Genomic DNA, 227,040 nt, shown 5'->3' on the forward strand with positions numbered 1-227,040 from the left:
TACTATGGTGGTCTTTTATTTAATTCAAAATTTAATGTCCTTTTGTTTTGTTTGTCGATTGATTTGGTTGAAAACACTTAGCCTAATGGTATGGTGATAAACACTACAGCCGAGTAACCGCAATTTGAAAGAGCGATTTGTATATTTTAATACTATGTCATGTCATTACACTTCTGAATAGCAATTCGAAATTTCTTAGGCGATAGCAACATCACGAAAAAATATAGAAACCAAAACCTAAACATGAAGAGTGCAACATGAAAATTGAGCTGTAACACAACTAAATTCGAAATTATAAATTCATGAACATAATATTAATCCACCGTCGGGCTGGTGTCACATTAAGGAATAAAATTAACAGTTGCACTAAGAAAAGTAAAAAATAGTAAATTTAATAAAAAATGTAAACAGTTATAGATCTCAAAATAGTTAGAAATACCTCGACTACCAGACAAAAATTCAGATAAACAAAACGACAGAGAGTTGGCACAGAAGACCAGTGAGGAGTTAAGTGTTGTGTGCTTTAAGCCACAACATTTCAACAAGTACCGCCACTTCATGTCTGCAGCCCGTTGTGAATAAATTATTAAGAGTTGGCACAGAAGACCAGTGAGGAGTTAAGTGTTGTGTGCTTTAAGCCACAACATTTCAACAAGTACCGCCACTTCATGTCTGCAGCCCGTTGTGAATAAATTATTAAGAGTTGGCACAGAAGACCAGTGAGGAGTTAAGTGTTGTGTGCTTTAAGCCACAACATTTCAACAAGTACCGCCACTTCATGTCTGCAGCCCGTTGTGAATAAATTATTAAGAGTTGGCACAGAAGACCAGTGAGGAGTTAAGTGTTGTGTGCTTTAAGCCACAACATTTCAACAAGTACCGCCACTTCATGTCTGCAGCCTGTTGTGAATAAATTATTAAGAGTTGGCACAGAAGACCAGTGAGGAGTTAAGTGTTGTGTGCTTTAAGCCACAACATTTCAACAAGTACCGCCACTTCATGTCTGCAGCCCGTTGTGAATAAATTATTAAGAGTTGGCACAGAAGACCAGTGAGGAGTTAAGTGTTGTGTGCTTTAAGCCACAACATTTCAACAAGTACCGCCACTTCATGTCTGCAGCCCATTGTGAATAAATTATTAAGAGTTGGCACAGAAGACCAGTGAGGAGTTAAGTGTTGTGTGTTTTAAGCCACAACATTTCAACAAGTACCGCCACTTCATGTCTGCAGCCCGTTGTGAATAAATTATTAAGAGTTGGCACAGAAGACCAGTGAGGAGTTAAGTGTTGTGTGCTTTAAGCCACAACATTTCAACAAGTACCGCCACTTCATGTCTGCAGCCCGTTGTGAATAAATTATTCCCCTAAACGTTAAGGTAACATCCTACTTAAAGTCATTCTGTTGTTAAAAATTACACATAATTTCTGCACGTTTCGAACTACGAATCTTCACGCACGTTTAAACAAATGGCAACAGTCTTTAAATTGCTTAAAGAAAGTACAAATAATGACAGGGAGACAGGCTTCGAAACCATACACGAAAGTTACGGTTATAAAAGAGAATCATTTGACTTCTCTTTACTGCCCATATATATTCTGCTATCGTTAATAAGTTTTCAAAACGGATTTGAACTTAAAGAAGATTTATAACCAAAACTTAAACAAATTTCTAGTCACATCTCCAAATTAACAGCGTTTTCATGAAACATATAACCACAGTATTCCTATTCAAAACCATTTCTTGCAGACACTTGCACTTCCTTAACGTTAAAAAAGACTTTCTCTTATTCTGGAAGATTAGTTTAAAACGTGTCTCTATGTATACTTTAAAATAGAACTCATAATCATTTGCATAAGTTTGTTACAATAGAAACTGCTCTGTTTGGCAGCGAATTAGCAGGCCTTTAGACGGTTTGATAACAGATACGGTAGTTTCAACGACAAAGAAAAGTTAGAACATCGTTGTTATAAGGTGTCCTTAGTCCACCATTTAGGAATATAAGATGATGAAATTTGGATTGATGAATAGGACAAGAACAGTTTGGAGTGATTTATCGACCAGTGGCTAATAAGTAATTAGTTTTGAGTGTAAATTCGTGCTGTATTTAAATTACATTATAAAATATGCGGCAGTGGACGATTTTGGTCTTTCTCAGTTATTGATTTCCTACAAAGCTATTAATGTCGTAAAAAGGTTTGAAACTCCACCTATAAACATCATCAGACATGAAAGAGATGAAAATAGAGGTCTCTGTAGGAAAGAACTGTGAAAATTATGAAATGGGGAGTATAATAAATTCCAAGATTATAATACTCTGAGGTAAGGTACAAAACATGGAATTGTCCAAAGCACTAATCTGGTGCGGAGATAAGACATCATAATGTTAGGAAGTGAAATCTGTAATCTGAGGAAACCATCTCCATTTCTTTTGAAATATAATACTTCAAAATGCTTCAATGCAACTAAGATTTGATCATTTTGTAAACCAGGATTCATGACTAAAGATTTTTTTTTTTACAACAACTCTTACAATGTGTAGACTGACGTTTCGAAGTAAACCAGAAACAACACTGTAAAAGTTCTTTATTATAGAATAAGTTATATTTTAGTGAACTGCTAGTAGCTCTTGTAGTAAACTTTTAGTAGTTCTCGTGGTGAATTTCTAGTAGTTTTATAATGAATTGTAAGTAGCTCTTGAAGTGAACTTCTGGTAGTTCTTGTAACGAACTACTAGTAGTTCTTGAAGTGAATTTCTAGTAGTTTTATAATGAATTGTAAGTAGCTCTTGAAGTGAACTTCTGGTAGTTCTTGTAACGAACTACTAGTAGTTCTTGAAGTGAATTTCTAGTAGTTTTATAACGAATTGTCAGTAGTTTTATAATGAATTGTAAGTAGCTCTTGAAGTGAACTTCTGGTAGTTCTTGTAACGAACTACTAGTAGTTCTTGAAGTGAATTTCTAGTAGTTTTATAACGAATTGTCAGTAGTTTTATAATGAATTGTAAGTAGCTCTTGAAGTGAACTTCTAGTAGTTCTTGTAACGAATTGTCAGTAGTTTTATAATGAATTGTAAGTAGCTCTTGAAGTGAATTTCTAGTAGTTTTATAACGAATTGTCAGTAGTTTTATAATGAATTGTAAGTAGCTCTTGAAGTGAATTTCTAGTAGTTTTATAACGAATTGTCAGTAGTTTTATAATGAATTGTAAGTAGCTCTTGAAGTGAATTTCTAGTAGTTTTATAACGAATTGTCAGTAGTTTTATAATGAATTGTAAGTAGCTCTTGAAGTGAACTTCTAGTAGTTCTTGTAACGAATTGTCAGTAGTTTTATAATGAATTGTAAGTAGCTCTTGAAGTGAATTTCTAGTAGTTTTATAACGAATTGTCAGTAGTTTTATAATGAATTGTAAGTAGCTCTTGAAGTGAATTTCTAGTAGTTTTATAACGAATTGTCAGTAGTTTTATAATGAATTGTAAGTAGCTCTTGAAGTGAACTTCTAGTAGTTCTTGTAACGAATTGTCAGTAGTTTTATAATGAATTGTAAGTAGCTCTTGAAGTGAATTTCTAGTAGTTTTATAACGAATTGTCAGTAGTTTTATAATGAATTGTAAGTAGCTCTTGAAGTGAATTTCTAGTAGTTTTATAACGAATTGTCAGTAGTTTTATAATGAATTGTAAGTAGCTCTTGAAGTGAACTTCTAGTAGTTCTTGTAACGAATTGTCAGTAGTTTTATAATGAATTGTAAGTAGCTCTTGAAGTGAACTTCTAGTAGTTCTTGTAACGAATTGTCAGTAGTTTTATAATGAATTGTAAGTAGCTCTTGAAGTGAACTTCTAGTAGTTCTTGTAACGAATTGTCAGTAGTTTTATAATGAATTGTAAGTAGCTCTTGAAGTGAACTTCTAGCAGTTCTTGTAATGAATTTCGAGTAGTTTTATAACGAATTACCAAAAGTTCTTAAAGTGAACTTGCTTGTAGTTCAAACTGGTTGTAGTTTTTGAATTAAATTACTAGTAGTTTTGAAATGAACTTTTAGTGATTCCTTTAATGAAGTATTTGTAGTTCTTGTAGTGAACATTTTGTAGTTCATGTGGTGAACCTTTTGTAGTTCAAGTGAACTGCTGTTGATACATATTTTAATACAACGATTGTATTTTCTGGTCAGTAAAAGTGGTAAAAAAATAAATTAATTTATTGAGATAACTTTATCAAAATTTCCTTAACCGAATAAAGCAGTAGCAATAATATTATAAGAATGATAAAATCCTGTTAAAATATAGGATTCAATAAAAAATTGTGTTAATTCTAAAATGCATGACGTCTCAAATTTCGGTCAACAACATAACATAAAAAAGACAATTGTAGAAATTATACCGTTTTACTTTTTTATCATAAGCTATTTGTTTGGATAAAACAATACTTAAAAACATAAATAATGTTATTAAATCTTGTATCTGTTAACTATTACATTTGAATACAGTCATGGCTCATGTGTTCTCTACATGTGCTACCGTTTCGTTCACACATTCGTGATTCTCTTCATTTAACAACTTTGGTTTTCGCCAGATCATTAAGTGGTCATTTAACATTGTAACAGATGTAGTGGACATTATTTGTCAGGGTTCAGCTGTATGTTGAATTGGCCTAACTTAAAACGTTGCTCAGAAAAGCCATACATGTTCATATGTCAAAGACACCGACGCACATTTCCGAACAGAACATTTTCGTAAAATGTGCTCAAAGAGTTAAAATGAACTTTACATTTGTAATTAGAAAATTATTAGATACCGAGTACAACTATATATCTTAACACATAGGATATTTGGAGAGTTTGTTTTTTTAATTTTTTAAGAGTTCGTGGCAACATGAATTTGAGTTTTCAGTTGCGTGCTATGTGAATTATGAGCTTTGATATATAAAATATTGAATAAAGAACATATTAGAATATAGAATACGTCCACATGAAACACCTTTACACAGAAATTACAGTTAAAAAATTTAGTTTTCATAGACGCAACATATGATCTGTTTTAGCCAGTTTTAAATCACTTTGTTACTTATAAGTACGAAGATAAAATACTGATGAGTCATCTATGTTTAGCAACAAAAAACATGATTGTAGTAACATATGGTTAATCAGAACAGATGTTGTGATATGTCATGACACTAACAGTACTGGGCAAAAGTGTTATGACAAGAGAGTATTTTGTCATTTTATGTGGATAATTTTTCCACGCCATTACATAATGTCAGGTTTAGCACTGTGGTTATACTTCATTGATCTGTGTCGACAACTGAATGAACAATGGTGAGAATACTTATCATTCTTTAGAATTCCTATGTCATAAGGGTTTAGAATTCATATGTACTTGCACCAAGGCTATGTCATAAGGGTTTAGAATTCCTATGTACTTGTACCAAGGCTATGTCATAAGGGTTTAGAATTCCTATGTACTTGCACCAAGGCTATGTCATAAGGGTTTAGAATTCCTATGTACTTGTACCAATGCTATGTCATAAGGGTTTAGAATTCATATGTACTTGTACCAAGACTATGTCATAAGGGTTTAGAATTCCTATGTACTTGTACCAAGGCTATGTCATAAGGGTTTAGAATTCCTATGTACTTGTACCAAGGTTATGTCATAAAGGTTTAGAATTCCTATGTACTTGTACCAAGGCTATGTCAAAGATGGTTTAGATTCCTATGTACTTGTACCAAAGCTATGTCATAAAGGTTTAGAATTCCTATGTACTTGTACCAAGGCTATGTCAAAGATGGTTTAGATTCCTATGTACTTGTACCAAGGTTATGTCATAAAGGTTTAGAATTCCTATGTACTTGTACCAAGGCTATGTCAAAGATGGTTTAGATTCCTATGTACTTGTACCAAAGCTATGTCATAAAGGTTTAGAATTCCTATGTACTTGTACCAAGGCTATGTCAAAGATGGTTTAGATTCCTATGTACTTGTACCAAAGCTATGTCATAAAGGTTTAGAATTCCTATGTACTTGTACCAAGGCTATGTCATAAGGGTTTAGAATTCCTATGTACTTGTACCAAGGCTATGTCATAAGGGTTCAGAATTCCTATGTACTTGTACCAAGGCTATGTCATAAGGGTTTAGAATTCTATGTACTTGTACCAAGGCTATGTCATAAGGGTTCAGAATTCCTATGTACTTGTACCAAGGCTATGTCATAAGGGTTTAGAATTCCTATGTACTTGTACCAAGGCTATGTCATAAAGGTTTAGGATTCCTATGTACTTGTACCAAGGCTATGTCATAAAGGTTTAGGATTCCTATGTACTTGTACCAAGGTTATGTCATAAAGGTTTAGATTCCTATGTACTTGTACCAAAGCTATGTCACAAAGGTTTAGAATTCCTATGTACTTGTACCAAGGCTATGTCAAAGATGGTTTAGATTCCTATGTACTTGTAACAAAGCTATGTCATAAAGGTTTAGAATTCCTATGTACTTGTACCAAGGCTATGTCAAAGATGGTTTAGATTCCTATGTACTTGTACCAAGGTTATGTCATAAAGGTTTAGAATTCCTATGTACTTGTACCAAGGCTATGTCAAAGATGGTTTAGATTCCTATGTACTTGTACCAAAGCTATGTCATAAAGGTTTAGAATTCCTATGTACTTGTACCAAGGCTATGTCAAAGATGGTTTAGATTCCTATGTACTTGTACCAAAGCTATGTCATAAAGGTTTAGAATTCCTATGTACTTGTACCAAGGCTATGTCATAAGGGTTTAGAATTCCTATGTACTTGTACCAAGACTATGTCATAAGGGTTCAGAATTCCTATGTACTTGTACCAAGGCTATGTCATAAGGGTTTAGAATTCCTATGTACTTGTACCAAGGCTATGTCATAAGGGTTCAGAATTCTATGTACTTGTACCAAGGCTATGTCATAAGGGTTTAGAATTCCTATGTACTTGTACCAAGGCTATGTCATAAAGGTTTAGGATTCCTATGTACTTGTACCAAGGCTATGTCATAAAGGTTTAGGATTCCTATGTACTTGTACCAAGGTTATGTCATAAAGGTTTAGATTCCTATGTACTTGTACCAAAGCTATGTCACAAAGGTTTAGAATTCCTATGTACTTGTACCAAGGCTATGTCAAAGATGGTTTAGATTCCTATGTACTTGTAACAAAGCTATGTCATAAAGGTTTAGAATTCTATGTACTTGTACCAAGGCTATGTCAAAGATGGTTTAGATTCCTATGTACTTGTACCAAGGTTATGTCATATAGGTTTAGAATTCCTATGTACTTGTACCAAGGCTATGTCAAAGATGGTTTAGATTCCTATGTACTTGTACCAAAGCTATGTCATAAAGGTTTAGAATTCCTATGTACTTGTACCAAGGCTATGTCAAAGATGGTTTAGATTCCTATGTACTTGTACCAAAGCTATGTCATAAAGGTTTAGAATTCCTATGTACTTGTACCAAGGCTATGTCATAAGGGTTTAGAATTCCTATGTACTTGTACCAAGACTATGTCATAAGGGTTCAGAATTCCTATGTACTTGTACCAAGGCTATGTCATAAGGGTTTAGAATTCCTATGTACTTGTACCAAGGCTATGTCATAAGGGTTCAGAATTCCTATGTACTTGTACCAAGGCTATGTCATAAGGGTTTAGAATTCCTATGTACTTGTACCAATGTTATGTCATAAAGGTTTAGGATTCCTATGTACTTGTACCAAGGCTATGTCATAAAGGTTTAGAATTCCTATGTACTTGTACCAAGGCTATGTCAAAGATGGTTTAGATTCCTATGTACTTGTACCAAAGCTATGTCATAAAGGTTTAGAATTCCTATGTACTTGTACCAAGGCTATGTCAAAGATGGTTTAGATTCCTATGTACTTGTACCAAGGTTATGTCATAAAGGTTTAGAATTCCTATGTACTTGTACCAAGGCTATGTCAAAGATGGTTTAGATTCCTATGTACTTGTACCAAAGCTATGTCATAAAGGTTTAGAATTCCTATGTACTTGTACCAAGGCTATGTCAAAGATGGTTTAGATTCCTATGTACTTGTACCAAAGCTATGTCATAAAGGTTTAGAATTCCTATGTACTTGTACCAAGGCTATGTCATAAGGGTTTAGAATTCCTATGTACTTGTACCAAGACTATGTCATAAGGGTTCAGAATTCCTATGTACTTGTACCAAGGCTATGTCATAAGGGTTTAGAATTCCTATGTACTTGTACCAAGGCTATGTCATAAGGGTTCAGAATTCCTATGTACTTGTACCAAGGCTATGTCATAAGGGTTTAGAATTCCTATGTACTTGTACCAAGGCTATGTCATAAAGGTTTAGGATTCCTATGTACTTGTACCAAGGCTATGTCATAAAGGTTTAGGATTCCTATGTACTTGTACCAAGGTTATGTCATAAAGGTTTAGATTCCTATGTACTTGTACCAAAGCTATGTCATAAAGGTTTAGAATTCCTATGTACTTGTACCAAGGCTATGTCAAAGATGGTTTAGATTCCTATGTACTTGTACCAAAGCTATGTCATAAAGGTTTAGAATTCCTATGTACTTGTACCAAGGCTATGTCAAAGATGGTTTAGATTCCTATGTACTTGTACCAAGGTTATGTCATAAAGGTTTAGAATTCCTATGTACTTGTACCAAGGCTATGTCAAAGATGGTTTAGATTCCTATGTACTTGTACCAAAGCTATGTCATAAAGGTTTAGAATTCCTATGTACTTGTACCAAGGCTATGTCAAAGATGGTTTAGATTCCTATGTACTTGTACCAAAGCTATGTCATAAAGGTTTAGAATTCCTATGTACTTGTACCAAGGCTATGTCAAAGATGGTTTAGATTCCTATGTACTTGTACCAAAGCTATGTCATAAAGGTTTAGAATTCCTATGTACTTGTACCAAGGCTATGTCAAAGATGGTTTAGATTCCTATGTACTTGCACCAAGGCTATGTCATAAAGGTTTAGAATTCCTATGTACTTGTACCAAGGCTATGTCATAAGGGTTTTGATTGAATGAATATACTGGTCAAACTTAGGGCCTGAAATAACTGTTTTAGCACCTCATTCAGTGTCTTAACTATACAGAAAGGAGCTAGAATAAGGTTGTGGTATGATGCTAGAAGAAATCAATGTAATACCATTCAAGAAATAAAATCAGTTTTTAACTCTATTATTAAGTTTTGTTGTCATTCCTTGGGCCAGAAATCGTAGAGAATTGTCAGTAGAGAAGAGAGTTAACACAAAAGCTATTTGTGATGCTGGGTGGACTCTCCTACAATTTACTGTAAATTTGAAATGTTTCTTAAACACTGTCATGTACATCATGGATCGTGAGACAGAGACAGGTGATTTCGAAAATAGTAAAGTAAGAGGTAGAACACCTAAATATAATGGTACTGTTATTAAGTATCTTTGTTTATGCAGCTTTTAGGATAGAAGGAAGCTTGCTATCCATCTCAAGCATGAGATAAACAACCATGAACCAAATGACAGAGAAGTGTCCAGATCTACAGTATGAAGAAGACTCAATGAGATTAGAATATTTGGTCGTATAGCAGTTAGAAACCTTTACTTTTATCTCCAGATATTCTGAAGATACTGAAATTTGCTAAATAAAAAAAAAAACTGGACTGTTGATGATTGAAAAAGGATGTTATGGACAGATGAGTCTAAGTTAGAAATATCTGTTTCAAAGTGTAAGTTGTACGTCCGGCGGAAAAAAATACCTCAATGCATAGCACCTACCATGAGGTATGGGAGAGGTAGTGTGATGGTATGGGGGATATTCTTCTGCTGGGGTGACAGGAGATATTTGCAAAATAGATGAAATAATGAACCAGTGCAAGTACCATCAGATACTGATCCCTCATGGTATTATTGTTAAAGAATTCAACTACCAAGAACTCCAAACACTCACATAAATTCTTAGCTAAAAAAGAAACTATTGGAGTCATTCAAACGATACAGTGGCACCCAATACAACCATGATTTTAACTTAATTGAGTTGATATGGAAGTTGGTAAATCAAAAACGTAATAAATTGAATGTTACTTCCAAAAACACTTTATGGGGGTATATTAGAGACATCTGGTGTGAAATAACAAATAAAACTTTAATTAAATACGTTGCAACGATAGCTAAAAGACTGACTGCAGTTATTAAAGCAAAAGGAGACACAAATATATTAACTATTCTATTTGCTGAACTCAAGCACTTCCACTGAGTTTCTGTTGTACCAAATATGAAAATTAACAAACTTTTCATGTTTCACCTGTGATTTACCTTCCATTGTTCTTTGAAAGTAGCCTGAAATCTAATTGTTGACTTTGTCTTAACAACTTTGCACAGTGCTGTACGTTTAAGTATAACAGGTGTTATGATAAATGAATGCACTAACACATATTAATCAAGCACAAATATTATTGTAAATAATGAAACTAACATACATTTAATCAACACTGATATCGTGATAAATAGTGGTACTAACATACATTTAATCAGCACAGATATCGTAATAAATGATGGTACTAACAAACATTTAATCAGCACAGATATCGTGATAAATGGTGGTACTAACATACATTTATTCAACATATATGTTGTGATAAATGATCGTACTGACATATATTTAAATAGCACAGATGTTGTGATAAATAATGGTACTAACAAATGCGTAATTAGCACAAATATCATTATAACTTATGTTTAATTAGCTCAGATGTTGTAACAATATGTATAGTAATAACACATGTTTATGCAAACACACTTCTTATAATAAATGACGTCATAGAATTATTACCGAATACCAGAAAACTTAAATCAAAAATGTTTATATTTTCCACCAATCATCCATCTCGAAATACAGCATCTAGTGACGTAGAAATGTGATTTTTATTCAGTTATCATTGATTTCTTATATTTCTGTTAACTCGTGCATCACAGCCGTTACCAAAGACGTAGAATAAAAGGTCCGTTAGCTGAAAGATAGACAGTCACACTTTGGTCCATTATCATCAGGACAATAGTTATCTTACCAGGAATGATAGTGATTTGGGATAGTTTCCATCTGTGAGTAATAATATGTGGTGTCGATTAATGGTTTCAATGACAGGTTGTTTCTTAATGGACTAAAGAATTCTTGGCTGAATGAAAATCCGCATTTCTAGAGAAGATGTGGAAGTTTTAGGAAGATATAATGTCAGATATTACATGTATATTTACAATACTATTGTTTTAAAACAATTATCTGAAAATATTACAAAACAACTTGCACGCATAACTTCTACCCAGTTAAAATCAACGTGGGTGAAGGATTGCCAACAGCAAAAGGGGTGAAAAAATAAAATACAAAGAGTGCGTGTGTGGATGTGAGGGTGGCTAGGTGGGTGTGTTTTTTAACAGCAAAGCCACATCTTGCTATCTGCTGAGTCCATCGAGGGGAATAGAACGTCTGATTTTAGCGTTATAAATTTGTTTACCTACTGCTGTATCAAAGGTGGACTAATGTGTAAAGTAGAAACACACAATCCTAAAGTAAATAAAACTAAATCATTACATAGATGAATATCTTTCTCTGGTAAGCATGTGTTTTCATATAAGTGTATATTTATGCTTCTAAAGATATACTAACAGAACTACGGCCCGGCATGGACAGGACTCGCAATCCGAGGATCATGGGTTCGAATCCCCGTCACACAAAACATGCTTGCCTTTTTCAGCCGTGAGGGCGTTATAATGTACAGTCAATCCCAGTATTCGTTGGTAAAAGAGTAATCCAAGAGTTGACGGTGGGTGGTGATGACTAGCTGCCTTCTCTCTAGTCTTACACTGCTAAATTAGGGACGGTTAGCGCAGATAGCCATCGTGTAGCTTTGCGCGAAATTCAAACTAAACTAACAGAACTTCATACTGTGACGGAAAGCTACTGAGTTCTAGATCCCGCTGTTGTCTTGAAGTTCAAATAACAATTTGTTCCTTTAAAACTTTGAAAACTTATCATATCAACCTAAGCTTTAATACGCAACATTTTGTTCGCTCACAATCATTTGAACTTCCCAAAAATTGAACATGTTTAAGATTTATCTGCAATTTAAAATAAAATAATCTTTATATATATATATATTTGTAAAACCATACAACGGACCATTTGCGCATAGCTAAACTTAAATTTAAATTGGTAGGTGCTAGGGAATACAGTCTAGTCCATAACACGAACCGCTAACTTTCGAGTTACTAAAATAATGTCTAAATGAACAGTAAGAGTCAATTGTCGCTGTAATAATTCAGTGTATAACTATATAACTATAGCTATTGTTCATTAATAGGACGCGAGGCTAAGAAAATTCGGATTCACTGTACGGGCATTCTAACTCTAGCCACAACCAACTCAACATCCTTATGACCTGATTAAAAAAAAGATTCAGAGTTTCGAAAATAATCATTGTTGATACACGAGCTCTTCTGAAAACGTATTATTTCATCACTGCTAAGTTTCAGTACAGCCTATAATCTAATTTTCGATAAAACAGTCATAGTACCTTCAAATGAATATAACTTCTAGTGTAAGCACCCTTTCATAACCTTTGTCATTATCGCTGTAGCGTTGGAGCAGTAACGTACATTAAATAATATTTTAACTCGTTACGGTGAACGTTTCTCTACGCTATACGTAGATGAAAGCTGTAGTTTTAATAAGGTATGTCTCTCACCTTTAATCGATATCTTATGTAACCTGTAGCGGATGTAATCTTGGAGGAAATGGATCCATTTGCTTGCCGATCACTTATGAATTAGTTTGCATTAGATTAGCTGCCACCGGAAGTTGACTTATCAATACCTTGCTCGTGACTAAATACATTGAGTTATTAGCTTTAGTCTCAAAGTCGTGTGTACTGTTTCACGGGTTTGTGTTTGCAGCTCTCTATACGCAGCTCTTTGTAGGCCTTATCTAATGACCATTGAAGTAGAATGAAATATATACTGTTTCTAATGTCCAAGTAACATATATATATATATATATATATATAGTGCAAATACAGATGCTAATGTAACTCATAACAGGCACTCTGCGATACAGAGGAATATCTATGACTTACAACTCTGGAAACCGGGTTTCGATACTCATGATTGGCAGAGTACACGTAGTCCGTCGTGTAGTTTTGTGCTTACATTCAAACAAATTCATTAATGCACGTATAGTGTTAATAAATAAACAATATAGAAATATGAAACATTAACGTTATCACTTCAAGATATAATTTATTTAGATACAAATACACGTCTTGTGCCTCTTAGTTTACAAATAACCTATAAATTACCGATAGCAACACCGTAAACAAAATAATTAGAAATACTTCATGTTACAAAACAATGAACCAGAAACCAAAACCTCTAAGGCATTTCAGGTACATCACGATCCTTCTACTGTGTCATTGACTGGCTGTTAACGATAACATTGGTTCTACTTTCTATAATATTTCATGACGTTTGAGTAGCTTAGTAGCATTAGAATTAACAATAATATAAAAATATCACACGTATAATGCTATAGAAATTTTAAATATAAATTTAGAAAAAACAAGAAAGATCTGTCTACCAAGGCTTAGACGAACAACTCTACCACGACGGTCTGTAACGTCACTGAAAAACTGTTTGGATTGGCTACAGATCTCAAATATCTTTCTGTAGTTTTTATTAACCTAGAGACATTTTTCAAGTTATTTAATTTTTAAATCTATATTTACTACATATGAAATAACCGTTTTCTAAACAAATAGTAAATATAACTACATCAAAACTGAATTGTAATTTTCTGTGTATCTGATCACCTGTAGTCAGAACTTATTTCTTAACATAGCTTGACTGCGTAATCAGTGGATTTTGTCAGTTCTGTAATTAGTTACATTTCAACACAACGTTACATTTAACTCTACAGTTTTGCTCTTTCGACAAACGTCACGACGTAATTATAATGATTCTTCTAAAATTCGTTTATTTGGACAAAGCACAAAAATTACAAAGATAATAATTTACAAATACACTAAAACATAGTTCTAAAATAAAACTAAATATATTAATATCATTCTCCAAATCTTCTCCCACGTGTGTCTTCAAAATCAGTATATTTCCTTTATTTAGAGAGAATGGATTATACAATTAGTTATCACAATAGATGTACAAATATTTACATAAGAAAACAAAAACTGAAACCTAAAATAATTTATGTTTACAGTTTATAAAAGGTAGAAATTCCTTCTTGTGGCTAAAAACAAAAACATCAGCTGTATGCACAGCTATGGTCGGTTACACTGTTATCGCGTCCATGACTGTCTTTATTGTAACAAAGCTGTGGCAGATGTGCTGTCATCACCATTACATATCATATGCCATAACTGTAATATAGTTAAGACAGGTTATGCTATTATATGTATGATACATTATTATCCTAGCTAAGGCTGGTTCTGGTGTTGTGTCATACATATGATGCATAATTATCATAATTAAGAATGATTATGCTGTCGTATATACAATACTCGTTTTAATACAGTTGGGGCAGAATGTAATGTTCTATTTATGATACATCATTAACATAATTAAGGCCGGCTATGGAGTTGTATATATATTACGTCATTATTCTTTAGCATACAGTATTTTTATAGATTAAAATCAGCATATAACTTGATATATATGAATATTTTTCTAAGAGTTTTTGTTTGAATTGTTTGCTTACGAGCTTTATTTCCGCAGGATAATAATTCGTGATCACGAGAAACCCACTTAAAGTAAAAATTATCAGTTATCTGAACAAATACCTTAAGTGTTTTTAAAAGAAACCCAAATAATGCACAACCGACTACAGTGTGGTCTACAATAAATACGGTCTTTACATGCAGTGTACTCTAAAACTAAATACGGTCTTTACATGCAGTGTACTCTAAAACTAAATACGGTCTTTACATGCAGTGTATTCTAAAACTAAATACGGTCTTTACATGCAGTGTACTCTAAAACTAAATACGGTCTTTACATGCAGTGTACTCTAAAACTAAATAAGGTCTTTAGACACATTGTTATCTAAAACTGAAGATAATCGTTACATACAATGTACAATAAAACTAAAGACTATCGTTACATACAATGTACTATAAAACTAAAGACTATCATTACATACAATGTACTATAAAACTAAAGACGTTCGTCCACAACATTCATGTCATTGTTAACTTTATTTATATGTAAACTATGAAGTTCTTCAACCAGCTGTGTAACTTGCAAGGTTATATTTCACAGTCTGACACAAAACATTTAAATACAGCTTTTCAATAATATATAAATAACTTAAATAAAATATACCAGGTTTTCACACATACAAGCATGTAATCTACTGTTTGCATACATTAAATATATTAAAACGATTAAAATATATAAAACATTAGGTTTATCCAATTAGCTCTGATTTTATTAATTAAATTCTTATTCTAATTATTATTTCTGTTGTCATCATAGAAATACAATGTTTTTAATAATATTTCATATCTTGATACACCTTACTTACTTACAAAAACGTGTTTGTTCTTTCAGGCGTTATAATGTGATAGCCAATTCCACTGTCGGTTGGTAAACGAGTAGCCCAAACGTTAGCCGTGGGTGATGATGACTTGCTGCTTTCCCTCTAGTCTTATACTGCTAAATTAGGGACAAGGGCGGATAGCCCTCGTGTAACTTTGTACCAAATTCCAAACAATCTACACTGTCTTACTTTGTTGTCCTTTCTGTAATGGTTTCACGGTTTCACAATTCCTAATAAGTAACCAGCTATTTCTGCCTTTTCACTTCTATTTATTTGAAGTGGCACCAAAAATTATGTTTTATATCACAGACTTAAAAGTGAAAAACCTGAAAATATGTTTTGTTTAGACTTATTAATTTTCTTAAAACACATTCTTTAATATATTTGATGACGTTCACGTCTTTGGGACGTGAACGTTATGTATGTTTGTCCTTAACCTTAAATTTAGAATATATATTATGGTATTAGAATACCATTAGATGAGGTATTAATAAAAATAAAATGTTTTTATTGTTCTTCTGTATTGTTTTGGTAACATCGAGAAGCCTAAGTTGTAAAAAACATTTTCTCACAATTGAATATTTATTTTTAGGAATATTAACTGATCTGTAGAAATCTCTGGTTGTCTTCTTGCATTAACAAATAAAATATAAATATGTCTATTTACATAATAAATCATATTAGTAAATGAAATTTAAATACGTATATTTATACAACGAATCATATTAACAAATGAACTATCAATACGTTATTCACACACAACAAATCATAACAATATGCGCAAATTTATCTTTAGGCTTAGTAATCTCTCTAATTAAACATTTGTTTTTTTAAAACCGTTATTCTTATAAGATTCAAAGTCACAAAATATGTCTTCTTCCAAATAGTAATATTGAACTGAAATGTTTAGTTACAATCTATTAACTCTGATTTCTTCATTGGAAAACAGACGATTTAATCTACTTACAAGATTCACCGGAACATTTAATTTTATATGTTTGAAATGATTTTTAAAGTAAAAAATCTGAATACCGATTAGAGTCTGTGGTTTTATAAAAACAAATGTCATTTACAAGCTTATCTGCTATCAACATGTCTAAAAGGGAAAAGCTTTATTGTTTCTTTCAAAAGTAAACTTAATATCTTTCTTCAATGGCCCTAAAATCCAAAGAACTAATTAACCTCTGGAGTATCTTTGATTGTTTGTTTGTTTGTTTTTTTAATTTCGCACAAAGCTACACGAGGGCTATTTATGCTAGCCATCCCTAATTTAGCAGCGTAAGACTAGAGGGAAGGCAGCTAGTCATCACCACCTACCGCCAACTCTTGGGCTACTCTTTTACCAACGAATAGTGGGATTGACCGTCACCTTATAACACCCTACACGTCTGAAAGGGTGAGTATGTTTGGTGCGACGGGGATTAGAACCAGCGACCCTCAGATTACGAGTCGAACGTCTTAACCCACCTGGCCAGGCCGGGCCGATTGTTTTCGAATGATAAATATTTACTACACTGCTAATTAAGGGACGGCCAGCGCAGACATTTTAAAACGATTTTCAATATGCAGATCAGCAGGTCATGTGACAAATAAAAACGTCATAAATTCGTGACGGAAAGAAATTTAAAGAAATATATTTCGAGATATTTAACGTGTTGTACACAGTGCGATGCCACAGAAAATTGGTCGCTTTGGGGAAGAGTATATGTAACGGTTATTTCCTACACGGTGTATTCTTACACTCAAATCACAAATATGTGTTCAGGGTCGGATTTAGAATTTCCAAGATGGGAATATCGCGTGTACTTAGTGGTACTGGAAAATAAAAGAATATGGATCGATGCGATTTATGAAGACGATTCAGAAAGAGACCTGTTAAAGGTATCTACAGAAAGTGTGGGATCTTTTAACGGATACACGAATACAAAGATGTGAAAAAGCTGTTTATGAAGCAGTAGAACACAACGTAATCAGAAATGATATCTGAGTGACAAAATGGCGCAGGTCAAATAAACACAGGTGCTTCTTCAATCTATCCGTTGAAATAAGTATTCATAATCTTCCATATAAAGACATAGCGATCAAATTGCCTGACGTAATAATTCACGTACAACTGGACTGTTGAAACGGGCACGAGGAAGCAATTATTCTCGTACACTAAATTGACTGTGTAGAATTTACAGGGATATGTGGTGTGCTTTGAATGTGACAGAAATACCACAAAGCCTCGTATGTTAGAATTATGGTGCACATCTATTGTTAAGATGTCAGATAGAACGAGACCGCACGTTGCGACACGAGACGTAACGACGTAGTAAGGCTACAAAATATTTTAATGTAACACATCAGATTCCTGTATATATATATTTTTTAAACAAAAGACAAGAGTCTAATGGTTAGCATATATATTCAATAGTAAAGAAATAAATAATATAAAGATTCACTTTTTACGTTTGTCAAACGTTCTCTTTGCACATTAACCAGTGCCTTCAGTGGTACAGCGATATGTCTGCGTACCTACAATGCTGGAAACCGAATTTCGATACCCGTGGTGGACAGAGTCCAGATAGCCCTTTGCTTAGTTTTGTGCTTACTTACAAACAAACAAACAAACAAACAAACAAACAAACAAACAAACAAACTTTGAACTACTGACGATGATTCACAATAAAACAAATAAAACAAAAAATTCTAGAAACAGACATTTTCGATATACATGAATATAAAAAAAAATCGTTCGGACGTGGCATGGCCAGGTGGGTTAGGCCGCTCGACTCACAATCTGCTGGTCCTGGTTTCGAATCACCGTCTCATCAAATATGCTCGGCTCTTCAGCCTTAGAGGTGTTATAAAATTACTGTCAAGCCTACTTTTCGTTGGCAGAAGAGTAGCTCAAGTTTTGACAGTGCGTGGTAAAGACTAGCTGCCAAAAACTAGCTGCCCTCCCTCTAGTCTTTCACTGCAAAATTAGTGACAGCTAGAACAGAAAGCCCCCTTGTAGCTTTGCGTGAAATAAATTCCAAAAAAAGCCAAACTAAAAATGCGTTTAATACACGGTTCAGTTTATTACGTATTGTTTACTTGTTCTGATTGCGTACAAATATGAAACTATGAAATTATTTTCCAGATAAATCTCCATTCGCTGCAGTATGATGAAACATTTGTTTCTATTTTCTTTTCTAGCATCTAGGAATCGTTCACTTAAACGCTGTAATAAAAGCCGATTTCTCGAGGTTAAACTGGTGATATTGGCGTGTTGTTTTCTTCCGCAACATGTAATAGATGTTTGGTTCAACTGAGACTCCGGTTACCAGGATCCATCTGTTCCTGATCTCACCTCCTAGTGAAAATAACCAGCTACACGGACTTCGGGAAATAACGAATGTTGTAGCGGAACCAGTGCATTATTAATCACGAAAGAATTTCCTTACTTTCCTGAATGGCGTTCTTTCACGTTTGGTCATTTAGGATTTCGAAGTCGTTATTTAGGGTGTTCAGTACATAAGTGGCTCTGAAATCAGTTTGAAATCGACCAGAAATGCACTGGTTCAATCTGCTAACTAAATGAGACGGAAACATTTAAAAGGGAAGCTTGTAAAACATGTGTACGCTGGTTCATTGAAATAGCTTTCACTGCTATATACATTATCTAAACATTGCTACAATTAACACTTTCATTCCTTTGTGTTTGTGTTGTGTACTTTTTTATCTGTATGAGGAAAAACGTGTAATCCATCACATTAAAGATATGCTTAAGTTTCTTTTTTGATTATTTCTAAGCCACAGACAGACAGGTAAACTAAGATCATTATTATATGAATATCAACATGTTTTTGTCCTGATTTCCCAGTTGTTCAACGGTAAATATTAGAGGCTTATAACGTGGTTATAGAAGAACAGATGACTCACTGTTTGGCTTAGTGTTTGACAGAAAAAAGAAATTCAATCTTTTTTTCTCTCTCTCTGATTCTTACTTAACACAGAGATCCATTCCTGTGTGCTTAGCGTAAAGGACCCTGAATCTGAGGGTCCCTGGTTTTAGTCCCGTTGATGCTACACCTCGTTCTGAATTTTTAAGCCGTTGTTGCGTTATAGGGGTCACAGTCAAATCTACTTGTCTAATTACAGTAGCACGAGAGTTAGGACGGTGGATAATTTTGACTAACTGCCTTCCTTCTAGTCCAACAGTTCAAAATTATGGACGACCCAAAGAGTTCTTGTGTAGTTATGCGCGAATATACGAAATATATTAACTGTTACTCGTAATTTCCTCTGATTTGTGGTTGTTTGTAGCCAAACACAGAGCTACGCCAAGGACAATCTGTGCTCTACCTGCCACGGGTATCGAAAACCGGTTTTTCTTTCTGTAGTATAACTATTTGTCATCGTTCTCTATGTAAATATTTATATCAAACATTTTCTTGTGGTTCGAGCTATTTACAACCAACAAACCTTTAGAGAATTAAAATTTAAGACTTACAATACGTAACTTGGTCTGCAAACCAATAAAAGTTCACAAGAATTTTTTTCTTTGACTTTGCTTCAAAATACAGCAGTAATAAAAATATGGATTTCTACTTTACATATTCTCAACTTAACAGTTTAGTGTTTGTAATTCTATTAAACTCTAACCATTTAATTACACATTCAAGTTCGGTTTGTTGTTTCAGTTAACAAAACGTACGATAATGTTAGTTTGTTTGTTGTTCCTGCTGTTTTGCAAATTTCAAGTGCATAACTTTCCAGAAATTAATGTTTTTATTTGAAATGTTTAAAGTCGATATAGAATAAGACGAAGACTATATGCATATTGTTCCATATATTTACTAAATTGTATATACATTTTCATAAAGGAAATGAAACTCCTGAACGTTTTAAGAGTTTAAAATGATTAATATTTATTTTGAAGCTGCCAGTGAGTCAAATAAAGTCTTGAATGTTAATGAATAAATAAGCAAAAAAGAAATTAATTATGGCTAACAGCGAAAAAGATAAAACTAATTTTTACAACCTTAATTACCTTATGTCGTAGTTTTGCGCCTTATCTCTTGGCGTACTAAATGTGGAGTTTGTCTCTATAGATATTATATGTTGGTTCTCACAAGTTTTAATGTAATTAAACTGTTCTTTGCTGTATTAAATCCCAACTTTAATGACCACATGTGACCAACAGTATAACAACTTTCTAGAATCCAGAATTTCAGACGGTGGGAATGTTACTCGTCGGGCATTTACTGAACAACCGAATTAAGAAAACCTGTTTCTATGTGCGTCATATGGACACTTTGTGTTATGTATGTACAATAATATACACATATATGTTAGATTTAACACATGAAAGGTGATTCTTCTGGTTCGTAATACTTCCTGCAACACTTGAAGAATATTACAATTAGAAATGTTCATATATGAACCTACTTATTTTAAAGCTGTTTTATTTATACTTGACAAAAATCATTTGGAGTGAAAACCATAAATAATATTTAAATTCTGATTAAAACATTAGCACTTACAAAAGTTGTAACGGTTTTCTAACGAAACACATAACTCGTTTGTTTGTTTTTAATTTCGCGCAAAGCTACTCGAGAGCTATCTGCGGCAGCCGTCCCTAATTTAGCAGCGTAAGACTAGAGGGAAGGCAGCTAGTCATCACCACCCACCGCCAACTCTTGGGCTACTCTTTTACCAACGAATAGTGTGGTTGACCGTCAAATTATAACGCCCCCACGGCTGAAAGGACGAGCATGTTTGGTGCGACCGGGATTCGAACCCGCGACGCTCGGATTACGAGTCGAACGCCTTAACACGCTTGGCCACGCCGGGCCGACACATAACTTATAATTCCATGTTTCGCTTACACACCTAAAAAATGCGCTGCTGAAATGACACGTGGTTAAATTGTTGAAGTTTTCTGATATTTTAGCATAATTGTTTTCAATAGAACACGCAGTTTTACATCAAATAAAAGGAATTTTTAACACGTTCGATATATCTTACGCCTGACAAAACCTAATGCGAGACACAAACATTTGTCGTTGTTTCGTTTTTATTTCTCTTGTCTTTCCATTATCTAAAAGCAGTCTTCTCCCCTTGTTAGGCTCTGTTTTAGTTCCTAGTATTTTATTCGTATCTGCAATCAACAGAATTGTAGCTTTGTGCCCTAGGCTTAAGAATCCCTCAGGAGTTCATGGGTTGAAGATTACGTTATAGAATAATGTACTAATCAGCGACACTTGCTAAGCGTAAACTGCAGCATTACATTTTCAATGGCTTCTAAGCAAGTGGTGAAATTTGCTCTACTTAAGAAACACAAATAGAGAATTTTTTATGACTCTGGACTTACAAGCCAAGACTTTAAGTTTAATGTTTTTCTGCACTGATTAAATTTTAGATTTTGTTTTTGTTTCTAGATGCACTTGATTTCATCAAGAAGAGAAAAAAAATCGAAACTACATTCTAAAAAATAAAAAATTCACATTTTTTAACAGTTGCGAAATGATAAATAAAAATAAAGAAAAATGTTACGTTAAAGAAAGACTCTTCATTGTAAGACTACACATATATATTAATATACCAGTAACATGTTGGTATCCTTATATCGAAGCTAAAACAACATGTTAAAGCAACGACTTTGCACCATGTTTCATTAAGTCTCTTTTGGCGCAAAATAAATTATTTATTGGCCCAAGAAGCTCTATAAATGGATAAAAATGATTTATAGTTGAAACTTTTATCGTGTTGATAAATCTTACTCCAACCTCAGAGATTATGTTGTTCCACGGAAGAATATTTATATTTCTACTGATGTTTATCTAAAAATAATAAGTTACTGTCTAGTAGAATACCTGGAGGACAAGGAAATATAGGAATAGTTATTTGTTTGATTGAAAAACTTTCAACGCTCTGATTTTCAGCGCGCTGTTTTTTATTGTTGTTGATTTGTTTAAATTGAGGACTCATTGTTTGATGACAAAATCAGCGAAACTTCCAAATCTATATCTTCCAAAGTAGTGTTATACAAAATACCCTAAGGTGTACTACACGTGTCAGATGTGATGAAATAGTCACGTATGAATATTTTGCGTCATTTCACTACATAAAATGCTCTTGTGGACAGATCTTCTGTAGATTGCATATAATCTGAGTTCAGTATGAAAAACATAAAACAGTCTCTGTATTTTCTGAGCCACGAAAACTATTAAAAGAAGTCGAGTTTTGTTCTTTACGAATAAAAATATAAAGATGCTTCGAAGATTTCCATAGATACATTTCGACAATAAAAAGTATAAAATGCTTTATGTAGAAGACTTCTCAAATATCCCTATTTTCAAAACCTCCATTAGTAAGAAACAAATCCATTCTTCCAAAACCTGGAATATATCCAAACATGGCCTGTAGATAAGTGTCTGAATTGTGCATTCATGTAGGTTATTTCTTCTCCTTAAAAGTCTTCCCATCGTCAAGGAGTTCTTCTGTGCGTATCCATTGATTTTAGGTTTTTTACCATTTCGCTAGCAACTACAACCAACAGTAATTTGACTTGCTAAATAATAAAGAAGTTAACTTCCTATATGACTGTAAAAGATGTCTTACGCCATCCATATTTCGAAATGTTCACATGTTTCCTCGATGCCAAGAAATGTTAAAAGTTAGAGTCACTCATTACATGTTGGATAAAATCGTCGTTTTGTAATAAAATCTTCAGACATATTTCTTTGTCAGTTCTCAGGTAAAGGTTGATGAAAATATTTAACTTTTATGGTAACAATTGTGTGAGTTTCTTAAAAAACAGCATATAACAGGAACTAGTGACAATAAAATCAGTTATCTCATATTTGAAAAGCTAAAGATATTTCCAATCTTACAAATTACGTGAAAATATAAAAATAATTTTGTCTTGAGTTAGATATCACGCAAGGAAAATTATCTTCAGCTGAATCACGGAAAAGTTTCAACTTATCATTATCAGGGTTTGTTTGTTTGTTTTGAATTTCGCGCAAAGCTACATGAGGGCTATTTGTGCTAGCCGTCCCTAATTTAGCAGTGTAAGACTAGAGGGAAGGCAGCTAGTCATCACCACCCACCGCCAACTCTTGGGCTACTCTTTTACCAACGAATCGTGGGATTGACCGTCACATTATAACGTCACCACGGCTGAAGGGGCTAGCATGTTTGGTGCGACCGGAATTCGAACCTGCGACCCTCGGATTACGAGTCGAACGCCTTCATTCTCAGGGTGTAGTATAAGAAATTAATGTATACAGCTTTTGTTTCTCTCCTTTCAAAGTAAACTGTTGAGTACAGTTTATGTTTGGAATGCTATACAAAGAGTTTTCATGTTTCAAAGAATGATTTCAAAATGCTAATGGAGCAAAATTTCATTGCAGATGAAAACAAAACAAAGTGTGTTGGGCCTTCGGTTTTGGTCCACGATTACAATCCCATATTGCAGCGCCGCAAAGCTAGACTTATGGTTTAATGAGTATCTATTTATATGTATGTACCATACTGTTCAACCCCTTCCCCCGAACAGCGGCAGGTATTTACGACACTAAAATCAAGAGTTCGATTCTGCTCAGTGGACACAGCAGATATCCCGTTGTGGTCTTGCTATAATAAAAACACACCTACACATATATGATACTTTTATTGTTCATTATATTCGTATAACAAGGTTGGTAAACGATGTAAGGCATGACATTTTGAAGAACGGAACTTTTATTGTTCTCCTAGGAAAACTTTGAAGCAAAATTTCAACTCCTTTCGAAACAACAAACACGTCTCAACATAAAAGGTACGTTTATGAAGACTATACAGAAATTCACTGCCATAAATCCAGACAAGTTTCCAAATAAACGAGCGATGTCTCACACTTCTAAATCAACAACAATTTTCGATGACCGAATCAAGTTGATTTAAAGCATTTCCATTCGATCGAAGGCTTCCATATCTCCCAGTGCTGCTTGAAGAGACGTCTGAACCTTTGACCTTATAAATGTGGTTCAGAATGGGTCGTATACTTACGGCGAAGTGCGTCTGCCTGAATATTTTGTCCAAATGATCTACAAGTGACCTTGTATTATTCAAAAGTTTTTTTACAAATGTCAATGTTTATGGACGACTGATGATAGAAAAAGTGACTGACAAACTGACGATAGCAGGGAAAGCGAAACGTCGTTCTTATGAACGTGCCGTAAATTATGAAAACACACCCGAGACGAAACAGTTTAGGAACACTATGGATTAATTCATGATTTTGAAGACAGTGGATGAATTAGTGGAAGGTCGATTTACTCAAAAATATACGAACTTTCGTCTCTACTACAGGTACAAATTTTCGCAAAACTCGTAGGAAACCCAGAAGTTGTTAAAATGAAACAGATTTATTTATAGTGAGACATAACCCACATAGCTGCTTATTTTCTTCTAACCTTCCATTTAACGTGTTCTTCAGCGAGGTAACGGTAAGTTTATAATCTTGCAACAATTAAATATAAAATTCGGTTCTCCGAAGTAGATAGACAGCAAACAAACCACTGTGTAGCTTTGTCCTTGACAGAAAACAACAACAGTAGTTTTCACGTGATTTGTATGTTTGTTTTTTGAATTTTGCACAAAGCTACTCGAGGGCTATCTGCGCTAGCCGTCCCCAATTTAGCAGTGTAAGACTAGAGAGAAGGCAGCTAGTCATCACCACCCAACAGATTGTAGGATTGCCCATCACATTATAACATGGTTGAAAGGGCGAGCATGTTTGGTGCGATGGGGATTCGAACCCGCGACCCTCAGATTACGAGTCGAACGCCTTAACTTACCTGGCCATGCCGTGCCATTTTCAAACGCCTTAACCCACCTGGCCATGCAGTGCCCTTTTCACGTGGTATACCTACCGGTCTTACAAACACAGGTGGTTTAGGAACTTAAAGACACGTATTAATTATCTCGTATAATTTGTTTGTTGTTTGCAGTTAAGCACAAAGTTGGTTCTATGTGGTCTGCTTATTGCAAATATCGAAACCAGAATTTTAGAGTTATAAGCCCTTAGACATGTCGGTAACCCATCAGAGCTTATGCTGTATAGAAACTTAAACCTTTGTCCGAAGTATAATGACCAATTTCATGACGCTGATAAAAGAATGACCACCATTTATGTTTTGTAACAACTGTTCTTGTCTAAAATATCGAATTATGTTTCTACATTTTTAAAGAAGTAATCTAATGCTCCAGCACTTATTTTTTAAAATGCATGTAATGATTGTTCATTTTCTCTGCTGTCTTATGTTACAACATTTTGTGGTTTGATATGATAACAATTAGCGACTCTGGAAAACGTATGTTTAAAAATACGTAAAAAACACTTGAAAGTAACCATAATGAAGTAACACATGATATAAGAATAACAGCTGAACACGCGAGTTAATTACTTTAAAATGACGTTAAAATAACCCGTTAACACATGGCTCCATTGGACTACCTTGTTTTCCCCTTATGTATTATGCAGAACAAAGTAAATGGAACAGTAGTACTGCCTAATCACTCACTTTTGTATATTTTATTTTATTTCAAAAGAAAAAATTACTTAATACTCAGAAGTGTAAGCAAACGTGTGGTCCATTGACTCTGTTTACGTTTATCTAGTCATTCTTAAAAGGCTCGGCATGGCCAAGCGTGTTAAGGCATGCGACTCGTAATCTGAGGGTCGCGGGTTCGCATCCCAGTCGCGCCAAACATGCTCGCCTTTTCAGCCGTGAGGGCGTTACAATGTTACGGTCAATCCCACTGTTCGTTGGTAAAAGAGTAGCCCAAGAGTTGGCGGTGGGTGGTGATGACTAGCTGCCTTCCCTCTAGTCTTACACTGCTAAATTAGGGACGGCTAGCCCTCGAGTAGCTTTGTGCGAAATTCAAAAACAAACAAACAAACAAAACATTCTTAAAAAGGAATCAATCGTTTCTATCAAAACCTAGCTGCTATAATTGTAACTGTTTTACCTACATTGTATTTCTATAGGTTATTTTGTCAATCTAGAAGTTTCTGGAAACTTGTGTTGTTGTATAGCTGGCAGGAAGTTTAGCATCACTTAATAACCGTGTGGAATTTTTCTCCAAAAGCTTTAGAACAGTTTGAATAATGTAAAACGCAAGTTAGGCTAGAGCATATGGATTATTTATTATTGCGTTAGTTAATTATTTAGTCAGTGAAGTCTGTGAATTAATAAAGTTATTTGTTTTTTATCAAAGTTTTAGGTCTGAAATTTTGAGTTTTCGACACAAAAAAGTGATTTAAGTTTGAGCACAAATTTCAAAACCTTGAAGTCATCATCCTATAGATATAACGGAACAAAAGAAAATACAAAATAGTCAAGTTTTTATCAATTTTCTTTTGTACAAATAAATAGAAATTTGCTAAGTTAGGTGAACAAGTAACAGCCATTGGTAGACCGGTAACCAACTTAACATCATCTCCAAAAATCAACAAACGTAACAAATATTGTAAAAAAAAAAGAGTGTTTTCAACTTAACTGAGGCTACAATGTAGTTGCTATAATTTAATCTCATATTTTAGAAAATATTCTTTTAGAAATGAAATAGCTTCAACTAGTTCAAGTCGTTTTCATATAGAAATTTGCAAAACTAAATTAGTATCTACGAATCAAATTGCTATATCTAAACTGAGATAGATATTTAGGCACAGAAAGAACTAATTGGTTATTGTCTGTAATCCGACACAAATAAATGTCTTCAGAAAAAAATGAGTTTTTTTTTTTATAGTTTTACTGGCATGTCTATACATTTATTTTAAACAAATAGCAATATGATTTGTAAACATCTTCAAATAACGCGTTCTTGTCTGTTCTTGAGCAAAAATTACACAAAGCTAAACAAATCTGTGTTCTTCAAAGAACAAATTATCAACTTGGATTTAATAGATGATTTATGCAAAAAGGTTGAGTGTGTTATAATAACACGACTCAACAACAGACGGTATTTTAATATTGCTTAGCGTTTCGTGGATAATGTGACGTCATTGATATGTTTTGAGAATGGTATGAGAGGGTTCTTTCCGTCGTCATATCATAAAAATGGGTTGAGATAAGAATTAATAATATCCAAGACGAGGATATTCCTTGAGCTAAATGACAGCGAAAAGTAAAGGAACATGAATCATTTTCGATCACCAGAACTGTGAAGAAAGAAGCCTACAAAAGTCGTACCTCAACCCTGGTAAGCAAAATGTGGCGTCTTATTATCCACTAAATCAGTGATTAAAGCTATCTACATTCCGCAAACGATTTGACACAATCCAATCATAAACGAAATAAGGCAACTGGTATATGAGTTCTCTAACTTAGGACATCCAGTCATACCTCATGTTCAACCTTCGCATACCTTAGCCAGCTGGAGAATAAAGAAGAGTGTTGATGCTATTCTCTGCTTCAACGTGTTGCCGGATTTCTGTGCGATCGAGCTGTTAATATGGTCGCTGAAAAAGCGTCATCTACTTACATTATGCGGGTTATGTAGAGCGCGCAAAGACCTGTGGTGGGCTTTGGATGTGACTACCTAATTATGGAACCTCTTTTAACTGAAACTATGCTACAGAGCTAGTATCAAAATTCACATGATTCAAAGAGAATGTAACTGAACTTGATGATGTATTTCAGGACGTCTGGTATGGGTATTAATACTTTTATTAATAAAGCAGAGAACAATGTTTCAACCTTCTTAAGTCAACTTCAGGTTAACGAAGAGAACTTGATGACATGGAATATGCCAGACTTACTTTAATTTCTTTGACATCTTTATAGATATCTTTATGACTTCAAGGAACTACAATTCGAAATTCACTTAACTGAGTATTAATGATTTTATACATTTCAAAGAAACAGATGAAACAGTTATTAATAAAGCATTCTTGGTTTCATAACTTATTCACTACTCTAAGAATAACTTAGATTATTATATTCATAATTTTGTACATTAATGTATTTTATATTCCTTCTTATTATTACATAAAAATATAAATTTCCATTCATATAAAAATCTCAGAGAATGCCTCACGTTATAACAGTTCAATAATTCTTAGCTCGGCATGGTCAAGTGGTTAGGGGGCTCTACTCGTAACCTTAGCGTTACCAGTTTGGATCCCTGTGACACCAAACAGGCTCGCCCTTTCAACTATGGTGCATTATAATGTGACCACCAATTCAACTATTCGTTGGTAAAAGGGTAGCCCAAGAGTTGGCGGTGGGTGATGTTGACTAGCTGCCTTCCCTCTAGTCTTACACTGCTAAATTAGGGACACCTAGCACAAATAGTCCTCTTGTAGCTTTGCGCGAAATTTCAAATCAATAATTCTTCAAAGTTACTTTTTCTGCTTCGTTTTACCTTAATCACATCCAGTTTTGGGTTCCGGCGCTCGAGTATTTTATATTAAGCAAGAATTTTTACACTCAGGTTACTAACCCTAAAGGGCAAGTATGTTCGTGACGTGGATCGAAACCCGTGCCCCTCAGAGTGGGAGTCCTTTGTTATGACACCAGGCTATGCAAAATTTCAAGTTATATTCTATAAAACTTAAAATATCTCATTTATATTTTTGTATCTTAGTTCAAAGCTTTTCTAACTGAAGTATCTTTGTAAGCTCTAACTGTCTTTTGATAATATGACTATAAATTAAATTTCTAAAAGCGCTTATATGACAGAATCAAAGAACTGAAGAAACGCCAACACCAAGGTTATAAAACATGCCGCTAGATGTCATGAAATGCACAAAGTTGCAGCTCATTCCAGTTAATTATTAATTGTCAGGAAACAAAATAAAGTGTCCTGTAACAGTGAGCCAGCATCGAATATATATATTAACTAAGAAAAACGAAACAAAAGCCCGAGCGTTTCCAATGTTCATAGAAAGAAGAAAGATCCACCTTTCGAAAACGCTCGGATTTTATTAATTTCTATCAAGATTTCTTGAATTAACGTGTTTTTTTAAAACGTCGTGAATGAACTAAGAAGACTGTACATCACTTTGGTATTCTACAAGTACTAAAACTTCTGTAGAAAAAATTAATGCAGCTGTTGGAAGCTTTAAATATTTAACAAACTGATGGCAAGTTTATTGTTTAGTTTACACAATTTCTGTTGGCACAGTGACTTTGTTTTATATTTAAACTGCTATGTTATTGGTGTTGGCACAGTGCAGCTGTTGGAAGCTTTATATTTAAACTGATTTAACAAACTGATGGCAAGTTTATTGTTTAGTTTACACAATTTCTGTTGGCACAGTGACTTTGTTTTATATTTAAACTGATATGTTATTGGTGTTGGCACAGTGACTTTGTTTTATATTTAAACTGATATGTTATTGGTGTTGGCACAGTGACTTTGTTTTATATTTAAACTGACACAGTGACGTTTGTTTTATATTTAAACTGATACATTATTGGTGTTGGCACAGTGACGTTTGTTTTATATTTAAACTGATACATTATTGTTGTTGGCACAGTGACGTTTGTTTTATATTTAAACTGATACATTATTGTTGTTGGCACAGCGACGTTTGTTTTATATTTAAATTGATATATTATTGTTGTTGGCACAGTGACGTTTGTTTTATATTTAAACTGATACATTATTGGTGTTGGCACAATGACGTTTGTTTTATATTTAAACTGATACATTATTGGTGTTGGCACAGCGACGTTTGTTTTATAGTTAAACTGATACATTATTGCTGGTGGCACAATGACGTTTGTTTTATATTTAAACTGATACATTATTGGTGTTGGCACAGTAACATTGTTGTATATTTAAATTGATACGTTGCTGGCGTTCTTGTAGACAAGTTCTACTTGGTATAAAAGTTAACATACAATTTAACACTTCTTTCTGTAGTTTTACATAGAGAAAAAAACACACGATATTTTTAGTTTAATAATACATATACAATAGAAGATATTCAAAATATTTCACATACCAAGTAAATTATGAATTTGTATAAGCTTACGAGATGTCATCATAAAACCAAGAATAAATTAGGTTTTCGCTAAACACTGTAAGATAAATAGGAGAAACAGACAAGAGAACAAATAAAACATGGATATTGCTTTTCTTCATGGATATTGCTCAGAAAATATAATAAATGCAAATTATAGAAACACTGTCTATGTTTGAAAACACTGGAATTAATAATAACCTGCTACTTTCAAAACGATAAATGTCTAACTTTCTTGAGACCTGAAAAATATAGTGTTACACTGGACAGTTTTTTATAATACTTAGAAGATTCGAACATAGCAGAACTTACACATCTGAAACCTTCCAGATCTCCAACGAGTTGCAGTGTATCCGTAACTGAATCAAGTTATCCGTCTCTTCTATAACTGTCAACTAAAACATCTAAAAAAGTAACTGCTCAGAAGTCGCATATTTGAAAGCACGTGCAACCATGAAAACTAATAATAATAATTTCACTGTTAGAGCAAAAACACTTTGATTATATTCTGTCATACATGGAAAGCAGCCCGAGTGGATTGCCTTAACGTGTGTGTTGGGTCTCTTCCCATGTGCTATGAAAGATAAGAACCGTCCTCTTGAACTTAGAACTGAACTTTTAATGTTCAATGTACATCATTTTAATTTAACTGTGTGTATATAGAATTCTAAATCAAACGCCCAATGCTGCATAAGTAGTTAATTCATTTGGGAAAAGTTGTTATAACAAGTAACGTTACTTTCTTCATGTGAAGCTGGAAGTCTGTTAGAAAAGATACGAAATGAAAATATCCAGTTTATTTCTATTTATCTCTTTAGCTGCAGAACATCGATCTTAAAACACTTTACTTTTTACGAGACCTCTTTCGTTCAGTTTGCACTTTGTTTCTTAGATCTTTACCCACAAGTTGACTGATTCGCTTGTGTCGCCATCTGTTAACGTCTATTGTCTAATGGAAATTTCAAATTTTGTTGTCTTTAATACTACAAAACTTTGTAATATTGATTATGTGATATGTTTATAGACTCTTAAACACTTTCTTTCGTTATAAAATAATAATATAAATACAAAGCATTTCATCGTAGTTTTAGGACAGTTTTTGTTGAAAATAGTAAACAATGGATTTGTGTATAAAAAAAATACAACCGTTTCGCTTTGGTTCGAATAATAAGTTTCTAAAATATCAGTGTATTTTTATCTAGTGCAAAGCTGTGAAAAAAATATATTGTGTGCGAGAGACGACCAATTATTATTACTGTTACGTGGTGGATGACACTTGTCGACGTTATTAATATGTTTCTTTTCTCACCCGACAGTAACTGTTCTCTATTAATATTTTATTAATGTTACGTGGTGGATGACACTTGTTGACGTTATTAATATATTTGTTTTCTCACCGGACAGTAACTGTTCTCTATTAATATTTTATTAATGTTACGTGGTGGATGACACTTGTCGACGTTATTAATATGTTTGTTTTCTCACCCGACAGTAACTGTTCTCTATTAATATTTCATTAATGTTACGTGGTGGATGACACTTGTCGACGTTATTAATATGTTTGTTTTCTCACCCGACAGTAACTGTTCTCTACTAATATTTTATTAATGTTACGTGGTGGATGACACTTGTCGACGTTATTAATATGTTTGTTTTCTCACCCGACAGTAACTGTTCTCTATTAATATTTTATTAATGTTACGTGGTGGATGACACTTGTCGACGTTATTAATATGTTTGTTTTCTCACCCGACAGTAACTGTTCTCTATTAATATTTTATTAATGTTACGTGGTGGATGACACTTGTCGACGTTATTAATATGTTTGTTTTCTCACCCGACAGTAACTGTTCTCTATTAATATTTTATTAATGTTACGTGGTGGATGACACTTGTCGACGTTATTAATATGTTTGTTTTCTCACCCGACAGTAACTGTTCTCTACTAATATTTTATTAATGTTACGTAGTGGATGACACTTGTCGACGTTATTAATATGTTTGTTTTCTCACCCGACAGTAACTGTTCTCTATTAATATTTTATTAATGTTACGTGGTAGATGACACTTGTCGACGTTATTAATATGTTTGTTTTCTCACCCGACAGTAACTGTTCTCTATTAATATTTTATTAATGTTACGTGGTGGATGACACTTGTCGACGTTATTAATATGTTTGTTTTCTCACCCGACAGTAACTGTTCTCTATTAATATTTTATTAATGTTACGTAGTGGATGACACTTGTCGACGTTATTAATATGTTTGTTTTCTCACCGGACAGTAACTGTTCTCTACTAATATTTTATTAATGTTACGTGGTGGATGACACTTGTCGACGTGATTAATATGTTTGTTTTCTCACCCGACAGTAACTGTTCTCTACTAATATTTTATTAATGTTACGTGGTGGATGACACTTGTCGACGTTATTAATATGTTTGTTTTCTCACCCGACAGTAACTGTTCTCTATTAATATTTTATTAATGTTACGTGGTGGATGACACTTGTCGACGTTATTAATATGTTTGTTTTCTCACCCGACAGTAACTGTTCTCTATTAATATTTTATTAATGTTACGTGGTGGATGACACTTGTCGACGTTATTAATATGTTTGTTTTCTCACCCGACAGTAACTGTTCTCTATTAATATTTTATTAATGTTACGTGGTGGATGACACTTGTCGACGTTATTAATATGTTTGTTTTCTCACCCGACAGTAACTGTTCTCTACTAATATTTTATTAACGTTACGTGGTGGATGACACTTGTCGACGTTATTAATATGTTTGTTTTCTCACCCGACAGTAACTGTTCTCTATTAATATTCAAGAAGGTATTGCAAAACACCTAGCATAAGATACACTCGTTTTCTCTACATGACAAATGATCTACGTTTGGTTCTCCACAGTAATATGGATAAATATTGCGAAGAGATATTTGCTTCGATAGCAAACCGATAAAAATCCGAAAAGGTAAAAACACTTGTTTCAGACCAACATTTAAAGGATAGAGCATTAGACGGTATTGTATCATGAATAGAGCTCTTCTGACACTGTAAGTCATCCGTAGGAGAGAGAACCAAGAATAAAGTTCAGATAGTTGAGGGGAGAAAAAACAACAAAAAGAGGTAACAAATATACATCTAATACGGACTGAAATGAAGGAGTCCTTTGAATACAAATAACAAAACTCTGCTATCCATTGAAACTGTCCAAGTATCTTATACACAGAAATGAAACAAGAAACTATTGGTCTATTCTCGGTCTCGTGCAAGATGTTTCCTAAAGATGGAAGATTTGGAGTTATTTTATATTTTGAAAGTAACGCAGAAAGAAGAAAGACGTTTCTAAGTATTTCTAGGTATTTTTTTATATTTAGATCTGTGTTACAGACGGAAAGATCCAATTATCCGCTGTTATTGAAATATTTTGCTGTTAAAAGCTGTTCGACTTATGCGACTTAAAACACTTGAAACACAGGTCAATGAACAAGTAATTTTTGTTGAGTTCCACACAAAGTTGCTCTATAGATAGACATGTTGTGAACGTTTCCTGTCACCAACTTCTATGCTATTTTCTCTTTACCACTGAAAAGCGGGATTTACCGTCAAAAATAACTCACCGCTACGGTCAGAACTGGACTAAAAAAAATCGAATCCATTATACTTTGACAACCACAGAAATTAAAATGTGGCTTTAAAACAACTGAAATACAAAGTTGATAACTTACTGATACGCAATAAAGAAACACGTGCCTCGCGAGGACTTGAAACAGCTGTAAATGAAGAGCACTGTGTATCAATTCAGGTTAATAAATATTCGGATTAATAAATAAAAATATTATGGTCAGATTCTGAAACTTGAATTAACTTCCTATAGTCCATATCGAACCTGAAATCATTAGACTTCCTGACAATAACTACTGGAGAGTCCAAGAAGCAGTTGAAAATCACATTAAACATTTCATCACGTGATCATGTAGTGGCGGTAAGATTTACCAAACACGACTTTTATGTCGTGGTTACAATGCTATGCTTGGACACGTGTATGAATCCAGGTTTATTGTTAAAAATATCGGCATATTTTGACACGATATGTTTTTATTGTTCGCAGTATTTACTCTTTAAATGTCAACATTTTGCTGCTGTAGTCTTACCTAACAGATGATTCAAGAATAACCGTGAAGTAGTTCAGAGTGAGTTACTTCGTTTGGTTGAATGAAGATCCATTGAGACAAGACAAAGCCAAACTGTTGACGACAACATTCACAGTGCTCTTTGTAGTAAACAGTTTTATTCAAAATATCCTAACTGTCAGCAATTCGTCATTCCATCAACAAGACACGTGTTATCAAGTTTTTAGTTGAAGTGTTAGGTCATCTCTCTCGACTTGTTGACTAATCAGACCCAGTATATATACAACCAAGTATTTTCACACCATTAATCGGTAGCAGTTGTTGTTAGATAGTTAATGGTGGGTGGGGTTCTTTCACCGGACTCAGAACATCCTTCTTCGATCCCTGCTGTCGTTTCCTGACTACTGTTCCTTGTTTGTTTATTTGTTTTTGTTTACTTTTACATATTTCATTTTACTGGGACAATACATACATAAATGCTCCATTAGGTCACAAGTATAACATCACATAGATCTGTTACCTTGTTCAGTTTTAATCACTTCACTATTAAAAGATTGTTTATTACTGTTTCAGTGATGGTTGTATTGTTTACTAAATTTTAGCACATGAGAAATAGATATAACAAAGTGGCAACCAGGTATTCTTGTAAAGAAACATCAAATTGTGATATTATACACTTTACAAATTCTCTTTCACTAAATTCAACGTTCCATAATTTATAAGTTTATCGAATGAAAGTCTCACTGATGGCAGTCAATCAGGAATTGTTCTTACAGACTGAATTGTGTCTTTTGTCTGTTTGCTTTTTGGCTCAACCCGGACTGCACAGGCGTATTGCTTTACATCGTTACAGCGCTATAGTATTCCCACGAACATGTTTCGTGACGGGACTCGAACCCTGAATCCGCAGAATGAAAGTCATTCCCTTACTCACCTGTAATACCACTTTCTTTCAAAACGAATGTTTATTAACATCAGCATTTGTTCTCAGTTTATATATCGCTAATTCACACGCAACTTTAATTGGTAATGTACTGAAACCGAAAGCAGATGAACGAGCTAAAAGCTCAGACGCCCAAAATTAATCACTTCGTGTGTAATTAAAAATGTTTTTGAAATATGACCATAGATTTGGCATAACATTCATCATGGGGCAGACTTAAGGAAAATAAACCAGTTACTGTGTACACACAGTTCTTTAAGTTTGTATATGATGAGCGGGCTACAACTTATAAGCCCCTAAACAAAACCATAATCGATATTTCGAATGTATTGAGCGTCGGAAGTGGAATGGTTTCTTTGTTTGTTTTTGAATTTCGCGCAAAGCTACACGAGGGCTATCTTCATTAGCCGTCCCTAATTTAGTAGTGTAGGACTAGAGGGAAGGCAATTAGTCATCATCGCCCACCGCCAATTCTTGGGCTACTCTTTTACTAACAAATAGTGAGATTGATCGTCACTTTATAATGCCCCAACGGCTGAAAGGGCGATCATGTTTGGTATGACGGGGATTCGAACCCGCGACCCTAGGATTACGAGTCGAACGCCTTAACCCACCTGCCCACGTCGGGTCCGAAGTGGAATGAAAAACTCAGTAACACAAGCACTCTTTATATTTTACTTTATGTGTGTAAATCTGAACTGGAACGCTATCTATAATATTCTTCAAACATGACTGTGTCGTCCAAACTGTGAAGAGTATTAGGTAGTGAGACTAAAATCATGGTTTGAGTCTCTTCTGTTAAATTTATTCTATAATAATACTAAATATCCTGTTAGGACTTTGTTGTACTATGAAATTCTGGTCAGTGCTTTACGATATGCATTGACGAAACTCTATGAGAAAGTCCGTAGGTTTTTCACTATAACAATGTATGATTCATGCAATGTCAATGTACAGAGATAACATTCACAACTTTCCTTAACAAACGGCCATGATGAAAATCCACTTGACTGACCTGGGATGTTCTGTAATGCCATCTGGCAGCCAGAACGTAGTGACAGTCTAATCCACTAAATATGTACCAACGATTAGCGATAAGTATTAGGTCCAACGTTGGAGTTGTTGTTAATATGAAATTCTATATGCTCAAGCCTAATGCTGTTAATATGAAATTCTATATGCTCAAGCCTAATGCTTTTGCTAACATAATGGATATAAAATGAATTACCAATATTCACTCCTAAATATTCACTTCTAAATATTCACTCTTAAATAAAACCATGTTCTCTTTCTGAATATATTTTATTTCATTTCAATATTCTTGGAGATCAAAATAAAGTTTTGATTATTAATATATATTTAGTTGTGGATATATTTAAAACTGTGTTCACAACATGAAAAACTAGGCCTAGTTGTAACATTTTACTTCAAGTAAAAGAAATATCTCTGAACAAATGGTTCTCATTTCTAAAGCTCAAACAGTTTAATTACATATTTTTAGTACAGTAAATAAATAAATAACTTAATACTGATTATTTAAGTTTTATTTTGAACTGCATAAGTTCGTTGTTGTGGTGAATGAATCGCTCTTTGAATTTAATAAAAGTAAAATAAAATCTTATTTTCTGCACAGAGTTCTTAACTTTCACTCATATCATTCGAAACAGTGTTTCTTGATTACGTGGTCGCTTGGTGGGGTTTCACAAAAACAAACACAAATTGACAGAATTTTCTTAAGTAACTTGTGACGAATTATCTTGTACTTTAATGGTCCACGATAGTTTAAAGTGGCACTAATCTCATATAAATAGCTATCACTGTGAAAACAAAACGTTTTCAGTGGCACACAAGTGATGTGAAGTTGAAACACTTTCAGTAACACACAACTGGTGAAGACTAAACATTGAAGAAGATAGTTTAAATAAATACATATCCATCAACTCACTTCGCATCCCCATCGCGCCAAACATTCTCGCCCTTTCAGCCGTGGGGGCGTTATAACGTAACGGTCAATCCCACTATTCGTTGGTAAAAAAGTAGCCCAAGAGTTGGCGGTGGGTGGTGATGACTAGCTGCCTTCCCTCTAGTCTTACACTGCTAAATTAGGGACGGCTAGCACAGATAGCCCTCGACTAGCTTTGTGCGAAATTCAAAAACAAACAAACCATCAACTCACGATAGCCAGTAAGATTAAATGTAAGGTTTTCTATGTTATTTAAGGTATTAACACATAAAATGTGTCTCAGATTTTTATCTGAATGCGATGTAATATTACAGAATCTGTTTCTTTCTTTTAGCGCGTTGCAGGAAATCAAGTCCAATAATTTGATGTTGTATAAGCCTGTTAATTTAGTGCTGACTCACTGGTGGACCACATTACAAAACTACTCGAGAATTAACTGCTCAAGTCTTTCTTATGACAAACTAAATGAAAGGCAGCTAGTCAGCGCCAAATATGTATTAACAAACAGTGAAATTTACTGTCACATTATAACGCCCCTTCAGCAGAAAATGTAAGCGTGTAGGGTGGTAGAATTCGAACTAAAAAAGAACATAAGAAAATTCAACTCAAGAGAAAACTTGCAAACTTATACCATAGCGGTGAGAACATGTGTTCACCACTGTTTCAAAACTTTAGAAAACATCTGATTAGAGCGAAAGATATCCTTTTAAACTATGAGTTAAATATCCACCCGTATAAAAATGACCAGAACTAAACATAACAAAATGTCTAACTTCGGCGTGGTACCTTGTTCATTAACTCATTTTTGTTTCGGTTTTAATCTTTGAGCTCTCACTACCTCCACTGGCCATGGTATTGTGGTTAACACAGTGGATTATGAGTTAAGAGATCCAAAGTTCGAGCACGTAATTCCCTGCCTAGGTTATGTATGTTTCCGACACACACCCCTTCCTATTGTCAATAGTTCTTGATCAGAAAAAATGCCTAAAATTTAAGATCTTTGACCTGGTTGGGTCCATACCATCACACAAGGTGTCTTTCTTTAAAATTAAATGTTTATGTATAAAACGGAACCAGGTAGTTTCATAATGTACATGTACTTAAAAACTGGTCCCCGGCATGGCCAGGTGGGTTAAGGCGTTCGACTCGTAATCTGACTGTCGCGGGTTCGAATCTCCCTCACACCAAACACGCTTGCCCTTTCAGCCATGGAGGCGTTATAATGTTACGGTCAATCCCACTATTTGTTGGTGAATGAGTAGCCCAAAAGTTGGCGGTGGATGGTGATGACTAGCTGCCTTCCCTCTAGTCTTACACTGTTAAATTATGGACGGCTAGCGCAGATAGCTCTCGAGTAGCTTTGGGCGAAATTCAAAAACAAACAAACAAACTTTAAAATTGTAAATACGCCAGCGAAAAAAAATATTAGAAACCTCAACACTAACATTCACTCTTATAATCAGTTTACCCGTCACAACACGTGATGTTTCTAAAAGAATCTTATCTGATGCAACAATTACTCTCGTGAAATATACCCTGCACTAGACTTGGTAACCTCGGTAACATGCTGCTCGCCTTCTGAAACGTTACAGGTTTGCAATCATAAACATTCATGAGCAAATGTCTCTGAGAAAAGCTGTTTTTATTTCCACGTAACAGAATATGAAATGAATTTTTTGTTTGTGTAGCACTACTCGTTACCTAAGCCTATGAAATATACATTTAAATAAACAAATCATTTTGTCCACAAATAATTTATAAATTATTGTAGCCAAGAAGACCTCACTGTCTATCTTACTCATTGCAAAACAATCTTTTTACTTCTATGGTGATTGAAAATGCATACTCGTGTTAAAGTAAAAAGTCTGTTCTACATTAAATTAGTGCCCGGCATGGCCGAGCGCGTTTGGCGTGAGACTCGTAATCCAAGGGTCGCGGGTTCGCATCTCAGTCGCGCTAAACATGCTCGCCCTTTCAGCCGTGGGGGCGTTATAATGTGACAGTCAACCACACTATTCGTTGGTACAAGAGTAGCCCAAGAGTTAGCGGTGGGTGGTGATGACTAGCTGCCTTCCCTCTAGTCTTACACTGATAAATTAGGGACGGCTCAGGTTTCTCCTCTTGATTGGGGGTTGTACAGTAGGCTAACAATCTACTCACTTAAAAAACCAGCCTGTTAATGAATCCGCAAGCGATTGCGGCCCTATGTTCCTTCATGGAATCGAGAGGCATAATAATAATAAAAATAACAGTAAATTAACTATAATATTAACCTCTCATCTTCCCAACTCGACCAGTGAGCAAATAACTTCGTTTTTATTCTAAAATATTACATATGTTTCAAATTGATAATAATGTTTTCACCTTTACATTTAAGACTTACTTGTGAGTATAGAGCATTTCTAATTGTGAATTAAAACATACATTACTGGGAAAATAACTCAATTCAGTTTCTTAAGGGTTTACGTAAAAAAACCAAAAACAGTTTTAAGCCGTTTAAGAATGTGTAGATACGTACGATTTTGTATATATTTATATATAACGAAACCGAAGAATTACAAATTCAATGCATTTATGTCACTGAAATATTTTGCAAGGAAACATAATACACCGATAAAAATTGCGAACTACATAAACATTAAATTAATTAATTTATAGTTTTACTTGTTTAACTCTTTTTGTGCAAAATAATGTGAACATGATGGGCATAGCATGAATAGCCCATTACCTAGTTGCATGTTAAATTGCCAATGATCTAGAAGGCTCGATTGTGAAACCTCTAAGTCTTATTCGTTTAATGTTTGTAGAACGAAGTAACGACCATTCAAATAAAAAAAAAAACATTTCGTAAACGTAATAAAATTTAAAATGGCAAAGTAATATTTTAAACGCACCCACTGTAAACTATCGAACAAGGACATTGAGTAACATGGATTTTGAGTAAATTGTGTCTTTTCGTAATTGTAGTTGGCTCTATTAAGTTCTTATAGGTTTCCAGACGGTAAATGGTTTTAAACACTTCTAGTTTAGATCTGTACAATTTGAATAGAATCGAGTATTTGTTTATTTAAATAATGATAAAACATTGTTTCGGCTGCCACCTAGTGGAAAGAACTAGTTTTATAGCAGGAACAGATGTTTTATGTTTCTGGTCAACATGAACACATTCATATAAGTCGGAGGGAAAGAACATTATCTTGTTTGTTTCGAAGTTAAACACAAAAATACATGAGGGGCTATCTGTGCTCTACCCACCACGGGTATCGAAACCTGGTTTCTAGCGTTGTACGTCCGCAGACTTACCGCTGTACCACCAGAAGGCTATTAATATATACAAAAGTACTATAACAATGCACTTCTTTTGTAAATAATTTGTCATCAAACCCTTAAAACGGTTTTTATATATGTTTTACTTGCACGGTCATCATAGAGAAGTTTGATGATTTTCTATGATTTTATTATATCTGAAGTCAGCGTTCGATTATAACAAGAAAAAGAAAAATACTGATCGACAGTTCTCAATAACCACGGCTGTTGGATAGGTTCCAGATGGTCTTCTGTTGAGATTAGTTCTTTTGTTTCTGCTGGTGCTGTGGTGAACCGTTGCTTATGTCCAAAAACTGACAGAGATAAATGCGCACTCAAACCATTATTCCAAATAGGCTTAATGCGTCCGTTTAGTGTTTAGGTTGAGAGTGACTGCTGTTTCGAACATGATTAATGTTCAAGGAAGGTTTACATTAGAGTAAGGTCCAGTTAACAGAATAAACAACCGTAGTGTCAGAATATTATTCTGAGACAGTCGAGTTCGGGTACATTACACTGTGAGTTCATGGTTCATGTAATGTACCACACATTACATTCACACTGAGAAATTGACTGCAACACTTCTAATGCACCCACAACTTCAAATAAAAACGTATTATGTGGTATCGCTCGAATTTGAACCCGATTCGGCAGCTCACAAATCCAGCACTGTATCAACACCCTCTAATTTACATTCCAGTTATAATATTTATACATATATCTTAGTGTGAAAATTATTCTTAGTAACGTGCGTTAAGAATATGGACTATAAAAACAATGAATTTTTAGCCATATATGGTATTTTAGTCCATAAATTAAGATACAGCAAAAGAAACGATAAGTGTTTTAAAAATTCGAATTTAAAGAGTTCTATACAAAATATATTATTTTCATTATTCAAGCTATTATCTCTCTTCACAGGTAAAGTTGTCAACTTCTAACAATAACATATTTTTATTCACTATCTGCAAAAAACATATTTTGCGACTTTGTGCTTAAAACGAATAAATTTTGTAAAAATAAAACACACAAATTAGAAATGATGCAAACAATTAGGACTGAAAGTAGAGAAATTTATAAGAGTTAACGGTTCAAAAGTTTTATTTGAAATTCACTATAAACTCCGCTATTGTTCTCATGATTCTAAGACAAGATTATAACACCAGTCTACGTTATTTCTTAATCATCAGACTTTGTTCAGCTTCCACAATGCACGGCATGGCTAAGTGGGTTAAGGCGTTCGACTCGTCATCTGATGGTGGCGGGTTCGAATCCCCGTCGCACCAAACATGCTCGCCCTTTCAGTTGTTGGGACGTTATAATGTGACGGTCAATCCCACTATTCGTCGGTAAAAGAGTAGCCCAAGAGTTGGCGGTGGGTGGTAATGACTAGCTGCCTTCCCTCTAGTCTTACACTGTTAAATTATGGACGGCTAGCGCAGATAGCCATTGTGTAGCTTTGCGCGAAATTCATAAACAAAGAAACAAACAATTTTTCGTTAGAATTTTACGAAAGAAAATTCACAACTTAATTGTGAAAGAACAATTTTGCATTTCACGGACGTGTAAATTTATTTACAAAAAAAATCAAACCTATAAAGTAAAAACGTTATGTGCTCATAGCACATTATACCAGTTTTAGTGTATTATTTCAAACTTTTATTGATAACTTGGTTTAAACGTAACAGCAAATAATAGTAAAGAAAAATATAACTTATTTATTTCCATCTCTTTTAAAAAAAACGATATATTCGTATAAATGTTTGATCTTGGACTATAGTTCATCATGATTCATTGAAAAAACATATTTAAACCAGCTGAAAGGGAAACAGACGCGCTTGCAATTCTCGTGCTCGTGTTGTTGTCGTGACGTATGACCAGTATACAAATTACTTTCCCAGTGTTTCCCAAACACCTAGAAATAGAAATTCATCGCTAATTAATACTAGGATCCTGTTGTAGCTGTGAAATACGGAGAAATTCCATCCAAAGTGTATTCTAGACGTACTTTGATTCTTTAAACATTGTATTGTACAATCATCTGCTGTCTTTGTACCAACGACGTGCCCTGGAAAGACAGTTCGTCTGCCAGGTGCCAACACCGCTCCTTGGCTTCAAACAAGCAAAACACGTCTTGTTGTCTACAAAGTAGCGCACGATTTAGTGGCGTTCTAACTAAACATAACAAAGCTAATGTCGTATTACAGATTAATCATCTGCCATATGTGACAGGATGACATTTTCAAACTAGATGAATTACTTATGAAAACCCGTGCTTCTATCTGAATGTCATTCATCTGAGACTGTTTGCTACATTACAAATTGTCATATCTTCCGAAGCATACTTATTAGATGAAGTGTTGAGCCTTCACTCCGAATTTATAAGTTTTTTGCATGTAATATTTGTTTCGCTAATTTAGATACAGGATTTCAGACATTTCAATATTTTATGTATACGTGCGCTCAAGAAAAATAGAACTCAATTTCCAATAGTCAGTGTTATTAAATGATAATACACGGAAAATAGTATCTCTTAGAAGAAAATCTAAAGTAACATCCTTCAAATATGTTGTGACTTTAAATTACCTCGACAGTTACAACTCTGATTTTATAAAGTTTCAAATGTTTATTTTATTCCAACATAAAAAAGTGATAACATGTACGAATCAGACCTTTTTTATAGTAATGTATACGTAATGATAATAATACAATCACTTTAGTAAGTGTAAAAAGAAGCGACACCTACCAGTACACATAGTGAATTTTTTATAATTTTTATCACTTCGTGTATTATATAAAGTATAACTGTGCAAAGTTCTTGAGAAATTCTTCAAATCAAGTAGCATCGTTTGTTTGTTTTTGAATTTGTTCAAATCAAGTTGTATTGTTTGTTTGCTTGTTTTTTTTTTTAATTTCGCGCATAGCTACACGAGGGCTATCTACGGTAGCCGTCCCTGATTTAGCAGTGTAAGACAAGAGGGAAGGCAGTTAATCATCACCACCCACCCACAACTCTTTTACCAACGAATAGTGAAATTGATTATCACTTTATAACGCCCCCACGGCTGAAATAACGAGCATATTTAATATGACTGGGATTCGAACTCGTGACGATTACCATTTGAGTGCCTTAACCACTTGGCCATTCCGGGCCTCAATATATGAGTGAACAAGGGGTTTTAGGCTTGGTTTATTTAGTTTGTTTTGAATTTTGTGCAAAGCTACACGAGGGCTATCTGTCCCTAATATAGCAGTGTAAGACTAGAGGGAAGGCAGCTAGTCATCACTACCCACCGCCAACTCTTGGACTACTCTTTTACCAACGAATAGTTGGATTGACCATCACATTATAACGCTCCCACGGCTGAAAGGGCGAGTATGTTTGGTGCGACAGGGTTTCGAACCCGTGACCCTCGGATTACGAGTCGAACGCCTTAACCCACCTGGCCATGCCGGGCCCCCATTAAAGAGCTGACACACATCGTCCATTTAAATAATTCTTACGGTTAAAAAACATTGGAGTTAAATCTGTTATTAAACTTTAACGGCTGTTACAATTTTACAATTGTAAACATCAGTGATGTCGAGAAAACCCACTTGTAGATAAATATATATGTAAAAACGGCTCATTTGGGTTGAGAAAATATTTTACCTAGAAGAGCAAACAACGTCATCGTCAGGTTCACAAAGAAAGAGGTAACTGACCGGAAGCTGACCACATGTTTGGAAGGGGTTGTGTAACTGAGTGTCGGAATATAGAGGGCGGTGTTAGATGTCTGAATATATAATTTTATTTATTTTATTATATTATATTATATCAAAAAATCACGAAACCATATACTGCTGTATACCATATATTCCTGACATCAGCAAACAAATAATCAACATTTGGCAAAAACTAGTAACAAAATATGACATTCCAGTTAATACCAAATTTATTCAAAAACCAGGCACAAAACTGAGGTCTATACTGTGTAAAAACTACACTGACAAACACCACACCAACATTATTTATAAAATACAATGTTATAACTGCCTCGACTTCTATATTGGAGAAACAAGTAGAAAAATGGAAACCAGATTCAAAGAACATAAAAAGTCACCTTCACACGTTTTCGAACACTGCAAGTCAAATAAACACAACATAACCATAGAAAACACTCAAATACTAAATAAAGAAACAAACATAAACAAACGCAAAATTAAAGAAGCCTTACTTATACAACAACTTAAACCCAAAATAAACCAATATAAAGGAACGCCTTTATACCTATATTAATATAATAAAATAAATAAAATTATATATTCAAACATCTAACACGCCCTCTACATTCCGACACTCGGTTACACAACCCCTTTCAAACATGTGGTCAGCTTCCGGTCAGTTACCTCTTTCTTTGTGAACCTGACGACGACCGAAGAAGGTCGAAACGTTGTTCGCTCTTCTATGTAAAATATTTTCTCAACCCAAACGAACCGTTTTTGCATATATAATTGTAAACATATCAGTTTCTGTTTCTATAATAGAGCACTAACATGGATATTTTTCATATCCACGTTCTATAAAACTTGATTTATAGCACCAGCTAATTCCACGAATGTGGAACATTTTGCCAATTTCAAATCCTTTGATCCAGGCTATCAATACACGTGTTTTCCGCAACGTTGTGGTGCGCGAAATATAGTGCATGCATGCACAGTTTCTTTGAATATTTTGTTCTCGAAAAAGAATGCAATCATATGTTACAGAACTGTAGAAGGATATTAAACAGCCACTAAAAAAACTAACACAGTTTTCATTTTTATTTACTTTAATTGAGTATTAAATGTCTCAGAATTGTAAGACACGTCTGAATAATTACTTAAGTTATGATACAAGATTACAGTCATTTGTAGGTATTCTTGTTATCGTAAGATACGTTTATAAAGAAAAATCAAAATGTTCATGAATAGATCCCAGGAATAACTGAACCAGACTCGAGTATTGACTCTAATGGTTTTAGAAATTATCCGTTAGATCTAAGTGTTTAATATTTTTACAGTGAAACTAAATGCTAAGTAATTTATAATACAAAATATTTTCATTTTGAAAAACACAATAGTTACATCTTTCTCTGTATATCTGATCTGTCTGATGATAAGAAATAAATAGAAATGTGGCAAGTAACATAAATAAAAGTGTTAAAATACACAAGTAATGTTCACTGTCACTATGTTATACACGTTTCCGTAAGCTGAGTTCTCAACCTTTAAGGAGCAACAATGTAGTTTTTAACAGGCAGTTGTTTAAAAGACACTCCTAACGACAGCTACAGTCTGGTATTAAAGATCTTAAGGAGTTGTTGATAATGGTACACTTAGAATTATCAATGAATTTTAACTCTTACATAAACTGAAAAATCAGCACTTTAGCCTTTGTCGCCGTATAACAATATAAATATCCCACATGCTCTGTTGTTTAATAATACTTTATATTGAACAATTATTTAGACATCTTAAACGTAAGAAAATAAAATAGAAGAATCATAAGTTTTTTTTATACGGAGGACAATAAACTTTGTTTAGCAAATTAATTTTCTTACTTTATGGTTTTTTTTTCAAAACCGAAAGACTGTTCGTTTGTAATTAAGCACAAAGATGCACAATGAGCTATCTCTGCTCTGCCCACTACAGGTATCGAACACGGTTTCTAGGGTTATAAACCCACAGATCTACCGCAGGCAAACAGAAAGTAGCGTGACTGGTATGAAAACAAATTAAACGGTTACGAAAAGTGGAATTTGTTTATTTTCCCTCAATAAACCTTTTTAATTTGAGAGCGCCCTCTGGGTCTGAATATTGATTAGCGTACAGTAGATAAAAAACAGCAACAAAGGAAGCATGGCTGCCACCTGCCATTAGGTGTTACTATTTTTGTTGTTGAATTTATTATTCTGGGACAGTCACTCGTAGAAAACAATCAATTTATGTTCGTGTCAGTAGCATCAACTGGCTTCAGGGTAAAAATGACAAGTTAAAGAAACGTGAATGACGTTTCTGTGTTATATATCTTAATGCCGGTTTGGCTTATCTGAAAAACAAAAATGCACTGTTGTCACTGGCATGGCCAAGCGCGTATGAAAAGGGTCGCGGGTTCGCGCCCGCGTCAAAACATGCTCGCCCTCCCAGCCGTGGGGTGTATAATGTGACGGTCAATCCACTATTCGTTGGTAAAAGAGTAGCCCAAGAGTTGGCTGGGTGGTGTCACTATACGATTTGCTAAACTTAAATATATTTGTGCGAAATTTCACTATACTTTGCTTAACTTAAATTAAAATTCAGCAGAGTGAACGAAACAAAGGAAAACCCTTAACATGGTTAGACCCATATTAATAAATATATACATTTGTGACGAACAAAGCACGAATAGACTATCTCTCATCTCTTGCAAACTTGTCAGAAACGTTTAGTATCTTTAAGATACTATAGATATAACTGTAGAAACGACGAAAAAGATAGGTACAAAAGACAAACACGTTCACCTTTTAGAAGGTAACTGCAACAGAGTATAGTTACGTGTTGTTGATAGGTTACATTGTGATTGGTCGTCGATCAGCCAATAAGAAAGTGCCACGCCAGTATAAAGCGTGTAAAAGTATGTTGACGAGAGCGAAAATAACCAAATACCCACAACCATCTCTTGTCCAGCAAAACATTCTGACATGAACGTTTTTAGAGATGTAATGAACGTGCTTAAAAATTGAAGAGGCTAAAAGAACGCATCATACGACTAAATTCTGAGACATTTGGATTAAAATATATCAATCATATATCGAAGAGTTGGTTAAAAGCAAGGCGTAAATGTTCTGTGTCAAACGGAAGACCCCGCCATATAAAGTTCCGTTAGATTATAAATGGGATTTGCTTTTTGTGTGTGTGTTTCTATGGCAACGTTTTGTACCGTTAATAAACTTATTGTTTAACGATCATAGTTATTTGTTTGAGACTCTCATATGCGTATTACCTGTTGCTTGTGTTTGCATAGTTATTCAAAGCCAGTAGGGATATTACAATTTTCCAAGATTATTTTATGTTTTAAAATAAATCTAACGACGAAAATATAACAATTAGCAATCAACCATTTCGTAAATCGACTGGTAAAGAAAACCATGGTTACGTTGCTATTAACAATTATATTATATTTTTAGAAATATATATTTATATTTACAAACTTTTATCTCATGGCTCCCTCTCTGGGCTGAGTTGGGATCCAGCGTTTTGTGAACAAATTATGGTCATAGCTGTTGAAGGTTCCATCTTGTTTGAATTTTAAACAGCTTATACAGTCATGTGTAGGCAGAGACAGCCCTTTCTGCACACCCTATGCAAGCCTGTATTACAATTTTCCAAGATTATTTTGTTTTAAAATAAATCTAACGTAACAATTTTTTCGTAAATCGGATATGTAGATATTTAATCTCAATTTTAACTATACTGAGAAGGTTCCATTATATGAATATAACTAAACAATTAAAACTGAAGAAAAGACTTTAAAACTGAAGAAAAGACTTTTCAAGATCTTCTGTAAATGTAATTCTACAAAAATGCATATTCCAACTGAGGAAACAGTTAAGACACCCCACATTTATGCCCACATAAAATGGCTCAACTCACACACATGTGTATCACATCAGGTGCACATGATTAGAAGATCGTTACTCAGCATTTTGAATGAGACTTGCCCTATTTAAACCTCAAACGTTTATTTTGGTGTGCTCCTGACTGTTGAAGTGAGAGTGAGCACCATGGTGAGAACAAAAGAGCTGTCTGAGGCCTTCAGAAAGAAAATTGTAGCAGCTTATGAGTCTGGTACGGGATTTAAAAAGATCCCAAAAGATTTTGAAATCAGCCATTCCACTGTCTGGAAAATAGTAAACAAGTGGAGGGCTTTCAAAACAACTGCCAACATGCCCAGGTCTGGTCGTCCAAGCAAGTTCACCCCGAGAGCAGACCGCAAGATGCTAAAATAGGTCTCCAAACACCCTAACATGTCATCACGGGACCTACAGCAGGCTCTGGCTACTGTTGATGTGAAAGTGCATGCCTCTACGATCAGAAAGGGACTGCACAAGTTTAACTTGCATGGGAAGTATGCAAGGAGGAAACCTTTGTTCTCTAAGAGAAACATCAAGGCCAGACTGAAGTTTGTCAGAGAGAATGTAGATAAAGACCAGGACTTCTGGAATAATGTTCTTTGGACAGATGAGTCCAAAATTGAATAATTTGGACACAAGAACAAAGGACATATTTGGCGTAAACCAAATACAGCATTCCAGGAAAAGAACCTCATACCAACTGTGAAGCATGGAGGTGAAAGTGTCATGGTTTGGAGCTGCTTTGCTGCAGCAGGACCTGGACAGCTCATAATCATAGAATCCACCATGAATTCTACTGTGTATCAGAGGGTGCTTGAGGATCATGTGAAAACATCTGTACGAAAATTAAAGCTGTAGTGGAATTGGACCCTGCAACACGACAATGACCCAAAACATACCAGTAAATCCACCAAGGACTGGCTGAAAACTAAGAAATGGAGAGTCCTGGAATGGCCAAGTCAAAGTCCAGATCTTAATCCCATTGAGATGCTGTGGGGTGACTTGAAACGGGCTGTACATGCAAGAAACCCCTCAAACACATCACAGCTGAAAGAATTATGTATTGAGGAGTGGGGCGAACTTTCTTCAGACCGATGTCAGAGACTGGTAGATGGCTGCAAGAAGCGTCTCACTGCAGTTATTTCAGTCAAAGGGGGTAACACTAGCTGTTAGGGTGTAGAGTGTTCTAACTTTTTCCTCAGTTAGAATATGCATTTTTGTAGAATTACATTTACAGAATGTCTTGAAAAGTCTTTTCTTCAGTTTTAATTGTTTAGTTATATTCCTATAACCTCTCAGTATAGTTAAAATTAAGATTAAATATCTATATATCCAAAAATGTTTTAAAAATACACAGGCTTTTATAGGGTGTCTTGGCCCGGCATGGCCTAGCGCGTAAGGCGCGCGACTCGTAATCCGAGGGTCGCGAGTTCGCGCCCGCGTGCGCTGAACATGCTCGCCCTCCTAGCCGTGGGGGTGTATAATGTGACGGTCAATCCCACTATTCGTTGGTAAAGAGTAGCCCAAGAGTTGGCGGTGGGTGGTGATGACTAGCTGCCTTCCCTCTAGTCTTACACTGCTAAATTAGGGACGGCTAGCACAGATAGCCCTCGGAGTAGCTTTGTGCGAAATTTCCAAACAAACAAACAAACAAACAAACAATTATAGGGTGTCCTAATTTTTTCACATGACTGTATATATTACTTCAATAATTATGAATAATACGTATTGTAAGTTTGTGTACTTGAAAATTAAAATGCCGAAAAGCTCTACAGTTTCGTACTATTTCCATCAGTTTTATTTCAACCGTTTGAACTCTGTAATAATTTTTGGTTAACCATCCATTAAGACTAGTAATATTACAACATTAGGCCAGGTGGGTTAAGGCGTTCGACTCGTAACCTGAGGGTCGCGGGTTCGAATCTCCGTCATACCAAACATGTTCGCCCTTTCAGCCATAGTGGCGTTATAATGTGCGGCCAATCCCACTATTCGTTGGTAAAAGAGCAGCCCAAGAGTTGGCGGTGGGTGCTGATGACTATCTGCCTTCCCTCTAGTCTTACACTGCTAAATTAGGGACGGCTAGCGCAGATAGCCCTCGTGTAGCTTTGCGCGAAATTCAAAAAACAAACAAACAAAACATTACAACACTCTAATCGTATCAATGCTGAGAAGACATAAGCACACGTGCTAATTAGAACAAGCGTTGTTGTATTTGATGCTGTCAGGTTAACATGATGAAACGCTGTCACCATAAACATTATACTCTGTATTCCTGTCCATAAACAACTTTTAAATTTTACGCAACAGAACACTTTAATTATTTATTTTTTATAATTACACCAAATCTATACACCATGCTTAACATTGAAGCTACATTGCTGGAAGACATGTCTATCAGTTTAAGATTAACATTTCGGGACGTACATCCTTCCCTAATTAAAAAAGATATAATTGCAACTGTTCTCCGAACGTTGTAATTCGAAAGTTTAATTAACCGCTTTTGGTAATTGTGGCAAGCATGTGTTATTGTAATGTTCTTCGTGGAAAATTATCTTCTGGCTGCTCAGAAGTAAGTCTGAAAGTTTATACTGCAATAAAAAAAAAGTGGTTATTGATACCCACTGAGCTCATTGTGTAATTGTGTGCCAACAGCGAAAAACAAATCACACAACAATTACGATAAAGTAACGACATCTATGAGAGAAACATTCAAACAAGTTTTGTTTTTTTATGGCTATGTTTCACTATCTCTTAACCCTGCATTAAAAATCGTAAATTTATTTCATAAAAGTTTCTAGCCGAATATATATGCGTATTTTTAGTTATGAAACTTTGAGCTCAATTAATCTTTACTATTGTGTATTAACATTGATGTTTGTTTCAGTTAAATATACGTTTAGAAATACATGTTAAATTGTTAGATCTGTATTGCGAAATTCTCACCTGTTCACTATGTCACGCATTATAATTTATTTTGGACGAGCCTCCAACTTATTAAGTTACATATTGCGATTTCAACTAGTTTAAAACTAAGTTAAATTTGAATTTATAAGTTAATAATAAGTGTCGAGATGTATCAACTTTATAATATTTGTCAACAAGATTAATACATATAGTTTTCTTTGTAAATATCTCAATATACATATAGTAATACAATTTATAATAACTGTCATTACAAATAATGATTTATATACAAACGTTTTACAAACCTACAAACAATAATCAGTCTTTTATCTGATCCGGAACTTCCTTGATATCTTATCGAGGATTCACGTCGAACGAATTAATTCTGAGTTGATAAAAATACGATTCACTTAATGAGGGGAGCGAGCTAGATATTCGCTGATCACACGTGAGTTTTTATCGCTAAAGTTATATAATATCGTCTTTAAAATACTAAAGTCCCAACGCCAATTCACTGAAGCTAAACGGTTTGTAATGTTTGAAATCTATAAATGTTCCTGGTCAGTCATCTGTAATTTCCCTATCATTAAGCGTTAATCACACTTATAGCTTCTGAGTTTATTGTATACCAACTGTAGCAAACCAACAATATGTAACATCTCTTCGAACTTTGTTGGTTATTTTTTGTAAGCTTGAGAAGAGAGTTTCTAGAAATTTCACCTAAAGCAACAATACTGGTTGTCACTAGTTTATGCGTGCGCACGTGGATTTCTATGCTCGAGAATCTCCTACAACTTTAGTGAATTAGAGGAAATTTCGCAATACAAGTTTAACAATATAATTTGTATGCATTTCTAAATATATATTTAGCTGAAACAAACGCAGATATTGAAATAAATGTATAACAGTAACTCCGTCACATCACCCTCCTCAGAGAATTAAAAATTGCCGTTAAATAACAATAAACTATCAAAGAGTTACATAACTTCGATAATCATAAAGGTATACAGCACAATCAATACAAATAACCTTATGATCGTAAAGTTACAGATGATATGATTCACTTTGGCTTGGATTATCTTTCAATCACACCCTTGTAATGTTAAACTCCAGTTTAACAGTCTTCTATTTTTGCCCTTCTCTTAGTTCAAAAACGTCAATGAGTCATGATGTGGACTTTGTCTCGATAGTGAGATGAAGAGGTTGATTTACTGGTATTTGCTCTTCAGGAATTGGTTCAAGAGTCGTTAGGGCTTAGACTGTTTCAGTTGGTGTTTCATCATCATTCACTGTGTGGTCCTTTGAAGTTGCTGAAGGAACAATGGTCAGAGGATGACCCGAAAGAAACGCAATTATTGGATTACGCTTCCAAGTTTCATTCCAGATTCTTATGCGCTTGTGAAGTGGCTGAAGAAAATTTGAAGTCTTCCCAAACTAGAATAGAAAACGTTTACGACCTCAAGGCTATAGAGCGTAAGTTCTGTCCTGATGACATGGTCTTAGTCTTGTTACCCCCTATTGGACATCCACTCAAAGCTAGGTACCATGGTACTTGTAAGGTTGATTGGAAAGTTAATGAGAGAGACTATGTTGTAAAAATACCTGATTGTCGAAAGACTGCGCAGCTGTGCCATATCGTTACATTGTAGCTTTGCCACATCCAAAATTATCTGAAGACATTTTAGTTGTTGAGTTTTCTAGTGATATTGATGACAGTCTCTTTAATCCAGACACCCTTAAATATGAAAATATTAGAGATGAACAGAATATCATACTAAATACTTCTCATATTCTGGTCCATTTTGGCAAAATTCGATCACTTGTCTCGTGAAAAGAAAACTCGACTTTCTTATTTATTGATTGAATATGAATGTATATTTCCGGATATTCGTAATCATACCAACATTGCTGTTCATGATGTTGATATAGCTGATGCTTTTCTTATCAAAAAAACCGTCTCTATTGTAAGAATTCAATCAAAGTTGATAAAATACGTAAAAAAATATATGTATGTTATAAGATGGTATCATAGAACCTAGAAAAAGTGATTGGTCTTCACCTTGTGTATTGGTTACTAAATCTGATGGTTTAGTTAGATTCTGTACAGACTTTCACAAAGAGGCCTGGCATGGCCTAGCGCGTTAAGGCGTGCGCTTCGTAATCTGAGGGTCGCGGGTTCGCATCCCGGTCGCGCCAAACATGCTCGCCCTTTCAGCCGTAGGGGCGTTATAATGTCACAGTCAATCCCACTATTCGTTGGTAAAAGAGTAGCCCAAGAGTTGGCGGTGGGTGGTGATGACTAGCTGCCTTCCCTCTAGTCTTACACTGCTAAATTAGGGACGGCTAGCACAGATAGCTCTCGAGTAGCTTTGTGCGAAATTCCAAAAAAACAAACAAACAAACTTTCACAAAGTAAATGCTTTGACAAAGACATATTTCTATTCCATTCCGAGAATGGGGGATTGTACTTATGAAATTGGAAAAGCCAAATATATCACAAAGTGTGATCAACTAAAGGATAACTGGGCTGTTTCACTAACCGAAAAGGGCAAAATAAATTTCCCCTTTTCTTACTCTTGATAGATTATACCAGTACTAATATATTCTCGGATAAAAAAAATTCTCAAGCAACTTTTCAGTGAAGAATGAATCAATGTCTCAACAATTTATCAGATGTTGACATTTATGTTGACGATGTTGTGATTTACAGTGACACCTGGAAAGAGCACTTATGTGTATTTCGTGGTGTTTCGGAGAGGCTTAAGTTGTTTACTTAGATCATGCAGTAGTAAGCCACAGCCAAGTTCTCCAATTCACGTGCGATCAGTGAAAAGTTAGTTAGCTTTCCATTGAGTAAATTGTGACTATATTAACTCAGAATTGATTCGTCCGTCGTGAACCCTCGATAAGATATCAAGAATGTTCCGGATCGGATAGAAGACTCAATATTGTTTGTAAGTTTGTAAATTTTTGAATATGAATCATTATTTGTAATAACAGTTATTATAAATTGTATTATTGTTTGTGTATTTTAAGATATCTGTATTAAGAAAGAAAACTGTGTTTGTGTGTAGCGATCTTGTCGGCAAGTACAAATTCGATACGTCTCTTCATATAATTAACTTCTAAATCTAAATTACAATTAGACCTGGCATCGCCAAGTGGGTTGAGGCGTTCAACTAGCAATCTAAGAGTCGCGGGTTCGAATCCCCGGCGCACCAAACATGCTCGCTCCTTTCAGCCATGGGAGCGTTATAATGTAACGGTCAATTCCACTATTCGTTGATAAAAGAGTAGCCCAAGAGTTGGCGGTGAGTGATGATGACTAGTTGCCTTCCTTTTAGTCTTACACTGCTAAATTAGGGACGGCTAGCGCAGATAGCCCTTGTGTAGCTTTGCACGAAATTCCAAAAAACAAACAAATGAATTACAATTTATTTCAGTTTCTGGCTATTTGAAATCGTAATACACTGCATATTAAATTGGATGCTCGTCTGAAACGTTTCGTTTCTAAACAAATCATAGAAAAGGAAACAAAACAACATCGAAAACAACCTCAAAATATGGTGAATTTTATTTTGGTATTGACGTAAAAATGGATACGGAACATAAGAGAAAAAATTAAATGAAAATAAAAAAGTAAACTGAAATGAAAAAGTGAAGTTAACAAAAGGAGAAGTAAACATAGATATGTGATCATAATGACTGTCCTTTGGTGCAACCAAGTTTGGCTTAAATTTCGAAACACGCGAGAGTTATTTCTAATTTTCAATAGCGCTAACAACGAAAGATTGTTCTTGTTATTTTTTAATCTTGCGCAAAGCTACTCGAGGGCTATCTGTGCTAGCCGTCCCTAATTTAGCAGTGTAAGACTAGAGGGAAGGCAGCTAGTCATCACCACCCACCGCCAACTCTTGGACTACTCTTTTACCAACGAATAATGGGATTGACCGTCACAATATAACGCCCCCACGGCTGAAAGGGCGAGCATGTTTTGTGTGACAGGGATTCGAACCCGCGACCCTCAGCAAGGAAAGAAATAATTTTTATTTGTCAAGAACAGATAGATATTTGTACATAATGGTGAGCTTTGACACCTTTTCTTTGAGTTGATTTAACGTTTCTGCTATCTTAACATGTTTAACAAGTCTGTCGTGTAATATAATATTGTTGTGTAACTTATGTTCCTTTTCTTTCTTTCTTTACAGTTTCGTACTATTTCCATCAGTTTCATTTCAACCGTTTGCACTCTGTAATAATTTTTGATTAACCATCCAGTAAGGCTAGTAATATTACAACATTAGGCCAGGTGGATTAAGGCGTTCGACTCGTAACCTGAGGGTCGCGGGTTCGAATCACCGTCATACCAAACATGTTCGCCCTTTCAGCCATAGTGGCGTTATAACGTGCGGCCAATCCCACTATTCGTTGGTAAAAGAGCAGCCCAAGAGTTGGCGGTGGGTGGTGATGACTAGCTGCCTTCCCTCTAGTCTTACACTGCTAAATTAGGGACGGCTAGCACAGATAGCCCTCGAGTAGCTTTGTGCGAAATTCCAAAACAAACAAACCTTTTTTTCATTGTACAAAATACCTTATATAATATAATATGTGTTTAATTTTACAATGTATTTAAATTATTTTAATATGGCCAGGTGATTAGGGCACTTGACTCTTAATCTTAGGGTCGCAGATTCGAGTCCCCGTAGCACCAAACATGCTCGCTCTCTCAGACATGTGAGTTTTATAATATTTCGGTCAGTCCCACTATTCGTTGGCAAAAGAGTAACCAAAGAGTTGGTGGTGGGTGGTGATGACTAGTTGCTTTCTCTCTAGTCCAGTGGTTCTTATACTGGGTTCAATCGAACCCCAGGGGTTCGGTGAGTCAGTCTTAGGAGTTCGGTGGAGGTCAAGACACACACGCCGTTCACCCCACTCGTATGATTCGTGACGTGATGCTCCACTTGGCCATCATTTGCTGCGGCTGATCACGTCACATCACTTGGCCTTAGTATTTGTGTTACAGGCAACTTTGTACTCTTAGCAGTCGACTTGTAACTGTAGTAATCGTACGTCATTTGGGATTTTTTCTTAATCTTTCAATCCCTTCATACTGACTATGTCGATCAAAAACAGAAAGTGGTCGGACGAATACGTACAATATAAATTCACGTGTATAATGGAACATGATGGGAGTCAGCATCCTCAATGAATGATTTGCAATGCCAAGTTGAGCAATTCTAGTCTAGCACCAGCAAAACTAAGAGAACACTTTCTGAAGCTGCATGGAGATGGGAAATACAAGAACACAACGTTTGCTGAATTCAAAAAAAGCCAAAGAGAAATTCAAAGAGAGCCAGGTTCGATGAAAAGGCTACTTTGCCTGTCCTTGGCTTTGTATCCATCGACAAACCGATTCTCACAGCATCGTACGAAGTTGCGTACTTAATTGCAAAGCAGGACAAACTACACACCATTGGTGAAGCACTCGTAAAACCAGCTGCGTTGAAGATGGCGAATATCATGCTGGGAAAAGCTGCTGAAAATAAGTTATCCCAAATTCCTCTTTCAAATGACACCATCAGCAGCAAAATAGATGACATGAGCGATGACATCTTGGCTCAAGTAGTTGCAGATCTGATTTCAAGCCCAGCAAAATTCAGCCTTCAATTCGACGAGACCACCGACGTTTCCAATCTAAGTCAGCTTGTTGTATTCGTGCGCTATGTGAAGAACGACGAGATAAAAGGATATTTTTTATTTTGTTGCCTCTTACAACAACAACTAAGGCAGCCGACGTAAAGAAACTTGTGGATGACTTCTCCAGAAACAACGATCTTTCTTGGGATATGGTTTCTGCAGTTTTTTCGGACGAAGCTCCAGTCATGCTGGGACGAAACTCTGGTTTCGGTGCGCTGGTGAAAGCCGATACACCACATATTATTGTAACGCACTGTGTTCTGCAAAGGCATGCGTTGACAACAAAAACCTTGCCTTCAAAACTGGCAGAAGTATCAAAAATTGTTGTGGAATGTGTGAACTTTGTGCGAAATAGTGCCCTGAAGCACAGCATCTTCAAAGAACTGTGTAATGAAATGGACTTTGAATTCGAAGTACTTCTGTACCATTCTAGCATTCGGTGGATTTCCCGGGGAAAGGTGCTGAATCGTGTTTTTGCCATGCGTGTGGAATTAGCCCTGTTTTTGCGAGAGCGCCAACATTGTCATGCAAATTGCTTTGAAAAATCTCAGTTCATTCTCATTTTGGCGAACATGACCGATATCTTTAATGCTCTCAATCATCTGAATCAACAAATGTAGGGCGGTGGAGTCAACATCATCGAAGCGGAAGAAAACCTGAAGGCTTTTCATAAAAGCTACCTTTATGGAAACGACTAACAGAGAATGATAACTTCTCAAACTTTTCCCAGCTGGACGACTGTGTAAGTAAGATTCAAGATGTGTCTGTACCCGGGGAACTGATACAAGCAATTGCCATGCACTTAGATGAGCTCGCAAAGTCTTTCGACAGATACTTCCCTTCCAGAAAGTCATATCCAGCATGGGTGAAACAGCCATTCACATTTAGTTGCGACAATAGATGTCAATGATGAATACCTCGACGAAATCATTGAACTTCAGCAGAGCCAAGTTCAACAGCAACTTTTTAGAACAACAATGCTCTCAACGTTTTGGTGTCACCAAATCATAGTGTACCATCCTCTTTTTGGTAAGAAAGCCCTTGAGATACTAATACCGTTTGTTACAACGTATCTTTGCGAGCAATCCTTTTCGAGGATGGTAGACATAAAAATGAAGAAAAGGAACAGACTTTGTTGCGAAAATGATATAAGAGCTGCACTTGCCAAGGTGAAGCCGCGCATTTCTGAACTTGTCTCTGAAAGGCAACAGCAAAAGTCACATTGATTTGCAGTAAATATTCATTGAGTTATGTTTTGGTTTTTGTGTGAAATTCATGTTTTGTTGGTTTTGTTCTTTGAACACAATGATACTGTGTGCAACTGATGCATGGTTCATTTTGTGCACTAATAAAATATCTACTTATGTTTTGAATTTGAAAAAATCGTATTTTATTTTTCCAATTACGAATGCAATACGTTACTTCCGGGATTCAGTACCTCCAACAAGGTTAAGAACCACTGCTCTAGTCTTACACTACTAAATTATGGACGGCTAATGCAAATAGTCCTCGTGTAGCTTTGCGTGAAATTCAAACACAAAACAAATAATTTCATGTAATGGGAAATGTCGAAAAATATATTGAGATGTTAGTGTTATTTAACATCTCACTGTAACTTCAGTGCGACTATAATATAGGTGATGAGTAAATAAACAAGAATCAACATTTTTGTTTTCTTTTATACAGTGAAATAACAAGGTACAAACATTTTTCACTGGCACTGAAATATTATTCCTAACCGAATAGTTCCTTTAAGAATATTTATATTTTCCACTTGCTTTTTAAAAAGTGAATAACACATGCCTTTAAAAACAAATTACTGAGAAAAATAGCTCTTAAAAATCCTGTTGTTTTCTTACTAATGGCAGTATAACATAATGAGCTACACCCTCCTGTGACTCGGCCCAGCATGGCCAGGTGGTTAAGGCACTCGACTCGTTATCCGAAGGTCACGGGTTCGAATCCTAATCACACCAAATATCCTCGCCCTTTCGGCCGTAGGGGCGTTATAATGTGACAGTAAGTCACACTATTTGTTGGTAAAAGAGTAGCCAACGTATTGGTGGTGGGTAGTGATGACTAGCTATCTTCCCTCTTGTCTTACACTGCTAAATTAGGGACGGAACGGGTAATGCAGATATTCTTCGAGTACCTTTGTGCGAAAATCAAACCACACCAAACCAAACCCTTATGTGCTTGCTACAGTATCGAAAGCCAAATTTTAGTGTCATAAGTCTCCAGACTTACCGCTAAACCCTTCAGAAAACATTTAGAATTTTAACGTTTCCCTTGTAAAGTGCTTTCGAAAGATTAAAAGCATTTCCTCTTTGAGCCGATTCATAAATTATTATTATTTTAATATTAGAAATGGATTGTGTTATCGAGTATACAACATGTTCTGGACTATGGTTCCCATACAAGAGAAATAAAAGAGTCGGCTATGCGTGCTGTTGACTTGTTGCTTTCCTGATAATCTATCGAATCAAAATTTGGATGCGTACGCAGATAACTTAAGTGTTCCTTTGTGCAAATATCCAAAAACCTTTAAAATAACTAATAAAACTTTATATTTTTGTTTCTTTTAAAATAATTTAGTATTATTTATAATCGAGAGAGGGCACTAGTAAGCATCAACATTTCAAAGGCGGAACAATCATCTCTTGTGACATTGTAAACTATGAATTAACAGTTTCGCTGATAGTTGTTAACTGTGCAGTTAGAACTTAAATATTGTTATTGTAACGAGTTTAATATTTTGTTTGCTTAGTTTTTGTTCGAGCAAATGATAATTATCGCCAACAGTGCCTTCACTGTTCGGAGATTACAGATAAATACAATGCAAAAGAAAGACCATGGAAAGACCCGTGTTTACTAATATTTTGAATATTAACTTTTAGAGTGGTAAGTTAATGTTTCTTAAAACCAGCCATTAAATTCTTTTAATTTTAGTGAAGACAAGGCAACATGGTATTACTAATAATTGTCGGTTAACTAATAATAATAATAATAATAATTAATTGCTTTGGTCAATTAAATAAAAAAGCCAGGCGTCAATGGTGAATACTTTTATAAACACAAACAATACAATGTCTGGGCGTCTGAACTTTTTAAAAGTTAAAAGAATTATAGTGATGTGAACCAGGAATAAGTAATATTCAAGCTTTAAAAGGAATGGAATGAAAAGTTGTTTTTGAAGTTGGCTAATTGAATTTATTAAACTGAATGTATTGTATATGCCAGTTACATTTGGAATGCGTTTATTTATTAAAACTGAAAGTTTCACGTTCCTTCGTAAAATTGGAAAATATGAAAATATATGAGCATGACAGTTTATTGTTTTCAAACCTCAAATAGGTTTCAGGAATAACTTTTAATTGTAATATTACCAGTATGAATTGGTTAATTTAAATTTTCTTTACTCTTGATGGTTAGAAGAGTTTTCTGTCTCCTTTATCTTTTTTTTAACTTACAAGCTTCTGTTAACTATTTATAATCATCACGAGAATATTGTATAATTGTGGAAAATTCTGAGGTTACTGATAAGTTATATAAACAAAGGTATGGTTGATATGGAAACTAGTACTATCAGCTTGTAATGTTTTCCTATAGAAAAAAAACAAACAGAAGTACATATTCATTAACAAAACAAACTATTTATCATTATAAAACTGAATAATTATATATTTTACAAACCTGTTCTATCTCCTGCTCAGTAACTTGTTTTCTGAAAATGTTAAATATTGGAAAGAACTTGTATTATTTCTTCTAGTAAAAAAAATATATTTAAGAGATAAGGGATTAAACATGAATTACCCTCACAGGAACAAAGAGCATGAACATTGAAGAACATTTCATGTTACATATATCTTTAATTTCCTCCAGAAAAAGCTTTAAAAGTGGTGTTTTAAAACACTTGACACCATCTATGGGACTTTAATTAACATATTCTAGAGACCGAGATTTTTAAATGTGATGAGTGACATAGATTTATGAGTAAATACACTTATATACTAGTTGGTTGATGATGATTGGTTAAACAGGATTAAGGTAGGGGTATGTACATTGACCTTGGTCTATTCAAGAGATATATGATACCATCTAGCTTGCAGCTCTTGAACCATTAACTTAAGTAAATAAACTTATTCATTACCTAATGGAGTAGCTTCCCAAATCTTAGAAATTTTCTTGTTTAATGTTTCTCACTTGAAAGCCACACTGATGCATGACCACATACTGGTTTATAAATCATTTTTGTCAGAGTATATTACACATGTATTACTCAACAGGGAACATGCTGTAGTGCTAGATATTTACTTTGATCTTATAACATTTTTTTTTTATCCGTAGAGCTTATAAGTACTAGATAAATATTGAAATTATTCTATTTGAAATCTCTAGGGGAAGATAAAACTAACTATAAACATTTGTGCTATGTTTACTTTTTTTTTGAGTGAATCTTGGCCTTTGTACGGTACGTGCTGGAGTTGCATGCTAATCAGAGTTGTAGATAATGACTGAAGATAGTTTCATTAAATAACAGTGTTCTTTAGCAATACTAATATTGGACTTCACAACAGATTAATGGCTGACACACGTATACTGTTACATACTTGAAAGTACTTGTAGTTTTTCTTATTTTTACTTATCAATAAGTATTTTCTTCATTTGATATCTGAGTGTCTTTACTGACAAACACTCAGTCTCAAAACTAGGTTTACCAATTAAATTTCTCAGTTGAGTTTATAAACAACTGAAAATATCATTGGAGTATATAAGTTGTTTTGTTTTTGTCACACTTGAAGTTTTAATAGACATTACATAGTAGACACCAAATGTTTTAAGTGTCAGAGAATTATATTACTGCACTGTTAAGTGAATGTATTTTGAGAACAGTCCCTAACTTATCTCATGAAAGTGAATTCAGGAGACAATCTAGAACTATGAACTGTTCTAAGATCAACAGAACTCAGTACAATAGTACAACACTTCTATTCAAAACATTAATACATAACACTTTTGTTAATCCCCATAGTGACATAGTAAATTCTTTATAATAAAATGAAACAGATAAAAAACTCTTCTTATTTATTAGTATTTCAAACGGGAGTGTTGTCTTCAGTTTTGTTGATCTTAGAATGGGTGTCTTAGTTTGTACAAAAATACCTTACTAGCAATAGCTAAGGGTTAACTCTTTAGTCCAGTTGGTAGATCGTGCTTTGTGCATTGTAAGGTGTATCACGTTTCATGCTAGGTTGATGAAATAAAATAAATTGCATTGCCAAAAAACTGATGGTTATCCCACAACCCTAAAATTAGGCCTAGAGATGTGCCTTATTTGTGACATGTATCAACAGCTAGAGGGTTTTATGCAAGATAAACATGGACCTTATTGGAAAAACATGTGCCAGTGAAAGAGCAGGTTGTCTGAAAAAGAATTTGATGGAAAAGATAAAATTACTAGAATTTTAAAAGTTTAAATTTATTTCTATGATGAGAGAATTAAAAGATTCAAGAGAGTTGATAAAATAGAAATTGAGCAGTTGAAAAGGGTATTTGAAATGAAAATGTAAATATTAGCTGAAAGAATTTCTTTAAATACATTCAGGGTAAGCAAAATGTTAGGATGGGCCCTTGATGAATGATATAAGGAAGTTTATTTTTGATTATAATCGGATGGCTTGGTTACTAATTAATACTTTTTTTTTGTATTGAAGATTTGAAAAGTATTTCTTATCCTGAATAATTAATAGATGGAAGCTTGATCAAATGAGACATCATATTAATTGTTTCTCAGAAAACAATTCAAAAGTTTAAAGGATAAAAAACACCTGGACCAAGGAGGTTGAAAGAAGTTAAGGATTTGGCATGTGCTATTATTTTGTGCAAGTTCTTGAATAATTGGGAGGAAGGTGATAAAAAATACTTCAGGTAATAATAGGCCTATAAACCTTACATCAGTGGTAAGAAACTGATTTGCAGGTCTGATGAAAGATGCTTTTCAAGTTTACTTAACAAAGTTTAAGAGTTTTTTTTAAATTTTATTGGATAGTCAATATGGTTTCACAATGAGAAGGTCTTGCCTTTCTAATGTTTACACATTCTTTGCCTGTGCAGATGAGGGTAAGGGTGTGGATTTATTGTATCTAAATTTAAAGAAGGTATTTGACATGTTGCCACATGAAAAGCTTGTTAAATAAATCATAATTATATGTGTGGGTATGTGGGATATGTTGACTCGTTGGATTTAAAACTGGCTGGGTGGAAGAAAGCAGAGAGTTGTTATAAATGGTTTTCAGTCAAAATGGATTAATATCAAAAGTGGGGTACCTCAGAGCTCAGTGTTATACCATTGCTCTTTTTAATTTACATCAGTGACATAGATAAAGATTAGTCAATAAATTACACAAACTTATAGATGATATTCAGATCTTCGGTGTTGCTCACTGTGAAGATGATGTTGCTGATTTAGGAAAATATTTAGATTATTTGGTGAGTTGGCTGAGTAAATGGCAGATGGCTTTTAATTTAAGAAGCCACAGTTATAAGTATAACTTTGATGAATCTTGGTGTTTGATTGATCAATATCTTAAGCCATCCAAGCAAAATGTTGTAACTAATGGTAAGGCAAATAGAAATTTAGGTTGAGCTTACAGGAATATCAAATAGAAGTCTAAAGAAGTTGTGTCATTGGTTAGATGACACTTAAAATACTGTGTTCATCACCTTAAAAAGGTCATTAAATTGTTGAAAATGGTTAAAATGGTCCAGTAGGATATCTTGGATAGAAAGGTTATTATATGAGGACATACCACGTTCTCTGAAATTGCTTTTTCTTAAAAACAAAGAAGTTAGAGTGGATGTGACTGTATTTAAGATTTTTATGAGAAATCATTGTGTTGAACCTTAGTTTTTCATACTTAATGGTGAAAGTGACAAAGCAACACAAATATAAATTTTGGTACCATAGGACACATCATTAAGTGAGACAGTTTTATTTTTCATATAGTGTGGCATGAGTTGTCTCCATATTCAGTGAATGTAAGAGTTCATATAGTGTGGCATGAGTTACCTCCATATTCAGTGAATGTAAGAGTTCATATAGTGTGGCATGAGTTGTCTCCATATTCAGTGAATGTAAGAGTTCATATAGTGTGGCATGAGTTGTCTCCATATTCAGTGAATGTGGTAAGAGTTCATATAGTGTGGCATGAGTTACATATTCAGTGAATGTAAGAGTTCATATAGTGTGGCATGAGTTGTCTCCATATTCAGTGAATGTAAGAGTTCATATAGTGTGGCATGAGTTGTCTCCATATTCAGTGAATGTGGTAAGAGTTCATATAGTGTGGCATGAGTTACCTCCATATTCAGTGAATGTGATAAGAGTTCATATAGTGTGGCATGAGTTACCTCCATATTCAGTGAATGTAAGAGTTCATATAGTGTGGCATGAGTTGTCTCCATATTCAGTGAATGTGGTAAGAGTTCATATAGTGTGGCATGAGTTGTCTCCATATTCAGTGAATGTAAGAGTTCATATAGTGTGGCATGAGTTGTCTCCATATTCAGTGAATGTAAGAGTTCATATAGTGTGGCATGAGTTGTCTCCATATTCAGTGAATGTGGTAAGAGTTCATATAGTGTGGCATGAGTTGTCTCCATATTCAGTGAATGTAAGAGTTCATATAGTGTGGCATGAGTTGTCTCCATATTCAGTGAATGTAAGAGTTCATATAGTGTGGCATGAGTTGTCTCCATATTCAGTGAATGTAAGAGTTCATATAGTGTGGCATGAGTTGTCTCCATATTCAGTGAATGTAAGAGTTCATATAGTGTGGCATGAGTTGTCTCCATATTCAGTGAATGTAAGAGTTCATATAGTGTGGCATGAGTTGTCTCCATATTCAGTGAATGTAAGAGTTCATATAGTGTGGCATGAGTTGTCTCCATATTCAGTGAATGTAAGAGTTCATATAGTGTGGCATGAGTTGTCTCCATATTCAGTGAATGTAAGAGTTCATATAGTGTGGCATGAGTTGTCTCCATATTCAGTGAATGTGGTAAGAGTTCATATAGTGTGGCATGAGTTGTCTCCATATTCAGTGAATGTAAGAGTTCATATAGTGTGGCATGAGTTGTCTCCATATTCAGTGAATGTGGTAAGAGTTCATATAGTGTGGCATGAGTTGTCTCCATATTCAGTGAATGTAAGAGTTCATATAGTGTGGCATGAGTTGTCTCCATATTCAGTGAATGTAAGAGTTCATATAGTGTGGCATGAGTTGTCTCCATATTCAGTGAATGTAAGAGTTCATATAGTGTGGCATGAGTTGTCTCCATATTCAGTGAATGTAAGAGTTCATATAGTGTGGCATGAGTTGTAAGAGTCCATATTCAGTGAATGTGAATGTAAGAGTTCATATAGTGTGGCATGAGTTGTCTCCATATTCAGTGAATGTAAGAGTTCATATAGTGTGGCATGAGTTGTCTCCATATTCAGTGAATGTAAGAGTTCATATAGTGTGGCATGAGTTGTCTCCATATTCAGTGAATGTGGTAAGAGTTCATATAGTGTGGCATGAGTTGTCTCCATATTCAGTGAATGTAAGAGTTCATATAGTGTGGCATGAGTTGTCTCCATATTCAGTGAATGTAAGAGTTCATATAGTGTGGCATGAGTTGTCTCCATATTCAGTGAATGTAAGAGTTCATATAGTGTGGCATGAGTTGTCTCCATATTCAGTGAATGTGGTAAGAGTTCATATAGTGTGGCATGAGTTGTCTCCATATTCAGTGAATGTAAGAGTTCATATAGTGTGGCATGAGTTGTCTCCATATTCAGTGAATGTAAGAGTTCATATAGTGTGGCATGAGTTGTCTCCATATTCAGTGAATGTAAGAGTTCATATAGTGTGGCATGAGTTGTCTCCATATTCAGTGAATGTAAGAGTTCATATAGTGTGGCATGAGTTGTCTCCATATTCAGTGAATGTAAGAGTTCATATAGTGTGGCATGAGTTGTCTCCATATTCAGTGAATGTAAGAGTTCATATAGTGTGGCATGAGTTGTCTCCATATTCAGTGAATGTAAGAGTTCATATAGTGTGGCATGAGTTGTCTCCATATTCAGTGAATGTAAGAGTTCATATAGTGTGGCATGAGTTGTCTCCATATTCAGTGAATGTGGTAAGAGTTCATATAGTGTGGCATGAGTTGTCTCCATATTCAGTGAATGTAAGAGTTCATATAGTGTGGCATGAGTTGTCTCCATATTCAGTGAATGTAAGAGTTCATATAGTGTGGCATGAGTTGTCTCCATATTCAGTGAATGTAAGAGTTCATATAGTGTGGCATGAGTTGTCTCCATATTCAGTGAATGTAAGAGTTCATATAGTGTGGCATGAGTTGTCTCCATATTCAGTGAATGTGGTAAGAGTTCATATAGTGTGGCATGAGTTGTCTCCATATTCAGTGAATGTAAGAGTTCATATAGTGTGGCATGAGTTGTCTCCATATTCAGTGAATGTAAGAGTTCATATAGTGTGGCATGAGTTGTCTCCATATTCAGTGAATGTGGTAAGAGTTCATATAGTGTGGCATGAGTTGTCTCCATATTCAGTGAATGTAAGAGTTCATATAGTGTGGCATGAGTTGTCTCCATATTCAGTGAATGTAAGAGTTCATATAGTGTGGCATGAGTTGTCTCCATATTCAGTGAATGTAAGAGTTCATATAGTGTGGCATGAGTTGTCTCCATATTCAGTGAATGTGAATGTAAGAGTTCATATAGTGTGGCATGAGTTGTCTCCATATTCAGTGAATGTAAGAGTTCATATAGTGTGGCATGAGTTGTCTCCATATTCAGTGAATGTGGTAAGAGTTCATATAGTGTGGCATGAGTTGTCTCCATATTCAGTGAATGTAAGAGTTCATATAGTGTGGCATGAGTTGTCTCCATATTCAGTGAATGTGGTAAGAGTTCATATAGTGTGGCATGAGTTGTCTCCATATTCAGTGAATGTAAGAGTTCATATAGTGTGGCATGAGTTGTCTCCATATTCAGTGAATGTGGTAAGAGTTCATATAGTGTGGCATGAGTTGTCTCCATATTCAGTGAATGTAAGAGTTCATATAGTGTGGCATGAGTTGTCTCCATATTCAGTGAATGTGGTAAGAGTTCATATAGTGTGGCATGAGTTGTCTCCATATTCAGTGAATGTGGTAGAGTTCATATAGTGTGGCATGAGTTGTCTCCATATTCAGTGAATGTGAGTTCATATAGAGTTCATATAGTGTGTGCATGAGTTGTGTGGCATCCATATTCAGTGAATGTGGTAAGAGTTCATATAGTGTGGCATGAGTTGTCTCCATATTCAGTGAATGTAAGAGTTCATATAGTGTGGCATGAGTTGTCTCCATATTCAGTGAATGTAAGAGTTCATATAGTGTGGCATGAGTTGTCTCCATATTCAGTGAATGTAAGAGTTCATATAGTGTGGCATGAGTTGTCTCCATATTCAGTGAATGTGGTAAGAGTTCATATAGTGTGGCATGAGTTGTCTCCATATTCAGTGAATGTGGTAAGAGTTCATATAGTGTGGCATGAGTTGTCTCCATATTCAGTGAATGTAAGAGTTCATATAGTGTGGCATGAGTTGTCTCCATATTCAGTGAATGTAAGAGTTCATATAGTGTGGCATGAGTTGTCTCCATATTCAGTGAATGTGGTAAGAGTTCATATAGTGTGGCATGAGTTGTCTCCATATTCAGTGAATGTAAGAGTTCATATAGTGTGGCATGAGTTGTCTCCATATTCAGTGAATGTAAGAGTTCATATAGTGTGGCATGAGTTGTCTCCATATTCAGTGAATGTAAGAGTTCATATAGTGTGGCATGAGTTGTCTCCATATTCAGTGAATGTAAGAGTTCATATAGTGTGGCATGAGTTGTCTCCATATTCAGTGAATGTGGTAAGAGTTCATATAGTGTGGCATGAGTTGTCTCCATATTCAGTGAATGTAAGAGTTCATATAGTGTGGCATGAGTTGTCTCCATATTCAGTGAATGTGGTAAGAGTTCATATAGTGTGGCATGAGTTGTCTCCATATTCAGTGAATGTGGTAAGAGTTCATATAGTGTGGCATGAGTTGTCTCCATATTCAGTGAATGTAAGAGTTCATATAGTGTGGCATGAGTTGTCTCCATATTCAGTGAATGTAAGAGTTCATATAGTGTGGCATGAGTTGTCTCCATATTCAGTGAATGTGGTATGAGTTCCATATTCAGTGAATGTAAGAGTTCATATAGTGTGGCATGAGTTGTCTCCATATTCAGTGAATGTAAGAGTTCATATAGTGTGGCATGAGTTGTCTCCATATTCAGTGAATGTAAGAGTTCATATAGTGTGGCATGAGTTGTCTCCATATTCAGTGAATGTGGTAAGAGTTCATATAGTGTGGCATGAGTTGTCTCCATATTCAGTGAATGTAAGAGTTCATATAGTGTGGCATGAGTTGTCTCCATATTCAGTGAATGTGGTAAGAGTTCATATAGTGTGGCATGAGTTGTCTCCATATTCAGTGAATGTAAGAGTTCATATAGTGTGGCATGAGTTGTCTCCATATTCAGTGAATGTGGTAAGAGTTCATATAGTGTGGCATGAGTTGTCTCCATATTCAGTGAATGTAAGAGTTCATATAGTGTGGCATGAGTTGTCTCCATATTCAGTGAATGTAAGAGTTCATATAGTGTGGCATGAGTTGTCTCCATATTCAGTGAATGTAAGAGTTCATATAGTGTGGCATGAGTTGTCTCCATATTCAGTGAATGTGGTAAGAGTTCATATAGTGTGGCATGAGTTGTCTCCATATTCAGTGAATGTGGTAAGAGTTCATATAGTGTGGCATGAGTTGTCTCCATATTCAGTGAATGTAAGAGTTCATATAGTGTGGCATGAGTTGTCTCCATATTCAGTGAATGTAAGAGTTCATATAGTGTGGCATGAGTTGTCTCCATATTCAGTGAATGTGGTAAGAGTTCATATAGTGTGGCATGAGTTGTCTCCATATTCAGTGAATGTAAGAGTTCATATAGTGTGGCATGAGTTGCCTCCATATTCAGTGAATGTGGTAAGAGTTCATATAGTGTGGCATGAGTTGTCTCCATATTCAGTGAATGTAAGAGTTCATATAGTGTGGCATGAGTTGTCTCCATATTCAGTGAATGTAAGAGTTCATATAGTGTGGCATGAGTTGTCTCCATATTCAGTGAATGTAAGAGTTCATATAGTGCGGCATGAGTTGTCTCCATATTCAGTGAATGTGGTAAGAGTTCATATAGTGTGGCATGAGTTGTCTCCATATTCAGTGAATGTGATAAGAGTTCATATAGTGTGGCATGAGTTACCTCCATATTCAGTGAATGTAAGAGTTCATATAGTGTGGCATGAGTTGTCTCCATATTCAGTGAATGTAAGAGTTCATATAGTGTGGCATGAGTTGTCTCCATATTCAGTGAATGTGGTAAGAGTTCATATAGTGTGGCATGAGTTGTCTCCATATTCAGTGAATGTAAGAGTTCATATAGTGTGGCATGAGTTGTCTCCATATTCAGTGAATGTAAGAGTTCATATAGTGTGGCGTGAGTTGTCTCCATATTCAGTGAATGTAAGAGTTCATATAGTGTGGCATGAGTTGTCTCCATATTCAGTGAATGTGGTAAGAGTTCATATAGTGTGGCATGAGTTGTCTCCATATTCAGTGAATGTAAGAGTTCATATAGTGTGGCATGAGTTGTCTCCATATTCAGTGAATGTAAGAGTTCATATAGTGTGGCATGAGTTGTCTCCATATTCAGTGAATGTGGTAAGAGTTCATATAGTGTGGCATGAGTTGTCTCCATATTCAGTGAATGTAAGAGTTCATATAGTGTGGCATGAGTTGTCTCCATATTCAGTGAATGTGGTAAGAGTTCATATAGTGTGGCATGAGTTGTCTCCATATTCAGTGAATGTAAGAGTTCATATAGTGTGGCATGAGTTGTCTCCATATTCAGTGAATGTGGTAAGAGTTCATATAGTGTGGCATGAGTTGTCTCCATATTCAGTGAATGTAAGAGTTCATATAGTGTGGCATGAGTTGTCTCCATATTCAGTGAATGTAAGAGTTCATATAGTGTGGCATGAGTTGTCTCCATATTCAGTGAATGTAAGAGTTCATATAGTGTGGCATGAGTTGCCTCCATATTCAGTGAATGTAAGAGTTCATATAGTGTGGCATGAGTTGTCTCCATATTCAGTGAATGTAAGAGTTCATATAGTGTGGCATGAGTTGTCTCCATATTCAGTGAATGTAAGAGTTCATATAGTGTGGCATGAGTTGTCTCCATATTCAGTGAATGTAAGAGTTCATATAGTGTGGCATGAGTTGCCTCCATATTCAGTGAATGTAAGAGTTCATATAGTGTGGCATGAGTTGTCTCCATATTCAGTGAATGTAAGAGTTCATATAGTGTGTCATGAGTTGTCTCCATATTCAGTGAATGTAAGAGTTCATATAGTGTGGCATGAGTTGCCTCCATATTCAGTGAATGTGGTAAGAGTTCATATAGTGTGGCATGAGTTGTCTCCATATTCAGTGAATGTAAGAGTTCATATAGTGTGGCATGAGTTGCCTCCATATTCAGTGAATGTGGTAAGAGTTCATATAGTGTGGCATGAGTTGTCTCCATATTCAGTGAATGTAAGAGTTCATATAGTGTGGCATGAGTTGCCTCCATATTCAGTGAATGTGGTAAGAGTTCATATAGTGTGGCATGAGTTACCTCCATGTTCAGTGAATGTAAGAGTTCATATAGTGTGGCATGAGTTACCTCCATATTCAGTGAATGTGGTAAGAGTTCATATAGTGTGGCATGAGTTGTCTCCATATTCAGTGAATGTAAGAGTTCATATAGTGTGGCATGAGTTACCTCCATATTCAGTGAATGTAAGAGTTCATATAGTGTGGCATGAGTTGTCTCCATATTCAGTGAATGTGGTAAGAGTTCATATAGTGTGGCATGAGTTGTCTCTATATTCAGTGAATGTAAGAGTTCATATAGTGTGGCATGAGTTGTCTCCATATTCAGTGAATGTGGTAAGAGTTCATATAGTGTGGCATGAGTTACCTCCATATTCAGTGAATGTGGTAAGAGTTCATATAGTATGGCATGAGTTGTCTCCATATTCAGTGAATGTAAGAGTTCATATAGTGTGGCATGAGTTACCTCCATATTCAGTGAATGTGGTAAGAGTTCATATAGTGTGGCATGAGTTGTCTCTATATTCAGTGAATGTGGTAAGAGTTCATATAGTGTGGCATGAGTTGTCTCTATATTCAGTGAATGTGGTAAGAGTTCATATAGTGTGGCATGAGTTACCTCCATATTCAGTGAATGTAAGAGTTTATATAGTGTGGTATGAGTTACCTCCATATTCAGTGAATGTGGTAAGAGTTCATATAGTGTGGCATGAGTTACCTCCATATTCAGTGAATGTGGTAAGAGTTCATATTGTGTGGCATGAGTTACCTCCATATTCAGTGAATGTGGTAAGATATTTCAAGTCATCTCACATTGTTCTTGTTTTGTTTATTCAGAAGGACCTGCAAAATCTTAGTAACTGGGCCAGAATGTTATAACAGGTTTCAGTGTTAAAGAGTGTAATTGAATCACCTGGGGTGTGGTTATTCGTTAAGTACGTTTGTTTTTGTTTAAGTGGACTGGAGAATTGAAGTATGAGGAAGAAAGAGAACAGTTGTTCTGAAACTTTGGAGCTGAATCTGTGTGAAGAATGTGTAAAATAATCCTTGAATCTTTTTATATGTATATAATAGGAAAAAGGTTACTGTAACCCTGTTAAGGTAATAATAAAACATAATTTATATGTATATAATAGGAAAAAGGTTACTATAACCCTGTTAAGGTAATAATAAAACATAATTTATATGTATATAATAGGAAAAAGGTTAGTGTAACCCTGTTAAGGTAATAATATAAAACATAATTTATATGTATATAATAGTAAAAATGTTACTGTAACCCTGTTAATGTAATAATAAAACATAATTTATATGTATATAATAGGAAAAAGGTTACTGTAACCCTGTTAAGGTAATAATAAAACATAATTTATATGTATATAATAGGAAAAAGGTTACTGTAACCCTGTTAAGGTAATAATAAAACATAATTTGGTCCTCACTGCCAAGGATATTAAGCATGTGTATGTGTGAGAGAAAAAATCTGATAAATATGAGAATAATACCTGGCTTAAAATTATATAAAGATGGTTTTCAATTTTTCTTATGTTTTTCCAAGAGTATACAGAAACTTTATTTGAATCAGGTGTTCATAATTGTAAAATGTAGGTAATTTCTTTGAGTGATGAAATTGATATTTTGGAAATGTGAATTTGAATTATTAATAGTTTCTTATTGGGAGTAAGCTGACTGTACAGATCAGATTTGAAGATTTATAATGAAACCAAACATGTTTAGCAAACAAGCTAGAAGTTTGTCATGTTGTAAGTCAGTTGCATAACATGTTCCTGAGATTCACACATTTGCTGTTGTACATATTATGTTTGCTGTGGTATATATCCATCTTAGAAATATCTGTTTACAGTTATTAAAAAACAACATGAAGGTTGTACCACTAACATTAGATGTTTATATGGAGAACCATATCATTAAATGTCAATGATTCTTTAGGAAAAGTATTGTACAGTAACACTAGATGTCTCTACAGAGAACCATACCATTAAATGTCAATGATTCTTTAAGAAAAGTATTGTACAATAACTCTAGATGTCCGTACAGAGAACCATATCATTAAATGCCAACAATTCTTTAGGAAAAAGCTGATACTTTGAAAATTTGGAAAGCCCAGAAAGAAAATTCTTAAAATTTATTTTGCTGTCAGACAGATTCACACACATTTGTAATGGTGTCTATGTTATTATCCCAACTACAACTTTATCATTATTTCTATGTTTATATGTTTATAAGTTTTTTTCTTTGGTTAAGAGTTTCATAGTTGGTCAGTGTTTGTCACAAGTAAAATAATATGGTTGTTACTAATAAAATGGTCTTATAATGAAGGATGTTTATTCCTCAGTATCCTTTTCAGTGTGGATTTCTGTACGTGGTGAGGGGACCTCCCAGAGAAGGTTTTGTTCTTTCAGTTTACCTCCTCTGAGATCTAAACATCCACCCACATCGTTGCTGTTTGTGGTGACCCATGAAGGAGAGGAGAGGATCCTGGTGGTAGAGGGGTCCAACCTGAACACACCACTTTGGCCTTGAATTTCTGTAGACAGGCAGCCTTGAGGTGGCCCCTTAGTATCATCAGTTGGTCCACTTGGGTTAGGGTCAAACAAGTACCAGTGTTGGATGTTTTCAACTGGTGTTATGGACATTGTATCTGATGCTGGTGTTTGGGTATAGTGCTCACGAAACCCTGGTATTGCTGCAGTGTCCTTGTTTGGCATTGTAGTGCATCCCCTCATAGGGCTCCATGGTGGGTGGAGTCAGTGGGCACTGAAATATTCTTTTTTTTTATTATGGATCCTCCAAATAAAAACTTCACTAAAATAGTGAAAACAGTCAATTGGTAAGCAACCATGTCTTGAAGATTCTGAGCAGCAATCTTCAACATCTGTAACACCTGTACCTCTTTTCTTTTACTACATTCTCTTTCAGACAAACCTTTAGGGCATATATCTCCTTTTTCATTCAGAAGAGACTAGAGGGACTTGCTTCCTCTCCAAAGTCAGTAAAAAAGCTTTGCGTTGTTGACATATTGGTGGAAACATTCACATCTCAACACAGTGAACTCCTCTAGCATTCAAAGGTGATTGAAGATATACCTATTGAGGTTACACCTCATGCTACTTTGAATTCATCACATGGAGTTATTGTTGATAGGGATTTGAAGAACATCCCCCAAGTCAGAGATTCTTGTAGGTTTCTCCACCCAAAGAGATTCTGCAATGAGGCATATCTCCACATGCAAGGATGGAATTATTATGCTAGCCAATGTCCTCATTCTGACATTTACATCACTACGTCCACCTGCCATCATCAAGGCAGGTTATCTTAATTGCAAGATATGGTCATACATTCCAAACCCTCCCAGATGTTTCCAATGTTAGCAGTTTGGTCACTCAAAGACATCATGTCATGATTCCTTGACGTGTGCTTGTTGTGGTGGCAAGGACCATGATGCCTATGAGTGTGAAACAGACCCTTATTGTGTCAATTGCAATGGTTCTCACCCATCCTACCTTTGTTCTTGCCCTAAATGGTTGGAAGAAAAATAGGTGCAGCTTTTGAAAAAGATTTAAAACATTACTTACCCTGAAATTCGAACGTTGTTGTCCAACACTTCATCTCAAACAAATGCTGCTGCACTTCATTCTACTATCACAGTGGGACTGCAGACAGATCTCTGTGCCTCCAAAAGAATAGTTCTCAAACCAAATGAAAAGTCTTTTGACCTCCATGGTTAAAAAAGTTGATGAATCAACTTCAATACCCATCTCTGTTTCTAACCTACATTCAAGAAAACCCCAAAATCCACTTCCTTTGGTTCTTGGGTACGGGCATTTCCTTGAATACATCTTATTCTCCCACCCCAAGATGCAAAACGATCATTCATTACGTCCTCAGTCGCTGGAATCCTCTTCCAACAACAAAGACATGCCCATTCTACCCAGGGCAGGGTCGATGGAGGTCGACAGACCTCCCTCAATTAAATACAATAAAGAAAAAAGACGTAGTCATAATCAAAAGGGCTCTCCACCCAATTTACCTGCACATAAATAAAAATTGCCACCTAGATACAATGGAACTGTCGAGGTTTATGCTCTATTATAGATGACATCGAAACACTGATTGCTTCCTACATCCTGTAAATCTTTTTTTACGGAAATATTTCTGAAACCTACTGATACAGTCACCTTTTGGCAGTTTTGTTTGTAAAGAAATGACAGGCTATGTGATGGATGATCGCATGGAGTGGTGGCACTGTTGATTGATCAGCATGTGCCCACCCTATCTTTTTCCACTCGACACACCCTTGGAGGCTATAGTCGTACCATCACTCTTTGTTCTCTCTACCTTTCGCCTCAAAAGACCTATGATGAATCTGGCCTTGATGCTATCATTCAACAGTTGCTATCTCCCTTTTTAATCCTAGGGGACTTTAATGGGCATCATCCTCTTTGGGGAAGTGCTGATATTGATAGGAGGGGTCATTTCGTAGAGTGTATATTCTCTTATCACAACCATTATCTTTTCAAAACTGGTTTTTATACTTATTTTCATGCATCTAGTCAGTCCTTTACCGCTATTACGTGCCACATGGCACGGAAGGCTCAAAAATGGACCTGGGATACTTTTTGTAGGTACTCCACACTCTCGCACTGCATTGCTTTCCAGCAGGCCCGTACACATGCTTGTTGGGTAATACGTCTAAACCAGAAGGACTCTTGGATTAAGCTCACAACCAGCATATCTTCTACCACCAGTTCCAAAGTCATATGGGACAAGGTTCAAAAGGTCAGTGGGCAATATAATTCTGTCACCCTCTTAATCTTAATCTCTGATGGCCAAGACGTAGCTGATACCTGGAGCATCATTGGAACTCTAGGTGAAAGCTTTTGCTGAGTATCTAGCACTTCTGCTTCTTCCTCTACCTTCTTAGCCATCAAGACTCTTTACACTAGTGGAACTCAAACTGGCCCTTCCTTGGTCTGGCAGTACATTGGTCGGACCTGATGATGTACCCTATGAAATGCTGCACCATCTATCTCCTGTTTCTCTTGCTATTTTTCTGATTGTTTTTAACTGTATCTAGCAGGAGAATATTTTTCCTGATGCCTGGTGCCAGACTATTGCCCTACCTTTCTCTAAGCCTGGGAAGGATCCCAAGATATCTTCAAACTATTGTCCAATTGCTTTGACGAGCTGTCTCTCTAAGACCTTAGAGAGGATGGTTAATGCTTACCTTGTTTGGTTTCTCGAATCAAACAACCTCCTCTCATCCACCTAGTGTGAGTTCTGCTGGCAGCACTCCACCATGGATCACCTGATTCGACTTGAAACGTCAATCAGAGAAGCCTTTCACAAATGACAACATCTTGTATCAATATTCTTTGACATTGAGAAGGCTTATGACACAACATGGAGGTATGGCATTTTGCAAGACCTCCATATATATAGGTTACGTGGCCATTTACCCATTTTTATTTAAAAAATTTTAATGAACAGGAAATTCCAAGTCCGTGTTGATTCGACACTTTCCCAATCTTTTCTACAGGAACTTGGAGTCCCTCAGAGCTGTGTTTTGAGTGTCACACTTTTCAGTATAAAGATTAATGTTATCACTAAAAAACTCTCTCTTATGGGCTCTATGTCAACAATTTTCACATCTCATGTCAGTCGTCGAACATGAGGTACATTTATTGAAGTGGACCACAGCAAACGGCTTTAACGTCTCTCTCTCTAAAACTGTTTGCATGTACTTTTGCCACCAACAGAGTATTCACCTTTATCCTGAAGTTGTGCCGCCTGTGGCCCCTGAGACAAAATTCTTGGGGCTTATCTTTGACCATAAGCTGACCTGTACACAATACATCAAGCAGCTACGGGTCAAATGTACAAGAGTACTGAACATCCTCCATGCCCTCTCTTCCACTACATGGGGAGCAGATCAATGTTCTATACTAAAGATATATCGTGCACTATTTAGATAGAAACTAGAGTATGGATCACTGGTCTATGGTTCTGCCTGGACCTCAGCCTCAAAGATGCTGGATCCCATTCATCATCAAGGACTTTATCTCTGCACTGGGGTTTCCGAACTTCCCAAATTTAGAGCTTATACACAGAGTCTCATGAACCTTCTTTGCACCTCTGCTGTTTGCAAATTCCTTTACTATGAGCTTCGAAACTTCGTTCCTTACCAAAGTATCCCACCTGGAGTTGTGTTTTCCTTCCTTGGTAAGTCATACTTTTTCAGATCAGATGATTTGCAATTGGCTCTTTTGGCGTTCGTATTCAGGTGCAATTGAATGAATTGGGTCTGTCTTTGGTTAACATTGCTGTATCCACTGGTCAGCTCATCCCACCATGGCTTCTTACAGTCACCAAATGTGACCTATCTTTAAGTCATCTGAGAAAAGCAGACACTCCTAATTGGAAATACTGTCTGTTATTTGCCGAAGATTTTTCAAACCATCTTTCCATTCCTATTTATACAGATAGTTTGAAATCAGGTGACTCTGTGGGCTCTGCCATGGTTTGTTGTGGTTCGGTAGTTGCGTGCAGAATCCTCCTCTACAGCTTCTGTGTTTACTGCTGAAAGGTACGCCATTTCTCTTGCCCTGGATCACATAGAAGTTAAGCAGTACTCAAATTGCACTATTTATACTGACTCGCTTAGCTCTCTATTGGCCCTGAAATTGCTTCACGTTAATTCACGCCCTGTTCTCGCCAATGTTCAAAACCGGTTGTCCCATTTCTCTTTAACATGTACTTTTATCCAGTTTTTCTGGATACCGGGCTACATTGGTATTCGCGGGATCGAGCTCGCCGACACTGCAGCTAAATCTATTTGCTCTTGCACTGTCACTGTTGTGCCTGTTCCATACATGGACTGTGGTTCTTTATTCAAGACTCGGTTTTGTGTCAGTTGGCAGTCGACTTGGAGAGAGCAACGTGAAAACAAGCTTTTCCAAATAAAACCCTCTATTGGACTTTGGCCGTTTTGTTACCGTAAGGATTGGAAAGAGGAACTTGTTCTACCTAGACTCCGCATTTGTCACAGTTTTTTAACTCGTCGTTTTCTTTTATCTGGAACTGATGCACCAATGTGTAGTCTGTGTAACACTCGGGTCACAATAAGTCACATTTTACTGTCTCGCCGTCGTTATGACTCTCAACGACGGCACCATTTTAAACATGTTCTTCCCCAAGGTTTATCGGTAACGTTAGACAGTGTTATTGGCGATGGTGACGCTGTCCACGTTAGAACTATTTTTAGTTTTTTAAAGGCCATTAATTTTTTTATGCTATTTAAGTTTTTGAATTTATACATTAGACCTTTTTTTTAATGTGATTCCCTTTTAAGAATCAAAGTCCATCTAGTTCGACTTGAAATTAGAAAATGGCCGTAACATCAAATAAATCAGAATCAGGACTGGAAAGGCCAATTTCAGGTGACTTAACAGTGGTTTTTGAACTTACCTGTTAGTCTTCCTGGCAAGTTATGATAATTACAATTATACTACAGAAAGCCCTTTACAACTTGTATTACTGTAGTTGTTCTCTTACCTCTGTGGACTAGATGTAAAAATTGGATTTAATGCTATTTATGTTTTTAATTCAAAAATTAAACATTGCCTTGTTTTATCTCAATCTCATTTTATAAATTTTACTAATTTTACTTTAACCTTTTACCGGATGTTTGGGGCAGATAGCCTAATTGCTTTGCGCCATGAAACACCAAACCAACCAACTTAATAATTTGGTGTGAGATAACAAACAAAATGTGTTGTTGAGAAATTTCTCTAACCAATGTTATTTTTGTGTATCGTTGCTAGCTAAGTAAGTCGGTATGTTGTATTTTTAGATAAAACTGAGTTAACAGAGCAATGGGATAGGTCATCTTAATAAGAGGATATTCAGTAAAATACAATATACAATACAAATCTTAACTTCTCTGACTTTTACAGAAATGAAGAAAGAAATATGTAAAACAATGAAAATAGCCTTTAAATATATGATTCACTCATTCTTGGAATTTTTTTTGAATTTCATCAAAGTATTATTTCCTGGAAACTCATTAAGTGGGCACCAAAAATTAGAAGTTTCTTAAATTTTCCTCAAAAAGTTGTGTACTTTGGTTATTTCACTGATTTGCAGGAAAAATTATATGTTAAATGAAAACAAACACTGCTAGAGTAAATAGCATGTTATCAGTGGTAGGTATCACAAGCATTTAATGAAAACAGTTGCATGAAACCTGTATATATACAAAACAAAGAATAAATACCATAATATTACAAAAGGATAAAAGCACTTAGTATGTCAATATACCACAGGTATAGAGTATAGGCCTAATCAACACTGTTATAGTGTAACAACTGTTTGACACTGCATATTACAATTGAGAGATTGATGAAATTTGATAATTGACTATTCTCATGAAATTAGATAGCTGGAATAATTAAAAACAGTAATAAGGAGAAAAATTAATCTTCTGTAGTTAATTATTTTTCTGTTAATTTATTTAAACAATACTCATGATAGATAGTTGGAATAATTAAAAACAGTAATAAGGAGAACTAATCTTCTTTAGTTAATTATTTTTCTGTTAATAATTTATTTAAACAATGCTCATGATAGATAGTTGGAATAATTAAGAACAGTTATAAGGAGAATAACTAATCTTCTTTAGTTAATTATTTTTCTGTTAATTTATTTAAACAATACTCATGATAGATAGTTGGAATAATTAAAAACAGTAATAAGGAGAAGAACTAATCTTCTTTAGTTAATTATTTTTTTGTTAATTTATTTAAACAATGCTCATGATAGATAGTTGGAATAATTAAAAACAGTAATAAGGAGAAGAATTAATCTTCTGTAGTTAATTATTTTTCTGTTAATAATTTATTTAACAATACTCATGATAGATAGTTGGAATAATTAAAAACTAATAAGAAGAATTAATCTTCTTTAGCTAATTATTTTTCTGTTAATAATTTATTTAAACAATGCTTATGAATAATTGGTTAAGTTACTCACTCAGCTCTGTTATATATAAAATGATTTTAATTTTGTGAGGTAATTCATGATGATGAGAAACCCACTTGAAGTAAAAATGTATCTGAGAACAGGTGATATGGATGTTAATACTGTTAATACCCATGCTAGCCATTTTGAGATACATTTAGACTTTAAATTTGGTTTCTTTTCTACAATTCACTCCAAGTTTTTTTTTATTGTAAGGATTAAGAAGTTATATAATTACCATTCTTGTTTATAATCTCAAGCTGTAATTCAGGTTGTTTCTCAAGTGATGCCATTGATACCACCAAGCTAGTGTCTTGTATCATGTAACATGTGGTGAAAAATCATAATAAATTACTGAAGTCTTTAAGTACTGAATTATCTATCTCTGACTGTTAATACTTGAGAATAACTTGGGACAGGTTACATAAAACTTGTACTGTGTTGAAGATCACATAATGCCACATATTATTAACAAGCTAAGTTTTCTTGTTTTCAATAAAATCCGCGACTCTCGGATTATGAGTCGAGTGCTTTAATCATTTGGCCGAGTCGCTACAGATTGAGCTATTCTTGTCTTGTTTTGAATTTCGCACAAAGCTACATAAGGGCTGTCTGCGCTAGCCTTCCCTAATTTAACAGTGGAAGACTAGATGGAAGGCAGAAGCAAATCAATATCATCCACTGCCAACCCTTGGGCTGCTCTCTTACCAATAAATTACAAAGGTTTGACAGTAACATTATAATGCCCCGACGCCTAAAAGGGCGAGAATTTTCGATGAAGGGAATTCGAACCCGCGAATCTCTGATTAACAACGAATTACTTCAAACAGCCTAACAAAATGAAACGCACTGATAGCACTTACAGTTCACCTGACAGTTTTTAGATGTTTTAATGTCAAATTCCCAATAACTTTTTGTTGGATTTCATGATACACATTAATTCATGCATAGCTAAGGACACTTAAATTCTCATGAGCGCCTGCATATATAAACTACCGTCGATTTTGACTTTTTTTTTCACATGTCTATTTTCAGGTGTTTAATAGTGTCGCCACTTATAGAAATAGTCGATTAGTGATAAGTTTCTAGTATAGCCTAACGGCGTGGTTGACATTGAAAATAGCGCACGCATGCGTGTATTGATAGGGACTTGTACCACAAAGAAAAAAAATTCCCCTCTTTTAGGTTTATGAGCAACAGGAGTTTCTTTTCGTGTTTACTTATTTTCCTTCAATATGGCCTCATGATTAAATGTTTTAGAAGGTTGTAAACCCTATTCTATCAGGTTCATGTCGTGTTTCTATCTTGGGTGCGTGCTGACAATACCAACCTATCTGTTCAATATTAACTTTCAATGAAACATGTCCACGTTCATAGAATGCTTAGTTGATATATAACTGTAACTTCCAATTTCTAGCTGGCAACAAACTCGGCTAATTCCACTAATGTAATTGTTTTACTGTGAAATGTACTTAGATGATGGGTACAAATTAGAATGTGGATGTATATTCTGTGTGTACGTTAACCCCTGAAGTGCATATATTTACTCTTTAATACCAGGCATGCGTACAGAAACGGTTCATTTAATGCTACAGAAAACAACAACAACAGAATATGAAACGCTTTGAACTCTTGTATTATACTTTAAACATAAATTTATGTTAAAGCAAGCTGACATGCTATTTAGTAAGATATAAACGTACATTCACTGCAATGCAAGCTTGCGAGAAGTCGCCACTGATAACGTTATTTCAAGCAACTGTACTCTCTGAACTTTACTGTATATCAAACCTATAAAATATTAGATGAAGCCATACTTACACTATTTTGAAACTTAAGACGCATACGTTTATCATTGTGATACTTCAAAAAAGAGCAATTACGATAGAATGTTTTTCATTATGAGTAATCAGAAATTTCTGAAAAACATAATAAATGGCTTCTTGCGATGTCAGAGACTAAGTAAACCGTCAGTGTTATATGTATATATGCAGTTTTTTTTCCAATTATCATATATGAGGCGTATAGACTTTATAGTATTTCTGTTAATAGACAATTAGAATAGAATAGAATTAGGATCTCTGAAACTTTGCACAGCTTTCCAGAAATTTTGTAATATTATAATCGATCAACGAAACTTTCAGTACTTTAATATGTCAGGTTGCCACAGCAACATGTGGAATATTATCTGATAATTCATCACTGTTTGTAACATTATCACCTAACTTTTATAATACTGAAGGAAAAATAGTGTCCAGTACAGGTTAAGTTCTACTTCTGTTGAGTACGTTCAAGGACAAAGTCGATTGCGTTGGGGGCGCGTGTCTGTTCTTGATGCAATACGTGTAACATCTATTTTAATTATCTGTAACTGAAATGCAGATCGTATTTTAAAATGACCTTCGTACATACTGAGCTAGAATCGTACGTAAAGCATGGAGTGTATCATGAAAGAAGTGTCCACCATCTATAAAACGAAAGTGTTTTACTTTATTGATGGATTTATATAGAGTCGATCTTTATTTACGTTTATAGTACTTTAAAATAACGTTAAAGATATGATTATTAACTTCATTGTACACACGCGCGTCACTTTGATATATATTTATCAATATGAATAATTCATTTAACTTCCAAGACTGTCAAATATGAACGAGGCTTGTTAAAGGTGACTGAAATATTACTTGACTTTATAAAGTAGATCAAACTTTAAATACTCTATTCAACAACACAGAAGAATTTCTCGTATTATGTTTCAGTTCATAGTTGAAATACGAGTGACTTGTGTACATGACATATCAATCTTATAATTGATGTGAATGTTAAGAAATATTGAAATCAATATTCAAAGTTACCTCTATTGTTTAAATCACACTTTGTAGTAAAACAAGTTTAATACTTAAATTTTGTAGAGGGCATTATTTGGAAAGAAGAGGTTAGAAAACTATGTTCTGGTAATATTGTGGATTATTGAATACTAGTTGTTTTTATTTTTATCTTTAGAAATTAAACTTGAATAATAAAAAATAAATAAATTTAGTAAGATTGGGGCCTAAAATAGTAGGAATAAGCTTTTAATTGAGATTTTAGTTGTGTAACGTATAGTATAATGCTAGATAAGAATTAGTACATGTAAGGGTTCTTTAGGCTTAGATAATATTCAACTTGCAGTGACATTATAAAGCAAATTAAATACATTGTGTTAGTTAATAAATATAGTATAAAAATTAGTTGATTGTCAAACTTCGGCTTAACACGGTATTAGTATTTAATCGTAATATTAAGTGTTTATTTTTATTCTATAAATAATACAATGATTAAGACTAGTTTGGAGATTAAGCATTCCTGGTTTGTTCGGTGCAATAGATGCATCAAATGGGTTTTAGTTGGGCACTCTGGACTACTATTCATTTTAAGGATACTAGTAGTGAGGATATTCAATTTATATATATAGTTTTCAGGTTGTAAGAAAAGTTGGAAGCTATCCTAACTAAAGCTAATTAAATATATAAATAGAAGTATAAACTATAAGAATGACAGCAGGACATCAAGAAGAGCTTAAACATATACATGCAAGGGAGGCGTCAGCTAAGATTAACAATGAAATTCAGGAAGTTATAAAGAGAAGTATTAGGGTTAAAAGTAGTGAACTCAATTGTAAAGACCCTATTCTGTTGAGCAAGATATTTAAACCCTTGGCTTATGTAGACTAGGAACTGTTGGAGGGAGGGAAAGCAAAAGGAATAGAAAAAGGATATAGATTATGAACTTAAATATGTTATAGGTGATTCCTTAACACCGTATGAGGACAGAATATTCTTTGAGGTAAACAGGGAGAAAATACATAGGTGCCATCCTAGGGCATAGGTGGAAGACATAACTGACAAAGAAAGAGATATAATGAGGGGGACTGACAATGATGCAGTTTATGTTGTGCACATACGGACTAATAACATAGGGGAAACATAAGTCAGAGGAGTAAATTAATCAGTACAAGTGGGTGATAACAGCATTTAAAGAACATAAATTAATTGTGTCAGGGATACTGCCAAGAAATAATTGTGGAGATGAAATTGTAAGTAGGTCATTAGAGCTAAATACTAGGCTGAAATTAATATGTAAAGATGAGCAGATTAGCTGGTTGGACTTGTGGGATTAGTTCAGTGGGAAGAGAGAACTATTTGAAATAGACTGTTTACACTTAAATAGGAAAGGGTTTGGCATGTTTGCAAGGGCTATTAATTCAGCTGTAAGGAAAGCTTTAAACTAGGACTAGAAGTGGTGAGGGCAAAGATAAATGAAACAAAGTGTGAATTACATGATGTTGTATTTGAGAATAATAAGGATAATAACAAGGAGATTGAATCCATTTGGGTTTCTGTTAGTGGATATAAAGGAAAAAAACTATTATTAGTTAACCAGTTAGTCAAGGAAGTAACTGAATGCTATTTTAGCATTGTTAACTTGTAATGTAGAAATGGTTGAGAGGATGGAAATTTGTATTGGGTTTGATGTTTTGCTGCATATAGAAATTGGGAATAATGGTATTTTGATTCCAAATTTAAAAAAATATATATATTTTGAAGAAATGCAACAGGAATTACCTGTTGTCAATTGGACAGCTGAGTTATTTGGACACACTGAGTAAATGTGAAGAATTAAAAGAAAATCCAATATTCAAAACTAATATATTCCTTACAGAAAGAAAATAGCAGCTGGAAGTAAAATTCCATGTTGGCTCACAAATAGTATGAGAGACGAAATTAAAGAAAATCATCACAAATTTGAAAAATTAAATTGACTGGTATTATAGAAGATGTAGAAAGTTAAGAAAGTTGGTCCAACAGGTAATTAGAACATCCAAAAGGATATCTGTAAAATATTTGTGTGAAAGCATAAAAATTAACAATAAGGATTTTTAAAGTACATTAGGGGTAAACAAAATGTTAGAATGGGGATAGGACCCCCTGAGAGATGATAAAGGAAGGCTTGTTTCTGTTGATTATAAAATGGCTTGGATAATAAATTCTGTTTTATCTTCAGTTCTTACTAATAAAGACTTAAGCAGTATTCCTCATCTTGAGCAATTGACAAATGAAAACAAAGTTGAACCAGGGACTTGCATAACTTCTGAACTTGTTAAGATACACTTTGGAAGTTTAAAGAATGATAAGGTTCCTGGACTAAATAATATTTCCTTGATGATTTTAATGGAGGTTAAAGACCAGATATGTGAGCCATGTGCCACAATATTTTTTACAAGTCCTTGAAGAGTTGGCAAGTACCAACAGATTGGAAATTGGATTGTGTTACTCCTGTCTTGAAGTTAGGTAATAAAAGTTGTGTCAGTAATTATGTCTGTGAGTTTTACATCAGTTGTGGGAAAAGGTTTGGAAAATCTGTTGATAGATGCTTTTCAAACTCATTTAACAAAGTTTAGAATTGTATTGGATAGTCAACATGGTTTCACTAAGGGAAAATCTTACTTTGAATTACAAGTGTAAATTGAACGGAAATAACCTTAACAGTATTATGAAAGAAAAGGATCTTGGTGTAATGTTTGGTCAGTCTCTTAAGCCATCCAAGCAGTGTGTTGTTGTTAGTAGTAGGACAAATATTATTTTAGGTTGCTACTAGAGAAATATTTAATACAAGTCTAAAGAGGTTACAATTTCATTGAATAGGTTACATTTGGGATAATGTGTTCAGTCTTGGTCTTATCTTAGGAAAGAGATTGAATTGCTGGTAATGATTCAGAGGAGGGTTAATAAAATGGTACCTGGGATGAAAGGATTGGTATATGAGGAGAGATTAAGATACTTAAATTTGTTTTCTGTTGAAAGTTAGAGGAGATCTGATTGAAGTATTTAAGATTGTAAAAGGAATTCATAATGTTAATGTATAAATATTTTTCACACTCAACAGTGAGAATCATAGAACTAGGGAACACACATATATGGATTCAGGCAAGGTAGAAGCCATCTTTAGCTAAGACGGTTGTATTTTTTAAATAAGGTAGTTTGCCTATGAATGGTTTGCCTTCAAATGTTGAGGAGACAGCAAATTTGAATTTAAAAGAAAGCTGGCTTCTTTTTTTTTTTTTCTTTTAGTTAATAGTTTTAGTTTGGTTTAAAGGATAGGCAACTGAGATGGACCAACAAAATTACACTTAGCAATAAAGGAAGGTGATATTATTTAAATGATACATATAAATAAAGCAAGGTGGTATATAATAATATATAATATGATTTAACGTTTCACTCATACTTTTGGTAATTACTTATTATTATAAAAGTACTTGTAGAGTCTCCTCACACAGGTTTAAAACGAGAGACTGAAGACCAAATACTTAGAACTTAATTATTTATGTTCATACTTGTATATTTGGTTTTCTTCCACTTTTTGATCAGATATTCTTTCTTCATGTCTCTCCTGTTTCTTCTTACTGAAATAAATGTTCATGTTACCTCTGTGAATTGTATATTTTTAAAGCTAAAATACTGAAAACATGAAAGTAACAATGTTTATTTATAACAGTATACTCCATACGTTGTGATAAATAGTCCTGATGAGTTACTTGTCATTTTTCTGATAATTTGAAATATTTTTTGACAGTGCCTCGATCTCTTGGTGAATGATATTTGTGTTGATTTAAATTTTTTTTACTCAAATTGTCCTGAATGTAATAGTTGAGTGCTATTTGTGATAATATAAGTTTGTTTTTTTGCTTTTACGGAACTATGTCGTATCTAGAGTGAGTGATGTTGGTGGTGACGTAAGTTTTTAATCGAAACTATCTCGCATAGGGCTGTTAAACAGTAACAGATGAATCTGTACCCGTCATGTCCTGAGACTATACTGGCATTCAGTTGTCGACGAACATCGACTGTAAATCGTGCCCTTGTTTCATGGTAAGTTGTTTTATGGTTTCTTTGTACTGTTGTAGTCATGTGGGGATTGAGCCGACGTAAGTTATGGTATTACTGTGTCGAAAGTAGTAAAAATATTTGTTAGGATTTAACAGTCTCTAAATTGGGATTAACAGATCATTGGACTATTTGCAAGTAGAGTTTATTTATGTTCTCTCTGATTCTATATGTAGTATAATACTGCAGTACACCGGCAATTTACAATGTTGGATCTTTCTGTAGTATATTACTGCTTTCCACCGGGTATTTACAATGTTGGTTCTATATGTAGTATATTACTGTAATACATCGGGTATTTACAATGTTAGTTCTATATTTAGTATATTACTGTAATACATCGGGTATTTACAATGTTAGTTCTATATTTAGTATATTACTGTAATACACCGGGTATTTACAATGTTAGTACTATATTTAGTATATTACTGTAATACACCGGGTATTTACTATGTTAGTTCTATATTTAGTATATTACTATAATACACCGGGTATTTACTATGTTAGTTCTATATTTAGTATATTACTATAATACACCGGGTATTTACTATGTTAGTTCTATATTTAGTATATTACTGCATTGCACCGGGTATTTACAATGTTAGTTCTATATTTAGTATATTACTGCATTGCACCGGGTATTTAGAATGTTGGATCTTTCTGTAGTATATTACTGCTTTCCACCGAGTATTTGCAATGTTGGATCTATATGTAGTATATTACTGCAGTGCACCGGGTATTTACAATGTTGGTTCTATATTTAGCATATTACTGCAGTTTACCAGGTATTTACAATGTTGGTTCTATATTTAGTATATTGCTGTAATACCTTGGGTATTTACAATGTTAGTTCTAAATTTAGTATATTACTGTAATACACCGGGTATTTACAATGTTAGTTCTATATTTAGTATATTACTGCATTGCACCGGGTATTTACAATGTTAGTTCTATATTTAGTATATTACTGCATTGCACCGGGTATTTACAATATTAGTTCTATATGTAGTATATTACTGTAACACACCGGGTATTTACAATGTAAGTTCTATTTTAGTATATTACTGTAATACACCGGGTATTTACAATGTTGGATCTTTCTGTAGTATATTACTGCTTTTCACCGGGTATTTGCAATGTTGGTTCCATATGCAGTATATTACTGTAATATACCAGATATTTACAATGTCAGTTCTATATTTAGTATATTACTGCAGTGCACCGGGTATTTACAATGTTAGATCTATATGTAGTATATTACTGCAGTGCACCAGGTATTTACAATGTTGGTTCTATATTCAGTACATTACTGCATTGCACCGATTATTTGCAATGTTAGTTCTATATTTAGTATCTTACTGCAGTGCACCGGGTATTTGCAATGTTGGTTCCATATGCAGTATATTACTGTAATATACCAGATATTTACAATGTCAGTTCTATATTTAGTATATCACTGCAGTGCACCGGGTATTTACAATGTAAGTTCTATATTTAGTATATTACTGTAATACACCGGGTATTTACAATGTTAGTTCTATGTGTAGAATATTACTGCAGTGCACCAGTATTTACAATGGTGGTTCTATATTTAGTATATTACTGTAATACACTGGGTATTTACAATGTTAGTTCTATCTGTAGTATATTACTGCAGTGTACCAGGTATTTACAATGTTGGTTCTATATTTAGTATATTACTGCATTGCACTGGGTATTTGCAATGTTGGTTCTATATTTAGTATATTACTGTAATACATAAGATATTTACAATGTTGGTTCTATATTTAATATATTACTGCAGTGCACCGGGTATTTGCAATGTTAGTTCTATATTTAGTATATTACTGTAATACACCGGATATTTACAATGTTAGTTCTATATGTAGTATATTGCTGCAGTGCACCTGGTATTTACGATGTTAGTTCTATATTTAGTATATTACTGTAATACACCGGGTATTTACAATGTTAGTTCTATATGTAGTATATTACTGCAGTGCACTGGGTATTTACAATGTTGGTTCTATATTCAGTACATTACTGCATTGCACCAATTATTTACAATGTTAGTTCTATATTTAGTATCTTACTGCATTGCACTGGGTATTTGCAATGTTGGTTCTATATGTAGTATATTACTGCAGTGCACTGGGTATTTACAATGTTGGTGTTTTATTTAGTATATTACTGTAATACACCGGGTATTTACAATGTTAGTTCTATATGTAGTATATTACTGCAGTGCACCGGGTATTTACAATGTTGGTTCTATATTCAGAACATTACTGCATTGCACCGGGTATTTACAATGTTAGTTCTATATTTAGTATATTACTGCAGTGCACTGGGTATTTACAATGTAAGTTCTATATTTAGTATATTATTGTAATACACAAGGTATTTACAATGTTAGTTCTATCTGTAGTATATTACTGGAGTGTACCAGATATTTGCAATGTTGGTTCTATATGTAGTTTTTTACTGTAATACACCAGATATTTACAATGTTGGCTCTATATTTAATATATTACTGCAGTGCACTGGGTATTTGCAATGTTAGTTCTATATTTAGTATATTACTGTAATAAACCGGGTATTTACAATGTTAGTTTTTTTGTAGTATATTACTGCAGTGCACTGGGTATTTACAATGTTGGTTCTATATTCAGTACATTACTGCATTGCACCAGGTATTTACAATGTTAGTTCTATATTTAGCATATTACTGCATTGCACCGGGTATTTGCAATGTTTGTTCCATATGCAGTATATTACTGTAATATACCAGATATTTACAATGTCAGTTCTATATTTAGTATATTACTGCAGTGCACCGGGTATTTACAATGTTAGTTCTATATTTAGCATATTACTGCATTGCACCGGGTATTTGCAATGTTGGTTCCATATGCAGTATATTACTGTAATATACCAGATATTTACAATGTCAGTTCTATATTTAGTATATTACTGCAGTGCACCGGGTATTTACAATGTTAGATCTATATGTAGTATATTACTGCAGTGCACCAGGTATTTACAATGTTGGTTCTATATTCAGTACATTACTGCATTGCACCGATCATTTGCAATGTTAGTTCTATATTTAGTATCTTACTGCAGTGCACCGGGTATTTGCAATGTTGGTTCTATATGTAGTATATTGCTGCAGTGCACCGGGTATTTACAATGTTGGTTCTATATTTAGTACATTACTGCATTGCACCAGGTATTTACAATGTTAGTTCTATATTTTTTATGAAATATGTACGCTCAAAGACCTAGTAGAATATGCTTATTTACACTCAGTCAACTAGTAGAATGTATCTACTTATATTTAATTAACTAGTAGAATGTGTCTATTGATACCTAATCAACTAGTAGAATGTATCTATTTGAATGCAGTCAGCTATAAGAATGTATCTATTTAAATGCATGCAACTAGTAGAAAATGTGTACTTACGTTATGATTCCTGATTTATGTACTGGTTTTTTGTATTTGTTCTAATATACTTTAAAAAATTAAAATTATTTTAAATAAGTTTTGTTGATTGTGAGAAGTCACAATTGCCAAGTGCTGCTAAGGATGGTTTGTAAGTAGTGTTACTGTTATCTCCTGAACAAAGAAAGTTTTATATACTGTAGATATTCAATAATAATGAACATTGAGTTAGGAAAGACATTAATGAGTCATTTTAGAAGCTGTTTATCTCGCTTCCTTCACAGGACATAAGTGCCGTGTACAGTTATATATATGAATTGCACCTTCATTTATCTTGATGTTGATAAAAGGAGATAAAGATATGATTTCTACGGGTACAAAATACTGAGTAAAAGTGTTAGGACATGAGAATATTTTGTTGTTCTTTCCGTTTTATGGGTCCTATTTTCCCATACTATAACATAATGTAAATTGTAGCATTGTGGTTATACTTCGTTCCTTTTCACAGTTGATTGAACCCTGGTGAGAATACTTATCATCCTATGGGATTTCTCTGTACTTGTACCAAGGATATATCATAAGTGTTCTCTTTGAATGAACATACTAATCAAATTTTGGGTATGAAATAACTGTCATGGTACCCTATGTTGTGTCTTAACTATATAGAAAGAAGCTAGCAAGGAGTTAGCATATGGTAGCGGTACATGCTAGGAGAAATCAACGTAATATCATTCAAGAAATAAACCTTGATAAAGTCAGTATTTAACTCTATATATTAAGTTTTGTTGTCATTTCTTGGCCAAGCAATCGTAGAGAATTGTCAGTAGAGAAGAGAGTTAACATAAAAGCTATTTGTGATGCTGGGTGGACTCCTACAAATTACTGTAAATTTGAAATGTTCCTTAAACACTGTCAAGTACATCATGGATCGTGAGACAGAGACAGGCGAATTTGAAAATAGTAAAGTAAGAGGTAGAACACCTAAATATAATGGTACTGTTATTAAGTATCTTTGTTTATGCAGCTTTTAGGATAGAAGGAAGCTTGCTATCCATCTCAAGCATGAGATAAACAACCATGAACCAGAGAAGTGTCCTGATCTACAGTATGAAGAAGACTCAATGAGATTAAAATATTTGGTTGTATAGCAGTTAGAAACCTTTACTTTTATCTCCAAATATTGTGAAGATATTGAAATTTGCTAAAAAGTACAAAAACTGGACTGTTGATGATTGGAAAAGGATGTTACGGATAGATGAGTTCAAGTTTGAAATACTTACATGAAAGCAAAGGTTGTACATCAAATGGAAGAAAGGTAAAATATATGTACCTCAATACATAGTACCTACCACAAAGTATGCTGGGAGACAGTTTGATGTTTTGGTAATGTGTTTCTGCTGAGGTGACAGGAGATGTTTGTAAAATAAATGGAATTACGGACCAGCACAAGTGCAATCATGGTATATCTAGTGGTTTGGGTATTATTGGTAAAGGATTGATACTGATCCATCTTGGTATATCTAGTGGTTTGGGTATTATTGGTAAAGGATTGATACTGATCCATCATGGTATACCTAGTGGTTTGTGTATTATTGGTAAAGGATTGATACTGATCTGTCATGGTATACCTAGTGGTTTGTATATTATTGGTAAAGGATTGATACTGATCCATCATGGTATATCTAGTGGTTTGGGTATTATTGGTAAAGGATTGATACTGATCCATCATGGTATATCTAGTGGTTTGGGTATTATTGGTAAAGGATTCATACTGATCCATCATGGTATACCTAGTGGTTTGTATGTTATTGGTAAAGGATTGATACTGATCCATCATGGTATATCTAGTGGTTTGGGTATTATTGGTAAAGGATTGATACTGATCCATCATGGTATACCTAGTGGTTTGGGTATTATTGGTAAAGGATTAATACTGATCCATCATGGTATATCTAGTGGTTTGGGTATTATTGGTAAAGGATTCATACTGATCCATCATGGTATACCTAGTGGTTTGTATGTTATTGGTAAAGGATTCATACTGATCCATCATGGTATACCTAGTGGTTTGTATATTATTGGTAAAGGATTGATACTGATCCATCATGGTATACCTAGTGTTTTGGGTATTATTGGTAAAGGATTGATACTGATCCATCATGGTATACCTAGTGGTTTGGGTATTATTGGTAAAGGATTCATACTGATCCATCATGGTATATCTAGTGTTTTGGGTATTATTGGTAAAGGATTGATACTGATCCATCATGGTATACCTAGTGGTTTGGGTATTATTGTTAAAGGATTGATACTGATCAGTCATGGTATACCCAGTGGTTTGTGTTATTGGTAAAGGATTGATACTGATCTATCAAAGTATACCTAGTGGTTTGTGTATTATTGGTAAAGGATTGATACTGATCTATCAAAGTATACCTAGTGGTTTGTGTATTATTGGTAAAGGATTGATACTGATCCATCATGGTATACCCAGTAGTTTGTGTATTGTTGGTAAAGGATTGATACTGATCTGTCAAAGTATACCTAGTGGTTTGGGTATTATTGGTAAAGGATTCTACTTCCAAGAAGATAATGAACCCAGACTCTCATCTAACCTATTCTTAGATTACTCAGCTAAGAAAGTAGCTGCTGAAGTCATTCAAAATGATGCAATGGCCATCACAGAGATCTGATATCAACCCAATTCAGAAGATGTGAGATTTGATAAATCAAAAACTTGAAAAATCAAAAGTTACTTTCAAAAACACTTTATGGGAATATATTAGAGACATCTGATGTAAAATACCAAAGAAAATTTTAATTAAATATGATACAACAATGGCTGAAAGACCATCTGTAGTTATTAAAGCAACAAACACAATTAACTATTTGCTGAACTCAAGCACTTCCACTGAGTTTCTGTTGTACTAAATATGAAAATAAATAAACTTTTCATGTTTCACCTGTGATTTACCTTCCATTGTTTTTTGAAAGTAGCCTGTAATCTAGTTGTTGACTTTGTGCTAACATTTTTACACAGTGCTATGTATCTTAAAGCTAACATAAGGGGTTTGAAAACATGTTTTATATAATAATTATCGTGCGATACTGCGTCTATAAAATTAGCACTGAATAAGTGATACTTTATTCGGAAGTTTAGTATTCAGTGATAAGATGACAAGAAAGAGAGAGACACTTTACGATGGTAGAAAATTCTCATAGCATAATAACTAGTGTTCGTGATAAGTCCAAAGTTTATCGGCTTCTAAGTGTTTGCTGTGGTTTCACTATCAGTTCCATACGGTCATCTAGTAATGTTTATCTGCATACTTATTGTTAAAACTTAAATTAGTTAAGTATTAGTCCATTTGAAGTATAATACTTACATAAAAGATTTTATACATGTTTCGTGGAAAATACATCTCCTGAGGGATAGTTTGATAAGTTTTACGTACTTCTGAAAATTCTCGAGTGAATTCAAATTTGTTTGTTTTGATTTTCGCGCAAAGCTACACGAGGGCTATCTGCGCTAGCCGTCCCTAATTTAGCAGTGTAAGACTAGAGGGAAGGCAACTAGCCCAACTCTTGGGCTACTCTTTTACCAACGAATAGTGGGATTGACCGTCACATTATAACGCACCCACGGTTGAAAGAGCAGTATGTTTGGTGCGACCGGCATCCGAACCCGCCACCCTCGGATTACGAGTCGAACGCCTTAACACGCTTGGCCGTGCCGGGACGAATTCAAAGGAGATTATAAGTGGTCATAAACGCTTCATTTCTTATATACAGTGCCAAAGAGACATTTCTCCTAATTATTGAGCTCATCGGGCCGTCTGGGATACAGTAGACATATTTTGGTGTAGAAGGATCTGTTACAATGTGAATTATAATTATCAGTTTTAAATAAGTCGTTTATAAGTCAGATTTATAGATAAGAATTAATAGCGCAACATAATTTTTATTTCAACGCTTGTAATTTATTAACTTTATTGTAATTTGCTAGAATTAATTTTAATATTATACTCAAGAACTGGCATACCAAAAAATTAGGATTGTTGTAGTAATTTTACTAACGTAACCACCATTGCTGCTTGTAGGTTTTGTAATTGTAAGCATATAAAGTTGGAAACTGTTTGACGTATTCGTAGTAACACATGGGACCCTCCAGTATATGGATCAAATATTTATGGTTCGACGCTGCTCGGCATGCAGCCGCACGTGTAATTGTGTGATTTATAGGTGTTTAGTAGAACCTTTAAAATTAACGTGGCGCACGTGATACACTAGCACGCGGCTCTATCTATCTATGCACGACGACACTCGCTATACGGTTGGCATTTTCGGTACTGTTTACCAACTGTTATTTGATAGGGTATTGTTCGAAAGTATTTGATGACCTAGTTACCAAAATTGGATTAATAATTTGTGATCACCTTGTTAATAACACTATTAATACTTTATGATCACCTACATAGTTATTAAAACTATAGTAATACTTTATGATCACCTAGTTATTAACACTGTATTAATACTTTATAATCATCGAGTTATTAACACTGTATTAATACTTTAATCATCGAGTTATTAACACTATAGTAATACTTTATGATTGCCTAGTTATTAACACTGTATTAATACTTTGATAACATAGTTATTAAAACTATAGTAATACTTTATGATCACCAAGTTATTAACACTGTATTAATACTTTGATAACTTAGTTATTAAAACTATAGTAATACTTTATGATCACCAAGTTATTAACACTGTATTAATACTTTGATAACATAGTTATTAAAACTATAGTAATACTTTATGATCACCTAGTTATTAACACTGTATTAATACTTTGATAACATAGTCATTAAAACTATAGTAATACTTTATGATCACCTAGTTATTAACACTGTATTAATACTTGGATAACATAGTCATTAAAACTATAGTAATACTTTATGATCACCTAGTTATTAACACTGTATTAATACTTGGATAACATAGTCATTAAAACTATAGTAATACTTTATGATCACCTAGTTATTAACACTGTATTAATACTTTGATAACATAGTTATTAAAACTATAGTAATACTTTATGATCACCTAGTTATTAACACTGTATTAATACTTTGATAACATAGTTATTAAAACTATAGTAATACTTTATGATCACTTGGTTATTAACATTGTATTAATACTTTATAATCACCTAGTTATTAACACTGTATTAATACTTTATAATCATCGAGTTATTAACACTGTATTAATACTTTAATCATCGAGTTATTAACACTATAGTAATACTTTATGATTGCCTAGTTATTAACACTGTATTAATATTTTATAATCACCTAGTTATTAACACTGTATTAATACTTTATGATCACCTAGTTATTAACACTGTATTAATACTTTATAATCATCGAGTTATTAACACTGCATTAATACTTTAATCATCGAGTTATTAACACTATAGTAATACTTTATGATTGCCTAGTTATTAACACTGTATTAATATTTTATGATCACCTAGTTATTAACACTGTATTAATATTTTATGATCACCTAGTTATTAACACTGTATTAATACTTTGATCACCTAGTTATTAACACTGTATTAATACTTTGATCACCTAGTTATTGAAACTATATGATTGCTTAGTTATTAACACTGTATTAATATTTTATGATCACCTAGTTATTAACACTGTATTAATACTTTGATAACCTAGTTATTAAAACTATAGTAATACATTTATGATTGCCTAGTTATTAACATTGTATTACCCCTCGGTGTGGATTTCTGTACGTGATGAGGGGACCTTCCAGGGAAGGTTTTGTTCTTTCAGTTTACCTCCTCTAGAATCTAAACATCCACCCACGTGTTTGCCATGCGTGGCAACCCGTGAAGGGGAGTAGAGGATCCTGGTGGTTGAGGGGTCCAACCCTAACACACCATTTTGGCCTTGAGTTCCTGTAGACGGGTGCCGTTTGGGTGGCTCCTCTTGGGACAATCGGCTGGTCCACTTGGGCTAGGGTCAATCGAGTACCAGTGTTGGTGTTGTGAACATTGTGTCTGATGCTGGTGTTTGGGTATAGTGCTCACGAAACCCTGGCGTTGCTGCAGTTTCCTTGCTTGACATTGTAGTGCGTCCCCTCGTAAGGCTCCATGTTGGGTGGGGTCAGTGGGCACCGAAATTTTCTTTTTTCCTATGGATCCTCCAAATAAAAATTTAAATAAAATAGTGAAAAAACAGTCAATAAGTATCGGTGAAGTTTCTCTGCCTGTGGTCCCTGAGACCAAGTTCTTGGGGCTTATCTTTGACCGTAAGCTGACCTTTATACCACACATTAAGCAGCTACAAGTTAAGTGCACAAGAGCACTGAACATCCTCCGTGTCCTCTCTACCACTAGTTGAAGAGCGGATTGATGTTTTTTGTTAAAGATATGTCGTGCTCTTATTCGATCGAAACTCGACTGTGGATCACTGGTCTATGGGTCTGCCAGACCCTCGGCCTTAACGATGCTGGGCCCCATTCATCATCAAGGAACTTCGACTCTGCACTGGGGCTTTCCGACCTCCCCAGTTCAGAACTTATTCGTAGAATCTCATGAACCTTCTTTGCATCTTCGCCGTTTGCAATTGTCTTTACTATATTCTTCTAAACTTTGTTCTTTACCAAAGCATCCTACCTGGGGTTGTGTTTTCCTTTTTCGGTTGGCCATACGTTGTCAAAACAGATGATCTGCCATTGCTGCTTTTGGCCTTCGCGTCCAGACGCAATTGGATGAATTAGATCTGTCCTTGGATAAAATTGCAGAATCCACTGGTCAGCCCATCTCACCATGGCTTATTACAGTCCCCAAATGTGACCTTTCTTTAAGTCATCCGAGTAAACAGATACTCCCGATTGGAAGTACCGTCTTTTATTTACTGAACATCTTTCGAACAATCTTTCCATCCCAATTTATACGGATGGTTCAAAATCAGGTGACTCTGTGGGCTCTGCCATGGTTTGTTGCGGTTCGGTGGTTGCGCGCAGAATCCCCTCTACAGCTTTTGTGTTCACTGCTGAACTGCATGCCATTTCTCTTGCCCTGGATCATATTGAAGCTAAACAGTACTCAAACTGCACTATTTATATTGACTCACTTAGTTCTCTACTGGCCCTGGAATCACTTCACGTTGGTTCACACCCTGTTCTCGCTGATATTCAAAACCGACTGGCCCATTTCTCTTTAACATCTACTTCTATCCAGGTTTTGGATACCAGGCCACGTTGGTATTCGCGGGAACGAGCTTGCAGACATGACAGCTAAATCTATCTGCTATGGTACTATCACCACTTTGCCCATTCCATACATAGGCTATGGTCCTGTATTCAAGGCTCGGCTCCGTGCCAGCTGGCAGTCCACTTGGAGTGAGCAACCCGTAAAACAAGCTTTTCCAAATAAAATCCTATATTGGACTTTGGTCATCTAGCTTCCGTAATGTTCGGAAGGAGGAAGTTGTTCTAACTAGACTACGCATTGGTCACAGTTTCTTAACTCATCGTTTTCTTTTATCAGGAACTGATGCACCAATGTGTAGTTTGTGTAACACTCAGGTCACTGTAAGCCACATTTTACTTTCTTGCCATCGTTACGACTCTCAACGACGACACCATTTTAAACATGTTCTGCCCCAAGGTTTATCCGTAACATAAGACAGTGTTATTGGTGATGGTGACACCTTGATAAAGTTTTTAGTGTTTTTAAAGGCCATTAATCTTTTTAATGTCATTTAAGTGTTTTAAATTTGTACATTAAACTTTTTTTTTTAATGTGGTTCCTTTTTAAGAATCACAGTCTCTCTAGTTCGATTTGAAAAGCCATAAATGGCCGTAATATTAAATAACTCGACACCAGGACTGGAAAGGCCAACTTCAGGTGACTGACGGTGGTTCTTGTACTTACCTGTTAGTCTTCCTGGTGGGTTATGATCATTATCTTTATGCTTCAGAAAGTCATTTACAACTTCTCTTACTGTGGTTTCTTTCTTAACATTGTAGACTGGATGTCAACATTAGTTTTATGCTATTTATGATTTTAAATGTTGTTTTGTTTTACCTTCATTTTTTTATAAATTTTACTACATTTACTTTACTTTTACCTTTTTACCAGACGTTTGGCGCAGATAGCCTAGCTGCTTTGTGCCATAAAACACTAAATCAATCAGTCAACCAACAGTGTATTAATACTTTATGATCACCTAGTTATTAACACTATTAATACTTTATGATCACCTAGTTTTAACACTGTATTAATACTTTATGATCACCTAGTTAATAACACTGTATTAATACTTTATGATCACCTAGTTAATAACACTGTATTAATACTTTATGATCACCTAGTTAATAACACTGTATTAATACTTTATGATCACCTAGTTAATAACACTGTATTAATACTTTATGATCACCTAGTTAATAACACTGTATTAATACTTTATGATCACCTAGTTAATAACACTGTATTAATACTTTGATCAGCTAGTTATTAAAACTGTATTAATACTTTATGATCACTTAGTTAATAACACTGTATTAATACTTTATGATCACCTAGTTTTAACACTGTATTAATACTTTGATCAGCTAGTTATTAAAACTGTATTAATACTTTATGATCACCTAGTTTTAACACTGTATTAATACTTTATGATCACCTAGTTATTAACACTATTAATACTTTATAATCACCTTGTTAATAAAACTGTATTAATACTTTATGATCACTTAGTTATTAACACTGTATTGATACTTTGATCAGCTAGTTATTAAAACTGTATTAATACTTTATGATCACTTAGTTATTAACACTGTATTGATACTTTGATCACTTAGTTATTAACACTGTATTAATACTTTATGATCACTTAGTTATTAAAACTATATTAATACTTTATGATCACCTAGTTAATAAAACTATATTAATACTTTATGATCACTTAGTTAATAAAACTATATTAATACTTTATGATCACTTAGTTATTAACACTGTATTGATACTTTGATCACCTAGTTATTAAAACTATATTAATACTTCATGATCACTTAGTTATTAACACTGTATTAATACTTTATGATCACTTAGTTATTAAAACTATATTAATACTTTATCATCATTTAATTATTAACACTGTATTAATACTTTATGATCACCTAGTTATTAAAACTATATTAATACTTTATGATCACCTAGTTATTAAAACTATATTAATACTTTATGATCACCTAGTTAATAAAACTATATTAATACTTTATGATCACTTAGTTAATAAAACTATATTAATACTTTATGATCACTTAGTTATTAACACTGTATTGATACTTTGATCACCTAGTTATTAAAACTATATTAATACTTTATGATCACCAAGTTATACCCCTAAGGGAAGGTGGTAATACTTGGAACCCACTCAGCTACACACGGATATTTATAGAAAGGTTTAGTACACAGGTGTTATGGCTGTATGTAGATAATCGCTATGAATTTATATAAATAGTCGTTATGCCAACATATAGATAAGCATTATGACCATATGTAGATAGGCTTTATATGTACAACCAGGCATGGCTAGATGGTTAGGGCGCTCGACTCATAATCTGAGGATTGCGAGTTCAAATCCCCGTCACACTAAAATGCTTGCCCTTTCAGCCGTAACGGCGTAAAAAAGTCACGATCAATCCCACTATTCTTTGGTAGAAGAGTAGCCTAAGATTTGGCGTCGGATGGTGATGACTAGCAGCTGCCTTCCTTCTGATCTTACGTTACTAAATTACTCACGGCTAGCGCGAAATGAAAAACAAACAAACTATATCTAGATGAGCCATATGCCTATAAATAGATAACTGTTATGACCATATGTAGATAATCGTTATGTCTATGTGATATGCGATAGAACTGTATGTAGATAAGTGTAGATAAATGTTTTGATCGTACATAGTGAAGTGTTATGCCTGTACATAGGTTAGCGTTACGACCATTTGTAACTTACCCTTATGACCATGTAGACATTACCATTATGACTATATATTGATAGATAAATAACATTTATACCTATGCATATAGATAACTGTTATGACTGTTTGTATATATATATATAGATAACCGTTATGATTTTGTATATAGATAATTGTTATAACTATATATAAGCATATTAAACTTATAACTTCAATATATACACACGCCCAATCACAACAGGCCTTCTACAAATCAAACTAATATTTTACGATGAACAAATCACGTAATGTATTTTATTCGGCTGTTTTATGGTTGAAAGCTGATTGGTGTAACTTTATTTCCCTGTAAACATTCAATAAGATTGTGTGTCGTTTTGCGTATTTTCATTAACTTTAGCCGCTGTTCATAGAACGACCATGTTTTCTCGTTTGTTGTTGTCAATAGGAATATTTTAGCTCATAATCCCACCATCTCTTGATCTTTTTTTTTTTTTGTAAAATTAGTCTCAAAAGCAGTTCCAATGCTTGTTTTGGTATTTAGATATATTTTGAGACTACATAGATGCTCGCATATGTCGGTCTCACCCTACTTGTGACGCAGCGAGATCGTTTTTTATGTGATGCGTAATAGTACATATGACGTATAGGTGGATGCGCAAAAGTAACTTACAAATTAATTTTGCGAATAACACAGAATAGTAACGTCTGTGTTTCGTAACTTTAGGCATTCTTATACTTAATCGGATAGTCCGTAGAATAGATTGCAGAACTGGTTCTCAGATATTTTGATTAAAACTTTTCTCCACCATCTTCGTGGATCTCAGAAGGATGTGATGTCATAACCCGGTTAAAACTGCGGAGCGTGATTCCGCAGTGCTGGAGCAAATGAGCAGTGTGTATTCTCAAGTTAAACTGGGCCGAGAGTAGAAATAATCGAGCTACAACTGAACCCTCTGTACGTGTCAAGGAAACGCGATTATCTTCGTATTGTATTTTGGTTTCTAAGGTGGGGTAGAGGCCCATAGAATTTAAAAATTTATGTAAAAAAAAAGAATTATTTTTTTCCGAAAAAGCTCGCAACAAAATCTCTTTGCTGATGAGATGATGATAGCCCAGATCTTGTAACGTACATCGTGCGAATGAAGAATGAGGAAAACACGAGGCCTCACTCCTTTAGTGAGCGGAGTAAGTTGGGAAATAAATATTTAGTATTTAATTTAGGTCTGCGTTACTATACGTCTGACCCCACGATATTTTATCCACCGTCACCTAAATTAATTTATATAACTTAAAGTATAACTACAGTTATCATGATATTGAGTCTACAAACTGTAAAGAAATCCCCATGGTAGGAATGGTCGACAGTAATATGTAAACAATATATTCATTGTGTTTTTATAAGCCAAGCTAATTTTCAGTTAATTCTTTGTAGGTGGTAAAAGTTGAATATATATATATGACTGAACCGACTTTAGGCACCCGCAGTTATTTACTCATGAAACCTTAGCAAGTCTGAAAATAAATATATTATTTCGAAGTTGAATACTGAGATATAACTATTACACCGTTTTTATAAATGTGGGCCTAAATTTGTGTATAACAAGTGGTAAACAGCTGTGCTGGTGAAACTAATTAACATATATGTTACCCGTTTATAATGTTAGCTATCCACGGGTAGTAAAAGATGGTGTTATAAAGTTAAGGGTTTCATCGATGAAATAAAAATAACACTTCACGAATATCACTTGATTTCACATGTCGCTGCCCAAGATGCCTTTCGTTTGATACTGGAACTCATCACTTGGGCCAGAAGGTGAAAGACAATAGCTTTTTATGAAATGCTATTTTTGTATCCACTATAATAGTTTAAAACAAACTGTTAGCTTTTATGGATTATTTTATCAATATTCGGTTAATATTCAAAGCCTTTTTTTTATATTTCAGAGACTTTTAGAAATTCAACGGAATTTTTGTGCATGAAACATCATACAAAGATTCTCTTGATGTCATAGAACACTCTGTAGAAATCTGTTATTCACAGATCTCGTTAGAAAATAACTGAATAACATTGTTCAACATTATAACGTAAAGTATCTGAGTTTCTGTGCACAAGCTTTCTTTCTACGCCTGGATTATCACTTTCATGGAACTCATTGCACGCTTTTAGAACACCTTATTTATTTACATGTGCAAAATAGACTTAACTGGTATAATGCTTCAGAAACTAAATAGAACTATACGGTGTGGTGCTTTAGAACCTAAATAGACATAGGTGGTGGTGTGCGTTAGGACGTAACTAGATTTAACTGGTTTGGTACTTTAGAATCTAAATACATATAAGTAACATCGTGCTTTAGAACCTAAATAGATCTAAATGGAGTAGTACTTCAGATCCTAAATCGACTTAACTGGTGTGGCGTTTTAGAATCTAAATAGACTTAACTGGTGTTGTGGTTTGGAACGTAAATAGATTTAAATTAGGTGGAGTTTTAGAACCTGGATAGATTCAAATGGTATGGAGTTTTATAACCCAAGTAGATCTAAATGCCGTGGTGCTTTAGAACCTAAATAGTTATGTGTATATGGTGCTTTACAACCTAAATAGATCTAAATAGTGTGGAGGTTTAGAACTTAAATAGATCTAAATGGTGTGGTGCTTTAGAACCTAAGTAGATTTGAATGGTGTGGTGCTTTAGAACCTAAGTAGATTTAAATGTTGTGGAGGTTTAGAACCTGAATAGATCTAAATGCTGTGGAGTTTTAGAATCTAAATAGATTTAAATGGTGTGGAGTTTTAGAATCTAAATAGATTTAAATGGTGTGGAGTTTTAGAACCTAAGTAGATTTAAATAGTGTGGAGTTTTGGAACCTAAGTAGATTTAAATAGTGTGGAATTTTAGAACCTAAATAGATCTAAATGCTGTGGAGTTTTAGAACCTAAATAGATTTAAATAGTGTGGAGTTTTGGAACCTAAGTAGATGTAAATAGTGTGGAGTTTTAGAACGTAAATAGATCTAAATGCTGTGGAGTTTTAGAACCTAAATAGATCTAAATGCTGTGGAGTTTTAGAACCTAAATAGATTTAAATAGTGTGGAGGTTTAGAACCTAAATAGATTTAAATGCTGTGGAGTTTTAGAACCTAAATAGATTTAAATGCTGTGGAGTTTTAGAACCTAAATAGATCTAAATGGTGTGGAAGTTTAGAACCTAAATAGATTTAAGCGATGTGGTGTTTTAGAACCTAAATAGATTGATATGGTGTGGAATTGTAAAACCTAAATAGTTATATTTAGTATGGTGCTTTAGAACGTAAATAGATTTAATTGGTTTTGTAGTTTACAACTTGTATAGATATAAGCAGTATGGCACTTTAGAACCTAAGTAGACGGACCACATCAGGTCTTTAATAGCACGATGTAAATCATACTATGTTTGGAAGGACAAACGTCGTTTACGTTACACGATATGTTTTAGTGATGATGTTTTCTTCAGTACACTCAGGTTTATATCTGTAAGATGTAAAATAATTGCACTAATAGTCAATTGGATTTTTGAATGTTATAAGTCCAGAGATGCAGTGATATTATGGGCAGTCCACAAAATATTGGTAAGAGCGTGAATCTCTTCGACTTTAAAAGGGGTGTGAAAGTGAGGTCCACTTTTGTACAGGCTGTTTAAGGACATCTACCACCATACCCTGTTTACAATGAGAACTGAAAGGGGATACGTCTGCTTCTTGAAAAAATAAAGTTTCCTTCAAGTACTCGTGACTTACAGAAGAGAGAGAGTCGAGTGAGCGAGCTTGTAAAATGTAACACTGGCATGTTGTACTCTTTCTGGTTTGAAGGACTCGACTATCTCAAGCCGTATTATGCGAAGTACATTACAAAGGTATCGCATGGCAACTAGCAGAGTTTGAAACACTTTTGAACATTGCAGGACTGAAAACATGTTACATTGTCTCGTAAGTGGTATTTAACTTTTCCGTACTAGCAGCAGTAAAATTAGGGAGAAGTCTACATAATGTCGCTGTTATGTTATTCTGACGGTAGGAACTGTCATGTAATGGTGTGAGGAAGGTTTGAAGGGTGAATAACATCCTCGTTGTTTATATCTTCACCATGTTGGACATGCGTACCTCCACTTGTGCTCTTCCAAGTTATGACAAAGAGACAACAAAGTGACTTCTTGGCCAAAAAACACACGGATTTCATTTTGGTTGCGTGTCATTGAAACGAAATTGAATATTATAGTCGCCATGATAATCTTCTGTCGTACAGTATTTACAGACCTCATTTCTCAACCACTTTATATTTATGAAAGTAAAGTAGAAGCTGTTAAAAACGAGATAGTATAAAACATTTTAAGGATGTTAAGGTATTTGTTAAAAAAAAACAACTGAAGGTGTGAGTAAATTACGGCCATACTTATCACTGGGGGAATCTAAAGATTTATATCACTGCTTCATCCAACATGACGTCAGTAAATGACGTAGGTTTTTAAAGTCATCGAGTGTTGAAATTCACTACTAACTTGTGAGCGTCTGGGGAATTGTGACGACGCAGTCGGTTTTGTAGGTGACAGCCGTTGCTTGGACTTAATAAAATTACCACAGAAATTTACGATAAATATTCAAGCGATATGTGATTGTAAGTGTTCTGTCAATACGTGTGGCGTATTCTAGCTTTAAGTTTATTTGTATAAATATACTGTACCGTGTGTCATCGTCTGTTACAGTCTTAAATTCGAGACCTCTCGTGACTAATCGTTTTTTGTATTCATTGTCTCATGTCACACTTCTTTAACCTATTTCAGTATACTACTTTCTAATCTTATTACTGATGAAATAAAGAATCACAAACATAAAATATTTATATATTATTTGCGTAATAATTATAGTAAGTTCTTTTCAAACCCGCACGGCAGTAAATTCAATAGTGAGGAATAAATAAAACATGTAGATTAAGAGTAAAAGTTACTTTTCTGAATCTCGTATAGTTGGCGCCATTTGGGTTGAATTTGATTATTATTTTTTTAATAATTGCATTAATGTGGATAGAACACGTTACAGCGACTTTTTGTATTGGCGTCTGCTTAACTGGTCTATGTACATGTGCATTTCCAGATGTACGTACGAAACGTTTAAGCAAGTGTTTGTTTTCAAAATATATGTGTGTAATATTGTTAGTTTTTATCTTCCATGTGTAGAAGCGTTTCTAGGCCTTCTGTGAAGCAATTATAGTATATTTAATTTATTTACTAATTAAGAGATGACGCCACTTGTCACTTAAAAATAACAACAAACTGAACTAAAAATTGACTTCACGAACAAAGTTCATGTTGCAGCTTTTAACGTTACCCGCCAAAAACATTCATAAAAAAAAACGTTTATTGTCATTATAGTTAATTAAGTTTTTTCAAATAAGATGTAGTCTTACTTAGTTCTATATATGTGTATATTAGCAATAATTATAATTAGGCTATATTATAAAGAGCTTCATCAAATACTAAGTATACTGTCAAAAATTAAGCTATTTGTTTAAGCCTATCGCCCGTTGTAGGGATAGGCTTAAGGTTGGCCAACCTAGTTTGTAGTTTTTCTTTTTCCTTGATAATATTATTTTACTTGTTTTTACTTCAGTTCTGTCACCATCGCATTCTCTCTTCGAATCTAATTGTGTGTCAGAATATCCTTATAGCTAATTAAGTTGGATGTTATTATTATTGATTTTCTTAAATAATGTAAAAGAACGAAGTATATATTTTGATCTTGAGCGTAAATTTGCTACACCGCTTCTCACTTCTTCAGACTGATGACGATAAATGTTCCTCCATGTTGCTGTTTGTTTTATTCACTCGAAATATAATTTGAAATGACGTGGCAAAGGGAAATTTAAAGAAATTTATGGTTAGTCATCCAGCTCTTAACATTGTTGTGGTAAATAAGTGGATGTCGTATGCCTGCTTTCATGAATAACAGCCGAAACTAAATAGACTTGCACTTAATTTTATTTAATTAAATACGAAACCTAAAAAAAAATATTTTTTTGTTTATAGCAAGTATAATATTCCATGATAATATATGTTTTGTGTAGGAATATTTATATTTAAAAATAAATGCATGGCCGTACAGAATTCAATGTTAACGAGAAATTAGGGGTTTAAAATCATTTCCTGTTGACAGAGCCAGGCCTGTTATCAACGTCTATAATTTTAAGGACGAGAGTGAATGACCGAAACGAAAACGCGAACCATGAAACTTCCCTATTTCACTCAACAACTACACTGTCGGCGTTGTTTGAGATGCTTTCTTGGTTAGAACCACGGATGTTTGTTGAACCATATGGAACCGTCACGGCGTGGAAACTGACCAGGAAGTATTCGTTGGCTCGTGTCCTTGGGTTGTCGTTTATATAGATTAATTTTGCAGATCTGCGTGATGTAAAAAAACGGACGTATCTTCCACATTTTGGTGAGGGGTCGAGATTAATAGATATTACTGTTAGTTCTGTTACGAGTGGTCTGGTCTAGCTGTGTAATTTGTTAGACCAACCATTATGCTGCTTTCAAAATTAAGAACCTCCATGTTTAATATGGTAATATTTGCATTTCACAGGCCCCAGACTTAACTTTGTCACGCTCTTGAAACCACAGATATTTTTTTCCTTATTGTGGAAATTTGCGTCATCATATTTTTAAACTTAAAGAAACACGATTAAAATACAAAACTTTTAATAAGTATACAGTGAATGTATACAAACTGATTTACAAAAATGATGGCCAGTTAGTGGTAGAGCGGTATATCTGCGGACTTACGCGCTAGAATCCGGGCTTTGATTCCTGTAATGGGCAGAGTACAGATAGCCCATTGTGCAGTAGTCCGAAATTTTTGGTAAAGTATCAGTCTTGTATCAGAAATGAATAATAATTGGCATATGCTCCAAGGAGGATATCAGGGTGAGCTCCTTGCCAAGACTAGGTTGAGCGTATGGGACATTTTTGATGTGGTGTTTTATAGTTGAATATACACAGATTATAAAATGTAAAGACAGTATTGTGTATTTTACGTACTATAGTTTATTTCGTACGAGACCTCGATTTATTACGTTATGTACAAATAACTGGAAACATGAATTTGAGCTTTAAAGTTAATTAAATGTTAATATGTATTAAATTTATGTTATTTGCCAATAAGATTGATACACACAATGTTTAACACAAATATATTTTAATGTACAAACATGAAAACAATACAATTTATAATAACAGTTATTACTATTAGTTATTGGAAGTGATGGTTTATATACAAAAGTTTAAAGACTTACAAACAATACTGAGTCTTATATTCTGTCTCCTATCTAGAACTGAATGTTTTATCGACGAACAAATTAATTCAGAGTTGATATTGTTGCGACCGAAGTAATTCACTGAAGTTGAACGGGTTGTAATGTTCGAAATCCATGAACGTTCGTGATCACATTCTGTAGTTTTCCGTTTAATAGACGTTAATTACAGTCATAGCTTTCTATCCCCATAGTGTACTGACTGTAGCTGCCCAATAATGTTCTTCCTGTCTCTCGGCGCGTCATTTTTATGTACCAATCACGCGAGTTTCTAGAATTTTTAACAATATTCTAGCGAGTTTTCGTAAACAAGTATTGTTGATTTTTACACTCAAAAACGTTCTACAAATTTCGAGAACAGGCAGGACTTGCGCAATACATAATCAACAATATAGGTCACAGGCAAATAGAAAACTATACGAAAACAGAGGCACAAAAATAAACGTAAGCGTAAAATTTGTTATACGTATTTCAAATAATTAAAACATTTAAGCTACCAGTCTAGATTGCTAACGTACAATATTAAGTACGTAGAGTTCTGATGGCTGTGCGACCATCTCAGTGACTGTGAGGTTAAACTTATTCTACAGCACCTGATACCTTCAAAACACTTTTAGTACAAAAGACACTGAGCCGAATGATCTGATTAAAAAATTAGAAATAAACTGACGTATCTACTGACGTTTTCAAAACCCTGATGTCAGGATGGAGTATTAAAACTTAAGAGACTAGCGGTACCCAGTACTTTATAAGGAAATGAAGAAATTGACAAATTAAAACACCGATATCATAATTGAGACATAACACAGCCATTCCTCAATTATCATTTTCTTTCCAATGCACGGTGTCTACACACCCCTCTTATGAATATAGTGACACCTTACGTATTTCTCTATTTATAGCCAGGTGGGTTAAGGCGTTCGACTAGCAAAGGATTTAGTATAAATATGGTAATATTAGCGATGTTAATCTTCTGTTTCACGACGAAACTGCTTAAATTTCTTTTGTCTTTAGATATGTTACTTTTCTATCTAGTTTGCTTTGTTTTGAAAGTAGCTGCACAAACAAAATGTTAGGTTTAATCTGTTAAACATGTTTCATCTCGTTCTCGCTCGCTTGCCTGATATTAAAGTTAAGCATTCACAAAAGGATTAGTAATAACCACTATAACACTATTGAATTTTATAAAAACAAAAAGTACATGCTTTTACAGAAATCAAAGTTTAAATTACAAATCTGGAGCCACCATTGCATCTGTTTCGTTTATCATTTTAGAAATTTGACCAGTGATAACACATACAGAACAAATTATCTTTTTGACAACACTGCCTTCGATGTTTCAGGTCAGGCTTTCCCCAGTTTTGTGTCGCTCAAGAAAAGAATTTTTTTGTGGAACGTACAGAAAAATACTATCAATATTTTATAGTTTATTAGATTGTGGCAACTAGGACTAACAAGTCTTCAACCATGCTTGAAGAAACTTCGTGTTAAGTCATATTTTTTTTTCAATGCTTTTCAACTGGCGTAATAACATTTTTATAATCTGTAATTCAGTGTTCTATTGTATCAATTTCTCTGACGAAAAATTCGATAAATTAAAATTTTATTATTATTATTGTTACAATTTTTTTGTAATTTTTTAAATGTTGGATCACGCTCTATGAAAAATTTGGGAACCACTACTGTGTGAAATGTAATTGTGCTAAAATAATTGCGCATAGATACATAAAGATACATTGCAATTAGTCTAAGAACTAGGTGGGGGCTTTAGTCTTAGGTTTGAAGGTATTTTTCGGGCACAGAACTATGTACAGATTTCAAAACCCCATCACACCAAACATGCTCGCTTTTTCAGCCGTGGGGGCGTTATAACGTTACGGTCAATCCAACTATTCGTTGGCAAAAGAGTAGCCCAAGAGTTGGCGGTGGGTGGTAATGACTATCTGCCTTCCCTCTAGTCTTACACTGCTAAATTAGAGACGGCTAGCCCTCGTGTAGCTTATGTGCAAAATTAAAGAAAAAAATTAGTGAATGTATTGAATAATTAATAATAACCATTTACCCAAATACTGACTTCAGTAACTCTGGGTGAACACCTAGATGAGTTAAAAGTAATTACCATGGGAACAAGACTTTCGAGTTATCGAGTACAAGTGTTTGATGTATTACTTCTTGCTGGACCTATTTGATAAGACTGAAACTCTTTCAAGTTTTTACGAAAGATATTTCAAATATTATTTCATGAAAAAACATGTAGTTATCATCAGTTCTTAAATCTGAAAAAAAGAATGTCATAGTTTGGGTGAAATTCGTAAAGTACACAGAAATACTGGGTGGATGTACTTTAGAACCTTTGGCTGAGTTTAAAGAGATTGATTCATGTATCTGGGTGTGACAAGGCCTGGGAGTTAGTGCGCTCAACTCGCAATATGAGGGTCGCTAGTTCGAATCTCCCTCACAGAACTTACTCATCTTGTATGGTTGCCAACTGGACCAGCCATCCAAATGTAAAAATTCTTTGCTTCCAAATATCCGGACTCCACACTAGGTAGTAATGGCAATAGAATGTCTTTAAGTCTGTAGCCGCAAGGAAACCGAAGTCACATTCCTGGAGGACGGGGTGTGAGGCGAAGTAAACATAATTTGGATTCCATATTGAAGAATAATTTAAAATCCTGACATGAGATTTGCTTTTGATGACAAGTTAATTTGACACATCGGGTAATTTGCAGTAGGAGCTACTTGTGTAAAACATTACGAGGCTAATTTTTCACGTGACACAATGTCTTTTGAAACAAACATTTAACACCTTAAAGGACAGTGTTACTCAGATGTGTAGGCACAGGAAGTTGGCAGTGTGCCAATGTACCAGCTTCTAGGGCATATATGTAAACAGATGTATCTCTGCGTTACTCTCTATGTTACTACGTGTTTCCCATGGATAAAGTTACACCCAACAAAGTTTCTCTTCCTTTGTGCAGATTGTAAGCAAAATAAATTATAAAATTTATAGGGAGGAGACACGAGGTTTATGAACAATATGTAATAATATGTATAGTCCAAAGACTTTGTACTTTTAACTAAGATAGTTAAGATAAGTTCGTAAAATATCAAATTGGTTATTTTTTCCCCTAAAATAACCGTAACAAAAAGGCTTCAGTAAACAAACCCACCTATATATCATATTTATAACGAGTGTTGGGTACAACTTTTCTTAATATTTGGCAATTTTATGTGCTGTGTTAAATTTATAAAACCTCGAAATTCGATTTTGATTTTACAGTAAAAGTAATAATAACTTTATAAACGTTTCAGCTTGAATAGATGTTGGCTTTAGTGAGTGCACTCGATTCCCAACGTGTCAATCACTGGAAGGGGAGTTGTAAGTGATGGTCTTGCTTAATTTTCATTGGTAGAATAGTATATACTGTACAGACATGGTTTAGTAGAAAGATGTTGCGATAGGTTAACGTCAATTTATAATAAACCACTGTGGACTAATGACCAATTAAACTGTAGTGATGACCTGAAAACAGCCGTAATTATTTGATGGATTTCTGAACTTTTGTTAAGCTCATATAAGCTTTTCTCAGTACAGATACTTGTTAATGTAGTGGCTTTTAAATGTTCTTTTTCTGTCGTAACAAAGAAGTCTGTGTCTTTTTTATTATAAAAAATACCTAATTAGCAATGGAATAAGAATACTTTATTAAACAGAATAACTTCTGAATAAAAAGGAATCTATGACTCGAGTCTTTGAGAAACGTATATAGTATCAAACTGATAGAACTAATGTTATAATCACCTGCAGTTCTATTTCACTAATTCATTACTAGTTGTTTTTCTATACGCTAATGTTTCCTAGTAATATTTGCTATATCTGTGGAGAAAAAAAAACAAACAACAAAAAACTGTAATATTTGCCCACAAGCGTTAAGACTAAAATTACATGCGTATTAGATTAAATATTATACAGTACACTATTATGTTATGAATATTATTTTGCAATGCAGTACGGCCGTAAACTACTTAGTAGAAATGTGAAACGCAGAACTGAAGTTCCTTGTATAGAATATAACCGCTCATGCACTGTATTTCTGAAATATATCGAAACAGCTTATGTGCATGTAATGTTTGTTCTTATGAAACTTATATGTGGTTCCCATGCTGGACAGTGTTCATAACGTTCAACAGCTGTTATATTTAGTGTCAAAATACACCAGGAGTGGAGCTCATGAATTTAAAAAAAAAAAAAATTAAATGTAGCGTTGTTGACGCGAGTTTCCGAGATCTCATAACCCACCGAGGCATACTATATGGGTAAAAAACTAAAAAATTAAATACAGCCAAATTCTTATTTTATCTGAAACTTATGACTCTTCAGGTCATATTTACTTTATTGTGAATGAAAAACACACACATCTAGCTTGACCCAAGACCCCTATTTTGATGTATCTCAGAACGGGTGGTATGGGTACTAACACTTTTACTGATAAGCAGAGAACAACGTTTCGGGCCTGGCATGGCCATGTGGTTAAAGCACTCGACTCGTAATCCGAGGGTCGCGGGTTCGAAACCCTTCACACCAAACATGCTTGTTCTTTCAGCCGTGAAGGCGTTATAATGTGACAGTTAATCCCACTATTCGTTGGTAAAAGAGCAGCCGGTGGGTGATAATGACTAGCTGCCTTCCCTTTAGTCTTACACTGCTAAGTTAGCGGCTAGCGCAGATAGCCCTCGTGTAGCTAAGCGCGAAATTCAAACCAAACAACGTTTCGACCTTCCTTGGCCATCTTCAGGTTAACAAACTTTATTTTAAGTGGATTTCTCGTCATCAAGAATATCCCATTTTAAGTCTTTAGGCCATTACAGGAAGTGTTGCATCCCGTTAGCTGTAAATCTCAGCCATAGATATAAAGTATGGACATTAGCAGTGTTATGAGTGTCAAAATTGGATAATGAAAAGCCAGCGATCCTGTTTCTCACAGATGGATGAGACGCAGAAATACAATATTTTGTATGATTCTGTTTTGATTCTGACGTGTGGTTTAAATTATGTCTGCTGGCAATATTGGAGAGAGTCATGAATTCCGTTTTACCAAATGAAATTCCAACCGTAACTTGTTGTATGTCGATAAATTTGATGGGAAGGACATTTCATCATGATAACCTTCCATTTGATACGTCATAATAAGAATGTGCCTTGGCATGTATACATAAGGCCTAACTTGAATCCGGGTGAAACAGGTGTTGGACATTTAGAAATGTTTCCTCCGGGACCCCAAACCTGAGAATCGTTTTACAACAAGAGTGGCATATATTTCAATATACAAATGTACTAATGATTGGAGGGAATTATTGATAAAAAGCTGTGTCAACGTCTAATCCACGTGTGTACAAGTTCTCATTAATTTTGAAAAATTTCAATTCCGATGATTGGATTACAGATTTGTTTTTAAAATGAATATGCTTGTTCAAATTAACTTCATTTTAGTTTTAACTTACTTTGTCATTAATTTTACGCGTGTTTCAACTAGGTTAAATGTCGTTCTGCTGTCGGTGACTGTTTAATTATATACCTTGCCATCAACTAAATTAAACTCAACATACTAATTGTATCAACTTGTCGTCAAACTGTGAAACTCTGGAAAATAACACAAGACTGTGAATTCAAACTACATAAAAGTTGTTTTGGTTTTAATAACAGATTTTCTATAATTCAGCTTCGCAGCTTTTGAAAATATTGTCCATTTTTTATGTCACGTAAAGATTTTTTATAAATCGGGAAGAAAAAGCATTACTTAAATAACATTATTATTACCCTAATGAACACTTTTCATTACTATGTTTGTTAACAAAAATAAAAACGAACTAACTAAAATCGAATAACATCGATGTCAAACAAATAACATCCTCATTCATCTTGTTTTTTGGTGTTGTTTTAAATTACGTCTTTTAATCTCAAAATGGCATGTTGTGGTATTTCATGTATTGCATCTGTTGCATCTTGCTTCAACGACCAGCAATAATCAGCCATCATACTGATACCTCCTCATCATTTCCCTGATGTCTTGATGAAACAGCCATCATACTGATACCTCCTCGTCATTTCCCTGATGTCTTGATGAAACAGCCATCATACTGATACCTCCTCGTCATTTCCCTGATGTCTTGATGAAACAGCCATCATACTGATACCTCCTCGTCATTTCCCTGATGTCTTGATGAAACAGCCATCATACTGATACCTCCTCGTCATTTCCCTGATGTCTTGATGAAACGTTTTTTCCTTTTACTTCATTGACAGCATCAAGTTTCCAGGGAAATAGTCAGTACGTAACTGATAAAAATGATCTTTCTAGTTCATATAACAAATCATCTCTTTGAATTTATGAAGTATCTTATTGATAATATTTTGTTAATTTGGGTTCTTGTTGTTTCCTAAAACTTTGTCAATGACATCTTTAAAAGCAACCCACGCTTTTTTATTAACTGTCCTCATTGTCCTCTCAAACTGTTTATTTGAAGATAGTTTTCTAATCTGAAGGCCAACAAAAGAAAGAGCTGGAAATTACACACATAGATACTTGAAATCGTCGCCAGCTTTATCTGTAACATTTACCGAGTACTTCATCAAGGTCAGATTTACATGAAGTGGAGGTAATGAGACTTTCTTTATGTCAACCAAACTATCACAGTTGATGTTTTTCTATCCTGATATCATGCTGTATCTTCATAGCCATTACATCTTTATCCGGTGCTAATTTCATGCTATCTGTGTCATTCACACAAAAAAACATGGACATTTTATGTAACAAACTTGTTGACCCAGCAACATGCAAAGCAGTTTAAAGTCTTTACAAAGTAGCCAACCGTGTTTTTGGTATTTGATCTAATTAAGAAGTTTTAGATTTTCGTACATTTCCTTCAAGTGAACGGAATGAGCAATAGGAACCAGATGTGTTACCATTGTGAAGGAAACCAGCTTTTAAACATTTTATGGATAATCAATGAACAATCGCTACTCGCTTCATAGAATGCAGCTTCTAGCACTAGTATTAATTTAGTAATATTGTTAACCTGTTAACCTTCTTGTGAAAAGTTTAAAACTCTTTCTTAAGATTTCTGTACCAGTAAGATGATGTCCCTGGAGAAAGTGAGTTCTTGGCTCGAAATTTGGACACTAAGTATCTGAAGAATCCTTTAGGTGGTCCAAAGCTCTCATCAAATCATTAAGTTATCCTTCTGTGAAAAGTTGTGGTTCACCGGACGTTTCATGTTGAAAACAATCCCTATTATTGTTTCTATTAACATCAGATTCAGGTGAAACTGTATCAAGAGTAGGTACAATTACGTCAGGTCCATGGGCAACAGGTCTTATAGCAGATTGAAGACTCACATATTTGTTTTTTTGTTTCGAGCGTTGTAGCCTTGAACGTTAGATAAACAAAAAGAACATTTAGTTCCGTGGTTTCTAGGCTAACGGCACACCATTAGAATTACAAAAACAAATAGCTTTTTCTTATCTTTAGTCCATTATTTCGAATCTCTGAAACAAATAGTCCAAACTTCGTGTGGAGCCCATTTGTCTTAGTCCTCAAGTTTTATTTCGAAATACGTGTAATCCGCTTTTGTTTCATTACCACAAATTTTTCACAATATAACAGAATATGTTTGGATGATTTACACAACCTCTTGTTACCATAACGACGAAAAATAATATTCGAAAGAAAAAAAAATGTCAAAGGATACACACAAACAAATACTATTCAGATATGACACATCATGTGGCCCTTTAACCGTTAAAATACTAACGGTCTGTTTCTCATGAGTTATAGAACGATTGGTAAGACTCTCATATCGCAGTTGACCTGGAGAGACTTGTAGCCAGTGTCTGTCAACATTTTAAGTATAATAAAATATAACATGATTTCATTGAAAATTACACACTAACATAGAGGGAGCTGTAACATGTGATGGAGAAAAACAGATAGCATTTCACGATTCAGCTTACAGGAATTAGTGCAGAACATGAACATTTCAAAACAGTAAAACCATCGCAGGTCTGTGTATAAAGATGGTATTATCAAATATTTCTCATAACTTTACGTAAAGTTGACCAGAATTTAGTAATGTATTTTATAAATAATGTGTTTTTATAACTTTTTCTTTTTAGTCAAACACAATAAAATATTTCATTTTAAGTGTCAGTAATTATAAGAATTTCATAGTGAAATTAACAAAAAATGTTATGTCAACAACACTATATCTGCTATATCCTGTGCCTTGTGCTTAACATTAGGACTCGTGTTGGTGGTTAGGATACTTCTTAAAACTTTTGATATGTTTATCATTACTTTCCTTGAATAACAATGTTCACAAAATTATGTTCGTTATTTAAAAATAATAAATTGTCACCTAATCACTTTTAGTGTAAAGTCTTTCATGGGAGAGATGACTAACGCTAGTTCAATTTCACTAGCGTTTTCAAAATATTTAGGCTTGGCATGGTCAGGTGGTTAGGGCGCTCGACTCGTAACCTGAGAGTCGTGGGTTCGAAACCCCGTCACACAAAACATGCTCGCCCTTTCAGCCATGGGAGCGTTATAAAGTCACGACCACCCCACTATTCGTTGGTAAAAAGCTTGACAAGATGATGACTAGCTGTATTCCCTCTACTCTTACTCACTAAATTAGGGACAACTAGGGTTTGGCGGTGGGGGGGGGGGGTGATGACTAGTTGTATTCCCTCTACTCTTACACACTAAATTAGGGACAACTAGGGTAGGCAACCCTCATGTAGCTTTCCGCGAAAATTCAAAAACAAACAATCAGTCAAAATATTCAGATTTATTAAACAGTAACAAAATTCTCCTTTTTATAAAGATGAGGGTGAAGATGGCGCTTCGATAAACAAGAACTCGGATGAGTAAAAGCACTGATTTTTAACCCTCGGCTCATAAATCGATTCTTTGTTGTTTTGTTTTTCTTAAGTACAAACGTTTAGCTCATAATCCGTCATCTCTCGACCGATTTGGTATCTAATTACAGTGTTTTACTCAGAACGCCAAACCTTTTCGATTGATACATATGACCACACCCAAGGTCTCAGCTTAATTCATTGTAATCCTGCCTAAAGAAAATTTAATTTGAAATAGACTCATAGAGATCCTGATGAGTAATAAAGTGGAATCGGGTATACGTGCACATCAGGTTTTGTATTAATTTGCTATAATCCTGTCTGAAAGAATTTCTAGTGCCACAATAACCGAAGATTTCCTCTCGTTTATAATTACAATAAGGAGGCTCTATCATAATTTTGTGTGTAAAATATTATATCCAGTGTTTCCTTTTCTAAAGTTGTATACTCTAAAATGTTTATACTGTTTGGTATTAACTTCTTAGGTTAACTAAAATGTTTCTTTAGAAAGAATAAGGAAAACGTAACATGGATGCGTTTCTCTATGTAACATCTTACGTCTTGGCAAAACCATTCTAAATGCTCGTACAGTTCGGAAACTGACGTCACGTGTGAAACGATCTTTCCCTCTAAAAGTCACAAGCCTGCGCATGAATCACGTTTCTCTTACTTGGGAAGACTTCATTCCAGTGTGGCTTGTGTTTTATCGATTATTCCAGTTAATGAGGTTTGAAATTTCATGTTTGAGCACATATGGACCTTTCGTAATATGATGGCTAATGCCAGTTTAAACTGAAGAACCACGCGTGTTTCCCTGACAGAAAGAGGCATAGAATCACTTCTTCTGAAACTTAAATAGCAATCAATGACTTCATTGTTTAAAAAATGATTATATTGATATAAAAAAACACATGTATAGTTAGTGATAATTTTGTTCGTGACACACAAAAAAGCAACAGGAAACGCAAAAATAGTTTTTACTTACACAATTTTTTGTGTAGAAATATCTCTACAAAGCTGCATTAATCTAGTATTTCAATATATAAGTTATGTATACAAAAGAAACGACTGTTACTTTCACAAAAAAAGAATATAATTACGCAATTGTTAATTTAGTAAAACATATTAAACGTTTGAAATTTTGCCAAAAATAAAATTGCACAAAATATATTTACGATATTTGAACTTCTATTTGACCCTTTATCACAGACCGTACATAAAATTCCAATTTTTCTAAGTTCATACTGAAAGAATGACGTATGTAGTAACTTCAACGTTTCGTTATTTTTGTGTTAGTACGTAAATATTTATCGATATCCATGATTTTTTCTGACTTTCTTTTCAAGTCTAAGACGTTGGTAGAGATACACAAGTTGCAGATTTAACTCCGCAAAACCCAGTGGTATTAATTAGGTGTAATTCGGTTTTAAAGTATATGTGAGAACAATAATGATACTTGTCGTAAGACATTACTATTAGGACTAACTAATACATTGTAATAATTCACCGTCAGCTTGTAAAAGTCGTACACTATAACAGAAGACGTAAAATATTTTCTTTTTTGGTCTAATTTGTAACTAATATATAAAATTTATAAGTACACTGGTTTGATTTGCCTTATCGTATACCTTCCATAAAAAGAAACATTTTTAAGTTATTCATGAAAAACTGTTGTGGTACTCCTTATAAAAGTGCCCCTATTTTTCACTAAACTTTTCTGTAGATTTATAACAAAACTTTGTAGAAGTAATGGAATGAACAATCAACCATCTGATAAAAACAAGATAGTTTCACAGCAGATATTTAAAACCTAGCTCTCGGAATGGTTACTTGTAAAGAACACGTGGTAAAATACTGTTTTTTTATAATCATATGTAAATACTAGTATTTCAGATACATTATCTTGCAGCGGACATTAAAAATGAATGATGGACTTGATTCATTGATAACTTTAAGCAGTTGTTACATCAGTTAGGACCATGTAACATAATCAATCACTCAAAAATAGTGATTAAATCATTTAGTTTCATTAAAATAAGTAACAAATCAAAATTAGTGTTTCCAGTCAGTACTATTTTCAATTTATCCAACTGTCCAGTTTTTCTTGCAGTAATCAATTAGATGAATATAGGTGATTAGTGAGCTTGACAATTAATTTATTATCAGATTCCACTAATACCCAGCCCTGTTTATGTCTATCCTTGCACATCCACCCTTGACAAAAGTAAGACTTATAACCCACTTTTTATTTCTAAGAAAAATGTCTATTCCCCTATAACCTCCTGCTAATGACATTTCATTCTCTGGACCTAAAGCTTCTCTTCTCTCCAGAATATAGCACAAAGAAGCCAGAAGTGGTTATGGTATAAAACCTCAGAATTATCCTTATAAAATACAACAAACTCATCTCTTACTCATTTGTTTTCAAGTAACAGTAAGTTAAGCCACGAAATTATCTGTATAAGATAACCTTTATATCTTTGTGACCTTACTCTAAACTTTTGTTTTCTCCAGGAAGCTAACATCCTTTCTATTGTAATAAGATCAAAACTGTACACAGTGTTCCAGTGATTTAAAGAGAGAGAATAACCTCTTTATTAACTTCTAAATATTATGTATATAAATAAAAATAATATATTAGTGAGACAGGATTTCCCTTAGCTGAGTCTTTGTAGATATTATTATGTTTGATATACATTTTTGCTTACATCACTGTTATCTTTACATTTAACTGTAGAAAATGGTTGTCTTGTCTGTTTGAAAACAGTTATTCAGAAAAAATATTTAAGATTTGAATACAATACTAAAATATGTATAAATATGAGTCTGTCTCTATAAGTACATGACTTCTACATCACTGTTTAAAACACTATGTCATTGTAAGTATAACCATGTGGTAAGAGGTGAACTGTATTATTATATATTAATAGTACCCAAAACAATAGAAAGTAATATTTAAAATCATTGTAGCACTGATATCTATAATATTATTCTGTTCATTATTCGATCACAACAACATTGTAATAAATTTATTAACCTGCTCATTCGTATGAAAGAAAACTTGTTTTGATTTACACTGTTATCAACTTTTATTTAGAGGTCTGTATACAAGTAAGATAAATAGGTCTTGATTGGCAGGCAGTACAATAAGTAAGAGAAAATATAGCGAAAGAGGATCTTTTAGAATGCAATATTGTCTTCATGTAAGTTTACAGTAAAATAAATTAACCATTTTCATGCTTTCCTAGGCAGATAACATACAAAGCTTTTAACACATGCTTTATGTAAATATGTACTCTTAAGTCATGACAACACAATAATGTAACATACTCTAACAACTCTACACTTGTAGCTGGACAAAATATGAACTTAAACTTTTCTGCTTGGAGACTTGTAGCGAAACTATTAAGTCTACCAATCAGATGAAAGTAAGTACCAACAACCTAAGAAGTTGAACTGTTAAGTTTCTATAGTTTATTCAACTAATGAGAACACAGAGGTAGTTCAAACGTGAAAAGTAATGCTTTACGACAACTTCACACACAAATAAAGTTTATAATGAAGTTTAAAAATTGTATGTTTGATACTTATATTATTCTTCATTCCAAGTGTCATTGAAATTAAAAGTAATATTCCAGTTACCAATACTGTTTATCCACTGTGAGTAACTCAAAATCTTAAGACTACAAAACAGAAAACAGTTACTTCAATTTCAACGTTTGTTATCGTTCAGTAGAATATGTTATATAAAAGTCTATCACACACATCTCTAAACAAGGGCACTTGTTGTACTTAATAACTTAGTTTAAAATACATAACTGGAACATGAAAGCTAGTAACATATGATCAGGTTATCGTTGTCAGTATATTATTAACAATCATACACAATATAAGCTGAGTTTAAGTCCATAAGAAATATAATAAGGTAACATAAAGAATTTTTGTACCAAATCATTTATGAATGGAATTCCAGTTAAAGAAGTATTTTAAAAAAACGGTACAGTAATAGAGGCATCATAAAACTTTATTTATAAGGTTACAATATAAGTTTCTTTTGATATAAATCTCCCTTGATGGTAGTTCTCAATTGTGTTTCTTGTAGTAGTCCTTATTTTACAGGGTTATTTCTCAGGCTTCTATTGACTAGACAAACTGGGTCTGGTAGTATTGATGTTAGCTGATCATCATGTGTGGTTCTACATCCAGAATTTCTTGGTTACTAATCTCAGTTAGTTTGGGTTTGAAAGTGGGATTCATTGTGGTAGCAATTATAACTAATCCATTTACATATAGGCACAGTCCAGTACCAATTCGTTACCTAAAGGAAATGTCAGTAAATGATCATTGATCCATCAGAAGTGCTTAACAGTTGTGAGGCTAGAGTGGAAAGGTTGCATACACATTGTCAGTATCAAGATGTGAAGTTCATAAAGTTACATACTATCCATCTTAGACATGAGCCAGTCACACACTATGATGGCTGGTACTATAGCAAGGTTAAGCATGATTTCATTGTGTTCCACAATACACACATTCATGGATTTTACTTAAACTCTGTGCCTCTTACTTATTAATAAACATAATCGAGTCAGTGGTAACTTTGAAGTTCTTTCTTCAGAGGAAGACATAGGCAAAGCTGTATTCCTAATGTAATGCAGTACCAGCTCCAAGAATGTTTCAAAGATTTTGATGCATTATACTTATTGTAGGGCATTATTTATATTTAACACAGTCCTGCATAAATGGAAAAGTCATCTTATAATGCCTTTCTTTATCCAACCCAATCTACAGTACCAAATAACTGAAACTGTCTACTGCCTCAAAAGTACCTGTTCACATGTAGGAATACATCACCTCACATTATCACATTCTCTTTATTAAGGACAGTACAGAATCTTTCTGTATGTAGTATTTATCTGTTCATATGTAGTAATACATCACCTCACATTATCACATTCTCTTTATTAAGGACAGTACAGAACCTTTCTGTATGTAGTATTTATCTGTTCATATGTAGTAATACATCACCTCACATTATCACATTCTCTTTATGAAGGACAGTACAGAACCTTTCTGTATGTAATATTTATCTGTTCATATGTAGTAATACATCACCTACCATTATCACATTCTCTTTATGAAGGACTATACAGAACCTTTCTGTATGTAATATTTATCTGTTCATATGTAGTAATACATCACCTCACATTATCACATTCTCTTTATGAAGGACAGTACAGAACCTTTCTGTATGTAATATTTATCTGTTCATATGTAGTAATACATCACCTCACATTATCACATTTTCTTTATGATACAGTACAGAATCTTTCTGTATGTAGTATTTATCTGTTCATATGTAGTAATACATCACCTAACATTATCACATTCTCTTTATGAAGGACAGTACAGAACCTTTCTGTATGTAGTATTTATCTGTTCATATGTAGTAATACATCACCTACCATTATCACATTCTCTTTATGAAGGACTATACAGAACCTTTCTGTATGTAATATTTATCTGTTCATATGTAGTAATACATCACCTACCATTATCACATTCTCTTTATCAGTACAGAACCTTTCTGTATGTAGTATTTATCTGTTCATATGTAGTAATACATCACCTACCATTATCACATTCTCTTTATGAAGGACTATACAGAACCTTTCTGTATGTAGTATTTATCTGTTCATATGTAGTAATACATCACCTCACATTATCACATTCTCTTTATGAAGGACAGTACAGAACCTTTCTGTATGTAATATTTATCTGTTCATATGTAGTAATACATCACCTACCATTATCACATTCTCTTTATGAAGGACAGTACAGAACCTTTCTGTATGTAATATTTATCTGTTCATATGTAGTAATACATCACCTAACATTATCACATTCTCTTTATGATACTATACAGAACCTTTCTGTATGTAATATTTATCTGTTCATATGTAGTAATGCATCACCTAACATTATCACATTCTCTTTATGAAGGACAGTACAGAACCTTTCTGTATGTAATATTTATCTGTTCATATGTAGTAATACATCACCTAACATTATCACATTCTCTTTATGAGACTATACAGAACCTTTCTGTATGTGGTATTTATCTGTTCATATGTAGTAATACATCACCTAACATTATCACATTCTCTTTATGATACTATACAGAACCTTTCTGTATGTAATATTTATCTGTTCATATGTAGTAATACATCACCTAACATTATCACATTCTCTTTATGATACTATACAGAACCTTTCTGTATGTAATATTTATCTGTTCATATGTAGTAATGCATCACCTAACATTATCACATTCTCTTTATGAAGGACAGTACAGAACCTTTCTGTATGTAGTATTTATCTGTTCATATGTAGTAATACATCACCTCACATTATCACATTCTCTTTATGATACTATACAGAACCTTTCTGTATGTAGTATTTATCTGTTCATATGTAGTAATACATCACCTAACATTATCACATTCTCTTTATGAGACTATACAGAACCTTTCTGTATGTAGTATTTATCTGTTCATATGTAGTAATACATCACCTCACATTATCACATTGTTTTTATGAGACTATACAGAACCTTTCTGTATGTAGTATTTATCTGTTCATATGTAGGAATACATCACCTCACATTATCACATTCTCTTTATGAAGGACAGGACAGAACTTTTCTGTATGTGGTATTTATCTGTTCATATGTAGTAATACATCACCTCACATTATCACATTCTCTTTATGAAGGACAGTACAGAATCTTTCTGTATGTAGTATTTATCTGTTCATATGTAGTAATACATCACCTCACATTATCACATTCTCTTTGTGAAGAGTTATATCATATTTTCCTATATTACAATAACTAATTACAAAGTTTAGAAGCTCTGTTTGCTTTGTTATTTTTTTCCACTGCTCTTGAGTGATCTCTACATTTGCCATGTTTCAAGTCGAGAAATTTAAGTGGCTACCTATAGATAATGCATTACATTTACTAATATATAAAAATAACCAATCGCTCTCTCAGCAACATGTGGAGCTTTCAGAACTTTCCATCAACAAAAGTATGCAGACATGTTGCTCTAAACTGGTTTTGTAAATCTATGTTTAAATGAATATACATTAGAACTGTTTAGGTATTTGGTGATGTACAAGTTACGTTGTCACAGTATGGCTGTCCTTTTTACTCCCAAAGAAGAATAGTCAACTATTTGAAAATGTTCCAATTTCTGGCCTGTTACAAACTTACTAGATATGTGTGCAGATCCTTTGTTCTAATTCTTTCATCATGGCTAATATTAAATACAATATCTCCAAAGCTATGCCCCATATTTATATGTTAATTACAAGCTTCATTTTAAATCGTACTTTTCGATTTGGTATTGACATATATATTTTCATTACTATGTACAAAATGTATACTTTTCACACCTTTATAATGTTGTGACAAGATCATAAGTCTGATTTATCACTTTGTGATTTTTATAACAAAAGATAAGTTCATTAGTTTCTAATGCTTCACCACATTTAAACTGTTGTACTATACATACAAAGAGCATTTCAGATAAAAAATTTTTCTTCCACATCTAGTCCATCTGATGAATTCTGGAACTGAAGTAAAGGGCTCTTGCGGAGGACCAAAGATTGACCAGAAATGCTTTTTTTTTAAACATTTCTGATTTGAAATTCAAAGTGAACAAATTTAGAGAAACTAATTAAATAAAAAGTAGTTTATGTGATTTTTATCATAAATATATTAGTCCTCCTGGAATCTTCATCTAACTGGCATTGAGGGTGTTTCAAATGGAACTAATTAGTATTGTATTGACCGAACTTCCTTGATAACATACGAACGAATTGTCCATTTCTCAACCTTGTGATTAACTTTTTAAAAATATGTAGAACTGGACTTCTATGTTAATTTTTGAGTGTAAAATTATGTACTTTTTTCAGTTTGTACTAACTTCAGTGACATCTAAAATGTTAAAATTATTTATTGCATTCAACTAGTTTTTTCAAAATGGCTGAATATTGGTTACATTGTATGCTAGAAGAGAGGAGGGGTGTAACTAAAGATCAGAGACAAACATAACAGGAATGTACATTTTTTTTGTTTAGACAGCAGTATGTATAACCAGAAATTAAAATAAAAAATATTTTTGTTGCCTTACTATTTAAATATTTAAGCTTTTCTAGCTCTACTTTAAATACTTTGAAAACTAAATGTGGTTTATTTACATAGAAGTGTATTTATAGCAATATTAGTGGTATTGGTAAGTTCTGCGATTTCCCTTCTTACACTTCTTTGACCACTATTCCATGCAGTGTACTTAAGGCTGCTTTAAGTCTAGTACAGGCCCAGGAACTAATGTGTTTTTAAGATCCCATTGATGGAATTGTTTGTATATTTCACAAATTTTTCAAAGTTGATAGAGCTCCTAAAGATTTGGGGTTCTTATGTTGTAGCCTCATCATCTCTCACACCAATCAAGCATTATTTATTACCATATTTTCTGTATAATGTAGCTAGGAAACAGGTTCAGTGACCACAGTAGCAGGGAAACTTTCATGTGAACAGTTCCATAGCATTACAGAACACCTGTTTAAGAGTGTGAGAAAGAAATATTACTTATCCTTTAAATATCCCTGTGCTGTCCACTGTTCTGTTGTGTGTGGTTATTGGCAGTGAATCTTCTACTCACAAGGCTTCAACATGTCTGTTTCACAGGCTAAACTGACATTAAGCTTATCCGTTTTAAGAATACCAGTCCAGGGAACAAGGTCAACAATCGTTATCTTGCATCATGTAGAGAGGATAATACTAGTGGATAGCTTTACATGATCTCTTCCAGCACTTTGAGACTTAATTCATGGGTGAGATAGCTGTGCACATTTTTTGTATGTGTGTGTGTGTTCAGTGGACAAGGAAGTTCATTAGAGTTTTGGTAATTTCAACATAAACCAGAAATTACATGTCCACACATGTATATTAATACCAGTAATGTTGTGACAAAATTGACTACTCCACTGACCAAGCAGAATTAGCTGTTTCTAATAAGTTATTAACAGTATTCAACATGAAGCCTGCTAATCCAAATCAAACTGAGATGCTTTACTGTATTGTCTTGAGCACTTTTCATTTTAATGTGTTTTATTCATTTTGGAGGAGATTTGGTGGTCATTACCACTGCTAAAACAGTGGTTTACAACATCTAGGACAGTTCATTTGTGACAGAGGAATGCATATCAGGCTGCTACTTTGCTATGACTCTAGTAAACAAGATTTTTCCTTGCCATTTCTTAGAAGGTGGAAAGGCTCATCTGCTTTATAAAAGTAGAATTTAAGTGGCTCAAGAGAGGTTTTCTTAGTGAGGTTGATCTTGCAATGTTTTTTCTCTTATGGTGCATACCAAATGTGGGGTTTTGCTTCTTCCCTCACATTTACCCCTCTTCAACACGAGATGTCTAGTTGATACATACAACCTTGGAATCAGAAAGAACTTTACCCAGCTGGGCTGACTATAATTAGTGTTGTCCATCTGCCATAACCATCCAGTCTTCTTGGTACAGTTGATTCGTTTTGGGACTATAAGAAGGCAGATCTGCTGGTCAAAGCAGGTCATATCCTGGGGAGAATGAGACTTGTGATAATCTCCTACTGGAATTACCTTCCAATACTACCATGGTTGTTGAAAGATATAGTAATTTTTCACAGAAAGGCTAAATAAAAAAAACTTAAAATTGGCAGACTCATAGGGACATAAGTGCATAAATTATTTTAAAAGTAGAAAGCATTTCTCAGATTTAATTAACTAATTTCTTTATGTCACACCTAAATAAAACACACTAGTCCACCATTGAATGAGACAGTGCAGCTGTAAATTCGTCGTGTGTAATCTTTTGTTAATTCATCATGTGTTTCTTGAGAACCAAGCAATACGTTATATTCGTTCCACTCCCGTGCTATATGAAATATTTACAGGGTTTCCGTTTTCACTTTTGAATATCTATGTACATATTTTATTTTGGGGATTTCTGTGATACATGACCAGTGTATAAATAGCGCCCCTTGATTTTTAGAACACCAGATGGCCGTGTTTTAGGCAGAAATTTGTAACAGCCTGACTCAGAAACAAAAACTTTCAGTTAGTACAGTACTAATGGTGTGTATCAGTTGTTTGTCATCTGTCAACGTTATCTTGATACATCAGAAGAATGGCGTGATGTTAACCTAACGTCATGAAAAGTTTCAATGAAAGTGTTTGTTGTGTTACTTTTAATGATAGTGGTGTAAATATACATTTATGGATCTGCATCAACACATGCGTTATGCTTAATATTACGAACTTTTGTGTGCTCCAAGAAAAACAAAATTTCAATATCACTGGTAAAGTTTAGTGAGACTATGTTTTATATATTTCATTTTTCTTATTAGCCTTTTGAATCACGGTTTATAATTTTATTTCAGTTACTATTATTTGTATTTAATAAACACTTTTCAATACTGTTTAACACGTTCAGTTTATAAATATTTTACTAGTTTGTCAACAGAGTTGGAAAATCGACTTCATAAGTAATACGTAGTAAGCGCACATTTTAATACATTCGTTTAGAAAGTGTAGGCCCAGCATGGCCATGTGGTTAAGGACGCTCGACTTGCAATCTGAGAATCGCGGAATCGAATCCCTGTCATATCAAAGATGCTCACCCTTTCAGCCGTTATTATATTAATGATCAATCCCACTATTCGTTGGTAAAAGACGTTGGCGGTGGGTAGTGATGATTAGCTACCTGCTATCTAATGTTACACTTCTGAATTAGGCCCTACTAGCGCAGATAGCCCTCGTGTAGCTTTGTGCGAAATTTAAAAAAAATATACAAGTGTTTATGTGTCCTTACAGCAAAGCCACATCGGGCTATCTGCTGAGCCCTCCGAGGGGAATCTAACCCCTGATTTTAGCGTCCTAAATCTGTAGACTTACCGCTACACAAGCGGGGGGGATAAAATACAAAGTGTAGAAAAACAATTAAACCAACAGTTTAATTTTCCCTCACAAATTTTAGTGATGGTATTGTTATAATAAAAAAAGTTAGTTGTCTTTTTACCGATTACATACTTGGTAACATCGCGGAAGTACATTATACAAAAAATATAATTAGCTATAACACAATGCAGCACGTTTTTATAACACCATTCAGATACTAAAGAGCAGGAGGTCATACGTAACTTGTGAAATTCTAGGCAAAGCCTGTAAACATGTACGTGATCAGGGGCGTAGATCCTGGGGCGATGAAGGGTATAATCCCCCCCTTCATTGTAGGTGGGGGTATGGTGCATACAATTATCCCCCCCCCCTACAGTTTGGTCTGTTGAATTGTTTTATTGCATCACAGGCCTACAAATTGTGTGTTTGTTCTTGTGATTCTCGTGTTCTTACCAATCGAATTACATAATTAGGCCTAGATGTAGGCTTTTTCAGTTGCCGAAATGTACATCTTTAATATAGGCGTGCTTCTAAGCTTTTTGATCTAAGCGATAGTTCGTAAGTATCAGTCAGTAGGCCTAAGTATACATGCAAGTATCGTGGCAACAAGATTACTCTGTGACTGCATGTTCACAGCTTTCAGGTTCATGTAATCAGAGATTACCAATTTGCAAATTGAACAATTCATATAAGTGGTTGCAAAAATCGTTTCCCCCATCGGATGTAAAAAATCTACGCCCCTGTACGTGATACTATGAAAACTTTAGTACAGTAAGTCATAACTCTAGAGAAATTAATTAAAGTTAGAAGCTCACACCCGTGGCTCGAGACGCCTGGTAAACGATATAAATGATAATAAAGAAGTTTTTAGTATTTAATAATAATATTCAGCTTTATGTAAGTATAAAATAAGTTTACAGGTTCTCGGAGTGAAACTTTCTTATATTAAACATTACGTACCTTAAGTTAAGGGTTATCAAAAGACGTTCAGATACACCATGTATCATGTTTAAGATTTGTATGTGTTGATATGCACATGGAACATAGTATAGATTGACGTATTTAATGCCCCCTCCATGACTCAGTGGCAAGACTAAAGACTAATCACGATAAAAATGAGGCTCCGATACCTCCGATCAACACAAAAATAATATTGTTAATTATAAATTAATGGCTGCTTAATATTACTGCGTAAATGATGAAGTTTAATAAATTTGAAGTCTTCGTGAATGGGTAATTTTAATAAAAGCCTTAAAACCAAACGGTTAAAATTGGTTAAACTTTGGGTCACACTATTACCGACATTTTGAAATGTTTTTGATAGTTTATCCAGATTAAATATCTGTAAGTCATACTGACTTTAAAAAAATTCTCTAATATAATTTTCTGTAATGGACCGGCATGGCCAGTTGGTTAAGGCACTCGACTCGTAAGCTGAAGGTAACGGGCTTGAATCCTCATCATGCGAAATATGCTCACCCTTTCAGCCGTGGGAGCAATATAATCTGAAGATCAATCCCACTATTCGTTGGTAAAAGAGTAATCCAACAGTTGGCAGTGGGTGATGATGACTAGCTGCTTTTCTCTAGTCGTATACTGCAAAATTAGGGACGGATAACGCAGATAGCCTTTGCGTAGCTTTGCGCGAAATGAAAAGCAAACCAAAAACCATTTCGTGTAATAAGAAATATATTTTTATCTTGAGATTCTCAACGGCATTTGATATTTAGAATTCTTAATTTTGATAAAAGAACATATAAAGATTAGTAAAGAATTGGAATAATAATTTATTTAATTTATTCAACTTTATGTTAATCATTATTACCCAACTGAGTATAGCGCTTCTTTTAGGTTGAAGCCTTATTATTAATAACAGAAAATACATAGTTATCTTATATGTAAATTTATTTACATTAAATAACGATGTTTAGGCCAGGCCAGATATAATTGTTAAAGATTTAACCCCGAGTGCGCTCCGCATTTTGAGGTTGTAGGTGCGTTATAAGAATGGAAGTCAAATCACACTTTTTGGTCAGATAAATGTAGTCAGACAGTTGGCAATATATATTGTTTAGACTAATTTAATTAGTTCAAAATTAAGAATAGACCTTTGTGTAATTACATTATGAATGTAACGATTCATTGTTAAGATCCACCAATGAAACTATTTATTATAGCACGTATTTAGTGAAATTAAACCTCATTGGTGTAAAAGTAATCGTGTAATAAAATTTTCATTAAATAATGACCCTAGAACTCAAAGTATCTAATGTTCACTGCTTTCTAGGGTTACAGTGTCGGTTTATTGTAAACTTTTTGTTATTTTTGTTTTATTTATTACTGTTATTTTAATTTAATCGGTTTTTTTAATTTACGAGTCTTGCTCTACATTTGTAAGTGTAAAATATTTGCGAAATAGATTACACATTCGTTTTTTTTATTTTTAGTATGGAAAAGTTATTGTTTATTATTATTATTCAACATCAAATCCGCCAGATGACACTAGTAGTTATTATTATTATTTTTTTTTTTGTAGGATTGCACGCTAGTTAAATCTACAAAGTTGGACAAAAAGTGGGTTATCGGACAGGTGTTGTGCCTGTACAGAAATACAAAGTATGATTTTTATTGCATTCAACGTACACTCAGACATGGGCACAGTTTTCATATTGCCTGTGTTTGTTGAAATATAACAAAAGTTTAATCAAAATATCATTAAATTTCTAAGTGCATTATTGAAAGAACCTTGTGTCGAATGATTGCCTTCCGTTCGTTCAGGTAGGTACATTTATAACTCTGAAAATAATCATGAAATAACAATTAGGGTTATAAATATATACAACACACAGTACTTTATCAATAATGTTTTACTTCTATTAGAAAATTAATGCGTCTTAAGTTTCAACCAACAAAGAGTTCTCTTCTGGATAAAAGTTGCTTCATGATTGTAGTGCCTTGATTAAAGAGTATTTAGGTGTTAGAAATGCTATTTGCTGCAGGGTTATTTATACCTATGCATGCTCTGTTTAAATCTTATCAACCTATGAAAAGCAGCATCGTTTATGTAAATTGGGACGTGATTTTTCACGTATGCTATTTCGACCGTTTCTTTTCTAATAAATTTTAATATATAGTTTTAATGTTAAGAATTATATGACAAGTTATATTTATTAAAGTGAGATCTAATTTGTCTCTAAAATTCACTCAAGTGAATTAGTGTTTATTAGTTACGAACTGAAAACAATATGTGTATATATAGTTTGGGATGGCTGTTGGCTGCTCAGTATCTACTTAAAGTAACGTGTTTAAGTACTCCTAATGTTTATCACATTTACAATTGTGTATGAAACGAAGATTTTCAGTTGAGCCAATCTCACGAAGAAACTAAGAAGGAACTAATTTATTGCGTGGAAGAGATTCCCATATTTTTGTAACAACGTAACCCTTTATTATCTGTATTTTAACTGTGACAGAACGTATACAATAATTGTTTTGTGTGGTGTTGATTTACCAACACATTCTATTTCTTTTCTAAAACATTTCTGTCGATGTGGCGTAACACCAGTATTAAAAAAAAATATATGGTTTTGTAAATATATTCTAAGAAAACTAAAATGAAAAGTACATTTTCCTTACCCAAAATACTGTAGACATTGTTTCAAAACTTTGTTTTTCTTATTGTACATTCCACTTTTCGATATGCTAATCTTGTGTAAGTTTGACATTTAAATAGCCTGTTCAGTAAATAGTCGTTTTTTTTTTCTAGAATGTATCGTAAATAATGACATCGTCATCTTTACTTAGGCATCAGAATGCTGGAAGTGGAGACATTTAGATCAATGGCATCTCCATCATCAACAGCCTCGACCCCAGGAGTCGTGCGCCGACACAGAACTCGTCTGTCCAGTGTTCCACTGGTTGATCTTAGGTATTGATGCAGTTTCTTGATGTGCGCGAGCGGCTTGAAACAAGTTCATAGTCTAGGCCATTTTTAATTTTTTTCTCATCTACAGAGGTTGTCAGATATGTATTTTATAGACTTCAACTTAAAACGAATTTTAAACCTTTATGGTACGCTTGAGTAGTTCTCAAAAGTTATTTTCAAACACGTTACTAGCTTGTTTTTAGCTTTACATCTTGCATGAGGATTTATAATGGATTTTCACCTCGTTTTGTGTAAACAACATTTTTTTTTCTTTTTTTGCACAAATTACTTCCTGGGAGAAAAGGAAGGGTCCGTTAATTCATATACTAAAATAATATAAATATAGAATTTTTGTGTAAACAAAAATTATCCCTAACGCATGTATAAGAATAAAGCTGAAACTCGACGTGATTCGTATAAATACCTAAATATACTTTTCTCACGTTCTAACTCAGTAAAAGTAAATAGTTTCGATTGTTTGTTAAAATTTAGATATAGTTCAGTTTGGGGACAGATGCTTTCAACTGAGCAATCTGTAGCAAAGGTATGCAATGCAATTTTAACTTGAATTAGAGCACGTAACCAAGAATCAGTTAATAAATATTACAGTATTTTTACCTGATTACTGACGTTTTAATCCTAAATGTTTCTGCTTATATTAATTGCCCAAATTACCTGACGAACATTTTAAAGTTTCCTTTATGAAACACAATTTAACATGTGTCATCGTTAAAAAAATTTCCCAATGAGAGAGTTACTGCTTGCCATGTGTGTATATTATATAAATTCTGTGAATGATCTCGTGTATATGTATTAATATTTGACAAAGTTGATGAGTTGTTAAAACCTGTACACTATGAACTGGATTACTTCTGATGTACCTGTTATTTTTTAACCTGCCATTTTATAAAGAGCTATACAATTGTTGCAATCTTTAATCGATGAATTAAAACACGAGTCACGTATATTTATTTTTTATCAAACCGTTTTATTCAGTTATTAACGAAGAATTAAATTTGTGAAAGATTAGGTTTGAGTTTAAGAGAGTTATGTTTTTATTTCATTTAAAATATTGTGTAATTTTAAATATAAAACACACTCACTGTCACCTCGCATACTGAGTGTGTGTGTTTGTTTGGTAAAGAATGGGAAAGCGTGGTACACGTTTCCGTCCGTTGAAGTGATTTAACATTACATGATGTAATATAATGAACCACGTTTTCATATACTTATTTTTTCTTTGAATTCAATAACTAATAGCGTTTTTGTTTTGTTGTTTTTAAATTTCAAAGCACACTTTATATTACCATTGACTTTGATTTCTATAGAGGTGAAAAGGCCATACATTTCAAACAAATAAAAATAACTCAGTCAGTCGTATCAATTTATGTCTCCTGCCAACAGGATAATCGTAAGTGTTTAATTACGATGACCAGTGAGTAACCTCAGTAATTTCCAAGAAGTCTTAGTTAAAATGAAACTGTCAAAGTTGAGTAACCCGACACATTTTGATGTCCATAAGAAAGCACATTTACGGTTGTTTTGTAGCTTAAATTTGAAATGAACCTAAGAAAATTAATCATGTCTGTTTTTAATCTGTTTGTGTATTCAATGCATGAATATACTTCAAGTCCAGACTTGACGCATGCGTTAAATACCCCTACTTTATTAGAAAAATTTCTTGTGTATCTTTCCAGTCGGGCCCCCCAGTGGCTCAGCGGTATGTCTGCGGACTTACAACGCAGGTTTCGATACCCGTGGTGGGCAGAGCACAGATAGCCCATTGTGTAGCTTTGTGCTTAATTCAAAACAACAACTTTCCAGTCGAAAGATTAAAAAAAAAACGAACATATTTTAAATGATACAAACAGTACTTGTTTCTTCAAGCACTCAACTGTGACAATAAGGCAGTAGCTGTAATTAACACATCCAAGTTTTATAGAATGGTTTGGATCGAACAAAACTTGTATAATTGTAAGTTCTCGAAATTACCATAGCGAATAATATTTTGATTTATTTAAAAAGCACAGATAGAAGTTAAAATGGCTTGAATATATATTTCATATTACTAATATGGAAAGTTGATGTCTGCTATTTGTAATAACGTAATTAAATCAACAGAAATACAGTATCATAGGTATTGTGTAAAAATATGTATTTTAGCGTACTCGAAAGTAAATACAGTGTTTTTCGACAAAAACGTGTTGGTGCATGTGATGCGTTTCGCCCAATAGGTAGTTATTGTGTTTTCTTTTGAACTAAATTATATTTGATAAATTAACTGACAAAGATCTGTTACTGAAGTAAGAATGTTATATCACAGAAATCCCGACGAGAAACACTATGATGGAGGGATTATCTCTCGTAGTCACCCAACAGCTATTGGCACTCAACAGTTCGACAGCGGCCATCTTAAAGTATATCCCAGAACCAGGGTAAGTTCATCGTTCAGTTGTTGATAAATGACGATTTGTTTTCTTTGTAATGTTATACTGTTGCGTTCATTTATCCAAACACTATATGTATTTTATGTATTAAAGTTCACTGAACGTTCGGAATTTGCTTTAAACAAGCAGTCAGGCAGGTTTCTTTTCTGAAACTAATCGCAGTCAAAATATAAATTCTAGTTTTCTTGAAGCGGCGTTTTAGTTGTACTAAAATATCCATTTTCAAAAAGTAAGTAATGTAATATTTACCGATACACAGTCAGTGAACAGACAGAACTCCTGAGACACACGCATCTACAGTACAGATAGATTTGAGAGAATAAATACATTTAATTAGACGTTTACGTCTAATGACGACTGAAAATGTTACTAAACCAACATAGAGTTAATTACCAGTATTGTTCTCACAGAATTAATTACCAGTATTGTTCTCACAGAATTAATTACCAGTATTGTTCTCACAGAGTTAATTACCACTATTGTTCTCACAGAGTTAATTACCAGTATTGTTATCACAGAGTTAATTACCGCTATTGTTCTCACAGAGTTAATTACCAGTATTGTTCTCACAGGGTTAATTACCGCTATTGTTCTCACAGAGTTAATTACCAGTATTGTTCTCACGGCATTTTAAAATTATTCAAAGTTTCATTAGAAGACGACTAGTTTCATTGTATAGGGTAATGACCGTTGTATATAGAAAACATGACTTTGTATTTTTAGGAGAGGATAGCTTGACTTTTCGTTTAGTTCAATTGTTTACCAAACGTGTTCAAGTATGTGGAAGCAATTTTATATTTCGATGCATGTCACTTCAGTTCGTCTATTACGTCACTTTAGAAAACAGTGAAAGAACCACGTGTATGCTTTAATAGTGGCAGTGTTAAACGTTACTACATAAATAATGACACCAGTAGCGTTTTGTGTGTGAATCTTTGATCAGTATTCAATTCATGTTTCGTCAGCAAATGTTTTCAATACAACTCATGTTACAAATGTCAAAACATTATAAATATTTACTAGACTGCATATAATTATCTTTCTTATCACTCCTAGGCCCGACATGGCCAGGTGATTAAAGCTCCCTCTCGCAATCTGAGGGTCGCCAGTTCGAATCCCCGTTACACCAAACATGCTCGCCCTTTCAGCCGTGGGGGCGTTATAAGTGATGTTCAATTCCACTATTCGTTAGTAAAAGAGTTGAGGGTGGGTAGTGATGATTCACTGTCTTCTCTCTACTTTTACAATGTTAAAATAGGGGCGGGTAACTCGGGTAGCCCTCGTATAGCTTTGCAAGAAATTCAAGAAGACACAAACTTATCACACCAGTGCGAGACCGAAACCTAGGATCTAATCTGAGATTGAACAAGCATGTAGAATGCCGTATAACAGTAGAATTAAACGTAAATAGATCGTGTCTTTCTCACAAACGAGATTACGTAATCACATATACAGATAATGGGTAGATGATATTAATTTGTGTATTCATCTAAAACTATTGTGAAGAAAAAAACAATTGTTTTTACTGTTTAATTGTATAAAAAATGATAACATTTAGAATTAACTGTATATAATAGTGTTTATCATTGAAAGGGAAAGACATCTTAGTCAAGAAATAGGAAACCATCAAGTTCTTTGCACCTTTATTTTTAATTTTCCAAATAATTTATTTGTTTTTAACATTTTATTATTCCTGCTTGTAGTTTACGTTTAGCCATTTTTGATTTCACATCAATCCGTTACGTCATCGTTTATAAATGCGACATCCTTGTTACGTTACTTGAATAAGATTTCGAGTTAATTAACTTAATATTTCGCTGTAAGAGGAAGTAAGTTTACCCGATCAATAAAACCCATTCCTTATTCAGCGCTGAAAGCAACTGCAGGGTAGAGGTTTTTATACAACAGGTTTAGTGCGCATGTACATGTCATGTCAGTTTCACATCGACCCCAGAAACGTAACATATAAACAGTTATCTGAACAAGTAACTGTAATTCTCGGTGTATTTGCAGACATAATTGTAGTATTATGGTAAATTTAAGCCAAACATTATAAGTAATATATCAAATAATTTCTTTTATCACTTAGTACATTGAATTCTGTTGTATATAATGTCAAAACCACGTACTTTGTTCAGGTTAAAATTTATTTTAACTTAAGGTTAATATTTCTTTCACTTGGATTTTTCTATTGTAAGATTAAATAGCACCGAATACAGAATGTATGTTATTTTTAAGATACAATTGTTACAAATGTCGTTCGACTTAATAATTCCGAGAAGGTATAGCTTTCATAAAAACAAACACCTCGTAAATTTGAATTACAAACTATGACCATATTTTCTGTAATACTTCAACAAAGCTCACGAGAATTGTATAGATGAATTTTGGTAAGATATAACACCAGGAAGCGTATAAGACAGAAAATGTGATATATATCAAATGTCTTTTCATGGAATATTTTCATTTACAAATAAAAACTTTCGTGTTTATATACTCAGCTTTACAGTTTATTAATTTTAGAACCGTAACAACTAGTTATTGCTATTATTAATGTAACTATTTAGAAACAGCGGAATATTTCGTCAAATTGCCGAGAAAAGTGGTATAATTTGGAACTAGTTTTATTAAAATCCCCTGTTTTTGTATGACTGAAATTATAATGTGAATTTTAACAAAATGTAATTGGTGTAAATTACAACAGTGAAGGTAACTCCGTGTTTTATATATTTCCGAAATGACACATCCCTCATGACTTGGGTTCTCACGGTTTCGTTGGCCATTCAAGCTGGTTTGAAATATGTCTTTTTCTAGTTTCAGGTTGTTCGAATGAGTTACAGTTTTGTAGACAAAATTCGTTATAGTTCATAAATGCGAGTGTGTAGTCTGATAGTAAATTATACGTACCACAACCAGTTTTAGACGCCATAACATTATAACTTTGTATAAACTATCAACAAGTTTTAATTTTTCCATCCAAAGATAGCGTGGTTACATGGTAAAACTTGTAAAAATAAATAGTTGTGTTGTATGGTGTTTGATATGTTTGTTTTAATCGGTATCTTAAAGTAATGCTAGTTTTCGTGGTTGTTGGTAAAAGATAACGGTGTGTTATTTTTCCAGAAAGGGTCTTGTAGATTTCAGTTTCAATAGTTTGTAATAGTTTTCAGTCGTTACCGAAAGTTGAACTGAGCTGAACGATTTATTTACCAGGACTGCAGAGTTGATTTTTATTATAGCCTATTGATGTAACGTGAACCTAAGCCACCAACTATTCCACTATTTTACATGTTTTATAATAACGCACACACACCAGACTAGCTGATCATAGGAGAACAGAATTTGTACTCAAATAATTTGTTCTGGGTTCATAATTGCTTAAGCGTGTTTGATTTTATTTGAACTTTATTTGAAATCGTAGGCGACAGAAAGTTTTTTTTTTTTACCCTTTTGTGCGTATATCTGTTAGTGCCCTCTTGAAACAGTATCAAAATAATAAATTTCCAATGGATTTGAATACTTCGCGGAATTACTTCTGTCGTCCTAAACCACACTTGATGACGTATATGGCACGTGAGAGCCAACCAAGACTTAGTCAGTGTCACACTTCTTACACCTGCTATTTTGCTCGAGATAGGCAAGTGTTATGGTTGAAACACGTAGTATTCTGACCTTGACAGACGAACCACAACGACTACAGTAACATTTGTAACCATTTCCTACTTTGGAAATGGCTTGCGAAAATGTGCGGGTCTCCATTCCTAAGGAAATTTTCCGCAGTGAGGCATTATAACGATTTGTTCCTACAACCTGTTATTTCGTTTATCGTAACGTGAAAATCGCTAGCATGTGTGTGCTGATTGTGAGGTCCATGTTTTATTCTAACTCCCGTGCGAGTGTAGCCAGCATCAATGATTGTGTGGTCATTATAAAATAATTTTTCTGTTTATTCGTGGTGGAACCTATTAATAGTTTGTTAGCGAATATTTCATTGTCAACCATGCCTTCCGGATTGAGTGAGTTAGCTTTACATTGTGTAAGTACCATCTTATTCATTCTGTTGTTATCGCTATATGTGTGTATAAATCAGTGTATTGGAAAATAAGTTAAACACTAATTGTACCGAAGTATGAACAAAGAGAGAGTTTTTAAAGCTTACTAATATTAGCTATAATTATATATATATATTTAAAAATTTTGATTCACTATTAGGTTATCTATGTGTTAAATCATAAGTGTTATTTGTATTTATTAGGCCTAAAGCTACGAGTTTAGTATGCTCTAGTGTTGCATTAAATAACTAAAATTAACGATTATTAAATGTTTTACATTGGATGAGCGTATGTTTATTGTCTAACCTAAGAAGGTGTAAGAAGAGGATGTCAGTTATTTAGTAATTTCCACATTAAGTCGTTAGACATTAGTATTTATTAACTATTAAAGTTTAATTAGTGGTTCAAGTCTCGTCAACGCAATTATCTTGTTGCTATGTCTACGATTATTTTAATTAATTAAAGACATTTCCGTGGCCAAGAAGTATGCGATAGTGATACAGATTCATGTGCTAGATGTCGCTTTTGTTATAATACATACATACATACATACATAAATCCTATACAAGAATTAAGTGTTAACCTCGTAGAAGTATCACTTTTTTAAATTTTGTGTGTAACGAATACGCTCTAAATATATAAAACCCATGTTAGAATAATATTAATGATATTTATTACGAATATTATTATAATTAGTGTACACACTGTATTTATATTAATTTAAGTTTCAATAACTTGAAATTACTGCAAGCCTCCCGTCACTGTACAATGGGCTGTCTGTGCTCTGCCCACCACGGATATCGAAACACGGTTTTTAGTGGTGAGTATCCGCAGACTACACAGTGAAATTAATATAAATCGATGAATACAACTAAAACGAGGGCGTGTTGAACTCGGTTACTTTCTATATAGGAAAGAAAGGTAGGAAGTGATTGTGACAACAAGGAACCACTTAATTATAAGCTCTTCTTGCATAACTATCTCTGGCAAAAGTAAAAATCAAAACCCGCTCTATTTTTCTAGAAACTACCAATTCTGCATCAAACCTTTCGAAGGTCCAGCAACTGGTCCCAGAAGACAGACATGTTAAATAAAATCTTAAAAGTTGTGGTATTTTCGTCTTATTGTCTTCAGAATAAAGACATCTGATATTGTTACCCTGATTCTTTATGTAATCCTGCGAATATTAATAATGCTACGTTCATGGCGTTCAAGAAGTTTCTATATAAATAAATAAAATCTCTTTAACCCTATATAATAATATGACCTCTTATCAAGGTCATATAAGTCAGGAATTTTCGTCTATTTCTACATAATCCTTTCATCGTTCTCTTCTGAACCATTTACAATAAGTTAATGTGGAGTTCCTGATAAGGAAACCAAAACTGTAACAGAAGTTTAAGTGAGACCTTTTTCTTGTGTGTAATAAGTGTGCCTATAAATCCACTTCTAAGATATATATTAGTTTACTATTGGCAACAAAAAATTATCCTCAGTAGCTTAAATAACCGTTTCTTCTAATTTATTTATCCTTTTTTTTTTTTTTGAAGCAATAAAGACGTACAGATACAAGTTTAAAGACTGGAGAAGACAGGTTTGTCTCTTGCTAACATGGTGGTTAACTCATGGAGTGTGTTGCGTGTAGTCAGAAATAGTGGTTTGTATGTACTTTTGCACAAAGCTACTTGAGGGCTATCAGTGCTAGCCGTCCCTAATTTTGCAGTGTAAGACTAGAGGGAAGGCAGCTAGTCATCACCACCCACCGCCAACTCTTGGGCTACTCATTTACCAACGAATAATGGGATTGACTGTCACATTATAACGCCCCCACGGCTGAAAGAGCGAGCATGTTTGGCGCGACTGGGATGCGAACCCGCGACCCTCAGATTACGAGTCTCACGCCTTAACACTCTTGGCCATGCCAGGCCCCAGAAATAGTGGAGGCTGACCATTACATTTTTTAAGAAACATGTATAGTTTCATGAAAACTAAAAAGCAAATTTTATTTGTTATTAGCGGTGAATGTGGAAGGACAGTTAAGAGGAATCAAATCGTCTCTGATGTTATGTGAACCTTCTGGGTTTCACTGTGTTATTCCAAGTGGGACTGTTACGCAAGCAACAGCATATACTCGTGGAAAAGTTTGCTTGTAAAGTGAGGCATGCGTTTCCCTTTCTGTAAGTTATCTTAAGTGATAGCCCATTAAAAAAAACAAAAAAAACTAATATTTTTGTTTGTGGCAAGATAAACTTTGACTGGCAATTATTTTTTTATCCATATTGATATTTGTAAAATCATTTTGCATTATGTGCCTGTTTATAAACGGAGGACCTGGCATGGCCTGTGGAGTAAGTCGCTTGATTCGCAAGTTCAAGGTTTCCGGTTCGAATCCCTGTCACCGTTCATGGACGTTCTAAATTTTTAGCCATGGGAACGTTATAAAGTGATGGTTAATCATATTACTCGTTGGTAAAAGAGTCGCCCAAGGTAGATGATGTTGAATATCTGCCCCACCCCACCTCAGTCTGTCACTATGGGGTTATGAACAACGGCCTAAAGTAGCCCTCGAGTAGCGAGCGCGAAAATAAAAACAATTATAAAAGAGCTACGATCAGCGAAGAGAAACCAATATAATGGAAGATTATAAGGATACGAAATGTTAAACATGTCGGTCGTTTCTTTCGTGTTTAAGATAAGAAGTTAGCTGAGAAGGTCGTTCAGTAATTATGTATTCTCGGTAGAGGTCCACACCGGTCGAACCTGTTATTCTATCGTTTTCACAATCTTACAGGGGTTCACTAACTGACAGTGCTAGTTTTTTGACTTGTTCGAAAACCCGTGCATAATAATAGGATTGCTAAACGTTTGTAGAAACTTAGAGTTGACGAGGCCACCACGATTCAGGCGACAGTGACAAAACACGTTGGAATATGACCCCTCTAGGCTTTCTTTAACCTGCGGGAGATAACACTCCCGCATGTAATATTACGAAACTGTTTTCAGTCCACCTCTAATTATCAGTAATATTTAAACGGTATGCATATGGAGAGTGTATTTTAATGTAGTAATTTCTTCAGTGCAGCTAACTACTTTTACACACAGTAAGAGTTTCACCCATAGGTATCAAATGTAATAAATTATATTAATATACATTTTTAGCACCAATACACTTCTGTAAGGTACGGTACATTGGGAAAACGTTTCACATACTTTCTGGTACATAGAGCTACATATTAACCAAGAAAAAAAAAACACTCCCGCATGTAATATTACGAAACTGTTTTCAGTCCACCTCTAATTATCAGTAATATTTAAACGGTATGCATATGGAGAGTGTATTTTAATGTAGTAATTTCTTCAGTGCAGCTAACTACTTTTACACACAGTAAGAGTTTCACCCATAGGTATCAAATGTAATAAATTATATTAATATACATTTTTTAGCACCAATACACTTCTGTAAGGTACGGTACATTGGGAAAACGTTTCACATACTTTCTGGTACATAGAGCTACATATTAACCAAGAAAAAAAAAAAACAGTTTAGAAATATGTACTTGTTCTCCATCAGAAAACATCAAACCCCACTTTCTGTGTCGTATGGTAACTATAGAAGTATATACTGACTTGTTTTGTTTTATTTTAAGATTAGAAACCTGTTTATTTTACTACGATTAGTTACCTGTTGGTAGGTTAGTGCTTAGGGTAAGAAAGTTCTTGGTAACGCTGATTTAAAGAATTTCGTTCTCACCAACCGATACATGCAGGCAGGTGAAACAATGTTATTTTTAACCTAGTTCTGCAGTGTAATGTTGTTAGTGTTAATAGGGTAGTACTGCAGTGTAATGTTGTTAATTGCTAATAATACTGTATTTTCTACTGTTGTATCGCCAAAACTCATGATTGTTAACTGATGTCAAAGTATGATAAAAATATTAATGCTATTTGTATTCGTGTTGGTTATATAGCAGAGAGCTGAGGAACGTCAGTATTTCAATAGTTTTAACTGTAACATATAAACTAAGGAATTTGGTTACCCGTGTGATTTTAGACGACTAAAATTACTGTATAATTATTTTGCTATTGAAAAGTAACGGGATATTTGTATGGGAGTTGCCCTCTCTACCTATCCGTGTTATAAATTTATTGTAACGTTTCTTCGCAACCATCATGGCCACCATTCACGGTCTGTAGAAAAACCAGCTAGAATTCTATTCGCACTTAATTATGTATATAAATCTAGACTGCACTGAACATCCAAATTCCCTTTGTGTCCCATTACAATGTTTGTTTGTGGTGAGTAAACTCCAATGAAACATCATGTTCTTTATTCAAGGGGGGGATTTTCACCGATTCAAACAGAGTCATGGCTAATGGCCCTCGTACACTTTTTTTTTCCCCAGTTATTGAAGATGGATCCAACCGAACCCAACCTAACTCCTGATATTTAGGCCTAAATATTTCAACGATAATTATTCATTTGACCATTATTAGACATCACTTAAATGTGTGAAAAGAACTAAACGTTTATGAACTAAATTTAACCTATATATTGTTTAAAACTTTCCTTTATTTACAAAAGAGTTAATTGAACAAAAAGTTTAAAAATCATGATGTTTTTCATTTTTTTAAAGAAAAATGACATTGCTTTCTGGTTTATCTTTCAAAAATTTCAGTCACTACCTATCATTTATGCTTTTTATAAAATTGTTATTTGAATTACGTATTTATAAACTTGAAAAAAGGATTTTACTTCTAAATCCTCTGCTATTCTAGGTGGCCCGGCATGGCCAGATGGTTAAGGCACTCGACTCGTAATCTGAGGGTCGCGGGTTCGAATCCCCGTCATACTAAACATGCTCGCTTTAGTCGGTCAATCCCACTATTCGTTGGTAAAAGAGTAGCCCAAGAGTCGGCGGTGATGACTAGCTGCCTTCTTTCCAATCTTACACTGCTAATTTGGGAACGGTTAGCGCAATTAGCCCTCGTGTAGTTTTGGGCGAAATTCAAAACTAACCACACTATTCTAGTTTGTGTACAAATATAAGAATATTCAAAATCATATTTTTTGCTTCTCCTGTGTTCTTATGTTTTATATATTTATAGTCACACCTTACTTGTATGTACAAGTAGGCACAGGCTACATATGTTTAGGCATGACAGCATAGCTTTTACTTATAAATATTTATAGGTGAATATTACTCGTATATTTAAGTGTTTAGGCATAACAGTGTAAGACTTGTTTTCACACTCGTAGCTTATTGACAATATATTGATATTAGCAAACAAAATAATACCAAATCTCATGTACAAATGATATGATTTATATAGTTGCATGTTTTCATTGTTTTAACATTTCGCCTATAGGTGTCGTATCACCTATAGATACGAAATTAACCATCATAAAAGTATACCATGTTTTGGTTACCACCTTATTTGCTTGACTCATCCTCTCGAGACAATGTCCATAATTTGCAATCAGTCGACCTTTGCGCGTGTGTTAAACTCTGAGATCACGCCACCTATAATTTTTTATACAATACAGCGACACAAGTAAATTAAATTGTGTAATTAATTAAATTAATTAAAACGCATAAACATTATGGTATCACTTGCTGCTACAGTAGCAACCACTGTGTGAATGTGTTTACTAAATTATTCATTAATAAAACTCAATACACATAAACATTATGGTATCACTTGCTGCTACAGTAGCACCCGCTCTGTGTGAATGTTCATTAGACTGCAGTTTTCGGAGTTTCATTTTAATAAACTGTAACGAACATGTATTCTAAAGACGTGTAGTATGGGTATTAAAAACTTTAACATTAAGTACAGGACTACGTTTTAACCTTAGGTCATCTTCAAGTTAATCATGAATATTAATGAACAACCCAAGGTCACCCACGTCCTGACAGCGTTACTTCCCCAGATATACTTGTGTTTAGTTTCGTGTTTAATTTTCGATTGTAGTTAACAGCAGGCGGAGATAAAGCCATTCGTTCTGCAAAGTGCTCTTAACCCTTTATATACTAAACAGTTCATTAAATATAGTAGGCTAGGAATTTGCATCTTGTTTTATCTTGAATAATTTTTTTATTATTATTTACAACGTAACTTATTAAAATATGGATATGCAGGAATTAGTTATGTCTTAGCTTTAAAATGAAAACATTCCTTCGAGCTACGTTTTGACATGTTTATGTGTGTAATAAACCCGTTTATGGTAGTTCAAAGTTATCTGACGTTTTTTTAACCATTTCCAGGCATCTGACGAATGACAAGAAAGTGTAAAATAAGTGTTACTTATCTTAGAATTGGACTGACAACATAGTAAGTTTGTTTTTTTGAATGAAGTGGTTTCTTCCACTTTACTCGGTTTAGTTTACCTCGCTAATATTTTCCCTCTGGACAAGAGAAAGTAAACAGTTACAGAAGACAGAAATGTCACTGGGTTTTGTTTCTGTGCTCGTGTTGAGCCTATTATTCGTCACCCTTGATATGAAACCACTTCATTCATAGCTTATAATAATTATAATATGTGTTGGTTGCAGTGGTTTAATGTAACTGGTCTTTCAAAAAAAACAAACAAAAGGTAAACAATGTTTTGAATGGTGTGTTTAACCTAGTGTCCTTTGATACTGAGGTTTGACATTTATAGGAATGTACTAGTTAGGTTTTGAACTGAATAGTATCACACTTTAGCACGTGGTTAGACCAGCGTGGAAATGTATACTTTAGTTCTGCACTGTTAATTTCTAAATAAAATGTTTATTTAACACTTTACCCTACTACTGTTTTTCAGGCCCTGTTTGTGTTTTTATATCTGACTGATAATAAACGATACTTTTTATTCTAGGGTGGAATGTGTTCTATGTCGGACACGATGGAAAACCTGAGAGTCATAGGAAATAGTCCTTTACCATCAAAATCAAGAATGAAATCCACAAAAAGGTGGGCGGGCATCAACCTCACTAGGAATCTTTTTATTTTATGATAACCTCTGATGAAATGGAATCAGTTTTGTTTCAGTTTGATGTTGTCGTATTACCGACTTCAGTTTCTATTTTCAGCATTCAGATTTCACACTGAAAAAAAGTTTTAAACTTTACGTTGTAATGTTTAATTTCCTTAAATGGAAGTTAACTTCCTCGGCTAATAATTGTCAGCAACATCTGTTATAACCAGATCAGTCTTCTGCAGAAGGTTGAAGGAAATCATCCACATTTCTTGTATATTTATAACTCAGGTAGAAGTTAACCCAAATCATAGAGATTGAAAGTGGTTTTCTAAACTTTTCTCACGCTTGTTAAACAGTGAAAGTATTTGTTATGCCTAATTTTGCTTTTTTTATATTTGAAAACTTGCCTAATTCACTAATGTATGTGAAAGAGAGAAAATATAGTTATTCTAAACTAAACTGTACTCTTCATTCCACAAAATACACAGAAAATTAATATAACATCAAGTGCTTTGCTTTTAACTAGTACCGAATACAATCAAAACAGTATCATTGGCTACTTAACTTTAATGGGAATGGTTCATACTAGTTTTTACACCTGAGCAGTTCACATGTACATTTGTTTGGGTATTTTAATAACATTCAGTCTTTAGTATATGATGCCTTCATACGAACTAGTAAAGAAATTATGGTTTTCTTAATTTGGTTGTGATATGACATTTTTTACTGTGTTGTATGTTCTTCCTAGAGCTAGCATACGAACTTTATTGGACTCCTACTGTTCACAAAAGGAACCACATAATGTTGTGTTAAAATAGATATATCTGTTGCTTTCTGCATGTGTCAGTACTGACATAGTTCGTGAATTATTTGTGTAAACAGTTAAATAATAGTTGTGATTTACAAATATTATGTCTATTATTATTATTAACTATGACAAAAAATCAAGTTACCTACAAAGATCAGAACAAACTAATAAATATTGCTAATTTATTTGACCGTTGTTTTTTTGTTTTGTTTTTTATAATGATTAGAACATCAGTTGGCAACTCGTGTTGTTGGTGGTACTTTTGACCATAATCCTAGTCAATATGTCAAATGGCTTAGCTGACTTAAGAGATTTAGCTTAATCCTACATCTCTATTGTGAGCTAATAATATAAAAATCTAACAGAAGCCAGCCAACTGCAGAATGCTACTGTGATAGTATTCTAAGAACTTGTGGTATGGTTTCTCAGACATCTTAACTCAAACAAGTTTGCTCTTACTGTAAGATACCTACTTTAAAGTATTTATAAGATATGTTGTGATATCAATAATCATAATTCACAATACTGATGTGAATCCGAAATATTCAATATGAGGTACTTACAACTAGGCAGAAAATAGCTCACCAAGAACAAATCTAGTGTTTTTACACAAATAAACTGCCATGAAATGTGCATGCTTATTGGAAGTAGGTTTTGGTCCAATTTTAACAGCAATTTCGTACTGGAATGTGGCAGGGTGCGGTGGGGAACTGGGTAAGGAGCATTGTAATGCCTTCTCTGCTATAGGAAACAGTCCTATTAAGTATAATGTACCACGTGCGGTAGTTCTTTGTACTATCATATACTGGTGCAATTAGCCATGACTTTAACCTGATCATCTCACTGTGTTAAACTAGATGACATTTCTGAAACAATAGGTAATTGACTATATGTTCATTAGACTTGAATCCCAAAGAAGCAGTTGGGGTTAAAATGCCCTGCAAGCTGCCAGAATGCTCAGTGATACCTCAAGTTTTTATGAATACTTTTGTTAGTCATACACCACTGGTTCCAGAATGACCTTATTACTTCGTAGTGGAGTAAAATGTTAGGATCTGTGTAAGTGTAAGGCACATCTTTCGAATATCTGTTTATGAGTGTAGGCTTGCTTATTGAGCAATGACACATGTTTACTTTGTAGTCTATTACTGTTATCTTTTTCCATTTTGTGCGTCGAGTTACAGCGAGTAAATGAATAGCACTGCTGTAAAGGCTTCCCATTCGTCTCAGTCAGAACTATAGGACATTTGTTTTTTATTATAGTATTTTAATATTTAAGGTATTCAGCTAGAATATTAGTCAAAATTCATAGTAATTGAACTTTTTAATGTATTTTCAGTGACAGAAATAAGTGTTAAAAGTTTCATGAATTTTTTCAAATATCTCGCCACGGTAATAACATTCGAAATGTTCATTTACTTGTTTGTGTCCACGGACAACTTGCTCTCTGCGCTGTGACCGTCTCCTACTACTCAGATGTTTAACGTTATAAAAGCTCACCGCTCAACCATAAGGATGTTTTTTTCTATCTATGCAATCACTTTTAATTGGCACTTAATACGTTGGTTCATTGTGATAGTGTATCGAATTCCTGTAGTATAATTATATTTGAGTAACAGAAGCTTATGTACAATGAATACAGAACTGTAGGAAACCTAGCGGCACAAACTGTAAAAGCTTCAACATGTCTTCTTACAAAACATTACAAAAATGCAGTTAACACCACTTTTGAATCTATTTACTAAGAACTAGTCTTTAGTTTTGTAAAACTTCACTAGGATAAACATAAGAACGTGAAATCCCGAAAATAAATGGATTTGTCCGAGACTTGTATTCTCTCTCTGATTTCAATTGATTGTGAAAATATTGATTGGCATATTTGATAACAATGAACTATTTCAGATATGGTAATTAAAATATATTGTTAAATGTATTCTTAAACATTAACTAGAAATGAGAATGTTAATAGTAAGGTTTAAAATTTGAGAAATCACGTTCGAAAGATAAAACACGACAAGTTTACATGTCGAGAGTATTGTGGGTCATTCTTCTGATGTGGCGTTTTTGATTACCTTGATTACAGGTCGACTTTCCCTTTAACTATTTTAGGAGTTGACTCATAAGCAACTTTAAATGAAACTAAGTCAGCCCTATTTATTGCTATATCAATAACAAATTAGGTTTATAACTAGTTATGACTTACTGCACCTCTTGTTTTCCGTTTTTTATTATTATCCATTTTCACACCACCCTGTTTCTAACTCCTTTTTTTGTTGTTGTTGTTGTTGCTGCTTCACATACCCTTGTCTGTTGCACATCTTTCCCGAACAGTTAATTAAAACGTCTCATTATCAGGGGTTATTGTAACGTTCAAACCCGCTGTACTGAGAAATGCTGGCGTCTCTTCCAATAATTCTGTAACCACTCAGTGCTGTAATCTTTTAATCCCTTTGGGACTGACAAAAAGTCAACCGATTTTTGCACTGAACTTTAGGATTGTGTGTTATATCATTAGAAATAATGTTTTAAGTTTTGTTTTTATAGTAGTGTGAACATTGTACTAACATTTGTTTGTTTGAGCGGAATGAAATCATTTTATCTTTCCATTAAGATCAGTTATTGACTGTGTTATAAGTTGCGTATTAAACACAACCAAGAGTAGCTCATTGTTTGTTAAGTTGTTTTGTTGTTTTTCTTTATAAGTTAATAGTTTATTATTATGACTTAAAAACCACCCATGACAGTAGCTGCCTTACAGTCAATATCATATGGATTTACATGAATTACTACATGGGAAAAAATAAGTTACATGTTTCTCAGTATAGGTGCAGATATTATAGGGGTAAAAATAATGTTAACTTTTTATCGTTTAATAAACAACATATCGTTTTAAAAGGTGATATATATTTTCAACATGTAGTGTAGCCTTGTGGTATATAATTCAGAAATGGATAAAAATGTCAGGGCTATGAACTAGGTTTTTAGGCATAGCATCTGAAACTCGAGTCCTTCAATATCGTCATGTGTTTTGAAGTTTTATTAATATACATCGTGTGTTTTTGTACTGTAGAACATAATGAAACTTAAACATTTCGTATTCATTATAGTCGGTTACATTACTGACGTATTGCATTGTTGAATGCTTTAAATGTCACAGTGCTAGTGACGTTTCTCACGTGCAAAATATAGTGAAGTGAAACGCTTTGTGTTCTATTTTTATAGATACTAGCAGAAATACCCGTACCCCAAGCAGGTATGACTGCTTATTCCCGCAGAAGGCAATTGGGCCTTTGGCCTTTTCTAGAATTATTTCACTGTTCTACAACAATGTTCTCATGTTTGATATTCAATAATGTTTACCATGCACGAGAAAAATGATTTTATTGAAGTATTTCTGTGTAGACCCAGTTATCAATGAAAGTGTCCTGCTTTTCTGTTATAAAACTCGTGAGATTTTCACTAAAGAAAAAGGAATATTTCTTTTAAGCTTGTTTTTAACTGTTTTATATTTAAAACTTACTATTTGTTTGCAACTTTCATTGGTTATATCTGGAACGTAATTTTTTGTGGAAATTTCAATAGTGAATATGAAGTGACCATTCTGCATTCTAGTAACCTGTTTAATAGCGAATATAAAGTGACCAGTCTACATTCTACTAACCTGTTTAACAGTAAATATAAAAGTGACCAGTCTACATTCTAGTAACCTGTTTAACAGCGAATATGAACATTACATATTAATGGTGAAGTATTATCTAATTTTTTCTTCCATTCTAAAGGCACTGTGAATATGATATAAGGCTGAACTCATCTCGTTATTGTACTTGTACATTTCTGATGACATACTTTTAATAGTCTGAGTTATGTAATAAATGTTGCTTAGAAACAAGGCAAATTGGGAAGAGGTTACCCTAAGACAAGACTACACATAAGGTGCCCTATAATTTCACGTGTTACTCATCTATAGAAAACCACGTGTTGAAAACAAATTCTGGGGAGTTCAATCCAGTTGAACGAGTTGTTCTTGTCCTGGTTAAAGTATACGAATAGAACTTTATTATAAAGTAGTTCATAACTAACATTTGAGATACTTGATGGGCTGCAACTGTCTTTCAAATGAAAAGCTAACGTCATATTATATTTCTTCATAAGGTATTTCCAATCCGTTAAAGTTACTAAACTTTTGTATATTGTGCCTGTAGTTCTAACGGAACAACAAATGGGACTAAAGCTTTAGTAATTAAAGACATTAGTTTCAATAATCAGACATCTGTGTGTAGCTCAGTTTCATCTTTTGAATAATTTAAAATTTTATTAAATACACAGCTCTCCACATCGTGGGTAATCACAAGTAAACTGATGAAACTTCCAACATTTCTTAGAGTGTTGTAACTAACTTACGTTGCTGATGGCACTTCCAGGATTCCTTAGAGTGGGTAAACTAACTTACGTTGTTGATGGCACTTCCAGGATTCCTTAGAGTGGGTAAACTAACTTACGTTGCTGATGGCACTTCCAGGATTCCTTAGAGTGGGTAAACTAACTTACGTTGCTGATGGCACTCCTTAGAGTGGGTAAACTAACTTACGTTGCTGATGGCATTTCCAGGATTCCTTAGAGTGGGTAAGCTAACTAACGTTGCTGATGGCGCTTCCAGGATTTCTTAGAGTGGGTAAGCTAACTTACATTGCTGATGGCGCTTCCAGGATTTCTTAGAGTGGGTAAGCTAACTTACATTGCTGATGGCACTTCCAGGATTCCTTAAAGTGGGTAAGCTAACTTACGTTGCTTTCGCCTACATGCTTCGATAAATACATGTTGCGAAGCCTCATTATTATTATTTAGGTTTCAAGCCTGATAACACGCATTGAAAGTGTAGGTTTATGAGAGAGTAGTGTCGAATGAAGCGCTCGTCCACTTGACTGTCTGTCATGTAAACACTGAATATTTGTTTCAGTTCTGTATTTGACTTTCGTCTTGTGTAGTTTAGTAAAAATGATTGCCCTGCACATTCATCCTTGGCAAAATGCTATTTATAAAAGCATTTAATAATTATATACTATCTAGTATAAAACTGAATGTAGTAATGGGTTACACCCACTTACTGTGAATGTATAATTAATGTTTAGCATCAACTTAGACAACTTACAAGTTTTCGTTTACAGAAAATCTAAGTGCATAGTTCAAGATAGCGTGAGGTCGGTGTTTTTTTCTGTTTATATAATTCAGTCTATTTTTTTGTAGATGTTTCATAAGCTTCTCGTTTCTTTACATTGCTTCTTTAAATAAACTACTTAAACATAGATTTATTTAGCATGAGCTATTTCGGCTCGTCAACACAGTTCCTGTGTTCACGTTACCAAAGCTGCTAAAATTGCTATCCGTACGTAAAATTTTCGCGTAGAAAAAGTAACATTTGAAAATATAACACTATCCAGCATTGTATTACCCTGTGGTGTGAATTAATATTCAAAAAGTAAAAGAAACCTACCTTGGAAAGCGTAGAACCCAAAAGACATGTGAATATTGTACATGCTTGATAATGACGTCATGAAAATAGATTATGCGCATAACCACTTAAGGAAATATTTTGATATGATGTAGGTTAAACAGTGCACTTGGAAACAACGGCTGGTGAGGTTAGGCCTGACTTGTTTTGTCACAGAAAAACATAATGTGCGACTCTTTTTGTATAACAATTAACATTCGATTTTGATTTACTAGTTAAACATGGTGTATTTGTAACATAATCATTTGGCACAAAAATAAAATTGAAAATAATGACCGTGAAACATTGGCTTTTGTTGATATTTCAACGGTCCCTAATATCGTGTACTTTGATCTTTCGTCGCAGTAAAGTCATTCAGACTGAATTAGGGCCGCGTAATAATTTACAACATTGAAGGTAGATTTATAAACACATACACAAAATAGGCAGTTATGTTATAATTAAAAACGGATTGAGCTGGCAGACGCTCATTAAAATATAAATGCTCCATATCCTGTGGTAGGCACAAGGCAGACAACCGTTTGTCACCACTGATATAAGCTCGCATAAAAATAGAGTATTTGATTTAGTTTCCTTGGGATCTTATGCACAATATAAACTTGTAGTTATTTAACAGTTGTTTGTTTGTTTCTTACTGGTTTTCAGTATATATACATATATCATTTGCACGTATAGTATTGATTTACGATTATGTGTATTTGTTCGTAAATTAAGATGATTCATAAACATTAGTAATCTGAGGGTCACGGGTTCGAATCCCCGTCGTACCAAACACGCTTGCCCTTTCAGCTATAGGGATGTTATAATGTGACGTTCAGTACCACTGTTCGTTGGTAAAAAAGTAGTCCAAGAGTTAGCTCTGCCATCCCTCTAGTCTTACATTGCTAAATTAGGGACGGCTAGGGCAGATAGCTCTCGTGTAACTTTACGCGAAATTAAAAAAAAAAAGCAAACATAAACATCAACTCGCATGCTGAGATCGGATAAGTGCCAAGGATGGAGTGTGTTTCAACGTTTAAATAGTTTTGTGTGTTGTCGGTTAGTACATAGATTTAATTAACATGTGTTCATTAGAGAATGACACGAACTTAATGGTAAAGTGACGACAAGCGATTGTTAAACTCCAAACTCGAAGAATTGTGTTCATGTACGTGTTTTAGGATACAACCAACTGATGCTGTGCAGAGTGTAGTTACTAGTTTTAGCATGTTTTATGGTAGAACTGACCTTTTTTGTATTTTCTGTAGTTACTAGTTTTAGTTTGTTCTGTTATGGTACTAACCGTTCTGTATTGTATAGTTACTAGTTTTAGTTTGTCTTATGACAGCACTAACCTTTGTTGTGTATTATATTGTTCCTAGTTTTAGTTTGTTTTATGATAACACTAACCTTTGTTGTGTATTATATAGTTACTAGTTTTAGTTTGTTTTATGATAGCACTAACCTTTGTTGTGTATTATATTGTTATTAGTTTTAGTTTGTTTTATGATAGCACTAACCTTTGTTGTGTATTATATAGTTACTAGTTTTAGTTTAATTATGTAGTAATTCTGACCACAATTGTGAAACAGTTCTGGTTGATTAATCAAAGAGTTAGGTTTTTATATCGGAAAACTTTTGGGTTTTAATCTACATGACAAATTTGAAGAACTTTTTGGAATATATATTTTTTATGTTAAATTAATTTAAAACACTTTTTGTTAGAATTTCTTTAGTAGTAGTACTACAAATTGTGTTGCCAAACATGGTAAAGCCTCTAGTAAGTCAGGTAAATTGCACACTTAAAACAACGTGTCCGTACATTTTTCTACAAAATAATTTAAGTAATTTGTTCGCAGTACCTTTCTGGAGTAACTAAGATATCCAGTTACCTGCACCATGGTTAATACCATTATCAGATGCTATCGTTATTAGGTGATGGAATGACTTGTTAATCTTCCAGATGTAGACCTACCTGTGGCGCCGTTTCACCCCTGAATGGTCGGTAATTTGACGTGAACTAAATACAAAGTGATAGACATGTCGCTAGTAGTGTTGTGGCATGATTCTACTGCGACACGCCATTGTATTAGCAAGTACAAATCATTATTACAAAATGTACCTGTTCACGGTATGACATGAATATGGTGATACTTAGACCTTGAACTTGAAACTATGGTATAAATATTAAATCAGAATGTTCAGAATTATCGTATTCTCCCTTACACAGAAGTTGTAAAACTATCAAGTTTGTCATCTCCAACATACCAGCTGTGCATCAGGTTAACTTGATTCCTTACACAGAAGTTGTAAAACTACCAAGTTTGTCATCTCCAACATACCAGCTGTGCATCAGGTTAACTTGATTCCTTACACAGAAGTTGTAAAACTACCAAGTTTGTCATCTCCAACATACCAGCTGTGCATCAGGTTAACTTGATTCCTTACACAGAAGTTGTAAAACTACCAAGTTTGTCATCTCCAACATACCAGCTGTGCATCAGGTTAACTTGATTTTCGTAGAGGAGGAAATTGAACGATTTAAAATTCCATTCTTCCTTTAACACAAAATTCTAATGGTTAAAGTGACGCAGCTGGACACCACCTGCGATAGGGTCATTGGTCAGAATCGTAGGTGAAAGAACTAACAAACGTTCAAACTCTGTGATGAGAAACCCGGTTTGTAGAGAATAAATTTTCCAGAATACTTCAGTGGATGGTGAGAGAAATAAATGACATAATCTCGTCTTAACTTCGTACATCTGTAATAAAGTTTCTTCCAGCCGCTGTTAGTATTGTATGTGAACAGTCTGAGTAATTTAGGACAAGGCTAATTCGTGGAGTAAAATTGTACTTAAGCCTAATTTCGGAATAACAGTAAAAAAAGGTCGGTACATATTACTGACCAGTTTGTTACTCGGCACTCAAAACTTTAGTACTTGTAGTTTTCAGTATCTACGATTAGTTTAATACTTATTGTCAGGTATTTAAACACAATTGGGTTCCATGAAACAAAGATCATTTCTGATCTCTATTGTTCAGCTGAGGTTTGATTGCAGTTTAATAATATAAAGTGTACGTGAGATACCAGTCGGGACACTGAGTGTCTTGTTCCAGGTTAATAATAATGTAAAGTGTACGTGAGATACCAGTCGGGACACTGAGTGCCTTGTTTAAGGTTAATAATAATGTAAAGTGTACGTGAGATACCAGTTGGGACACTGAGTGCCTTGTTTAAGGTTAATAATAATGTAAAGTGCACGTAAGATACCAGTCAGGACATTGGCTGAGTGGCTTGTTTATATTTTGTGGTTTAGTTGGTTTTTGTTTTTTACTTTGAATACCGTTTATTAATTTGTTGCATGTTTTGAAATAACAGACTAATGTTTCTAATGAGCCACATACAGTGTTGGTTTCACAGCCTTGGTTGGTACACTGTAGCATCAGTGTTCCACAACAAATAATACAAAATCCATGTAATATACCCTTAAAAAATAGCACAAATTAAAACAAGCTGTATTTCCAAAGTTCGTTGAACTGTAAATATGAGATCACCATGGATGAAAACTTTGGTTTTTATGTTGGCCCAGTATTCAGACTGCAGGGTTGTTTAGTTAAAAATAATCCCAAATCCGTACCAGTTGTTATTTTCAGTTGTAGAAAGTGTTAGTAGATCAGGTTTGACCGGTTATTTCACAGACAAGTTTCAATTAACCATGTGTTATTTTTTTGTTGTTGTTAGTTTAGTCGTAATTTACATAAGATGTCGTTCTGTCACATTGCCGTTAAGAAATACAGAGCTACTGAAGAAACTAGGCCTAAAATATCAAGGTAAAAGGAAACCTTGTTACATTTCCTTTGTCACCTTATTTGCACCTGGAACATGCAATGATTAATAATTATTTGTCGACCTTTGTCCTTGAAAAGCTGGATAAATGAGAAACATAAACCGGGTTTTAACCACATTGAATGTTTACTGGCAAAGTTACAACTTTAGTTTTACATAGAACCACTTCTTCAGAGGAAATAACTAAACCGAAATCTGCAGTCAGTGTCTGTTAAATGCAGACAGCGTGACGCAAGTGTAAAAAGTGTACAGCTTGTTGATTCGACATTTTAATAATTGACTAAAAATGGTATTTCTACCATAATAAAACATTACTAATTTATTTAGATCTCTGAGTAGTTGAAAGTTTAGACATTTTCTGCAATTAATTTTAAGTTGTTGCGTTTTTATTATGTATCACATAATATTATGCACTTGTTTTAACTCTTAGTAATAAGTCCATGAGGCCCGGCATGGCCAAGCGTGTTAAGGCGTTCGACTTGTAATCCGAGGGCCGCGGGTTCGAATCCCGGTCGCACCATGCGGGCGTTGTAATGTGACGGTCAATCCCACTATTCGTTGGTAAAAGAGAAGCCCAAGAGTTGGGCTAGCCGCCTTCCCTCTAATCTTACACTGCTAAATTTGGGACAGCTAGCGCAGATAACCCTCGAGTGGCTTTGCGCGAAAATCAAAACAAACAAACAAACAAACCCACAATAAGTCCGTGGTGTCAAAATGTTTCAGTTGAAATCCAGTGTATAAGAACATTTTAACCCTGTAAGACAACTCGTGTATTTTCATTAAAAGGAACTAGAACTTTCTAGATAGGACGCTCCCTACGTTACAGACTTAGTATCCCATTTTCGAACTACCTTCGTTGATCAGATATAAGCATTAACCAAGCAATTGATGAAGCCAATTTAAGTCAATTCCACTTATGAAGTTTAGGTCAGACCTAAATTCGTATTCTCAGTGTAAAATAATCCTCATAATAAAAGTTTGTTGAGCAACCAGTAAAGGGTGAATAAGATATATATCTTTTAATGAATTGAAAATTAAAGAAAAGGAATATATCTAAGTTTTGTGTTCAACATAATGATGTCTAGATGACGGCGAAACATAAAATTTAGAAAAAATTAAAATATTTGTTTGTATCTTAACTGTCAGGAGGGGGCTGAAACACGGTAATGCCAAAAAAAATTATTGCGGATATTTTGAATTGTTTCAAATTCTGTCAGCAGTTTTGAATTTTTGAAAGTCAATTAACAACAGTCTTTAACCGACAAAAACTCGTAGTAGTTTTTTTTAATTAGTTCCCAAGGGCAGTTAGCTAGTTGTAATGTTCAACTTTACGATCACATTGATTGGGTTAGCGGTGAGATCACCACAGGTCTGACAGTTTCAGATGTTTTTTTCTCTAATTATGAACGTTGAATGGCTTATTGTGGTCCCTCCGATTATAAACCAGCATTATATGGAAGATACGTTAACAATAATCTTATACTATCTCTTAGCATTCATGTTTCAATTATACATGTTAGATGTGAGGAAACAGTAATTTAACCTTTGACATATAAATAATCACAATTAAAAAAAAAAGGCTTATAAACTCGTTTCAACAGTTTCGTGTCAGTCTCTTTCAAATATTAACCTTGGTATTTTATATAGAACGTATAACATATGACCATTAAAGTTTTTAAAAATCATGTTATAAAATAATGGTAACTTATTTTTAATCACATTACCACATGAACAGTTAAATAAATAAAACGGAACCAACCAAAAAGTCGTATCTTATTCCAAAATGTCTGCTATAGTTTTCATTGTCTCTTTCATGACCGGACAAGTTTCAAGCACAAATCACAAGTTGTCAAGTACTGGAAACCAAAAATTACGTTTAGTTAATGTTTGGAATTCGAGCTTGTTTAAGACACTCACTCACCCGTATCTTTTCGTTCATGGATAGCGGCCAGATATACTTGTGGTAGCTTTAAAACTAGGCGTACGACTCGTAATCTGAGGGTCGCGCCAAACATGCTCGCCCTTTCAGCCGTGGGGGCGTTATAATGTGACGGTCAATCGCACTATTCGTTTGTAAAAGAGTAGCCCAAGAGTTGGCGGTGGGTGGTGATGACTAGCTGCCTTCCCTCTAGTCTTACACTGCTAAATTAGGGACGGCTATCATAGATAGCCCTCTAGTAGCTTTGTGTGAAATTCCAAAACAAACTAGGCGCCACCTACAAATAGCTGTACGTGGTAATTTCAGTTAATTAAAAGCAGATATATACAAGTTAACTAACCCAGCTGAATATTTTATGTGATTACATAATGAAAACAACCACCACCTCGCCCTTGAGTTAACTTGCACGTGCAATTTGTTTGTTTGTTTTTCCACGTTCCTCGCTATTTGTTCTTAACGACTCGAAATTAGAGGTATATCATTTCGGATCTATCCTTTTATCTTCCGTATGTCAGTGTACAATAAGCCAGGTTTTTAGGGCGCTCGATTCGCAATCTGCGGGTGTTTATTAACTTAAACTATTTTCTGTTATATCAGCCAGGTGGGTTAAGGTGTTCGACTTGTAATCTGAGGGCCGCTGATTCGAATCCCCGTCACACCAAACATGTTCGCCCTTTCAGCCGTGGAAGCGTTATAATGTGACAGTCAATCCGTTGGTGGCATAGTAGCCCAAGAGTAGGCGCTAGGTGGTGATGACTAGCTGTTTTCCCTCCAGTCTTACGCTGCTAAATTAGGGACGGATAGCGCACATAGTACTCATGTAGCTTTGCGCGAAATTCAGTCTCACCCGACTAGAAAACCTGCGAAGTGGTACTTTTGTTTTGATCCGGCCTTTCAGTAAACTTGCTAGACTCGGTTATACTTCATTCAGTAAGACTTTCTGAACTCTAAAATTCGTTATTGGTTCTGTTTTATCGCAACGTCTTTGTGAAATTCGTTGTAGCATTCCGTAAAATTTTATTCTGCTGAGTGTGTAATAAATAGTTGAAACTAACGGTTGCCCTAAGAACAAAAAAAATACTTTTGAATGAACTATTCAATGAACAGTAATAGCATATATCTGCATTATTAAAAGTCATTCGTTACTGTCTATTCCAGAACTTCTTTCGTGCGAACGAATATGTGAATAAAATCGTGTTTAATATATTCTATTAAATTCATTAATCTATCCATCGACTCATAGTCGGTCTTACGCAGCGGTATTTTGTTTACTTTACGAGTTACATCTGTAGCACTTAAAGTTGTAGGAATGAAATACCCGATAGTGACAACTAGTGACTTGCACGTAGTATCGTATTAGTTTATTGTGTCTCTCAGCCCTACTCTTCCACGTTAAACCATTTGTAAAAGAACAGTTAAATTAACGAGACTTGATACAACACGTGAACGGGTTGTATTCAGTTAGATTGTTTAATTAAATAAAAATATGAAATAAGATGAAATAAAGCGTGACGCAAAATACGTCACCACGTGATGTTTGCAAGTTCATCCATTACAATAATTTTGTGACACGTCGTTAACCTGGAATGATATTGGAAAGAGAAACCTTCGTGAAAACGTAGTGGGCCGTCGTGATATTGCAATGGTTCGATTTCATCTTATTTCTGATATGTCATCTTGCGCCATATTGATATCTCCTGCCTCTTGAGGAGATAGGTAATCAAAACATGGTTCATTAACACTGGTAACACTAGAAATGAACAGTTTGTAATGTTCGTAATGTCGCGAGTCAAGTATGTACCCAGTTGGACTTCGGTGTTTTTGCTCTAAAGATAACTGAGAATTATGGAATTAGTATACAGGAATAGCAATGTGCGTTTTAGAAATAAAGTAAAATCAGTTTGAAAAGCCATCACAATCAAGACACAAGTTGTGCTCGGTGTTGTAGGATTCGTGTCATCTTACTGTTATTGACGTTCACGTATTTTTTAACAATCTTTTCAGTAGTCGTTTATTATGTTCGCTTGGCTTTATAAACACTAAGAAATGGCGGAGTTTATAAACTAATTGTAAACGTGATAACAAGAACATCTGTTTATTATAAGTTACTTTGCACTTTTATCTCGGTGTATATTGAACTAAATTAAACTTCTTCGAATGATCGAATCTCATGATGTAGGATTATGGTCGAAAATGTTGCTAACGGTGAGGGTGCCTGATTTACGAATCGAAGCATTCTAATAGTTATAAATAAGATGGTATATTAAACTACCTTCATTTATTACTGTGTTGATATATAGTTCTAATCAATATAGGTAGTTTCGTTTCTTTGTCAGCATTACTTACACTTCTCAACTTAGTGTTTTAAAATTCAACCACTTTTAACGTCACTGGTAACGTAAAGCACGGGAATTATTTTGGTTTGACTGTTTTTATCGTTACACGATGTAACATTAATTTGCAGAACACTGTTTTAAATAAGTTCGTATATCTGGTGACAAGATGTTCGATATAACATGTAGTCACGTAATGTTTCTTTCTCTAAAAACCCATTCTGACTTATTACACACACACACACACACACGATCCACCATCATGCCGTTGAAATAATTCCAGGTAAAGCAACATAACTTAGTCGTGTACCTTTCAGTAACTGAGAAGTATTGCTGCACGATAAAAAAGTAATCCCAAACTTCATTTTGTGCCTAATTCAGTTAATGAAGTTTCTTTTATTGCTTTAATAAAGTATAATTTTGCAGCTTTCTGCCAGTTAGTGTCAATATAATACATTTTACTGTTGTTTTCTACATAAAAGTAGTAATGCAACATAATGTTATCAGTTCGCTAAAGGTAGCAACGTTTTAAAACACCAAGAACATCCGTTTATTTTTAATTGTGAGTAAAGTTAGTTAACGTTCGTGTAAGAAAGTATTGTAAGTCTAATTAAGGAAGAATTTAAGATATAAGTATAAGAAAGAATCATATTTCTCGGAGTTTACTAATTTGTTAACTTACAATACACGCTTTGTGTCTCTTATTTATATATATGCGTTTGTTTTGTTTTTTTAAGAATAAAACTGAGTAACCTTTCTGTGGGTTGTTTAAAACTATTCACCAATAGATTGGTTGACTTGATAAATAACCGGTACAGACCAGCAAATAAGTTTGGATGCATATACTTCTAAATGAGAATATAGAAAACATCAAAATGCAAAGACAGTTTGTGTCTGTTGAATTATAAACATTTGATCCGTCTCTATTGATGGTCGTTTATCTATTCGTCTGTCAACATTACACAACTTGTTTACTATCTTGATATTAACTAATACTTTCTACTTTACAGAAGCCCCGAAGGAACGATTCGTTTTCCGAAACTTAATGAATGTGCCCATTTTCACTACGAGCATATAGAACTAGGACCAATAACGGTAAGTATTTCATCTATGTAAGTACGTTACACAAACCGTGTCGGATGAAAACTAACAGTATCGTTGAAACTAAACGTAACTGACAGATAAATTCACTGACATATCCTCCAGTGTTAAAGCTTAATTAAATTGATAAGGACTTGTGGATAATCAGTTCGAAGTTAAATTTATGAGACCCACATCTAATTCAAGAAACTTCTGGCTAAATTCACTTTTAAAACCAGCAATATTACATTGACAAAATATCCACTACGTAATTGAAATTTTGGGTGAATCATTACATTATATTATATGGTATTCTTCTAAACTGTGTTTCTATCATAAGTATTACACATTTATAGCATCAGTAATTGATTAACATAGACGCTAGACTCGAGTATCCGACTGAACGTCTACATCTCCATTAGTGCAGTATACCACTCTAACGTGTTGTTGAGATAGTTACCACAAGGTAGCTGTATAAATCTTCTACATCTATAACCATTTGTTAACAGCCTAAATAACTTCTCTTGGTGGTTATTATCTCATTAACTAGCTCGGAACAAATGGTTTCTTACTCACTACTTCCAGAAGTTAAAATATGTTAATTATTCAAGAGCATTCGTATGTTTAAACCTGTTCTTCTACACAAAACTCGTGTTGTTTGTTTTAGTGAACGTCAATCATGAGAACCTTTCCGACACTAACGAATCATGATCTAAATAAAACATTGCTATAAAATTGGCCACCAGTAGCACAGCCGAATGTCTGCGGACTTATAACGCTAGAAACCGGTTTTCGATACCCGTTGTGGGCGGACCACAGATAGCCCATTGTGTCGCTTTGTGCTGTACTTTTCAAACAAACAAAAGAAATCCAAAATCTGTAAAGATACATTTCGTACAGAATGTTATTTCATTTCTTATTACCATTTACTCACTGTGTTTTTAATTAACTGGAACTCATTTCGCCGTATAATATACATATTTACTTAAGAACTGTGGAGTCGTCTGGTAGCTTTGAGGGTTTGTAACGCGAAAAATCAGCTTTCAGTACCTGCTCTGGGCACAGTGTGGACAACCCATATGGAGTTTTCTGCTTAATAAAAAAAAAAAACAGAAAGCCACAAGAGATGAATCCATAGAAAAGTGTGGCTAAACTAACTTATAAAACCGCCAAACACACATTGTGTTCAGCTCTCAATAATTATGTTCTGTGGTCAGTCTTTAAAATTGTTTAATAAAACTAAAAACCTAACATGAAATTAATGCGAGCTTTACCAAAAACAAACTGAAAATTAAAGACAAATGTAAAACTCCTTGAAATACGTGTACATAACATTACAACTGTGCCTACAACCTATACAAGGAATAGTGCACGTTTTTAAATGGCGGTATGCAATTTCTCAGATATAAACGTTCTCTTGAAACGCTCTCTACTAAATAAATACGAGTAACACACCATTTAAGGAAGCTTTGTTTCAGTATTTTCTGTATGTTTTGCTTTAAAGAACTTCAAGTTATAAGATGGTGCACAGGAAATATAACTCATTCGTCGTAACGGTTATGAATTAAAATAATTAGACTATAGACTCACAGATTAAACATTTACATTATGTGATGATATATTTTTGACATCGTAAATAAAACAGTTGAAAAGTATAAGATCAGCATCGTGCCTGTTTAACATGTAAGTTTGTTTGTTTGTTTTTTTGGAATTTCGCACAAAGCTACTCGAGGGCTATCTGTGCTAGCCGTCCCTAATTTAGCAGTGTAAGACTAGAGGGAAGGCAGCTAGTCATCATCACCCACCGCCAACTCTTGGGCTACTCTTTTACCAACGAATAGTGGGATTGACCGTCACATTATACACCCCCACGGCTGGGAGGGCGAGCATGTTTAGCGCGACGCGGGCGCGAACCTGCGACCCTCGGATTACGAGTCGCACGCCTTACGCGCTTGGCCATGCCAGGCTTTAACATGTAAGGTATTCTGAGATAATCACTTATAACATCACTAGTTTGAATGAAAATAATTTTAATTGTTCTCGGACATGTTCTCGAACAAATTAATATTTTGTTTATTTCTTTGTAGTAACAGTTGAATAGCTAATGACGTAGGTCGTTATATATGGACGTTTTTATTTCAAATTGTTTTCTCGTCTTACCGAACGTATGGTTGCTACTGCATCTCTTTACGTTCACCGCAGTAGTTTACAAGTAAAATATCAAATAACTTAGCAAGATTGTTTTTATGAAGCTTGATTTAATTACACTGGCTTTCTGTTCCCTGTCGGAACTCTTTCGTGTGTCGGAACTTCTAAGGTCTAACTTCACATCAATATAACGTGCAATAAAAACTACCTCTACAAAAATATTTTAACAATTATGACTGGTACTGCTAACTAGAATATCAAAAATTAAAGTTCACGAAACAAAACACATCACACGAACCTTTTTATCTGCTGCCAGTTTATTTCAAAATATTTAAACCACCAAACCACGCCCTATATCCTTTGTATCACAGTCGTCTAACACCTTCTCCTGAACCTGTACAGAGTACCAGTCATCCAATACCTTCCTCTGAACCCATAAAGAGTATTGCAATCACCTGACACCTTCCTCTGAACCCATACAGATACACAGGTATCTAATACTTTCCTCTGAACCCATACAGATTCACAGGTATCTAATACCTTCCTCTGAACCCATACAGATTCGCAGGTATCTAATACCTTCCTCTGAACCCATACAGATTCGCAGGTATCTAATACCTTCCTCTGAACCCATACAGATTCGCAGGTATCTAATACCTTCCTCTGAACCCATACAGATTCGCAGGTATCTAATACCTTCCTCTGAACCCATACAGATTCGCAGGTATCTAATACCTTCCTCTGAACCCATACAGATTCGCAGGTATCTAATACCTTCCTCTGAACCCATACAGATTCACAGGTATCTAATACCTTCCTTTGAACCCACACAGATTAACAGGTGTCTGATACTTTCCTCTGAACCTATAAAGAATATCACAATCACCTAACACCTTTCTCTAAACACATATAGAATGTCACAGCCACTTATCAACTTCGTTGATTAAGGAATCTTCTTGCTGCTTCATGGTTAATTTGACACTTTTTAACACACAATGTAATAAAACTTAACCAAAATTTAAAATAACTACATGTTTTAAGTAGGCCACCCAGTCACTCTCAGGAGAGCAGTGATTTTTTGAAAGTTTTTTTTGTTCCTACAGATGACTTGAGTAGCTTACTTGAAGCATGTATAGTTCTCCAAATGTAATATTTTTCATCTATTCTTTATTGGATTGTTACATTAAATCACACTTGTGCATTGGACAAGCTCTTGCTAATTTAACCAATAAGTTAATCAAACACCTGCCTCTGAAATTATACTCAATATCATAAAGATCTATCAGTTTCAAGACGACGTTTGAATTGGTGTTCTGTATTTGTGGCTGGAGAGTTTTAAACAGTTTCGTATCTTAATATGTTCGTCCAGTCGCTGGTTATTTATGAATGTTTTGTACATTTGAAGAAACTTTTGACTGTGACAAGTTATATTTGGCCACACTTCGTTGCTCAGATACTCGTTACTTGGATAAATGAAATATTTATATTAGATTAAGCCGATAGAGAACAAAGCAGTGTCGGACGTTTCGTTATATAGAACTGCTGTATTTAAGAATCACAATTTTACCGAGAGTTCTTGTTGTGGTTTGAGAAAGACTGTTCTTTTTTACTTTGATAAATCCAGGCCGAGCTCTGTGACAAACGGCCCGACAGCAGCAAGGTGGCGCTAGCTTCGGCTAACTCTCCGGATAAAGAAAACGAATCAAGCCAGTGGTGGTTCTATATAAAAGTTTCAAGCAACGGCCGGTCATGGGTCATCAGACGGACTTATGAGAACTTTCGAATGTTAGACAAACAACTTCATCGTTGTGTGTACGACCGTAAATTTAGTGTTCTTCAAGAACTTCCAGCTGGGGAAAACTTACCTGATGAATCAGCGATGAAACAGGTGATGTTTTTATTGTTATTATTAAAGTATATTGTGTCATAAAACCTAAAAGTAAACTATTTTGTTTTAAAAATTTTCATCCTGAGATGGGACCAAAGTACGACAATATTTATTCATTTTAATAAATATAATGGCTTGAAACAAGGAATTAGAAGGCTCTGAAATCAGTATATTTTTGTATTTATGTCGAAGTAATTATTCATAGTTAATAGAGACAAAATATTAAACATTTTAACTGCTCCTTATTGCTCGGGAATTTTGTGTGCGTTTCAAAATGTTATTTTGTTAACGTTGTCTGGAACGTGACTGGCAAACTGTAACTAATGTTAACCAATTTTTACATAAACTGAAGAGTTATATTTCTAGAGGATTATAAAAGTTATACAAATAGTAATTTGTAACTAACGTTTACACGAACTGATAGGTTATACTTTAACAAGTTATACGTGTAATGTCATGGAAGTTGTTATGAAAGAGTATGTTTTTGTTCGAATCTCATCTCTGGAAATCTCGCGTGGGTTTATAGTACATACACCACACTGTTTAACGTTCAGTCTCCAACTTTCAATGCTATACAAGGTTCCATTGAATCGACACAAATACATACGTGGTTGCGTTTCTGAAAAACAAACCGTAGTCAAAGTTTAATTTAAAAAAAAATAATTTTCTGATGTAAGGTACAGTTGTCTATGGATAATTCATGGTGCACGTCTCTCCAAAGAGTAAGATTTCGATGCATTATACACTTTTTAATGTATTCTCTGGACTGGTACTCTGCGAAATACCGCCTAGCACTTCTGTTAATTACACCAGTCGTAAGGGTTTCTGAGAATAAATCGTCTTAATTGACATGGGTTCGTTACACCATGTTGATGTTTTTTCCATCAATTTTATCTTTTATCACTAATTATATCCAGATTTGTGTAACTAGTGTGCAGAAATAACCGTTTAGACGTAAACGTCGAGTTCAGATATTTAGATGCAAAGTACATAGTTGAAGAAGGTAGAAGTGAGGTCAAAGAGTTGCAGTCCGTTTAAGATGTTGACTTAACAGTGATTACCCTTGACATCATTATCATCTCTCGTTATGTTTACTCACACTTTATCTTCATGTAGTTTTAAATTTGAGGTCTGAAGGGTTTTTTTGCTTACTATCTACAGCTAAGCCTTTTTCTTTTTGTTATCTGATTTCGTCCGTACTTTAATTTGGAATACTATTCACGGTATATTTATTTGACTAACCTACTTTCTTTAAACCTCGAGGTGGAAGTATTTTACAACCATAAAAACATCTCAAAAGTAACGCCACGTGTTGGTAGCCATACAGTCCATAAAAACAGAGGTACTCTGACGGCATAAGTTATGGCTAACGTGTTTAAAAGTGCTGTAAAAATATATTTTGTGGTTTAGCAGTGTCTGGTTAAAACACACAAGAGTTGTGACCTTATTTTATCAGACTAGAAATGCATCGACTGCTAGTTATGGTAAAACCATTTTACAAACTGAGTTTTAAATTAGGGGGGACTTATGCTAGTTATTGTATCATTTGAATGTTTCTCGGATAAATGTAATGAAATTAACGTTTTTAATATATATTTCTGCTGTCATAATTGGTACACACAATACTTCATTGTAATGATCCTCATAAACCCTCTTTTTTTTTTTTATCCTCCCTACTGTATCGGGTGTGGCCTCGTGGTTTGTGTGCGTCTTAGGGATAAAAACATAATTTTGAGGAACATACTTCGCACCTTCAATTCTGTGCGTTATTAAAGTGAGAGTAAATAACGATATTGTCACTTGTGTAGTCGACAGGTGTTGCTTGCTAGCCTCCAACTAGTGAATAATTCAGAATTAATCTCTAACTTGACCATTTAGGCAACTTGTGTAGAGCTTGTGATTTTGTTTCTTTTGTTTTCCAGAACCCACTGATGAATCGGTAAATAATCTGTTTTACTTAAAATCTTTCATTACCAGTTCAGTTGTTCTTGGATTAATTGTTTGGACTGTATAAGTTATTCTTGCATGAACAGTTAAGGGCCCTCTATGTCTGAAAAAGAAAACATTACGTAACTAGAATTCACCATGAGCAAATGTGGGTTTTAGTGAAACGGAAAAGTTGACTAAATGTCTCGTGATAAAACTTAAATTATTGTGAGTTTTAAAGCACGTGTGTGTATTGTTATGAAATTTAGTGGCGAAAATGTGCAATTTAATGTCAACGTTGCGCATTCTTTTATTTAAAAAACAAAGTAGTTGATGCTGTGAGAAAAACCACTTGACAGTTTCAAGAAACTGTTTATAATTGTCTTCCCTTATTTCAGTTAAATATCTGTTTTGTGTTTTTTTCATAACCTAATCTGATGAATGATTGTAACTCGATATGGTTGATTTCAAAGTTCTCTGCCCACCCGCCAACTCTCAATTTTCACAACAATAACCGCTACTCAAAGGTATAGCAGATATCCGACAAGGAATTTCAGTAAACAATAAGGTTGTTGTGTTTAATTATATATCGGCTTGCTTGATGCGTAAATTAGAACTTTGATTATTGTAAGTTCGGAAGACAAAACGGACTTGCGCATTAACACCGATAAATCACTTCCCTATTCCAGTTGGACGGGCTATATTTGAGAGGGAATGAAGGATCCTATGTACAGCATGTGATGGATTTTTAAGAAGGATCGTGAAAGCCTGTGTTGTGTGTACTATTTGCTGCTAGGAAGTCGTACGTTCAAAATTCGTTAAAGTATCGTAACAAAGAATTTCGTGGAATACTGCATTCATAAAACAGAAACTCAAAAGGGTTCCCTGTAAACTGAGAATGTTTGCTCAAATCCACCTGTACTTTGTTTTCAGAATAATTCTAATAGCTTAAAAATATTATAGCCATTTATGTTTTTTCACTATTCATTATATTATTAAGTTGTCTTCCTCGCGGCAATAAACTAATTAAAGGGTTGATTGTTTGTTGGTCCAATCATACATTTATCTTAGCCTTTTTACTAGCCGCTGAACCACTAGAGGGCGTACGATGTTATATATGCACGTGCTGCAGCTTTAGGGATTTAATTTAGTTTATTGAAAAAGTTAAGTAAAACTAGAATATCATAATCAAGAGGGAGCCCTCAATAGCTGTGGCTCGTGAAATTGTTTTAGGAAGGATTTGTTAGCTGTATTTTTATGCGCCAGCCATACTAAGCGTGAGGCGTGTTCGTTCCTCATTCTCAGAGATGTCGAGAAAACCCAGTTGTAAAGAAAAATATATATATGTAAAAACGGCTCGTTTGGGTTGAGAAAATATTTTACGTAGAGGAGCGTACAGGTTCACAAAGAAAGAAAGAGGTAACTGACCAGAAGCTGACCACATGTTTGAAACGGGTTGTGTAACGTAAACCCAAAATAAACCAATACAAAGGAACACCTTTACACCTGTATTAAAAATAATAAAATAAATAATATAAAATTATATAATCAAACATCTAAGCACGCCCTCTACATTCCGACACTCAGTTACACAACCCCTTTCAAACATGTGGTCAGCTTCTGGTCAGTTACAGCTTTCTTTCTTTGTGAACCTGATGATGACCGTAGAAGGTCGAAACGTTGTTCGCTCCTCTACGTAAAATATTTTCTCAACCCAAACGAGCCGTTTTTTACACATATCGTTCCTGATTCTGTTTTACTACTCACCTAGGTCTCAACCAGCCTACCCTCAAATTGAAATTCTTTTAGCCAAGATTCGAATAATGTGAGATCTCGAGCATAGTCATATACACCAATCGAATTGATTTGGCAACCTGAGTCCAAAACTGTAACTAGATCTCGAATCGGTCAAGAGATGACGAAGTTATGAGTCAGTGTTTGTACTTGAAAAACTCGGAGCTGTTCTGTGAGCCGATATGTCGCAGCTAATAAAAGTTTGCGATAGCTAGAACATAGCCCTTCATCTAAACTTTCTAAAAGGCAGAGTGTGTGACGTCACGTTTGATTTTTCTTGCTTTTATGAAATGGGGTGAATCATAAAAGCGAAAATGCATTTATCAAGATAGAATAGTTCGTCACGATTTTACGAAACCTTGCAACTGTAGTGAGTTGTACAAATCTAAAATGAGCCAAACGGATAATATTTATCATGAAATAAAAAAATATCGATTCAGTTATTAATTTAAACTGAATTAAACTATTTTCTGTTATATCAGCCCGGTATGGCCAGGTGGGTTAAGGTGTTCGACTTCTAATCTGAGGGCCGCAGGTTCGAATCCTCGTCACACCAAACATGTTCGCCCTTTCAGCCGTGGGGGCGTTATAATGTGACGCTCGATGCCACTATTCGTAGGTAAAAGAGTAGCCCAAGAGTTGGTGGTGGGTGGTGATGACTAGTTGCCTTCCCTCTAGTTTTACACTGTTAAATTAGGGACGGCTAGTGCAGATAGCCTTCAAGTAGCTTTGCGCGAAATTTAAAACAAAAACAAACTATCATATAACCAACATCTTAAATACAGAAATGTCTAATCAACGGAGATTGATAGTTAAGCAAACATTTTTTTTTTTTTTGCTGGCTATACATTTTATTTTATACTTTCAGTTCATAGATCACCAACAGTATTAGATTATACTTTTGTTGCTAAGCAACATTACATAAAAGTCATTGTTAAAATGTAGCGAACTAAAACACAGTTTCTTTTCTATAGCTTGAAAGTTGTCTATTTAACTGATTTTGTATCAATAATTATTATGTGAATGATCATAATTTTAAATTACTCACAAAGGAACTTATAGATGTGTAACTTGCTAAACTGTACTTTTCTGTCTGCTTGTTGTTTAAATCTGTTTATTACCTATGCAATTTGAGGTTAGGCCTATACACTAGTGTAATACTATAGATTGAGAAGACGAATGTTGATTTTTTTTAATGACAGTGCATGGGACAGACAACCCCTGTTGTTTTGAGTAAAATTAGGACGTTTATCTAACGAGTCTCGATTACCTATTGGCCTATTTTTGCGATATTTGTGTGTCATGGACAATAAAATAAAAGTTGTGTATCTAATTTCATTATGTGTTTAATAAATTATACCATTTCAACTTTACTAGTGTGTGTTTGACAGTATTAGGAAATAGTGTGTTTCCAATAATAGCTGCAAGAGATCCTTTATAACTTTAATTTCTCTTTTCTTGGCTGTATACGAAATTTACGTACAAACGGTTTTTAGTAATTAACTTGTAACACTACGTGTTGAAATCGTATTTAGTTATTTAGATTTTTTTTTCATTGAATTTATTAGCATACAAATTTGTACTATTATATTTATTGTTGATTGACTGTTGTAATTGTATGAATATGTTCCACGTACTATTGTTAAAATATTAGCATAAGCGGGTGACTTTGTTGTGTGGAGAAAGGTTTTGGTTTTGTTTTTTTTATTATAAGGCTGGGAACAAAGACCAGTTGGTTGGAAGTCAGTTTCAGAGTAATGTTACTAAATTAAAGAATCCAAGTTTGATTTATGAGGTGGCTTCGGATATCGAAATTAGGATACATGTGTAATCCAGTTACATATTCAAAGACATCAGTTCATAAGGTTTTCACGTAGAAGACACCATATAGCATATTTACCATTTTATGGATAAGCGGAAAACAAGTAATTCGTTCCAGCTTTTCTCGGTATACGTGTGTGTTACTGGCGAAATTTGTTTCAATTCTGTTTTGTTTGTATGTACCAATCCTGATTCTGTAAGAAAGTCATAATAATAATATTAATTCCATATCTCTTTTATGTAAGTTACCTGTTGTAAAAGTTTAAGGTTTGAAGAACTTTACGTAAGTGCGTGAAAAAATACAATATTAACGTAAGTGTTGAAAATTGAAAAATAGGCTTACAGGGAGGGATAGTTATAACTAAACTACTATACTCGACATAACTTTATAGCCACATCGGTTGAGTGATGATCACGTGGATAACACGAGCTTTCACTGTGATGGACTTTTGTAAGTTTTAAAGAATTGTAGGGAAGAAAAGCCTTTAAATCCCGACAAAAGCAATAACTTTTTAATATTGTACGTGCAGTTTGTTAAACAACTGGTTTTGTTCTTCCAAATATTTCCCATCATTAACTTTCTGTGTACAGCGATGGTGTGTAATCTTGTTCTCGCTTGTAACAATGGACGTACTTGCAACTCGGTTCTGGCTTCGTTAAGTTTCATGTACTAGTTGTGAACGATCAATCTACAGCTGTGATAATTTCATGAAATGTAAGAGTGATAAAGTAACATTAATGTTGTACAGTAGGTGGTGTTAGTGAGTCAATGCTAGAAGCTGAGAGCTACTAAATATTTTATTTATTATTTGACTCAGGTTGCTCGTACTCTGTCTAACGAATGTTTTTGATAATTTCATGTTTAACATGATACGGAAGTAGAAATTGTTTGTCGAATAGTTTCTCTGGACTACTTTTCTGAATAATGCTAACATAATATTTTAAGTGCTGTTGCAGACCTAATAATGTATTTATATTCATCAAAATAAAAACGAATAGGCCTAAAATATCTGATAAAGTTTACTTGAATTGGATGATTCTCTCCATATTCTTCTTTATGTCTCTTTCGGATTGAAAATCGTAGGTGTGTAAAATAACTTTTGAGAATTCCACTAGATACTGTCCATCTGTTATTTTCCACTAGTTACTGTCCAAGAGGACTTTCGTTAGAACCATAACTTATCTGGGTTGGTGGTAAGAAAAACTGTTATGTGAAGTGTTTATTTATATATGCAGTATAATATTTTAACAGTTGTGGTTTAAACGCTGAATAAAGAATAGAATATTCGTGATTATTTATTGTGAAGCTTTGTTTAATATGGCGTTTAAAGTCATCTTCCTTTGGTAGTTCAACTACTTTAAAAAATGGGTGTTTTGTGGCACGTGTTTTTTTAAGCAAAACAGCAGCAATTTCAAGTGATGTAACACCATCAAAGAAAACTAAATTATACTGATAACTTAACATCTAATTGTAACGCCACCTAGTCTCGTACCCGTTCACACACTCGTTCCCAAGACGTGCCCATCAACGGTTATTTGCTAACCTTTTTTAAACGTGAAAATGACCTACAGAGGTCGAAGCATTGTTCTGTGCTTTATTTTAGTTAAGGTTTTAATACCCATACCAGATGTCTGTAGAATGCATTTTTACTTCAAATGGGTTTCTCGTCATCATAAATAATTACATTCATCATGACGACGTACCTTAAGTAGGTGACCTGATTATTAATCAGAACAGTTTCATTGTATTGTCATGTATGTAAGATATGTCAGTAAAGTTATTATGAACAAAAATATACGGATAGCACATAGTATGAGCTGCATACGATTGAAACTTAATCTGAGTTATTCAACGCGAGATAGATATTAATATGATATATATATATTTTGTACAATTCTATGAGGAATGGAGGTGTTGAAACTCAGGACAGCCAGAGGCGAGCTTAGAGTTAGTTGTATCCTTCTAATATGTGTGTGGGTGTAGAGACCTGATAGGAAGGACTGCTGTGTTCCACGGAACAATATCAGTTTACCCACTTTGCTAGTGTAAATTAAACAAACCTCTCTTTGTGGAACACTTTTCTGATCCTTCCGTCCAATGATGTAAGTATGGAGTAGGCAGTATAGTTTGATTGATAAAGTTCCAGTAAAAACAAAAATAAAACACGTGGTATATCAGTGTCGCAAATGGTCTCCACGTATTCTTATTTTCACAAGTTACCAGGAAAACATACGCCATATATATTTTTAACTTTTCTATTGTAAAACCTGTATATGGTTTTGTGTAAGAAAGGTTTAAAAATTTTGGTTCTGTGAGGAAAATATCAGATTATTCATGATAAAGAACCCCAAACTGTATTCATTGTACATGTACATCCCTATCGTGGTTGACTATAAGTACAAGCTAGCACGATGTTTATATTTATATGTATATATATATCTTACGTTGGTGTACCAGACATAAAAACGTATTTAACGTTTCTTTCTTTTTAAACGTCGTGCCACGCCATTACTTTTTTCTTGTGAATTTTTGACGTACACATAGATCACGTGACAGACAACAATGAATCACAAGTCTCTTGTCTACTCTACGTGAGCTTGGCTAAAGTAACGCTTAAACGTGCGTTTTAATGAGTAAGTGTATTCGGGTCTGTCTGCCTGCAAAATATCATGTGTTATTTAGTGTAGGGTGGCCAGAGCCCACGTGTAATTATGATTTCACACTGCGTGCCCATATATACATCTGCGTGTGTGTCATGTGGAATTTGACCTTTTGTGACCTCCACATAGATGTTTTTTTTAGTTCCATTTAAACCTCATACCAGTATTTTATGGCATCATTACTGTCTTGTGTATGGTTGTGAACACTGACAAGATTTATACAGCCGATTAACAAATTGTTTTAATGGGCTTTTTATTTGTAGAATCATTTGTTGCACGTGATCAACTAAGATATACTGCTTCTGTCGTGTACCACAGATTACTAAAACACCCTAAACTAATGTATTTTTAATTACGCCGACTCCTGTGTATTTAGTAACGAAGTTCGGTGACAATAGAAAAAAATGACAATATTTACATGTTCGACACTTAAGTGTGTGGTGGACATAGTAAACAATCAAACAAGTGTATAGTTTGTTATGTTCGACACTTAAGTGTGTGGTGGACATAGTAAACAATCAATCAAGTGTATAGTTTGTTTTGTTCGACACTTAAGTGTGTGGTGGACATAGTAAACAATCAATCAAGTGTATAGTTTGTTTTGTTCGACACTTAAGTGTGTGGTGGACATAGTAAACAATCAATCAAATGTATAGTTTGTTTTGTTCGATACTTAAGTGTGTGGTGGACATAGTAAACAATCAATCAAATGTATAGTTTGTTTTGTTCGATACTTAAGTGTGTGGTGGACATAGTAAACAATCAACCAAGTGTATAGTTTGTTATGTTCGACACTTAAGTGTGTGGTGGGCATAGTAAACAATCAACCAAGTGTATAGTTTGTTATGTTCGACACTTAAGTGTGTGGTGGACATAGTAAACAATCAATCAAGTGTATAGTTTGTTTTGTTCGACACTTAAGTGTGTGGTGGACATAGTAAACAATCAATCAAGTGTATAGTTTGTTTTGTTCGACACTTAAGTGTGTGGTGGACATAGTAAACAATCAATCAAATGTATAGTTTGTTTTGTTCGATACTTAAGTGTGTGGTGGACATAGTAAACAATCAACCAAGTGTATAGTTTGTTATGTTCGACACTTAAGTGTGTGGTGGACATAGTAAACAATCAACCAAGTGTATAGTTTGTTATGTTCGACACTTAAGTGTGTGGTGGGCATAGTAAACAATCAACCAAGTGTATAGTTTGTTATGTTCGACACTTAAGTGTGTGGTGGACATAGTAAACAATCAATCAAGTGTATAGTTTGTTATGTTCGACACTTATATGACATTCCTTATTATTCATGTTTGTTTGTTCTACTTCTTTTATTCAAGAGTTAACTATAAAGTTTAGAACAAAATAATATTATAAAAAACGTTATTTAAAATGATCAATAGTTAATGCGACTGAAAAAAAATTATGCTTGGATAAATTTTTAACACACTAATGTGTTTGGCCCGGCATGGCCAAGCGTGTTAAGGCGTGCGACTCGTAATCTGAGGATCGCAGGTTCGCATCCCTGTCACACCAAACATGCTCGCCCTTTTTAGCCGTGGGAGCGTTATAATGTGACGGTCAATCCCACTATTCGTTGGTAAAAGAGTAGTCCAAGAGTTTGCGGTGGGTGGTTATGACTAGCTGTTTTCCCTCTAGTCTTACACTGCTAAATTAGGGACGGCTAGCGCAGATAGCCCTCGTGTAGCTTTGCGCGAAATTAAAAAGAACAGCAGCACTAAAGTAAATGGAATTAGTGTATACTGTAGAAGTTGGCTTTATATGTATGTATATATACACACACACATTATATATATTTTTATATATATATTAAACTTTTCATATGAATTAATTGTTGGAAAGTTTCAAGTGTTCTTTCTTCAACTGGCCCTCTTAATCATTAAGTCGAGCCTGAAGCAGAACAAAGTTCCTTGTGTGGGGAACTTTTCGGATTTAATTGGAAACTGAGTGCTTTTCTCACAAACAAAGATAACTTATCGTAGAGATCGAATTTGTTGTATTTTTATACAGCCCTTAAAGTATTCCGGTTTCATCTTAGGTAAACAGTACAAGAACCCTCATTTTCTGCCAGCACGGGTCTTTCCTTTTTGGATCAACTGTAAATAACATTTTGTGTATGACAAACACATATCCATTTAGTGTGTGGGTCCTTTTGTGTATTCTTGTAGCTGTTTTTACCCAGTCCTTTTATTCTGGCGTATTTTGCCGATCTAATGGATACAATGTATTTCTCTGAGTATTTTATTCAAATAAACGCACAAAAACTTGTTTGACCTGAATAATGTTAGAACTTAATAAAACCAAAAACGGCGTAATCACGAGTTCTAAATATAATCTATTTGTAATAGTATAAAAAATGAAGTTTTAAAATATTCTTCTCAGTTTTAACAACTGTAGAGCTTCTTATGTAAGCTGTGTGTTGGAAGTTACATAGTAAGAAATATTCAATATGATCTTACCTGAGTATTAACTCCAGTGTCAGTGAATTACATTCCTAAACTAAATAGAAAATATTCGTTCAAAATCATGGAAACGTGCTTGTAACTTTATACGTAAGTGACCAGACGAATGTATTATAGCTCTGTGTTTAGCTTACACAACACTGTATTGGTTTTCAGGTCCAAAAGTCGCGTTCTGAACTTCCAAGCCGTGAATGCGTTAAAATAGTAGTAACAGTCGTATCGGTCAGAAAAGAGCTGGTGTTAGTCCTTATGTAGCCTTGCGCGAATAAACAAAAACTGATTTACCGAAAAACGTGGGTGTGTTATTTAATGATGTCCAAAAAACTGCTGGTTTAAATATTCTCTGATTTTGTTTTCAATTGGTCATTGGTTTTGTGGTCAAATAATACTTCTGAAAAAATGTATTTCCACGTTATAACGTTGTGAACTTCAACGTGTGTAAAGAAATGATATTCTATAAATTTAAAATAATCCGACAGACAGGTTTAAAAGTGAGGGTGTTGATTATACATGTATGTTTCTAATATGTTTGCATTGGATAAAGAAAACTCCATAAATCGGTTTTAATAGAGAAATAGCGATAAGTGGTGCTTACCAACATATTTTGACAAAATCAAGTTTAAATCGCTTCAAAACAATCCATGTTTAGTGAAGTTGAGTCTTATTTGTTGGGCTTCAGGAATCCTCCATAATGAATACTTATGAAGAACAGAAAAGTGATGGAAACCGCATATTAAAAATGAAAGTAATATTTTTTATAAGTATTTGTTTAACACTAAATACTTGAGTAGACAGACACCATTTTGTTAGATCAAATATCAGGTTAGTTTCGAACAAAAATGTCAAATGTTACACCAGCTTCTTTACGTGATATTGTACTATATTATAAACTAATGTATTAGAGTAACAAATATTCATAAGTGCGGGAAATTTCATTATTTTTATTTCAAATAATCTGCTGTTTAATTGTAATTTAATCTTGAATTTTATTATGCTTGTATAACTTTTTTTTTTTTTGGAAATTGATCGTGTAGTGATGTAGACCACGTTACTGACCCGTGTGTATAAATAAATGTCTTCCAATCTTGCGGTTCGTCATGAACCACAGTTGCTCATGAAACATCTGGAAGAATACAAAGGTTAACATAGAGAAGGCTATTCACGTCTAGATCATAACGTTGTTATCGGGTCAGGGGATTTGTGTCAAACGAATTTATTTCCAAGGCTTTCGAACTCTGCTACAAATGCTTTCATTTGAACAGCTATAGTAGGCCATACCCTTGACAACTTTGGATTAACGATGGAATTGACAAGTGATGCCTCTGACATGGAGCCTCTCACATATATATATTCACCTCATGCTTCAAATAAGACTTAAGCTGTCTCTAACCATATGTACGTGATCACTAGCACGTGGTTTTGTTATAGCTGACCATATACAGTGTCGTCCTGTTTAATATTCATTCGGAAATCGATGCTGATTTCTGATAATTATGTACATTTCAATTATGTGAACTGAGCAGAAGAGATACACTAACTTCCTTCACGGCTACATGTGCCGTCGACACTTAACATACTGATGAAAAACGTGATTGGATTGGACATCGATACCTCACAGATGATTTAATACGTAAGTTTACCATCTATAATTTCACTGTGATATCCGGCTTCCATGCATACTTCAGTTTTATTAGTTTCTAAGTTTTTCTTTTGATAATGTATTGATTTGAATGATTAATTAAACCAAAAATGGACAAACATTTATAAATGGTATTTGCATTTAATTTATATATAATTGAACTTTAAGAAATGTATTAAATTACATTATATATATTTTTAAACCAGAGAAGATAATTTACTGAAGGAACCCATGCATATAATCCAATGGAAATTCACCCACTTTTGATGTTAGGCCCAGCATATCAAACTGTCTGAATTTATAGCTATTTTTACTCTCAACTATTATCTAAGTATTATGTAATGAATAAACTGTTAATAGCTTAGTCTTTGCTAAACAGAAGACATTTTGGAAGATAGAAGAAAACCTTTCCAAACCAACGTAATATCAAACCTTTATGACACTTGAACCTCTAACGTATGCTTGAGTTTAGACAATCAAGTTTTATTCATTTGTCATTTGTTGCCATGACAAGTGATTTTTTAAGTGAAATCTCTCGTAAGGGTCTAATTACAAGGATATAAAAATAAGTATTTGACCTTTTGCTGGCGGGAAGAGACATCACATTACCGATATAGTAGTAGTGTTATGTTCTACGTGTTTTTTTGAACCCGGTGTGGCCAGGTGGTTAAGGCATTCGACTTGTAATCTGAGGGTCGCACCAAACATGCTCGCCCTTTCAGCCGTGGGGATGTTAAAAAGTGACGGTCAGTCCCACTATTAGTTGGTAAAATAGTAACCCAAGAGTTGGTGGTGGATGGTGATGACTAGCTGCTTTCCCTTTAGTCTTACACTGCTCAATTAGGGACGGCTAGTGCAGATAGCCCTCGTGTAGCTTTGCGCAAAATTCAAAACAAACCACAAACAAACTTAAACTGTTACATAACATATGGATTGAAATGTATGTTTCAGAAATAATTTTAATAAATGTCCGCCACCTCCCAAATACCGTATCGTGTTTGTTTGTTTGTTTTTTTAAATGTGCATGCATTGAGTATTTGACTTTTATTTTTAACTCATTAGCAAAACTACATCTTGAATCTTTAACAATGTACACAAAGTTTTACATCATTTTCCATAGTTTTAAGACATGCAGGTTGTGTCCCATGTGAACAAGTGCGTTAAAACCGTGCTGTATCATTTCGGTTTTAAGACGTACAAGTTGTGCCCCATGTCAACAAGTGCGTTAAAACCGTGTTGTACTGTTTCGGTTTTAAGACATGCAAGTTGTGCCCCATGTCAACAAGTGCGTTAAAACCGTGCTGTACCGTTTCGGTTTTAAGACGTACAAGTTGTGCCCCATGTCAACAAGTGCGTTGAAACCGTGTTGTACCGTTTCGGTACCTTTCCTCCAACACACTCTTTTTGAAACCATTGTTTCAGTTGTTTGTTGTTGTTTGTTATTCATACGTTTAAAGTATAATAATAAAACTAAATATACTCACTTGTTACGTATTTCAGAAACCGACTGGTAAACATCCCTTCTTCATTATGTGTTTTAATTTCATGAAAAACTGTTTTTATTCTATAAATTATATTTCAATTAAATATCTGCAGTTTTTGTTACCGCATCAGGAGTACATAGAGGCAGCTAACGATATATATAATTTATTCAAATTACTTTACGATATATGTTCATGGAACGACCTTGTAGATGCAATCCTCTTTATATATTATGTTGTTTTGATACGTATTGTGAGAACTGGAAAATGTGTCATGGATGTTGAATATCGGTGATGTACAATGTAATAGATGTTGGATTCCAACGATATACAGCTAGTCATGTTTCAGGGGTGGCCGTTTGCTCCCTTCCCCACTCCTCATATGACAGATGTTAACACACAAACAAAAAAAAATCGATGCCTTAACTAGATCTAAAGTATCTTAATATTGTCTGTTTCCGAAAGATGTGGTTTGGGCCTCGAAAGAATCAAGAAGAGTTGTTTTTTATAAGTTTGTTTGTGGAAGTTCGCGCAGAACTGTTTGCAATAGACGTCCCTAATTTAGAATGGAGAGACTAGAAGGAAAGCAGTTAATTAATACCACCCACCACCAACTTTTGGCGACTCTTTTTACCAGCGAAGACTGGTACTGACCGTCACATTATAGAGCATCCACGGTTGAAAGGGCGAGTATGTTCGATGACTGAATTTGAACCCGAGTGCTTTAACCATCAGGCTGTGTTAGAAAAGTTATATTTATTAGCCACTTCTGTGACGTAGAAGAATGACGCAATATTGAAATAAGTTAGTCTGTAAGAGGTAGTTTAACTTTTTGGTAATATCCTCGTTTAAGACCAGTTCATGATCTTCATTTTTAAGTGTTGTTTGTTTTCTATACAAACCTAGTTAATGGGTTTTGTGCGTTGTGTCAGTAAAGGGGGCTGAGTCCATAATTGGTGTGTTATTAAGTGTGGTTTTGAATGCAGTATTTGCGTAGAAACAAAGAAAAAGTTTCCGACAACCCCCTGAAGATGAAATTCTATAGCTATATGACGTCAATTAAATAATTTATGTACTGTGCCCTTGTACTTTCGGAAACAAAGTATAATTGCATCTACAACTACGATTATAAGGCGGTTAGTTAATGGTTACACTAGAGGGGACGCGGTAAATTGGTGAATCACACATGACAGTTTATTGTACAATAATACGATAAACTTTCTTCGGTTCAAGCCATACCTTTTCAGTTTCATTGATGTTTAGCCGAAAGTTTTGAAGTGGTATGTTTGTTCTCTAGAACTTTGTCACATGAGCTTCGCTAACCCTAACATCTTTCGATTTCACGAATTTAACTTTCCACGTGTTAAACTTGAAGAAATATTATAAAGTAAGGCCCCATTTGTATATTAGCGATTTCTCTTCTCTGAGAATTTCTAGTGTGATGAGAACGTTTGTAAATATGTGCGATCATGGTTGTACTTAACGATGTGTACATTAAACGTATATTAATTGTACACTTTTATTCCCCTTTTGAGGACCTTAAAACCAACAAGTGAAAGCAACTATTATAAACAATTGCCTGTAATAATTTGTTTAACTAATGTAGCAAATATATTTTCCCGAAAGAGAGGTACTGCAGTGCATTTTAATCACTCACGCCACGTTACAATAGTGTATTATCAGTCAGTATGAAGACACTATAGTGATGCCATTTAAGGGACACTTTAAAGTCGCAATTTCTACTGTTGTGACGTCAGGAAAACGTGTTTGAAAACCGTTTATCTTAACATTCTAAAACAAATCCACATTTGTAATATACTTGCAGGTTAAAGGTAAAGTAGGCAAATGACGGAAAATATAATAAATGAAACAGTGTAAGTTAATTCTAAAGTTCCCTTGTTTTCTTGATTATCTTAAAACATTGGACAAAGTCAATCGTGGTGTAGTAGTTAGCGTATCGGGCTTAGGGTCTGAGGGACATGGTTCGCTCACATTACAGCAAACTGAACAAAAATAAAGCTCACACTGTACTTGGTTTCGTTATATGTGTGACGTCAAAGCACATTACTTGGTCAGGGTAGCTATACAGTTGGAGGTGGGTGTTAGGTTATTGACTAGTTGCCTTCTGTCTATTCAGTCAGTTAAAAAATTAGGGACTGTAGTTGCAAGTATTTCTTGTGTAGCATTGTACGAATATCTGAAATAGAAAACCACAGAAGAATTGTAACAGAAGCTCGCAAGACTTGTAATTTTACCCAACACATTTGTATAACCAGTTAATAAGTTTATATAATAGGGGGTTATATCTCATGTAATCTACTGTTTTGAGGGATGAGTTGACACTTCAACTCATACTAGTTGATAGGATAGGTATGTAGATACAGAAGCTTAACCAACGGTTTTTTTTTTTTTTTTTTACAAAGTTTAACAGTCTTGTTTGTAATTTATTATCGGCTTCTTAGAGATCTTCGAAATTACCAGCCCCGTCACACCAAACATGCTCACCCTTTTAGCCGTGGGGACGTTATAATGTTTCAATCAATCCCACTATTCGTTGGTAAAAGCGTAGCCCAAGAGTTGGCGGTGGGTGGTGATGACTAGCTGCCTTCCCTCTAGTCTTACACTGCTAAATTAGCCCTCGTGTAGCTTTGCGCGAAATTCAAAAACAAAACAAAAACAAATTATCAGGTTTGTTCAACTAAACGTCAGGTTGCAAGCGAACTGAACTTAAAAGTTAATATATATTTAGTTATTGTTAATTTGTCGTGTTACTTTACATGTAATGTTTTTGATAAAAGAAGTGAACACAACATGTGCTACTCTATTCTTTAACTCGTTAATTTTTAACAATAATACTTTATTTTTATTTTTGGTGTACAAAAGACTCGTTTATTAAAAGTTTGCCATGTTTTGTGAAGATACATAAATCGTGTCGCTGTATCGAGACACCTTAATACGTATGTATAATAAAATTACATTATTGTAGATACGTTGTACAACTGAGCCACTGAAATGAACTTTACAAAGGGTCGTGACACATAAAGGACGGTTACAACTACCAGTTTTAGAAGTCGGGACTATTCAACTACATCCACCCCACGTTTTCATGTCAAACTTTCCATTTCGGGCCATGTTAAAGGAGTCTTCTGCCCACGTACATTATCGTGTGGGTTATATCCCACTTTGTCGGCCTAAATATATCTCCACCTGGTTCAAACGTACGAGCGTTTTTTTCTAATGTTTATATCATTTGTAACGTACAAATTTCAGTCTGTAGGAAAACTTTGTGTTGTATTCATAGAATACACAAGTTTATTTTCATTTAAAACCTGGTATCCCTCCAACAGAAAATCAGGCGAACTTAAGCTCAGTAACTTGTGCATAATACCATGAAAACACGTAGTTATGGATGTGATAGGCAAAACACACATTATATTTATGTAACGGATGTGTTTCTTTATTACCTATTTATTAATTACTGACGAAGGTCAGTTTCGTTCATTTAGCAAAACTGTTAGAAACTTTTAAGGTCAAATTGTGTTTGCGTTGTATTTCATGTTTCAACCTTATTGGTCAAGAGGTTGAAGTGCAAAGTTCTTTACAGTTGAATGTTGAATTAAGTTGAACTAGCATGCACATTAGCGTATGTATTTTCAGGGGTTAGAGTTCATGGTGATAAGTTACTTGAAGAAGCAAATTGGATGTAATCTTGCCTTGTTTATACAAGTGCTACAGTTTTCACATTCTCATTGTTAGGTTTTTGTTTTTATAACATGCCGCTCTTATTAACCTCTGCGCATGTGCAGTGTAAGTGATGGTCATGTTTACAGTTGTTCTAATTTGAATTTTAGGACGGCTTACGAAGCATGCTGACAGAATACTTGAATCGGTTCTCGGATCTTGCGGGGGGACTCATAAGCTGTGGCCCCGTACTCAACTGGCTTGAGGTAAGTTTCACTTAACACCGTACTCCACAGATACGGATTGGACACTCGTGAGGCCTGTTTAATTTTTGATAACCTAAACATCTACCTCAAAATTAATAATTTCTTATCATGAACTCCATTCCACATCCGTTAATTACTATTCAAAATAATTTAATATTATTACAAAATATTAATTTTAAAAATATGCACTCTGAAATTTGTAGAACTATACTATCATATTTAGCACTTTTTCGTAACATGGCCTAACCCAGAATGGGTTTGCTTTGTTGTTAAGTTGGAAATCAGAAGCGTTGTGCTTCAACTATTTTGTGAGCAGTCAAATATTTGCAGGTTATGTGTGTATGTAGTAGTACTATAAAGTTTGGTGCCACTGTTTTATGTTGCAATCTGTGAAAGTAAGTGTCTGTATATGCTGACGGAAAAATAGTGTCTTAGAAGCTGACACTTCTTTTTGTGGTCCTTCTGAGGCTCCTTCCTTGTAAGATCAGTGTTTTTCCAAAGCTGCTGTTATTGGATTATGTGCCCAGAAGTCCAGCACAGTTGTTGAATGTTGTGTTTATAGTATAGCATTTGGCATAGACAGATGAAGATTGAACAGCGTTGTGTTGAGTGAAGGCTTGTCTGGTACTTAACACATATACAAAGTGGGAAAAATCTGTAAAATAGCATAGGATTTCTTGGTGAAACTGTGAGTTTACTTGGACGTTTCTTTAAGTCCTTTCGTAACAGAATCCTGCAAAAAAAAAGTGCAGAAGGAAATCTAGGCTAGTTTCTTTATTTGATTCTATTGCTAAATATAATGAATATTAGAATAAATTTCTACTTTTTGAAAATTGATAGTTGAATAGAGTGACGAGTGAACTGGGCATTTCTTTGTCTGTCAACAATACGAAACTGGTTAGAGCAAAGACAGAGATTGGATAATTTAATGGCGTCTTATCTGCTTTTTTTTTTAATGGCATGTAGAGATAGTTTATTGAATATCAACTTATGTTGTTCAGACATGAAAGCTACAATTGTGAGCATAAAAACTAGTTTTTCATTCGAGTCGTTAGGCCTACTCGACAACAATCTTATATTCGACGAGTGAAACCTGTTATGTCCGATATTTCAAAGAACTTTGGAGCAGCCTCCACAAATAAAGTTCTGATTTAAGTTTTCTGTTTTGTTTTAACACAAATAAGGCAACGCCTATCACCTAACTACGTCCACCTTTGAATTTAACACACCAGAGTCAATACAGAAATGCTATCGTTGAATTCACATGAAAATGTCTATTTACGTACGATTAATAAGTTGTTGGTGGTGAACACTTTTAAATTTTTTTTACAGAACACAAGTGCTGTATGAACTTGTGATACATTGTCAGTCAAGTTGATTCACTGTTTTTAAAAGCAGCGCCTTGTGAATTATCGAAGACCTTATAAAAGCATCTCAAATTTAAGAAGGTTGGGTTGGCTGTTCTATGTTATTAGTCATCAAAGGGTTAAGTTTCTTTCAACAGGAAAACGAAATGCGAAGTGGTTCAATTTTTGTTTCATGTTCCTGAAAAATTTACGTTTTGCGTACGTAAAAGTTTATCATGAGATGATTAACATCACGACCTTGTTTTCTGACGTCTACAAAATTCAGACAACTGCTTTCCTGATTTTGGTCGATGATTTAAAATGTTCACGGTTTTGTTTTCTTAAAGGGAAATATAATTTGGATTCACCCATAACAATACAACTTTAACTTGTTTTTTTAAATCTAACAGAACATTGGTAAATAGTATTTGAAACTTTAAAACGTTATTTATCTATGTATGTAACGATAAATAATGTATATCATATTGTAACTTCCGAAAAATTTTAGTAATAGAAAAAGAACATATGTTGGAAGTTTATTGTGTATATATAATTGATCAAGAACTGCGTTTGATAACTTTAAATGTTTATTCCAAAATTGTTTTTTAGCGTGAGCAAAACAAATACCACATGATTTTCGTGATAGTTGATATTTCAGTTTTAAGTTGTGAGATCATGTGCCAGGAATGAGGCATCTCGTAGATGTTAAAACAAACAGTGGATTGTTGTGTTAGAAGTTGAACTGTCAGATCCTGCTGATGTCGAAAGTTAAGCCTATAGCTTCGTGTTGTTGTGTTTATTACTGTAGCGTACTGCGAACTTCTGCGGCATGGAAAATAATCCTTTGATTTAGTGTCTGGGTGTCATTTTATATCCAACGTGTTTTTTTCTTCTTTCTTTTTTTATAGTTGGTTAGAGGAAAATGTGATAACCGAACGAAATGGCAGCTTCAGCACTCGTAGACATGTTGTTATATTCAACAGTGGTAGATCATCAGTTCCAGTGTAACTAGTACAACTCAAGATTGTATATTAATAATCTAATTGCTGTTCACAACTAGTATTTTGTTTCTTTCGTGTGTGTTTACTTCGCACTCGTTGTTATTAGCTGGGACTGTGGTGGAGTTGGTAACGTAAGTTTGTCGGTTAATTAGAAACTTCAACAAGCTCAGTATTATGCGTCGATACTTCCGTCTTTTTATGTGAACACACTATTTCTTAACAGGTTTGTTCTTTGTTTGTACACTATATGTCTTGATTATCTGGCATTTCGGTTTCTAGCGGTAACTCCTACAATCTACAACACTAAAATTCTGGTTTCGATACCTATAGTGTAACTTTATGCTTAATAACGAACAAACATATGGGTTCTCTTGTATGTTGCTGCAAACTAAGAGAATTCTGAAATAGCCAGTTTATTTCGTTAATTGTATAAGATTGTCAAAGTGAAAATTAATTAAACACGTGCTTAAAACCTGAATTGTAGAAACACAGCTTGAGTTTCGGAGTGGTCATAAAGAAAGGAATTCTTGAACTGTTATATAAGTTGTCCTTTATACTTGGCTGTGTGAAGGAGGGATGTTTGTTTCAATGTTTTAACGTTAAAACATATCTACTGCACATATTTAGTGATTTAATTAGCCAGTAAAATTATTGTAAATTTAACCAATGTGTAGACATTTCTAGTGATCATAGAGACGTTGGTATATGCAATAATGTTGGAGTAACTGCATTGGAGGTAGGTGGACCGGGACCGGCCTTAACTTCTTGCTAGTTCGTTAGGTCGTGTCGCTATAACACGGTGAATTACTTATCTGCCGTGGTACACGAAATGTGTGACCACTTTACTTTGAATGTAATACTTACTTATATGACGATTGTTTTTTTAATTAGCTGGACAATCGAGGTAACAGATTGATCGTAACAGACGAGGCAGCTATTAATACACCCGCCATAGCGGCAGTTTACGTCATCAAACGATATACAGCCCAGGCTACGGACGAGATATCATTTGAGGTAGGGCTTTTGACAACTTTATAATAAGTTTTAATGTAGTTTTCTCACTAATTGGCTTTCAGGTACTGTTGAATGCAGTTTTCTCACTTATTAGCTTTCAGATATTGTTGAATGCAGTTTTCTCACTTATTAGCTTTCAGGTATTGTTGAATGTAGTTTTCTCACTTATTAGCTTTCAAATATTGTTGAATGTAGTTTTCAACTTATTAGCTTTCAGGTATTGTTGAATGTAGTTTTCTCACTTATTAACTTTCAAATATTGTTGAATGCAGTATTCTCACTTATTAGCTTTCAGGTATTGTTGAATGTAGTTTTCTCACTTATTAGCTTTCAGGTATTGTTGAATGTAGTTTTCTTACTTATTAGCTTTCAGATGTTGTTGAATGTAGTTTTCTCACTTATTAGCTTTCAAATATTGTTGAATGCAGTATTCTCGCTTATTAGCTTTCAGTTATTGTTGAATGCAGTATTCTCGCTTATTAGCTTTCAGTTATTGTTGAATGCAGTTTCTCACTTATTAGCTTTCAGGTATTGTTGAATGTAGTTTTCTCACTTATTAGCTTTCAGGTATTGTTGAATGTAGTTTTCTCACTTATTAGCTTTCAAATATTGTTGAATGCAGTTTTCTCACTTATTAGCTTTCAGATATTGTTGAATGCAGTTTTCTCACTTATTAGCTTTCAGATATTGTTGAATGCAGTTTTCTCACTTATTAGCTTTCAGGTATTGTTGAATGTAGTTTTCTCACTTATTAGCTTTCAAATATTGTTGAATGCAGTTTTCTCACTTATTAGCTTTCAGGTATTGTTGAATGTAGTTTTCTCACTTATTAACTTTCAAATATTGTTGAATGCAGTATTCTCACTTATTAGCTTTCAGGTATTGTTGAATGTAGTTTTCTCACTTATTAGCTTTCAGGTATTGTTGAATGTAGTTTTCTTACTTATTAGCTTTCAGATGTTGTTGAATGTAGTTTTCTCACTTATTAGCTTTCAAATATTGTTGAATGCAGTATTCTCGCTTATTAGCTTTCAGTTATTGTTGAATGCAGTTTCTCACTTATTAGCTTTCAGGTATTGTTGAATGCAGTTTCTCACTTATTAGCTTTCAGGTATTGTTGAATGTAGTTTTATCACTTATTAGCTTTCAGGTATTGTTGAATGTAGTTTTCTCACTTATTAGCTTTCAGGTATTGTTGAATGCAGTTTTCTCACTTATTAACTTTCAAATATTGTTGAATGCAGTATTCTCGCTTATTAGCTTTCAAATGTTGTTGAATGCAGTTTCAACTTAATAGCTTTCAGATGTTGTTGAATGTAGTTTTCAACTTAATAGCTTTCAGATGTTGTTGAATGTAGTTTTCAACTTATTAGCTTTCAGGTATTGTTGAATGTAGTTTTCTCGCTTATTAGCTTTCAAATGTTGTTGAATGCATTTTGAACTTAATAGCTTTCAGATGTTGAATGTAGTTTTCAACTTATTAGCTTTCAAATATTGTTGAATGCAGTTTTCTCACTTATTAGCTTTCATATGTTGTTGAATGTAGTTTTCAACTTATTAGCTTTCAAATATTGTTGAATGCAGTATTCTCGCTTATTAGCTTTCAGGTATTGTTGAATGTAGTTTTCTCACTTATTAGCTTTCAGATATTGTTGAATGCAGTATTCTCACTTATTAGCTTTCAAATGTTGTTGAATGCAGTTTCAACTTAATAGCTTTCAGATGTTGTTGAATGTAGTTTTCAACTTATTAGCTTTCAGATGTTGTTGAATGTAGTTTTCTCACTTATTAGCTTTCAAATATTGTTGAATGCAGTATTCTCACTTATTAGCTTTCAAATGTTGTTGAATGCAGTTTCAACTTAATAGCTTTCAGATGTTGTTGAATGTAGTTTTCAACTTATTAGCTTTCAGATGTTGTTGAATGTAGTTTTCTCACTTATTAGCTTTCAAATATTGTTGAATGCAGTTTTCAACTTATTAGCTTTCAGATGCTGTTGAATGTAGTTTTCTCACTTATTAGCTTTCAAATATTGTTGAATGCAGTATTCTCACTTATTAGCTTTCAGATGTTGTTGAATGTAGTTTTCAACTTATTAGCTTTCAGATGTTGTTGAATGTAGTTTTCTCACTTATTAGCTTTCAGGTATTGTTGAATGTAGTTTTCTCACTTATTAGCTTTCAGATGTTGTTGAATGTAGTTTTTTCACTTATTAGCTTTCAAATATTGTTGAATGCAGTATTCTCACTTATTAGCTTTCAGATGTTGTTGAATGTAGTTTTTTCACTTATTAGCTTTCAGATGTTGTTGAATGTATTTTTCAACTTATTAGCTTTCAGATGTTGTTGAATGTAGTTTTCTCTCTAATTGGTTTTCAAATAGTATTTCATACAACTGTGTCTGACCTGAGTAATGGTATGTGAAGTTAGAATTTGTTCACTGTTCAGAAACACCAGCATGTGTTGTAGTGAGCTTCATTCATTTTGTACATAGCACAATATAAGTGTATATCTTCAACACAATTTTCATGTTAATATCTATACTTGATGTACTCTGTAGCTGATGTCTCAGTTTTGAGTGACTGTATGTTCTCTGGAAGAAACATGAACAAGGGGCTCATTTCCATCTACTCTGAATACTGAATGATCTTGTGTTAAATCAAATATTAATTTCTTAGGTTGCAACAAAAAACAATCTCATCTAAAAACACACATGAAAATTGATTACATTTGTTGGTTGATCATTGAATTTATTTAGATATTTGGAATACTGTTTTAGTTTTTATTATCATATTCCCTGAATTTAAACCTCGTATGTACAAGAAAATAAATATTTCTACAACTTTTATATTTGTAACAGGACATTACATTAGGCCTGTTATATATTTTTAAACGTTCTGGTCTAGTCCCTTGGGGATTCTCAACAGTTGGAAACTCTGTGATAATAGTATTCCAACAGTATGTTTGCATGATAGCAATGTGTTTTTCTCAATCCAAAGCTCATCAGTTTAGATGAAAAATTGTAGTGTTTAAAAATATTGTACGCCTAAAATTAATATTGTGTGACAAATATAATAACACTTTGCTAGCATGTAAAAAGCAGACACTTCGTAACAATTATTGATTAAACAACTCTGTTGAATAATATATAAACTTAAGTGTACGTAGTGTATAAAATATATCCAAATGCCACTTTGTACTCATGAAGTAAATCTATTGCAGACTCTGTCTTGAAAGATGCAACTCCATATAGGTACCACTGTTGGTAATGGTTATTTATTCTACCACATTATTCTGTAGGTTACCTTATCTGTTCCTGGTAACTCAATCAGTGTAGCTGTAGTATTAATAAAATATTATGATATTCACACATCTCTGTACATGTATCTGTGTTCCATTTAGACCCAGACCTATTGATATATCAGTGTAACATGTAGAATACTCAATGCTTTGTACACTGTACAGTTGGTGTTTTTAGGGAGTTAACTCCTATGTTACATGTAAAGTGAAGGAGTAAGGAAAACATTATTTTACATTTTATTACAGACATTCATTGAATACACTAACTTACAGTTAGGGGAAATAGCATCCCAAAACATGTAATACAAACATTTTGTAAATGTAAAAATCACGTAGAGGTGGCAGTGACAAAAAGAATGCAAACAATTATATAGGGATTCGTAACGAGGAGAAACCCACTTAAAGTAAAAATGTATTCTCGAGACGGCTGGTATGGGTATTGAAACTGTAATTAAAACAAAGTACAAAACAACATTTTGACCAGCCATCTCGATAATACAATTATATAGGGATGATACAGCTGTACGTGGATCATCCTATACGACATTCAGTGTTAAATTTTATGTTACACTTTAAACTACATACACGATTTTGATATAACTGCACTTGAAAGATGCATATTCCTGACTGTTGGTGTGCAGTTTGTTTATCGTAATATCATGGTCATGTCTTGGTGGGCATAAAAAAATGTAACTAAGAGTGCAGAACTTGCGTACAAGAAAAATGAAGTTGATTCAAAGTCTGTATTGTTACTGGAGACTGACTAGAAGGTCAGTTTCATTAACTGACCTCATAACCATTTCGTACTTGTGCATTTTACCCTACTATCAAATTAGTGAACATTATCTGTTTACAATAAGTCATTGTCATGCACCAGAAAATTCAAAATCAAGTGGAGAAAATGTAAGGCTATTAAAATTTATGGGTGAATGAAATGGATGTTGATCTATCATGTATTTGACATGGGAGACCAGCCCTACCTTCTTTAATGCTTGTGTTATATTGGCATGTTAATACAACCATGTTGTATTCTTTGTAATAGTTGACCATTTTGAATATTCTAGTTTCATGATATCTTGTTTTTATCTCTAATTTATTGTTTTAAATAGGTTTACTTACTGTCATGCTTATCACTGACTGCTTTGTCTATTGCATGGTTTCTTTGTAATTTGTTACCTGTAGTGTTCTAATCCTGTTAATAAATTGGTTTACATATGGCACCAGTTGGCTGTTGGTGATTAGTTTATACTTACTACATCATGACTACTTGTGACTCTTTTGGGTATTGTGTAGTTGTATGTATTTTATTGTCTTTGCTGTCCCACTATTACCAATGACATAATGAGGTATTGTGTGACTTTAGTAAGTCTCCACCACTATTACCAATGACATAGAGATATTATGTGACTTTAGTAAGTCTCCACCACTATTACCAATGACATAATGAGATATTATGTGACTTTAGTAAGTCTCCACCACTATTATCAATGACATAATGAGATATTATGTGACTTTAGTAAGTCTCCACCACTATTACCAATGACATAATGAGATATTATGTGACTTTAGTAAGTCTCCACCACTATTATCAATGACATAATGAGATATTATGTGACTTTAGTAAGTCTCCACCACTATTACCAATGACATAATGAGATATGTGACTTTAGTAAGTCTCCACCGCTATTACCAATGACATAGAGATATTATGTGACTTTAGTAAGTCTCCACCACTATTACCAATGACATAATGAGATATTATGTGACTTTAGTAAGTCTCCACCACTATTATCAATGACATAATGAGATATTATGTGACTTTAGTAAGTCTCCACCACTATTACCAATGACATAATGAGATATTATGTGACTTTAGTAAGTCTCCACCACTATTATCAATGACATAATGATATTATGTGACTTTAGTAAGTCTTCACCACTATTACCAATGACATAATGAGATATTATGTGACTTTAGTAAGTCTCCACCACTATTACCAATGACATAGAGATATTATGTGACTTTAGTAAGTCTCCACTACTATTACCAATGACATAATGAGATATTATGTGACTTTAGTAAGTCTCCACCACTATTACCAATGGCATAATGAGATATTATGTGACTTTAGTAAGTCTCCACCACTATTATCAATGACATAATGAGATATTATGTGACTTTAGTAAGTCTCCACCACTATTATCAATGACATAATGAGATATTATGTGACTTTAGTAAGTCTCCACCACTATTACCAATGACATAATGAGATATTATGTGACTTTAGTAAGTCTCCACCACTATTATCAATGACATAATGAGATATTATGTGACTTTAGTAAGTCTCCACCACTATTACCAATGACATAATGAGATATTATGTGACTTTAGTAAGTCTCCACCACTATTATCAATGACATAATGATATTATGTGACTTTAGTAAGTCTCCACCATTATTACCAATGGCATAATGAGATATTATGTGACTTTAGTAAGTCTCCACCACTATTACCAATGACATAATGAGATATTATGTGACTTTAGTAAGTCTCCACCACTATTACCAATGACATAATGAGATATTATGTGACTTTAGTAAGTCTCCACCACTATTACCAATGACATAATGAGATATTATGTGACTTTAGTAAGTCTCCACCACTATTATCAATGACATAATGAGATATTATGTGACTTTAGTAAGTCTCCACCACTATTACCAATGACATAATGAGGTATTGTGTGACTTTAATAAGTCTCCACCACTATTATCAATGACATAATGAGATATTATATGACTTTAGTAAGTCTCCACCACTATTATCAATGACATAATGATATTATGTGACTTTAGTAAGTCTTCACCACTATTACCAATGACATAATGAGATATTATGTGACTTTAGTAAGTCTCCACCACTATTACCAATGACATAGAGATATTATGTGACTTTAGTAAGTCTCCACTACTATTACCAATGACATAATGAGATATTATGTGACTTTAGTAAGTCTCCACCACTATTACCAATGACATAATGAGATATTATGTGACTTTAGTAAGTCTCCACCACTATTATCAATGACATAATGAGATATTATGTGACTTTAGTAAGTCTCCACCACTATTATCAATGACATAATGAGATATTATGTGACTTTAGTAAGTCTCCACCACTATTACCAATGACATAATGAGATATTATGTGACTTTAGTAAGTCTCCACCACTATTATCAATGACATAATGAGATATTATGTGACTTTAGTAAGTCTCCACCACTATTACCAATGACATAATGAGATATTATGTGACTTTAGTAAGTCTCCACCACTATTATCAATGACATAATGAGATATTATGTGACTTTAGTAAGTCTCCACCACTATTACCAATGACATAATGAGGTATTGTGTGACTTTAGTAAGTCTCCACCACTATTACCAATGACATAATAAGATATTATGTGACATTAGTAAGTCTCCACCACTATTACCAATGACATAATGAGATATTATGTGACTTTAGTAAGTCTCCACCACTATTATCAATGACATAATGAGATATTGTGTGACTTTAGTAAGTCTCTACCACTATTACCAATGACATAATGAGATATTATGTGACTTTAGTAAGTCTCCACCACTATTACCAATGACATAATGAGGTATTGTGTGACTTTAGTAAGTCTCCGTCACTATTACCAATGACATAATGAGATATTATGTGACTTTAGTAACTCTCCACCACTATTATCAATGACATAATGAGATATTATGTGACTTTAGTAAGTCTCCACCACTATTACCAATGACATAATGAGGTATTATGTGATTTTGGAAATCTCCACCACTATTACCAATGACATAATGAGGTATTATGTGACTTTAGTAAGTCTCCACCACTATTACCAATGACATAATGAGATATTATGTGACTTTAGTAAGTCTCCACCACTATTACCAATGACATAATGAGATATTATGTGACTTTAGTAAGTCTCCACCACTATTACCAATGACATAATGAGATATTATGTGACTTTAGTAAGTCTCCACCACTATTATCAATGACATAATGAGATATTATGTGACTTTAGTAAGTCTCCACCACTATTATCAATGACATAATGAGATATTATGTGACTTTAGTAAGTCTCCACCACTATTACCAATGACATAATGAGATATTATGTGACTTTAGTAAGTCTCCACCACTATTAACAATGACATAATGAGATATTATGTGACTTTAGTAAGTCTCCACCACTATTACCAATGACATAATGAGGTATTGTGTGACTTTAGTAAGTCTCCACCACTATTATCAATGACATAATGAGATATTATGTGACTTTAGTAAGTCTCCACCACTATTACCAATGACATAATGAGATATTATGTGACTTTAGTAAGTCTCCACCACTATTACCAATGACATATGAGATATTATGTGACTTTAGTAAGTCTCCACCACTATTACCAATGACATAATGAGGTATTATGTGACTTTAGTAAGTCTCCACCACTATTATCAATGACATAATGAGATATTATGTGACTTTATTAAGTCTCCACCACTATTATCAATGACATAATGATATTATGTGACTTTAGTAAGTCTCCACCACTATTACCAATGACATAATGAGATATTATGTGACTTTAGTAAGTCTCCACCACTATTACCAATGACATAGAGATATTATGTGACTTTAGTAAGTCTCCACTACTATTACCAATGACATAATGAGATATTATGTGACTTTAGTAAGTCTCCACCACTATTACCAATGACATAATGAGATATTATGTGACTTTAGTAAGTCTCCACCACCATTATCAATGACATAATGATATTATGTGACTTTAGTAAGTCTCCACCATTATTACCAATGGCATAATGAGATATTATGTGACTTTAGTAAGTCTCCACCACTATTACCAATGACATAATGAGATATTATGTGACTTTAGTTAGTCTCCACCACTATTACCAATGACATAATGAGATATTATGTGACTTTAGTAAGTCTCCACCACTATTACCAATGACATAATGAGATATTATGTGACTTTAGTAAGTCTCCACCACTATTACCAATGACATAATGAGATATTATGTGACTTTAGTAAGTCTCCACCACTATTACCAATGACATAATGAGATATTATGTGACTTTAGTAAGTCTCCACCACTATTACCAATGACATAATGAGATATTATGTGACTTTATTAAGTCTCCACCACTATTACCAATGACATAATGAGATATTATGTGACTTTATTAAGTCTCCACCACTATTACCAATGACATAATGAGATATTATGTGACTTTAGTAAGTCTCCACCACTATTATCAATGACATAATGAGATATTATGTGACTTTAGTAAGTCTCCACCACTATTACCAATGACATAATGAGGTATTGTGTGACTTTAGTAAGTCTCCACCACTATTACCAATGACATAATAAGATATTATGTGACATTAGTAAGTCTCCACCACTATTACCAATGACATAATGAGATATTATGTGACTTTAGTAAGTCTCCACCACTATTATCAATGACATAATGAGATATTGTGTGACTTTAGTAAGTCTCTACCACTATTACCAATGACATAATGAGATATTATGTGACTTTAGTAAGTCTCCACCACTATTACCAATGACATAATGAGGTATTGTGTGACTTTAGTAAGTCTCCGTCACTATTACCAATGACATAATGAGATATTATGTGACTTTAGTAACTCTCCACCACTATTATCAATGACATAATGAGATATTATGTGACTTTAGTAAGTCTCCACCACTATTACCAATGACATAATGAGGTATTATGTGATTTTGGAAATCTCCACCACTATTACCAATGACATAATGAGGTATTATGTGACTTTAGTAAGTCTCCACCACTATTACCAATGACATAATGAGATATTATGTGACTTTAGTAAGTCTCCACCACTATTACCAATGACATAATGAGATATTATGTGACTTTAGTAAGTCTCCACCACTATTACCAATGACATAATGAGATATTATGTGACTTTAGTAAGTCTCCACCACTATTATCAATGACATAATGAGATATTATGTGACTTTAGTAAGTCTCCACCACTATTACCAATGACATAATGAGATATTATGTGACTTTAGTAAGTCTCCACCACTATTAACAATGACATAATGAGATATTATGTGACTTTAGTAAGTCTCCACCACTATTACCAATGACATAATGAGGTATTGTGTGACTTTAGTAAGTCTCCACCACTATTATCAATGACATAATGAGATATTGTGTGACTTTAGTAAGTCTCCACCACTATTACCAATGACATAATGAGATATTATGTGACTTTAGTAAGTCTCCACCACTATTACCAATGACATAATGAGATATTATGTGACTTTAGTAAGTCTCCACCACTATTACCAATGACATATGAGATATTATGTGACTTTAGTAAGTCTCCACCACTATTACCAATGACATAATGAGGTATTATGTGACTTTAGTAAGTCTCCACCACTATTATCAATGACATAATGAGATATTATGTGACTTTATTAAGTCTCCACCACTATTACCAATGACATAATGAGATATTATGTGACTTTAGTAAGTCTCCACCACTATTACCAATGACATAGAGATATTATGTGACTTTAGTAAGTCTCCACTACTATTACCAATGACATAATGAGATATTATGTGACTTTAGTAAGTCTCCACCACTATTACCAATGACATAATGAGATATTATGTGACTTTAGTAAGTCTCCACCACTATTATCAATGACATAATGATATTATGTGACTTTAGTAAGTCTCCACCATTATTACCAATGGCATAATGAGATATTATGTGACTTTAGTAAGTCTCCACCACTATTACCAATGACATAATGAGATATTATGTGACTTTAGTTAGTCTCCACCACTATTACCAATGACATAATGAGATATTATGTGACTTTAGTAAGTCTCCACCACTATTACCAATGACATAATGAGATATTATGTGACTTTAGTAAGTCTCCACCACTATTACCAATGACATAATGAGATATTATGTGACTTTAGTAAGTCTCCACCACTATTACCAATGACATAATGAGATATTATGTGACTTTAGTAAGTCTCCACCACTATTACCAATGACATAATGAGATATTATGTGACTTTATTAAGTCTCCACCACTATTACCAATGACATAATGAGATATTATGTGACTTTATTAAGTCTCCACCACTATTACCAATGACATAATGAGATATTATGTGACTTTAGTAAGTCTCCACCACTATTACCAATGACATAATGAGATATTATGTGACTTTAGTAAGTCTCCACCACTATTACCAATGACATAATGAGATATTATGTGACTTTAGTAAGTCTCCACCACTATTACCAATGACATAATGAGATATTATGTGACTTTAGTAAGTCTTCACCACTATTACCAATGACATAATGAGGTATTGTGTGACTTTAGTAAGTCTCCACCACTATTACCAATGACATAATGAGATATTATGTGACTTTAGTAAGTCTCCACCACTATTACCAATGACATAATGAGATATTATGTGACTTTAGTAAGTCTCCACCACTATTACCAATGACATAATGAGATATTATGTGACTTTAGTAAGTCTCCACCACTATTACCAATGACATAATGAGATATTATGTGACTTTAGTAAGTCTCCACCACTATTACCAATGACATAATGAGGTATTGTGTGACTTTAGTAAGTCTCCACCACTATTACCAATGACATAATGAGATATTATGTGACTTTAGTAAGTCTCCACCACTATTACCAATGACATAATGAGATATTATGTGACTTTAGTAAGTCTCCACCACTATTACCAATGACATAATGAGATATTATGTGACTTTAGTAAGTCTCCACCACTATTATCAATGACATAATGAGATATTATGTGACTTTAGTAAGTCTCCACCACTATTATCAATGACATAATGAGATATTATATGACTTTAGTAAGTCTCCACCACTATTATCAATGACATAATGAGATATTATATGACTTTAGTAAGTCTCCACCACTATTATCAATGACATAATGAGATATTATGTGACTTTAGTAAGTCTCCACCACTATTATCAATGACATAATGAGATATTATGTGACTTTAGTAAGTCTCCACCACTATTACCAATGACATAATGAGATATTATGTGACTTTAGTAAGTCTCCACCACTATTACCAATGACATAATGAGGTATTGTGTGACTTTAGTAAGTCTCCACCACTATTACCAATGACATAATGAGATATTATGTGACTTTAGTAAGTCTCCAGGGCATTTCATAATAAATATCATGATTAAAATATTTATTTACTGTCTGAGTATCCTCAACTTATACAGACTTGCTTTAACTAGAACTTCATGGTAACAGTATAACCACAACTTCCACAGTCTTGTTTTAACTAGAAATTGAAAGTACCAGTTTCAAATCAACTCCTACAATATTTTGACATAAGAACTATAAAGAAACTGTATGACACATCGACTTGTGTAGCCCTGCTTTGACACGAGAGCATCACAGTCATCTACGTTTTATCCATTGTGGGAAAGTGACAATTGCCTGCGGCACACCTTGCGTATTAGAAAATAATAAAAAAAGACCGTTTTTGTTAAGGAAATGTGTATCTTTTTTTTATTTCCTTAATTTTGTATCCCTAATAAATTCGATTAAAAATAAGTGTGATATTTTCTTAATAGAAAGGATAAATGTGGGGTGGAACATTAGTTCATACTTCGGCCAGGACCCACCAATAATGGTACAACATCAACTCTTATAGAACTTATAAAGCAAAAAATCTATATGAAAAATATTAACTGCGAAGAAACCATTTGCACTGTAAATATGTTACCAATTTAACCAAATAATAATGTTCGATCACCGTTTTATAAATGCTAATGTTTAGAATTATTATGTTTATAAGTATTATTATTTGTGAAATGTCAATGGAGGACATTGACCTTAGCAAATCCATGTATTTCCCACGGATTGGGTCTTCTTTTTTTTTTATATATATATACAGTTGCTTCAGTATTTGTTGCTAAGCGTTAAGGAGTGGCTTGTTTTTGTTAAATGTGACCCTCTGCTTTACTAATCAAATCCATATATGACGTGTGTTGTATTTCACGTTTTACAGTGCACAGCGATAGTCTAAATGCATAATAGTAACGCAATACAGATGTGTTTCTACTACATAAATATAACCAAGTGAACACTGATAATTGTGGAAACTTATAACGCCTTACTTTGTTCGTTAAGCAAGCATGTTTGTATGTGTAAAATGCTAGTTTATATTAATAGATGTTTGTGCTGACGCGGCATGTTTCCTTCCCTCAGTTTCAAAGCACGTGAACATCTCGGTCCAGTATAAAGGCTGTCTACACGACACGTTGACTGACTTGTCACAGCCTCCAAGCTTAGCGAATTTAGGTTAACTGTCTTGGAAAATGGAGCATTTCTACGCGTGACCGAGTACGTTTCGGTAACCTTCTCACAAGACATCTCCCACAACCTCCCACGACAGAACGTGGACTCTTCTCGAGTCTCTTGCTTGCTAATGACGTCAGTACCTTTTTTTTTAGTGTAACTGCTGCTGCACGAAGAACCACATGCAAAATCTTTGTATTATATTAATATAGAGCTGAGCGTTGTACGCGCACGACAACACAGTACTTGAAGTGGTCTAAGACGTAAGTCACGATTTACGGAGATGGCAGTTTCCTTCTGAAGACGCAAATGTGCCGGAAGCTTGCCTGTGCTCAATTTAGCACTTCTTAGAATGAGCTAATCGTCACTAAAAAGTGATATAACTTCCATCCGTCTCGTGTGGGTGTAATGTGATTCAACAGCTTCGCCTGTACTTAACGCAAGTTATCTTGTCGAATTTTTCTTATGCAGATGTTGGATATTCTTTCTCAGATAATGTGACGAACAATTAATACGTGATTACCAATTAGCAATAAAACTGTGTATTTGATGTAGACAAAACTTCACGATTAAATCCTTGAAACTGGTGAGCTTTCCTTTCTGTTGGTAGGTACAAGTTAGAAATCACTTTGGTTAAAATTGTTTAGCTAAGTTAATTATTTTGTGTCCAAATAATTTGACACTGTATTGTAATTTGCTTGTTTTATTTATTGTGTGTATTCTACTTGTTTTATGTATTATGTTTTACTGGTGTTTTGTTTTTTTACATACCAGTGTTTTTGGTTTAAATTCTTGATGTAACTTGTTCACCAAATACTGTCAGTCCTGTGTCAACACCTAAATAAAATCTCCTGTGTCTGTTGAGATAACCTTTTATCAAGTTGGTATGAGTAAAGTAAACAGCCTAGTTCACCAAATTTTTTGCAGTTTATTAATCTACAATAAATTAATTTAGAAACTAAATACAAAATAGATAAGCCTGTGTTACAATGTCAGTTCTATACTGTTTTTAATATGTGGTACTGTGGTACATCAGGATGCATAATTTATATTGTACATGTAGTTCTTATATGATATATGATATCATACCATAGTTCATATATAGTTTTTATATGATATATATCATAGTTCATATGTAGTTCTTATATGATATCATAGTTATATGATAATCTGCATATTTTATGTTTTGAAGGCTTTTTTGTATTTTATTGGATGTTAGGCTTACTAGAATATTTTGTTTAATAGGTGGGAGATATGATTTCAGTAATTGACATGCCACCGCCAGAGGAGTCCACCTGGTGGAGAGGAAAGCGTGGTTTTGAAGTAAGAATTTGACGTGACAAATTTTAAATTTCTTTATTAGGTTATTGACTTATTTCCTAAGTAGTCTTATGTAGAGTTTGGCTTAAATGGTGCATCTTTTTGTTAAGGTCAGTTAACAGTATTTTAAAAAGCTATAAATGTTGTTTATTTGTCTTACTAAACTGTATGCAGCCTATCTTGTAAATATATTTAGTTCATAATAACCAAGCTCAGATAGTATGTATTACAAACTGTAGAAACTTAATGTTAAGTGCTATTGTTAAAAGTGTCGATCCTATTACAGCTCTAATACTTTGAACAGTTAATTTACTTATCATGGTACCATAAGTAGAAGTTTATTATTAATATTGAATTTTCTAGGCAGTCTCATATATAGTTGTTAACACAGGAACAATATAATTAGCTTTATTTTAGCAAGATATTCTTAACCATTCAGTTAAAATATGATTTTGGGAATATTTAAAAGATTTACTTTAATGTCAGCCATCTTAACTGAAATGGTTGTCTGACAAGCTATTGAATTATTTTGGGTATTTTGAGAGACCCTAAACCCCAGTCTCTCTGTGTAAGTAAAGCTAATTAATTCTGATAGAAATCTGTAATCTAAGTGTTAAATAAGATATTGTAATTTTCATTACTTAAGTTAACTTCACAAAACCAAATCCAGTATATCAACATAAAAAAATCAAATTATTTTCTTTACAAGTAATTAAGTAATGGGTCATTTTATTAGATTTGTCACAGATTTTGTTTTTAGGGTCCACTGATTTTTTTTAATTGTGAATGTTGTTATTATTGAAAGGTTGGATTCTTTCCCAGTGAATGTGTTGAAGTAATTGGGCAGAAAATCCCTAGATCACTGACTCTTCCCAGTTCTGCAACTAAGCCTGGTAAGATGATGTAGCATTACATTAAGCGTATTGATAGCCATATGTATATATGGTGGTTCTGTACTGGAAGTAGCTTCATCTTGTATCAACATACTGTGTTGATATAAGATAATGTTTGCCCTTTGTGTTATACACTACTAAATAGGTCATTTCCACAGTTTCAAATTTAAGAAAACTGTTTAACTAATAGCATATACTAATTATCAGTAATGCCTGCTCTGAAACAAATCTATAATGTAGGTCAGAAAAGAAATTCATGTACAAGGTAGTAAAGTTAATTACACCAAGGTAATAAGATATCATGTATTTTCTGTGCATAAAATTAGAAATAGGCAGTGTTTTCTAAATTATTTAATTTCAGGAGAATAAAATTGATGTAGTGGCTAGTTTTTCAAAAATTTTAAACACTATTTATCTGTATAACTTGTAGGTCACTTAGTAAAATACTTTGTCAGGAAAATACAGCCACTTTTGATAAATGTTGGCTTGATGAAACAGAGAAACTATTTCAAATAAGTTTCCATGATGTTTAAGATGTATACATTTTGTTTTTTGTGGTTTGTAACTGTTGTTCTCTCTCTTTTTCTTTAAGTGTTAAGAAAACAAGGGAAGCTGATAGCCTTTTTCAGACAGTTTTTACTATCTAGACCTCCTCGAGGAAAACTCAAGCAGAGTGGAATCCTAAAAGAAAGAGTGTTTGGCTGTGATCTTGGAGAACACTTGTTGAACACTTCTAGAGAAAGTAAGACAAGGAATAACAGGGGTTAAATTAAAATATAATAAATTTAATGATTGAGTACTGCAGTAAGTGATGCATTATTAACAATGTTAATGAAGGGTCTTTTTGTAGCTCCAGTGGTAATACTAACCCTAATTATTCAATAAATTAGTTTCATGACTACAAGAATGAGCTGTTTATAATTTAGTCTGCTTTTTAACAAGCTAAGTTAATTAAAAACTTTTATACTAACTTTCTTTAAATATATTTATCAATATATTTGAACAGAACATAATCCTATGATGAAGCATCAACAGTTTTACTCAAAATATTTTTAATTTTGATTGAGTTGAATCAGAAACATCAGTTAATACCAGTTATTAAATGTTCGGACATATTTCTTGGAATTTGAGAATACGTGTATTCTTTTGGTAATGGTAACATTTGGTTCAATGCTATTTTAACGTCTGTTCAACTGATTACTTAGAAGAAATTAGTATTAATATTTGATGTCCTTTTTCTTTTAAGTTCCCTTAGTTTTGAAATGCTGTGCAGAGTTCATTGAAGAACATGGGATTGTGAATGGAATCTACAGACTCTCAGGTGTGAATTCCAACATACAGAAACTCAGGTATCTTCTTTTCTTCTTATTATAGGAATATCTTTAAGTAAATTTTAAACAGCTGAAATTTTGCATCCTTGTTTAATAATTTTGATAGAATTCAATCATTGTATGTTCTGTTTTACTACCAAGTTTTTTTTAAAGTTTTTCCAATGTTTATTACAGATTTATTTTGTTAATCTCTTTTAACCAGTTTTATATTTTACCAACAAACATCTTTATTTCTTTTCAAAGTACATATAAAGTGGTATCATAAGTACTCATGTGTACTTCACATGTTTTAAGCCTTGGAAGTTTCTTTGGAAAGTGTTTTTCTAAATTACACCATATATTTTATTGAGTAATTCCATTTTAGGTAGAGGTGGTTATTTTTCATAATATCTTGACAGTAAAATATGTGAACATTCTAGCAACTTAGTACCTAACTAGTTTTATGTAATAATTGTGTTGTAAATATTTGTCATGATGAGAAACCCACTTGAAGTAAAAATGTATTTTCAAAACAGCTGTTACGGGTGTTAGCACTTCAATTAAAATAAAGTATAGAACAAAGTTTCGACCTGAAAATGACCTAAGAAGGTCAAAACATTCTGTACTTTATTTTAATTAAAGTGCTAGCACTCATACCAGCTATCTTGAGAAGACATTATTGTAATGATTGATCTTAAACTGTTCACAGAACAAAATAAAGAAGAACAATATGGAATAACTTTATTGTGAGACCATTTCATGGTACAATTAGTTCAATAAAAACATTGTTTCATGTTAATGATTTAAAGAAGAACAATATGGAATAACTTTATTGTGAGACCATTTCATGGTACAATTAGTTCAATAAAAACATTGTTTCATGTTAATGGTTTAAAGAAGAACAATATGGAATAACTTTATTGTGAGACCATTTCATGGTATGATTAGTTCAATAAAAACATTGTTTCACGTTAATGGTTTAAAGAAGAACAATATGGAATAACTTGATATTGTGAGACCATTTCATGGTATGATTAGTTCAATAAAAACTTTGTTTTATGTTAATGATTTAAAGAAGAACAATATGGAATAACTTTATTGTGAGACCATTTCATGGTATGATTAGTTCAATAAAAACTTTGTTTTATGTTAATGATTTAAAGAAGAACAATATGGAATAACTTGATATTGTGAGACCATTTCATGGTATGATTAGTTCAATAAAAACATTATTTTATGTTAATGATTTAAAGAAGAACAATATGGAATAACTTTATTGTGAGACCATTTCATGGTATGATTAGTTCAATAAAAACATTGTTTTATGTTAATGATTTAATGGGAGAGTTAAGTAATATTGTACATTTTTCAGCCATGTATTTTTAAAATGGAACCGTATATTTGTTGGTTAAAATGTTATTTAAGTACTTTATAGAAGGAAAATATTTTATGTAGGGGCTTGCTAGTTCAGTTATTTTCTTTCAAAGTTAATAAAATAATTTTTAAATATGATAAACCTAGAAACTATATGATGGTATTAAAATATATGGCTCAGTTGAGATGAGTTAATAAGTTGCTGTGAAAAGTATTTATTTATTTCTGTAAATGCAATGAATTGTCTTCAAATTAAGTTGGTTTTTAGACTGTTTAGATTTTCCAACACTCCTATGTATATATATGATATGCATGAATAGATTCTAGCAACTGTAACATAAGATGTAGTACAGTAGCTCACAAACTGTGGATGGGAAGGTGTGTCATAACAATTAGTTTAGGCTTCCTTTTGTTATTGGTTCAAAATCTTCCACTTGAATGCTTTGATTGCTATGTTGTTTTGGGTGCTGTTTCTGGTCATGTAAATTATTACCCACAAAATGGAGATCGCATACGAGAAGTTTCGGAAGTGCTGGTCCAGCATCTATTTCTAATGGCTTTCTGTTTGCTCATGGCATGGTAATCAATTGTATAGTGATCCCTAGAGAACCATGAGCATTTATGTAAAGATAATACTATTTTAAGTTAGATTTCAGAAACACATTAGGTTACTGTTTGTGTTCGTAAAAAGTAATAATGTGTATAACTTTAAATAATATATGTTGTTTTGTAATACTTGTGTACAAGTAGATGACTGAAATATATAGCTAAATATTTTGAAGACTTACATTGTGTACAGAGTATTATCTTAATGCAGTTCAAAATTGCTAAAGTTTATCTTTTGGAATCGTCTTTCAAGTAACCCTTTTCTTGTAGGTTGGTATTTGATGAAGACAGAACTCCAAACCTGAATGATGAAGCGATCTTGCATGATATTCACTGTGTTGCATCACTGCTGAAGATGTACTTCAGAGAACTTCCAAACCCACTTTTGACGTATCAGTTATATGAACAGTTTGTGGTGAGAGAAGTACAATTAAACTATGATGTTGTTAACAGTTTTACTTTAAGAAATTAACAAAATATTATTAACAATGGACTTCTGAGTCAACCAGACTAGATATGGGTTTCATAGGGGAAGATAAAGATGGTTACTTTGAGTAGTGGAATAGCACATTGTAACTAGTGGTGATGAAGAGAGAACAAGAGGCTGCAGAAGAATGCATGATAAAGAAAGACTTTCCTATAAAGTTGTTCTATTGTAAGCTAGAATTAAAGCTTCAGTTGAGTAGTTGTAGAGATAACTGTTTATTAGACAGAGTTGAGATCAAAACAATGAAAATAGCTACCTTTGGAGAGATAGAAAAAAACAACAACAATACAGCAAAAGAATTCTAGAACCAATCTCGTCATATTAATTAATTTTTTCCCACATTTCTAGATCTCAAAAAATTATACACTTGGTCCATTTCACTCAGTTATTTGTTTTTCATATATTTTATCAAAATTCTGAATATGCATATTTATACATTTTTATTTTATCTGATTAAAATTGTTTCAGAAGTCATCATCCGTAAAACTGTGAAGTTGAAATCAATTAGTTCATAAGAAAAGTGAAAAAAAAAACAGTACTTAGTTTATCAGCTTCATATTAATAAAATCTTGAAATAAATAACAGTTTGTCTTTTTGCTAAAAGTAAATTGTAGCATTTAAATTTAATAAAACGATGTCTGTCTGTAGTGTAGTGATTTAAAATATTAATCATGAACCACTAAACCCATTAACTCTTTTGACGCAGTTTGCGACCGTAGTCGACTTGAAGGCTTAGTGCTGCAGGTGACCTACCTTTATTCCTGTTATTCTGATGCATTGAATTTAACATATATAGTATTGGGTACAATCACTGAATATTTCAGGGACTTTTGTTGAATTATTGCCAAGATATCATGCTTTTAGTACTGATACCGTAATTAGTTGAAGTGTCAAACATATATATATTCAGCGCCATGCCAAATATTAACATTTTTTATTCAGCGCCAAAAGGGTTAATTAATCTCTAAACATAATTATGTTGATAATTGCTCTGTAATATCTATGACATCTATTTAATATTCTACTTAAGGTGTATAATATTTTTGAGATAAATTTAAATAAAAATGTGTTTTATTGCTAGACTGCAATCCAAACTGATGATGATATTAAGCTGATCCAAATTCGAGATGTCGTACAACAACTTCCACCTCCTCACTATCGAACGCTGGAATATCTGATGAGACATTTATCAAATGTGGCTTCATGGGGAAACCAGACTGGAATGACACCCAAAAATGTTGCTATTGTGTGGGCACCAAATTTACTTAGGTATTTCAATGTTTAGAAACTTGTGTTTATTTGTATGCATGTGTCAGTGAACTAAAAAAAAATGTATTTAATACCATAAAACACAACATTTGAGTAATGTTAGTTTTCAGGAACAAAAATAAATCATATACGTGTAGATAAGTTACAACATTTGAGTAATGTTAGTTTTCAGGAACAAAAATAAATCATATACGTGTAGATAAGTTACAACATTTGAGTGTAGATAAGTTACAACATTTGAGTAATGTTAGTTTTCAGGAACAAAAATAAATCATATACGTGTAGATAAGTTACAACATTTGAGTAATGTTAGTTTTCAGGAACAAAAATAAATCATATACGTAAGTTACAACATTTGAGTAATGTTAGTTTTCAGGAACAAAATAAATCATATACGTGTAGATAAGTTACAACATTTGAGTAATGTTAGTTTTCAGGAACAAAAATAAATCATATCACGTGTAGATAAGTTACAACATTTGAGTAATGTTAGTTTTCAGGAACAAAAATAAATCATATACGTGTAGATAAGTTACAACATTTGAGTAATGTTAGTTTTCAGGAACAAAAATAAATCATATACGTGTAGATAAGTTACAACATTTGAGTAATGTTAGTTTTCAGGAACAAAAATAAATCATATACGTGTAGATAAGTTACAACATTTGAGTAATGTTAGTTTTCAGGAACAAAAATAAATCATATACGTGTAGATAAGTTACAACATTTGAGTAATGTTAGTTTTCAGGAACAAAAATAAATCATATACGTGTAGATAAGTTACAACATTTGAGTAATGTTAGTTTTCAGGAACAAATAAAATCATATACGTGTAGATAAGTTACAACATTTGAGTAATGTTAGTTTTCAGGAACAAAAATAAATCATATACGTGTAGATAAGTTACAACATTTGAGTAATGTTAGTTTTCAGGAACAAATTAAATCATATACGTGTAGATAAGTTAATTAAATTGTACATTTTATAAAGTGAGAACTGATATAACTGATTGGTTATGAGAATAACAAACAATCTGATATGTGGAATCACCAGTCAGTAATTGTTTTACTTTAGACCTCCCATTTCATTTTGAATTTTACTAAAATCTGGTTAATTAGCTTTCCCATTGTATATTTGGCCCTCAATCCCAGTTTTTACATGCAAGTCTTGAAATTTGATATTTCATTGGATATTTTGATTTGTTTTAAAAAATTAAGACTTAGAAATTGTTTCATTTTGGGTATATAATAGCACATCGTCATATAATGTGTATAAAGAATGTACCCATACAAAGTTTGCCTTTACTGCTATCAGTATTTCTAGTGTTGTTTGAAAATTATGCCTAAATGAATCAGCATGTTTTTACTGTACTGCAAAAAATGATTTCCTGCAAAGTTTTGCTGCAGCATCGTGCACGTACGGCAGTGGTCTTGACAACTGAGCAACATTCATATAATTTGTTGGCTAGTTTATCAAGGAAACATTCAAAGTGTATCTTGCCACATGAGATGTACTCTCATCTAATAATGCTAGTGTTCATGCTGGAGGGTAAAGCAGTTGTTTGGTATACAAGTGTTTGTGCGTGTGTGTGGTGCGAGTTATTTTTTCAATCAGGAAAATCATTCACATCAGGTAGACGGGTGAGAATCTCCAAAGTGGAGAAGTGATGTGTGTGTCTTGTTTGGAGAGGAATGTTCTGATACAAGTTCCTCAGAAGATTTTCATAAATCAAAATCCTTTCTATGCAGTTTTCAAATGCTGTTGAATGTCAGATAAATATATTAAACTGTGTAATGTTGTTTTATGTAAATTAGTTACCAGACATGGTTTTATAGCTTGATAACAAAAAAGGAAAACAAAAATTATCTTAAATAATATATATTATAACTTGAAGATTGAAAATGGGAAATTGTGGTTGTTACTTCATTTAAATTTAGTTTTAACCCAAATAATGTAACTTATATTCAAGCTTATTTGACCACTCGTTATGCAGAGAACCCCCGTTCCTATGAAGTGTCAAGTTAATGGAACTATGAATAATAAATTTGCTCTGCTGAAAAAAAAATTGACTTTTTGTGGTTTTTAAGAACATTTTTTAAGTAACACTTTGCCATCAGTGATAGATTTTCACACTTATATCTGTAAGAGTCAATATTAGAGTCATTTACACTAACAGTGTAGTAATTGAAAATGCTAAGTTTGAACTGTACAAATAATGATGGATATGTCTATTTCTTTGTCAAAGCTGTCTTTAGTAGAAACCTTTTCAAACATTCTCTACTGTTGTCTAAAAGCAACTTTGAAAAACTTCCAATGAAAACAAATTACGGAATTTTATAATGACTTTTCTTCGTCTGATAACCACATGAACAGAACCTAGATTGTGATATTCTGTAGTTATTTAATTACATGTGCATGCTCTTGTGAGTTTTAGTTTGTATATATATTCCTGTAGTAAATCTATTAATAGTTGTAGAAATGTAATTTCTTTATTTAAGATGTTAATGGTATTTATTCAAAACAAAACTTAGTAACAGCATAAAGCAGCTGCTATATCTTCATAACTAGAATTAATTTGTTTTTGTTTCAGGTGTAAAGAAATGGAAACAGGGAGTGGAGTTGGTGCTCTTCATGTTGTTGGAGTACAAGCAATTTTAACAGAATATCTCATCAGATACGTGGATCTCATTTTTAGAGAAAAGTTACCTGACCATTTAGATGAAGAAGGTAAAAAAAGTGATAAATGTGATTACCAAAGATGTGCTTAAAAGTGTGTGTTGTATTTTGAAAATGTACTTGTCACATGATCAGTAATATAACATTCATGTTACTGACAACGTACTATCTAAATGACAATGTCAAGTACCTAACATCATCTTACTAACAACATATTACCTAAGTGACAGTGCCATCCAACTGACAACAAATTGTATTACAACATTATTTAAAGGACAATATCATGTACCTAACATGTTGTCTAACTGACATGTCATCTTACCGACAGCCACTTTTTTAGTCAGTGTGCAGATGAATTGTTTCATGTGCAGCTTGGAGGGCACACTTCTGACAGTGTATCAGGAACCTGACAATATGTCATCTACTGGAACTATTTTTCTTGAATTGATATGTAACTGTATGTCTGTAAATCTAATTTTGGTTGAAAATTAATGTTTTGAAAATGACAACTAATAAAATAAAGTAGGTAACACCTTGATAATACATCAATATCAAGATATCTTCTAGTATAAAACTATGAGATTGTTTACTTTCCAGAAATGTCAAGGAGACCACGTTCAAAGTCTTTTACCATATCTTCCCCAACCAAACTGTTATCTTTAGAGGAAGCACGAACTAAAGCACTGGCACTCAATCTTCCCGTAATAGAACAGAAGTATATTGAAGTTGGAGGAGGTCCAGATCAGCTGCCATCTAAATACCATGCTATGATAGACTTGCCTTTCAAGTAAGTTTCACTGGTTCAGTATCTACCAGACAGGTTAGATAAGTTAATATAAGGTTAATATTGATAGACTTGCCTTTCAAGTAAGTTTCACTGGTTCAGTATCTACCAGACAGGTTAGATAAGTTAATATAAGGTTAATATTGATAGACTTGCCTTTCAAGTAAGTTTCACTGGTTCAGTATCTACCAGACAGGTTAGATAAGTTAATATAAGGTTAATATTGATAGACTTGCCTTTCAAGTAAGTTTCACTGGTTCAGTATCTACCAGACAGGTTAGATAAGCAAAGATACCAAGGTATAAATGAACTGTTAATATGATACACATTTATTTTACTTCTAGGATGTCACATTAAGATAAATATTGTATACAATGATAAGCAAAGATTTTGAACTGTTAATATTTTACTTCTAGGATGTCACATTAAGATAAATATTGTATACAATGAACGTTTTTTTTTTAGTTACATACTTTAAATACAATTAATTAAGAAAACATAATTTGATAATAAGATCCAGATCACAGGTTGGCTCTGTGTGGTAGAGCTCTGCATTTGTTATGCGATAATACTATTTACTGCCTGTACTTCAGCTATGAATACATTTAAAGGTGTCAGTAAATCCTTTAGCATGGATGGTTGTGTGTTTCTGAATATATTCTCCTTCAGTGGTCAGTAGGTCAGAATTAGGAATAGTGGCAGGTGATATTAGTAGCTTTGTCACATTACTAAGTATAAGATAACAAAACATACCACTTTAAATACAAAACTCCTGTACAACACATTTATTATAATTGACACAGTAAAATATCTCATATATACAGACATAATGTAATATTCATGTATTAACTGCTTAATGTAGAGACATGATGCATTATTGTTGTATTAACTGCTTAATGTAGAGACATGATGCATTATTGTTGTATTAACTGCTTAATGTAGAGACATGATGCATTATTGTTGTATTAACTGCTTAATGTAGAGACATGATGCATTATTGTTGTATTAACTGCTTTGTGTTTCAACAAAGTGAAAACTATTGAAATAATTGATGTACAGCTAATAATATTATTCTAACAGACAGTGTAACTTCTCTTAGTTAATTAGGTTTTCTGTTCATGTTACTGTTCTTACTATCAACTAATGTAAAGTAATTATAGCAACATAACAAAATATATCAAATTTCTCTGATGTAACCCTTTTGTGACAGTTTACAGGTCAAAGGCCATGCCATTGCATTTGTTGATTTGCTTTCAGGATTTTATTGAAGTACTATTTTATGAATTTTTAGTAAATAAGTTTGAAAACATCTTACAGATTATATTTTAACCTTTAATATTATATATGAGTCAATTTCTTAGTTTAAAAGTGAATATTAAAATAACATCAAATATAGAATTTTAATGAGTCACATGGTATGTTGAATGTAACACTGTTTAAAATTAGATGTTTGTGATATCAAAGTACTAAGTCTATAGTTTTGTACAAATTATGAACTCAAATTACTAATATTGTAAAATAACCTTGTATTTTTATTTTGCTCAGATTTGGCTTACATACTGAATCGGTCACAACGACCCCCTTCACCTCTTTCCATTTTAGTAAATGTAACCAACCAATCAACAGTCTAGAGCAGTGGTTCTTAACCTGGGTTCAATTGAACCCCAGGGGTTCGGTGGAGGTCAGGACACACACACTGTGTGTGTGTCCTTTCCATTCACCCCACTCGTATGATTCGTGACGTCATGCTCCACTTGGCCATCATTGGCTGTGGCTGATCACGTCACATCACTTGGTTTTAATATCTGTGCTGCAGGAAACTTTGTGCGCTTAGCAGTCGACTTGTGACTAGTAATCGTGAGCCATTTGGGATTTTTTTCCTAATCTTTCAATCCCTTTATACTAACTATGTTGAGCAAAAACAGAAAGTGGTCAAATGAATACGTACAATATGGATTCACCTGTACAACGGAACATTGTGGGAGTCAGCGTCCTCAATGCATGATTTGCAATGCCAAGTTGAGCAATTCTAGTCTAGCACTGGCAAAACTAAGACAACACTCCCTAAAACTGCATGGAGATGGAAAATACAACACACAACACTTGCTGAATTCAATGGTAAAGAGAGCCAGGTTCGATGAAAAGTTACTTTTCCTGTTCTTGGCTTTGTACCCATCAACAAACCGATCCTCACAGCATTGTACAAAGTTGTGTACTTGATCCCAAAGCAGGGCAAACCACACACCATTGGTGAAGAACTCGTAAAACCAGCTGCATCGAAGATGGTGAATATCATGCTGGGAAAAGCTGCTGAAAATAAGTTATCCCAAATTCCTCTTTCAAATGACACCATCAGCAGCAGAGTAGATGACATGAGTTACAACATCATGGCTCAAGTAGTTGCAGATCTGATTTCAAGCCCAGCAAATTTCAGTCTTCAACTGGGCAAGACCATTGATATTTCCAATCTAAGCCAGCCTGTTGTATTCCTGCACTATGTGAAGAACAAGATAAAAGATTTTTTATTTTGTAAGCCTCTTACAACAACAACTAAGGCAGCCGACATGAAGGAACTGTGGATGACTTCTTCAGAGACAACGATCTTTCATGAGATATGGTTTCTGCAGTTTGTTGGGATGAAGCTCCAGTCATGCTGGGATGAAACTTTGGTTTTGGTGTTTATCCTGGGGAAAGGTGCTGAATCGTGTTTTTGCCATGTGTGTGGAATTAGTTCTGTTTTTGCGAGAGCACTAACATTGTCATGCAGGTTGCTTCAAAAATCTGAGTTCATTCTCATTTTGACGTACATGGCTGATATCTACAATGCTTTCAACCATCTCAATCAACAGATGCAGGGTGGTGGAGTCAACATCATCAAAGCAGAAGAAAACCTGAAGGTTTTTAAAAAAAGCTACCTTGGGGAAATGACAAACAGAGAATGATAACTTCACAAACTTTCCTCTGCTGGACAACTGTGTAAGTGAGATCAAATATTTGTCTGAAATCAGAGACATTTCTGTACCGGGAACTGAAGTAAGCAATTGCCATGCACTTAGATGAGCTTGTAAACTCTCTCGACAGAAACTTCCCTACCAGAAAGTCATATCCAGCATGGGTGAGACAGCCATTCACATTTAGTTGCAACAGCAGATGTCAATGATGAATACCTCGACGAAATTGTTGAACTTCACCAGAGCCAGGTTCAACAGCAACTTTTCAGAACAACAACGCTCTCAACATTTTGGTGTCACCATGTCTTAGTGTACTTTCTTATTGCTAAGAAAGCCCTTGAAATACTCATACCGTTTGTTACAACGTATTTTTGCGAGCAATCCTTTTCGAGGATGGTAGACGTAAAAACGTAGAAAAGGAACAGACTTTGTTGCGAAAATGATATGAGAGTGGCACTTGCCAGGGTGAAGTCGCGCATTTCTGAACTTGTCTCTGAAAGGCAACAGCAAAAGTCACATTGATTTGCAGTAAATATTCATTGAGTTATGTTTTTGTTTTTGTGTGAAATTCATGTTTTGTTGGTTTTGTTCTTTGGACACAGTGATACTGTGTGCAACTGATGCATGGTTCATCTTGTGCACTAATAAAATATGTACTTATGTTTTGAATTTGAAAAAATCATATTTTATTTTTCCAATTACGAAGGGTTCAGTGAATGTAAGTACGAAACTTCCAGGGTTCAGTACCTCCAACAAGGTTAAGAACCACTGGTCTGGTTCAGTACCTCCAACAAGGTTAAGCACCACTGGTCTAGAATGTCCTCAGAGTGGTTTTCTTAGCCATTTTAATCTTTGAAAAGGATACCATGTTTTTTCAATCCAAGATTTCAATGAGTCTGCTCAAAGTTTCATTTTTTTTAAATCTAAATATGTCTTAGTTACTAAGCTTAATACATTATTGTGGAATTTTATGGTATCAGTGTAGTTATTCATTTTTTGGTTATCCTTCATGTCAGAAATTTTAAAAGGCTGAGTAACTTATGTCCAGCATCAATCAGGTTCAAAGGTTGTAACTAAAAGAGATAATTGTTTGTTTTACTTCTTTATTTATCGTTCTATATTTTAAGAAAAATGAATTTAATAATTTATTTCGAAACAGTAATAATGTATATACACATACAGGGTGAGCCAAAAGTAGGTGGACAGCATTTGGAATAGGTTTATGTATCGGTTATATTAACGCAATTGTATATTATAACTATGTTGCAACTATATTATTTGTGTTATATAATTACAATTGTATAATTACATTTGTTTTAATTTAATCTGTTTTCTTTTTTTAGATTGCTAATATAACCCATAATGTCAAATACTTTAAATACAGACAAAAGAATATGGGTGTTAAAAGAGTATTGGAAATCTCAACAATTTGAGCATTTGGGTTAATAAATAACATTTTATTTTCATTAATATAATTGTCTTATTACATATAGTTGTACGTATACGTGATCTCAAAATAAATGTTTTTTTACTGTCCACCTACTTTTGGCTCACCCTGTATATGTATAATAATTGAAATGTGACTGTATATTACAAACCATTAGTCCACAAAAACACAGCCAAACTAGGAAAGAATAAAGGCCAGTTTTATATATTACTGGATGCATAATATAAGTGCACATGTACCACATCAGTACAAATTATGTAATGTTAGCTAGGCATAACTGGAAAGTCAATATAATAAAACAAATAATAAATATGTGTATGTTCATATATAACTTTATGATACTACTTAGACTGAACATTTGTATTTTCATGTTATATATTCATTGTAGCATAAAAAATCAATTTATATTTATTTCATAATTTTTTTATTATGTTTGAAGTTGGACGTTGAGTGACAGACCCCACATAGTTAGAGTATAGTTAATAATATAAAATGTAAAGCCTTACTCAAAACTAGTTAAGTGTTTTTAGGAGGTTTTAGAGATTACACAAATATTTGAGATTTTTTGGATGAAGAATAGTTGCTAATCATGACATGAAATCACTAGCTCCAACTAGTAATGAAACAGACTATTTACAAAACAAATCTTTGGTAAACGTATTTCATTAAAACATCTGATTTTTTGTACATAAATTCTTGTAATATTTATGACAATTCTACCAAATTTTGTGAAGATACACATGCTGTATCAAATCTTATAGTATAAGTGCTTAACGCATAAATGTTAGACAAACTTGCATATATTATACTGAACCCGTAGTGAAAGAGTTAATACACTAACATTGCTTAGATGCATTAAATGTGTGTTTCTTTTGCTAAAAGTGTTGTCAACATTAATAATGTATTCAGACAGTTGATACAAATACTTCTAAATGAAAATTGTATTTGCAAATTGTTATATTACTTAATTATGCATAAATTTTTATTTTAGTGAAATATTTACCATAAAATAGGCTACAGGAGGTCTCAGCTTATCATAAATCTACACATGTATTGAAAAATAACTAAATTACAAAAAGCTGTAACACCTAAATATTTATATATTTAAGTTATTAAGGTAAAATTGTGATTATTTGTAATTTGGTCACCATCTCTCTGCCCATTGTAAATTTTCCTTCTCTTTTTAACTTTTTACTAAACTCGGGTCCATTTGGATAGATTATCAGACCCTGAAGTATGGTTCTCTCTTAATTGTCTTAAAATGTAACAGTTGCAAACTTAAGTCTGAATGATGAATAAGTAATATGTGTTTTGGTTTGTCAAAGAGTAAATTATTTGATTAATAACTTTTATTGGCAATTTGTTAAAAACACATCTTCAAAATTCAGTGAGAAATGCTAATTTAATTGTTGTACTGTTCATTGTTTTTTAACTCAGTAAACGAAATGGTACCAAATTGAAGAAATCTCCTTCAGGGTGGAAGTCCTTCTTCTCTCGAGGATCACAATCTGGGAACACTAGTGAGAAAGATGATAGCCAAAGAGGATCTTTGAAGAATTATCGTAAAGGTAGCACAGGTTCTTTACAACATACAAGGCTTGCACTGCAGGTTGGTTTATTTCACTTCTGACCTTTTTTTTAAAATAACTGGGTATTTTAATATTACATGAGTATTTCATGGTATATTCTTGTTAGCAAATATTATCAATAATAAATTTTTAATGTTCAAAATGTCCTGTAAAGAACTGTCAAGATACATTTGAAGTTAATTTAAAAGACCTTAACATTTAATGTCTACTTACATTATGTTAACATTTAAAGACAACAAGGTACCTATTGGATGTTGATCTATCTAGGCTGACATTATTATTTAAATATTTGTCAAGCCTTTGCTTAAAGTTGTTGCAACTACCACATGTGAAGGTAATTTTTTCATAAGGCCAGCCACTCTGTTAGAAAAATAAAGCTATCTTAGCTGAAGATGATTCCTCTTCTTACCAAAAATATGTGTGTCCTCCAATAAACCATTCTCACCACTAAGTACAAGAACTGATAATACCTCAACAATCTCAATTTCCATAACAATCCTGGAAATCTATATCAAATTCCCTCCAGCTCATTTTTTCAAGAGTGAACAGTTTCATAGATCTTACAGTGTCCCTGCAACGTCATTATCAAACTAGTAAGACCTGTTCTGAACCCCTTCCAAGAGTTCAATGTCCTTCCTGAGACTGAACACAGTACTCCAACTGGGGCTTACCAAGTGACTTTTACAATAGAATTATAACTTTTTATACATATAATCAATAATTTCTACACACAAAGAAAGAACTCTGAATAGTTTTATCCACTAACATTATTAATGTTTCATCTATCAAATTTATAATTAAGAGCCATCTACTGTACATTGGCCTAACTTTATAAAAGGATCTAAATTCTTCTGTAAAGCAGTTGCCTTTTTCTTGTGGCCAGCAAAACCCAACATCTCGATGCAATTGACAAATTTAATGTTTTTGTTATTCCTTTATCTGTGTCATTCATGTAGATCAAAAAGAGTAAAGTTCCTCCTAACATTAAGCCTTGAGGGACCTCAATCATGAGATTAATACATTCTGAATGAATCCCATTTTTAACACCTCCTCCTACTTTCATACATCTATCCATCTTTCTATCCAATGATACCTATTCCTCACACCAAAAAGATATAATTTTTATAGCATCTGGTGTCTTGCCAAATGATTTTAAAAATCCATACACACTAAATTCACACATGTACCCTCATCCAGATAATTTTTTTTAAAACATTCATAAGACAAGATTTTTCTCTATAGTGAAATCATGATATCTGTCCAACAAAATTGTAAATTGTATTAAATGACTAATCAAAACATCTGTTATTAGACTTTTCAAAACTTTTCCAACACTTGATGTAAAGCTAATAAGCCTGTAAGTACTATAACAATTTTTGTTACTTCTGTTGAAAAGAAAAGTAACATTAGTTATATCTTGATCTTTTGACATCTGCCCATTATTGAAGGACTTGTACAAAAAAAAAAGTAGTAACATACCCAGTCCTTGTCCTTCTTAAACCTTGGGGTAAATATTATATTGTCCTCCTTAAACCTTGGGGTAAATATTATATTGTCCTTTTTAAACCTTGGGGTAAATATTATATTGTCCTCCTTAAACCTTGGGGTAAATATTATATTGTCCTCCTTAAACCTTGGGGTAAATATTATATTGTCCTCCTTAAACCTTGGGGTAAATATTATATGGACCTTTAAACTTTTAAGTTTCTTCTAATTAATGTGATCAAGTTATTTCCATCTATCAATTGTTCATGATGAGGATGTACTGTATACAATTTATTGAAAAAAATTAAATTGGATAGACAGCCATTTTATAATAATAAAAAATGTCTTTGTGATTTCTCAAGAAGTTTTTACATTAGTGTTAATTGTTAAATTTTCAGCCAACCTTTTTTATCAGTTTCCTAATATCTTGATTAACCATCTTCCTTGATCTTGGATACTTATCTAAGTTTCTCATCATAAAACTAAATTTAGAACATTATGTTATTTTATCCCTTTTACAGAATGTTGTATGTATCATGAATATTTAAATATATTTAATCCTCAATTGCTGTACTTTCCAAAATTTCGTTTCTTGTCTCCATATACAGTGAAGCATCATCTGAGTGAACACTTTTACACAGATGATCCCCAGTCTTCACCTTAAGATTCACCTAATTACAAGATTGAAAAAGAGCTGTTTTGTTTTAGAGATTTTACGAGTCATTTCCTTTTAACATAATTTTAGAAACATTCATGTTTTCTTACATCCATGTTTCTGTAAGTCTTTATCAAATGATTTTTGCAAATTAACATACACTTAATTTACACCAGTACAGTGGAGTGCCATTAAGCCACGGTTAAGCAAGTTTCCCTCAAATACCGCAGCTTAACGGCACTCCACTGTACTATGTTCTACTTTTGTCAAATCCAGTTTCTTTGTACCTTTTTGAATTTTAAGATTTTTTTTTTCTTTTTAGGATAAAGCCATAACAGAAACAAAAAAACTGAGAACTGTAAGGAGTGCAGAGTCATTTATTTTATCCACACCAGGTGGCGGTTCATGTCGCAGCTCTTCTGTTATAGAATCCTTTGGTTCTGTAGGTTAGTTTCATTTTGTTTTCTTTATTTCTCTTTTTATTTTGTAAGTATTGTTATACTATTTGTCCTGCTGAATTGAACTTTGACACAGGTGACAGACAGTGGATTATGTGGGTTTGTGGTTGACAACAAAAATATATCTCTCCCTTTATTGAATATTAGTAACTGTTTTTAATTGTTACCTTTTTTTAAGGCAAAGCATCAGTGAATTTTATGAAGGAAGAAATAGATGAATATTTATTTTGGATCTATGAAATAAAAATTACCAGATAAATTTTGTATCAGCCTTTATGTTCTCAGTTATATGGTACCATTGTATACAGAATTCTTTTCTTGTTTTTTTATTGTTCTGTTTCCTTTTTAATATATATCTACAATTTGTTAAATTCAAGATTTAAAGAACTTAAAAGGAATATCGGGGTATTAACATTTTGGAAATACATGTAATAGTTTAAACAAACCTTTCTATGAGAGTGAAATTACTTTATAATCAACTTTGTATTTTAAAATCACTTTTTTTTATTACAGAAGGAATCCAACAGCTGCATGATAAAACATTAGAGCCTAATTCTTACTCACAAAAGCACGTTCGTTCATCCTCACATGAATCGTATTTTGAGCATGGTTCAGTTCACAAAATACTCCCAGGAGACAGTACCATAGAAGACAGTAATACCATCAACCTAGTAAAGACCAGACTTGAAACTCTGGACAAGTTCCCTGATAGTGATGAATCGCTCACATCATTTGAACATGTGTATGATTCTTATATGGACAGTGACACTTTTGTTAATTTTGATAGTTCTCGGTCACTTCAATCTACTAGCTCTCCTTTAGAAGAAGCAAAAGATTCATCTCAGGAGTATTCTTCAAACTCTTACAAAGTGGCTCGTAAACAGAAACTTATAAGTTCAGACAGTGATGTATCAAGTCCAAAGGTGCAGAAGTTAAGTTTTAAACGTTTTCGACAAGCATTCAGTTCACCTTCGTTTGATAGAAAAGGTCACGGTTCTTGTAAGGATAGTAAAAAAGATTCCAAATGGACGTGTCCTGTTAAAGATCGAGATACTTTACGAGGAAGTTTTCGCAAAACAAAGGAAAAAATATTTCAAGTTTTGACTCCTGATTCTGTGCATAAGAAGTTATATCCTGGAATGGAAGGTAAGAGTGGGTCTCCAAAAAGTGAATGTTCTGAATCTGATGTGTCTAACATTCATCAAGAATCAAATAATGAAAACGTGGAAGATCAAAATGTTAAGGAATCTTCATGCTTGGAGGACTTTAAAAATGATGGAGAAAGTACTTGTAAGGAAACTGTAAATATGTGTGAAAATGATTATAATTTATCCACTGAAAGTAAAGAGGATGAGTCTGTTACAGTTGAAATACATGCTTTTGATTCATGTCTTCACATTGAAGACGACGAAGCAGTGGATGATAGTGTGAATGTTGTTAATGAAATGTTACAAGCCGTAGCAAAGAAAATAGAGGAAGAAAATGAAAGAGCTCGGAATGCAGAGCGTGAGACAGAAAACTCTAGAACCGAAAATTCTGTAGAAAAAGGAATTAGCAGTGGTTCTGCATTATTGGAAATGCCCCTAGAAGTGAATGATAGAAATGTAGAAATCAGTAAAATAAAACCTGCCACTCATCTTGGTGAACAAGGCAATTTTTCTGATTCTACTACTAGTGACAAAGATACCAGCTCAAACTTAGAAATGGCTTCAATAAATAAAACTTCCTTCTTGTATCTTAATAAAACAGAAGAATTAAATCATCCTTCTTGCTGTGATAAAAAATACTTAGTTTGTGATGTTAGCCAAGCACCCACAGAACAACCTACAAAACCTAATGATATCTACCAAGAACAAACATGTGCAGAGGAACAGCAGTCTGAAACAAACATTCCATTGGGTACTGACCATGTTGAGTTTGTATGTAAGGAATGTACTGACCATGATGACTTTGGGTGTAAAGTGGAAGATATCTCAACTTCAGAAGAATGTAACATGGAAGAAGTAGATTTAAAGAATATTACTTCCTCACAAGAACCTGATTTGGAAAATATTATAACTCCAAATTTGTTTCATCAGACTGATTTTCAGGAAGCAAGCTGTCAGCTTCAAGATGAGGTATCTTTAGAAACAGTGTACTTGGATGAGCAGGACGAAACTGTCATTGGTGGATCTGATGAATTTATAAGTGGGTTGAATATAATAAATGACAAAAATGAAACTAGTCAGAAAAATATTCCTGAGTTAAAAGAAAACGTGGAATGCAAACCTTTCTCAAAAAATGGACAAAATTTTCTTGAAATGTCTGATTTTCCTGCTAGAAGTAAAGGAGAGGGCAAGAATATAAGAAATTATCAAAACATTTATAAATCTGCAGTAGATGAGGAAAAGTTGTCCATGGTTCATGAGAGTAGTTGTGCTACTGTTATTGATAGTCGAATACTTAGGACCAAAAACTGTGATCTTATTCCCTCCAACAAAAAGGAGATAGAGTTTAAAAAGAATACTTGTGGTTTTGTAGAATTTCAGAAATCTCCATGGAGACAGAATGGTCGGCTGTATAAAGCTGCTGAAAAGATGGAAAATTTAGATATGAGTTCATTATCTTTTCCTGAAAGTGTTGAGTCCAGTATGGTACATAGTTATCCTAGAGGTGATGATAGGGCATTCAAGAAGAACATTCGTGAAGAGAATGCTCCGATAGGTACTACATTGTGTACTGAACATTCTCCAAGAACATATCTCACTTCTAAGTCCTCCCAGCCTAGTCTGTTCACACAACTTAAGGTGTTGAAACTCCAAGCTTTCCAGTCACCAGAATCAACCAAAGAAACAGTTCCTTATGATCCATGGTCAGACCCAATACTAGATAGTGTGGTTGATCCACAAGACGTTTATGAAAAACAGATTTTCTCACCTGCTTATAAGCCTTTAACATCTAAAGACAATGTAGATGAAGTAAATTCAAACATTTCAAGTGACTTAAGTGTATCCAATGATAGACTTGAAGGATCAAAATTGGATGATCCAGTTAATCAAAAAGAACCAGTTATTCAGAAACAAACAACAGGCTTGAATATTGTCAGTTCTTCTAGTAAACATATTAACAAGACAACTTGCAAGGAACCAGAGAGTGTTAAAAAACTTGGATTAGAAGACCTTCCTAAGATAGGTACACTTGTATCGCATCCTGCAGATGGAGAAAATGTTTCTGTTCCATCTTTATCAGCTCCTCTTCTTCCGCACTTACCTTCAGACAGAGATTCTGTCACTGCAGACAGTGAGACTGTTAGGAGGGAAAGAATAAATCGATATAAGGAGGAGAGGAGAGCTCAACTGAGAGAACGATGGCAGTCTGAGAGTTTCAAAAAGGAAATTCCCGACAAGAAACACACAGGAACCCGGTGGAGGTCGAGCATTCCACTTTCAAGAACAGTAACTAGTCCAGATGATCCTCTTTCCTCAAAAGTAAAGAGAGAGCGAAGTCAAAGTTCAGGAACAATTGGAGAATACTCTCAAAACCAAAAAGAGAGTAAGCCTCACGTCAGTGATGAAGAATTGGAATAATCAAAGAAACTACTGTTGTAATTGTAGGAAAACCTACTAAGAGAATTCTGGAAGATGTTGCTAACAACGAAAAAGTTATATAGTGCATCGTTGTGGTCTGATGTTTTAAGTAAATGTTGAAGATAGACTACTCTGGTGAGAAAATACATTTCAGAAATTGTGCCAAATAATCTCAAAACCAAAATTTAAATTACAGTTTTCACATCCGGAAGCTAATGGTTTATTTCAGAGTTGTTTAACTGTTATCATGCTGTCGATAAACAGAAAAAAAGTATATAATAGTAAGATGTGAAACCTTAGAGTAACAACGGTTCTCTTTGGATCTTACTTGAAGTTAGAGAATATGAAAACATGTTCACATAGAAAACGCTAACACTTTTTCATATTTAATAATATTTTTTCTTGTTATTTTTTCTAAAATAATAAATTTTCTCAGTGTTTGTAGAAATGTAGTGAGTCATTAAATTCTTCTAATTGTTGAGATTTCAAAAATTGTTTTAGGTCTATTACAGTCTAAACCTTTTGAAGCTCAAACTTTATTTTTCAAGTTCCATAACACCTATTAAATTGAACTATTATATTGTGAAATATGGTACCTGTAATGTCTTATTGTTGTAAATTATCTTACAGTAATGGTTTCTTTTGTGTGGTCATGCAGAATCTTACAAGCGGTGTTATCAAAATAGTTTGTTAGTAGGTTGCACAAGTTCAAAAATGATCTGATTGGTAATTAACTTCTTTGGAATTGTTTGACATCTGTACGTACTTGTAGTCATTCCATTTGAAGTGGTGCTTTATCTCATGGTCAAATACTCTTTTTAATTTAGAAGATGACTGTTACCTGTTGGAGTTTCTTGATAAGAAACGTACAGTATAATAATGCATTCCAACCTCTTAAAAGTTTCCCAGCTATGAATCATAGACAAGTTGGGAATTTTAAATTTCCAAGGTACTGTTTTTATGAACTGTTCATATTGTTCATCTGATTGATTTTCTTGTTGTTTTGAACTTCTCATTTGAATTTGATGTAAATATGTAAATATATAACTGATTTACAGAATTATGCCCTCTTAAACATTAAAATTCAGTATAGTACTTGTTACTAAGAAGTTGTATATAAAACATTGCATCCCTTTTGTTTCTTTTATGTACTTGTAGACTTTTCAAGTTCTGTCTTAATATTTAAATCTAATTATCAGTTACTTTTATTTAATGCTTAAAATTTCTGGTGAGTATTGGTTTATTTTAAGAACAATTAACCAGCCTATTTTCTCAAACATTCTAAACCATAGCCTCTAGAGAACCAGAGCAAAATCATTAATATTACTATTCACACATATTGGGTTTAAATATCGTACTTTCTAATAATGATCACTAAACATGAAATGGTGGATTAGTAATTTTCCAATATCCTATCTACACACTGTGTATTAAGATACATTTTAATTGTTTTTTTTTTTTACAGTGTATTTTTACAACAACTTTATTGGCCTTTTACAGTGTAGCTATGTGCTTTTATGCAGTACTGAATGTATGAAATGTGGTGCTACAGCTGGCATGTCAAGGAAAAACGAATGAGAAAAATTTTCAATACATCTCTTAAATTGGTCTATAACAGCTTATCAGTATGAAATGATGTTAAAAAAAGTATGCCAACTGTATTATAACACTGCCGAAAACATATTTTATTCACATATATCAGGTTATGTATGGTGTTATACAGTATTCATACATTATAAATTGCTCTGAAATAAAAGACTTGAAAACCTGTGATCTGGTCAACAGTAAGTAAAATTACTTTCCATTTCTCATACTTAATATATGCACTATTTGAGAGTTTGGAATTATAATCAGTATTCAGTAACACTACAGAGTTTATTGAAGTGAATGATTTATGGAAGTTCCTCTTGAATGTGTTACTGTTTCTAGTTTTTCAAGCAGTGGTTTTGTTTAATAATGTATTTCTAATTGATCTTGCTGGTTTATTCTTACGTTTTAAATTAATCTCTCATTACATGCTATAAAAATGTCAAAGAATTAGTGTTTTTATTGTTCTATTTGTATTTATAGTAAATAACATGTATATTTTGTCAGTTTTAGCAACATAATTTGTTCCAAAATTAATGACAACACAGGGCATGGGGTTAAAAGTGTATGCATCTTTAAAGTTGTAATAATGTACATGTTGGTGTAACCAAGAAAGAAGTTCTGAATAACCTTCAGACCCAAGCATTATTGAGGGCTGCCACCTTTTATGCAAATATTATTTGTTTATTTTTTAAAAATGTTTATGTATATATTGCTAAAAGAAATATTTGTTATGACTGGCTTGTACAGCATCATTAAAGGATTTCTTTGCATTTGCTCTATTTGTTGCTTGTTTTTATTTGCAACCTTTTATACAACATGCTAGAAACTTAAATGATCTTATGAATAATATGGCAACGTGCAAATTATAAAAATTATCTAACAGATTTAACATTTAAACATTACCTTCCTTTTGTGCAAAAACATAATTTTTTCAAGACATCTCAAAAGAATAAAGTAATGTGATGTTAAACTTAAGTGAATATCTTCTATCTGTCACATTGAGTGCCAGTAGCAAGTATCGGTCATGATCTTTAAAATGTCTGCAGTTCTGCATTAGTTATTGTATGTTAAATATTCTTATTGTATTAACTCGTTTTCAAGATTTTGATTGAAGTTTAAATGTTAAAAATACTTAGTTAAAAATACCTTTCTGTAAGATGATTAAACACATTTTTATTAACCTTCAGGTCTTACTGTATAATACTGGTCACTTTGGGGAAATTATAGAAGACCTAAACCCTTAACAACTGCAAGTTCTTCAAATTTATTTAATTTTGAAAAGGAAATATATATGACATTTAAAATTGCAAAAGTTCTTGTAGCCTAGCCTTTTTCTTGGTGATTTTTTGATGAATACTTGTTTTGTTTGAGTCTGAGTAATTTGTGGCGACTATTCTGAGATGCAATGAATGTGTGAAAACCTTCATCACCAAGGTGTTACATGCAGTGGACTCTATCACTCTTTATATATAGTCCACTGAAATAGCTAAAAATACATTAGTGACAAATTCAGTTAGTTAAAACACTTATGAAACAGGAAATAGAATTGTGGGAAGTGCATGAGTTTGTGAGAGTAGTGAAATTTTAAAACTGGTTACGTTACCTAAAACTTTTTTTTGAGTGATGTGCAAACCATATTGATAGAAGAATTTAAAAATGCCTTCAGATCCTGAGATAAGGTGTTTTCTTATTACCAAAACTGTAATGTTATTTTTCTTAAAGGAAGTGTTTTAATTTTTTTAGACTGTGATTATTAACATTTTAAAATTGTAAAAACTTTCTCATAAAAACAAATGCCTGAGTTACAGTAACTTTTCCAAAAATCTACAATATAATTGGGCAAAAATTAGTTGCAAACAATTTTATCTTCAGTGTATATTTTAAAAATCTATTTGAATGGTATAGTGTATTTATTTCATAGATCTTTCAGTACCTTTACCTACAGTAATTTTAAAAAGTTCTTCCATTTATTCTTGCTTGTTCTGAAAACGTGAGACTCATAATCCGAGGGTCGCGGGTTCGCATCCCCGTTGCGCCAAACATGCTTGCCCTTTCAGCCGTGGGGGCGTTATAATGTTACGGTCAATCCCACTATTCGTTGGTAAAAGAGTAGTCCAAGAGTTTGCAGTGGGTGATGATGACTAGCTGCCTTCCCTCTGGTCTTACACTGCTAAATTAGGGACGGCTAGCACAGATAGCCCTCGAGTAGCTTTGTGCGAAATTCAAAAACAAAGAAACGAACATTATTCTGAAAATTATTTTGTTGTAACTTAGTTTGATTTTTATAACTGATTACAGTTTTTGTCAATGGGCATTAATTTGACATTGGTAGGTTTAGTTATATGGACATCATAGTGAAACCACATTATGTATTGTGTAGTGCAATACAAGTATGTGTTAATTAAAGATGTATTAGGATCTTGTGTAATGATGTGTATATACTGCCTAGTAGAGAATGTTATTACAATGGTACTTCTTTTGTTTTTTCTAATAATAATAATAATAATAAAATAATCTCGGTTGTTACAAACATTTGTATCAGAATTTGTCCATGAAAGTGCAATTATTTCATGAGAGAATTCAAGATAGTATTTATAGTATGACCATAGTGTAGGGCTGTGAAAATGAAACTAGACAATACTGTAAATCCTTAAAAATGCTAACTAAATTCTTGGTTCCTATCAAATCAGTATGGGGGTTAGCACACTGGGACTGTGGGTATGTACAGTAAAATGTATTTTGATCTTACAATTGTTATCTTCTTTCTTATCCATCATTTCAGAATTAGGAATGAGTATGTGAAGGAACTTTTAGTTTCAGAAGTTTTGTATAGAGGGCTATCTGTTGTATTATAATGTTTAAAATAGTTTGAATATCATTATAGGTTTTTATTATTTAAATTGTACATTCATGTAGATTATCTCAAATTATAGCTTAACATATAAACTAAAATTAACTTTGCACCTGACTGAACCTTATGATATAGAGGGTGTTCCAAAATGAATATAAAAGAAAAAGTTGAATAACTTTGGATGTTAAACTTCAAAATAATACATCTAAGGGAGGCTTAAGTTTTACTGGAGTTAATTACATTATCAGTATACTTTATGAAAGTGTTTTATTGTAGATTTGAGAACTGACCCTGTTTTTGATAAAACAAAAATTTATAACTCTTGAAGAGTTTCCCTGATTTTACTTCTTTGGAGCTTTTTAAAGAGAAAAAAGTCTATCATAACAAACCAAAGTATCTTGAGGAATTGAAACTTTGTATCAGTGATGCTGTCATATGCATTTCTATATCTGTGTTGGAAGATCTGTTCTCAGAATATGAGTGCAGAATTAGTTCAATTATAGATAATGGTGGAAGGTATGTAGAACTTTATTAATTAACTGAAACTTACAAGTCTTTAAAGATTTTGTTATTTTAAATAGTACAAATGTTAATTTTGGGACATCATTTATTTATTGGTTTCAATCCCAAAACATTCTGTCAACCCTAGAATGCCAGTATGGTTAGTTTAGTATATGAGCTTCTAATGACTATATGCTGGGATTCTAGAATTAACAGCATATGCATATTTAATGGTTTATTCAATACATTCTAATAGTATGGGCTTTTATATTTCTTTCAATTTATAATATTACATACTTAGTTTTTTATAGAATTATTTTAATTAATTTATAAAATACTTATAGTTCTACTCTATAATAGCTTACTTTTTATCAGAAGCTATTATTATTGTATTATGGTAGAACCTATGTTTTGTTGGGAGTTGTTATTTATGATTTATAAAAAGTTTCACACTAAACATAGTGAACAAACTACATTATTACCATACTACAAAAGTTAAGGTTTAAATTTAAAACTGATTTTTTCTTTTCTGTGTCCACTTTTGTCTCAAATTTTTTACATTGCAAATATTTGTGGGATTGAAACATAATTGTCCACTTCATTCATAATGGTAACGTGATGATAAGGAAAATATATGCAACCTAAAAATCCCATGTAAGTGTGATATAATAATATAGCAAAAGAATGCATTGTTGAGTACAGA

The 227,040-nt window shown here is 33.8% G+C and overlaps 1 protein-coding gene across 10 annotated transcripts; it reads left to right on the forward strand.

Annotated features, from left to right (window-relative positions):
• The first annotated feature begins 59,880 nt into the window (after positions 1-59,880).
• Positions 59,881-223,760, forward strand: LOC143231655 (uncharacterized). Of its 10 annotated transcripts, none has more exons than XM_076466208.1 (20): positions 59,881-60,090; positions 86,834-86,938; positions 131,491-131,614; positions 133,935-134,046; positions 144,970-145,064; positions 160,497-160,581; positions 164,339-164,602; positions 182,256-182,351; positions 185,590-185,712; positions 199,771-199,848; positions 200,651-200,738; positions 201,331-201,480; positions 201,985-202,087; positions 204,299-204,443; positions 205,597-205,784; positions 208,375-208,511; positions 209,058-209,247; positions 215,080-215,251; positions 217,694-217,817; positions 218,343-223,760. In XM_076466208.1, exons 3-20 carry the CDS (start codon positions 131,499-131,501, stop codon positions 221,393-221,395), a joined length of 5,319 nt encoding a protein of 1,772 aa, XP_076322323.1. In that variant the 5' UTR covers positions 59,881-60,090; positions 86,834-86,938; positions 131,491-131,498; the 3' UTR covers positions 221,396-223,760. The 10 variants fall into 10 exon arrangements, with proteins under 10 accessions (XP_076322323.1, XP_076322325.1, XP_076322322.1 ...); XM_076466209.1 differs by lacking the exons at positions 59,881-60,090; positions 86,834-86,938 and adding exons at positions 100,920-101,594; positions 130,223-130,464; XM_076466207.1 differs by lacking the exons at positions 59,881-60,090; positions 86,834-86,938 and adding an exon at positions 100,919-101,594.
• Positions 223,761-227,040: the final 3,280 nt, after the last annotated feature.

The sequence above is a fragment of the Tachypleus tridentatus genome, chromosome 11 (assembly GCF_004210375.1).
Source record: "Tachypleus tridentatus isolate NWPU-2018 chromosome 11, ASM421037v1, whole genome shotgun sequence".
NCBI classification, from domain to species: Eukaryota; Metazoa; Arthropoda; class Merostomata; order Xiphosura; family Limulidae; genus Tachypleus; species Tachypleus tridentatus.

Bases quoted from the DNA above. Each gene is read 5' to 3' on its own strand.
- LOC143231655 (XM_076466207.1), top strand. From the start codon at position 101,549: ATGAAGAATGAGGAAAACACGAGGCCTCACTCCTTTAGTGAGCGGA. The intron at 164,603-182,255 runs GTGATGTTTTTA...TTTGAATTTTAG, and splicing joins ATGAATCAGCGATGAAACAG to GACGGCTTACGAAGCATGCT. The intron at 185,713-199,770 runs GTAGGGCTTTTG...TTTGTTTAATAG, and splicing joins CGGACGAGATATCATTTGAG to GTGGGAGATATGATTTCAGT.